The 251343-nt window shown below is 43.8% G+C and overlaps 8 protein-coding genes and 1 pseudogene across 18 annotated transcripts; 4 read left to right on the top strand and 5 right to left on the bottom strand.

The window, feature by feature from the left end:
• Positions 1-7055: 7055 nt before the first annotated feature.
• Positions 7056-12836, bottom strand: LOC139575692 (UNC93-like protein MFSD11). Its single transcript, XM_071400902.1, has 14 exons — positions 12621-12836; positions 12267-12441; positions 12098-12153; positions 11543-11650; positions 11303-11382; positions 11100-11196; positions 10923-10981; positions 10570-10729; positions 10208-10248; positions 10045-10110; positions 9733-9858; positions 9409-9583; positions 9002-9137; positions 7056-8809 (listed from the first exon to the last, which is right to left on the bottom strand). Exons 2-14 carry the CDS (start codon positions 12360-12362, stop codon positions 8648-8650), a joined length of 1362 nt encoding a protein of 453 aa, XP_071257003.1. The 5' UTR covers positions 12363-12441; positions 12621-12836; the 3' UTR covers positions 7056-8647.
• A 243-nt stretch (positions 12837-13079) lies between these two features.
• Positions 13080-16243, top strand: LOC139575705 (serine/arginine-rich splicing factor 2-like). Of its 4 annotated transcripts, none has more exons than XR_011674988.1 (4): positions 13080-13726; positions 14036-14330; positions 14824-14972; positions 15452-16243. XR_011674988.1 is itself a non-coding variant. In XM_071400940.1 (3 exons), exons 1-2 carry the CDS (start codon positions 13338-13340, stop codon positions 14313-14315), a joined length of 669 nt encoding a protein of 222 aa, XP_071257041.1. In that variant the 5' UTR covers positions 13080-13337; the 3' UTR covers positions 14316-14330; positions 15452-16243. The 4 variants fall into 4 exon arrangements, 2 of the variants coding, with proteins under 2 accessions (XP_071257041.1, XP_071257054.1); XR_011674989.1 differs by having other exon boundaries at positions 13081-13696; XM_071400940.1 differs by lacking the exon at positions 14824-14972.
• LOC139575723 (histone-arginine methyltransferase METTL23-like) lies at positions 15881-17612 on the bottom strand (annotated as a pseudogene).
• On the top strand, positions 16909-29220 carry LOC139575698 (bifunctional arginine demethylase and lysyl-hydroxylase JMJD6-like). Of its 2 annotated transcripts, XM_071400926.1 has the most exons (7): positions 16909-17042; positions 18177-18307; positions 19706-20094; positions 20214-20500; positions 22811-22946; positions 24039-24177; positions 25041-29220. In XM_071400926.1, the coding sequence occupies exons 2-7, from the start codon at positions 18179-18181 to the stop codon at positions 25170-25172; spliced, it is 1212 nt and encodes a 403-aa protein (XP_071257027.1). In that variant the 5' UTR covers positions 16909-17042; positions 18177-18178; the 3' UTR covers positions 25173-29220. The 2 variants fall into 2 exon arrangements, with proteins under 2 accessions (XP_071257027.1, XP_071257017.1); XM_071400916.1 differs by lacking the exon at positions 16909-17042 and having other exon boundaries at positions 17879-18307.
• Positions 29221-74937: 45717 nt separating this feature from the next.
• Positions 74938-78746, top strand: LOC139560407 (alpha-N-acetylgalactosaminide alpha-2,6-sialyltransferase 2-like). The gene is made up of 5 exons (XM_071377187.1): positions 74938-76142; positions 77685-78037; positions 78144-78306; positions 78486-78624; positions 78723-78746. Exons 2-5 carry the CDS (start codon positions 78001-78003, stop codon positions 78744-78746), a joined length of 363 nt encoding a protein of 120 aa, XP_071233288.1. The 5' UTR covers positions 74938-76142; positions 77685-78000.
• A 2814-nt stretch (positions 78747-81560) lies between these two features.
• On the top strand, positions 81561-173980 carry LOC139575779 (caskin-2-like). Of its 6 annotated transcripts, none has more exons than XM_071401069.1 (20): positions 81561-81967; positions 89313-89836; positions 127565-127616; positions 138071-138168; positions 140230-140375; positions 141216-141311; positions 143021-143151; positions 148257-148365; positions 148601-148709; positions 150347-150441; positions 163213-163330; positions 166762-166938; positions 167184-167261; positions 167953-168089; positions 168304-168367; positions 168514-168620; positions 168863-169075; positions 169199-171131; positions 171220-171502; positions 171986-173980. In XM_071401069.1, the coding sequence occupies exons 2-20, from the start codon at positions 89743-89745 to the stop codon at positions 172080-172082; spliced, it is 4137 nt and encodes a 1378-aa protein (XP_071257170.1). In that variant the 5' UTR covers positions 81561-81967; positions 89313-89742; the 3' UTR covers positions 172083-173980. The 6 variants fall into 6 exon arrangements, with proteins under 6 accessions (XP_071257170.1, XP_071257189.1, XP_071257197.1 ...); XM_071401088.1 differs by having other exon boundaries at positions 150356-150441; XM_071401079.1 differs by having other exon boundaries at positions 81638-81962.
• A 157-nt stretch (positions 173981-174137) lies between these two features.
• LOC139575804 (Na(+)/H(+) exchange regulatory cofactor NHE-RF1-like) lies at positions 174138-207839 on the bottom strand. Its single transcript, XM_071401127.1, has 6 exons — positions 206930-207839; positions 184609-184779; positions 181793-181946; positions 178666-178709; positions 176971-177084; positions 174138-175423 (listed from the first exon to the last, which is right to left on the bottom strand). Exons 1-6 carry the CDS (start codon positions 207416-207418, stop codon positions 175277-175279), a joined length of 1119 nt encoding a protein of 372 aa, XP_071257228.1. The 5' UTR covers positions 207419-207839; the 3' UTR covers positions 174138-175276.
• A 6886-nt stretch (positions 207840-214725) lies between these two features.
• Positions 214726-233581, bottom strand: LOC139575817 (ras-related protein Rab-37-like). 2 transcript variants are annotated; one of them, XM_071401152.1, is made up of 9 exons: positions 233028-233581; positions 228267-228377; positions 218563-218604; positions 217615-217681; positions 217466-217518; positions 217032-217097; positions 216468-216524; positions 216135-216211; positions 214726-215918 (listed from the first exon to the last, which is right to left on the bottom strand). In XM_071401152.1, the coding sequence occupies exons 1-9, from the start codon at positions 233190-233192 to the stop codon at positions 215810-215812; spliced, it is 747 nt and encodes a 248-aa protein (XP_071257253.1). In that variant the 5' UTR covers positions 233193-233581; the 3' UTR covers positions 214726-215809. The 2 variants fall into 2 exon arrangements, with proteins under 2 accessions (XP_071257253.1, XP_071257263.1); XM_071401162.1 differs by lacking the exons at positions 228267-228377; positions 233028-233581 and adding exons at positions 222737-222847; positions 226442-227048.
• Positions 233582-233913: 332 nt separating this feature from the next.
• LOC139575810 (xylosyltransferase 2-like) lies at positions 233914-248122 on the bottom strand. The gene is made up of 11 exons (XM_071401140.1): positions 247956-248122; positions 242440-242971; positions 241719-241894; positions 240187-240389; positions 239460-239540; positions 238530-238746; positions 238036-238212; positions 237646-237902; positions 237229-237424; positions 236623-236956; positions 233914-236366 (listed from the first exon to the last, which is right to left on the bottom strand). Exons 1-11 carry the CDS (start codon positions 248085-248087, stop codon positions 236038-236040), a joined length of 2634 nt encoding a protein of 877 aa, XP_071257241.1. The 5' UTR covers positions 248088-248122; the 3' UTR covers positions 233914-236037.
• Positions 248123-251343: the final 3221 nt, after the last annotated feature.

Consider the following 251343-nt stretch of genomic DNA (forward strand, 5'->3'; position numbering starts at 1 on the left):
GCATACATGTTCCTCGCTCACCTTGGCTCTGTCACCCATCAGGCTGTCGACCAGAACTCTCAGATGATTCAGTTGATCCAACAGTTTGTCAGGCACATCCCTGTCCCCTACACATTCAGGACAAAAATGGTCATCCCACACAAAAGACATCATTCAGTAAAAGAAACCATAGAATAGCCATACACTATCCAATCTCCACATTGTTGTCTTACCCATGTCAGTGAGGTGCTCCCGGAGGTGCTGGAGCTGGGCCTGGTCGGCCTTGCCTGCTTCCAGCAGCTCTACTCTGGTCTCCAGGGTGTTGTGTCTCTCCCTGAGCCTGCCCACGTCCCTCAGGGCCTCCACTGTCTCTGGGTAACGCTCTGCCCCGCTGGCCACACGAGACAGGGGTTTTCTGCCCACCATCAGAGCTCCATCAGAGAGGGACTGCTGGGGCAGTGCCCCCTCATGCTGGCTGACAGTGACAGTGACAGGAGTGAAGGCAGCAGCTCCATCAGAGAGGGACTGCTGTGGCAGTGCCCCCTCATGCTGGCTGACAGTGACAGTGCCAGGAGTGAAGGCAGCAGCTCCATCAGAGAGGGACTGCTGGGGTAGTGCCCCCTCATGCTGGCTGGTAGTGACAGTGACAGGAGTGAAGGCAGCAGCTCCATCAGAGAGGGACTACTGGGGCAGTGCCCCCTCATGCTGGCTGAGAGTGACAGTGCCAGGAGTGAAGGCAGCAGCTCCATCAGAGAGGGACTACTGGGGCAGTGCCCCCTCATGCTGGCTGACAGTGACAGTGACAGGAGTGAAGGCAGCAGCTCCATCAGAGAGGGACTACTGGGGCAGTGCCCCCCCCCCCCCCCCCCCCCCCCCCCCATGCTGACTGACAGTGACAGGAGTGAAGGCAGCAGCTCCATCAGAGAGGGACTCCTGGGGCAGTGCCCCCCTATGCTGGCTGGTAGTGACAGTGCCAGGAGTGAAGGCAGCAGCTCCATCAGAGAGGGACTACTGGGGCAGTGCCCCCTCATGCTGGCTGAGAGTGACAGTGCCAGGAGTGAAGGCAGCAGCTCCATCAGAGAGGGACTACTGGGGCAGTGCCCCCTCATGCTGGCTGAGAGTGACAGTGCCAGGAGTGAAGGCAGCAGCTCCATCAGAGAGGGACTACTGGGGCAGTGCCCCCTCATGCTGGCTGAGAGTGACAGTGCCAGGAGTGAAGGCAGCAGCTCCATCAGAGAGGGACTCCTGGGGCAGTGCCCCCTCATGCTGGCTGGTAGTGACAGTGCCAGGAGTGAAGGCAGCAGCTCCATCAGAGAGGGACTACTGGGGCAGTGCCCCCTCATGCTGGCTGGTAGTGACAGTGCCAGTGCCAGGGGTGAAGGCAGCAGCTCCATCAGAGAGGGACTACTGGGGCAGTGCCCCCTCATGCTGGCTGGCATTGACAGTGCCAGGAGTGAAGGCAGCAGCTCCAGTGTTGGCATTGACTGAGGCGCTGAAAGGAGTCATGGTGGTCATGACAACTGATGTGGGGACAGGGACTGAGTGCCTGATTTCCTATTGGAGAAATAGCCACCATCAACACAAAGCTAATGTCTATTCCTATGTCTTGTATATGATTGCTTGATAAAGGAATCTCGCTCTTTCAAGCAAGACATAAGACATGCCTTTTGCAGATTCTGTTGCTCGCTAACCAAGGTGCTCTGCATGATGTCCCAGGTCACACACTGGATGAGCTCGTCTGGGTAAAGCCCAACTCTGTCCTGCAGCTCTTTCTGTGATAGAGAGAAGACAAGAAAGCGAGGAAGTCATGATTAACCTCTTTTTACTAGAGTTAGCTACTACAGTACTATACTATTGTTTGTCTCCTCTTAACAATGTAGTATATAATTTCTGAGCCCGGAAAGTAGTCTCCTCAGTTCCAACTCACGGTGGCAGAGTCCAGGTTGTCCAGTCGGTGGCAGTACTGTTCCACTTCGTTAATTCTGTCAACCAGCTCACTCATATTCAGCTGGAACCCAAAAACACCCAGAGCAACGTCATGCTACCAGATGGAAACAGATATGTAGGATGATCCCTATTATCCTCACTCTATTGTTGGGGTGAGTGACAGGCCAGGTTGCCAGAGATAAGCTGTGGCTCTTTGATGCTGTTGCCCTCTGTATGACTCCATGTCCCCTACAGAGAGTGATGGAGGGAGGGGACCAGGGCCAGGGTGGATCGGGCTCTACATGACGCTATATTTCACCACTGTGTGGGGTGGTGAGATGGAGAAGGATTCCCTAGTGATGAGCACTGGGTATATCCCCTACTGTAGATTAATGAGGGAGATGAGCAAGGTTGCCAAATGTTGTCTATCTGCAATCCCTCCTCACTATTTACATTTACATTTTAGTCATTTAGCAGACGCTCTTATCCAGAGCGACTTACAGTAGAGTGCATACATTTTATTACATTTTTTACATACTGAGACAAGGATATCCCTACCGGCCAAACCCTCCCTAACCCGGACGACGCTATGCCAATTGTGCGTCGCCCCACGGACCTCCCGGTTGCGGCCGGCTGCGACAGAGCCTGGGCGCGAACCCAGCCCAGCCTGGGCGCGAACCCAGAGACTCTGGTGGCGCAGCTAGCACTGCGATGCAGTGCCCTAGACCACTGCGCCACCCGGGAGGCCTATGAGGGTTTGCCAGTATGGATGTGTGTCTGACCTGGTTGAGTTGGTTCTGGAGGCTCTTGACCTCTTTCTTCAGGTCGTCTCTGGACTCCTTCAGGTCCTGGATCTCCTTCAGCAGATCCTGGATCAGCGACATAGACTGGCAACACAACAGAGTGTGTCCGAAGGACTCAAAGCTCAAAGAACCTCACAACACTGGTCAGATCACTTAACACAATCATTACCTTTTGTCCGTTTCTGTCATGATGACTGAATCGTAGGCTATAGAAATAAAGAGGGTCGCACACGCGATATATAAGCTCCCAGTAATGTATTGGGTAAACCACCAACATTTTGGCATCACTGTGCCTTATTCAGGGTGAATCAGCACGCATGGTGATCTCTTTGCATTAGGTCTAAAGCTTTTTCACAGCCTCTTCATGCCCAAAACACTTGAAACTGACTCAGCCCAGTTCTCTAATCTCCCAAAATAAGACTGTGAAACTTTCAAGCGGTCAGGGGACTCAGTAAGGTAGAAATCCCCCTGACCAAAGCCATATATGTGACTATTCCCCTGGCTACTTCCTTTGAAGATCAGTAGGAAGATCCTAAACCCCTCTCCGTGGCTCCATCCAGTTGACATTTCACCCCAAGGGAGGTTACTAGGACACCACCATCCATATGCAGTAGATGAGCTACACAAGTTGTTACAAAGCAGCGGTAGGACCTGTCTGTCTCCAGATAATCCATGTTTTTCGGAGTACATAACCCCTGCCCATATGGAACCACTCCACTCTCTAACACAGCTGAGGCCTTGTTGACAGAGTAAACCCACACATTTGCTCTGGGTGTTGCAAATTAGAAATAGGTTGTGTTTACTAAGCAAAGTTGAAACAGGTGGTTTTGAACGTATTGACCAGAGTTCCGGTGGGTTTGTCTAATGCACCCAGACATGAAACGACGCATAGCGACCCCACTGAGCTGCACAGGCCGTCAAACAATTGGCTGAATAACTAATAGGTTGTTCAGTGAGCTGTAAACGTGGAAGGGATATATGACCTGCGTGTATGGAATTTCTGGAGGAGACCACCTTTTCATTGATCGCCTCAAGCATCTCAGAGACATGAGATTAGCCAAAACATGATCAAATCTTGTAAATAGGACATACACTAGAATACCTGGCAACCAACCCAACCCCTAATGACAAACAGAGAGACAATCAACTGTATTCATCACATTTTGATGAGTGGATCCAGGGTATGGTTAATTTCCTATGAGATTCTTATGACACTTTAAAAGCTCATCATGAGGCTGATCGGACATATTGAGTTCACAGGAAATTATGATAATTGCTACATCAGCAAACAGTAAGCAAAATGTATGCATCGTCCTATTCCCTTAAAGGAGCTGGGCTCCCTAACCAAGGGACATCCCCAACCGTATCTTCCTCAGACACAATGTCCCTAGTACTCCGTCTGTTTGTCTGTGAGGATGTTGTTTGGACAGAGTGCCCAACCTCCTTCCTGTTTCTGCCACAACATCTGAGTCAGCATCACCCACAAGTCTGTTGCAAATGGTAACAGACAGGACAACCTAAATACAAGCCCCTTCTGACAACAAGAAAAACTCTAGTAAAAGGGGTAGGAAATGAGTAACTAACATAATGTAAGTACACTGACTTTTACTGTCCCAGCGATAAGGAAGTTATTTGCGATTGGGAAGAAAGCCATCCGCTCTACCTCCCTGTTACTCTTTAGTCAGCCATTAACTGGCTCTGACTAAGATGGCCGGTGGCCTGGAATCCTTCCACGCCACTGTGAACACAGAGCGCCACTCAGGCAGACTTTTCGCTACCCTCTCAGATCCAGGACATGTACCCTGTGGGGTCACAGCAGAGCACACCTTTATCAACCACAACAATCCCCTGATAACCTCTGCCATGGGTTAAGAAGAAAGAGACCCTGGCTAAGGGCCTGTATGCAGGAAATACAATATGCTGCTATGAGTTGTGAGGTAGAAACTGATGGACATTGTGTCTTAGTGGGGTCTTCAGGGATATGGCAGAGAGGGCCAGAGAAGGCCAGACAGGGCCAGCGAGGGCCAGAGGTCCAGACAGGTATTGACCCACAGCAGTATGCCCACAGGATACATGAATGATTCAGAGGATTTTCAGAGGCACCTTCGCCTGTACCCACTGGCTGTCCCTCCCTCATATCACCTGAGTGTTAACTGGGCAGGTCTGGGCAACATCAGTGAAGATAGCTAAGTCCTGTGCAATCTTTCATCTTCCTACTTGCTTTATTTACACAGACTGGCATGTCTCTATCTGTGTCCATATTTCAAACTCAGACATTTCAGATAACAGCAGAGATACAGATACAATTTTGTTCCACAGCATACACAGGGAACACAGGAGTGGTGCTTATCTTTGGGGAGTGGCCTTTCCTTTGGAAACTGGAACAGAGACACAGCGAGGTCATTTGAGAAGACAGGGTGGTGCCCATCACCTATTGTGCTGTGCTCTGTCATCAATATCCTTATCCAGTGTTGAGTGTTCTGAAATGCTCACCATTCACCACACAGACAGGCCCCCAGCTGCAGGACAGGGCTTTGATGAGCAAGCACTCAAGGACTTAAAACAGATAAGAGGCTGAATCACTTGCCAGCAGCACATCCCCCTGCATTCCACTGCTGGCTTGCCTCAGAAACTAGGTAGTTGGTCCTGGTCGGTACCTGGATGGGAGACAGAATGCTGCTGGAAGGCCAATAGCTGGTACTCTTCCCTCTGGTCTAAGGAGATTCCAGTGCCCCAGGGCTGTCTTTCAGTGTCCTGACTCCGTGGTCACTAAAGATCCCATGGCACTTATCCTAAGAGTAGGGGTGTTAACCCCGGTGTTGTGGCTAAATTCCCAATCTGACCCTCATACCATCATGGCCACCTAATCATCCCTAGCTTCCAATTGGCTCATTCGTCCCCTCTCCTCCCAACATTAACTCTTCCCCATGTCGTTGCTGTAAGAGAATATGTTCTCAGTCAATTTACCTGGTAAAATAAGGGTCAATGTAATAAACCTCAGACTCTAACATCTGTCACAAGATGGATGTCGAGTCTAGAATACCCAGTGGAACTGTAATGTAATCCTATTTCTTGACTGTTATGGCCATTTTTCTTTGACCACAAAATTGTTTTGGGACAGATTCCCCAAAATGATTTGGCCCTATCTTATGACAAGCAAATTGTGCATCACAGACAAATCAAAGTTTCAACACAGTTTTGACTTTTGCTCAAGGAAGGCAGCACTGCAACAGCAACAGTGTTCAACTTTCACCTGTCCTCGCATGACATTATTTCAATTTATAATAAAATTATACCTCAGCGATGACAGTGTGATATTAATAATTACATTTTGAGGAAGAGCCTGTCTCACCTTGGACACGCCGTCCTCACTCCCCTGAGCCTTGCGGCAGAGCTGCATCAGCTGCCACAAGTCGTTGACCGGTGTTGTGGTTGAGGCCATGCGGCTCATAAGATCTGTACCGCTAGGAAGCTTCTCCAGCGCGGCCATCTGTCTCTCTATATGCCGAAGTTTGTCTTCCATGTGATGGTACGGGTTAGAGGACTTGGTCAGATGCGGGCCATGGGGCTCCTGTGGCGGGGCATCCTGCTCTCTCCAGCCGGTGGTCACATTTTGGATTTTCAGGTGTCCTAGGATTTTCAGGTGCATTGAAGTTGACAGCTCCAACTTCAGGTGTCCCGATCGACAGGTTCACCAAATCGAACAAACTAATGTCAGCTGACATTTTGTCTCACACTACTTTTGAGTTAATGTTATTAAAAAGTATTTACGAGGGATATGAACGATATATCTTCTTCCAATATTGTCATCTTATTTTGTAAAAATGAAACGCCAGAATGATTCAATTAAATAACATAAGATAAAAAAACGACAGGATCGAATACAAAAAAAATTGAAATGTAAAATTATAGAAAAAAATACTCTTTGATTCTTCTGTACTAAATAAAATGTGTCTGTAAATTAGAATTAAATATTCCCTACACAGTTACTTTTCAACACCTTTTCGTTGCTACTCAATATCGGTTGTTTCTTATTTCAATGCCATTTCTAACCTTGTTTTAGAAATTGTTTCAATTTGGTTCTCTCTCACGCTTACCATAGAACCGTATTGGACGTAACAATAACAGTGAGTACAGTTCTCTTTTGTGATTGGATGTAGCCTCCTTCCATTACACAATAATTGCATCCCACATTGTGACTCACAGTGTCCCTGGTTGCTGAGCAACAAGGCAGAGGCGGGCATCACATCCTCATCAGGTAGGACAAGGGTTGTGTTGTTGAGAAAGTATGCAAAGCATCACCTGTTCTCACCCCAGGTAGGCAAAAAGGAGCATACGGACACAAAAAAAGGCTCAAAATAACAATTTTATAATAATAAAAATGTTTAAAAAACAAGCGTGCATATCCTGGTGCCTTTCTAAGTAACTACATTCAAGTATAAAATCTAGTTCATAATCCAAAACACATAGGTATTCCCTCAAAATCCCATTGATTGCCTCACATCCAATAGCTCTGGCTCTGAACAATCTTCAAACTCAGTTTTTCATGTGTCACAGAACTGAACTCTACATTAAGCAATCCACACAATGAATGAAATGATTCATGAATTAGACTACACATTTTTGGCAAGGAGGAGCACAAACACTGTAAACAGTTTGTGACCTCAATCAAAATTGCATGATGAAAATGTAGAACAAAAAATGCTTGATGTTTGCAGAGTGCAAAGGCCATTGTTTCAATGTGAGTTCTAAATAAAACCATAGCCTTATAAACTCATAAGCTCAAGAGTTCTTCAATGTGACATTTTAACAGAGCAATATAACTTAGAGCAGTTTAGACATAAAAATTCTGGTCTACATTTTGTAATACACCATTCATCCAACAGCCATGCCATCATCCTCAATACACTATCTATGCCCTTTTGGATCCCACTTTTGACAAAACCTATGGAATACTACAGATACTCTGAAAGTGTGATGCAAATATTGACAAAGAAATAACATTTAGAGCATTGTTCAACAATTTCGTACAGATATCACTATAACAAAAATAATTTAAATTGCAATAAGCTAGTGTATCTGCGTCTTGATAATTTCTCCCTTTATGACAAATACCATCTTACAAGAAATCTAGATGCAGTGGAGTCCTGATAAATGCAATGGCTTGGGAGTGTTCTAAATATGTATACTAAACCTGAGCATGCAGAAGTAAAAAGTGTATTTGAATTGATAAACTGTGCTACATGTAAACAGAGTTTGTACATTTCCAATGTGCGCTTTTCAAGAATCGACTGTACTACATTTTCTTCTTCTATCAAATTTAAGTAGTATAATAAGATTCATGTTGAGACTGGAAACCTTGGTAGGAATAGCAGTCTAGCCAAGCCTTAGTCAATGACTGCGGCATATTGAACCCAACCAGCTGAACATCTACATGAAGACAGAAGCACAGTGAATGACATTGAACATGAAAATAAAGGCTCCTCTGTGCACAACTGATTCACTCCAAGTAAAGTAAAATATACAGTATTTAAGTGTATCTTCCACTTGAAAGGCAAAAATCAATAGAGCTGTGAATGACTGTGCTAAAACAATGTTACTACAGTCTGCTTATTGGAATCAATAGAGCTGTGAATGACTGTGCTAAAACAGTGTTACTAGTCTCTGCTTATTGGAATCAATAGAGCTGTGAATGACTGTGCTAAAACAGCGTTACTACAGTCTCTGCTTATTGGAATCAATAGAGCTGTGAATGACTGTGCTAAAACAGCATTACTACAGTCTGCTTATTGGGGCTGAGGTGGGCCAGTCAAACTGTCAGTTGAAGGATTCCAGAGGATAGCTAGGTTGATAGGAAGCTGTTACACCGACTCTTCCCCGGATGACCCGTCCAGCTGTGAATAGCTCCTCTCACCGTGACCCCCTCCTCCCATAGGTTGTCATATGCTGTCATAGTCAGTGTCCCGTCGGCTGGAGACCACCACCCACTCAGCCACGAAGAAGGATAGCGTGCCCAGGAAGCCCACCACAACCATGATGAGCAGCTGCCAGTGCAGCAGGAGATAGTTACTGTAGAAGAAGGCCAGGGCTGCAGTGATGGACTGTGGAGGACAAGAGCACCAAGTTACACCACTGTAATACAGCAACTGTGGTTAGCAAGTATGGGGAATCATCAAGGGATATACCAAGCAAATAGCTCAATGTTATATTTCTTCAAATCATTCAGAGTAATACATTATCACCATAGATAGCAAACCATATCGTGTGTGTAGGCCTAACAGATATCAATGTACCTGAACAAACTTGAAAACGGCAAAGGCAGGAGCGCTGTCCTCCCGGAACATGAATCCCACAATGCTCAGCAGTTGGGTGTTGAAGCAGCTGTCCCCCAGGCCCAGCAGAAAGCTGCACAGCAGAGCCACCTCAACACTGAACAAACAACACAACAGGTTAAGCAATTAAGGCAACGCCACACCACCTCAACACTGAACAGACAACATCCCAGGTTAATACAGACATGAAACCTTACACAATCTGCAGTAACCCGATAGAGTTCAAATGCAATTATGCACTACTGCTACACTTAACATAATGCTCATGTCCTGACCTGCTATATTCTTATGCAAACTACGTAGAATTGTTGTAATAGTAATCTATGGTCATTGTTTTATGGGCCAACTGAGTAAGCCCTGCTGTGTACCTGGGGGTGATGTATGCCTGCAGGTGTGTGCCCTCTTCTGGGGCAATAGGGGCATCACTGGCAATGTTCAAGAAGATTAGGTAAAAGGCCACGAAGTGAGTGATCAGCCCCAGCAGCACGACCGGGTTCCTCCCAAACCGGTTGCACTTGTTCAGCATCCCAAACACGCCCCCTCCTGGACAAACAGAGGCACAGCAAAAACAGAAGCGTTGACTTCCTAGAATCATCAGTCCCTTCCTGTCAACCAGTTTATCTGCTTTCCAAACCTCACGTGTATCATGTGATCCGAAACAGCACTGAAGATAAAAAATGACTTTGACTCACCCAGGATCTCTCCCAGGCCAATGAAAATGCCAGAGAGCCCGATCAGACTCTTAGCGTCATCCCCAAATTGAGTCATGGCTCCTATACATGTCCCGTATACCCCACTGTAAAATGTCAACTCTAGGCCTGAAGGTGGGGAAGGAGAAAGAGTTACACACATAGAACCTATGGTTATGCATTCAAACATACTCAATGTCAATTGAATATGCAGCCGTTTATATTTCTATACTGGCATCCACTGAAAGAAGTTCCTCATATTGGAAATAGCCCAAACCATTTTTTCCCTGAATTATTTGGAATGAATTTGCCCACCTGTGTATGCTATGGAGATACTCAGCAGTAGCATCTCTTTAGTGACAGACAACTGCAACGCTTTCTCTGTAAGAAGAGGGCACATATCAGTCAGCTGAGCTCTGAGCCTTTGTTGCTGACATGACAGATTGAAGTAAGAAGCAACCAATGATCTCTGACTCACTGAAAGCATCCAGAGCCTGGGAACGGAGACCTGGAGTCGCTCTGCAAGGGAGAGAAATACATAAATAAACTTACGTACAGCCTTTCCAGACATAAAGGAATACAGGATTATCCAGATTCAACCCAGGCCTATGGAGGAATACAAAGTACCTTACATACAACAGCAGGTACAGAATGCACAAACACCATTTGTATGGCATATCTATTAGTATATCAATATTTGACATGTGTATGTATGCATGACAACAAGCGTAATTCTGGTCAATAAAAGGTAGATAAGGAAAAATGTTCTTGTGCTAGTTTACTCTAACGTTAGACCTAGACCATGTTTTCCATCCCAGCCTGTCTGCAGACTGCACTCACACGACGATAGAGGTGCTCTCTGTGGACTCAGTCTGCAGCAGTGACTCAGACGCCTCGGAGGGTGTGGCCTCAGGCTCCGGCTTCTGGATCAGGAAGAACAGAAAGCTGCCCACCAGGCTGATGACTGTGAGAGAGATGAAAACCGTCTGGCGATCCTTGTCTAGACACACAAACACACAGCACGCGTCAGCAACTTACGGCCAAAATGAGATTTCCTCATTGTGTCAAGTGAACTTATGGAATGCTAGATACTATAAAAAGGAAAGGGGAAAGGACTCATGAATCTAAGTAGAATACATTCAAAAGATAGCTACATTGTTATAGTAAAAGGTTAACCAAAACTGATGACATACCTGATATGTGAACATGGCCATGCCAGGCAAAATAAATATACATGTTTCCAAAGAATAAGCTGCAAAATGGGATAGATACATGTTAGGCAGTCCAACACCATGGATTCAGTACCAGAGTAAAAAAGATGTGGTAAACAGTGATGCAATCAATACAGTTATGCTGATTAGAAGAAGTACCTGAACTGTAGCAAGGCCCAGAAAATACCACTGTTCCTGCCGATGGTGGCATCTGTAGAGTTGATGGTGAGTAGGTTCCCCTGAGCTGTCCACAATACTAGGCCACAGATGGAAAGAGATTGAAAGAGAAAAGAAAGAGGGTTATGTGGTGATAGGAAATACAAGTCGTTAATTCTCAAGTAAGAATAACACAGTATTCTTACTTGCAGCTGCTATTCCAACAACTACAGACGCTGTGTAGAAGCTCCAAGTGTAGGGGTGGATGAACATGGCAATGTATCCACTGATGGAAATAAAACATTGGACAGTGTTAACATCACGAATAAGCTAATGAAAACAAGTACTTTATGCACACTCAGAGAGAATAGATAAATAAACAGTTCTGTAAATAGGTATAGGCCTCAGTGGGTTGATTTAAAGAAAGGTCAAAAGAGTGTGCTCACCTGTATACTAGTCCACTAAAGAACATGGACAACTGGGGTCCTATAACAGCCACTACTGAGGGAGCAATCAGGTTGGATGCAGAGAAAACTCCATAGATGATGGCCATGCTACATGTAAAGACACGTGTAAAAACGAATCAGATGATATTGCGCCAATGTAATACCACTATTCATAGAAAATGTTAGCAACATGGCTACAAGTGCAGGCATTTTTTTCAATAAGGATGTGTTTGAATAAAAAAAAGCCTGGTGTTTGCCTGTCACGGGTGGTGTCATTAAGATGTCCATAAAGGCCAACAGCAGCAATTAAATCACAGACGAGGCCCTACAACACCACAGTCATATGCATGTTATTTACGAAATACCTCAGGAAACTGGGATATTGTAGAGAACTGAAAGTCAACTTTGTTGCCTCAAGTGGGCAGATTCAATTACTTACCTTTGGAGACCTCTTTGAGAGAGAGAGACAGGGTTACAATTTTCCAACAGTTCTAATCTATACCATAGGAGCCACATAGGTCAAAGTCACAGTATTTCAGCATCATAATGAATTACCTTGTGTATCCACTCCCATGGAATTCAGTACTGTTGAAACTCTTGATCACAGTTTGCTGAAAAAGCATGAGACATAAACAATTGACACCATCAATATTAACTTCCCCTGTAGGTTCCCTACAGTTGTGTGGCTTGAATTTGTATGTATCATTTGTCAGTTTAACCATACCTCTATATTGCCACATGTTTGGAAAGCAGTGAACATGAACATAAATCCAAAACCCAGGATTATGATGTTCAAGAGTGTCTTTCCCTCTGGACCCATGCTTGCTGCAGGGTGTCACTGTAATATTACTTGACGAAATGGGTTAGTTAAAAAACCTCTGAAGGGGTCCACAGCTCATCTGAAAAAGAACAGAATCAAAACAACCTTGGCGACAAATCTGTAGAAAGGATGCTATACTATGAATATTAGCTATTGTCAAGACACTACATATCTAGGTAAATCTGCTACCAAATAATCACTATAGTAAGTATTTCCTTGCTTTAGTCTGTTAAGCCACTTGAGAAGAAAACAATTTACCGAGTCGGTGCTGCACTGTATAGTCCTTGTTTGTGCAAGCTACATAGTTAGCAAACCAATAACGACTTGTGGAGATACCATATGGACTCAAATCCTAGAAAGAATCCAACAATAATGTACTAGGCTACGATACTTTTCTCCCGTCTAGTGTAAAAATGGTCTTTGAATATTTTTCACAGTGACCAAAACTGTTCGTCATGTGAGATAGTCAGCTGACATTTTAAGGCGTACAACCCAAAGCCCACTGGGAAACTGAGTTTATTTGCTATAGTCTGACGGCAATCTCGTTTCCGGGTCAAAAAATTTAAAAACATTCCTAAATTGAAAGTATTTTCCATTTGTGTCCCCTCCGAGTAATTTGTATATAATATAATATATTTTGGTGCATTGAATTAGGATTTTAAAATGTGTAATTTGAAGATGTGTTGCTTTTCCCTCCAAATAAATACGCAGCAGCGTTACTCGTCAACCTCATTCAACGAGGAGGAGCAAGGGACAACATCTCGTTCTAACAAATGGTCGGTGCTAAGGAAATCGTCATAAATTTGGAAAGCTATATTGCATTTTTTAAAGAAAAACTCGACATATTGCGAGCAGGCTGATTAAGTACGATAATTTTAATCAAAAACTTTAAGCGGGTGTTGACCTTTCACCCACATTTTCTGGTAGTACCGTTGCGTGTTTGTTAGCTAGGCTAACTAAGGCGCTATCTGCAACATGAGTTATGGTAGGCCCCCGCCCGATGTTGAGGGCATGACTTCTCTTAAAGTTGATAATCTGACGTACCGAACCTCACCTGAGACCCTTCGCCGTGTCTTTGAAAAGTATGGTAGGGTAGGAGATGTTTACATCCCCCGAGATCGTTATACGAAAGAGAGCAGAGGGTTCTCCTTTGTGCGATTCCATGACAAGCGGGACGCAGAGGATGCGATGGACGCAATGGATGGTGCCGTGCTGGACGGACGCGAGCTAAGAGTCCAGATGGCCCGTTACGGACGTCCCCCAGATTCTCACCATGGAGGCGGTGGTGACCGTGGAGATCGTGGTGACCGTCGGCGTGGAGGTGCACCCCGGAGGTACGGGGGTGATGGCCGACGAAGTAGGAGGTAAGAGCTGAGCACATGGTTAAGTAGTTGCTCTAGCTCTCCTTCGATTGGGTCGTTTTTCATTGTTAGCTATGTGATAATTTTTTAATTAACGTTAGCCATGATGTATAGTGTTTGTTTGGGAACTTGAATGTTGCAACGGTACCTTTATGGCCCTTGTTTCAATTATGTAGCGTCAATCAGCCACCATTACAAGCATGGTTCATTGACCTGGTAACTTAGCAGCGTTTTGAGGGTGTTGTGGCCTTACGTTTACAACTGTTTTTAGATAGGCGACATAACGAACTTACTCTCGTTTCTCCTCACCAGTCCGAGGCGTCGGAGACGCAGCAGATCCCGGAGCAGAAGCCGATCTCGTTCCCGCAGCCGCTCCCGCAACACCCGATCAAGGTCTCGTTCCTACTCTCGCTCCAAGTCTCGCTCCCCCAAGAGAGACAAGGTGAAGTCCCCGTCCAGGTCCCGCTCCAGATCCAAGTCTCCTAAGTCAAAGTCCCGTTCCAGGAGCCACACCCCTGCGGAAAGAGCATCAAGATCAAGATCCAAGAGTCAGCCCAAGTCACCTGGGGAGAATGGAGCTGAAACCCCATAGATGACTGACAAAATGGTAAGTGTTGGGCAAGGAGATGGGACCTTAACACTACCTTTTTGTAAATTGTTTGAGGTGAAGTCTAGCGTTACACTAGATTGTATGAATAGCATGGGGAGGATGTGATGTGTGGGATGGATTTGCACTAAGTGTCCCCTTTCCATGGTTATCTGTGGTTGAATAGAAGGGGGTTGGTTGTGGGATGTCTTGACAATGTGAACTGCTTTATGTTTTTCCTCCTCAAAGTGGTTATGCATATTACTGTAACACTGGGCATGGCAAAGAGGAATAGAAAACTGTCCCATATGGTGGTTGCCAGAAACCCACATTTGATGGATTTTGGACTATTCCTTTCACAATTTTGTTCTGTCCTGCCCAATGTTCCAGTTCATTATCAGTGTAGAAGAAATGTAGGTCCATTCTTGCATTGTACATATGTGGCATTTGAGAATACATTTTTAACATAAAAATAAAATGTTCATAAAAAAAATCTGGAATTCTCTCCTCCAAGCTGCGGAATCCTGTTTGCAAAAGAGGAGTTTGAGGCAGTATGAGCAGTTAGTGAGCTGGGTGTGTGAGCTGTCCGGGCACCTGCTGCTGTGGGGGTTGCTATGGAGCAGGCCGGTTGCAGGTTGCAGTCAGTGTTGGGGTGGTGTTGAGGTACGTCTGCAGGACAATGGACAGAAGCCTTGCATTGTCCTCCAGGTCATGCTCTCTGCTTTTTGGGGGCAAAGACTTGTGCTCAGGAGGGAACCAAGGTTTGTCTGACTGGTTTCTCATGACAAGATTACTCATTTTTGTGATGCCCGGGCGTCTCGACGTTTGGTTCCTTCCTTGAACCCAAAAAATTTAACCATCAGGAATGGGTTTGCATAGCTTTTGATTTGGCTCTTTCTTTCAAATGTAGACTAGTTTCCTACTAATATGGGGGAAATGTGCTATGCACATGAAGTTGGCATTACATTGCCAGCTGATTACACCATACATATGGCCTGGAGGTGTCTCCATGTCTATCTGAAGGGAGGGGTGGTAAAGTTAACAAGTCGTCGCCACTTCATTACTAGAGGTTGAAAACAAAATTGAGTTATTTGTTTTCCAACACCCGTTTCTTACATTCTTGTCTTTCTAACATTTTTCAGATGAGATGCCAATGAGGACGTCACACTTCAGACTGAGCACCCTGTCCATACAATGATTTCTGTGTAAAAGGTTATTGTTGTATCTTGATCAGAAGGCTTTGTGTATTCTTTTTTTTTAATTTTTTTTGCCCAGACTGCTTGTCTTTTGTTGTGCAATGTTTAACAAAAAAATTACCTATACGTAATGTGCTTTTGCAGTAGATGGTCTAAAACTGCTTGGATTTCAATTTGTTGGACTGCATGGCTATTTTAGTTATCTAAAACTGTCATAGTGAAGATTTGATGGCCTAGCCTTTACAACTGTTATTTTGGGTTTCATGAAGGCCATTACAGAAGTTCAAATGGCTAGGGCTTTTAGAATAAGTATGAAAAGAACTAGGCACAGATTTACTTGCAGGTCAACTTGCTATGTAGCTTTGTTTAATTTCATTGTGACTCTAATCTTCTCTCCTGTATTTTTTGTGCACTAGGCGCAGTTGTGTAGCAGTTGAGTATTGCTGGTTAGCTGTTAAGGTGGCGTGTTGCAGTGCTTGGCTGTTTCCAGTGTTCTCCGGAATGCCCCTGTGGCTACAATGCTGTGATGGTGGCCAACTTAAATGGCTGCTACAAATTCACCATCGGTAGAATGCCTGTCTTTCAACAAGTTAAAATGTTCTCTAATTCAGAGCACTAGGTATGGTGTGCTAATTTTGTTTAATGCATTCTGTCTTGCCCTCTGTGCATTCCTTTTCCCCCTTGCAAGAGTCTGTATAGGTGTCCAATGTGAAAGCTAATAAAAATAGTCTTCTAAAACATTTGGGTTATCAATTTATTCTAAAACTTTTAACAGAATACTACTATACAACTTAAACTATTTTATAATGCATTGAGTTTTGAACCCTTGGGTCTTTACTATTTGGTGACTTTAACTGTGCCTTGCTGGCAGTAACTGAAGGATAAGTTTACACAATTTTGTCTTTTTCATTCAGCTTTCCTTGTCCTCGGTTATAATTATTTGTACATTATGGCTTCCAGGAAGTGTTGCCCCAGCTAGTTGATCTTTGTTGGCATGGAACTTCTCCAGTGGAATGTTGAGACTTCAAGTTCCATTTGTGCAGCAATGACTCTATGGACCAGTCGGCACTGAAACATGAAGATAAAGAATCAAAATGAGTAATGTTTACTTGACATTGACTGACAGCCATGGACTGGTCCTGAAAGGCATACCTTCTCTCTTGGTAAGTTGTCCAAAATTGGGCCTCAGGGTTTTTTTCTCAAGAGGAAGGAGATGGTCACCAGGACATTCTCAATATCTGAAAGTTGTAAATTCACAGTTGAGTTACAGATCTGAACAATCTGCTCAAATTCTTCCATACTAACCAGTCAGTCTGAACTCGCCTTCAGGCTCATAGAAAACATCTGATCCCAAGATGATGTCTAATGGAGGGAGGAGCAGAAGGTCTGGGGAGACCTCTCCCCGGGTAATACCCACCACAAGCACATTGGGCAGTTCATTCACTTCACAGGTGCGCCTACAGTTCTCCAGAAACAGTGGAAGTTCTGCACTGTCTGACAAGATCACTTGTGCCCCACTTCGCTGCCACCACACCAGGTAAACTCACGCCAGCCCCAAGCTGTGAACAAACAGCAGTGCATTCTGATTCAATAGTTTGTTTTCGAATCAAGTTACACATTTACATGGTAAATAAGTAGACTGCTTGTGAATTACAGTTTGGTTCAGTAAATTACCTCTAGCACTGTTTTGCGCATCAGCTCTTCCCTATGTGTCCACACACATTGTGCTAATACCACTGCACAGGGCCATGCATGCATCCCATATTGTGGATCAAGGACCTAGTACAGAGGGGAGAAACGACAAGATTACGGTTCACATGATGAATGTCAACTTCCATTGATTCAGAAAAGTCTGTCTTCTGTACTCCTCTCCAAGGAACTCGGCGGGCTTCAGGGCCAATTACCACAATGCAGTTGTAGGCGAACAATATTATTTACAGAAACATCGCTGGTTCCAAATGGCAAAAGTGTGGAGAAAGTGCGCAAAAACCTCAGGGATGGAAACATTCAGTGATTACTTTGGGTCCTCGTAATCTTCGAATGTGAACGATTTCTGCACTGTTGGATATTTCCGTTGCTCTGTTTTCCATTTACCATCCCAATTGTGAGAGTAAATAAATTCAGTGGGAAAACAATACGTTCACTATCATAAAACCCGTCTCTTCAACAACAAAAAACAGACACGCTTGCGACTGTCTGCTGGAGGACGGGGAAAACTAGAACGTATACAGCCAATGACATGTGCTAATGACTGGTGGGAAGGCCTATTCCACATTTTATCCAATCGGTTTTCTCGGGTGTATGGCTCGCGCTTATATGTGGCCAACGAGCTTCCTACGGCTCTCAGGGTGGGCGGCCTTCAAATTGTAGGGACCCAGGGTTTGGTTGCGAGAGCATTGTTGTAGCTAGCTGCTTAGCTAATTTCATCTGGGCAGCTTCCTCCTCGCTATTAAAAGTCATCTTAGAACAGAATCTTAATTTTAAGGCCAACGTGTCGTGTTTCAGTAACACCAACAAAGTACTCGTATGAAGTTGCTTACCGTTTAACTTTAACTCCAGACTAGCCACTCAATTAACGTTCGCTTCACTACTAGCAAGTCAAGCTAGCAAATGTGTTTGTCTATGCACCCCAGTCTAGCTAGCTAGCTAACTCAAGTCCCTAAATTCGCAGGAATGAACCATAAAAGTAAGAAGAGGATCAAAGAGGCGAAGCGGAGCGCCAGACCTGAGCTGAAGGACTCTTCAGACTGGACGAAACATGACTATTGCGAGACTTTCGATGTGTCACACCGTTCAGTGAAGGTAAACTGTCCGTAGCAAGCTATCTAAGCTAGCTAGCCATGTTAGCTCTTTCAACACGTTTCACCTTACAAAACCAGTGCGGATGGTCACGTAGGCTGCTGCTGCACTTTCAGCGCACAGCGGTTTTCATTGGCGCAACTGTCAAATCGGTCAGTCTGGACTCAAACACTGTGTGCCACAGCCCATTCCGTTAATTATTGACCACATTAGTTTGACGGTGTATAGTACATTTTTTGGGAAATCGTGACATTGTTACATTTGTATTTCATTGAGGCTTACATGTGATTATTAGCCAGTCACCACCAACAGGTAGCCAGCCTACTGACCCATGACAGCTGATGGTATTTTTGTCCACCTCGATCCACCGTTTATATTTTATAAGAAGACTGTAATTGTATTATGTCTGTAGGAATTATTGCCCTTGTCCTCAGAGATAAACAACTACCATGGTTAGGAAAGCCCATACCTTTTCCACAGTGTGTTCTGATAAAACACTGTTATATTGACACAATCACTACAACAATGTATGATTGATAATGCATTGATCTTACAACCAACTTCATGGTTAACTGTATGTTTGAAATAAGCCCACTGGAGGGCATTTTCTTTGCTCCATGTGGGACACTGGGTTATTGCCAAGTGGTTCAGCAGGAGATTTGTTTTCATCACAAGAGTTAAGAAGGGCTGCTCTGGGTTGCTAAGAATACCCATGACACTCGAAGCTTAGGTCGTTTCAAGAGTTGTCCTATAGGTTAACAACTCATCTCAGCATTTTTGGTTCATTCCTTCTCTTTTGGGGTTGAGCTTCTGAACTTAACCTTAACCTGTATTGGTTAGAGCGTTGGACTAGTAACCGAAAGGTTGCAGGATCGAATCCCCGAGCTGACAAGGTAAACATGTCATTCTGCCCCTGAACCAGGCAGTTAACCCACTGTTCCTAGGCTGTCATTGAAAATGAGAATTGGTTCTTAACTGACTTGCCTAGTTAAATACATTTTAAAAAGGTTACTTTCAGACACCGTCATTCCATGTAAAAGCAGAACAAAAATGCACATGACCTTTTGTATTCCCTTTGTCCCAGATCAGACTATATCAAATGGTCTTCCTCTGAGTCAACTCCTTAATGTTCCAGTTGGTTGCATTGCATTCAAAAACAGTTGATCTTTTATTGTGATGCAGTTCTGTAAAACACTCAACCTCAATCCGTGAGACCAATACTAGGCCCAATGACTGGGAAGCATTAAGTCAGATATGACTAGTATTCCCTTTGAATTCAGTACAACGTAATTTATATTGGTAGAAAGGTTATTGATTAAAGTAGTCGTACATTCATGAAATGTAGCCCTCAACCCTCTCTCTTTCACACACACAAACTGACATGACCTATGCGTCTCACAGGACAATGTTGAGCGTGTGGACACCCTGCGTCTCAGCGCAGAGGAGTTCATCCAGCGCTTCGAGAGGCCCTACAAACCTGTGGTGCTGCTCAACTGTCAGGACACCTGGCCCGCCCGCGAGAAGTGGACCATGGAGCGCCTCAAACGTAAGTACCGCAACCAGAAGTTCAAGTGTGGTGAGGACAATGACGGTTACTCTGTGAAGATGAAGATGAAGTACTACGTGGAGTACCTTGAGTCCACACAGGACGACAGCCCACTCTATATCTTCGACAGCAGCTACGGCGAGCACGCCAAGCGCCATAAACTGCTGGAGGACTATCAGGTGCCAGTTTACTTTAGGGACGACCTCTTCCAGTTCGCCGGGGAGAAGCGCCGGCCTCCTTACAGGTAAGAGCTATTCTCAGTAACATTGTTAACTAAAATAGCTGCAATGTTATTGTATGTTCTGTGAAGTTGAACTAACTCTAGTAACACCTGTCCCTTTATTTTTATGTCTTTTTTCTCAGATGGTTTGTAATGGGTCCTGCCCGCTCTGGCACTGGCATCCACATTGACCCGCTGGGTACGAGTGCCTGGAATGCCCTGGTGCAGGGGCACAAGCGCTGGTGCTTGTTCCCCACCCACACGCCCCGGGAGCTGATCAAGGTGACCCGGGAGGACGGGGGCAACCAGCAGGACGAGGCCATCACCTGGTTTAACGTGGTGTACCCACGCACCCAGCAGCCAACCTGGCCTGCTGAGTTCAGACCTCTGGAGATTCTGCAGGGACCAGGGGAGACTGTGTTTGTCCCTGGTCAGTGGACTACTGCTGCCATTTTATAGATGTCTGGTCTGTCTTTCACTTTGAATACTGTTTGACTGGAGAGAGAGAAGTAGTTTTAATCTTCAGCGATTTTGAATCATTTGTCAAGATCTGAAAAGGCCAGGGTTCAGTTAGTTAGGAAATATATTATATAAAAGTAGGGCAGAACATACAGTGAGTATGAAAGGTTTTTGATGAGAAGTGAAATACCAATGTTATGTGCTGTGAAGACATAAATTATAGCTGTGTGTATATGTACATATACGTATATATACAGTACCAGTCAAAAGTTTGGACATACCTACTCATTCAAGGTTTTTTCTTTATTTTTAGTATTTTCTACATTGTAGAATAATAGTGAAGACATCAAAACTATGAAATAACACATATGGAATCATGTAGTAACCAAAAAAAGTGTTAAACAAATCAAAATATATTTTATATTAGCCACCCTTTGCCTTGATGACAGCTTTGCACACTCTTGGCATTCTCTCAACCAGCTTCATGAGGTAGTCACCTGGAATGTGTTTCAATTAACAGGTGTGCCTTGTTAAACATTCATTTGTGGAATTTCTTTCCTTAATGTGTTTGAGCCAATCAGTTGTGTTGTGACAAGGTAGGGGTGGTATACTGAAGATAGCCTAAAATAGTAAAAATAAAGAAAAACCCTTGAATGAGTAGATGTCCAAACTTTTGACTGGTACTGTATATATGTGTGTGTGTGTGTATATGTATGTCATACACTCACCAGCCAGTTTATTAGATACACCCATCTAGTACTGGGTTGGACCCCCCCTTTGCCTCCAGAACAGCCTGAAATCTTTGGAGCATGGATTCTACAAAATGTCGGAAACATTTGTTGCTCAATTGATATCAAGGGACCCTAACGTGTGGCAGGAAAACATTCCCCACTCCAATACACCACTGCCACCAGCCTGTACCAGGCAGGATGGGTCCATGGACTCATGCTGCTTACGCCAAATTCTGACTGCCATCAGCATGACGCAACAGGAACCGGGATTCGTAGGACCAGGCAATGATTTTCCACTTTCCAATTGTCCAGTGTTGGTGATCGCGTGCCCACTGCAGCAGCAGCGTCGTCTTGTTTTTAGCTGATAGAAGTGGAACCCTCTATGGTCGTCTGCTGCAATAGCCCATCCGTGACAAGGGCCGAAGAGTTGTGTGTTCTGAGATGCCATTCACACCACTGTTGTACTGCGCCGTTATTTGTCTGTTTGTGGCCAGCCTGTTAGCTTACATGATTCTTCACATTCTCCCTCGACCTCTCATCCATGAGAGAGGTCACAGGACTGCTGCTGACTGGATGCTTTTTGTTTGTCTCACCATTCTCTGTAAACCCTAGACACTGTCGTGCGTGAAAAGCCCAGGAGGGCGGCAGTTTCTGAGATACTGGAACTGATGAGCCTGGTATTTCGCTACACTCGCATTAACATCTGCTAACCATGTGTATGTGACAAATAAAATTTGATTTGATTTGATGGTACCAACGATCATACCAAACTCAGTCGCTTAGGTCACTCGTTTTACCCATTCTAACGTTTAATCGAGCAGTAACTTGATGCCTCTCTGCCTGCTTTCTATAGTAAGCCACAGCCACATGACTCACTGTCTGTAGGAGCGATCCATTTTGTATGTAATTAACTTTCCGGTGATATGCCATGTGTGTATTCACAGCTTTTCACTATGTAGCTGGGCTATCCTAGCTATCAAGTTTCTGCTAGATCTCTCCATGAATATCAACATGAAGTGTAGCCACCACCTTGTTTACAACCACACTTACTGTAGGGCTCAGTGATCGACATGGTTGCAGAGGTTAATCCAGTATTACTGACCTACCCTAATACCCTGCATCCTCCTGCGTTAACTGACTGACAAGACGGGATTAAACTCTGTTTCCTTTGGATCTGGTCCAGATCTTGAACTTTTCCTATTTACTCAAGTTGGAGACCAGAATATTAGGTCCTGATGGCTGAGAGAGTGTATGTGAGGGAGTGTGTTTGATTCAAGAGCAGAACCCTGTTGGACAGGCTGTTCTGTCTCCTCTGAAGATGTCCATCCATACCTTACTATTTCTGTCTATCCACCCATCTCTTCCTCCACTCCATAAAGGTCTTGTAAACTAATAACTAAGATTTTCATCAAAATGTCCTCGGACAGAGTATGTTTTCTGCCATGTGAGAAGGTCAGATGGTGTATTTTTGTACTTGGGCCATTCTGTGTTTTCTTTTCTGTGGTTTGGTGATCCGAAACCTAATCCTGGTCATCTCTGTTGTTCTCTAGGAGGCTGGTGGCATGTGGTTCTCAACATGGACACCACCATCGCTATCACTCAGAACTTTGCCAGCACCACCAACTTCCCCATCGTGTGGCATAAAACTGTGCGGGGCCGGCCCAAGCTATCAAGGAAGTGGTATCGGTAAGCACTCCTAACAGAACCCCCACAGCTGTAGGAACACCTCATGAAAGAAGAAACTTTAAAATATTTTGTCTGTCGGGAGGCTGTGGAATATGAGGAACAATTCTGCACACACTGGGTTTTGTGTCCATGTTTATTTGGAGCAATTACGATTTAGTAGGGGTGAACTTTCACCTGACATCTTTAGAATTTTCGGATGGGAAGGGGTTAGTTTGGCCTATAGATGGCCGAGATGATTATAAAGGAGGGGATGTGAACCTCTAGAGCCTCCAAACTCGTTTTTTCATTGTTTCCCTCTAATCAGGGACTGATTTAGACCTGGGACACCAGGTGTGTGCAATTAATTATCAGGTAGAACCGAAAACCAGCAGGCTCCGGACCTCGTAGGGTAAGAGTTGAATACATCTGGTCTATAGGATCCGCCCTGGTTCTGCCACTCGCACTAGGCCAAACATCTCACGACCACCCCCCCCCAAACTTATGGGAACCAATAAAAAGTGTGTTGGCAGGTTCTGTAAAGAATGGGTCCTTCCCGCTCTGGCACTGGCATCCACATTGAACCTCTGGGTACGAGTGCCTGGGATGTCCTGGTGCAAAGGCACAAGTGCTGATGCTTCTTCCCCACCCACGAGACCCGGGAGCAGCGAGGACCAAAAGCCCCAGTCCATACATCGGGCAACATTTTCGTGGTCCAAAGGGGCACTGATTTGTGCAAAAACTACTGCAAACTCATTTATAATCTGGCAGCGTAATTTAATTTGTAGCTTCTTCAACAATGTGCATTATATTGTGTGATTATTTAACTAGAGTTTGATAACCAAGCAATACATAAATAGTCGCTTCCTTATAATGGACCTCGCTGAAGAGATGTTTCAAATGAAATCATACTGCCAGATTGAGGTTTATAGTAGTTTTTGCAATGTCACCCATAGCTGCCTTTGTAGGTACCTCAATGGGAAAATACATTGTAGAAGAATGGCCTCCGATATTCCTTTGCATGGTATTTAATAATAATGTTCTAATATATTTGCACCCAGATCCACTAACTTCCACAAGGAGGGTATTTATTTTCATACATAAAATCTCTCTTAGTATCCTGAAGCAGGAGAGGCCAGACATGGCTACCTTGGCAGACAAAGTGGACCTCCAGGAATCGACTGGCATCGCCTCGGACAGCTCCAGTGACTCTTCCTCCTCCTCTTCCTCCAGCTCCTCTGACTCAGACTCAGAGGTACATCCTGTTCCCTCAAAAAACACACATACAGTGTGACATTCACACACATGAATATACAGTAGCCCCCTACTCTAGGGACCCCTGAGCTTTGTGTAAGATAGAGGGCAGCAGGCAGCTGTTCACATGCGGGCAGATGTCACGGGGTCTGCCACACATGTGCATGTGAAACGGCCCCACGTACTGTATAGCCACACACTTCCCCTCACTCTGAAAGGCTGTAATGCAAAGGTCCTGTCTCTCTCACTACTGCATGCAGGCAACAACATGCCTTGATATTACATTTAGAAGGCAGTCAGAGATGATGGAAGAAATTACAACAAGTTACTATGAGCATATATTACACACCCCTGCCTTAACACGCTCCAATATAATGTCTTTCATGTTAAGGTTATATTGTTCCCTCTAAGTTGTCCTGCTGGGTCACAGAAACGTGGCCACGGGTCTTGGGTTTCTGGAACTGGGGGAACTGGTGTTGAATAGCTTGGTGGACAGCATGCCCCTCCAGTTACATATACATCCATATCAGGTTGGGCTGTTGGGTGGAGGTTGGGGGTTACCCTTGTGTAATGGTTGGTAGGCCCTGCCTTCCCCCTGGAGAGAATATTCTGTTCTGCTGACTTAGGTATTCTACTGGTTGAACAAGAACACTACTGTCATCAGATGATTGTCTGTATATAGCATGTTAAATTGGTAATGTTAAATTGGAACGGGTGTTTGTGATTAGACAGTGTGTATGAGGGACAGTGACACCTAGTCCCCCCTATTATGTAAATGGAATGTAATAGATATGTAGTATGTTCTATGGAGAGATGTATCCAAGACCTCCCCCGCCTCTCTGGTTTGCCCCTCTCTCCCTGCAGGCTGAGTCGGGCTCGGAGGGGGACGCCATGTCTCACAGGCGGAAGAAGAGGAAGACATGTGGCATGATATCCAACGGAGACAGCAGCACCAAGGACGACTGTGTCAGCAAAGAGCGCAGCTCCTCCCGGTGACCCCCCCGCTCCGCCCCGGCTCTCCAAAAGGCCACACCCAGGGGGACTCTCGCATGAAGAGCGGCCAATTTGTTTGTTTTCATTTGTGTATCTCCAAAGGAGAGTCTGGTGACCCTCTGTCAGTCTGTTGGATAGATAAGAGGGCCAGCCTAACCCTAGGCTGTGATAAAGGAGATTCCCCCTGAGGCGCGGACCTCTTGGAGATTTATCTGCCACCGCTCAGCTTCTAGTCAAACGTCAATCTATATTGCTGTTGCTTGTGGGGTGTGGGAAGAGCAGTATTTCAGTGCGAGGGAGGGGTGTTGACCTTTGGAGAGAGGTGGGCTTATGCCTTGATGTACACCAGGAACTGGGGCTGAGGCAGGGAGCCTATCAGGCTGGCCTGTCTCCTCTACAGTGCCATGGTCTTATGTTGCTCAGTGGGGAAATGTTTTCTATTCACAGTGAGATGATGGATAGATAGATAGATGTGCTTTGGATTGACTTTACTTTGCAGTACATGGGATGCCAGTTGAGTTTTATCATGGCAGAGTTGACCATCTTTAGATATTAAAGTGTACTGTGAGTTTTGTAAGTTGATACTGTATGACAGGGTAAGGGTGGAGGGAGATGCTGCCTTCTTAGTCTGCAAAAAAGCCACTGATTATTTTATTTAACATTTCTGCTTTCATCCTCTGGGCTTCTTTTGCTAGTAACAGTTGAACTGGTATGCGTATGTACTGCAATTAATTCAGTTTCAGTTAATTAAATTAAACAGTTAGCAAATCAACAGTCCATAATCCAGTCAAGACCATTTAACAGATCTAGAAAGCAATGAAAAGATTGCATAGTGGCATTTCTCTTTCATGTCATAATTATCTGCTGTTGGCATCTGTAGTGCAGACTAATGCACACATGTCTAGTGAAACAACAGCTTTTTCAAGACTTAGCCCAAGTCATCCAGCAACAACTGTGAAGGCCAAGGAATCCCCCCCTGACTTAGATTTAGCCGGTTCAGCTTGACATTCAAAAGCTTGACCTTTTAGGAGGAAATTGCCTATACTACACTCCCTTAGCTCCAGGTTGGGTAAGATTATCACTCTCAGGTGCCACAAATGAATGTTGGGCTATCGACAACAAAATTCCACCCAAGAAACAACAACAATATTGCCTGGTTATGTAATGTTTCTATGACTTTAATTATTATTATATATATTTTTATATTTAACCTTTATTTAGCTAGGCAAGTCAGCTAAAAACAAATTTTTATTTACAATAACGGCCTACCCTGGCCAAACCTGGACGACGCTGGGCCAATTGTGCGCCGCCCAATGGGACTCCCAATCATGGCCAGATGTGATACAGCCTGGATACGAACCAGGGACTGTAGTGATGCCTCTTGCACTGAGATGCAGTGCCTTAGACCGCTGCACCACTCGGGATTAATTTAATTACGTATGGGTTACTCACACAATTTTCAAAATTGTATGATAACAATCGTTATTGTCTCTCGTGTAAAAGTGTGCCCTTTGCTGCTATATTAGTCAACATTTTAAGATGAATGAAATCAAACTATTCAATTTATTTGACATTACACGGCTATACTGTAGATCAGGGGTGTCAAAAAAAAAACTAATTTTGCGGAGAACGATCTCAATTGACATGCCTAAAACCACATCGAAACTGTGTAGAAATTATAGTGGACATAATTTTATAGTCTCTAAACTGTCCAGCTTGTTAACAGTCATCGAAATGAAAGCTAGACAGTCGGGGAGTATAGAAAATTTGATGGATAGAGAACTATTATTTTGCCAATTTTGACAGCAAGGAATATAACCAATACAAGTGGACCTCAGTGAAGACAGAATGTGGCCCTTTGGGGCAAAATGAGTATAACACCCCTGTTGTAGATGCTGGTTTCTTAGACCCAAATCATGCCTATTCCTGGTCCAAAAAGCACTTTCAGAGAAGTCTATCACGGATGCCTTTTAGTCCAAGATTAGAATTAACCTCTTTCTAGGAAAGGAGCCCGAGGTGTTTGATCTTGTGTTTTCATTCTGAGCCACCATTTTATATTCTCCATCGCATACAGAAGGGGGCACCAATGCCAGAGTTTTCACACTAGCTTGGCACTAGTGTGTGGGGGTTACAGTCCAGAAGATACAGTTGTGTTGAAAGTAGAAATGAGGGCTGGCACAGGGAAAAGTTTAAACATATTGTAGGCCTTGTAGTTGCACATCTTGATCTTATTTCTCTGTGTAGTACAGCTAAGGGGGTTTGTGAAATGTTGCAAATACATTTTATGTGAGGGGATAGGTAGATATTTTGGACAGACTAAATTCATGGTTCTTTCCACGTGGCTTCTAGGTTATGTGGCATATGCTGCTCTACAATGATTCAACTGCTTTGTATTTTGTTAGTGTAAATTCAAACAAAAGCAACTAGCTAATACATTACTGTTATTCAGCAAATACAAGTTAATGGTTTGAATGCAGATTCTGCTTGTATAACTTTGTTCTGTGGGGTTAACATGGAGTCAAGTGAATACTGTTTTTTTGTGCTTAAAAAATGTGGCTTTGTCATCTAAAATTATTGAAAGTACTTTGAAATATGTGAATTGCTGTATGTCTGTGCAGTAGGTGTTTTCCACTGTCTTTAGACAAAAGTGCCTATAAGCGCCAATTGATACTGTCATTGGCCTATAGATGAGAGGTTGTGTTGCTACTTGTGGTCAATGCATCTAGTGTTTGTGCTCTTTTTAACCCATTAGGTGCTCACCTCATGTCAAACATTTAGCATTATTACGGTCCCTGGGGTCGGTCACATAGTGCCTTGGATCCGATGGGGGAATGGTGTGAACCAGGAGCCTACGTGGGTACATCTCAGTGGTCTAATGTGGCTTCCTTTGGTCGACCTCTTCCCTTCAGCCGCGCTGATCTAAATCTACAGGACTGGAAAAAGGAAGCCCTCTATTAGGGTTCTGTCATATTGCTTTCACATATCCTGTCTGTCCAGATCAGGGCTTTCACCTATCCTGTCTGTCCAGATCAGGGCTTTCACCTATCCTGTCTGTCCAGATCAGGGCTTTCACCTATCCTGTCTGTCCAGATCAGGGCTTTCACCTATCCTGTCTGTCCAGATCAGGGCTTTCACCTATCCTGTCTGTCCAGATCAGGGCTTTCACCTATCCTGTCTGTCCAGATCAGGGCTTTCACCTATCCTGTCGGTCCAGATCAGGGCTTTCACCTATCCTGTCGGTCCAGATCAGGGCTTTCACCTATCCTGTCGGTCCAGATCAGGGCTTTCACCTATCCTGTCTGGCCAGATCAGGGCTTTCACCTATCCTGTCTGGCCAGACCAGGGCAGATAAAGGAGAATGATGAGAGGAAGCAATTTTAAGATATTTAGATGTACACCCAGACATACCTTGACGCTAACCAGATCAAAGTTAATAAATTATTGATGAGTTAATAAATTCTTTTTTCATGCAGCAACGTCTTAGTATGTTTCATTCTACATATCCATAGTTTCATCCCAATTTATCAGAATCCCTTTACAGATTGTTTATAGATTTTCAACTAAATCAATAAATTGTTCAACTAACTATCCAAAACCATTGGCCTACCCTTAGCCCTTACCTTAACCCCATATCAGTAGTGTTGCAGTTGTTAGTTTAATAGTTTTAGCATCTGTAAGATTACTAAACTGGTACCTGTGATGGTAGTTGCCAAAGCAAACCCTAGTGAATAATAAATACTGAGGAAGCAGTGAATCTGCCTGTGATAGTGTCAAATTGGGCAGGGCATTTGAGAATGGGATATTCAGTGATCTGAGTACACACACAAACAGTTTTTCATGGACATTGTGAACATCGTAAGGGTAATACAGTGCCTTCAGAAAGTATTCACACCCCTTGACTTTTTCCACATTTTGTTGTGTTACAGCCTGAATTTAAAATGGATTACATTTACATGTGTTTGACTGGCCTACACACAATACCCTGTAATGTCGAAGTGGAATTATGTTTTCAAAATCTTTACAAATTAATTAAAAAAATGGAAAGCTGAAATGTCTTGTCAATTAATATTCAGCCACTTTATTATGGCAACCCTTAATTTCAGGAGGACAAATGTGCTTAGCAAGGCACACAATATGTTGCGTGGACTCACTCTGTATGCAATAACAGTGACTACCTAATTTCTGTAACCCACACAGATTCAAGACCAGGGAGGTTTTCCAATGCATTGCAAAGGGCACCTATTGGTAGTTATTTTATTTATTTTTTATTTATAAAAAAAAAAAACTGACATTGAAAATCTCTTTGAGCATGGGGAAGTTATTAATTGCACTTTGGATGATGTATTAATAAACCCAGTCAATACAAATATACTGTACAGGCGTCCTTCCTAATTGAGTTGCCGGAGAGGATTATTATTATTTCTCCACCCGGCACAGCCAGAAGAGGACTGGCCACCCCTCATAGCCTGGTTCCTCTCTAGGTTTCTTCCTAGGTTTTGGCCTTTCTATGGAGTTTTTCCTAGCCACCCTGCTTCTACACCTGCATTGCTTGCTGTTTGGGGTTTTAGGCTGGGTTTCTGTACAGCACTTTGAGATATCAGCTGATGTAAGAAGGGCTATATAAATACATTTGATTTGATTTGATTTGATTTGAAGGAAACTGCTCAGGTATTTCGCCATGAGGCCAATGGTGACTTTAAAACCCCCTAGAGTCAATCTAAGTAACATAATACAAAAATCCCCATCAAAATCTGTCAGGTTAAGCTAGAGATATGTTTTTTTTTGCATGGGCTGCGTCTCAGTCCACTGCATCCGCCTATGTGACCCTTCCACATCTGTGGTTGAAAGTGTCAGAGCTACAGCACAGTTTATCAGACCAGAAAACGTCTGTAGCATCTGAATGGTTTGGCCTACAACCAATGTTCCCTCTAATTGTTTTCGGCACTGAGCAAATTTCAGGTCTGCTGAGTGCAAACTTGAACATTGTGAAAGTTCTGTGCAACTTCCGGTGCGCGTATACTGTGAACACTGAGGCTGTACCCACTTTAAGTTACAGTTTTAACAGTAATCTGTGGACTTCAGGAAACAGCAGAGGGAGCACCCCCCTATCCACATCGACGGGACAGCAGTGGACAAGGTGGAAAGTTTTAAGTTCCTCGGCGTACATATCACTGACAAACTGAAATGGTCCACCCATACAGACAGTGTGGTGAAGAAGGCGCAACAGCGCCTCTTCAACCTCAGGAGGCTGAAGAAATTTGGCTTGTCACCTAAAACCCTCACAAACTTTTACAGATGCACAATTGAGAGCATCCTGTCGGGCTGTATCACCGCCTGGTTCAGCAACTGCACTGCCCACAACCGCAGGGCTCTCCAGAGGGTGGTGCGGTCTGCACAACGCATCACTGGGGGAGGTGGATATAAATAATACTCTGAGCAAAAGAGAATGTTTGGGGATTTTCACCCTCCAGAAATTATTCCTGAAAGGTCTTAATGATGAAATGACCATGCATATTATGTTGTAAATGTGAACATGAATTAATGCCATCACGTCAGATTACTCTGACGTTTTGTCTTGCACTGTACCAAATGATTTATGAAAACTTACTTGTCCTCATTGTGGTTTTATAGACGTGTATAATACGTACAGACTTTATTAGAATAGTTATGAAATGCACATTGTTATATTTTGTAACACTTGCTTATTTTCCCTCGACTCCAACCCCATTTTATGCATTGGACCGATGTGGGTGGAGCGAAGTCTACATAAGGGTACAAATTGTAAACACTCACAAAAGCTCTGACGAAGGCCTTGAGGCCGATAAGTAAAGCTTAATTAATAAAGAGCAGTGATACTAGTAAGAGTGGTGTGCAGGTTTCTTCTTTTTTCTCACCTATCAGCTGGTTCATTCCTACAATGTGGTGGTGCCTTTTGGACCTCATAACTTTTGGAAGAAAAAATGTAATGCAAGTATTCTATCAGAAAAGGGAAATGTTTGACTTTTCAAAAAAACATATTGGTCAAGCTCAGGCACTTCATTTTTTTTAGGTGCATTTTCCAACCTGTAAGGTGCATAATCCTAACAGGGTGGAACCTAACAGGGTGGACATTTGGAGCCTAAATTAGCCATAGCTCTGCGAGTGAGAAGATTGAGCTAGCATAATGGTGACCACTTGAACAGGATTTTAACTTCTCTATCACACATTTTTTAACATTTAGAAATGTTGCTAAATTTCTCTATAATTTAGCCCAACAGGGTGGAAATGTATGAGTGGGACATACAGACTAACATGAAAAGTGGAAAAATATATAAAACTGAGTGTTTATATTTATTTAGCTTTGCACCGTTGTTTTCACACCAAAGACATGATGACACTTCCTGAATGTGGTGTCATCATGGGAAGGGGTTGTTTTCTTAAATGGAGAATTACAACAAACTAACAGGGTGGAAGGTAATATCAGGGACACAGAGAAAATATAAAATAATAATAAATACAATAATCATGAAAAAAACTTTATTGATAAGAGAGAATTTAACTAGGACTATAAAATAATGAAGAAAGATTTTAAATATGTTATGGCTGATACTGTTTCGTGGAACTTGATGAATAACACCCAGGGTCATGGCAAAAACGCTTACCTCCACTGAAACAAAGTGTTCAAAATGCATAAAATTCCCTTTCAATATCCATATTTTTTGTGTTTTTAATTAAGGTAAAGGACACCTGACCTTATATTTAAAGCCTTGTGGAATCCACATTTTAAACTTAATAAGAAGTGATATTTCCTTGGGACAGAAAAGGAAGGCACCGCAATGTAGGAATGACCCAGCTAATACAATCATATGAAAATTGCTGTTCAAAACAACTGGAGACTCGGAACTCTTCGACTTCAGTGAGTTCAAGACAACTGGAGACTCGGAACTCTTCGACTTCAGTGAGTTCAAGACAACTGGAGACTCGGAACTCTTCGACTTCAGTGAGTTCAAGACAACTAGGAAAAAACGAGCTCCGTCTGAGAAAAATAGTTTTCCAGGTTCCAAGTTCTCTTGAAACCACCGTTATAGCAAGCTGGTGCCCGACGGCACAGTCTATGACGTTGCACGCAACCATTGGTTAATGAATGCAACGTCTGAGCAGGGGAACGCGACCGAAATTACGCTCAGCTTTATAGCCTGCGTTTACACCAGCAGGTTTATACGATTGTGTTTAGTGGAAGCGCGGTGAGATGATCTACAGTGCGCGCGGGACTACACTCTGACCTACACACCAGCTGGCATCTGCAACAAGAAGGACAATTTTGCATGTACACATAAAAATTATATTTATTACATCTGCAGAAAACATAACAATTGTCAAGTGAACCTTAAATAATTCTACCATCATGGAACTTGACGCGTCTATCATTCTCCCTGCGCTCTTCTTTACCATTCTTGCTGTTGTCTTGGCAGCCAAATTCATCCCCAAAAAACTACCAGAGGGGCAGAAGAAGAGGGTTAAAGTAGGCAACGGAGACGACATTCCTCCTTCCAGAGCATTGACACCTGTAGTAGGAGTAGTGGAAGTACCAAAAGTGGAGATAGTACCAAAAGTGAAGGTACCCCCACAAGTGGTAGAAGCTGAAGTTCTAACCGAGCCAGTAACAGTTGCCCCAGTAGTTGAAGAGATCAATGTTGCAGAAGATGAGACAGTTAAAGAGCCTGAAATTATCCCGGAGGTTCAGGTAAGATATTCTGTTTAGCTTCATTGAAGTGTTATGAATAGAACATCTGGGCATAGGTAATTATTAGACTAATTGGTTTGAAGGTGATGAAGTGACTCGTTGGCAACTCTCCAGAACTTCATGAACTGACCACAGCCTTTGTTGCATAGTACCTGGCCAGAAAACACTGCAATTGCTCTACTTTTAAATTGAAACTATTCTAAATCAATATCGTTTTAAATCAAATTTTGTGTAAAGTTGTGCCATTTACGCACTGCTTAAGCAGTCATTTGCAACATCACACATCAAACCCAGCCCATACAGCCTTCTCTGTTATGAGAGACATAACTTTTCTCCGTTGCCTGCTATATGGGACCCAGCCAAGTTGTGCTGCTGCAGCCCTGGGGCTGGGGGAGCTCACTGGCGAGTCTACATACAGTACGAATGGCATGGCACCTCGTGTTGCTGGCTTTCTGAGGGGCTAGATTAAAATAACATGGTGTCTGTTTTATCTCTCCACTTTTATCACCATCAGCATCAGTTCACATCAATGATCTGGGGCTGGGCTCTCATTTACCACATTAGAAAACCACCATGCACTGCTCCTCTCTGCACAAGATTGAAGTCTAATATTATCTACAATAACATGTGTGTGTATGTTTTACCGGTTCCACATCATTGATTTGGCCTCTCATTTACCATGTTGGTAGCTAACCTGCACTACTCTACTCTGCACAAATGTAATTTAAACTGCATATTTACATTTTAACTGGAGGTATAGAGTTCTAAAATCACTAAACCTTTGCTCTGCGACCGAGGCTACATCTTGGAGCTGTGGAATTTGGGGCTCCTTCCTGTGCTGCTTGCTTTGCTAAAAGTGTTCCCTTATCATTACCCCAACCCTCTCTCCCCCTCTCCTCTCCTTCATTCCCTCTGTCTGTTCGTGTTTCTCCTGTATGTCTGTGTGTGCTTAGCAGCAGAGGCATGCTCTGTGTCACGTCCATAGTCTTCCCTTCTGTTTGAACTTTACATTTCTGTTCCTTAATCTTCTCTCACTATCACTCTCCTGTGTTGTTTTGGGTGTGGGGGTCAGTGTAAGGTGCTCATAAATGTGTGTTACTGTCCTGGACACACCCCCTTCTCAAACCCTATAGACTAGCATAGACCCTATAGAGCAGCCGCTATAGAGCAGCCGCTATAGAGCAGCCGCTATAGAGCAGCCGCTATAGAGCAGCCGCTGACAAATGTAAAGAGAAACATTAAGATCAGAAGCCAACACACAGTCATTCTTCCATATCCTCACTATACTCCATCAACAGTATTGAACAGTACTTTCTCCATCAAATGTTCAATGGCACATTGCCATAGACAGAGGGTAACAAACAAGGAAAGAGAGTATTGAATATTCAGCAGTCTTTTTTTGCTTGTTATGGGTCGGGTCTGCAAACCTTTTTAACGGTACCCTACAACTATAGTAGTCTGTGAATATGCCACATGTTATCGTGGCCCCGTCAAAACCAGAAAGGAAACAATCTCCACTAAAGCCCATTATTCCATACTCAAGCTGTAGCAGCGTTGGAACATCGTGTGTGTGTGTGTGTGTGTGTGTGCGCACACGTGTCGTGGAGGAGCACACAGTATAACATACATACATGTACACAGACACGTCAGCCTATAGTGACCAATCAGGGGCCATGACTTATTAACTCCCAGTATCCAGGCCTTGTCAATGTCTGTATTGTGTTTTGAGATTAAGACTTCCCCCTTCTCTCCTCAATGCTCCCCACTTAACTATCTGGTGATATATGCACTCTATAGATGTGTCAGGGTTGGCCTTAAGGTAGCAGAGATACTGTAGTATGCTTCTGGCTGAGATTGATGAGCAGTAAAACAGCATTCTTGTTTTCCATGTTCCAATGGCTGCGACACTCTACACCCTGCCCCCATAAACATCCTTTCTTGTTTTCCATGTTCCAATGGCTGCGACACTCTACACCCTGCCCCCATAAACATCCTTTCTTGTTTTCCATGTTCCAATGGCTGTGACACTCTACACCCTGCCCCCATAAACATCCTCTCTTGTTGTACAGTCAGAGTTCAGCTAGCGTTCTATGCCTCAGGCTTGAATGTCATCATGTTAATCAAGTGTTGTATTTGCTCGCCTCTTTTAGCGATACATCTTCCATGAATTACTGTATCAGGGAGGAACAACACAAATGTTGATTGTGTCTTTTCACAAGTGTGACTTTTTTGCTTTATTTAAATGAACATGTAAAACACTCAAGAAATTGTTTACAAACCCAAAATGTGTTGCAGATGTTCTTCTCTCTCTGCACCTTCCATTCTAACCTCTTCCATCGTGTTGAAACACACTATAGATGTGAATGTGTCTGGGCCTGCTAGCTAACTCACTGCTCACGCTGAGAAGGCAGAGATACACAGGCAACAGCTGGAGACAGCTGTTCTTTTGTCAGATGCAACTTGGAGGACACTGTTATCCAGAAGTAGTTTGCTGCCTGACAAAGGCTGTTAACGTGTTTTTATGCAGGCAAAACATTCTTAGTATATAAGGGCCAATGTATGGTACCCTTTGAGTGCTCATTGGGTAAATCCAATGTTTGTCAGTTGTCCCATGAGGGTAGTTCATAAGTAACTCAGATTTATCTTAAGACAGTACACAGTGGGAGTTATGTGTATAGTACACAGACTACAAGAGGAGACTAGGGAGTGTTTCTCAGAACAGTCCTCAGCTCTCTTGTGTGTTCGTCAGACTCCTAACAGTAGCCTGTGATGGAATCTGCAGGGCTGCTTACTCATTGGTCAAGCTCTCCGCTGACCTAACTCTTCTGGTATTTCCCCTCGTTTCTCTGCCTACCTACCTCTGCATGCACGCTGGAGCTACAGTCTGCTCTGGGCCCTGTTGTCCTTCCCTTTTCCAGCTGGACTTCACAACCAGATCCAGGCAGGCACCCATCCCCATGAGAAGACAATGCCATGGCTTCACATCACATTACAACTGCTAATTCCCCTCTGTAACACGGGCATTGGCCCATGACAAGAAGTTGGCAGTTGGCACTGACACTGTAGTGGGCACTGACTCCCTCTCTCCCCAGCTTGACTGACCATAGAGCTGAAACTCCGGTGTCTTTTCTGGCCGTGTTGGGCCCTGCGCTGTGCGCTAGACAAGTCAACACAGAGGAATGGAGGAGGTCTGCCCAGTGCCGGAGTGAGAGGGGGAGAGAGGAAGCATGAGGGAGTCATTTCCATTCTTAAAAGGTTAGCCAATCCCCCAGTGAAAAGCTAAGAAACAGCAGCTCTTTGTAAGTTCATTGGCCAGGCCTGCACAGGCCTCTTGGCAGGTAGTTCATCTTAAAAGCTACCGTCAACTGCAGTGCTGTATACTGTATGTCTAAACAGTGCTGGTTTCTATACAGTGTTGGTATGTATGGAGGAAGTCATGGTGGGTTGAGCTGTTTCCTACAGAAGTGTTGCTGCTCTGGCTCTGTATTGTTCTGCCAAAACAACAGATAAACTGTATCTTGTGATTCACTCTTTTGATTGCCGTCATGTGGCCTCAATCATTGAGGATGTTCTTACTTAATAAAAGTCAGCTGTTTCGGATAACAGAACAAGGGCAAAACTATTGTATAATTTTAGTAATAATCAAACATATCCCAAGTCAATCATTATTTGTGAGAATCAACATTTGGACTCAATTCAGAGCCAATGACATGCTGAAATGAAACCTCACCCACGGTCTCCGGTCCAGTGGTGATGTCATCGATGGCACAATGGAGTAGGATCTCGTTCCTGCAGGCCATCACAGCACACTGTGACCATTGACTGCCAGGACACAAAGCTGTGTGTGTTTGTGCCTGTTAACAACACCTCTATTAGCAACACCCTATGGCTAGCTCTGCACTTGAGAGTTCTGAACACTAATTGGCTTCATGTTACCCCACCGAATGTTCCTCGCTGTATATCTCCACACACTGTCGAGGTATGTCTGTCGTTGTTTCATTCATTGGTAATATCAGCCACCGATAAGGCAGTGGCTTTGGGGGAACAATGTGTCTGTGTGTACGCAGAGACACAGAGCAGGGGTGGGAGGTTGCTGAGACAACAGGACACTATTCCACCCCAGATGTCTTGGCCCATTGCCCTGAACCTCTTTTCAGGGGATTGTCTGATGGACTGCAACAACATGACACAAACAGCCTGGTACCCCCTGGTCATATCAATGGAGGAAGAGAAGAGAACTGGCATGGACAATGTAAAGGAGAGGGTACAATACACCCAAGGGGCTTCAGCTGAATTCTCAGCTGATGCAGTTTTGATGTGGACAGTAAATACACAAAGTTCATCCCGCTACATCAGAGGTGTGGTATCAACACCACCCTTGCCCAACACCCACTCAAGGAGCGCGGTAGCACTATAAGTTCCCTGGGGCAGCTAGAATTTCACTTGGCGGGCCAAGGGCCCTACCCCAACAACTCTTAAGAGGTTCTCCAGTGAGACCAATGCAGTTTATCACCCTTCTGTTTATTGTTGCTATAAAGGTAGCCACGTTATTCAGTATCCACTTGCAGAGGTATCATTCTCTTCTGCCTCCTTCACTGACAGTGGTCTGTGCATCGTTGCCAGGTATCAGGTGTACACAGCTATGCAGCTGTCTATTTACTACCACAAACCGATGCTGGCAGTAAGACCACACAACGAACTGTATAGGGCCATAAACAAACAAGATGCACATCCAGAGGTCGGCGTTTCTCGTGGCCGGTGATTTTAATGTAGGGAAACTGAAATCCATTTCATTTGTATTTTTTTGCATATCACCTGTGCAACTAGAGGCGGCAAAACTCTTGATCAGAAACACATACAAGACCCTCCCTTTGGCAAATCAGATCATGACTCTATCCTCCTGCTTCTTGCTTATAAACAAAAACTAAAATAGCAAGTACTACTGACGTGTTCAATACGAAGGTGGTCCGATGAAGCGGATGCTAAGCTACAGGACTGTTTTGCTAGCACATACTGGAATATATTCCAGGATTCATCCGATGGCATTGAGGAGTTTACAACATGAGTCACTGGCTTCATAATAAGTGCATCGACGACTTCGTCCCCACAGTGACCGTATGTACATACCCCAACCAGAAGCCATGGATTACAGGCAACATCCGCACTGAGCTAAGGGTAGAGCTGCCGCTTTCAAGGAGCGGAACACTAATCTGGACACATAGGAAATCCCGCTACGACCTCCGATGAGCCATCAAACAGGCAAAGCATCAATACAGGACTAAGATCGAATACTACTACGCCGACTCTGACGCTCAATGGATGTGGCAGGGCTTGCCAACTATTATAGATTACAAAGGGAAACTCAGCTGTGAGCTGCCCAGCGACGCAAGCCTACCAGACAAGCTTAAATGCCTTCTATTCTCACTTCGAGGAAAGCAACACTGAACCATGCATGAGAGCATCAGCTGTACCGGACAACTGTGTGATCTCGCTCTCCGTAGACGATGTAAGACCATTAAACAGGATAACATTTACAAGGCCGATGGGCCAGACGGAATACCAGAACGAGTACTCAGAGCATGCGCCTCAGGAGGCTGAAAAGATTTGGCATGGACCCTCAGATCCTCAAAGTTCTACAACTGCACCATTGAGAGCATCTTGACTGGCTGCATCACCGCTTGGTACGAAAACTGCAAGGTGGTGAGTATGGGGCCAAGCTCCCCGCCATCCAGGCCCTCTATACCAGGTGGTGTCAGAAGAAGGCCCATAAAATTGTCAAAGACTCCAGTGACCCAAGCCATAGACTGTTCTGTCTGCTACCACACAGCCAGCGGTACCAGTTCACGAAGTCTGGAAGAAAAGGGACCATGAAGAGCTTATACCTCTAAGCCATAAGACTGCTAAACAAGACTGCTGAATAGCTAATCAAATGCACTGGCTCTATGCACACACTGGACTCTACCCCCACACACACACATACTTACACTGACACCCCACACACACACACATACACACTACATGCGCCCACCCAAACATAACACATGCAAACATGCAAACTGAGCTCACATACACACACACCCATACACACACTTTCACACTTACCACATACACTGCTGCTACTGTCTATCTAGTCGCCTAGTTGCCTAGTCACTTTACCTCTATCTATATGAACATAGCTGCCTCAATTACCTCATACCTCTGCACATCGACTCGGTACCGGTACTCCCTGTATATAACCGTTATTGTTACTCATTATTGTTATCAACTGTTTATTCCTTGTGTCACTATTTATTCCTTGTCACTATTTCTAAGTAAGCATTTCACTGTTAGTCTACACCTGTTGTTTACGAAGCATGTGACAAATACAATTTGATTTGATGTGCTCATGCTGTGAGGTCATGGCCCATACACGCTAAGACAAAAAGGTTCTACCTGGAACCAAAAAGGGTTCTCCTATGGGGACAGCCGAAGAACCCTTTTGGAACCCTTTTTTCTAAGAGTGTACTGACCCAAAATGTGGGTCAGTACGTGAGTGCATGTCAGTGGATGCCACATTTACAGCATGAGGTCAGAAGTCAATGTCACTGTATGAGCTGAGTGAGGGGTTAATTGGACAGGCAGTTGTTAACAGGGCCCTAAATCCTCTGCAAACCATCTTACAGCTCTTGGACTACGTTTGGTGTCTGGGTGGTACAGACACCGTTAGAAAAATGAAAGTTACTTGAGGAGCCTAAGAGATGATGACTGATGCAGAATGGAATAATGACCTCATACACTTCTACTTGAGAGAGCTCTCTGACCAAATTAGGAGATGTAAAAATGGAGTATTGGTGATGATGCTGAATCTTAGACTTACAAAATGTGAGCAATGCATCATCTCATTCTAAATCAGTGGTATTCAAGGTCAGGGGAACTGCAGTGGGGTTTTTGAGGAAATGTATTTGTTGGTTTATTTTCATTTTGATAAGAAATCAAAATGCAATGAATGGAAGTTTATTTGTTAATATAAAATCTACATTTAACGATTTTAAGATTGTGTCATTACATTGGTGGTAGGGTGGGGTCGCGAGAAATTCTGTCCCAAAAAATGTGGTCCCCGCTGAAAAGGTTTGAATACCATTGCTCTAAAGGGATTCTATAGACCTACATTCAGCCCTATTATGACCCTGAATAAGATAGCTTTTGTCAATGTGTGAGTTGGGTCTTATGCATGGAGTATTTTGGTGTTTAATAGCTGAGGAATTCAGTGACAGAGGGGAAGAGGCTGTTGGTGGGTAGGTCTGCTAAATGGATTCCATTCCAGTGACTGGGTGTGAGTAGTCTAAAGAGGGCTGCTCAGGGTTAGGCTATGAGACACAGTTGGGCCTGGTAGAATCCATGCCCCTGTCCTGCTCTGTCTACTACCATTTGTTACTGTGGTGGGTTAGTCGACATGTCCATCGTCATAAAGTCTGCTCCAAGTGGAGGGGTAGGGTTGTGACACAGGTGGCCATGAGCTTCCTCTGCTAAATTTAATATACACTTTAAAGTCATGTGGACAATTTATACAGACACAAATATGAACCGCCACAGGCAGAAATGTCAACAAAACATTTAATATTTTGATTAAATCGCCTTCAGCTTCTTTCCTTCACTTTGTCACTTTGGTCTTCTAGATTTGTAGAATTTAAAACTACTTTAGAGCTGGACTTTACTGTAAATGAGCACCCTACTTATACTCGTAGTTCTAGGCTTTAGCCATTGTTACTCTGATCAGAGGTGACAGGAGGCCTCTGGCAGCGCGTCAAGCCCTGAGCCCACTGTGTCCCCATATGTGACCTCACTGTCTCTCTGTGTCCTCACTGTGAGATTAGTTCTCCCAAGTATCAGACACCAAAAGCATTAAAATATATTTTTGTTGTGTGTGTGTGTGCATGTGTGTGAGTTCCTGCGAATCCAGTTCTGTCAGGGCTAGGGAAAGTTCTGGAGAGGGGGGGGAGGAGATGGATTGAAGGGGGGTTTATTTGTGCCTGTGTCATTGGCAGGCGGCATACAGAGAGGACACAGCCACTAAACAAGAACCTGAAAGAGAGCTGCAAATGACAGCTGTCACTCATAGAAGAACCATTACAATGTGTCAAGAGGTTATCACGTCCACAGAGCTCAGCAGTTGAGTCAGCAGTTTGTAGAGGTTTGCACAAAATATGCAGGTTTTACATTTCAGCATGTGAAGGATGATATTCTGGGTTATGTCCCTCCAGCACCAATTTCAGAGCAGAAAAAAGCATTTTCTACTTTTTATAGAATGTGGGATGCGATACCGTTTAAGTATATGGCCATATTTCCCCACCATAGACCTACTCCTTATAGACTGGGGCAATTTGGGATACTATGGGGGTGTCCTATTGCTGTCTTAAGTGACAATTTGACAGACACTCCCTCTGTATTTTTGCATGAGTTCTGCTCAGTGGTTCTATTCTTGGCAGTTTCCCAAAGTCAGTACTGGTTGAGCTGATGAGTTCTCATATACAATCACTGGGCTCAGTCATCTCTGTCTTATATTCCCCAGGAGGCTATGCATGACAAACAACACTCATCCGTTTTTATTGTTATTACCGTGAGTTGTTGATTCCACTAATGTAATTGTCTCCGGTACTATAGAAACAAATCTAGCTTAAAGCTCTGCTATATTTAGAACCTAGGACTGCTAGGTTGGGAATACAACACAATTCCCTATTAACCTACATTAGCCGCTACACTGACCATTGAAGGCCATTGGAAAACAAAGTCATGTTCGTGGTCAGATTTCTTGCTCAATATTAATCACAATTCCATTGTTTTAAACAGCATTTCAGGTGTACAGTAGATTATATCTGTTATACACTTTGTCCCTGCAGGCTGTGCCAGAGCCCGTGGTTGAGCCAGAACCCGTGCCTGAGCCCATCACTGAGCCAGAGCCCATCCCAGTCGTTGTTGAGGAGCCCATCCTTGAGCTCATCGCCGAAGCTGAACCTGTATCTGTTGTGAAGGAGGTCCCCGTCAGAGAGCCCATCCCTGAGCCAGCAAGGGAACCCAAGCCAGCGACGGAACCCACCCCTGAGCCCATCTTCGTGCCAGAGCCAGAGGACCTTGAGAGCAACGGTAGTATGTTTTAATCGTTTTTTGGTGTCAGCTAATTGTCAGCTGTGGGTACAGTCAGTCGTACAAAAGCAGATCAAGTTGGACTCCCTGAATGGATTGACATTAGCAATGACTAACTGCATCAAACCAACCTGAAAGGGCCCCAATGCATTAGCCAGCATTAACCGGATGCACATCACTGCATACCCAGTAAATCCTCATTTAAACTGGATCTGGGGTGGCTAGCAGATACACTGGCTTGTATATACACTGTGGGGGTATATCCTCCACTGACACATCCCCTTGCAGTCTTGAGACTTTCCCTCCTTTTACTGGAACTGAGTCGTGCATTCAAACCAGCCACCATTTTGTCTTTCAGTCAGGTCTTTTCTGATCCCTCGAGGCCCCAGGTCTCCATTGAGGCAGGTCTCATTTTGCCAGATTACAGTAAGTGTTTCCAGGTGAGAGGTCAGGCCTCCCTGGAATACTGTACAATACAGCCACACAAACACAAGAACTTTGTGCCTACATGGCCTTTTATACTGTCACGTATATATCTGACTAGGTTTTGGTTGGACGCCTCCTTTTGTTACAAATTATTTGTAGACTGCAAATTGACTGCAAAAATCCCAAACAAATACTGTATCATATTTGACTAAAACATAATAACATAGTATACGATCACATAACTGTATATCTCTCTATTATGAGTGGCAATACTTTGGAACAGATTTTCAAAATTAAAATAACTTGGAACTGATTTGCTGTTGTTTTGTAAGTCCAACAATAAAAAATTAAATATGCATGTTTTTATTTTTTTGCTAAAAGAACTTGGGTGGACAAATAAAATCACCTGTGGGCCAAATTCGGCCAGAGGGCCACCAGTTGGGGAACCCTGCCTTACAGTATATCCTCACTGAATAGCATACTGACCACTGCTGCTGCTGCTAGCGGGCAATCATCACTGTATGTGTGTGCAGGGGAGAACTCCAGGACAAAACATATAGTAAAGCTGCCGTTTTGCATGTTGAGATGGTAAAGGGGAAACATGTGGACTTTGAGGCCAAATTTGATCTCATGTCTCCACCTCACCAACAGTTAACTGTTGATTGACAGTGAAACATGAGTTTCATTAAGTGACATGGATGGATGATCTGTCACGCCCTGGCCATAGAGAGGTTTTTATTCTCTTTATTCTAGTTTCTTTATTTCTGTTTTCTATTTCTTTGTGTTTGGCTGGGTGTGGTTCTCAGAGGCAGCTGTCTATCGTTGTCTCTGATTTGAGAACCATACTTAGGTAGCTCTTTTTTCCACCTGTTTTGTGGGAAGTTGACTTTTGTTTAGGGCACATAGCCTTTAGCTTCACGGTTTGTTTTTGTAGTGTTTGTTTTGTTAGGCGTCTTTTTCCAAATAAAGAGAAAATGTACGCTCACCACGCTGCACCTTGGTCCTCTTCTTTTAACGGCCGTGACATGATCACTGTAGGGGAGTTTGGTTTTTAGAACAAACTGGTTAGCAAGGAATGTACATTGATTATACAAAACATTAGGAACACCTTCCTAATATTGAGTTGCACCCCAGCCCTTTTGCTTTCAGAACAGCCTCAATTCGTCAGGGCATTGACTCTACAAGGTGCCGAAAGCGTTCCACAGGAATGCTGGCCCATGTTGATGTAGTATCTGGGATCTACATCTGTTTATATTAGTTACTATGCTGTTACTAAGCAGTGATGTATTACGACAGTGTACGTTACTACACCTAATAGGAAATGCACATGCGCACGAGTGTGCCCGGGAAAACTGTAGAGCAGGAGAGGTTTTGACTAAACGAAAACTAACTGTACTCCCGTCTCCTGCCTGGTCATTTCTCCACAACACAAATATTACAGTGGCGACGAGGTGATTCAACTTCTTTAACGGACATTGCTTGAAGGGAAGAATGTTGCGTGAGTAATGAAACTCAAAATAATTATGTAATTCGTCAGTTATTTTTTATTTTCTTTCGCCAGTAAAAAACGGCTAAGCACTGCTAGCAGATACAGTGTTCAGGAGCTGCCAAGTAGCAAGACTATTGGAGTCCAGAATAGCGACACTGCCCTCTGGGGGTTAAATAAAATAAACTGTCATTGAACCCATTGAAATTAGGCGATCTCGGTGGAGAAATATTGTCAAGAAGGAAAAAAAAAAAAAAAAGGAAGAAGGAACGTAACACGGTGTGTACATTATTACAATGAGTGCAGTGAACGAAGTAATTGCAGAAACTTCTGAAGTGAAGAATTAGATGAAAATTAAAGAATACAAGGAATAAGGAAACTGAACAATTAACTGTGAAAATGGCAACCATTGGTCGAGTACCAGAGTTTGAGGCTACAAAAGAGGATTTTGATTCCTATTTGGAGCGTTTTGAGCGTTGGCTGGCTGCAAATGAAATCAAAGATGAAAAGAAAGCAGACGTATTTCTCAGTGTTTTGGGTCCAACTGAGTATGGATTGCTGAAAGGTCTCATTGAACCAATAAAAGCAGTGGAGTTGAACTATGCAGAACTGACTGAAACTCTTTCAAGGCATTTCAAGCCTAAGCCAATTCTCATTGCAGAACGTTTCAGATTTTACCAACGTCACCAGAGTCAAGGGGAAACCGTGGCAGACTACATCCTTGCTTTGAAAAGGCTGGCAAGTACATGTGAGTTTGCACAATTTCTTGATGATGCTCTTCGAGACAAGTTTGTATGTGGTCTCACAGGTGAAGCATATCACAGAAGGCTTCTGTCAGAGAAGGACCTGACCTTTCGGAAAGCCTGTGATATCGCACTTGGACTCGAGCTTGCCCACAGGGATACTATTGAGCTATCGGGATATGCAGAACGTCAGAAAGGTGTTCATAAGGTCAGTGATGCACGTGGTGAAAAAGGCTCACAAAAGTCACACTTTTCTCAGTCCTGTCCTCAAGGTTACACAAGAACAAAGCAGCCCACATCTCAAAGGTCTAAGCCAAGTTGCTACAGATGTGGGGGAGATAATCATCAGCACAGTGAATGTCGATTCCAAAATGTAAAGTGCCACAATTGTGGAAAGGTTGGACATTTACAGAAAGTGTGTAAAGCCTCAAAACGCACAGCAAGAGCGCACAAAGTACTGTCCACAGTGTACACAGCTCAACAACAAAAAGATGGAATCTATCTCAACATGGAGTTAGCGGGAAAACCGGTAAAAATGCAGCTGGACACCGGAGCGTCTGTATCTCTGGTTCCAGAGAGACTCTACAAAGAAAAACTGAAAGAGTGCCCTCTTCAGCCAGCGTCCATCCGCCTTTCTTCATACACTGGTGACACTATTCCTGTGTTAGGGCAGATCCAGGTACCAGTCCGGTATGAGGGGAAGGAGTGGACGCTACCGCTTGTCATTGTTAAAGGAGAAAAATCAGCCTTGCTAGGCAGAAACTGGCTACAAAAGATCAAGTTGAACTGGGGAGAAATCTTCAGTCTGAGAAAGGACAAACCAGTGAGTCAGGCTACACTCACTAACATGCTGGAGAAGCACAAAGAACTTTTCAATGATGGCTACGGCGAAATACAAGACTTCACAGCAAAAGTCAGAGTGCAAGAAGGAACCAAGCCTATCTTTCACAAACCACGTCCAGTTCCCTATGCTCTTAAGGAAGCAGTAGAGAAGGAACTGGACCGCCTACAGAAGAATAACATAATCACGAAAGTAGCGAGGAGCGACTGGGCCGCTCCGATTGTTGTAGTCCCAAAGAAAGACAAGACCGTCAGAATGTGCGGTGACTACAAGGTCACAGTAAATCGCTGCATACTACCAGAGGAATATCCACTACCAAACGCTGAAGATCTGTTTGGCGGGCACGTCTAGCTGGTGGGAAGGTTTTCAGTAAGCTGGACCTGGCATTTGCTTATCAGCAACTGAAGCTGGATCCGGAGTCAGAACAGTATCTGACCATCAATACACACAAGGGGCTATTCAGATTCAATCGCTTGGCCTATGGAATCTCGACAGCTCCAGCGATATTCCAACACACAATGGATCAGATCTTGGACGGTATAGACAACGTTGTGTGCTTCATGGACGACATCCTCGTGTCAGCACCAACCATTGGAGAGCACCTTGTAGTGCTGGACAAAGTGATGTCAAGACTGGAGAAATACGGAGTGAGAATGAAACGCAGCAAGTGTGAGTTCCTCCAGGACTCAGTGGAGTATCTCGGATACAAGATTGATGCACAAGGCCTGCACCCAACCAACAGCAAGGTGGAAGCAATTGTAAACGCACCAGCACCCACAAATATCTCAGAGCTGAGGTCATTTTTGGGGCTCCTGAACTATTACGGAAAGTTTGTGGCAAACTTGTCCACATTGTTGCATCCGCTTCACCAACTGCTGCAGGCCGATACAAAGTGGAATTGGTCCCCACAATGCGAAGAAGCATTCAAGACTTGCAAACAGCGTCTGCTAAAGAGCAAGTGGCTTGCCCACTACAACACAGAGATGAAGCTGAGACTCGCGTGTGATGCATCTCCATACGGAGTAGGAGCCGTCATCTCACATGTTCTATCGTCAGGTGAAGAACACCCTATTGCATTTGCATCACGGACTCTGTCACCAAGTGAGAAAAATTATGCTCAAATTGAGAAGGAAGCCCTGAGCATAATATTCGGAGTGAAGAAGTTTCACAAATACCTGTACGGAAGGAAGTTCCAACTGCTGACAGATCACAAGCCTCTGTTGGCCATCCTTGGACCAAAATCAGCTATACCAACCCTTGCTGCACTTCGAATGCAACGTTGGGCTCTGATATTGTTAGCCTACGACTACGAGATTGAGTACAGACGATCCAGTGATCACGCAAATGCAGATGCACTATCAAGACTACCATGCAATAGTGACTCCGACAGTGAAGATGATAGAGCAGTCTTCCAGATCTCTCTCATTGACGAACTGCCCATATCTGCTTCAGACATAGCAGAGGAAACAAGGAAAGATCCAGTGCTTTCCAAAGTCTTGGACTTAACATTAGGAGGTTGGCCAAACTTCGTAAATGACGATAACCTTCGTCCATTCATCGACAAGAAAGACCAGTTGTCCACTGATCAAGGATGTGTTCTGTGGGGATCAAGGGTGGTGGTACCTCAAAAATTCCAGAGGAGACTGCTATCTGACCTGCATGAGGGACATCCAGGGATCACTCGAATGAAAGCACTCGCTCGCAGTTATCTGTGGTGGCCTGGACTGGATCAGGACATTCAACAGCATATAGGCCACTGCTCACCTTGTGAACCACGTACCCGCCTGACATTGTTGAAACCAGACTTGTCAAGCACTGTGGCAAAGCACCAGCTACAGCAGAAGAAAGCTCATGACAGACACTCAAAGACTGTCAGAGAATTCAAAGAGGGAGAGAGGGTGATGGTACGTGATTTCAGACACCCTAAGAGCCTGTGGAATTCAGGTGTGATCTTGCAACGCAAAGGACCTTTGACTTACCAAGTCCAAATTGGTCATCGCCAGGTCAACGTTCATGTGGATCATCTGCTACGGTCCAACGCCCCAGCAGAGACACGCCGAGAGAACAATAACGACCCCCAGGACTATTCTCCTGACTGTGGACGTACGGGAGAGACAGAGCCTGACCTTCCACCCGAACCTGGCCCACCACCGGAAGCCCAGGAGGAGCGGAGATATCCTATTCGACAGCGAAAGGCACCTCAAAAGCTTGACCTGTGAGTTGAGCTGTTTGAGGTAACAGACAGTAAAACAAACAAACACTTTAATATGTCCTAGATAAAAGGAAAGAAAAAGGACATTACCTGGGTTAGTTATTAGGACACAAACTCCATCTTCGGGGCAGAATAATCCCCTGGATTTGTGCTGGGCTCTGAAAAGTCTGCTTCAACCCAGTAGTTGAAAAATGTTAAGAATGCGTTGTTCAGATATTGCATTAGTAGTTCCCTAACATATTTACCTTGTTCTCTGGGAGTTAAACACTATGGGGGAGGAGTGTAGTATCTGGGATCTACATCTGTTTATATTAGTTACTATGCTGTTACTAAGCAGTGATGTATTACGACAGTGTACGTTACTACACCTAATAGGAAATGCACATGCGCACGAGTGTGCCCGGGAAAACTGTAGAGCAGGAGAGGTTTTGACTAAACGAAAACTAACTGTACTCCCGTCTCCTGCCTGGTCATTTCTCCACAACACAAATATTACAGTTGACTCCAATGCTTCCCACAGTTGTGTTCAGTTGGCTGGATGTCCTTTGGGTGGTGGACCATTCTTGATACACACAGGAAACTGTTGAGCGTGAAAAACCCAGCAGTGTTGCAGTTCTTGACACAAACCGGTGCGCCTGGCACCTACTACCATGCCCTGTTCAAAGGCACTTAAATATTTTGTCTTGCCCATTCGACCTCTGAATGGCACACATACACAATCCATGTCTCAATTGTCTCAAGGCTTAAAAATCCTTCTTTAACCCGTCTCCTCCCCTTCATCTACACTGGTTGAAGTGGATTTAACAAGTGACATCAATAAGGGATCATAGCTTTCACCTGGATTCACCTGGTCAGTCTGTCATGGAAAGAGTAGGCATTCTTAATGTTTTGTACACTCAGTGTATTTATTGCATCATTTGAAGTTGACAGTTACCTAAGGACAGAAAATGAACACTAGTTCACCGTCATGCAGTTCCATGGAGCTACAACTATGTGAGGTCTTAACTCTTGTCATCCTGTGATCATGTTTAAGATCTCTATGTACCCTTTCAGATGTTACATGAAACACCACATTACATCTAATTATTGAGCTTGTATCTTCTCGGTAGAATGGACTCCTTGAAAAACTGAACAGTGTCTCTTTCACTATCAGACCTGTCTATAGGATATGGCCTGGTTTGTACCGCTGTCTGTATCAGTAAAGTGTATTCCTCTAAATGAGAGACAAACTGCCTCACTAAGACACGGGACTGTTGGGGTCTGGTTCCACCAATAGCACAGTGTTGTAATGTCACTCTGTGTACTGTAAATGGAATCAGTGACGTTGGTTCACATAAAAGTGAATCAGCCATCTGACTCTGAATTGAATTACAGCCACACAGTCCCTCTCGGCTCTGTTTTGACTGTACTCTACCACTGTGTGTCCTTCCTGTAATCCTGATATACTGTAGCAACAACAGGACTGTAACTAACAGCCACGGAGGTCCCAGAGGACTTAGAAATCCTCCAAACATTTATCTGTGTGTGTGCATGCGTGCGTTTGTGTGAACATGCACGTGTGTGTACTGTATGTATGAATGATGTGTAAGTGTGTGTTGACCATGGTCCCTCCTGTTTTCTCTGACGTGGCATCAGCTGAGGAGGTGCACTTTACCCCAGGAATGAAGATTAGCAAGTTGGAGAAGCTGATGACCAAGGAGGAGATGGAGGAGGAGCAGAGGTGAGTGCCCCCCCCTCTCTCCCTACTGCCCCCCTTCTCCTGGCACTGTAGCATGACTCCAGTTAACCTATCCTCCTACTGCATGCCAATGCAACCACCTTCTCCCTCTCTTCCTCCTTCCCCTATCCTGTCCTTGTGTGTTGACCTGGCATTTAGGTGCTATGACAACATCTATGACACATCTATGACAACATCGGAGGTGGTTGGTCACACAGTGGACAGTTAAACCAATAACCCACCAAAGCAGTGAGGGACTTTCAAGACTTTATACCTGTAGCTACTAACTCCCTCAAAAGAAATGTAGACTTGAGACATCCCACTGGGCACAGACGTCAATTCAACGTCTATTCCACATTGGTTGAAAGTAATTTCATTGAAATGACGTGGAAACAACGTTGATTCAACCAGTGTGTGCGGTGGGATGTTCTGTATCTTTATAGGTCACCAGATTGTAAAATAAGATTAGTGAACTTCACTGAAGAAAATTGAGGGGCACTTAAGGAGACAAAAACAACAACAAAGACTGCTTGTTTTGAAGCCTAAAGGTTACTGTTAGTTTGTGATGCTAAACATCATCCTACAGACTGTGGTGAGCTTGTGGTGGGAGGCCGGCATAGGGAGCGAACAGCCTCTCTCTCTTTCTCTCTCTCTCACATCCTAGGGCTTGAACTTGCATAAGCAGAGGGAGGGAGGCGTTAAGTGATGTAACACCTCAAGATACCTCCTATCTTTTGGTTTAGCCAGTCCTGTTCTCTGCTAGTGGAGCGGTGCAGTGAGCCTGGGGCCCAATGCTTGCTGGGGGTTGGAATGACTTAGTGAGTGAGCGTGCAGGGGGTGGATGTGGACTCTGTTTAGGGGTGTGGCAATAACATGGATTAATAGCAGCACTTACCGTTTTTTTTGGGGGGGGGGGTTCCCCAGTTTCTATAGCGAGGGGAGTGGATGTCTTAAACGCCATGTGATTGGTGGCTTGTGCCTTCTAACACAGGAATTTAATCAAGGTCTTAAAATATCTGCCATGCTTGGCTCTGTTGGTTTGTTATGTTCCCATGGAGTTGCGAGCTGTGGAAGAAGGAGGAAGGGAGGAAAGGCATGTGAGTTTCAGGAATGTTTTTCTTTGTCTTTTTTGGGGAGTATGCTTCCACTCTTGTTTGAAGCCTGAGCAGTGACTCATAGTTTTAAATGACCAATGATGTATTAATACATCCTTATACGATTAACTATAGTCCCATTCCAGCCCCAAACCCAGCTATATGTTACTAAATCCCTGTGCCTTGTACCCTGTGCCGTTCACTTATGTGTTTACACACAAGAGCACAGCATGTACTTGCTCACCACACCAACCATGAATTAAACTCAACCACAACTTTGGCCTAAACTTGATTTCATAAAGCTCAGTGCAATGTTTTCCTTTTGGCACTAGGTTTTATGTGGAAAAGATGTAAGCATGTGAAACCTATTTGCATTGCCATAAGTGCCAAAGTTGGGGACAAAGCTGTGGTTAAGTTGTCTGTTTCCAAGCTGTGGAATTGTGTAGAGTTCTGTGCTGCTACATAACAGCTTTCACCCTGCCTTTATCTTTTCAGGATAGAGCTCACACCTGACTTTACCTCTCTATAAGCAACATCGACAAGCACACTGAGTTAGGAAGGATTATGGGTAAGGTATCATTCAAATTTAACCCCCCCCAGAGCCTCTTATCTTCTCCCAAGTCTCAAAAATACCACCTCACCTCCCTCTCCTTGCTCCCCTCACCCACTACCCAGGGTGTGACACACTGTGACTGGCACACCATCACTGGTGAAGGGCAGAGCCATATACAGTACATATGTACAGTGCCTTTGGAAAGTATTCAGACCCCTTGACCTTTTCCACATTTTATTACGTTACAGCCTTATTCTAAAATGGATAAAATAAATAAAAATACAATCTACACACAATACCCCATAATGACAAAGCGAAAAGTTTTTTTATTTTGTTGCCAATATATAAAAAAAACATACCTTATTTACATAAGTATTCAGACCCTTTACTATGAGACTCGAAATTGAGCTCAGGTGCATCCTGTTTCCATTGATCATCCTTGATGTTTCTACAACTTCATGGGAGTCCACCTCTGGTAAATTCAATTGATTGAACATGATTTGCAAAGGCACACACCTGTCTATATAAGGTCCCAAAGTTGACAGTGCATGTCAGAGCAAAAACCAAGCCATGAGGTCGAAGGAATTGTCCGTAGAGCTCCGAGACAGGATTGTGTCAAGACACAGATCTGGGAAAGGGTACCAAAAAATGTCTGCAGCATTGAAGGTCCCCAAGAACACAGTGGCCTCCATCATTCTTAAATGGAAGAAGTTTGGAACCACCAAGACTCTTCCTAGAGCTGGCAGGCCAGCCAAACTGAGCAATCGTGGGAGAAGGGCCTTGGTCAGGGAGGTGACCAAGAACCTGATGGTCACTCTGACAGAGCTCTAGAGTTCCTCTGTGAAAATGGGAGAAACTTCCAGAAGGACAACCATCTCTGCAGCACTTCACCAATCAGGCCTTGGTAGAGTGGCCAGACGCAAGCCACTCCTCAGTAAAAGGCACATGACAGCCCACTTGGAGTTTGCCAAAAGGCACCTAAAGACACTCTGGTCTGATGAAACCAAGATTGAACTCTTTAGCCTGAATGCCAAGCGTCACTTCCGGAGGAAATCTAGCTCCATCTCCACAGTGAAACATGGTGGTGGCAGCATCATGCTTTGGGGATGTTTTTCAGCGGAAGGGACTAGGAGACTAGTCAGGATCGAGGCAAAGATGAACAGAGCAAAGTAGAGAAATCCTTGATGAAAATCTGCTCCAGAGCGCTCAGGACCTCAGACTGGGGCGAAGGTTCACCTTCCAACAGGACAACGACCCTAAGCACACAGCCAAGACAACAAAGGAGTGGCTTCGGGACAAATCTCAATGTCCTTGAGTGGTCCAGTCAGAGCCCAGACTTGAACATGATCGAACATCTCTGGAGAGACCCGAAAATAGCTGTGTAGCGATGCTGCGCATCTAACCTGACAGAGCTTGATATGATCTGCAGAGAAGAATGGGAGAAACTCCCCAAATACAGGTGTGCCAAGCTTGTAGCGTCATACCCAAGAACACTCTATGCACTCTATGCTGTAATCGCTGCCAAAGGTGCTTCAACAAAGTACTGAGTAAAGGGTCTGAATACTTATGTAAATGTCATATTTCAGTTTTGTATTTTTTATAAATTTGCAAAAATGTCTAAAACAGTTTTTGCTTTGTCGTTATGGGGTATTGTGTGTAGATTGAGGGGAAAAAACTATTTAATACATTTTAGAATAAGGCTGTAACGTAACAACATTTGGAAAAAGTCAAGGGGTCTCAATACTTTCCGAAGGCACTGTGTATATGACTCTGAAAGCAGTGTGTATCGATGCATTAACCCATTTACTGATTACACTAGTATGACATCACCAACAGTGTACCTTGCCACCAGGCGATTGGGCTGGTGGCTATTGTTTTTTTGTTTTTGAAGGGACCTGTTAGCCACTGATAGGCTTCCACTGATGTGGTAGAGCACACATCTGGGCACATTCTGGCAGAGCTTGCTTTATCCTTTCTATATTACACTTTCTGTTTGATCCCCTCAAGTTGTCTAGGTGTTATAATTATTTCAGCTCTGCCCAAACTTGAAAACGGCTTGCTCAACCCGTGAAGGATGCAAAGGGACAACTCAATTCCTTTCCAGTGTTTTATTATGGTTTTGATGCCATTTGTTGAATATGTTGAAACAGTTGATTTGTTGAATAGAGTAGTTGAATGACAGAGGAATAAGGAATAGGGAATAGGGAATAGGAATAGGGAATAGGAATAGGATGATAACCTTAAACAGAGAATAAACATGCATTATTTTACACTAAACAATGCATGACACAGCAACAAAGCATGGCTTTGAATAAAGTAAACGTTTAAACAATTTAATCTAGCACTTCTAGCAATTACTTCTGCAGTCAGAAAATATCCACAACAAAAGTCACCACTCCTACCAGCGTTAAACATGTAAATTGTGCTAAGCACTGGATGCAACATAATAAATAATTCCAAACATTACATACCAGTTGCGTCTTTAGGGTTGAACAATGAGCTGTGTGTATGTTGAGGACCAAACATTTTATCCCCATGCTTATCTGCCAGGTGCGCATGTAAAAGTAGTCCCTCCAGAAATCCTGGCTCAATTCTTTAGTTCCACCCGTGTTTTTGGGTTATCTGCCCTCTTGAGGCCTGGAGTTCTTTAAAGGAAGAGCTGCCATTGTGCTCATGGTTTGAGTGTTCTGTTTTTTGACGCAACACCTCCCACTTGACCTCCTGGTTCTTGAACCCAAGGAGGTCACACGAACCTCGGTGTTGGAGCAGGTTCGATTTCAGCTATCAGGCTCTTCCTTCTTCAACAGGAAGTAAAACAATGATGCGTCTGACATCCCTATGAAGAACTGTAGCAGGTATTTTAGTTGAGAGTTTCATTGACTTCTCTTGAGCAGGCTTCACAGTTGGGACTGGGTAGCTGGGAAAAGTTCTGACATGCACATCTCTGACGATGCCCTTCTTGTCAATGTTGACACTGATGACTCTGGCTAGTTTGTAGTGACCTCTCCACGCATTTTGGTCAGCCAGCCAGACAACATCTCCAACAGCCACATTCCTATGTGTTGTGTGCCATTTACTCCTCACGAATAGATTGGGCCCAGCTAACTGACTCCACTTCCTCCAGAACCGGTCAACTTCTGTTTGGATAGCTCTCAATCTTTTGTATGGGTAGCTTTCAAAATCAAAGCATCCAAGATCTCCTCTGGGTCCAATCCGTCCAAGCAGAAGGGAATTTGGGCTGATGTATTCTATGCAGTCCTCCCGGCTTTGAGTTCTTGCATCTATGGGCCTCTCATTGGCAAGGTTAGCAGCCGTGTAGAGAAATGTTTGAAACTCACTCCATGTGAAGAGTCCTTCTCCTCCCAGGTTGTGCAAAGCCCACTTCACAGTACGAACAGCTGCTTCTGCAGCTCCATTCCTGTGAGGGGAGTCTGCTGGGTGGATTTTCCAGCTCCATTCTGTCCCATGCTTGGAAGCTTCATTTTCAAGCTCAGATTTACTTAGTTGATCCAAGAAGAGGTAGAGTTCTTTGAGGGCAGGTCTGGCACCCACAAAGTTCTTTCCAGGATCTGACCACAATTTCTTTGGGTGCCCTCTCAGTGCCGTGAATCTTTGGTAAGCTAGTAGGAAGCCTTCAGTCGACTGGTCACTGACAACATCTGTGTATAGCTCTGGATACCATGCAACAGAAGACAATACCCCACACCTTGAGCTTGGTTTTCTTTTTCACCTCGTCCTTGACTTCATACGGTCCAAATAAGTCCACTGTTGTGTACTCAAATGGTCTGGCTGGTGTTATCCGCTCGGATGGAAGGTCACTCATGATCTGTTGGCACTTTCTGGCCCTGGCCTTTCTGCACACCACACAGTTGTCAACTCTCTTTTTAGCCAGCTTCCGGCCTTTTATCACCCAGGCTTTCTTCCTCATCCGGAGGAGTGTGCCTGCTATTTCTTCATGGTTTGCACCATGGGCCTCTTGAGCTAGGAGAGTGGATATCCATGCCTCATATGGTAGAATTGGTACGGCAGTTTCGTCCTCATCAAAGATCTGGAACCTTCCTCCACAAACTAAGAGCCCAGTCTATTTATCTCTGTAAACAGCGAGTCTGTTGAGAGATAAAGAGACTGGGCTCTTAGTTTGTGGAGGGAGGTTCCAGATCTTTGATGAGGACGAAACTGCCGTACCAATTCTACCATATGAGGCATGGATATCCACTCTCCTAGCTCAAGAGGCCCATGGTGCAAACCATGAAGAAATAGCAGGCACACTCCTCCGGATGAGGAAGAAAGCCTGGGTGATAAAAGGCCGGAAGCTGGCTAAAAAGAGACCACCAGACCTATATTGCATTCGGAAAGTTTTCAGACCACTTACCCTTTTCCACATTTTGTTACGTTACAGCCATTCTAAAATGTATTAAATATTTTATTTTCCTCATCAGTCTACACACAGTACCCCATAATGACAAATCGAAAACAGGTTTTTAGACATTTTAGCTAATTTATAAAAAATCAAAATAAATACCTAATTTACAATTTAATCCATTTTAGAATAAGGCTGTAACGTAACAAAATGTGAAAAAAAGTCAACGGGTCTGAATACTTTCCGAATGCACTGTACATCACATCCCAAACATCCCCCCATCTACGTCCCCCTGTGTCTTCAGACAGTCTAATATCCTGGAGCTTCAGGTTCCCTAAGGATACAGTTAATAGTTATCATATGCTGCTGTCTCACGGCCATTGAAAACAAAGGGTCCTGCGCTCATAGGAAATACTGCACTGGGGCACCAATGTGGGTCATCATCAGTGCTGCAGGGGAGACTCCCCCCCCCCCACCACCACCACCACCACCTTCTATTGAGATGACATCTGTGAGGAATCATTCACAAAGGCACATTCTTTACCTCTTAATGCTGGTGCCAGAGGGGAATCCATTTGGAATTGGTTGGTGGTGCGTGGCACCTGCTAAACAGATGCCTGAGAGAAAATCAGTTACTCACTTACTGCACACCCAAAATGGCTGCTATGATAGTATTAAAGAGTTTCATAATTTAATGGTTGGGTGGGACTTTTAATCAGGACCACTCTGATTGTAGGAGCCACCTGCAAAATTAGAACTAATCTTGTGCCAACAGCTGCGCTTGTACACACTCAGGGTTGCTTGCAGAGAGCAGTTTTGAAGTTGAATTATAGCTGAGCCCTGAACCTTAGACCTTTGCTGCTATACCATTGGGCCCTCTGCAGGCAATATCGAGGTAGTGAGACACTTAAATTAGGGATTTTTTTTACTGTGTCTGTGTGAGCTGAAATGCTTTCACTATAAATGCATTTTTATTCCAGATGGTGACAGCATTTGATCAGTGTAGCCTGAAAAGGCAAGTCAGGCCACTATTTGCAAGCCATGTTGATTGTCTCTAATTGACAAATAAAGATCAACATTATTATTGCAATAAGGCTGACTCACTGGAATATAGGTATCTTCCCAACAAATGTTTTGCTCATAAACTGTTTATGTTCAGCCTACCAGTGTCTGTAGGTCTATCTAGAATGTGTATTTCTGTATGCCTGTCCTATCTCCAATTACAACATTGTTACATCTAGGGGCAACCTAGACTCAGGGGTAGACGTAACATAGTCAATGTAAATCCGGGACACTCTAATAGTATGATAGTGTCCCGGATTTAATTTGTAGATGTCCACAATCCATTTTGTATGATATGTGACGAATTTTAATTCGTATGATATGTTACAAAATTGCTAAACTTATGATATGGTACGAATTGCAATTTGTTGTGGCTAACGTTAGCTAGACTAAAGGTTAAGGTTAGGTTTAGGAATTAGGTGAAAGGGTTAAGGTTAGGGTTAGGAGAAGGGTTAGCTAAAATGCTAAGTAGTTGCAAAGTAGCTAATTAGCTAAAATGCAAGAGTTGTCTGGGCTGAGATTTGAAAACGCAACCTTTGGGTGGCTAGACATTCGCGTGGCCAACCACCCATCCACCCCGGCCAACCACCCTACTTTCGTTTTTGCCTTAATAACCTTTTACTGCAGTGGGCTAAATCAGGGTCACACAGACTGTTTATTGGTAGTCTTAAACAAAACTACTTTGACACCAAAGTATTTTTAAAATGATTTAACCTTTATTTAACAAGGCAAGTCAGTTAAGAACAAATTCTTATTTACAATGACGGCCTACCGGGGAACAGTGGGTTAACTGCCTTGTTCAGGGGCAGAACGACAGATTTTTACCTTGTCAGCTCGGGGATTCGATCCAGCAACCTTTCGGTTACTGGCACAATGCTCTAACCACTAGGCTACCTGCCACCCCAGATATACACCTCACACACATTGTTATGGGCTTAAAAAAGAAGACGCCTGTACCATGTCAGATATAGAGTTGAAATTTATAAAGTTTTGAGTTTGCATCCCAATATTGCACTTTAAATACATCACAGAAGACTGAAATATATAAAACCATTTGACATAGAAATATCAGATTTTCAGTTTGTAGTATCTGGGATCTACATCTGTTTATATTAGTTACTATGCTGTTACTAAGCAGTGATGTATTACGACAGTGTACGTTACTACACCTAATAGGAAATGCACATGCGCACGAGTGTGCCCGGGAAACTGTAGAGCAGGAGAGGTTTTGACTAAACGAAAACTAACTGTACTCCCGTCTCCTGCCTGGTCATTTCTCCACAACACAAATATTACAGTGGCGACGAGGTGATTCAACTTCTTTAACGGACATTGCTTGAAGGGAAGAATGTTGCGTGAGTAATGAAACTCAAAATAATTATGTAATTCGTCAGTTATTTTTTATTTTCTTTCGCCAGTAAAAAACGGCTAAGCACTGCTAGCAGATACAGTGTTCAGGAGCTGCCAAGTAGCAAGACTATTGGAGTCCAGAATAGCGACACTGCCCTCTGGTGGTAAAATAAAATAAACTGTCATTGAACCCATTGAAATTAGGCGATCTCGGTGGAGAAATATTGTCAAGAAGGAACAAAAAAAAAAAAAAGGAAGAAGGAACGTAACACGGTGTGTACATTATTACAATGAGTGCAGTGAACGAAGTAATTGCAGAAACTTCTGAAGTGAAGAATTAGATGAAAATTAAAGAATACAAGGAATAAGGAAACTGAACAATTAACTGTGAAAATGGCAACCATTGGTCGAGTACCAGAGTTTGAGGCTACAAAAGAGGATTTTGATTCCTATTTGGAGCGTTTTGAGCGTTGGCTGGCTGCAAATGAAATCAAAGATGAAAAGAAAGCAGACGTATTTCTCAGTGTTTTGGGTCCAACTGAGTATGGATTGCTGAAAGGTCTCATTGAACCAATAAAAGCAGTGGAGTTGAACTATGCAGAACTGACTGAAACTCTTTCAAGGCATTTCAAGCCTAAGCCAATTCTCATTGCAGAACGTTTCAGATTTTACCAACGTCACCAGAGTCAAGGGGAAACCGTGGCAGACTACATCCTTGCTTTGAAAAGGCTGGCAAGTACATGTGAGTTTGCACAATTTCTTGATGATGCTCTTCGAGACAAGTTTGTATGTGGTCTCACAGGTGAAGCATATCACAGAAGGCTTCTGTCAGAGAAGGACCTGACCTTTCGGAAAGCCTGTGATATCGCACTTGGACTCGAGCTTGCCCACAGGGATACTATTGAGCTATCGGGATATGCTGAACGTCAGAAAGGTGTTCACAAGGTCAGTGATGCACGTGGTGAAAAAGGCTCACAAAAGTCACACTTTTCTCAGTCCCGTCCTCAAGGTTACACAAGAACAAAGCAGCCCACATCTCAAAGGTCTAAGCCAAGTTGCTACAGATGTGGGGGAGATAATCATCAGCACAGTGAATGTCGATTCCAAAATGTAAAGTGCCACAATTGTGGAAAGGTTGGACATTTACAGAAAGTGTGTAAAGCCTCAAAACGCACAGCAAGAGCGCACAAAGTACTGTCCACAGTGTACACAGCTCAACAACAAAAAGATGGAATCTATCTCAACATGGAGTTAGCGGGAAAACCGGTAAAAATGCAGCTGGACACCGGAGCGTCTGTATCTCTGGTTCCAGAGAGACTCTACAAAGAAAAACTGAAAGAGTGCCCTCTTCAGCCAGCGTCCATCCGCCTTTCTTCATACACTGGTGACACTATTCCTGTGTTAGGGCAGATCCAGGTACCAGTCCGGTATGAGGGGAAGGAGTGGACGCTACCGCTTGTCATTGTTAAAGGAGAAAAATCAGCCTTGCTAGGCAGAAACTGGCTACAAAAGATCAAGTTGAACTGGGGAGAAATCTTCAGTCTGAGAAAGGACAAACCAGTGAGTCAGGCTACACTCACTAACATGCTGGAGAAGCACAAAGAACTTTTCAATGATGGCTACGGCGAAATACAAGACTTCACAGCAAAAGTCAGAGTGCAAGAAGGAACCAAGCCTATCTTTCACAAACCACGTCCAGTTCCCTATGCTCTTAAGGAAGCAGTAGAGAAGGAACTGGACCGCCTACAGAAGAATAACATAATCACGAAAGTAGCGAGGAGCGACTGGGCCGCTCCGATTGTTGTAGTCCCAAAGAAAGACAAGACCGTCAGAATGTGCGGTGACTACAAGGTCACAGTAAATCGCTGCATACTACCAGAGGAATATCCACTACCAAACGCTGAAGATCTGTTTGGTGGGAAGGTCTAGCTGGTGGGAAGGTTTTCAGTAAGCTGGACCTGGCATTCGCTTATCAGCAACTGAAGCTGGATCCGGAGTCAGAACAGTATCTGACCATCAATACACACAAGGGGCTATTCAGATTCAATCGCTTGGCCTATGGAATCTCGACAGCTCCAGCGATATTCCAACACACAATGGATCAGATCTTGGACGGTATAGACAACGTTGTGTGCTTCATGGACGACATCCTCGTGTCAGCACCAACCATTGGAGAGCACCTTGTAGTGCTGGACAAAGTGATGTCAAGACTGGAGAAATACGGAGTGAGAATGAAACGCAGCAAGTGTGAGTTCCTCCAGGACTCAGTGGAGTATCTCGGATACAAGATTGATGCACAAGGCCTGCACCCAACCAACAGCAAGGTGGAAGCAATTGTAAACGCACCAGCACCCACAAATATCTCAGAGCTGAGGTCATTTTTGGGGCTCCTGAACTATTACGGAAAGTTTGTGGCAAACTTGTCCACATTGTTGCATCCGCTTCACCAACTGCTGCAGGCAGATACAAAGTGGAATTGGTCCCCACAATGCGAAGAAGCATTCAAGACTTGCAAACAGCGTCTGCTAAAGAGCAAGTGGCTTGCCCACTACAACACAGAGATGAAGCTGAGACTCGCGTGTGATGCATCTCCATACGGAGTAGGAGCCGTCATCTCACATGTTCTATCGTCAGGTGAAGAACACCCTATTGCATTTGCATCACGGACTCTGTCACCAAGTGAGAAAAATTATGCTCAAATTGAGAAGGAAGCCCTGAGCATAATATTCGGAGTGAAGAAGTTTCACAAATACCTGTACGGAAGGAAGTTCCAACTGCTGACAGATCACAAGCCTCTGTTGGCCATCCTTGGACCAAAATCAGCTATACCAACCCTTGCTGCACTTCGAATGCAACGTTGGGCTCTGATATTGTTAGCCTACGACTACGAGATTGAGTACAGACGATCCAGTGATCACGCAAATGCAGATGCACTATCAAGACTACCATGCAATAGTGACTCCGACAGTGAAGATGATAGAGCAGTCTTCCAGATCTCTCTCATTGACGAACTGCCCATATCTGCTTCAGACATAGCAGAGGAAACAAGGAAAGATCCAGTGCTTTCCAAAGTCTTGGACTTAACATTAGGAGGTTGGCCAAACTTCGTAAATGACGATAAACTTCGTCCATTCATCGACAAGAAAGACCAGTTGTCCACTGATCAAGGATGTGTTCTATGGGGATCAAGGGTGGTGGTACCTCAAAAATTCCAGAGGAGACTGCTATCTGACCTGCATGAGGGACATCCAGGGATCACTCGAATGAAAGCACTCGCTCGCAGTTATCTGTGGTGGCCTGGACTGGATCAGGACATTCAACAGCATGTAGGCCACTGCTCACCTTGTGAAGCTGTTCGCAACAAGCCTGCTGCTGCACCTCTTCATCCATGGTCCTGGGCTGCGACACCTTGGGAACGCATCCATGTGGATTACGCCGAGATTGACAAGCAACATTTCCTTGTTGTCGTCGATGTCCATTCCAAGTGGATGGAAGTGTTCCCTACTCAACTGACCACAGCTGAGAAGACCATCAATCTTCTCAGACACCTGTTCGCATCCTTTGGACTAGTCAAGGAGCTCGTATCGGACAATGGCCCTCCTTTCACGTCAAACGATTTTGAAATGTTTCTCAAGAACAATGGGGTAAGGCACATCCGGTCACCACCTTACCATCCGGCATCAAACGGAGCAGCGGAAAGAGCCGTGCAAACCTTAAAGAAGGCCTGGACTAGACTCGAGGTTCAGTCTGTGCCCACCCACCTAAGGCTTCCCCGGTTCCTGTTTACTTACCGTAACACACCACACACAGTAACGGAATGTACACCGGCTGAACTGTTTCTGAGACGCCAACCACGTACCCGCCTGACATTGTTGAAACCAGACTTGTCAAGCACTGTGGCAAAGCACCAGCTACAGCAGAAGAAAGCTCATGACAGACACTCAAAGACTGTCAGAGAATTCAAAGAGGGAGAGAGGGTGATGGTACGTGATTTCAGACACCCCAAGAGCCTGTGGAATTCAGGTGTGATCTTGCAACACAAAGGACCTTTGACTTACCAAGTCCAAATTGGTCATCGCCAGGTCAACGTTCATGTGGATCATCTGCTACGGTCCAACGCCCCAGCAGAGACACGCCAAGAGAACAATAACGACCCCCAGGACTATTCTCCTGACTGTGGACGTACGGGAGAGACAGAGCCTGACCTTCCACCCGAACCTGGCCCACCACCGGAAGCCCAGGAGGAGCGGAGATATCCTATTCGACAGCGAAAGGCACCTCAAAAGCTTGACCTGTGAGTTGAGCTGTTTGAGGTAACAGACAGTAAAACAAACAAACACTTTAATATGTCCTAGATAAAAGGAAAGAAAAAAGACATTACCTGGGTTAGTTATTAGGACACAAACTCCATCTTCGGGGCAGAATAATCCCCTGGATTTGTGCTGGGCTCTGAAAAGTCTGCTTCAACCCAGTAGTTGAAAAATGTTAAGAATGCATTGTTCAGATATTGCATTAGTAGTTCCCTAACATATTTACCTTGTTCTCTGGGAGTTAAACACTATGGGGGAGGAGTGTAGTATCTGGGATCTACATCTGTTTATATTAGTTACTATGCTGTTACTAAGCAGTGATGTATTACGACAGTGTACGTTACTACACCTAATAGGAAATGCACATGCGCACGAGTGTGCCCGGGAAACTGTAGAGCAGGAGAGGTTTTGACTAAACGAAAACTAACTGTACTCCCGTCTCCTGCCTGGTCATTTCTCCACAACACAAATATTACACAGTTTATTAATTATGAAATTATGAAAAATATGAATAACATTCCACCCATGAGGCCACTATTCATTTGTCTGCAGGAAATGGCTACAGCATTTGCAGACTGTATGTCAGATTCAGTCTTTAACGATTATCACGTTACACTGTGCGACGTTACCAAATTAAAATCTTGATATCAACCTGGCCAGATTGTACGATTTGCTTCAGTTCTGTCGTCACATTCTGCAATTTGCCTGCAGCGGTGTATTTGATCTGAGCATGTGCCAGCACCAGCAGCGCAAGCCTCACTCAATGCTTGTGAGTGAAGTGAGTTCTGAATGAATTCAAGTAGGCATCTTAGAAATAGTTTTCACATACAAACTTTATATGTCCGAACGTTTAATTTGATTGGCGATTTTGTTCATTTATCGAAATCCCACCAGGTAGCCTAATTTCAGATGTGTCATATAAACAAGATTATTTACAGGGAAATCGTTCTTCTTGCACAGCATGTAGGCTAAACGTTTAATTCAAACTATTATATTAATCTGACTATTCACAATAATTTTATTGTCGTGTGCATACTCAGTGGCGGCCGTCTTCTTATTGGTCAGTCACCGGGATCAGCTCATAACACCAGCCACACTACGCGATAAAGGACAAAAAATGTGGACACCGCTAGAACTTTGTCGGAGCCTACGATTGCACGTAGCCGTACTTAATCGGCAGACCTAGACCCTGTCACACTGAACGAGCCAAGACATCCGACAATCGTTTACGACCTAAGAATTTGTCAGCCACGTAAACTATTAGAAAGCATATGATAATCTGGTCTCTTTGTTACATTGCACTAATTAGGACATACTAACCTTTCAAATGGCATGCATCTCACACATTGCCATCTAACCTGCCTGGGAACTCTGTGGTGCTCCGGGGTGAAGTTTCTCCCAAGTGCAGATCTAGGATCAGCTTCCCCTCTCACAACCCTAATTAGTAAGGAACATGCAAAACTGACCCAAAATCAGCATCTAGTGGCAACTTCACCGTACACCAGTTGGAGGTGGTGGGGGGTACTCTATGGTGGTATGCTATTTTCCGGGTGTGTTTTGATCAACCTTTGGTCAGAGCACTGTCTGCTTTAGGTCTCTTGAAACCTACTGAACCCTGATGCATGCTGAAATAACAACCCTGACAATGGTGAGTGATCTCACTCTTTTCCAAGTCACGAGTTTGATATCAGTCAAATTCCAATACTACAACTACTTAACATTTCTGACTCTTAAACTAATAACAATAACTGGCTAGTAATATCAATGAAATACCTATATTTGTCAATAGATTAAACTGTACCACATTGTACTGATATATTAGTACTCTCTTTTTTCCAGTGCAGCTGAGTAGGCGATGAAGAAAAGGAATGACTCTACACCCCACAGCTTTCTATTTTTTACTTTGTTTTGTGAAAAGTGATCACTGAAGAAGAACCTTTTGAAACCTCTGCTGAGAAGAGCGATCTCTTCTGTTGATTGTCCGGCAACTTTGCTGTTGATATGGAAAATATGTTGCTTTTTGTCCTCTCCCCGCTTCTTTCCTCCTTTCTTACTTTTGAAGGATGTGAATTAAAGGCTCTTGCTCAATTCTGCCTGTGAATAGCACGCTGCATTACACTAAACACACAAGTGCCTATGTGAATCTTTAGTCCCCGCCCCCTTCGCTTTCTATCTGCTGTCTTACTTGTGGCGTCTATCCTTTTGATTAGAGCAGGAATTATTCCTTCTGAATTCTGAGACTCTGATAGTCACTAAGGAACGTTTGAAGATAATACATCCATGCTTATTACAGAGTATGACGTGTGGGATGTGCAAAAAAAGTTCCTGAAAAAAGTAAGGTCGGGAACCACTGGTTTAGAAGAAATGGATGAGCATTGCAATACCAATACAGTAAGGAAGTGTTTAAATAGCTATTATGGGTGAAGGGGTAGGGAAGGGTTGTGTTGTTTTTCATTGTTTTAAAATATGAAACTGTGATTTAAAGCCAAGACAAGTGATTTGCATGCAAAGGCCCCTTCTACCCAAGTCTTGGTCTGTGTGGCCACTGTCCATTGTGAGCCAGTCCCAGACACTTTAAGTAATGTAACAAATGCCAATCAGTAACATCCGAATATCCTAATGATGGCATTCTGAATGCTGAGAGAACCATATATCTCACTCCTGTCCTGACTCTGACGATCATTGGGGCTTTTGTCACTTTATAAGTATGTAACCAATGCACACTGACAATGAATGGGCTTGTTTTCATATGGGACTGGAGCTCGGTTGTTAGAATGGCTAAAGTGGAATATGTGTATGACAACCCGTAGTGATTTTTGTAGAGAGATTGAAAAGTTCTGTTTAAACATGATGTTTTTGGGCTTTTGTAAACTCTTGACTATTAAAAGCCAGTTTGTCTAAAACAAATGCTTGTTTAAGCCTCTTACTCATTTCCACCCATGAATCCACCCAGTAATCCACCCATTTTCCCATATCAGCACATCTAATTAAAAGCAGTAAATTCATCTCATCATTGAGTTTTGCTCGCCTACTTTGTAGTACATTTACATACAACACAATGCTAATCAGTATGTCATGTATGGAATCTTTCAATGTAAGCCAGATAAGGTCATACATGGATTGATGATGATATCATAACTTCAAATATCTCTATGTACATACCCAATAATAGCCATTCTCATTGCACCACTCAACATATTATTTCTGGTAACTAGTAGGGCTTTGTATGTTTAAGACGTGCCTTAGTTGACGTGCCTTTGTCAGGTAGGTGTTAACTTCAGTGGGACTTGAGATTGAAGCCCTCTAGAAGAAGGTCTTTTGAGGTGTTTTTATTGGACAGCCTGTAAAGGTCCAGTATGTGAATGATGAAAATAATAAACTGTGAAGCACCTGTCTACCCCAGGATATGTTTTATAGCTGTGTTTATTATAACATTAGAAGACACACAGTGTCCAACTAGGTACACCTATGGTGCCTTGCAAAAGTATTCATCCCCCTTGGCGTTTTTACTATTTTGTTGCATTACAACCTGTAATTGAAATGGATTTGGATTTCATGTAATGGACATACAAAATAGTCCAAATTGGTGAAGTGAAATGAAGTTGTTTTAAAAAAATATTTTTTTTAAACAAAACTGAAAAGTGGTGCGTGCATATGTATTCACCCCCTTTGCTATGAAGCCCCTAACTAAGATCTGGTGCAACCAATTACCTTCAGAAGTCACCTAATTAGTTAAATAAAGTCCACCTGTGTGCAATCTAAGTGTCACATGATCTGTCACATGATCTCAGTATATATACACCTGTTCTGAAAGCTGCAACACCACAAAGCAAGCGGCACCATGAAGACCAAGGAGCTCTCCAAACAGGTCAGGGACAAAGTTGTGGAGAAGTACAGATTAGGGTTGGGTTAGAAAAAAATATCAGAAACTTTGAACATACCACGGGGCACCATTAAATCCATTATTAAAAAATGCAAACAATATGGCACCACAACAAACCTGCCAAGAGAGGGCTGCCTACCAAAACTCACGGACCAGGCAAGGAGGGCATTAATCAGAGAGGCAAAAAAGAGACCAAAGATAACCCTGAAGGAGCTGCAAAGCTCCACAGCGGAGATTGGAGTATCTGTCCATAGGACCACTTTAAGCCGTACACTCCACAAAGCTGGGCTTTACAGAAGAGTGGCCAAAAAAAAGCCATTGCTTAAAGAAAGAAATAAGCAAACACGTTTGGTGTTCGCCAAAAGGCATGTGGGAGACTCCCCAAACATATGGAAGAAGGTTTTTGGCCATCAAGGAAAATGCTATGTCTGGCGCAAACCCAACACCTCTCATCACCCAGAGAACACCATCCCCACAGTGAAGCATGGTGGTGGCAGCATCATGCTGTGGAGATGTTTTTCATCGGCAGGGACTGAGACACTGGTCAGAATTGAAGGAATGCTGGATTGCACTAAATACAGGGAAATTCTTGAGGGAAACCTGTTTCAGTCTTCCAGAGATTTGAGACTGGGACGGAGGTTCACCTTCCAGCAGGACAATGACCCTAAGCATACTGCTAAAGCAACACTCGAGTGGTTTAAGGGGAACATTTAAATGTCTTGGAAGGGCCTAGTCAAAGCCCAGACCTCAATCCAGTTGAGAATCTGTGGTATGACTTAAAGATTGCTGTACACCAGCGGAACCCATCCAACTTGAAGGAGCTGGATCAGTTTTGCCTTGAAGAATGAGCAAAATCCCAGTGGCTAGATGTGCCAAGGTTATAGAGACATGCCCCAAGAGACTTACAGCTGTAATTGCTGCAAAAGAAAATCAAATAATACAAACCCCCCCAATAATCAATTTTAATTCCAGGTTGTAAGGCAACAAAATAGGAAAAATGGCAAGGGGGGTGTATACTTTCACAAGCCACTGTATGTGTATGTCTTACACACAAACATAGATATATCATGTGTGTTTTGGGATGTCACGTGTTGTTTGTGTACACTGAGTTTTTGTTATATGTATCTATTGTGTGTATTGATGAGTGTGAGTTTGTAAGTGTGTCATATAGACCCAGGCATTGGAAGCGATGCCATCATGTCTGTGTGTATCTGTTCTAGGGTGCAAAACGATCAGTTGGCGGCCATCTTTCTCCTGCTGATGCAGAACCAGGAGGCACTAGGGGAGGTGACTGAGGGAGACATGGAGGAGCAGCTCAAACTCTACTCCCTGTAGCAGAATGGGGCGGTTCTGTTATTGTCAACCTTGTATAGGGCTGAATAACCTGTTTCCCTTTTTAAAGTGCAGGTGTCAAGCAGAGCAACTGTCAATGTATAATACCGTATTTATGTTTGACTTGTCAGGTCAGAATGATCCATAACATACAAAGACAATAGGTTTAATATTCTGACATACTGGAGAGGGATAGGTTAAATGGCATTACCCATAAGACTTTATACTGTTCTTGTTCTGTTAACATTGGTTATCGTAAAGTATGGCAATGTTACAGTGAATTTAAAAATCACATGTTCTTAGAGTATGAACAATTTAATGAGCAAACAATTGCAGTAACTTATTTACATTAAGTATATCGATAACACACTTTGTTTATATTACTTAAATTTTTTATGAAATAAGTCACATATACTGTATATATTTTCAGTTGTAAAGAACTATTTTGGAATTACTTTGTAGTGTTAATATAGGTAATATTGAAATATACACTTAGTGTACAAAACATGACATTGACTGACCAGGTGAATCCAGGTGAAAGCTATGATCCCTTATTGATGTTACTTGTTTCTTATGGCTGCAATCCCGTTAATGGGATGATTTGACAACAGCCAGTGAATGTGCAGGGCGCCAAATTCGAACAACAGAAATCTCATAATTAAAATTCCTCAAACATACATGTATCTTATACCATTTTAAAGGTAATCTTGTTGTTAATCCCACCAACGTGTCCGATTTCAAATAGGCTTTACAGCGAAAGCACCACAGACGATTATGTTAGGTCACCGCAAAATCACAGAAAAACAGTAATTTCTCCAGCCAAAGACAGGAGTCACAGAAAGCAGAAATAGAGATTAAATTAATCACTAACCTTTGATGATCTTCATCAGATGATACTCATAGGACTTCATTTTACACAATACATATATGTTTTGTTCGATAAAGCTCATATATATATCCAGAAACCTCAGTTTACATTGGCGCCATGTTCAGAAATGCCTCCAAAATATCCGGAGAAATTGCAGAGAGCCACGTCAAATAACATAAATACTCATCATAAACTTTGATGAAAGATACATGTTTTACATAGAATTAAAGATACACTTGTTCTTAATGCAACCACTGTGTCAGATTTCAAAAAGCTTTACGGCAAAAGCACAATATTCAATAATCTGAGAACAGCGTTCAGCCACAAAAGGAAGCCATACAGTTACCCGCCATAAAAAGCATTATAAATCTTCACTTACCTTTGCTGATCTTTGTCGGAATGCACTCCCAGGACTCCCACAAGAAATGTTTGTTTTGTTCGGTAATGTCCATCATTTATGTCCAAATAGCTATTTTTGTTAGCGTGTTTGGTAAACGAATCCAAAGTCAGAAACGCGTTCACTAAAAGCTGACGAAATGTCAAAAAGTTCCGTAACAGTCAGTAGAAACATGTCAAACGATGTATTCAATCAATCTTTAGAATGTTTTTAACATAAATCTTCAGTAACGTTCCAACAGGAGAATTACATTGACTTCAGATATGCGATGGAACAGAGCTCCCTCTTATGTGAACGCGCATGGTCAGAGCATGGCCAGGGCATGGTAGACCTGACTATTTCCTGTCTCCTTCGGCCCCACTTCACAGTAGAGGCATCAGACAAGGTTCTACAGACTGTTGACATCTAGTGGAAGCCGTAGGAAGTGCAAACTCATCCATATCCCACTGTTTGTTCAATAGGGGCTGTGTTGAAAATCTACCAACCTCAGATTTCCCACTTCCTGTTTGGATTTTTTCTCAGGTGTTAATATGAGTTCTGTTATACTCACAGACATCATTCAAACAGTTTTAGAAACTTCAGAGTGTTTTCTATCCAATATGAATAATAATATGCATATATTAGCAACTGGGACTGAGGAGCAGGCAGTTTACTATGGGCACCTATGTGCACCTTTCACCCAAGCTACTCAATACTGCCCCTGCAGCCATAAGAAGTTAAATCCACTTCAGTCAGTGTGGCTGAAGGGGAGGAGACAGGTTAAAGAAGGATTTTTAAGCCTGGAGACAATTGAGACATGGATTGGGTGAATGGGCAAACAAAAGCTTTAAGTGCTTTGAAGTGGTTATGGGTTGTAGGTGCCAGGTGTACCGGTTTGAGTGTGTCAAGAACTGCAAAGCTGCTGGGTTTTTCACTCTCAATAGTTTCCTGTGTGTATCAAGGTCCACCACCCAAAGGACATCCTGTCGGAAGCATTGGCGTAAACATGGGTCAGCATCCCTGTGGAATGCTTTCGACACCTGTAGAGTCCATGCCCTGACGAATTTAGTCTGTTCTGAGGGAAAGGGGGGTATTAGGTAGGTGTTCCAAATGTTTGTACACTCAGTGTATATGTTTTTCATATATTCTAAGCACTCCATATTTTGAATCAAATGTTTTTAATGGATGTACATACTGTATGGAGATATTTTAGTAGTTTGTTTAGAGTCTCAAGCGATGAGGTTTTAATGGTTAGTACCACAGGTGGCTGGTGGCACCTTAATTGGGAAGGACGGGCTCATACTAATGGCTGGAACGAAATAAATGGAATGGTATCAAACATGTCAAACACAAAGTTTCCTTGTGTTTGTTACCATTCCATTTATTCCAATCCAGCCATTATTATGAGCCGTCCTCCCCTCAGCAGCCTCATGTGGTTAGTACTCTGGTATCTTTTTACCAGTTATTTTATTAAATAATATGACACTCAAAACAGGTCGTGTGATCATGTATTTTTTTTATTTGTGTTTGAGTGATAATGCTTTTATTTCAACTCTCTGTTTCTACACTGTATGAACAGTCCATTTGATAAATCATGATTTCACATTTTCCTTCAGTAAGTCTAACACCAACATTATTTTGCTAAACTTCTATAAGAAAAAGCAAACTATGAAATGTAAAAATGTTTAAACAACTGTTATAATTGTGTCACATGAACACATACAAGTTGTTTATGCCTTGTCCAACATGTTGTACATGTGAAGCTAGGCAAGGACAAATGAGGTGGTCTAGCTGGTTGAGTAGATGAGTAGTCTTCCTGTCTGCTGTTTGTCACACTCTTATCATTCCTCTGTGGGGTTGTAAGGGGTGCTTATCTGGTGGCAGGGAAGTCAGACGCAGGAGAGCAGAACTTGATAATAGCCGGAGCAGTTTAATAGTAAAACCAACGGCATAAGAAATACAAAGTAGGGGCACAATAACCCGACACGCACCAGTCAAACAAAATGTGCACAAGCACTTAGAATAAACAATACCACACAAAGACATGGGGGGGAAGAGGGTTAAATACACAACACATAATGAGGGAAATGAGAACCAGGTGTGTGGGAAAACGAGACAAAACAAATGGAAAATGAAAAATGGATCGGCGATGGCTAGAAGACTGGCGACGTCGACCACCGAACACCGCCCGAACAAGGAGAGGCATCAACTTCGGCAGAAGTCGTGACAGGGGTGGTACCACTAACATGTTTGAAATAATTAGAGTATACATAGTTACACAGTACATGTTTGAAAAACACCTTATCAAAATACAGCTGCTCAGATCGTTATCAAAGTCATACAATGTTTGTGTTTATGTCATAATAAATTTCAAGGCATAATTGTAATCACTTTCTAGCACAGCACTGTTGTACTGCAGCGTTATTTGTCCGTTTGTGGCCCGTTTGTTAGCTTGCACGATTCTTGCCATTCTCCTTCAACCTTTCTCATCAACGAGCTGTTTTCACCCACAGTTTTCACCCACTGACTGGAGGTTTTTGGTTTGTCGCAACATACTTGGTGAACCTTAGACACTATCGTGCGTGAAAAGCCCAGTAGAGTGGCCGTTTCTGAGATACTGGATCCGGTGCGCCTGGCATACCACGCTCAAAGTCGATTAGGTCACTCACTTTGCACATTCTATCGTTCAATCGAACAGTAACTGAATGCCTCAATTCTTGTCTGCCTGCTTTATATAACAAGCTATGGTCACGTGACTCACTGTCTGTAGGAGCGATCCATTTTAGTGAATGGAGTGGTATACCTAATAAACTGACCGGTGAGTGTATTTTTGCACACTCTGAGGTTGGAATAATACTGCGAAATTGTGAAAATTATGATAATGCACTTTTAGTGTAGTATGAAAAGACTACTTGAAATTTCTGCCTGTTTTGGTGGGAGGGAGTTTTGGCCTTCCATTGTGACGTCAACATGCAATAAATTAGTTAAATGACCAATAAAAAAAGAGTTCCAAACCTCTCTGTCAATAACAGCTAATTTTCAGTTTTCCTCTCCCCACTCAGACAGTCCTAGCAAAATTCTTGTTTGAGAAATTGCCCTTTGCTATGAAGCAATTTTTTCTCTCCATTTTTGACCATTTAATTGAAAACAAACACAGAAATGGACTTAATTGTTACCCAGAAATTATTTGATATTGAGATAAAAACGACTGCATTGGAGCTTCAAACGGCAGAGGAGCTCCCACATCAAGGTAAAAAACTAAATCAGAGAACACGCTCTGCTGTGCTATTGCTCGTGCAGTGATGTCTGCCGAAAAAAAACAGTGTTCATTGTCTGAAGTAACATCTTTGTTGTTGTAATATTGCAAATGAACGTGGCAGTTTCACCGCTACGGATTTTGTATTTATACATGGAATATTGTTTTAGAATAGGAAACGTTCAAAAATGGCTGGAGTGCGTCTTCAAATTAAATTTCTATGGGAACACCACTCATTCCCATCTCTGCATGAAATAAATTCTGGTATGCAGCAGTGTTCCCATTCTGATCTGTGCTGCATTCTTCTGGTCTGGACAGGAATCACCTTGACATCTGCTGTTGGTCTCTCAGTGCTCCCCCTGGCCGTTGGTTATTTATCTAGTCAAGGAAGGGAAAATGGGCTCTACTGGTTGAAGGGTCCTGTCATCAGCTGGAGACTAATTAAAACCCAATCCTATTCTGTCATCCTGGAAAAAGGTTTGCAGATGTACTGAGAAATCCATGTAATTACTTACTCCCCTATATCCATCCCACTCTGTCATTTCTAGAACACAAAGGATGTGTTTACACAGACAGACCAATTCTGAACATTTGTCCACTAAATTGTATTTTGACCAATCACATCAGATCTTTTCACATCAGGTCTTTTTCAGAGCAGATCTGATTAGTCCAAATACCAATTAGTTTAAAAAAGATCAGAATTGAGCATTCTTTCTAAACGCAGCTTAAGTAATGTAATGAATCTGAATTGATGAGAATTCTTATATGGCACTAGCTATGATTTCATAACTCCAAAGACAAAGCCTTAAAATCCTAGTTAAAATGGCACCTGTAATGAACATGTAATGCATAACATGTACACTATGCTCTCTTCAAATTGTACTCTAATCATGTAATCAAGTTTAAGCAAGTTTTAAAAGGTAGAGGTTATAAAGAATCATTGAAAGGCAAGCCAGCCCGAATTTCCCTAATTATGGCCACACCTCTTTAAACTGCCAGTTGGTGTGAATTGAGGCATTTCCATAAAAAGAAACCCCCAACCCAAGGTGCATTGACTGTCACGCCCTGATCTGTTTCACCTGTCTTTGTGATTGTCTCCACCCACCTCCAGGTGTCACCCGTTTTCACCATTATTCCCAGGGTATTTATCCTGTGTTCTCTGTTTGTCTTTTAAACTATCAAAATAAAGTCGCACACTGCATGTATAATCTCCCAACAATTTAATGGGTATTTACCAACGTTTCGGCATCACTGTGTCTTCCTCATGGTAATGTCATAAATACTTGAACCAGGTTATGTAGACACACAGTGCAATTAGTGTAATCAATGACAGTGGTGAGGGGTGTGTTGCAATGATTAAGTTAATTAAAATTAATTAGTGACACTTAAAAAAATTAGTATATGGCATATTAAATATATTATTCTATTGTTATCATATAGAAACATAATGGAATATAGTACATCATATTAGCGTCAACATACATGATTGTTTCATTCAATTTCACATCATTTCGTATTTCATTTTTGTTACATGTAATATTGGTTCAACCTTAATATATAACGAACATCATCAACAGGGGGAACATTTTGGAGTACGCTTAATTGTCTGTAAAAATAATTTTTCAATTTATAAAGACAGGAGAAACCTGTCTTTTTGAGGCAGGAGAAACCAACAGACGGACGCAACTGCGTCAAAACCTCCAGCCAATTGGCAAAAGTGCAACAACGTGCAAACAGTCACAAAACTTATGTTAAACAAATAAACATGCCTCGTGAACAACACGGAAATTCAGAACACCAGTCTGGCGCGTCACAAAATAACACGTAACACAAAGAATATCACACAAAGACATGAGGGGGAATAGAAGAATAAATACATGCAGTGTGATTGGGGAATGTAAACCAGGTGTGCAGTGAACAAGACAAAACAAATGGATCAATGAAAAAAGGAGCGGCGATGGCTAGAAAGCCGGTGACGTCGACCGCCGAACGCCGCCCGAACAAGGAGAGGAGCCGACTTTGGCGGAAGTCTTCCATAGATGTATTTTAGAAAGTAAGGGGGGTGTGTCTGTTTAAAAAAAGAATTCTTCTTCAAATTGTAGCACATACAGTTTAGCATAGTTGGGGGGGAAAGGGGAGCCCATGGCTACACCCCGAATTGAAGGAAAAAGTCTGACTCAAAGACAAAATAGTTATGGGATAATACCAGTTCAGTAAGTTGTAAGATGCAATCATTAGATGGAGCAAGGGTAGAGTCTCTCTGCTGAAGGAAGTGTTGTAATGCCTGCAAGCCTCCAGTGTGTGGGATGTTAGTGTACAAGCGCTCCACATCAAAAGTGACCAGCAGGGTGCCCTCTGGTATCCTTCCTAAGCCCTCTATCAATGAGATCATGTGACTAGTAACTTTGACATAAAATGGGAGATTCTCAACCATCGGTTTAATGTGGTAATCCACACATTTAGAAATGTTGGATGTCACAGAGTTGATTGCTGCTACAATGGGTCTACCTGGAGGAGGAGACACTTGTTTGTGTAATTTAGTGACTGTATAGAAAGTTGGTATCTTGGGAAATTTCCCACATAGAAATTCAACTTCTTGTTTAGTGATTTGTTCTGATTCCAAACAGCTTTCCACTGTGGATGAAATATTATGCTGGAATTTCAGGGTCACAATTCAGTTTGCGATAGAAGTCACCTTTAGATAGTTGTCGGTGACATTCATTCACATAGTCACATTTGTTTTGTATACAAATTCCTCCTCCTTTGTCACATTTTTTTATGATAATCGAAGGATCTGACTAAGTCCTTAAGAGCCATTCTCTGGTCTCTACTCATGTTATCATAGGATTTGTGTTTCTGTTTATCTTTCAGTAAGTCACCTACATCATTTTCAACAATCCTACACAAGGTTTCTATGGAGGCATTGTGTTTGGGGGGAGGTACAAATTAACTTTTTGCTCTAAATGTAGTTCTCTCAGAGTTCTCAGGTACCTCAGCTGGGTTAATGGCTCCATCTCCTCCTTGACTCACAGTAGGACAGGTAGATCTATTGATTAGCGTGGTAGACCTATGTATACATCTCACTGAGGATGACATTTCAAGTGGAGTCATGTAAGTATCACTCTTATCAAAGAACTCACACATTCTCAGATTACGAAAAACTTGAATAGATCTATTTGGACATCAAAGTAATGTATGCAGTGGGTACAAATGTTAACCCCTTATTGAGAACACTGAGGTGAGCGGATGTCAGGGTCTTACTTGATAAGTTGAAGACATTTAGCTCCTGTTGGACTGTGGGCTCGTCCTGGGTCTCAATTGATAGGTGTCACGGGGTGGTAGTGGATTTCTTCTTCCCCCGACGTATGTGTCGAACCCTCTTACGTGCTGGGGGTGTTGGCCTCGACGTTGTCCCCGGTGTCCCCGCCCTCTGTTGTAGATAAAACGCTCACCGTAGGTAGAGGAGCCAGAGATAGCGCTGTCTGTGGATAGTCGGTCTGACAGAGGCACTCAGCGTCTGTCATTGGCTTGTCTCTTCCGGTTTTTTGTTTTTTTGTGTTTAGAGTCTCGCCAGAGATATATTAGTCCGTTGTTCTTATCTTCCAAATCGCGTTTATACTTCTTGATTTTCCTGTCTTTTGCCAGTTTGTCTTGTCAAGTCAACCAGTGTGTTTTTTTCTGTGCTCCTGGTTTTGACTTTTTGCCTGCCCTGACTCTGAGCCCGCCTGCCTCCCTGTACCGTTTTGAACTCTGACCTGGTTAATTAACTTTTACCTGTCCTCGACCTGCCTCTTGTTGCTTAATAAATATCAGAGACTCGAACCTTCTGCCTCCTGTGTCTGCATCTGGGTCTCGCCATGTGTCGTTATATTGACAGCTAAAAATAAAAAAACAGGACAGAGACAACACAATCATACTCGGCGGGACAGATCATAGTCTGACCGAAAAAAAGACGCAGAGGAAAATTGTTTTGCTCTTGTTGTGCACAACACGTGGAACATTAGGGATATGGACCTTGTTCGCCCAACTGACTCACCTGGGATTTAGAGCAGTAAATGACTTGTGACAGAAAGTTAACCTCAATTTTTTTTTTTTACTCAAACAGCACGAGATATTCTGTTCTCTAGTTGAGAAATATGACGATTTCTTGGAGGAAGTGTGTCTTCCTAGTGGGGGTTTTATGTGTAAGTGTTACTATAACCACGATTATGTATGGACAATACTATGACCTGGACCTCTTCCACGACAGACTTGCGGACAGGTGAATATTCAGCGTTTAAAAAATATATATAACACCAACATCAAATATTTGTATACGTTGGTAGAATGTAATCTAGGCTACTTAGTGAATTGGGAAACCATTGTCCAAAAAAATGAAATCCATGCATTCAACTACCTGTATCGTCATCCCTGTAATCCATCAACCCTGACAGTTCTATGACCTGTTGCGTTCAACTGAGACGTTGACACACTCAACCTACTGCTACTGTAGTTTTCTTGTGGAATGGTTCGATTTTGGCAGATGAGATTACATTTATCAAATTGATGCATTTTTGGGGGGAGTTTGTAATAATCCATTTCCCATTCATAAGACTCCACCTTCATTTTTGTTGCTGAAAGTTGAAACTCAAATGTTTTACTAAATGAGAGATTGTTTGAGGTTCCAGTGTTGCTGGTGTCTTCAAATTTATGCTTGCCATTTTGTCAAGTTCTGAATTTGTGGTTAATGGTAAAGCTACTGACTCGGCTAATGTGTCTAACGCATTCGTGCTCTATATCCCACAACTGACCTCATTTTTATTCCTGTTCAGACATGTCCTAAATGAACGGTCTACATTACAGTTTAGACATTGTGCTCTGGTTTTTAAATTGTGCATGTAAATGTAATATGCTGATTACACAACTGACAGCAGTAATTATCACAACTACAACACTTTTATGGCAGTAATTTGAACTCTCCTCTGAGGTCAGGAGTCTTGTCATTTGTTTTCCTCTGTTCCAAGGAAAGGACCTTGTAAAATGCATGTTAGGAATTGTTTTGATGGGCTGAATTTCTGGTACCATAAAATATCTGTTAAAATCTTCATGTATTCATTAAACCAAGGATGGGTATCTGACAGCCCACAGGCCGTAGATCAAGTTCCAAAGACTTAAATCAAATATATATTTTTGGGGGGTTGGGGTGGGGGGGCCTGGGTCTCAACTTACTGAGAGTTAAAATAGTAGAATACATCAAGTGGAAATTTGAAGTTAGGTTGTGCATCAGCAGTTTTTCTCACGTCACTCAATTAGCCCATGTCAGCTATTTTTTATTTATTTATTGTAAGTTCATTTTGCAGCCAGCTTTGCAGCCAGCTATTTAAACTTGCAGTAATCATGGTTGAATTACCTACCGGTGGCCCCCAGTGATTTTGTTAGTCACTCTCAGTCAGATGTCCTATTAAAAACTGGAAACTTTTCTCCCCCCTCCCCGCCATGGCAAAATGTGTAGATTTGCAGCAAACTTGCTTTAAAACTGCAACATGTGTGGAATTGCAGGAAATGTACTGAAATTTAACTTCAAATTTAACTTAGGGTCCCCAAAAGGCTAGGGCCAGCTCTGACTGCATGTGTGGGTATGGATGTGGGTACGCAGACCCGCGAGCCATGAGGTCAAGATTTTGTGGCCCCCACCCCATCAAAGTTGCCCATCCCTGACTTAAACAAATCCGCTGGATTGGTCTGATGTGCTTCTGTCCACTTAACAAGGTTTTGTGTGGATTTACCTCTTTGTTGTGCATTTTCAATACATGTTATCTTCCAGTCAAGACACAGAGTTTGATAGCATTTGGACTTGCGACGAAGAGCTTGGGGACAACACCACAGCAACTGGGGAAGAGAAGGTAATCGCACAGAGATGATGTAGTTGCCTCTCATCTAATAGAACAAAGGCACACATATCCGTCTTGTACAGTACAATGTCAAGTGAGGTCTGTCTCTACTCAGCGGGAGGGTTTGTGTCCTCTGAGAAAAGTAGTGAAGAAGGACGACTTCCTCAGACTATGCTTTAACTTTAAAGTGCCTGTGCTGCAGTGGGCTGGGAGCTTCAGCCATTCAGAGTGGGGGCGATTTCAACGTATATGCCCCCCTACGGCTGGAAAGGCCTGCCCCAAGAAGGTATGAACATTCCCTTCAGGACCCTATTTAATAATCTCAACCAAACTACGTGTATACTGTATATAAAGTCATTGTCCTCTCACCTTTTTGCTTATTTGTTGATCAGTTGTGAGATCCACTTTGGCCCTGCTCAACGACTCGTCCAGCAGCCGCCTGTTTGAGCGCAGGTGGCCTGATCAGTTTGTCCGCTGTGCTGTGGTGGGAAATGGCGGCATCCTTCGAGGCTCCAAACAAGGCAGGGCCGTCAACAGTCACCACTTTGTCTTCAGGTCAGTAGTGCTGCTGCAGCTCCCCTTCGACCATCTTCAAAAAACTATTACACTTCTTATTGCTCTTTGACATAACTAAGATCAAGTTTGTTGCAATTGTAAATATTTCCTTATATTAATCCACATAGTTTTTAAGGAAATGCTTAACTATTAGACTGATGGTAAATTATTTATTCCAGGGTCAATGGGGCAATCATCAAGCACTTTGATGAGGACTTGTGCACAAATACATATTTCTATGGGTTCACCACAAATACTATGAAGAATTCCCTAAATCTTTGCAGAAAAGATGGCTTCACCAAGGTCCCACGGGGACGGGTAAGAACTTGTGGGACAGGCTACAGCAGCGTTTCCCAAACTCTGCCCTCTGGACCTCAAGGGGTACACGTTTTGGTTTTTGCCCTAACACTACACAGTTGATTCAAATTATCAAAGCTTGATGATTAGTTGATTATTTGAATCAGCTGTGAAGTGCTAGGGCATAAACTAAAACATGCACCCCTTGGGGTCACGAGGACCAAGTTTGGGAAACCCTGGGCTACAGTGTTGAATCCAGTTCATTTTAAAGTGTTAGGAATTTGTCATACTCTGAGTGGTTGTTTATGCAACTATTCCTTAAAGCTTTGACTATTTCCTATTTGCAGAGAGTCCGATATATCTTCATTCCGTCCAACGAACGTATGTGATGATGTCAGATGCTATCCAGGGTCTCACTGTCACCTCCGGTCATGACAAGGGGGACTGGTGAGTTGAGAGGGTCACATATGTGAAGCCCACATTAAGAAGAGTAGTACATTTGAACAGCATGATACAATGGTGTGTTGAAGTACTGTGGTCAAGGATAGCACAATGATCTTGCGCTTCTGCTGGTGAATGGGCTTCTCAGCTGTAATTCACTTTATTACCACAAGATGGTGCTGTTGTGTTTCTATGAATGTGGTGCGGTGTGCAATGGATAGAATCTTGTGAGTGGTGGTAGGGCTATACGCATACAATTCACTTGATGATGCTCATCTTTTTGTAAGCTCACTTGCTATTGATTTACTTTTTGACGTTCTTAATGGAACGTTTTCACCCCTTACTACATTTATCCCCTCAAACAGGCCCTCTCGATACTTTGGATTTAAGGCACCAGTTAAGCACTTTTAAATGCTTCATCCAGATTTTATTACATATGTAACGCAAAGGTAAGGGGACTCGTATTGCCAGGTCAAATTGAGACTTTTAGATCCTTATTGGCTGCTATTGTCACTAATGACTGTTGACTGTCAATGCTGCACAGGTTTTTGAAGTCTCCCCTGCTGAAGTACAGTCAGCTCTACATGCCCAGCACTGGTGCTCTGATGCTTCTGACCGCCCTGCACATGTGTGACCAGGTCAGGTCACATCAACACATGCGTTGCCCTTGGGCATCTATTGGTCACTGTTTAACCAACCAAGTGTCTAATGGCAACTTGGCCAGTATGGAAGTGATTTATTGGGAAACTATGACATCCTCTGTTTATAGTCCTGGTATAGACCCCATATACTGTTATTCCATATTGATTGTGTCAGATATATTAATTAATTAATTAACATAATCCTGCAGAAACAGTAAATGTGGATTATAATTAATGACATTTTTTGAAGGGGTTGATACTTTTTTTTGTAAGGGAAAATCAAGTCTGAAATGTAAAAGTGGAAATTACAAACTTCAGAAGCCTTTTTAAATCTCAAACACACAAGTATTTAATTTCCTGCTTTGCAGGAAAGTTCTACTGCAACAGGGTGATCAAATTAAGATCCTACATCTGTATTGAAGGCTAGATGGTGCTATACTGAAACTATGCATGCAAATAGTTACACAACTGACTGAGAAGGCAATTCATGCATAAGTGAACAAATCTCCTACCTTCCCGGAGGTGTCTGCCTATGGTTTCATCACAAAAAACTTTGCAGACTTCTCTGACCACTACTGTGATGCTGCCCCTGCGCTTCTATGCCAACCAAGACATGCAGATGGAGAGCTGGCTGTGGGAGGTACTGCATGCACGAAAAGTAATGTCACTGTACAAGAGAACAAAAGTAAAATGATGGACACTCAATTGTATTTTCATGTGAAAAGCCTTCCTTGAAATGCTGTTAACTCCTATGTTTGCCATGGAGGTAGTCCCTCTGAAGGAGCGGCTGCTGGAGTTGTGTGGCGTCCTTTGTTATTAGTCTCACAGCAACATTAAAGGCCTTTGACGGTGGAAAGCCAAGCTCAGGTGTTCCAAGCGTCTGTTTGTGGGATCGGGCCTTCTTTGATCATTTGAACAACCCTTATCTTCTCGGTGAAGGCAGGTGCAGGGAGCCGAGACTATAGTCTCTCGGTCATTCCTCTTTCTCATTTTCCTGCCATGCCTATTCTCATTAGAAACTGTCGGGTTTGACTGGGACTCACAATGAAAGCATTCACATTATGAAGCCAGCAGTCCATTCATGCCAACCTTTTTGTAAATGAGCTTTGACTTGCAACCTCTTTGTCCAGTGCCTATCCAAGGATAGGTTACTCCAAGCCACAATAAAGGCAAAGTGACACATTCTTGTGTCAAGCTTTGATCTGCTGAGCTATTGTTACATACATACATGGATCTCCAGTGTCTGTTATGAATGAAATCCTGATAATAGACTAGTGAATGCTGCTAGATTATATAATTCACTGTAAAAGCAAGATAATGACCACTTGTAACAAATTGTACACATTTTTGGGGAAAGCTGTGTTATGGCCATTTTCTGCCACTGACAACTGTGCAAAATGTTATGGGATGGCATCTTATGTGCAATTGTTTTCTTATTCCATTTGCAAATCTTTAATTTTACAAACCTAATTAAATCTAGAGTCCTTAATTGAAACAATAGCAAAGCGGTCAGCCGGCCTGTATTTTGGTAAAAAGCTGAGGGATGGGCCAGGAGAAATGTAACCAAATTGTAACTCAAATTCATAGAGCTATGGATGCAAGGACTGACCAGCCATGATATCAACATTATAGTTGTAAACATGTTTTGAGGCTATACAGTTTGTTTAAATACATTTACATTGTTTACAAACACATTTTTGGTTCTGATGGGGTACAACAGTTGAACTAAGCTCATAGGCATTTATGTTATCTTCAATAATCTATTCGTATATATTAAAAATTGATGTACAACTAGGGATTCTAGCTTTAACATTTAGTGTAGTGCATGTTATGTATTTTTTATTTATTATTATTTACTTCATATCATTTCAAGTCGCACTGGCGCTAGTCGGGTCGCACAACTCGCTCTTTTTGGAAGCGGAGGAGGGGAAAACGGGGACAGAGTACTGTGGGAGGGACGAACATATTCTGGATTGGATCTGACGGAGCAAGTGACAATGTAGCGGAGTCCGGCTTTCGCGTCGGAGTTGGAAAATATTGCATCAAATTATACAAACTTTTATGTATTTTTATATTTCACATATTTGTGATGAGTAAGTTATGTGTTTACTGGACATAAGAGTACTAAGATTCGCTTTCTGTGGGAGACTGACTCAAAATTACTTTCCTTGAGTTATTGGAAGGCTACGATTACTTTTGCTTGGACCTTGGAGGGCTCTCTGAAAACTGCCACCTTCACATGTATTCCCGTTTTCTAACATGCAACAACAACACTGTGTAAGGTAAGACAAATGTGAATTCAAACGTTATAATTATGGATAAGACAGGAATGGCCCAAACTAGTGTTGCTAGTTAAGAAGTTCAGTCCGAAGGTCGCTAGCACACTACTTAGCTTTGCTAGCTAGTTAGCCATGTTATTTTAGTGAACGAAGCAACCGAGAGATTGAGAAGTAGATGCTAGCTAAAGTGATAGGCTTGCTACATATGTTGTAGGAGCTACTAGCCAACGGCATTTTTCTTTTCATAATAACCCAGTCCAGTTCAAGTTGCATTGCACATTTGCGCCATGCTTTGTAATGTGTGTCTTATTTATGGATCATTTTATAATTGAGTAATAACTATTTTACAGTTGGATGAACAATAACTAACTAGGTCTATTTCTAAAAACACATTATTGGCAATAAAGGATCCATAATGGAAATCCTACATCATGGTGTAGTTCTCCATTGGGACCAGTGAATAAAGTTGCACCCCATCACCAGCTACACACTCCAACCTCTCAAACACACATTCATATTGTGTGACCCCTTGCCAGCAATGCAGCAAGCATGAAAAGACTGGCTAATAGTCTTGGTGGGGGAAGAGGAGAAAGATATGTTCACTGTTATTAGGAATGACAGCTTTGCTTACGCCCCGTGCACCTCTTTGGGTGTGTGGTGTACTGACACTGCCAGGTTATGTAATGTAGCAAGTTATGTTCACACAAAAGAACAGTGCAGACTGCAGAGCTGTGCTGTGCAGACACCATCTCATTAGTGGGATCCTGCTGTGCACACTGTGAACTTTCTCAAAACGGTGTATGTTTACATAGCAACACTTTGCTGTACATGAATTTCCTGGCCAGGTTGATCTGAACTGGGTAGAGGAGGAGATGATGACTACGATGAGTAGCCACTCTAGCCCAGTTAGCCACCATTCATTTTTCTATTAGACAGCTCTGCAAACGTTATGTCAATATGTTTGTTATACTCACCAAATATGGAGTTTCGCTGAGCAACTATCGTCATTTACTGCCTTCACACCCGGTATGTACTTCCAAAAAAGGTCTAAATAAATGTTTTATCAATGATCTTTTGGGATACTGTACTCCTGCTGTATCAGCTGACCTGTGCATGGCAGTAATGAGGAGAAGGGTGCAATTTGCACGCAATTCAGGGCGTTCCTGCACGTGGGTATTCCTGCATCTACAGGAACCCCTCTTTATACTTCTATTGGTACATTTTGAAGTAGGACAGGCAGGAGGCGGGGGCACTCCAGTACAGTAAGTGGGGTTAATGCACAATAATGTTGGATGCCAGCCGCCAATAAACTCACAGAAGAAGGTGCGGCAACAGTAGCTAGCTAGCCATACACCGGTAGATGTTGTCCTTTGCCCCTGCCGACAGCGAGGGCAGGTGTTCGGCAGGCGGGAGTGAAGGACACTGTGTACTAGCTTAACCAGCTAGTCCTAAGAACTGGTACACAGCAGGCGGGAGCGACACTGTGTGCTAGCGACACCACGTGCACTGGAGAAAACTTTGCTTGACAAGCGGGGGCAAAGGACACTGTCTACCAATCGTCCCCAACTCCTGCTAGCACAGTCGGCGGGAGGCGACACCATGGACTAGCTAGCGTGATAGTTAGCGACACCGTGTGCTTGCTAGTTAGCGAGCTAACTATCAAGCTAGCTAGTCCATGGTATCGCTTCCCGCCTGCTGTGCTAGCGGGAGTTGGGGACGATTGGTAGACAGTGTCCTTTGCCCCCGCTTGTCAAGCAAAGTTTTCTCCAGTGCACAAGAGTCGGGGTCGACACTGTGTGCTAACTAGCAAGATAGTACACGGTGTCGCTGATTAGCTAGCTAGTTAACTATCACAGTGTCACTCCAGCCTCCCGCCTGCTGTGCTAGTGGGAGGCGGTGGCGACCGGTACTAGACAGTGTCCTCCTCCCCCGTCTGTCGAGAACTGTTTTCTCACAGATCTGTTGGTATTTGGTATTTTATTAGGATCCCCTTAATGCCAGTGGCAGGTCATAGGTAAAAATAGAAAAGAGTACAGGTCCTAGAGAACTGCCCTGCGCTACACCACACTAGAGGTCGACCGATTATGATTTTTCGATACCGATTATTGGAGGACCAAAAAAAGCCGATACGGATTAATCGGCCGTTTTTTAAAGTTTTTTTTTTTTAATATATATAAATTATTATTATAAAAAAATATATATATTTGTAATAATGACAATTACAACAATACTGAGTGAACACTTTTTTATTTGAACTTAATATAATACATAAATAAAATAAATTTAGTCTCAAATAAATAATGAAACATGTTCAATTTGGTTTAAATAATGCAAAAACACAGTGTTGGAGAAGAAAGTAAAAGTGCAATATGTGCCATGTAAAAAAGCTAACGTTTAAGTTCCTTGCTCAGAACATGAGAACATATGAAAGCTGGTGGTTCCTTTTAACATGAGTCTTCAATATTCCCAGTTAAAACCTCTTAGTGATCCCTTTGCGCGCCAATCCCGTTAACTTCTCTGCGCTACGTATCCCTTTAGCGGGATCATATTCCTAAACAACCGCTGAATTGCAGGGCGCAAAATATTACTAAAAATATTTATAATCATGCAATCACAAGTGAAATATACCAAAACACAGCTTAGCTTGTTGTTAATCCACCTATCGTGTCAGATTTTGAAAATATGCTTTACAGCGAAAGCAATCCAAGCTTTTGTGAGTGTATCAATCAATGCTAGAACAGCTAGCCCCAAATTAGCATGGTCACGAAAGTCAGAAAAGCAATACAATTAATCGCTTACCTTTGATAATCTTCGGATGTTTGCACTCACGAGACTCCCAGTTACACAATAAATGTTATTTTTGTTCGATAAATATTACTTTTATAACATAAAAACGCCATTTGGGTTGCGCGTTATGTTCAGAAAACTACAGCCTCGTTCCGTTCAACGAAAATTCCAAAAAGTATCCGTAATGTTCGTAGAAACATGTCAAATGTTTTTTATAATCAATCCTCAGGTTGTTTTTAACATACATAATCGATAATATTTCAACCGGACCGTAACCTATTCAATAAAAGAGAGAAAGAAAATGGAGAGCTACCCCTCTCGCGCGCAGGAACTAATCAAAGGACACCTGACTAGTTTTAAAAAATCTCGCTAATTTTCCAAAATAAAAGCCTGAAACTATGTCTAAAGCCTGGTCACAGCCTGAGGAAGCCATTGGAAAAAGAATCTGGTTGATACCCCTTTAAATGGAAGAAAGACGGGGAATGAAACACAGATTTAAAAATAAAAAAATCACGTCCGGGTTAGATTTCCTCAGGTTTTCGCCTGCAAAATCTGTTTTGTTATACTCACAGACAATATTTTGACAGTTTTGGAAAATTTGGAGTGTTTTCTATCCTAATCTGTAAATTATATGCATATTCTACGATCTGGACCTGAGAAATAGTTAGTTTACCTTGGGAACGTTATTTAAAAAAAAATATATATAAAAAAAAATCTGACCCCTAGCGTCAAGAGGTGAAATAGCAGCGCGCCAAATTCAAAAACAGAAATACTCATAATAATAATTCATAAATCATACAAGTGTTATACACCGGTTTAAAGATTAACTTCTTGTTAATCCAGCCACAGTGTCAGATTTCAAAAAGGCTTTACGCCGAAAGCAAAACATGCTATTATCTGAGGACAGCACCCCATCAAACATACACATGAAAATCATAATTCAACCCGCCAGGCACAACACTAAAGTCAGAAATAACATATAATTCATACCTTACCTTTGAAGATCTTCTTCTGTTGGCACTCCAATATGTCCATTAAACATCACAAATGGTCCTTTTGTTCGATAAATTCTGTCATTATATATCCAAAATGTCCATTTATTTGGCGCGTATGATTCAGAAAATACACCGGTTCCAACTCGCGCAACATGACTACACATTATCTAATTAGTTACCTGTAAACTTGATCCAAACATTTCAAACAACTTTCCTAATCCAACTTTAGGTATTTTTAAACGTAAATAATCGATAAAATTTAAGACAGAATAAACTGCATTCAATACCTGAGGAAAACAATGTGGAGCGTGCTTTTCAGGTCACGCGCCTCTATCAAACAGTACACTTCACTCGACCCTCGTTCTGGACAGCCCTACTTCTTAATTTCTCAAAGGAAAAACATCAACCAATTTTTAAAGACTGTTGACATCTAGTGGAAGTGATATGAACTGCAAGCAACTGCCTTATAATTCTAGATTCCCAATGAAAACCCATTGAAAAGAGAGTGACCTCAAATATTTTTTTCCTGGATGGTTTGTCCTTGGGGTTTCGCCTGCCAAATAAGTTATGTTATACTCATAGACATCATTCAACAGTTTTAGAAACTTCAGTGTTTTCTATCCAAATAATAATATGCATATCCTAGCTTCTGGGCCTGAGTAGCAGGCAGTTTACTTTGGGCACACTTTTCATCCAGACATGAAAATAGTGCCCCCTAGCCTTAAGAAGTTTTAAGAAGTTTTAGGTTGTAGTTATTATAGGAATTATGACGCGTCGACTATTTCTCTCTATACCATTTGTATTTCATATTAGAGGTCGACATGGCCGATTAATTACAGCCGATTTCAAGTTTTCATAACAATCGGTAGTCGGCCTTTTTGGACGCCAATTATGGCTAATTACATTGCAATCCATGAGGAAACTGCGTGGCAGGCTGACTACCTGTTACCCGAGTGCAGCGTCAAAAGGACCTTGTGGCTGCAAGGAGCCAAGGTAAGTTGCTAGCTAGCATTAAACTTATCTTTGTAAAAAAACAATCAATCTTCACATAATTACTAGTTAACTACACATGGTTGATGATATTACTAGGTTAACTAGCTTGTCCTGCGTTGCATATAATCAATGCAGTGCCTGTTAATTTATCATCGAATCACAGCCTACTTCAACTTCACCAAACGGGTGATGATTTAACAAAAGCGCATTGCCGAAAAAAGCACTTTTGACTTCCTTTTGACGCTGCACTTGCGTAACAGGTGGTCAGCCTGCCACGCAGTTTCCTCGTGGATTGCAATATAATAATCGGCGTCCAAAAAGGCCGACTACCGATTGTTATGAAAACTTGAAATCGGCTAAAACTAAAAAATCGTTTTTTTATGCATGAATACGATTGCTCACTGTTCATTGTTGGCATTTACTGCCTAAGTTTGCCCACTTTTCCAATGAAGTGATCATTAAAATAATTGGCAACATCAAATGGTTTAGTGATGAATAAGCCATCTGATTCAACGAAAGATGGAGTTTAATTTGTCTGTCTTCCCATAATTTCATTTCAAGTACTCAGGTTTTCTTCCGTCATTCTTTATGTCATTGATCTTAGCTTCTGAATAGTTTTTTATTTTTAAGTTTAGTCACAATTTCTCAATTTGCCGTAAGTCAGCCAGTCAGTCAGATATACAGCCAGATTTATAGCCACTCCTTTTCCCCCATCTCTTTCAACCATACAGTTTTTCAATTCCTCATCAATCCATGGAGCCTTAACAGTTCTAACAGTCAGTTTCTTAACATGTGTATGTTTATCAAACATGTTTATCATAAATTAATCAAGTGCAGCATCTGGATGCTCCTTATTAATAACATCAGACAAACAAATATATATTTTTAACATCATCCACATAATTCACAGCAAAATCTTTTGTATGATATCGTATACACTATTTTAGGCCCATCTTTTGGAACTTTGGCTTTCCTGAATATGCAGCCAATGGGGACAGATAAAGCTTTAGAACAAAGTACAACAGTATTAGTACAAATGTGATCAATGCATGTGGATGATCTTGTTCCTGTAGTGTTTGTAAACACCCTGGTAGGTGTTTAGAAACAACATTGAGGGTAGGCGGGAGCGAAGTACACTGGTGTCCCTCCCGCTAGCTAGCAAGGAGGACTCCGGTACACAGCAGGCAGGAGGCGGGGGTGACACCGTGTGCTAGCAAAGTGCGCTTGCAGGAATGCCCCAAATTGCAGGCTGTAGTTGCACACTATTGGTAATGAGTGATTTTATTGGAGGTGCTGAAGAGGTGTATTTGGTGCATGCACGCTTGGTCAAAAACAATACATTCTTTCCAGACAATATATTTTTTTCAGTTTCACTTTTTTGGAGGTACATACAGGGCGTGACGGGAGTAAATTACAATAGTTTCTCAGCGAAACTCCGGATTTGGTGAATAACGAACGTGTTTTGACATAACGCTTTTACTGAGCTGTCTAATGGGGAAATGAATGGTACTGTAGCTAACTGAGCTGGAGAGGAGACTCATCATATTCATCGTCTCCTCCTCTGCCCATTTACTGGTTTAGTGTGATCGTGAACACATCACAGTTTGCTTTATTGTACTTTCATGCACAAGTTCTATCTAATTCTGCTACCATCTTAAGTGAAACAATTATAGGTCAATTGTTTAAAAGTAACAAACCCTCCTAAACTAGGCTACTTCTTGCTCTCATTTCTCTCAACTGTTCTTGGCCATTGGGCTGGAAGATTTTAAGTAGCCTCCAATTCAAATTGCATTTGATACATGGTCAAGCATTGAAAACCTTATCTCAGAGCCTCAGGGAAAACTGTAAATAACACCAGCTCACTTGCTGAAAAGGCTCTAAAAAAATGTCCATCATCCTCTATGGGCAAGTTACTCTCTCATGAACCATTTGTCCATAAAGTCCTGGTATGCACTGCAGTCATTAAACCACATTTTTTTTCTCATAAATTGCACTGTTTACCAGCCTTGTTGTTGTTGAGGGGGATGGGTAGCGTAGGCTACTTAATTTAATCTCAGATATTTACTGCTCACCATGAATTGAAGTGACAACGATGCGTATTTATGTATGTCAGTGAGATGTTCATTTTGTGGGGAGATTCTTAGAGTTTTTCAGGATATTACTCCCTCCCTCACTGTTTCAGTTTCCTGAGAGATAAAGGGCACTCCACTGATTTTTCCTGTAAGGGAAAGCCGGGTTAAAAATGAAAAAGAGATCCTAGGCACGCTGGACTTTGTGGCAAATAGTTTTTTCTTCACAGTTTAATATTTTGATTAATTTCCAAATGAATAAGCCCATAGCATTCGGGTGGAATTTTGTTGAAGCTTGGTAAAAACCCTGTTGCTGTTCTTTGGGTTGGAGCTTCCTTGGGGTTACACGCTTTTTGACGGTCTTGCTTTGGTTTCTCCTCCATGTCTTCTATAGCCATATGGGCATTGAAATACTTGCATGTCTGTGTGGTTTGTCGGGTATTGAGTCTGGACTATGATATAGCCTATTAACCCAACTGTTATTCTCGTTTTCTCTGTTCTCAGGTTCTGGCCTGCTGGTTCATGCGGCTCCATTCCAGCCTTCTCTGTGCTCTGACCACAGCACCCGCCGAGGCCCTCAAGCACATAAATGGTAGCTCCACACAACTCCAACCCCTGACACACTCTGTACAATAAAATATTTGGCAAATAAAGACCGAAAGGAAAGACCGAAAGGAAATTTAAGCAGCAAAAGAGATTTTCCGTTGACTTGGCATCCGTAACCGGACTGGGAGTTGAGACAGCTGATTTGAGGCTGTGAGTGTCCTCCCCTCTACTGCTTCACATTCCCTCACCTGTCAGCTGTGTGTGTTTTTGTGAGGACAGTAACTCTGAGGTAGGTTGATACGGCTGTGCCTTAGCATGGCGCTGTGAGGAAGCCGCTGCCTGGACTCTGGACGGACGCTAGTGAAGCGCTTACACACCTTGGACCATCATGGGGAAGGAGCAGGACCTACTCCAGGCCGTCAAGAGCGGAGACCTGCCCTCCACTCAGAAACTACTGGCCAAGCTCAAAGCCAGCCGAAACAGTGAGTCCTCAAGTTACCCTGAAATCTTAAATCTCATAGCCAGATTTATTTTAGCTCGCTGAAAGGCTGAGGGAGTGTGCAGTGCAATACATCTCCGTTATGTTTATTTGCCCAAGCTTTGGGATTATTGGCAGATGGCGCCTAAGTAAGACAATTAGATGTGCGCACAGTCAGAAATCTCTTCCTCTGGAGGCAGTAAGGCAATCGGTAACATGCTTAAACAAGCAGTTTGCTTCGTTCTGTCTGCTGCTGCCGATGCCACACCTGTCATAACTACTAAACGTCTCCCAAATCAATAGATCCTGCTAAACGTCTACGCCAGTGATTCTCTAACAGGAGTAGGCTAGTCGAGCCAGCGGAAATCGACAGTTCTCAGTTGTTCAGACATGATGCAAAAGCCAGTGTTTGCTATCGAACTGACTCATCAACCAGTTTTCTAGGTCTGCTGGTTGCCTCAATATTTCAACAAATGACATTTCAGTCATTTTGCTCTTATGCAGACCGACATACAGGAGCAAATCGGGGTAAATGCTTTGCTCGTCAGATTTTTCACCTAGTTGGCTTGGGGATTCCAACCAGCGGCCTTTCGGTTGCTGGCCCAACGCTCTTAACTGCTAGGCTACCTGCCGCCCCACACAGTTATGGGTATTTTCTTCTTTCTCATGAAAAAGTGATAAACTCTGTTATTGGATTATGTGAAAGATAGCCTACCTTTTACAAAGTGGAGTGTTGTAGCTAATCCTATTGAATGTAGAGTGATCCTTATGTTCAGTGATTGAGTGTGTTTGTTCAGGGGAGCTGTGCTGAGAGGAGGTGAGTGCTCTCAACTCTACTCTGAGGTCAAGCTTCAGGAACTTAACTACAGAAGACGCTGAGCCTCAGCTAAAGCTTTGGGGAAATCTATCCCTTTGGATTAGCCAGGCCAGCTCCAATCCAGCCCTTATGATGATGGCGCACTAATGAACTCTCTCTCGCTCTCGGGAAACTGAAAGCCTATCCACATTCTCCCCGGGTTTTAATTCACTGGACCATAAGCTTACGGCCATCTATATCGTCTCCCTTGAGAGGGACACTTTCTATCCCCAGAGTTGCTATCCGCTGTATGAGGGTTTGTGGATGGGGTGGGTTCCCACTTGCAGACCCCCATCACAAATGCCTCAAAGGTCTGAGGGGAGGGGGGGCTCAGTTGCCTCTTCTTGAGCTATCAAGTCCTCCGATCTTTCTGCTCTCAAAAGCTGTTATCTCCAACTACAATGGTCTATCAACTGCAGTTTACTGCACCTTTATCCTTCTGCTCTTCCAATCACTAAATGCACCTACTGGCATAGTTTACAAACACAAAGACCATTACTCACACACCCAGGAGGACTTTTTCTCTGACTCTGTGTTGTCGTGTTCTCAGAGGCCTATGTAATTACTAAAATGACAGTGCTGGGTGGCTGTTTAGAGGCTGTTTTTCCACAACCACAATGCCACAAGGTGCAAGATGTTCTGGAGGACTCCTGTATTTAGTTGCTCCTCTCTGCTCATTCACTGTCGAGATAGTGTCCGACATTGAGTTCAACATGACACCACACAGCACAGTGACTGAGAGAACTGAGAGCCCCAGGCCAGGAGGTTGGGCTGCTTTATCATTGTGATAACCTATCACCCTCTGTGCTATTCTGGACCCTCTTTTGGCTCTAAACAAACATGAATTGCTCTGACCCAGAGGCGAGAGATGATGGGATATGAGGGATGGGGAGAGTTAAGTGGTCTCAGTGTACCCTGTGTTTTCCCTGTGTTTATCTAATTCAGCAGACTATTATATTGTAAGAATTGTGGACATAAGGTGTAATTACACTATCAAGGTCTCTTTGTCTGCCGTGGGGTTGTAAACTCTGTCAAGCGTTCATATTAAAGGGCAACCCCCACTTTTCAACCTCATTTTCATTTTATCCTGCACAATACCAGTGCCAACATACAGCTGCACCATTGAGAGCATCATGACTGGCTGCATCACGCTTGGTATGGCAACTGCTTGGCACCTGACCGTAAGGCGCTACAAAGGGTAGTGCATATGGACCAGTACATCACTGGGGCCGAGCTCCCTGCCATCCAGGACCTCTATACCAGGCAATGTCAGAGGAATCAAATCAAATCAAGTTTATTTTATATAGCCCTTCGTACATCAGCTAATATCTCGAAGTGCTGTACAGAAACCCAGCCTAAAACCCCAAACAGCAAGCAATGCAGGTGTAGAAGCACGGTGGCTAGGAAAAACTCCCTAGAAAGGCCAAAACCTAGGAAGAAACCTAGAGAGGAACCAGGCTATGAGGGGTGGCCAGTCCTCTTCTGGCTGTGCTGGGTGGAGATTATAACAGAACATGGCCAAGATGTTCAAAATCTTCAGGAAGGCCGTAAACATTGTCAGACTCCAGCCATCTAAGTCATAGACTCTTCTCTCTGCTACCGCACGGCAAGTGGCACCGGAGCGCCAAGTCTGGGACCAAAAGGCTCCTGAACAGCTTTCTAACCCCAAGCCATAAGACTGCTAATCAAATGGCTACCCTGACTATTTGCATTGACCCCTTTTTTATTTGCACTGACTCTCTTGCACCGGCTCACTCACTGGACTCTACTCACACATACAACACTGACACTCCAACACACATACACACACACAGACTACATTCGACTACATGCGCGCACACACACAACACACATGCATATTGATGCCAAACACACACTCACGCATAGACAGACTTTCGTACCCTTCACATACGCTTCTGCTACTCTGTTTATTATCTATTCTGATTGCCCAGTCACTTTTACCCCGACCTACATGTACAGTGAGGTATTTGAAAAAGTATTTGATCCCCTGCTGATTTTGTACGTTTGCCCACTGACAAAGAAATGATCAGTCTATAATTTTAATGGTAGGTTTATTTGAACAGTGAGAGACAGAATATCAACAAAAAAATCCAGAAAAACGCATGTCAAAAATGTTATGAATTGATTTGCATTTTAATGAGGGAAATAAGTATTTGACCCCTCTGCAAAACATGACATAGTACTTGGTGGCAAAACCCTTGTTGGCAATCACAGAGGTCAGATGTTTCTTGTAGTTGGCCACCAGGTTTGCACACATCTCAGGAGGGATTTTGTCCCACTCCTCTTTGCAGATCTTCTTCAAGTCATTAAGGTTTTGAGGCTGACGTTTGGCAACTCGAACCTTCAGCTCCCTCCACAGATTTTCTATGGGATTAAGGTCTGGATACTGGCTAGGCCACTCCAGGACCTTAATGTGCTTCTTCTTGAGCCACTCCTTTGTTGCCTTGGCCGTGTGTTTTGGGTCATTGTCATGCTGGAATACCCATCCACGACCCATTTTCAATACCCTGGCTGAGGGAAGGAGGTTTTCACCCAAGATTTGACGGTACATGGCCCCGTCCATCGTCCCTTTGATGCGGTGAAGTTGTCCTGTCCCTTTAGCAGAAAAACACCCCCAAAGCATAATGTTTCCACCTCCATGTTTGACGGTGGGGATGGTTTCTTGGGGTCATAGGCAGCATTCCTCCTCCTCCAAACACGGCAAGTTGGGTTGATGCCAAAGAACTCCATTTTGGTCTCATCTGACCACAACACGTTCACCCAGTTGTCCTCTGAATCATTCAGATGTTCATTGGCAAACTTCAGACGGGCATGTATATGTGCTTTCTTGAGCAGGGGGACCTTGCGGGCGCTGCAGGATTTCAGTCCTTCACGGCATAGTGTGTTACCAATTGTTTTCTTGATGACTATGGTCCCAGCTGCCTTGAGATCATTGACAAGATCCTCCTGTGTAGTTCTGGGCTGATTCCTCACCGTTCTCATGATCATTGCAACTTCACGAGGTGAGATCTTGCATGGAGCCCCAGGCTGAGGGATATTGACAGGTCTTTTGTGTTTCTTCCATTTGCGAATAATCACAGAAACTGTTGTCACCTTCTCACCAAGCTGCTTGGCGATGGTCTTGTCCCTGACATCCTTGGAGAGCTCTTTGGTCTTGGCCATGGTGGAGAGTTTGGAATCTGATTGATTGATTGCTTCTGTGGACAGGTATCTTTTATACAGGTAAGAAACTGAGATTAGGAGCACTCCCTTTAAGAGTGTGCTCCTAATCTCCGTTCGTTACCTGTATGAAAGACACCTGGGAGCCAGAAATCTTTTTGATTGAGAAGGGGTCAAATACTTATTTCCCTCATTAAAATGCATATCAATTTATAACATTTTTGACATGCATTTTTCTGGATATTTTTGTTGTTATTCTGTCTCTCACTGTTCAAATAAACCTACCATTAAAATTATAGACTGATAATATCTTTGTCAGTGGGCAAACGTACAAAATCAGCAGGGGATCAAATACTTTTTTCCCTCACTGTACATATTACCTCAACTACCTCATACCTCTGCACATTGAGTATGTTTACATGCACACTAATAATTAGATATTAAACTGATTATTTTAGATTATGCAATAGTCATGTAAACACCTTACTCTGCTTATCTTAATCGACGTAAGGTCAAAATCTAAGTAAGCATACACCGATTAAAACACCTGGTTTTCTGAGCAATCTTTCAAATTATTAGGACATGTAAACACCTTAACTTCTTGCGGTTTAGTGGGACGCTAGCGTCCCATTTCGACAAATTTGTGTGGAATTGCAGAGCGCCAAATTCAAATTAAATTACTATAAATATTTAACTTTCATGAAATCACAAGTGCAATACATCAAAATATAGCTTAACTTGTTGTTAATCCAGCCGCCGTGTCAGATTTTAAAAAGGCTTTACGGCGAAAGCAAACCATGCGATTATCTGAGGACAGCGCCCAGCACACAAATGCATAACAAATCATTTTCAACCAGGGAGTTGCGACACGAAAGTCATAAATAGCGATATAATATATGCCTTACCTTTGAAGATCTTCTTCTGTTGGCACTCCAAAAGGTCCCAGTTACATTACAAATGGTCCTTTATTAAGCAAGCCTCCTTTATTAACACGAGTGAAGTGTGTTCAGAACAACAATGTATGTGTCTTAGAAGTAATTTTCACATACAAACTTGATCAAATATGCTTACCAAAATAACATGTTCGCCGTGGTAGGACGTTTATTTTGATTGCCGATTTTCTGCATTTATCAGTGTCATCAGGTAGCCTGATTTCAGATGTGTCCATGTAAACAGGATTATTAGGGAAATCAAACTATTAATCTGACTATCCACAGTAACCGCACTCATTGACTCGGTACCGGTACTCCTTGTATATAGGTTTGTTATTTTGTGTTACTATTTCCTTGTAATTTCTTTTGCTAATTTGTCTTACTTTTTAGTTCTGCATTGTTGGGAAAGGGGTTGTAAGTAAGCATATCACGATAAAGTCTACACTAGTTGTATTCAGCGCATGTGACTGATTTGATTTCTAAGTTTTGTAGAAACTAATATAAAGTTCTACACAATGACATCAAAGTTTAAACATTTTAAAAACTGTGATTTTCAAACACTGAGGCCGTCATTATAAATAAGAATTTGTTCTTAACTGACTTGCCTAGTTAAATATATTTTTTTAGATTTGCGGTGACGTGAGGAGCAAGAAAATACCCTCCCTTGGGCTCGAAACTCGTTGCAGGTTTAAACCCTTAAAATCAGTTTTTACTTTTAATCCTACAATGTGACAGAGAATCATGTTTTTATTAAATTTCTAATGATCTTTTTACCACAGATCATTGAAACGCGCTGTTTTCACATACAAGTAAAAATTCCCTGTCTTAGGTCAGTTTGGATCACCACTTTATTTTAAGAATGTGAAATGTCAGAATAATAGTAGAGAGAGTGATTTATTTAAGCTTTTATTTCTTTCATCACATTCCCAGTGGGTCAGAAGTTTACATACACTCAATTAGTATTTGGTAGCATTGCCTTTAAATTGTTTAACTTGGGTCAAATGTTTCGGGTAGCCTGTCACAAGCTTTCCACAATAAGTTGGGTGAATTTTGGCCCATTCCTCCTGACAGAGCTGGTGTAATTGGATCAGGTTTGTAGGCCTCCTTGCTCGCACACGCTTTTTCAGTTCTGCCCACAAATGTTCTAAAGGATTGAGGTCAGGGCTTTGTGATGGCCACTCCAATACCTTGACTTTGTTGTCCTTAAGCCATTTTGCCACAACTTTGGAAGTTTGATTGTCAATTTGGAAGACCCATTTGCGACCAAGCTTTAACTTCCTGACTGATGTCTTGAGATGTTGCTTCAATATATCCACATAATTTTCCTCCCTCATGATATCATCTATTTTGTGAAGTGCTCCAAGCCCTCCTGCAGCAAAGCACCCCCACAACATGATGCTGCCACCCCCGTGCTTCACGGTTGGGATGGTGTTCTTCGGCTTGCAAGCATCCCCCTTTTTCTTTCAAACATAATGATGGTCATTATGTTCAAACAGTTCTATTTTTGTTTCATCAGACCAAAAAGTACGATCTTTGTCCCCATGTGCAATTGCAAACCGTAGTCTGGCTTTTTTATGGCGGTTTTGGAGCAGTGGCTTCTTCCTTGCTGAACGGCCTTTCAGGTTATGTCAATATAGGACTCGTTTTACTGTGGATATAGTCCTTTGCTGTTGTTCTGGGATTGATTTGCACTTTTCGCACCGAAGTACGTTCATCTTTAGGAAACAGAACGCGTCTCCTTCCTGAGCGGTATGACGGCTGCGTGGTTCCATGGTATTTATACTTGCGTACTATTGTTTGTACAGATGAATGTGGTACCTTCAGGCGTTTGGAAATTGCTCCCAAGGATGAACCAGACTTGTGGAGGTCTACAATTTTCTTTCTGAGATCTTAGCTGAGTTCTTTTGATTTTTCCATGATGTCAAGCAAAGAGGCACTGAGTTTGAAGGTAGGCCTTGAAATACATTCACAGGTACACTTCCAATTGACTCAAATGATGTCAATTAGTCTATTAGAAGCTTCTAAAGCCATGACATCATTTTCTGGAATTTTCCAAGCTGTTTAAAGGCACAGTCAATTTAGTGTATGTAAACTTCTGACCCACTGGAATTGTAAGACAGTGAATTATAAGTGAAATAATCTGACTGTAAACAATTGTTGGAAAAATGACTTGTGTCATGCACAAAGTAGATGTCCTAACCGAGTTGCCAAAACTATAGTTTGTTAACAAGAAACTTGTGGCGTGGTTTAAAAACAAGTTTTAATGACTCCAACCTAAGTGTATGTAAACTTCCGACTTCAACTGTACGTAGACAGGTTTGGTGCTGGAGATGATGAATATGACTTTGAAAAGTGGCAGAATTGCCCTTTTATCACGGGATGCTCTTGTGGCCCCTACACTCCAGGGTGGGCTGGAGTTGCCTCAGCCAGCTGACAGGCCTGCCCTGCTGCTCGGATTACCCTCTCCATTTGTTTTGCCTCTCGCCCATCCCAATGTATTACCTTATACGTTACGTGTGGCTCAGCTATTGTTATGAGCTCCAACCCAGCCCATTGATGGGATTGGGGACAGCCATTACCCCCGCCATCAGGTTTCCACAAACAAACACACATCACACAACCGTTTCTCTGACATCTGGTACCTCAGGTCTCTGCCTCACCCAATCCATTCCCTCCCATATGGTGCTCAACCAGATTAAGGGGAATTACGGGTTGGGCTGGGATGAGAAAGAAAGGTCCAACGTAGCGGAGCTTCCTCTTCTCTCTCCTACATGGCAGAGTCAGCCAAACTAAACCCTTTACAGGTCCCCGGTGAGCCAGCAACAGCGCGGTGTGAGTTCTGTGTCCCACGTCTCATGGTCAAAGAGTCTCAGGAACGGTGGGATGTAGCCAGGTCAGTTGGCTAGGAGACACACGTTCGGACTCTGACCTCTTTCTCTCACTCTGGCCACAACAGAATGAGGGACCCAGGTTGGATTGTTTAGGAATTTGTTTGAAGAGGTTAAGTGTGCGATAATATAGACAAAATCCATGTGTTAATCCTGTCTAGCTCATTTTTATTATATCCCCTAGACATCAGATACCACAAATCCCTTTGTTTTTTAGTTGCGTTGGTTTTTCCCCCCCATTCTGTGGATTTGGCTTTGTTCAGAGCTGCCGCAATTAAAACATTTTTAAAACGCTTTGTCTGAGATTGACATATGGTATATTGGATTATGGGAGCTGTTAGAATGACAGAGGATCACATGTTTGTGTACTGTATGGAGCTACTCATTTGTCCTGCATTAGAAAGTCAATATTTAAAACTGATGTTGGTTCCATCATGGTTTTTTATAAGCCATCTTTACCTGGCGGAATTGCCCTTTTATCACGGGATGCTCTTGTGGCCCCTATTTGAAAGTCCAACATATTCAAGCTGATAAGGTTTCATTTGTGTTTTTATGCCAATAAATATTTCACAGCTTGTTGCCCAATTAGACCTACAAAGCTTGGGGAATTGGTTTGGTGTTAGATGTGCATCCATGCAAACCCCCAGGAATTGGGAGTGAAACCCCCCTGGCGTATAACATCGCCATCTGTCTTTTTTAAACGTAAGTGTGCCACACACTGCATTATTATTGACCAGAGGGAGCGGTGTTCCGTATTGAAGACCATCAATGTCCCATTATCGGCGTCTCGTAAAACTGTTGGGCCACAATGAAAGGCAGGGCCGTTAAGAGAGCCCCAAACAAAACGTCCAGCGCGGCGGTGGTGGTGTCTGTGGTGATTCTCCGGGAGGGAGCAGCTGTCAGCCTCCCCAGGCCAGTGATAGGCTTCTAAAGAGCCCACTGTGACTGTCTATTGGTCGCCAGGCCGCTCGCCCATACTGCAGCCATGGTTTATTCATGACTTTGTGTTCAAACAGAGCCAGCCTACCCAAACACCCAATACAGTCCCTTCATTCCACTTACTTAGGCCTACTCCTGCCGCCTTGTTATTCCTGCCTCTAGCTAGCAAGCTTCTACACCTGCATTGCTTGCTGTTTGGGGTTTTAGGCTGGGTTTCTGTACAGCACTTTGAGATATCAGCTGATGTACAAAGGACTATATAAGTAAATTTGATTTGATCTGGGGCATCATGACACAGACAGGCACACAGCCTCCTCCTTCCCTCCATTACAGAGGCATCACAGTGTTGAACTATTGAAATAACAATAATTCTGGGAAAAGCTCCATCCATTTACAGTTTAGTCATCGCCAGTATAGTACTTCTTGCTACTGGCAAAAAGGAATGAGCTGGAGTTCACTTGATCTGAATATTGTACCTGTATTTCTAGTTTCCATCCCAACATACTAGACGTTTTGCATATAGACTTGACCTTGTTTCACGCAAACACAGCATATCGTTTGCTCCGTCATCTGCTAGTTTTTATGGTTGAAGTTCAACAGAATATTATGCTTTCTCCTTCACCATTGCACCTTCCTCTCCCATGTCACAATGCCTCAAGTACAGCTCAGGATAATGAGAAGGAAATTTCCACTTTCTTTTCAGACTGGGCATATTGATGGGAAAGTGTTAAAACCTTTTAGACAGACCGTGAAATTCTGTCTCTGTACTGAAGCCGCCGGTGTTTGCCTGTCAACTCTACCGTTGGTGTGCTAAATGTTTAATTGGCTCGCTAAACAGACAGGTCCCATAGACCTTGTAAAGGAGGTCAGTTAGTCTATGCCTCAGAAGAGGAAGAAGCACTGGTCTGTGTTGGAATGGGGCCCTTCAGGACCTCTAGCTGTCAGGGATTTTGTGTCTGGTCTCTGACACAAGTGGAAAGAGAAGAAACCCAAATGGGAAAAGCAAAGGTTATTGTTACCAGAGTGGTCTACCTATGACCCTTTGTCAAGTGTTCTGTTTTCTACTGGGTTGGATCACAGACAAGCTAGCCAACATTTATCAAAGCATTTCTTAGTTTTACTCATCTAAGACCAAGATGAATCTATGAACACAGCCTCAAGGATATCTCTTGCCTTGGACATTTGGGAAACTGCTGAACTTCTCATTGAACTTTGTTTCATGTCTCTCTTTAACCATCCTTTAATTTTTTGTTGATGAGTGCCAGATTTACAAGAATTTAAAGGGCGGGGGTCTTTCAAAACCACCCGTTAGAGCAGATACCAATGTCGATGATACAACAAACGTTGGAATGCACTACCATATTTACAAAGAAGTTGAATGACATTGCCCTAATTTGTATGTTAGTTCATGCATGTGCTTGTAAGGATGTGTGTAGTCTGGGGGGTTTGGGGGTGTATGTTAGTTCATGCATGTGCTTGTAAGGATGTGTGTAGTCTGGGGGGTTTGGGGGTGTATGTTAGTTCATGCATGTGCTTGTAAGGATGTGTGTAGTCTGGGGGGTTTGGGGGTGTATGTTAGTTCATGCATGTGCTTGTAAGGATGTGTGTAGTCTGGGGGGTTTGGGGGTGTATGTTTTTGTGTATTATGTAAACTTTGTTCAGCAGAATGGGCTCTTTTTGTTTGTTGCTTATCTCTGCCTGTCTGTTTCCACGGCATCATGTCAGATGTACAGCTTTCACAATGTCTCATCATTGACATTGCCTGACTGAACAACCATATATATTTAAGATATGACTGATTGTTCACCTCTTTTGAAAATGTATTCAATCTTAATCTTTATACAGTCAAGATTAGAATGACATTTTGCATGTCACGTCATGGTATTTCCACAACATAGAAACGTAGGCTCACATGCACATATCTCTCTATCTCTTATGGCTCAAGGCTGGCTTTACACATTTTGACACGTGCGTAATAGTGGAAAGCTGCTATTCTGAGTGCAGTTGTTTTCCAAAAGGCACCAGTGCAGAGCTTTCAAAGCACCCTTCCTGTTGAGGGCCTTAATGACTCAGCCTTCATGCAGGATGTGACTGGAGCATAGGCCCAGGTGCACACTGGCACTCTGAACTGGAAAAAACGGTACATTAAGATGCAGTTTCACGCTGACAAAAAGCTAAGGCACCAAACGGGCAACAGAACAGTATGACTTATGGATCCCAGCTGTGGACTGCTTGGTCTTATCAAGGTTTCAGTTATTTTCCCCAAATCCCTCCCGCTCTATCTGTGCCAACCATTGTCCAAGACACGACATAGCAGCACAGTGCGTTTGAATGCAGAAAAAGACTAGGAGGGATGATGTCATGTTGTAGGAATGTGTACCCCACAAGGACACCTCCCATCTGTTTTCTGGAACTGGAATCCGACTCCTCTTGTGACATTACAGTTCGGCTTAACCCGAAGACTGAGATGAAAGTTTTGGTCGAGAGGACAAAGAGAAGGGTTAGAGGCCTCGGAACTTTCCAACAGAACTGTTACTATTCTGCCCTTCAGGAGTTTGAGGCGACTTCAAACAGGACTTTGGGTTTAGAGGAGAGAAAAGTCTAGCTTTTGTCATGGAGATGAGGAAATGTGGTCTCGGCTGCAGTGCTGATATCGAAGCGGAGAGGAGCAGAGCTGTCGAAAGGGAAAGTGGCTGGGATCTCTCCCTGGGCTGTTAATCTGTCACCTTATCTCCATTACTGTAAGTGGAGGCCTGATGCACCCCACCGCACCCACACTGACCGCAAACGGACATGGTTAGTCACATGCTTACTCTGTCAGGAGGAGAGGGGAGTTAGTACTGGGGAAGTACGTAGATGAAAGTTTGGCGCCGCTGGAGAGTAAAAGTCCATTATGAACAAAGGATGGGGTGTGGAGTTACCTCTTATCCTGAGACCAACAAGTGTGGAGTGTTCTGGTGCGTCTGTTTAGCTTAAAGAGGAAGAGGCATGAACTCACACACACACACACACATTCATATTTGCTGTCCTCCACCCCTCAAGACAAAAACAATGCAATGTTTGTTCCTTGGGTAAAAAAAGAAAACATTCTCCATGCTGGGAAAAAGTATCTCATTAAGGGCTTGGTTCTCTTTGTGTGCAGTTAGTTACCACAGGGGTGCAGGTTTAAATGCATACCTCCTTGGCAAGCTCTTCCAAGAGGACCCTAGAGTCTGCCACTACATCAACTGGCCATTAGGCCTCCCATTAGGGCCTGCCGTCCAGTCAGCTATAATCATTAGGGCCTGCCATCCAATAAGCTATAATCATTAGGGCATGGTCTCTGGGCCCTCCATTTCTGTCTCAAACACCGGAGTGACACACAGAGGTGAAGTGTCCCGTTTAGCATTCCTGCAGGTCAGTGTGAGTTAGGCTCTGTCAGCAGCTTCCAGCTGGATCAACACAGAGCTACTATAGTGTGTGTGTCTGTCCTGTCCTGTCTGTCTTGGCTGGCTGGCTCTCTTTTCATTAGCCTCTGCTGACTCTGGTCCCATGACAAACAGCAACCAAAAACACTCCAGACCACTCCATGTGTCATCATCCTATTATAGATGAGATGTTCATCCATCCAGAGAAAGGACCCATGTCCGTTTTGTGCATGTTTTCATCTGTTTAGTGTTCACTTCAAGCCAACTTGTCTTTGGGTGTTTCAAAGGAAAATAAAGAAGACAAAGTGGTGTTTGTGTAATCTTCTTATGTGTCATATGCAAACATCACTGTTCATTTCCTCTCAGATGTTGTGATGCTGGTGTCATGCACCTGCCTCTTCATTAGCCCCACCCCCCAGCCCATATGGGTCTGTATGGCAGAACCCCCCATCAGGACGATTATGTCACCCTGCTGTCCTTCTTTCATCTGAATGTGTGTCTCTTTCTTTAATAAACCCTGCCGTATGTGTCACACCCCCGAGCCCTATTCTCTGTGGACGCCCAGCTGGGCGGAGACACAATGCAACTCACGCAGGTCATTTGCATGCGTGGCTCTCCATTGCGTCAGCTTTCTAATGTGCCTCAATAGGGAGAACGACCAGGGACCTTATCTCCTCTCATAGTCTTGCTTTGCATCCCACTCCCACAGCCAGGCCCCCACCAAGGATTCCAGGAAGGCTCTGTCTGGCCTGGGAACAAATGACAGAGTGAATGATTGTTAGCTCAATTAGTACCTCGTCTCATTTTTTACTGTCTTTTAGTGTTTGTGTGCGATCCTCTGGCAAATAAGCAAATTCCTTGGAAACAGAGAATTCTCGGGAAAAGAGAATTGGATGAATCATTTGGGTCAGAGCAATAGCTGCACCCATTAGACAAAGAATTTGGACCTCTCTTTTGGGACAGTGCTGAATATGAACTCAGTTCAGCGTTTATTCTCAGGGTCATTGTAAGGTTTAGGGCATATCACAGTCTTGGTGGGTTGGTGGAGCACCCAGCATGGTAGCAGTGGGTATATGATATAATCACAGCGGTGAGTCTGTATCTGTGTCCATGGCTCTTCTCCAGGCACTGCTTCAGCACTGGGGCTTAGGCCTACAATTTGGGACCTGGAGATGCAATCTCCGCCCTGCGTTCGGTGCAGATAACGCCACAGCACATCACAGTCCAGCAGGTCCAGAGTGAAGCCATGGAATTATCTCCCAAGGTGGTGCAGCGGTTTCCCCCTGCTACACCAGATGTGTTGTAGCTGCTATTCCTGTTGGTGGACATTAGGACTGATCCCATTTAGTCGACTGTTTGGTCGATAGGCTGTTGGTCGACCGAGATTTCTTTAGTCGAGCTGTAGAAAATAATAATAATAATAATAATTTAATTGTGTACAAGACATGTCTGATTTGTGCATGTCTGAGTGGATTCATCTATTGTAGAGGCCGTGGGGATGGCACAGTCCATCAGTCTAAGACCGCTGTCTGATTGGCTCCTGTCTGAGCGGACTGATCCATTGTAGAGGCCGTGGGGATGACACAGTCCATCAGTCTAAGACGTGCTACTAGAATTGTATATGTTTATATTACGTAAGAACAATAGTGTAACACTAATAAAAATAATATGGACGGCTCTATAAACACTGAAGTTCTGTAGTGGTCACTGCAGCAGTGGGGAGCCCCTTCACCTGTGAACCCTGGGGAGCCCCTTCACCTGTGAACCCTGGGGAGCCCCTTCACCTGTGAATTCTGGGGAGCCCCTTCACCTGTGAATCCTGGGGAGCCCCTTCCCCTGTGAACCCTGGGGAGCCCCATCACCTGTGAACCCACAAACACCATCACCTTTGCAGTGTTGACATTACATAGGATAATACAGAGCTTGTGTCCCTCCCAGCTATGACTGGTATGTCCTTATGATTAAGATAAGAAAATCCCTTCAATGTACAGGTCTAGCCTGTTTTCTAATGTTTGCTTCCCTCAAAATAGTCTCAGGTGCATTAACTCTTTTGGCCTAATGAATTGGCTGAGGTGTAGTTGAGACAGATGTTTCCCTTTTCATGGCATTTTGGGTTAACCCTCTCTGGTGATCCTTTTAAGACAAAATAGGATGTGGTCAAGGAAATTACCGCTCTTTCTATTTTGGTTTGGATGACCAATCTATTGTTGGTTTTCTACGCAGGATGTTGGGTCCAGTTTTTGTTGTCTTTATTTGTATAGTACAAGTATTCCCAAACGGGGGTAAAATGTATCATTTTTGGGAATTTTTCTCACATTTTCAAACAGTACATGAATATTTTCCAACGGGGCTATACATTTGGGTGAGTTTTTTTTGTCTCGCCTAAGTAGCCTTGTTTCACTGCCAAAAATCAAATTCAACCATCTAGTGTTCAGCGAAAAAACAACACAATGTCAAATACAGGTAGCCTAGTCAAATAACATCCAATCACATTAACCGTTACTCTCTCGCGGGAAACCTTAACTCTTGCACAGACATTTAGAAACGAAACATGACAATTTGAAAAATAAGCCACAGGAGTTTTTTGAGCGAGAATAAAGATGACTTGCGAGTAGTAAGACATGTATAAAAGCAACAGATAGCATTAATAAGGAGGGGCTAGAAGCGTCTTATATGGTGAGCTACCGAATGGCTAGGACAGGCAAGCCCCATACTATTGTGGAGGACTTAATTCTTCCTGCTGTTGCGGATATGGCTGGAACAATGCTGGAGGAAAAGGCCCAAAAAACTATACAGACAATTACTTCATCAAACAACACTGTTTCACGACACATCAGTGACATGGCAGGAGATTTTTTGAAACAATTACTGCTTCGCATACAAGCCAGTGAATTATATGCGTTACAGCTGAATGAGTCAACAGACGTGGCGGGCCTGGCACTGCTCCTGGTATATGTCCGTTACGTTTATGGGTGGTCAATTAAGGAAGACATCCTCTTCTACAAACCACTGTAAACCAGGACAACATGAGAGGATATTTTTTAAGTACTGGACAGCTTTGTGACATCAAATGGACTTTGGTGGTCAAGATGTGTTGGTATCTGTACTGATGGCGAAAACACCATGACAGGGAGACATAGTGGAGTGGTAACGCACATGCAAGCAGTTGCTCCCGATGCCACTTGGGTACACTGCAGCATCCACCAAGAGGCTCTTGCTGCCAAGGGAATGCCTGACAGCTTGAAAGACGTTTTGGACACTGCAATGAAAATGGTTAACTTTGTTAACCTCTAACGAGCCTCTACCCCGGGTCCGGGATCACCCCCCACCCCCCCACACACTGATTAGCATAGCTAGCATAGCTTCACAAGTAGATAGTAGCATCTAAATATCATTAAATCACAAGTCCAAGACACCAGATGAAAGATACAGATCTTGTGAATAAAGCCACCATTTCAGATTTTTTAAATGTTTTACAGGGAAGACAAAATATGTAAATCTATTAGCTAAACACGTTAGCAAAATACACCACTTTTCTAACTCCATCAGTTTCTTACTACTTCAGGTGCTATCACCAATTCGGCTAAACTAAGATATTGATAGCCACTAACCAAGAAAAAACCTCTTCAGATGACAGTCTGATAACATATTTATGGTATAGGATAGGTTTTGTTAGAAAAAAGTGCATATTTCAGGTAGAAATCACAGTTTACAATTGCACCTACCATCACAAGACGACTAGAATTACTATAGAGAGCAACGTGTATGACCAATTTACTCTTAATAAAACATTTCATAAGAATAGACAAAGCATAGCAATGGAAAGACCCAGATCTTGTGATTCCAGACAATATTTCAGATTTTCTAAGCGTTTTACAGCGAAAACACAATAAATCGATAAGTTAGCATACCACATGTGAAAACGTTACCAGAGCATCGATTCCAGCCAAAGAGCGCTATAACGTAATCACCGCCAAAATATATTAATTTTTTCACTAACCTTCTCAGAATTCTTCCGATGACACTCCTGTAACATCATTTTACAACATACATATACAGTTTGTTCGAAAATGTGCATATTTAGCCATACAAAACCGTGGTTACACAATGAAAATACTAGGAAATCAAGCCTCAAAATGTCTGACGTCATCTTTCAGAGTGATCTAGTTTAATTGAAAGCTAATCATATACTTGACAAAAAAATACAGGGTTGACAGGAATCGAAAGACAAATTAGTTCTTAATGCAATCGCTGATTTACATTTTTTAAATTATCCTTACTTTTCAATACAGGTTGCGCCAAGCGAAGCTATAGCAAACAAGATGGCGACATAAACGTTTAACATTTATCGACAGAAACACGATTTATCATCATAAATTGTTCTTACTGTGAGCTGTTCTTCCATCAGAATCTTGGGCAAAGAATCCTTTCTTGGGTCGAATCTTCTTTTGGTCGATAGATGTCCTCTGTCCTTCGAAATATCCACTAACGATCGAACGGGACCCCGAAACGTGTCCAAAGTTTCAGAGTGCACGACAAAGAAATTCCTCAAAATCGCACTAAACGGATATAAATTGCTATAAAACGGTTCAAATTAACTACATTATGATGTTTTTAACAACTATAACGACTGAAAACATGACCGGAGAAATATCACTCTCTAAACAACGATTTGGAAGGAGGCAGGTCTGATGTCCATTTTGCGCATGACGCATGCAGGAAGAGAGCGGTACTTCTACGTTTTCGTGTTTTATAGTGGCTCTGATTGCGCAATCGAATCCATTCAAAACGTGATGACGTACTGACACCCAGAGGAAGACGTAGGCAGTGTCGGTTTCTCTATAGCATCTACTGGCACCTTAAAACCGATCCCAGATCAGGGGTAAAAATTTCTGAAATCTGACTCCCTGTCAGGAAAAGTGATGTAGAAGTAGTTCTGTACCACTCAGAGACAAAATTCCAACGGCTATAGAAACTAGAAAGTGTTTTCTATCCAATAATAACAATAATATGCATATTGTACGATCAAGAATTGAGCACGAGGCAGTTTAATTTGGAGACCAAAAAATGCTAATGCGGAACAGCACCCCCTATAGTTGCAAGAAGTTAAAGCAAGGCCCCTGAACTCTTGTGTATTTTCTGCGTTATGCAATGATATGGGCAGCGACCATGTAATGCTTTTACAACATACAGAAGTGCGCTGGTTATCAAGGGGCAAAGTATTGACACAGTTTTTTATTGAGACGAGCTTGAAGTTTTCTTTAATGACCATCATTTTCACTTGTCTGACCGCTTGCATGTTGACGAGTTTCTCACACAACTGGCCTATCTAGGTGATGTTTTTTCTCACCTGAATAATCTGAGTCTACGATTACAGGGACTCTCCGCAACTACACTACTCAAAAAAATAAAGGGAACACTAAAATAACACATCCTAGATCTGAATGAATGAAATATTCTTATTAAATACTTTTTTCTTTACATAGTTGAATGTGCTGACAACAAAATCACACAAAAATGATCAATGGAAATCACATTTATAAACCCATGGAGGTCTGGATTTGGAGTCACACTCAAAATTAAAGTGGAAAACCACACTACAGGCTGATCCAACTTTGATGTAATGTCCTTAAAACAAGTCAAAATGAGGCTCAGTAGTGTGTGTGGCCTCCACGTGCCTGTATGACCTCCCTACAACGCCTGGGCATGCTCCTGATGAGGTGGCGGATGGTCTCCTGAGCGATCTCCTCCCAGACCTGGACTAAAGCATCCGCCAACTCCTGGACAGTCTGTGGTGCAACGTGGCACTGGTGGATGGAGCGAGACATGATGTCCCAGATGTGCTCAATTGGATTCAGGTCTGGGGAACGGGCGGGCCAGTCCATAGCATCAATGTCTTCCTCTTGCAGGAACTGCTGACACACTCCAGCCACATGAGGTCTAGCATTGTCTTGCATTAGGAGGAACCCAGGGCCAACCGCACCAGCATATGGTCTCACAAGGGGTCTGAGGATCTCATCTCGGTACCTAATGGCAGTCAGGCTACCTCTGGCGAGCACATGGAGGGCTGTGCGGCCCCCCAAAGAAATGCCACCCCACACCATGACTGACCCACCGCCAAACCGGTCATGCTGGAGGATGTTGCAGGCAGCAGAACGTTCTCCACGGCGTCTCCAGACTCTGTCACGTCTGTCACATGTGCTCAGTGTGAACCTGCTTTAATCTGTGAAGAGCACAGGGCGCCAGTGGCGAATTTGCCAATCTTGGTGTTCTCTGGCAAATGCCAAACGTCCTGCACGGTGTTGGGCTGTAAGCACAACCCCCACCTGTGGACGTCGGGCCCTCATACCACCCTCATGGAGTCTGTTTCTGACCGTTTGAGCAGACACATGCACATTTGTGGCCTGCTGGAGGTCATTTTGCAGGGCTCTGGCAGTGCTCCTCCTGCTCCTCCTTGCACAAAGGCGGAGGTAGCGGTCCTGCTGCTGGGTTGTTGCCCTCCTACGGCCTCCTCCACGTCTCCTGATGTACTGGCCTGTCTCCTGGTAGCGCCTCCATGCTCTGGACACTACGCTGACAGACACAGCAAACCTTCTTGCCACAGCTCGCATTGATGTGCCATCCTGGATGAGCTGCACTACCTGAGCCACTTGTGTGGGTTGTAGACTCCGTCTCATGCTACCACTAGAGTGAAAGCACCGCCAGCATTCAAAAGTGACCAAAACATCAGCCAGGAAGCATAGGAAGAGTTACATTGTGTTGTTTAAGTGTTCCCTTTATTTTTTTGAGCAGTGTATATTCAAGGTGCGGGACAAAATTGAGGCTATGATTAAGAAGTTGGAGCTCTTTTCTGTGTGCATTAACAAGGACACACACAGGTCTTTCCATCATTGCATGATTTTTTTTGTGTGCAAATGAACTCAAGCTTACATACAATGTCAAATGTGATATAGCAAAGTACCTGAGTGAGCTAGGTGCGCAATTATGCAGGTACTTTCCGGAAACGGACGACACAAACAACTGGAATCGTTATCCCTTTCATGCCCTGCCTCCAGTCCACTTACCGATATCTGAACAAGAGAGTCTCATCGAAATTGCAACAAGCGGTTCTGTGAAAATTTAATCATAAGCCACTGCCGATTTCTGGATAGGGCTGCGCTCAGAGTTTCTTGCCTTGGCAAATCGCGCTGTTAAGACACTGATGCCCTTTGCAACCACGTACCTATGTGAGAGTGGATTCTCGGCCCTCACTAGCATGAAAAACGTAATACAGGCACAGACTGTTTGTGAGAAATGATTTAAGACTGAGAATCTCTCCAATACAACCCACCATTGCAGTTATGTGCATCCTTTCAAGCACACCCTTCTCATTAACCTGTGGTGATTTATTCACAATTTTTGATGAACAAATATGGATTTATATGTAAGATGGCTAAATAAAGAGAAAATTATTGATGTATTATTATATTATTATTTGTGCCTTGGTCCTATAAGAGGTCTTTGTCACTTCCCACAAGCCGGGTTGTGACAAAAACTCACACTCATTCTTATGTTTAAATGTATCGTATAGTGTGTGTGTGGCAGGCTTACAATGATGGCAAAAAACAACATTGTAGAGTGCGCTGACCCTGGTGCTAGAGGGGGTACGCAGCTGGAGGTTGATTGTTTTAAGGGGTACGGGACTATAAAAAGTTTGGGAACCACTGGTATAGTATAATGCAGCCTGATTTGTGTATCTTCTGAGATTGATCCTTCCTTTCATAAAATGACACTTCATCAGATGATAATCTCTGACAGATGGGAATAAGCTTGAACTGCCGTGTTTGGGTAGAAAATAAACCCAGTGATTGAATCCCCCAACGGAACCTTCTGAGGTTTGCCTTGAGATGAACTATGATCTATGTGTTTTCTGAACTGCCTGCCCTCCTTACACTGTTCAGCTTTACCTATCAAATCATAGCTGTACTGTTAGTCCTTTGCACACGTATAATTAAAGCACTTTTCTGTTCATTTGTCATGAAACAGCAGGGCTGTTTTTCTCTGCTCTCTGTGCCAAGGAAAACATTCCCTCTTTCATTGCCCTTTGCTTTTCTCTCCTTGTTCCTCCTCTTTCAGTTAAACCAACACGTCTTTGGAGCGTTCTTCTCATGTAACTGACTTCTGCATCAGCACCAATGACTTATTTTTCTTTGCATTTAAATCCTGGTCACAAAAGAAGCACCAGGCCAGTGTTTAGGTTGCCTGACGACTCCAACGGAATTATTCCGCTGCTCCCCTGCGTTCGCGATATACTCCAGTCTGAGTCTGCCATTGTTGAAGTTGTTTGTGGTGATGTCAAAATGAGTGTGTTGTACAAAACACAAGTAATCAGTGATTGGATCATCTCTAACCAATCAGCGTATCAAAGCCAATGACGCATTTTCAAAACGCCTCTTTATCTACGTGTTCTGGCTCTGGCGCAACCCGTCGGTTTCTGGTACCAATCAGAATGGTTACAATGTGTTTGCGTTCTAGAAATCGTTCGGGAGGTACTCCGATCCAGACTCATTGCGGAGTAGAAACTTGTGGTCGTGGCATAGCGTTTGGCCGGAGCAAGGATTTTGAGTAGCCAGGCCTGTGTTTAGGGCGGCTTTGATGTATTTTCTCCAGGGTTGCTGCTTTCTGCTGCAGTGTGATGGTGGCCTCCTTTAGCCGGGGCTGGCCTGAGCTCTGATACTTGGGGTCTCTCAGCCAGCTCCCCAGTGGCCTGCCCTGCAGCTGTCGAGCCATGTCATGTTGGCCTGGAGATGAAAGTCTCGCGGCCCTTGCCTTCACGGATACGTGTCCATGTCGTCACGGATACATGTCCATTAGGGCCCAGTGAGTGACAGGCCGGCTCCACAGACAGAGGGGTTCACTGCACACACAGCCCAGGTGCACACACACACACACACACACACACCCTGAGGCAGAGAGCTGTGAAACGTATCACACACAATCATGATTTATGACTCAGAGGCCCCCCTGTGCACTGCGCAATTGATGCATCCGTCTAACTGACTAGGCCGTGTCAATTTCAAGCCCTTGGATGGGAGCTTTGTTTCTAGGTCCCTGTTGACGTACGGTAAAACTTGTTCTCATCCTCAATGATATCGTGCTGTAACGACTGACATTCAATTCAAATGATACAGCAGCATTGTCGCATCATTTACAACATCTTTATGGATCACTAGTCTCACAAATAACCTAATCATGCATTGTGAACCATTCTTTGATTCATCCCCCAGTTCACATCCTTCCTCTGGCGCTCCACTGGAAATAGCTAGAGATGCAGCATGATCAGCAGCCCAGTGCAGTAGAGCTCTCTGTCAGTAAACTGCACTGTCTTCTCATGCTTGAAAGGAGCGTCCAAATCCCTACACTAAACATGACATTCCTTCTAGCCTTATATAAACTGAAGTTCTTACCCCCAAAAAGTCTACTATGAGAATGTAATGCCAAGGGTGCGACTGGGTACATAAGCAGGAAACGGCAATAAATGCATTATTGAGTAAACAATGAATGTTGTGATAACCAGTATTACTGAGAGAGGCCACGCCACAATGTCTGTACTGCTGGGCGTTTTAGATGTGTATCAATACATGTATAGCGTGCTGAGTAATACACTTATTGCTGGTTTTGCTTGTGTACCGCTACCTCCCTGTCTCTTCAACATGGTTAAAGAGTGTACCGCTACCACCCTGTCTCTTCAACATGGTTAAAGAGTGTACCGCTACCACCCTGTCTCTTCAACATGGTTAAAGAGTGTACCGCTACCACCCTGTCTCTTCGACATGGTTAAAGAGTGTACCGCTACCACCCTGTCTCTTCGACATGGTTAAAGAGTGTACCGCTACCACCCTGTCTCTTCAACATGGTTAAAGATTGTACCGCTACCACCCTGTCTCTTCGACATGGTTAAAGAGTGTACCGCTACCACCCTGTCTCTTCAACATGGTTAAAGAGTGTACCGCTACCACCCTGTCTCTTCGACATGGTTAAAGAGTGTACCGCTACCACCCTGTCTCTTCGACATGGTTAAAGAGTGTACCGCTACCACCCTGTCTCTTCGACATGGTTAAAGAGTGTACCGCTACCACCCTGTCTCTTCGACATGGTTAAAGAGTGTACCGCTACCACCCTGTCTCTTCGACATGGTTAAAGAGTGTACCGCTACCACCCTGTCTCTTCGACATGGTTAAAGAGTGTACCGCTACCACCCTGTCTCTTCGATATGGTTAAAGAGTGTACCGCTACCACCCTGTCTCTTCGACATGGTTAAAGAGTGTACCGCTACCACCCTGTCTCTTCGACATGGTTAAAGAGTGTACCGCTACCACCCTGTCTCTTCGACATGGTTAAAGAGTGTACCGCTACCACCCTGTCTCTTCGACATGGTTAAAGAGTGTACCGCTACCACCCTGTCTCTTCGACATGGTTAAAGATTGTACCGCTACCACCCTGTCTCTTTTGGCTTTTTCAAGTCCAGTAAATCCAGGCCTGGTGTTCTGTAATGAAATGGGACAAGTTCCATACTGTATCTGTAATGAAACTACTGCTCCCCGTTTATAATCACATTCCGCTTTACATGAGGACATTTCAACCATGAGAGAGTGGTTTTTCATGGTAGGTTTTGGACAGGAAATGTCAATTTCATATGAAACAAGGAAAGGGGGTCTTTCAGTTTTCCCAAACTACAGGGACCGTAAGAACCAATTTTATGACTTTTGTTCTAAGCCCAATTCATAAAGCACAATGTTTGTTTTCTCTTTGAAAGAGTGTTCCCTATCTTTATGTTCCATATTTTAATCTGGATCGGAAAAGGAAGGCTTTCCTCTGTTATCATTAAGTCTATTTCGTGTGCAATTTTTTCCTCAATGTGGACCCTCCGGGTGACTACTGTACCTCAATCTATCATTTTCCCCGTGTTTCCTTCCACATGTTCAAGACCCCGCAGACCACGGGAGATGAAGCAACCTCCCCTTTTAAACTTTAAAGTCAATTCCGCCACTTTTCAACATCATATTAATTATCTCCAGCACCAAACCAGTGTCTACATATGTGAAAACTGCCCATTTCTATGATCTGTGGTTAAAAAAAATAAGAAGGTCCTAAAAAATGCTTCTCTGTGTCATCACAGGGTAGGAATAAAAGGGAAAACAGATTTTCAAGTCCAAGGGAGGGTACTTTCTTTCTCCCCATGTCACCGCGAATGTCATAGTGTTTGAAAATCACTGTTTTTTTAAAGGTTTAAACTTTTGATGATGTCATCGGTTACAACTTTTTAACTTTTTATATTTTTTTCTACAAAACTTTCGAAATGTGCCATTTTCACATGTTGACACTGATATTGTGCTGGAGATAATGACAATGAGGTGAGGTAATGAAAAGTGGTAGAGTTACCCTTTAACACTAGTACCGCTGGGCCTCGATGGACCGCCCCTTTCCCTTAGACCGCTGCTCCACTCGGAAGCCCTAATAGGCTGACCACACCGCTCGCGTTGCAAAATAAATTTAGAAATCAATGTTATTCAATTATTGCACCCACACTGCTCGTGCGCGCCAACGAGCGTCTGCGTTGCCAAGGGCTAAAATAGAAATCAGTTCTATTTCTGACGCAGATCGTGCTGCAAGTCCTGCCTCTCCCATCTCCTCATTGGTTTATAGAAGCAGGTACCCACGTGCCATCTCCTCATTGGTTATACCCACATGGGTGACTGAAAGACAAACGAGGTCAGTGGCAGTAATGCATCTAATTTATTAACCTTTCTGAACCACCCATCCCGGATCCGGGATATTTGTCATCAGAAACGCTGACTAGCATAGCCTAGCCTAGCGCGAACGGTATATAATAAAATATAGTTTCATGAAATCACAAGTGCAATATTGCAAAACACAGCTTTGCCTTTTGTTAATCCATCTGTCGTCTCAGATTTTGAAATTTGTAACGGTTTTCTTCTGTGGAAGAAGGAGAGGACCAAAGCGCAGCGTGATTAGTGTTCATCATGTTTAATAAAAGACAATAAACTGAACACTTCCAAAAATACAAAACAACAAACGTGAAAACCGAAACAGTTCTATCTGGTGCAGACACACAAAGACTGAAGACAACCACCCACAAAACCCTACAGAAAACAGGCTACCTAAATATGGTTCCCAATCAGGGACAACGATTGACAGCTGCCTCTGATTGAGAACCATATCAGGCCAAACACTGAAATACAACACAGAAACACAAAACATAGATTACCCACCCAACTCACGCCCTGACCACACTAAAACAAAGAAAATACAAAAGAACTATGGTCAGAACGTGACAGAATTATGCTTTACAGCGCAAGCAATACTTACATTTGTGTAAATTTATCGATCGCTCGACAAAACAATAAGAACACCTAGCGTCAGGTAACTTGGTCACGAAAATCAGAAAAGCAATCAAATTAATCGTTTACCTTTGATGATCTTCGGATGGTTTCACTCACGAGACTCCCAGTTAGACAGCAAATGTTCCTTTTGTTCCATAAAGATATTTTCTATATCCAAATACCTCCGTTTGTTTGCTGCGTTATGCCCAGAAATCCACCGGAAAGAGCGTTCGCGACAACACCGGAAAAAAATCCTAATTATATCCATAATGTCCACAGAAACATGTCAAACGTTGTTTATAATCCATCTTCAGGGTGTTTTTCAAATATCTATTCGATAATATATCAACCGGGACAGTTGGCTTTTCACTAGGACCGAGAGAAACAATGGCTGCCTTTCACTTTTGCGCAAAAATCACTCGGAGAGCCCCCACCTATCCACTTACGCAATGTGGTCGTTCACGCTCATCCTTCAAAATAAAAGCCTGAAACTATGTCTAAAGGCTGTTGACACCTTAGGGAAGACATAGAAAAAGAAGTCTGGTTGATATCCCTTTATATGGGCAATAGGGATGCATGGGAACAGAGAGGTCTCAAGAACAGGGCCACTTCCTGGTTGGATTTTCCTCAGTTTTAGCCTGCAATATCAGTTCTGTTTAACTCACAGACAAAAAAATTACAGTTTTGGAAACTTCAGAGTGTTTTCTATCCTAATCTGACTATTATATGCATATTCTAGTTTCGGGGGCTGAGAAATAGGCATTTTCAAATGGGTACGCCTTTTTAGCCAAAAGCGAAAACTGCGCCCCCTAGTCTTAAGAAGTTAAAGTTTCCAATCGCAATATAAAGTCAAGAGAAGAAAAATCCTGGAAGGAAGAGAGATGACTAGAAACGTTTCGGTTTTATGTGTGGATTAATTGTCGGAGTAGAGGACCTTGTGCATTTCAGGTAAAATAACAACTCGATGTTTATATCTCAGGACAAATTAGCTAGCAACAGCAAGCTAGCTAAATAGGACAAATTAGCTAGCAAGTGCAAGCTAACTAGCTAAATTGCCATAAATGTTTAATGCTTTTCGACCTGTTCCCAAATTAATGTAATTGGTTGAGTTTGTTTTGATATTTTAACCTGCGTGTCGTGATCCCGTTTTGTGTAGGGGGACAAAATAAATGTATGCACGATGGCGCACGCGCGCAGCCGGTTTGGGTTCCGTGTAAGGCACTGCATCTCAGTGCTTGAGGCATCGCTACAGACACCCTGGTTCGATTCCAGGCTGTATCGCAACTGGCCGTGATTGGGAGTCCCGTAGGGTGGCGCACAATTGGCCCAGCGTCGACCGGGTTTGGCCCGGGTAGGCCATCATTGTAAATAAGAATTTGTTCTTAACTGACTTGCCTAGTTAAATAAAGGTTACATTTAAAAATATATATATTAAGTAATGAGCAGCCATTCTGACTGCAACATTCTAACAGTGTAATTAATACATTTCATATATTCTATCGCAAAAATAATAATTTGGTTGTGTTTATGAAGGTCTTAGGTAACATTAGAATACAAAAATATATATTTTAAATAACACAATAGCATTTTCACTAGTTTGTTACTATAGGCTATATGTAAAAACAACAAAAATAGAAACACATTCAAGTGTTCAATGTATTTTATTTGTGGAGTTCCTTTGTTACAACTATGAAACAGAAAGTATATGTGTTGTTTCAATGCAGTAACAACTTATTTTAATAAAAATATAATAATCCCCATCTTCCAAGATGCAAAGTCTGCAAGACGCGCAGTCAAATGACGAAAACATCAGTAGCCTAAACATTATAATCTCCAAGTGTGCTTGATAAAGTGTAAATCAGCACAAAAGCAATAATGGCATTATAATGAATATAAGTGTCAATGACAGCAGTCAAAAATAGTCAATTATTGTCAGCTCGTTCTTACATGGTGTGCGTCTTCACACAGTTGGAGCATGTCCATGTCAGTTGGAGCATGTCTTTTTAGTGCTTAGGTTCAGGCTTAGGTTCAGGTTCAGGCTTAGGTTCATGATGAGGCTCAGAATCTGAAGAATAATCAGATGTCATGAATAATTTCTTCCACAGCATCTGAGTCGTTTTCATTCAGATTTTGTAGCAATGCTAACTTAGCATGTGCATCCATTCGTGTTGGTCTTCTTGCCATTGTAAATTACACACACTCTCACTGTGTACTCCATGTAGGCCAGAGTAGACTGACAAGACTGTTTGGATTTGTTGTACTGATATAGGGTTAGGGCTGTTGCACTGACAGTATTATGCCACACCGGCAGTCATGAGTCATGACCGCAGTAAAATTCCACGTGACCGTTGAGTCATGGTATTCTCCTCTTATGCACATGTGGACATTTGTTGATAGTGACCATCAGGTCGTTAATGGCCTGGTACTCGGGGCTCTATTGTCCCTCTAACCACTCTGATATCAATGCAAATGCAATCAAATCACATCAAATGCTTATCATCAGAACATTATCGTGTTTTTAAAACTCACCTCACTGTGATTGATCAATTTGACGAAAGAAGTTCAACAACCGGTTGAAACTGAGTGGAGAACATGGTCGTTGTTTCAAAGCCTAACATAACAAAATGACCAGTGCTTTCTAAGTTGATGATTCATTCAAAACAGTCATACGCATATTAGAGCTGATGCATACACATAGGCCCATATATGAGCCAAAGCCCAAATGTTTTATTTTTTTTTAAATACAAAAACGGAGTTAAAATAATGATTGTGCTGTTATACAATACATAGCCTACTGTATATTACGCATGGCAGGAAAACATTTTTTAAAATGATTTAAGAGGTCTTTGGTGCCTAATTGTTCTAGCCTAGGGCTGTGGCGGTCATTACGTTGTCATGAAGAAGATGGAAATACACAGTGGTGAGATATGCTGTAGCTAAAGGTAATGTCTCAGCCTATTCATTATGAACATAAATGACAATTCCCGATATCTAGGCTATTCAAAATCAAATACAAATTGGGGGCGGCTCTGCACAATCAATGAACCAACCACATCGCCTAGGCCTATATGTTCTCTCCCAGACTCAAAAATAGACAGTTTGGAGTGTAGCAGAAGGTAACCAGTCCATCCAGTATGCATAATAATACAGTCCACACTCAAAGGCCATTACTATAATTGTTTTAATTTTGGAGAATAGTCTAATAGGGTACATACAGTTTTGAGGTTCTAATTAGAATAGATCGATACAGTACAATGGCCCGTCCTGTTCTTCATTCACAATTGGTGATGACATAATTATGCATCGTTTGTTTCCCCTCCACCTTTCTCCCCATCATACTTTACTTCATTTATTTAATCTGTTGTTATATGTGTGCTATTAGTTTCGGTTTAGGTTCAGTTTCGAGGCAATTATTAAGGTGATTATCAACTGGGCACAGCGCCTTCCAACTGTCGGGAGAAGGAGTGGAGCAGGCCCCACTGTTGGGAGAAGGAGTGGAGCAGGCCCCACTGTTGGGAGAAGGAGTAGAGCAGGCCCCACTGCTGGGAGAAGGAGTGGAGCAGGCCCCACTGTTGGGAGAAGGAGTGGAGCAGGCCCCACTGTTAGGAGAAGAAGTGGAGCAGGCCCCACTGCTGGGAGAAGGAGTGGAGCAGGCCCCACTGCTGGGAGAAGGAGTGGAGCAGGCCCCACTGTTGGGAGAAGGAGTGGAGCAGGCCCCACTGCTGGGAGGAGGGGTGGAGCAGGCCCCACTGTCGGGAGGAGGGTTGGAGCAGGCCCCACAGTCGGGAGGAGGGGTGGAGCAGGCCCCACAGTCGAGAGGAGGGGTGGAGCAGGCCCCACAGTCGGGAGGAGGGGTGGAGCAGGCCCCACAGTCGGGAGGAGGGGTGGAGCAGGCCCCACAGTCGAGAGGAGGGGTGGAGCAGGCCCCACAGTCGGGAGGAGGGGTGGAGCAGGCCCCACAGTCGGGAGGAGGGGTGGAGCAGGCCCCACAGTCGAGAGGAGGGGTGGAGCAGGCCCCACTGTCGGGAGGAGGGGCAGAGGGGGAAACCATAAAAAAAATGACATGCCCTCCTAAAACTAATTATAACACCAGTTCTGTTTGTGATATTAAGATTCTAACAACGACAGTGTGTTATATAGGGTTAAAAATTTGGGACACCAGCAGTGTCAACTACTGACAGGGCATATCACCTTTTCCCATAAACACCCCCATTGACCCAGGGTGTTTTGTGTGTACATGTGTGTTTCAAAGCTCATCTCTTCTGCTGGTGTTAGTGTTGGCCCTCTGGCGTGCCGTGTCCGTGTGTGACCACACACTCCTCCAGGCCCATCTGCAGCTCTTTTATTTACATACCGTGGTGCTACTCCCCATGCCAAGCTGGCCCGGGCTCCGAACCCCAGACTCCCCACTGGCTGAGCCGGACTGGGAAGACAACACCTGGGCCTCAGGTTTCACTCCACTTCATTTCAAAGGAAAACATTGGGAGCCTCAACTTTCTTCATTCTCATGCGTTAGACCATGCATGTTGGCGTTCCTGTTAGCCATTAGGACGTAGCTTGTTGGAGCCTAGAGGGCGAGGAGAGGAGAGCATGCCCAGATATGATGGGGAGAGAACAATCTGGCTCTTATCTCTGCTGCTACGTGTCTGATGTCGGTGTTATCTGCCTTGTCTCCTGATAAGAGTGGCGTGAGTAAAGCCCCAGGCGTGGGGCAGCAGGTGTGGGCAGGCAGTGAGACACTACAGTACAGCAGCGCACACATTCCTCTGTAGAGGCTGAAGTGTGTGAAAGGTCTGGATCAGTAGGACACTGCTTAGGGCAGGAGGGGAGCCTTTTCCCCTTGTCCCCTTGCTCTGATCAGAATTCATTTGTGGTCAGGGATTGACACGAGGCTACATGTTCAGCTATGTAATTGCTCAGTTGTTTAAATAATATTTTTCCCCTTTTATGAAAGGGCATTTGTACTCTTGTTTTTGCTGGTTGGTTGTTTGGTTACTTGATTGTGTGAGAAGCTGGTTGTCTGTGTCTGGATCCTCTTGTGTACTAGAAGTGGTCCTGGTTTGCGTGTAGGCTGTGTAATGAGTTGTGAATGTAACAGGAGGAACTCCCTGCTTCTCAGGCATTACTCTAATCATCAGAGGAAGAGCCGGGGAACGAGAGGAAAATAGAGTGCAGAAAAAAGGGAGAGGGGGCAGGGAGAGGTGGAGGGAGACAGAGAGAACGAAAGAGAGAGGGCGGAGTAGAGTCGGTGAGATGGAGGAACACAGAGTTTAGGGACCTCTCTCTCTATCGCTCTGTCTCCCTTTCTCCCTCCCCTGGGAGGGGGCTCACACAATGGCCTAAGCCTCCCGCTCTTTGGAACAATGGTCTTGGGAAAGGAAGTGTAGAAGAGGCCCAGCTCAAGTCCCTGCTTTTGTTTCTGAGAGGTCCCCCCCTCCGTGTCACAGCAGGATTGCAACGAAACACCCCTGAGGTCACTCACACATTCCTACACCTCCGGTTCCTGGTCAAACAGCCAGTGCTTCCTCATGGTGCCTCCAGTAAAACTCTGGCCCCCTCTGATCACCCCCAAACACCACCCCCAGAAGGTGGAGGTGATGGGGCAAACCGGAAAACTGCCCCACAAGACGAGGTACATTCCTCTCCGGAGAAAAACAACACATAAAGAAAGTGGACCGCCAGAGGCCTGGGAGGTGAACTGAGATGGGCTTGTCTCTGCCCGGCCGAGTGTGAGTGTGTGCCATTTCAATGTGGTCTCCAGCAATGGGGTCCTACTGTACATGCCAGTACAGTGTGCACGGTGGGAAAATACCATGCAGAATGAACAGTCATGGACACGAGGTGGAGAGAGGAAATTTGGCTTAGTTTGTTAGCACTTTAGGAATAATACTCAGCCACACCACCAATCTCTTACCCCTGATGTGTTCTTAACATTGTGTTCTTAACGGCCAGACAGTTTGGTCTCCTCTGTGTAGCTGCGTATACTGAAGTAATATGGGGTAATCTGGCATGGAGATTTCTGAGGGGCGATGACCATATATTTTGTAATTCTTGTTTGCCACAGGAGGAAGCACTCAGCCTTCACTTTCTCCTCCCTACTCTCTCTCTCTGACAGCACTTCCCCTTATAGTTTAAGTGCGATAGTTCAGAAACTGTGGCTCTGAGGCAGGTGTTCAGACAGGAGGTGGATGTGTAGGAGTGAGCAGCAGCACAAGGGGCCTCAAGACACAGCAGTGAGAGTACTGCTTCCTATGATGTAACCAGGCAGGTGCAGCTACGCAGGTGTTAACTGCACCAGGAACAGGAAGGTGTTGATAGATGGGTGAGCCTCCTATGGTCAAAATGCTATAAAGGTCAATATCTAGCTCCAGAGAGGGCTAGCCATTAGGCAAACTGAGGACCTAACTTTACCCAGCGGACATAGCAGTGTGTGATGACTTTTCTCCACATGTAACTGTTGATTTGAGGAAAACTAAGTAAACAGATAAAACCGATCTGTGTTGAAATCTGTGGCTGTGGTCCACTCTGGCAGCGCTGCCTCTAGACGTAGGGAATAGCCACTCTGACGCCTCACAGAGCCGTTTAAAAACGACAGGGATCTGGGAACTGGCCAGGGGAATGGCCTCCTTTGTGTGCGACCCTGTCATTGTCCCAGAGCTCAGATAAGGCCAAAAAAATACCCCAGCACGCCGCTGTGACTTCCTGTTCCCATTTACTCAGCAGATAAGGCCCTATTCCCACTACGAGATATGAAGGAGAGACTGAGGAGCGAGGTGGCGAAAGATACTTTTACTTTTCAATTCACATTACATCCTTGCTTTACTGTACCTTTTGTTGTGGCTGGCAACGTGACATTTTTGGTCCACAGCCATAAGCCAGTAAGCAAACTATTCAACAGTGACAAACTTTTATTCTTAAACATATTACACTATTGAATAATGCAACCAAACCATATTACACTCTTGAATAATGCAACAATTCACAAGCATGTATGTGCAGACAAAGGGTAGGAAGCATGAGTTTTTACTCACCATCTGGTTACCTATAACTACAAACATAGTTCTGTTTTTAGGTTATTACTTATGAACTTATTTCCGGATATCTTCTAAACTACCCACGATGCACTATTTTGCAACGTCAGAAGGAGAGAGTACTCTGTCTATTACCGAGTTCGTATGCTAGCTCGGTATCTAGCTCAAGCCGGCTAACATTAGCATACTCATGCTCTTCACAGACTTTTTGGTGTTATCTAGTGGGAACCCGTTAGCATGGCATACTCTGGTGCCCTCTTGCCATGGGCTCAAAATGAAAGAAAATCCTACCTCTTTGCTCTGTAGTACCTGGTCTGTTCTCGTTTTTGTTTTTTTGTCAACTTTTCGGCATGTTGGGCCTCCTGAGTGGCGCAGTGGTCTAAGGCACTGCATCGCGGTGCTAGCTGTGCCACTAGAGATTCTGGGTTTCAGTCCAGGCTCTGTCACAGCCGGCCGCGACCGGGAGACCCATGGGGCGGCGCACAATTGGCCCAGAGTCATCCGGGTTATGGGAGGGTTTGGTCGGCAGGGATGTCCTTGTCCCATCGCGCACTAGCAATTCCTGTGGCAGGCTGGGCGCAGTGCACGCTGACACGTTCGCCAGGTGCACAGTGTTTCCTCCGACACATTGGTGCGGCTTGCTTCCGGGTTAAGTGGGCATTGTGTCTAGAATCAGTGCGGCTTGGTTGGATTGTGTTTCGGAGGACGCACGGCTCTCGACCTTCGCCTCTCCCGAGTCCGTAGGGGAGTTGCAGCGATGAGACAAGACTGTAACTACCAATTGGATACCATGAAAATGGGCAATTATTTGTTTTACTAAATAAAATAAAACTTTTCAGCATGTTCTCTGGTAAGTAGGCTATGGGAGTTTTATAACTTTTTCCATCTTGGCTTAGTGCTAGCGTGCTAGCTGATATCTGGAATCTATTGCTATAGCTATTGGATTTCCCTCACTGACTCTCCATCGGCCTGGGGGAAGCGCCCGCCTCCCCCTCGCTTTGGTAGTTAACTCAGCCTGCACTCTTTTAAAAAAGTTTTACAATTGGATGGGTCCCAGCCATCAATCTGTAAGTCTCTGCTCTCTCTTTGCTTTTGATCTGTAGTTATGTTTTAGTTGTGTTAGTCCTCTAGTTTGCCTCCAGTTGTTAGGCTCTGACTAGGTGGTTGGCTAGGCTATTAGCTAGTTGGCTAAATAGATAATGTTAGCTTGCTTGCTAAAATATCTGCATTAATAAAAAATTAAAAAAGATAACTGGTTAGATGGCGTTATGTATTTCCAAAACATTGGTTTACTTTAATGTAGCTGTAGATGGCTGACTCATGCTGTGCTAACGTAACAATACATTCATAAAGAATTTGCTTGTAAGTTTGTGGAAAATGTTATTGAAACTAGTATTTGAAGTTATTTCTGTTGGAGTATACATTATAGGGAATAGGCTGGCTTGCCTATATGTAATCCATATTACACCACACACTCAGAAAAACATTTTCCGGCTTGACTTCGGCATTCTTCGGAATTCTGATTTGGTTTTATGTAATAACTTGAGAAATAAGAAAAGTGAGGTGTAACTTTGTAGTGGGACTTTTAATGCGTATACTAATGCAAATCCATATGTTACATGTGGTTCTGTGTATGCTACCTTCCCTTTTAAGGGGTTTATTTTCTCGCCTGTGGAGATGGGCTTCCATAGATTTATGTGGCTCAGTGCAGCCGGCAGCTACTGCGACAATTTCAGAATGTAATCAGGACGGCCATTTGTCATTATTTGACTGTTCGAGTACTCACATGATTTTCTTTTGAGTTCTTGGAATAAAAAGAACAAGCTATTTTTAGAACAGAAGGCCTGCGCTGGAATTTTTTAAACATTTTAATCTCTGGTTTAAGATTGAGTTTTGACCTCCGTTCGAACAATCAATTACTCATGTTCATCCCTAGAATGTAACAGGGATGCATTCCAGTTTTTATTTTTTATTTTTTTAAATCAGGTGAAAACTCAATAAAACGAGTCTCAGATATTCAAAAACATTGCTCTGCTATTACCATTTATTCTGTTTGTACTGCCCTGCTTCCAGGGGGGTAACTGCTTGGTGGGTGTCGTGCTTTACCTCTGGAGGTAGCAGTCGAGATTTTTTATTTATTTATTTATTTATTTTTTTAAATATTTTTTTTACCTTTATTTTACTAGGCAAGTCAGTTAAGAACAAATTCTTATTTTCAATGACGGCCTAGGAACAGTGGGTTAACTGCCTGTTCAGGGGCAGAACGACAGATTTGTACCTTGTCAGCTCGGGGATTCGATCTCGCAACCTTTCGGTTACTAGTCCAACGCTCTAACCACTAGGCTACGCTGCCGCCCCGCCGAGATGTAGCAAGTACGCAAGTTTACATTTCAGTAATATGTGTAGCCGACTGTATTTTTACATAAAGTGTAGTAAGTGTGGCTCTAAGACGCTGCAGGTCCCGTCCCGTTCCTTCCTTAGCCATACTGCATGCAGCTTCCTGTGTTCCAGTGCCAGGCCTGTGAGAGCCCTAGGAGCACAGCAGAGCTATGAATTCGCTGAAATCCACCAGCCCTGATTGTGGACCCGGGGTTTCCGTTGACACTTGAGTCTTCAAATGGTGCCATCAGATCAAACACTCTGTCTCAGATGCTAAACAATCAGGCATCCATAAGGCGAGGGGAGGAAAGGGCTTTCTTCAGCCCTTTAATCATCCAAGCAAGATGCTTCCTCGTTGACTGGTTGCAGCTCCCAAGGAGGAAGATGGCCAGCTGTTAAACCACTACTGTAGTTCACCTAATTTGTCACTATTTCAGTATAATATGTCCTCGGGAACAGAGATGTGAAGGGATGTATATTCATCTTGGCATTGGTCCTCTTTTTACTGGTTTGAGTGATGCCAGTCACAGTAAGTCCTGTTATTGCGACAGGCAGATACAATAGTAGTGTTGGACCAAAACCAGCCGTCGAGCCATTTAAAACCATACAAAACAGCCATATGGATTTACTCACAATTAATCTGGAAGATGTAGATGTGGCGTTTTTTAAAAAGGGTCCTTTAAAGCTATCAGGGTTTCTTTATTGCAACTTAAAGCCCGAATCTCGGGCATTGAGTCAAATGGCAGAGAATATGGCATGATGGGACTGCTGACGTTTTTCACAGAGCAGTTTTCGACAAGGCCTACTTTTGAAAGCTCTTTCTTCTGTAACAGAGCTGTTCCTGCCTCACATTTTGGATGGATAATAGTGGCCTGGTCTCTGTTCTACACCACAATGAGTGCAGAAGGAAAATTATGACCTGAACTTTTGTATGGTTATTGCCTAGACCTAAGTGCAGTCATTTGAGCCCCAGAAACAAAATGCATTTTTGAGGCGTTGCCTGCTCTTTTATGGAAGAACATATAATCATAGTTTTGATACTCACAGTGGTTGTCTAATTTTAGTCTGATATTTTACAACAGATTCTGTTTCTGCCAGTCGCACCAGAGACACAGGCTGCGACTTGAATCCATGAACTTGTTCCAAGACAGAATTCTCAAATGTGCAGACATTAGCAAAATCTCCCCTTTGCCCAGCATTCTTGCGGTACCAAATCTATGGTACGTTATACTTTCATCTTTAAATAAAAAAAAGATATGGAGTCCTCAAAACGTAACCAAACAGGCGGCGCTTTCCCCCCTCTTCATAAACTACCTTAAAAATAACTTTTAACAAATGTGCAGCAGATGAAAGCTTCAATGGGCAATTTGCTGCAATATTCAGCATTAGAGACTGGTTCCTGTAGTGAAGACAAGGGCAGGCAGCCTGTCCCGTCAGTCACATGAGGGTTTGATGTCAGTGTGTGCTTGTTACACGGCCAGCAAAGTGTTCTGAAAACTTTTTCCAAGAGGGGTTTATGTTCCCATGACTTGACTGCGACACGCAATGTTTGATACACCTAATTAATTATGGAATTGAGGTCATAATCAAAGAGCCACAGAGATCCCCAAGGGGAAACTGGCTGTGGAGCAGAGATCTGGAATAGAAGCTCACTTCAAAGCACTTGTTTTGGGGCTGTTGAGGCTACCTTGGCCTTGCTCGTCTCCTGCTCAGACATAATGAGCAGTAGTAAGACGGGCTGTCGCCATGTCTCCACACCGTGGGTGTATCCAGTGTCTGGGACTTCTTTCCCACTCGGTTCTGTGTTACCCCCCTGTGGTCTGCCCTTTGACCTCGCTGAACTCATAGCAAACAGTGACCCTCACAGCGGCTGACCCACCTTCAGACGCCATGGGAGACCAGAACACAAGTGCAGACTCTATCTTATGACCAGCTGACATGGATGGAGCTCTGCCTCACAGACCTCCATTACTGTTACAGCAGATGACACATGCTTAGTGTCTGACAGTAAACTGTATATCTACCACTGGCGGTGATGATTCATGGTCTCAATGACCTTGCTGTGAAATGAGTGACTATTTTCATTTCAGGGACGATGACTGTGGCATCACACTGACATGCTGATTGAACGCAGGGCATAAGCTGCATGACTCTACAAAGCACACACTTTGTTTGGAATTCACAGAATTGATAAGAATGTGCTCCTTATCACATGCAACTGGTGAGTCTGTGCTTATGTTTGGAGAAATTGTATGAAAGATGTCAAAGAGAGCTGGGGTGTCAGCAGGACCAGTGAGATACACAAGGGAACGACCCTGCCATTGGTTGATCACGTCTTGGGAGGGCAGGAGATATCTCCATCAGTTTAGTTGACAGGTCTGGACGTTGCCCATAAAGACTGCAGGGACTTGGCACATTTCCAATGAGGATTTACCCCAGTGTTTTACCCAAAAGGCGCAGACTTTTCTGTTTCCATCTACGTGGGCCAGTAACCGTGTCTCACTTGGCCATGGCTCCAGCAGATCTGCTCTGACTTGGAGCCATGACAAAGCAACAGTCTTCATGAATGATGCAGAGGTTGTTGATTCTGCTCGCCACAAGTTTTTAGTGTCACAGTCCTGATGGAAACAGAATAACTAGAGGTTACGTTAACATAAAACACTGACGACACCCTGGTGTGGGGCTAAATCTAGATGGAAAAGCACCATATGAGTCCCTGTGGTGGCCTGTGACATTCTTTCTTCTAAAGCCACACTAGGCTGATGGAGAGGCATCTCTATCAGAAGATCAAAGGACACAACAAGGTCTCCTCCCTCCCTTTGTTCTCTGAACAGTGTATTGTCTCCTGACCTGGCCACAGAGGTCAGCCTGGGGTCAGAGGCTAATGAACTGCCTCTAGAGATGGAGAGAAAGGGACAGATCTATCAGGGACAGTTTGTTCGGGATAGCTAGTTCACCCACCAGGTTTTTGAAGCCTGGTGGGTGAGCTAGCTGGAGTCTCCACTCCATTGTCTGTCGCTCTCTCCTTAAACCCTGAACCATGACCCCATAGCCCTCTAATTAAAAAAATAATATATTTAACCTTTATTTAACTAAGCAAGTCAGTTAAGAACAAATTCTTATTTACAATGACGGCCTACCAAAAAGCAAAAGGCCTCCTGCGGGGACGGGGGCCTGAGATTAAAAATAAGTGCAATATAAATATAGGACAAAACACACATCACAACAAGAGAGACAATACAACACTACATAAAGAGAGACCTAAGACAACAACATAGCAAGGCAGTAACACATGACAACACAGCATGGTAGCAACACAACATGACAACAACATGGTAGCAACTAAGGGTGAGTATCTAGACCAGGATCTCTTAGTCCTGTGGCCTGCAGGTCTTCAGCCTTTCCAGAACCAGATGCTCTATAATCTCTTAGAATGACTGAGTTGGTTCCCATAGATAATCTTGTTGAACCTGGAGATGGTTTGAGCTCGCAAGCAAACACATGATCATGAGTGAACTAATAATAGATCTGTAAAACAATGCTCAACCTCCAGATTTTGCACAACCAAAAGCAAGCCAATCCAGTATAGTACTATAAACCATGAACTGAAGATGCACCATGGAGGCACTTCCCTCCAGGCTTAAGTGAATAGTTTCTAGGTTAACCAGTAGCACGGTGTTTGTTCTAAAAATATCCTGAACGTATGTTGATTTATTTTCTGTCTTGTGTTTTTGCAGAGTTGTTGGGCTCCACGAAGAGACTGAACGTCAACTACCAGGATGGAGATGGGTAAGTGTGTGATGATAATAACACTGTCCTAAAGAACTGACTGACAACCTCTGTAAAAAAAAAAAAAAAATACATAAAATAAAAGATGGCCTACCAATAAGCTACTCTTTCTGTATCTGTAAAACAGTAGTTCTACTGTGTAGCTTCTACATACAAGTGCTGGGATTTTAAAGCTCAATGCGTCTTGTCTTGTGATAAACACTCTGCGTTAGTTTGCCTTGGGTTGAATCATGGCCTTCTGCTAAGTCAGCCAAAGCAGACTAACTGGTAATTGTGTCTGGAGGAGAAGCGGAGGTGTCACTGCTGAAAACGCTCATTTAATTGTTGTTTTTACTACTGCTTCTTGCCCAAAAGCAGACGCACCACAGTCTACTAACCCCCCAGTTACCCTGTCTGCCAGTGGAAATGCTGACTGTAAAAATGTTCCCCTCGCTTATTAGCATAGGTCTAGTTTCTCATCTATTTTTCTCTTTGTGGAGGGACTTGGATCCCATATGAAAGTTCTCACTTTCTCAGTTTCCTCTCTTTTTCCCTTCTCACAGGGTGGTGTGTTTTCATCGCAGATATTTTTGTCGGCTGCTAGAGCCATACTAATTTTCACAATTGCTCTCAGTAGCTGATAGAATAGCACATTGATGACATTGGTGAGATCCCTTGGTGCAGCGTGGCTTTTTTAAAGAGTCGCTCAGCTCCCTGTAGAATATGAACTAGTCAAAAAGTAGATCATGCAAACTCTGGCAAAGTCTACAGTTAGACTGTCTGAGTTCAGATTGAGTCCGATAGGCTTAGCACACCCGAGATATCCAAATATAACTACCTCTTATAGCGCTCCCACATCCATCCCAACAGCCTTCCCCCTCTACAGACACTACTGGTGCCCCCTCACTCAGCCTAAATAAACAGAGTAACAAAAGTGGAGAGAAGAGCCAAGACAACAGTGGGAGACCTTTAGATAAGCCGTGCCTCTGAGATGGCTGTAAAACGGTCCAGAGAGCAGGACAGTGGCGCACCATATATCAGAGCCTATGTCCCCCCCCCCCCCCAGGCCCCAGGCTCTGGCCATGGTTTACTGCTTGTTATGCATCTTCTCCAACCCCCCCCCCCCTCCTCTCTCTCTTTGTCAGCTCTCATGGGGGGCAGGGAATTCAGAGGCGGAGCCTGAGGGGTCCGGGGTCAGGGGTGGAGTTTGTCTGGCGTAGAGGGCGGGACTGTGGCCGATTTAGATGGGAGTGTTTACAAAAGCTGCCACACAACTCAATGCAGTGATGACAGCTGCCGCGCCCGGGAATTATATACTAGTGCACCAGAGAGGAAAAACATGGCTGGAAACAGAGTTGCAGGCTTGATGATGATGATACACTACATGACCAAGAGTATGTGGACACCTGCTCATTGAACATTTCATTCCAAAATCATGGGCATTAGTATGGAGTTGGTCCCCCCCCTTTGCTGCTGTAACAGCCTCCACTCTTCTGGGAAGGCTTTCCACTAGATGTTGGAACATTGCTGCGGGGACTTGCTTCCATTCAGCCACAAGCATTAGTGAGGTCGGACACTAATGTTGGGCGATTAGGTCTGCCTCGCAGACAACGTTCCAATTCATCCCAAAGGTGTTCAATGGGGTTGAAGTCAGGGCTCTGTGCAGGCCAGTCAAGTTCTTCTACACCGATCTTGACAAACCATTTCTATATGGACCTCGCTTTGTGTACGGGGCCATTGTCATACTGAAACAGGAAAGGGCCTTCCCCAAACTGTTACCCCAAAGTTGGAAGCACAGAATCGTCTAGAATGTCATTGTATGCTGTAGCGTTAAGACTTCACTACACTGGAACTAGGGGGCCTAGCACGAACCATAAAAAACATCCCCAGACCATTATTCCTCCTCCACCAAACTTTACAGTTGGCACTATGCATTGGGGCAGGTAGCGTTCTTCTGGCATCCGCAAAACCCAGATTCATCTGTCGTACTGCGAGCTGGTGAAGCGTGATTCATCACTCCAGGGAATGCGTTTCCACTACTCCGGAGTCCAATGGCGGTGAGCTTTACACCACTCCAGCCGATGCTTGGCATTGCGCTTGGTGATCTTAGGCTTGTTTGCGGCTGCTCAGCCATGAAGCTTTCCGACGAACAGTTCTTGTACTGTCATTGCTTCCAGAGGCAGTTTGAAACTCTGTAGTGAGTGTTGCAACCGAGGACAGGCAATTTTTACTCGCTATGGGCTTCAGCACTCGGCGTTCCTGTTCTGTGAGCTTGTGTGACCTGCCTCTTCGCGGCTGAGCTGTTTTGCTCCTAAACGTTTCCACTTCACAGTAACAGCACTTACCGTTGACCGGGGCAGCTCTAGCAGGGCAGAAATCTGACGAACGGACTTGTTGGTAAGGTGGCATCCTATGACAGTTCCACGTTGAAAGTCACTGAGCTCTTCAGTACGGCCATTCTACTGCCAATGTTTGTCTATAGAGATTGCATGGCTGTGTGCTCGATTTATACACCTGTCAGCAATGGGTGTGGCTGAAATAGCCCAATCCACTAATTTGAAGGTTTCCACATAGATTTGTATATACTGTATAGTGTATGTGGGGCTCAACATTAGCATGTCGGAAGAGTGTTCATTTGTGTCTTGCTGCTGCTGTGTGTTGCTCAGGCTGCGTGCGCGCGCGCGCGCGTGTGTGTGTGTGTGTGTGCTGCTCGGTTCTAATGGCCCCCGTGGGGACATGGAATTTCAAGTGGGGGGAAAGGTCTTTCATTATTCATCAGTGCTGTTGGCACTGCTCTGCTTTTCTCTCTAGCGTTAAACACAGACTATACTACTGTAGGAACCCGACCCCTCATCTTATCACTACAGCTCAGTCTCATATCCTATAGCTTAGTCTAGCGCTCCATTAGTAGGCCATACGCTATCATGTTGAAGCACAGCACACAACAATTATGTTTACAACAGTAATCACTCATGTATATTGTGGGCTGTTTGTTTTTCTAGAACACTTTGTTGGGCAATCATGGAAAGTGTTCAGTCTGTCTTGGCAGTAGTGAGGGTATGTAGTACTATGAATGTTGTTCAGGTGAAGACCTGTATGAGAGGATGATGAAAGGTTCTTACTCATCCCTTACTGTAGGCGTGGACATGGTTGATATATACTCAGTGGCCAGTTTATAAGGTTCACACATCTAGTACCGGGTTGGACCCCCCTTTACCTCCAGAACACCCTGAATTCTTCAGGGCACAGAGTCATTGCTCAATTGGTATCAAGGGACCTAACGTATGCCAGGAAAACATTCCCCACACCACCGCCACCAGCATGTACCGTTGACACCAGGCAGGATGGGGCCGTGGACCCATACTGTTTATGCTAAATCTGGACTCTGTCATCAGCATGACGCAATAGGAACCGGGATTCGTCGGACCAGGCGATGTTTTGTGTTGGTGAAGGCGTGCCCACTGGAGCCGCGTCGTCTTGTTTTTAGCTGATAGAAGTGGAACCCTCTGGTCGTCTGCTGCAATAGCCCATCAGTGACAACGGCCGAAGAGTTGTGTATTTCTGAGATGCTGTTCTGCACACCATTGTTGTACTGCGCCGCTATTTGCCTCTTTATGGCCGCCTGTTGGCTTGCACAATTCTTTCCATTTTCGCCCAATGCTGCTGACTGGATGTTTTTTGTTTGTCTCACCATTCTCTGTAAACCCTAGACACTGTTGTGTGAAAAGCCCAGGAGGGTGGCCGTTTCTGAGATACTGGAACCAGCTTGCCTGGCACCGACGATCATACCACACTCAGTCGCATAGGTCACTTTTACCCGTTCTAACGTTTAATCGAGCAGTAACTGAATTCCTTGGTGCCTGTCTGCCTGCTTTATTAAGTAATCCACGGCCACGTGACTCACTGTCTGTAGGATATAACCATTTTCGTGAGCGGGGTGGTGTACCTACTAAACTGGCCAATTGGTCAGCTCACGCAACTGTTATTAAGGTGTGTGAGGCTGTGAGAGAGTGCTTGCCACCCATTCATCCCATTTCCGTAGACTTTATTTGCCCTCTCCGTTTATGTGTATGTGCTAGCATGCACGAGAGAAAGAGATTGTGTGTGTGTGTGTGTGTGTGTGTGTGTGTGTGTGTGTGTGTGTGTGTGTGTGTGTGTGTGTGTGTGTGTGTGTGTGTGTGTGTGTGTGTGTGTGTGTGTGTGTGTGTGTGTGTGTGTGTGTGTGTGTGTGTGTGTGTGTGTGTGTGTGTGTCAGAGAAAGGCATGCTGAACAAACACTGGTGCTGTAATATATAAAAGGGTCTCTTTTCTGCAACCCTGTGAGACAAATTAGTATTTGAGTCCCCATGAACTTTTCCAGCTTTTGGTCTGTGTTTGGGGTGCAGTTTCCATGGAGAGCAGCACTGGAATGGCCTGGGCTGAATGGCTGTGCCTGTCTGTGGGGGACTGGTTGGATCCCTGGCCTGTGTGTCTGTGTGTCCACAGAGGGCAGTACTGCCAGGACCCGTCAACACACCCCTGTCATCTGAAGCAATGGAGGGAAAGAACCAACCCTGGCAGGAGAGGACTATACACTACTAACTCTCCCTCTGAGAGCTGGACAGAAAGCCTGCTCTGTTTCTAAACTACCATAGAAGCTGACATCCATGCCATGTTAGAAGTGTATGTCAACACAGCTCCCTGCGGGAGGAAGGTGTGTGTGTGTGTGTGTGTGTGTGTGTGTGTGTGTGTGTGTGTGTGTGTGTGTGTGTGTGTGTGTGTGTGTGTGTGTGTGTGTGTGTGTGTGTGTGTGTGTGTGTGTGTGTGTGTGTGTGTGTGTGTGTGTGTGTGTGTGTGTGTGAAAGACTGTGTATTTAAGAGAATGAAACAGCGTGTCTGAACCTGCGCTCGTAAAAACTCCCTGTAAATGTTTTCATTCAGACGGCTTGTACTGTCATATAAAATCCATTGACTTATAAAGGAACATAGGAAAGATACCAAAGGCATCCAAAAAAAGACCTCACCATTGAAATGTAGCTAAAAGTGATGTCATAGTTCCCATGTTTCCAAGCCATTTCATTGGCTCTACTACTATACTACACAGAGCTATAGGGCCCACCTGCATTGATGCTGTGCCTAGATGACCAAGGCCAGGCCACTCTGTTTGCTGAAACGATTAGCACACAGCCCAGACTGGAAGGAAGTTATTAGCCTCTGACCTCCCAGTCAGGCAGTCAGTCAAATAGACAGAGAGATACTAGACTGGCCAGGTCACCTTGGGGAATGTGACACTATCAGCAGGAATGTCATTTGACAGGATGGTGCCTTGGCTCTGAGAGGCTGTAACTCTCTCACTGTCCCTGGTCTTGCTGGGGAGGTTTTGTGTGTGTGCGTGTGCGCGTGCGTGCGTGAGCGTGCGTGCGTGCGTGCGTGTGAGCATGCATGTGTGTTTGCTTGCTTGTGTGTGTCTGTCTGTCTGTCTGTCTTGTCTGTCTGTCTGTGTGAGCCTGTGCGTGTTTGCTTGCTTGTGTGTGAGCGGGTCTGTGTTTGTGTGTGTGTGTGTGTGTGTGCGTGCGTGCGTGCGTGTTTGTTTGAGGTGGGTGATATACTACCCCAGTGCATTCCAGTCTGCAGGGATGACAGCACTCCAACCTGGTACTGAGGGGCCTGATTGGAGACAGGTCAGACCCTCTCCATCTCCCTCCGTAAATATCTCCCTCCTCTCTCATCCTCTCTCTGTCTCTCCCTCTCTCTCTTTCTTTCATTGGAGTGGTGTGCTAGAGTGATGCGGTAAGAGATGTCCCTGTTCTCTTCTAGAGAGGGGGAGGGGGAGAGACGGCGGGGTTGACAGGAGGAGAGACCTGCGTGCTTTGAACACAGAGCCTTTTCAAGGGCCTTTCTCTCTTCTGGACTCTCACGTCCTGTCAGGGGGAGAACAGGAGAGAGAATTGAAGGGAAGGACAGAGGAGGGATTGTGTACCTCCGGCCTCTCACCTCCCTCTCTCCCTCTCCTGACGTCCCTCTTTCATGGCTGGGACCTGTGTAAAGCCCCTGGCCCGAGTGACTTAATACATCTCCACCCCATGGCCCAAATAAACGCTGCTGCATTAGGGAAGGAAACCGAGCTCTACCTCAGAGGATAGAGGCAGGATTCACTGGGTTAAGTGGCCCTAAGGCAGGCCTAATGAGACCAACGTCACACGGGGTTCATCTAGGTTTAGAGAGATCTCAACTGAAGGTTCACGAAAGAGAGAGAGGGTGTGTGTGTGGGTGTGTGTGTGTGTATACTCTGCTTGGAGTGTGACTCTCACAGAGGTGTGAAGTGTTTTCAGAAGCACTTAGGAAATCAAGTGATTTGGGACGCGGTTCACCAACACTTCTGTACTCAATATTACAACATGAAAAACGGTTCGGTACTCAAATGTTGTTACTTTTGGTTCTATCAAATGTGTCTCACGTTTGGAAATGAACTAAATGTATTGAACTTAATAGAGTTATCATAACACATGACCAGAATGCATCAGGCATTCGTATTCCCTGCAATTTTCTGAAGAGGCAACGACACAGGAATGCCCCTTTCTGTGTGCGGTGTGCGTATGTCTATCACTTTGTGTAACCATTATGGATGCTAATGATAACCGTCTGGTAGATGGAAAGCTTTTCCCAGTAGCCTATGCCTACCTGGCAGAATCATGATTATTTGCATCAATTCAGTGGCCAAAAGTTTTGCAAACTCCATCAAACATGCGCTACAGAAACACCACTAACCAAACAACAGTGCTAAGCGTCTGCACTTGAATTAAAGGCTATCTACACTAAAACATATTAACGTCTTACATTTTCCCCCAGACTTCAAATGTAATCCTCTGATGTGGTTTAGTCATTTTTGTGGATTTAGAACATCCAATGTAGTTTTTTATCTTTTAAAAAGCCGAACAAACTGGGAAAAACCACATTCTCTCTGCTTTTTTTGCCGTTTTGCCGTTTTTGCCGTCGTTTTGGTATAGAGCGTGTTTTTTTATTTAACCTTTTATTTAACTAGGCAAGTCAGTTAAAACCAAATTCTTATTTACAATGACGGCCTACCCCGGCCAAATCCGGACGATGCTGGGCCAATTGTGCGCCGCCTTATGGGACTCCCAATCACGGCCGGATGTGGTACAGCCTGGAATCGAACCACTGAGATGCAGTGCCTTAGACCACTGCACCACTCGTGATACTAAACCTGGTATCAGTATCCAAGTCAAAATTCTTGTATCGTGACAGCACTTGTGCTCATCCCTAGTCTGGGCCTCAGCAGCTGGTATTATTCACTCAAAATATCAGTTTCTTTCCCTGCATGTCTAGTCTCCCCTACTTGTGCTCTTTCTTCAGACTCTCTTTGTGTGAGGAAGCCCTGGAGTGCAGCTCACGGTAACTCCATTATAATATGCTGACATAATGGTAAGATCAGTCTATGATACTCTATTAAATTAATTAAGAAGCCTCCAGGTAAGCCGTATTTAGTATCGCATCATCAAACTTGATACCTTTCTATTTGCGTTGTCATATGTGTAAAATACCTCCGTCTTTACAGTAGGCCTTTGTCTTTACTCTGTTGTCCCTCCATAGACTTTGGACTGGAGCAAACATGTTTCCTATCAACCAATAGACAGACATGGTTTATTTAGATTTTAGAAGCTGTCCTAATAACTAGGCTGTTTGCAGAGATGCTCCTCACACATGCATTTTGATGATTTTATCACCTCTCAGTCAGGCTGCTGGATTGAACAGAGGGATTAGACTCTCTCTTCCTCCCCCTCCTCTATCTCTCTCTCCTTCCCCCTCGCTCTCTTTCATTCTATTCCATTACTCATAGAGATGATCCTGGCCCTGTTTGTTACTGTAGCCAGACACAGCAGAACCCCCAGCCTCCCTTCATATTACACAACTCCCTCTGGTAGAGAGACAGGAAGTGCTACATGCCCACTGAGGCACCACTTATTCCAAAACACCCTGTAGAGCTATAGTACAGACTGTCTCTCTCTAGTACCGACTGTCTCTCGCTAGTACGGGCCGTCTCTCTCTAGTACCGACCGTCTCTCTCTAGTACCGACTGTCTCTCTCTAGTACGGGCCGTCTCTCTCTAGTACCGACCGTCTCTCTCTAGTACTGACTGTCTGTCGCTATAGTACGGGCGGTCTCTCTCTAGTACCGACTGTCTCTCTCTAGTACCGACTGTCTCTCTCTAGTACCAACCGTCTCTCTCTAGTACCGACTGTCTCTCTCTAGTACCAACCGTCTCTCTCTAGTACCGTCTGTCTCTCTAGTACCGACCGTCTCTCTCTAGTACCGACCGTCTCTCTCTAGTACCGACCGTCTCTCTCTAGTACCGACTGTCTCTCTCTAGTACCGACCGTCTCTCTCTAGTACCGACCGTCTCTCTCTAGTACCGACCGTCTCTCTCTAGTACTGACTGTCTGTCGCTATAGTACGGGCGGTCTCTCTCTAGTACCGACTGTCTCTCTCTAGTACCGACTGTCTCTCTCTAGTACCGACCGTCTCTCTCTAGTACCGACCGTCTCTCTCTAGTACCGACCGTCTCTCTCTAGTACCGACTGTCTCTCTCTAGTACCGACCGTCTCTCTCTAGTACCGACTGTCTCTTTCTAGTACCGACTGTCTCTTTCTAGTACCGACTGTCTCTCTCTAGTACCGACTGTCTCTCTCTAGTACCGACTGTCTCTTTCTAGTACCGACTGTCTCTCTCTAGTACCGACTGTCTCTCTCTAGTACCGACTGTCTCTCTCTAGTACCGACTGTCTCTCTCTAGTACCGACCGTCTCTCTCTAGTACCGACCGGCTCTCTCTAGTACAGACTCTCTCTCTCTCTAGTACCGACCGGCTCTCTCTAGTACCGACCGGCTCTCTCTAGTACCGACCGTCTCTCTCTAGTACGGACTCTCTTTCTAGTACTAGCTGTCTCTCTAGAGTGCAGGCCGTCTCTCGTGTCTCTGATCTGGTTATTTATGGTTAGGTGCTGTACAGTATATTATGTTCTGGCAGCTTCCTCCCTCTCTCCATGTGGATGGTGGTGGCTGCAGGCTGTGGCTGCGGCCTGGACCTGTGTGTGTGTGTGTGAGATGGGAGATTTATATCTGTGGTGTTTGGACTTGACGGTGGTGCTGGAGGCAGGATTGTTACTCACCAGCCTGATGAGTTGAGTCGTTCTTCCCCTCTGAGCTGAGTCACCTCTAGAGGCCACACTTTGTGTTGGCATGCCCCGACAACACACACACGTCATGGCACTCATAAAACATGATGGTGGGGGTGCCAAATCCTCCCTCCCACAGTTTGGGGGCTTTAATTTTTTATTTACTACCCCCATACCCCCCCTCCCTTTCTCCCCAAAACAGATAAAGCTGAACAACAAAGAGAGAAAAGGGGAGGAGGGGGGAGAGACTGTCTGGATGAGGATGGGGGGAGTCTGGTCTTGATTGAGCCAAAGCCTCCAGATCCATTATCTTTCCTGTTATTCATGTCTCCTGGTGTCTAGTGAATCCTAGACTACTGGCTGGCTGGCTTCTACACTACAGTACTGCCCAATAACACAGCCCTCAGCCCACAGCCCAGAGCAGGGTTCTGGATAAGCCTGGTTTTGCTTTATATTGTGGCCTCTTTCTACATATTGAAGAGGTTGTTTTCCATTCACTTTACCATCAGATCACATGCAGACTTTAATTGAATCGTCATCAGTGAGAGGATGAGTGTGTGACTAACAGCCCAGGGCTGTGGTGTGTTATTGGGCTAATGGAAGAGTACTGGCTCTCTGTCTGTCTCTGTCTCTCTCTCTCTCTCTCTCTCTCTCTCTCTCTCTCTCTCTCTTCTCTCTCTCTCTCTCTCTCTCTCTCTCTCTCTCTCTCTCTCTCTCTGTCTGTCTGTCTGTCTGTCTGTCTGTCTGTCTGTCTGTCTGTCTGTCTGTCTGTCTGTCTGTCTGTCTGTCTGTCTGTCTGTCTGTCTGTCTGTCTGTCTCTCAATGTCTCTCTCTCTCAATGTCTCTGTCTCTCAATGTCTCTGTCTCTCAATGTCTCTGTCTCTCAATGTCTCTGTCTCTGTCTCTCTCAATGTCTCTCTCTCTCAATGTCTCTCTCAATGTCTCTGTCTCTCTCAATGTCTCTCTCTGTCTCTCTCTCTCAATGTCTCTCTCTCTCAATGTCTCTCTCTGTCTCTCTCTCTCTCAATGTCTCTCTCTGTCTATCAATGTTACTCTCTCTCTGTCTCTCTATCTCTGTCTTTCTCTCTCTCTGTCTCTCTCTCTCACAAGCAATCCCATTAGCCTCTAAGCCTCCCCATTGCCAAACAATCCCAATGCCCTCTCAATTGTGTCTTTCACTCAACTATACTATGTCTGTACTGAACTATCTCTCCAAACGTCATCTTCCCATTTCCTCTTCTCCGTTGTCTTTGTGCCTCTGTGCTATATCCCTCTGTCATCTTTTTGTATGTTGTTGTCTTCAGGTTCTCAGCTCTCCACCATGCTGCTCTGACCGGAACTACAGACCTGCTGTCTGTGCTGCTGGAGGCCCAGGCCACTGTGGATATCAAGGACAGGAACGGTGAGACACAGCACTATTTATCACCTGCTCTCAGATCAGCTAGCAAAACAGCTAACACAGGTCTCAGTGAGATCATCTCAGTCAGCACAGACATTATCTCTGATGTTTTCTATCAGTGGCACACATTGTCTTGAGATTTCATGTTAGCTGGTACATACAGATCTCAGACCAGTTAACAACATGTGCCTCAGTACAAACAGACTCGCCTTTAATTCATATTATCTGTGATGTTTTTATTAGTGACGCACACATTGTCTTGTGATTCTACTGTATATCAGCTGGTACATTCTATTAGTTCCATCTGTGGAACACATTGTGATTTTAATATCAGCTTTCAGATGCATAACCCAAAAATGTCTACTGTACTTCTGTCCGTCACTCACTGTCTGTCTGTCTTGTGTTTGTTTATATGTGTATTGTAAAGTGCCTTGCAAAAGTATTCACCCCCTTGGCGTTTTTTCTATTTTGTTGCATTACAACCTGTAATTTAAATAGATTTTTATTTGGATTTCATGTAATGGACACACAAAATAGTCCAAATTGGTGAAGTGAAATGAATAAAATAACTTGTTTCACAAAATAAAAAATAAAAAAACGGAAAAGTGGTGCGTGAATATTTATTCACCCCCTTTGCTATGAAGCCCCTAAATAAGATCTGGTGCAACCAATTACCTTCAGAAGTCACATAATTAGTTAGATTGCACACAGGTGGACTTTATTTAAGTGTCACATGATCTGTCACACAATCTCAGTATATATACACCTGTTTTGAAAGGCCCCAGAGTCTGCAACACCACTAACCAAGCGGCACCATGAAGACCAAGGAGCCCTCCAAACAGGTCAGGGACAAAGTTGTGGAGAAGTACAGATCAGGGTTGGGTTATAAAAAATATCAGAAACTTTGAACATCCTATTAAATCCATTATTAAAAAATGGAAAGAATATGGCACCACAACAAACCTGCCAAGAGAGAACCGCCCACCAAAACTCACGGACCAGGCAAGGTGGGCATTAATCAGAGAGGCAACAAAGAGACCAAAGATAACCCTGAAGGAGCTGCAAAGCTCCACAGCGGGGATTGGAGTGTCTGTCCAAAGGACGACTTTAAGCCATATACTCCACAGAGCTGGGATTTACGGAAGAGTAGCCAGAAAAAAGCCATTGCTTGAAGAAAAAAATAAGCAAACACGTTTGGTGTTCGCCAAAAGGCGTGTGGGAGACTCCCCAAATATATGGAAGAAGGTACTCTGGTCAGATGAGACTAAAATTTAGCTTTTTGGCCATCAAGGAAAACGCTATGTCTGGCGCAAACCCAACACCTCTCATCACCCGGAGAATACCATCCCCACAGTGAAGCATGGTGGTGGCAGCATCATGCTGTGGGGATGTTTTTCATCGGCAGGAACTGGGAAACTGGTCAGAATTGAAGGATGATGGGTGGCGCTAAATACAGAGAAATTCTTAAAGGAAACCTGTTTGTCTTCCAGAGATTTGAGACTGGGATGGAGGTTCACCTTCCAGCGGGACAATGACCCTAAGCATACTGCTAAAGCAACACTCGAGTGGTTAAAGGGGAAACATTTAAATGTCTTGGAATGGCCTAGTCAAAGCCCAGACCTCAATCCAATTGAGAATCTGTGGTATGACTTAAAGATTGCTCTACACCAGCGGAACCCTTCCAAGGAGCTGGAGCAGTTTTGCCTTGAAGAATGGGCAAAAATCCCAGTGGCTAGATGTGCCAATCTTATAGAGACATACCCCAAGAGACTTGCAGCTTTAATTGCTGCAAAAGGTGTTTCTACAAAGTATTGACTTTGGGGGGGTGAATAGTTATGCACGCTCAAGTTTTCTGTTATTTTAGTCTCATTTCTTGTTTGTTTCACAATAAAACTATTTTGCATCTTCAACGTGGTAGGCATGTTGTGTAAATCAAATGATACAAACCTGCCAAAAATCAATTTTAATTCCAGGTTATAAGGCTACAAAACAGGAAAAATGCCAAGGTGGGTGAATACTTTCGCACGCCACTGTATATGATCATAGATGTGCTGCCTCCTGCAGGTATGCGTCCGCTCCACTATGCAGCATGGCAGGGCAAGGCTGACTCTGTCCTTATGCTGCTGCGGGCCGGAGCTGGAGTCAATGTGGTCTCACAGGATGGACACATCCCCCTGCACCTGGCCGCACAGTACGGACACTATGACGTGGTCAGTACACAGACACACACACACACACTCACACAGACAGACAGACAGACAGACAGACAGACAGACAGACAGACAGACAGACAGACAGACAGACAGACAGACACGCACTGAGCTCTACACAACAGGCATGACTCTGTGTATGCCCCACACAGACGGGACAAGTAGGCATGCAATGGATTATGGTCATTGTAGTTAACTACCCACATTTCCTGTGCTGAACTATGTAGAATATTGGCCTGTTGGAAACTACAACTCCCTACTACATTGCACAGTTCGGCTTTGATCTGATTTATCTTTAGAGAAAATGCGCATTGAGCGCAAAGAAAAAACGAACTAAATGGAATTCAAATAATTGGGAAATAGATCAGGAACTATCCTACAAGCATTGTCAGGATGTGTTCTGGTTACGCCACATGAATTGATTTGTAAGCCTTTTAGGACCACAGTTTGTGTGAAAAGCATTTATCTGCACAGACCATGAAGTCCCATTTGATTGTTACAGCCTCCGGTCCTCTAGTCTACTATGTATTGCCAGAGCAGAATGACCAGGGCTAATGGACTGTCTGTTTTCACCAAATACTCTGTGTCCTTGGATACGGCAGGCAGCACCAGGTGCTGATAGAAACATCTGACATCATCTCCCTGGCTATGTGTGTTGTAATGTTATCTGCATGACCACATCCACATAACATAACCTACTCCTCTAATGGCCCCAGTGACAGTGTGTATATGGTATTTGATCTTGTGTGTGTGTGTGTGTGTGTGTGTGTGTGTGTGTGTGTGTGTGTGTGTGTTAATATGTGTGTTAATGTTGATTCCCTGTCTGTCTGTTTCTCTCAGTCTGAGATGCTGCTGCAGCACCAGTCCAACCCCTGTCTGATCAACAAAACCAAGAAGACCCCCCTAGACCTGGCCTGTGAGTTCGGTAGAGTCAAGGTAAGACTGTGTGTGTGTTTCCTCCCCCACCGCTGGCCCAGGCTCACAGAGACGTAAGTGATGTAACTCTGTCATGGCCTGTGTTAGTCTAGACAGACAGTGGTCACAGCTGGACAGATACAACCCCTCTGGAGCTGGGATGGACTGCGTTGTCACAACTGCTCCTCTTCCATGAAATACATCTCACTTCTGCACTCTTTACTTTATCTTTCTTTCAGTCTCTCTCATCCTTGAGCATGCTGATTTTCTTACTAGAGCACATTAATTCTCTAAACATTTCTCTCCTCTCTTTCTCTCCCTCTCTACTCTCCATTTCTCTCTCTTTCTCTCTCCCTTGAGCACAGTTATTCTCACTCCTTTTTCACACTCTCCATCTCAAATGTACATTTGGTTACTATGTTAATGGTGAATTGGGCAGTTTAAGCCTGCATCATTAAACCAGTTTGACAATTTCATAAACATCTCTCTCTCCCTGAGTGCACAATAGCTTTGTATATGAATTTGTCAGTTCCTATAGCCATTCAAACACCACCAAGCCAATGTGAGTGTATTTCAAACTCTGTGCGCTGCCTCAATCAAAGTCCCTGGTCCCAAATAGTGCTGCAACAGCGTTTAGTTTGGATAGGACAGTGTGAAGCCGAACCAAGCCAGGGTGATGTAATAGTACACACACACACACACACACACACACACACACACACACACACACACACACACACACACACACACACACACACACACACACACACACACACACACTCATTGTGAACGCTGCTCTCCTCTCCTACTGGGCTGGAAAATCCCCTTGTCTTTCATTCTTATGTATCTGGATGTGGGCTGGAGAGGAAGTATTGGCAAGTCCGTCTGTAACTTCTATTACTGGAAGGTTTGCTGGGCAGCTTTGTTTGTGCTTGTGTGTTTGTTAAATGAGACTTGAGAGAGTTAGCCTGTAACGATTGTCCCCTAGGATTGATTTAGAATGGGATATCTTTAGAATGCTGACACTGGCTCCAGTGTGTGTGTGTGTGTGTGTGTGTGTGTGTGTGTGTGTGTGTGTGTGTGTGTGTGTGTGTGTGTGTGTGTGTGTGTGTGTGTGTGTGTGTGTGTGTGTGTGTGTGTGTGTGTGTGTGTGTGTGTGTGTGTGTGTGTGTGTGTGTGTGTGTGTGTGTGTGTGTGTGTGTGTGTGTTGATGGGCATCAGCTGCTGTGTTGGGGTGCCAGGGTGTGGCGAGGCCCTCCCTATTTATATTTCTCTCCTTCTCCTTTCTCTCTCCTTTTCCCTCTTTGTGTTTTCCTCCTGTCCTCTGTCCCAGACCAGTTTCCCAGCAGCAGTAGTCAGTCAGTGAGTGTTGAGGTGTCATCTAGTGTGTGGGCCAGATGTGTGGGGTTGTTTATGCCCCTGGCTACTCCTGTTTTACCTCACACTCACCTGTGGGTCCTCCCATGTCAAATCACAGGACTCCTAAAGGTTTCAAACTTGTGTGTGTGCATTATCCCTTGTCCTAACAGTGCATGAAATGTACATGTGTTGGTAACAGTTGAAGCCATCACTCATCACCCTGTCTTTTCTTTATCACCCCTCCTTCTCACCCCCTTGTCTCACTTTCTCTTCTCTCTCTCTCGCTCTCTCTCTTCTTTCTCTCCTTCAATTTCCCTTTCTCCTCTTCTGTCTCCATGGCTTTATGACTTTCTTGACCTCCCTCCTGTCAGGTTGCTCAGCTGTTGTTGAGCAGTAACATGGTGGTGGCTCTGTTAGAGGGGAATAGTAAGGAACCTGCAGACTCAGGCTTCAACACTCCGCTGCACCTCGCCGCACGCAACGGACACAAGGACATCATCCGGTAAGAGACTTCCTATTGTTTTTCACAATCTGAACTTGTGAAACGTACGCAAAACACGTATTGTGTAATAAGTGTTGTATAAATCATGCATTGATGTCAATGATGTCAAGTTTTAATGCAGATTTGTGTACACATTTGTCAGGCTGCGATTCAGACCATAATGATTTGTGTGTACAGTGCCCATTGATAGATTGATATTTTCTTGTAGGTCTTAATCCTCTGCCTGTCATTCCTCTAATTTGTCCCATACTAATGAAAGGCTATGATTGATCATGGTTGGTAAGTACAGGTCTGTGTGGTTGAACACCTACTCTGAGGTGGACAGGGGACTGACAGGGTTAACACAGTCACTGATCTGGAACTGGTGTGCTGGGAGACTCAACAGGACAGTAAATGGTTCTGAGGGGGTCTACCCTCTGCCCCTCCTCTCTCCTTCCCTCCTCCTCTTCCTCTCCACGGTACTATGGACAAGACAAGAACTATCAGACATGGCTCTGTCTCCACACACCCTCGCTCTGGAACACTGTGGTGTGTGTGTGTGTGTGTGTGTGTGTGTTTATTCTCTCTCTCAAGTAGATCTAGCCATATATTTAGTACACCAATCTCTACTCTGACTATCTGGTAGGCTATAAAACGGCCTGTCCAATGTCTACTCCACCAGGGGCCACAGTCCCAATCCCCTAGTACCTCCATGGAGACCTACATCAGAGTCTGTCTGGTACAGTCCAGTACCAGACACCCAGGTCACCCTGAGCCCTGCCATAGAGAAGGGGAGGAGGAGGGGGTCTACTCTCCAGCCCTGTTCACATGTTTCACTGACAGCTGCAGCAGTCTGTCACCAGGCTGAGAGAGCGAGAGAGATGGATATGCAGAAAGACACTGGAGAGAAACGGAGAGAGAGACAGAGAGGGAGGCTCTCTGGTGTGAGGCAGCAGTGCTGCCAATGTGACCCAGATCTGCCAGTGAGATGTGGTTGCTGATTTATCAGTAGTAGCTGGGACCAGACTGTTAACACTAGAACTGCTGGGCCTCGATGGACACCGCCTTCAAGCTAATGAGCAGGCATTCTGACTGCAACATTCTAACAGTGTAATTCATATTTTTAATATATGCTGTCGCAAAAATAATCATTTGGTTGTCTTTATGAAGGCCTTGGGTAACATTAGAATATGATTTTTATTTTATTTCAAAGAACTCAATAGCATTTTCATTAATCATTTTCATAATTTGAGTCAATAGGAGGTGTACCTGTGGATTTATTTCAAGGCCTTCCTTCAAACTCCATGCCTCTTTTCTTGACATCATGGGAAAATCTAAAGAAATAGGCCAAGACCTCCACAAGTCTGGTTCATCCTTGGAAGCTATTTCCAAACGCCTGAAGGTACCACGTTAATCTGTATAAACAATAGTACGCAAGTATTAACACCATGGGACCACACAGCCGTCATACTGCTCAGGAAGAAGACACGTTCTGTCTCCTAGAGATGAACGTACTTTGGTGCGAAAAGTGCAAATCAATCCCAGAACAACAGCAAAGGACCTTGTGAAGATGCTGGAGGAAACAGGTACAAAGGTAACTATATCCACAGTAAAACGAGTCCTATATTGACACAACCTGATAGGCCGCTCAGCAAGGAAGAAGCCACTGCTCCAAAACCGCCATAAAAAAGCCAGACTACGGTTTGCAACTGCACATGGGGACAAAGATTGTACTTTTTGGAGAACTGTCCTCTGGTCTGATGAAACAAAAATAGAACTGTTTGGTCATAATGACCATTGTTATGTTTGGAGGGAAAAGGGGGAGGCTTGCAAGCCGAAGAACACCGTCCCAACCGTGAAGCACGGGGGTGGCAGCATCTTGTTGTGGGGGTGCTTTGCTGCAGAGGGACTGGTGTACTTCACAAAATAGATGGCATCACGAGGAGGGGAAATTATGTGGATATATTGAAGCATCATCTCAAGACATCAGTCAGGAAGTTAAAGCTTGGTCGCAAATGGGTCTTCCCTTATGGACAATGACCCCAAGCATACTTCCAAAGTTGTGGCAAAATGGCTTAAGGACAACAAAGTCAAGGTATTGGAGTGGCCATCACAAAGCCCTGACCTCAATCCTATTGAAATTGTGTGGGCAGAACTGAAAAAGCGTGTGCGAGCAAGGAGGCCTACAAACCTGACTCACTTACACCAGCTCTGTCAGGAGGAATGGACCAAAATTCACCCAACTTATTGTGGGTAGCTTGTGGAAGGCTACCCAAAACGTTTGACCCAAGTTAAACAATTTAAAGGCAGTGCTACCAAATACTAATTGAGTGTATGTAAACTTCTGACCCACTAGGAATGTGATGAAAGAAATAAAAGCTGAAATAAATCGTTCTCTCCTATTATTCTGACATTTCACATTCTTCAAATAAAGTGGTGATCCTAACTGACCTAAGACAGGGAATTTTTACTTGGATTAAATGTCAGGAATTGTGAAAACCCGAGTTTAAATGTATTTGGCTAAGGTGTATGTAAACTTCCGACTTCAACTGTAAGTGTTGATATGACAGTAGTCAGAAATAGTCAGTTATTGTCAGCTCGCGCTTATATTGAGTGCATTTAGTTGTTATCCCTTGTCCTAACAGTTGACTCAAATCTTCATCAATTTCACTTACTTTGACACCTTTGTTTGGTTGTGGTGCGTAATAGACTCCGGTTTTCTCTTTGTGTTCCGCTGTCTTGTCATTCTTCAGCACTGTTGAGGAGTACAACAGCTGTGCAGGTGCCTTATTTTGTGCAGAGGTAGGGAGCTCCCGTCTCACTCTGTTCATGGTGCCAGCCAGACTTGTTTTCTTTACAAGAAAATTGTTTGCCAATGACAGTGAAGTTAAGAAATTGTCCATGGAGACATTTCTCCCCTTGCCACTGTAAGGTCTCCAACGCTGACCTTCTGCACAGTGTAGATATTTTCCCAGATATTGAAAGCCGTTCAGCATGTTCATTACGCACGCTCTCACGGTGTAGCCTGCTCCAAGTAGCCCAGAGTAGACTGATAAGACTGCTGTGATTCAGTGGAATGATTTAGAGTACATATCATTTAAGATTCTAATTAGAATAGATCAATACAATAGAATGGCCTGTCCTGTTTTTCCATTCACAACTGGTGATGACATAATTATGCATCGTTCGCTTCCCCTCCCCATTTTCCCCCATCATACTTTACTTAATTTATTGTGTCTGTTATATGTGTGAAATTAGTTTCGGTTTAGTTTAGGTTCAGTTTCGAGGCAGTTATTGAGGCGATTATCAACTGGGACAGAACCTTCAACTGTTGGGAGAAGGAGTGGAGCAGGCCCCACTGTCGGGAGAAGGAGTGGAGCAGGCCCCGCTGTCGGGAGAAGGAGTGGAGCAGGCCCCGCTGTCGGGAGAAGGAGTGGAGCAGGCCCCGCTGGGTTATTTGTGAAAAGTCAAGGACTGAGGGGGGCATGACTTAAATGGCAGAGTAATAAATACCATGAATGAGCAGTGAAAATGACTGCTTCAGCAGTTGTAGCGTTATGGAGTCCTATTTGTGGTGTGGTGGTCTGCCCTTTCTCTGACACACCTCCCTGGTCCAAACCACCTTACCAAAGAAACAGTCAAGGCTTTCATTGGCTTCAATTGAAAATGAAAGAGAGAAACTGTGTATTCAACCATGGCACAAGGATTTCTGGGATCCAGTGGCCATATGACTCCATAACAATGCCCTGTGGTCCAATCACACGGTTATGTCACCACAATACATGCTGTAACCTGTCCCATGGTTCCACCACTTTGGCCCCACATAGACATCCATGTAATAGAGGTATTAAAGGGGGGATATGAACAGTGGGTTATTGAGTCAGTGCGGCCCCAAAGGAGGAGAGGAGAACAGGATAGGGCTCTCTCTTTCAGCATCCAGCCAAACCAGAGGGACAGAGAGACTTTGATGAGCCTGCCCTCCTTTGTGTTTCTAAGGGGAAATGAAATGAGCACACTGACCCGGGGCTTAGCAGCCGCAGGGCAGAGAGGGGGGAGATGGGAAGAGAGAGTGAGAGATGCTGAAGCACAGTATCTGTAACAGGATGAGAATAATGAAGTTCATGTAAGAGAGGGGTATTCTTCCTCTCCCTGTCTCTATATCTCTGTCTCTCTCTCCTGTCTTTGTCCCCAGCATGGCCCCTTTACCAGGGCTCAGTCTTCTGAGTCATCGCTCTGTGCTTGGCAACTGAGCTCCAAAAATCCCTCTCTCTTTCTCTCTGTCTCCTTCTCTCGCTATAAGTGACTTCTTGTTAGATGCGTGCCTTATTTACTAAAGTGAGTGGTGAGATAAACTGATGATGGAAATCACTGTCACTGTCTGAGTCAGTCTTGTATTGTTATTTTGGGTTACTATAGATAAATGGTGTGATTGTGACAGAGGTCATTGTGAGATGTTGTGGTATGGTTCTGGTTTGGCTGATGAGCAGGAATGCCATGGAAAGACAGGGGTTATGGGTTTGCGGTAGTTAGTTACCAAACCATTTTGCATATGGGCGTGTGTGGATGCCCACTTCCCCTTGCCTTATGTATGTGTGGTGTGTGTGTGTGTGTGAATATACCTCTCCTGTCACTCTAACAAACTTTCCATGCTGTACATTCCCAGAAGAGCTCTGACATTCCCACTAATATTCCTAAAGCTTAACTTGTCTACTTTTTTATTTTTTATTTTACCTTTATTTGACTAGGCAAGTCAGTAAGAACAAATTCTGATTTTCAATGACGGCCTAGGAACAGTGGGTTAACTGTCTTGTTCACTACCAGGATATTTGAGTGTGTGTGTGTGTCTGCGTGTGTGTGTGTGTCTGCAGCTGGAATCGAGTGTGAATTCTCCAAATTTCCCCCTGGCACCTCAGTGAGTTCATGTGATGTGGGATGTTGAGCAGACTAGCTACGGTGGATCACTGTAACACTGCCATTGACATAATATACTGTCCTGGCATCTGGTCCTGCTGGCTCCATCCATGGCTCTGCCTCGCAGAAACCTTTACAATTCACCCTGGAGTTAACAGCCTTTGTAAACATGAAGCTGTACTAAAGTAATACTGTGTTGTTCCTGTCTGGTTCAGGTTGCTGCTGAAAGCGGGCATCGACATCAACAGGGCCACTAAGGCTGGCACTGCCCTGCACGAGGCTTCCCTCTACGGCAAGACGGAGGTGGTCAGACAGCTGCTAGAGGTAAGACACCTGGAGGGACATCAACCTCATTTAGTCTTTAACTAGTCTGATTCAATCACTATTCTAGCACATTCAACTAACAGTTGGTTGTCCAATGTAAGTGAAGTGTATTATTGAATAGGCTGTACAGTACACTGCCGTTGACTGCATTAGACTTGAGAACATCGATGTTGAACGTGTTGCTGTGTTTCAGTGCACATCTGATTGACAATAACGTTGTGTGTGGTTTTGACAGGCTGGTATAGACGTGAACATCCGTAACACGTACAACCAGACAGCCCTGGACATCGTGAACCAGTTCACCACCTCTCACGCCAGCAAGGACATCAAGCAGCTCTTACGAGGTGAACAGATAGTTGTTAACAAATGAAGACATTATTCCATTAAGTATCATTCTTTGGCAGTCTTTACCTCTCATTCTGTGTTTTCCGCCTGCTTTATTGTCCTTGAACCAGGGCTCTACAGTGCGACCATTTTACTCACAAACTGAAAAAGTCAAGTATGAGTTTTGATTTATAGCATATAAATTGCTGCTGTAGTTCTTTTCAAAGTATGTTGGCTGTTTTAGAAGTGTGTAGCTTCTAAAACACTTGAGTGACTTGAGTGTCCTTGTGTTTCTTGGATATCATTTTGTTCACATGCTAGGTTGTTTTTATGTTAGCTTGTTTGAGCTCAACTCAACTGCTAGTGAAGAGACATGGGAGAATCTCTCCCAGACAGACATGTCAGTCTCACTGTTGCCCTTAAAGGGGCAGCTGAACATTTTTGTCTCCCCTAAGTGACTAAAATATTTGACGGTACATTGTACTTGCTTGAGCATGGAACACCACAAAAACATTTTATTCTTTCACTTTTGGTCATTTCTTATCATAAAAACGCTCCTCCTCAAATACTTTTATTGTGTTCCTAAATCTATTTGTGTGTTAAAAAATCTATTTAGCCGCAAAAAAAATTAAAATGTCAGCATAGATTCCTGCTAGCAGATTTATTTCTTTGTGCTTTTGTGTAGTGAAGCGACTCTTGCATTCTTTTGCAGTTTGAGTTCTGCAGGACAGAGTGTTCAGAGGTGAGTGTGTTGGTAGAGGAGACAGACTGAGACAGAGCCAGTGCAGACGTTCCTATAGCGAGAGAGGCCCAGAGGAGAGACTTAGGGATATGAAATGCTCTAAGCTGTAATTCACCAAGCAGCTGTGTTTAACCTCATGGAGTACAGGTTACATAACCCTATCAGCTCACACACACAACCAAAAGACTAGGTGTGTGTGTGTGTGTGTGTGTGTGTGTGGATGCGTGTGTGTGTGCGACCTATGCGTTTGTTTGTTTGTGTGTGATTGTTGCGTGCCACCGCTGTGTACGTGCGCCTGCATGAGACTGTGTTTTGGACCTCTGCTGTTTGCTATCTCCTCTGTAATCCAGCAGGCCTGGGTCTTTGGTCTGGTTCTCGCAGCCTGGGAACTCAGGCCATAATGAGCACGTGTGTTCCTCAGTCAGCAGACTGCTGCTTCAAACATGGAGGCTGTGGAGAGAGACTTCCTGTTATGATCCAGTTCTCTCTGTGTTCAGAGCAGAGTGAATAGAACACAATCAGCCACCACACCTCCTCGTCATGGATGAATTATTGATGTGTACCAACCAGTCAGAAGCTGAATACAGCACTGACTGACTCTGCTCTCTGATGTCACTGCATTCCATACCAGTGCCGGATGTGACTAATAAAAAAACAACAGGCATTGGGATTGTAGCGGCGTCTGGGTATATCCCCTTAAGGTGATTTGAAAATGGTGTACATGTCAGTATGTATCAATCATTGGGCTGTATTTTCTTCCTGCCTTCATTCATACCAATTCCCTGAACTAACTTTGTGTGTGTCTCTCTTTCTCCTCTCTCTTTCTGTCCCCACCTCTCTCTTTCTCCCCTCTCTGTCCCCCTCTCTCTCTCTCTACCTCTCTGTCTTTCTCCCCTCTGTCTTTTTCACACACAGATGCTACAGGTGTTCTGCAGGTGAGAGCTCTGAAAGACTACTGGAACATCCACGACCCCACCGCTCTCAACATCCGGGCCGGGGATGTCATCATGGTAGGCAGCAGGAACACACACACAACCCTCTCTATTTGCTGTCTGTAACTCCTCAGATGTGCCTCAGCTGGCATTGCAGTGTTGTTCCCACACTCACTGTGCCCAACCGTGCCCCCATGTTGTCTGTTAGGACAGGTGTGTTTTCCCTGTGAACTGTCAGGCTCATCCTCTCTAACAGGTGTTTTAGTAGCAGGCAGGGAGACAGGCTGGCAGTGTTTATGTGAGGGTGGCTTCATGAGTATTCAGTAGACACAGTATGTAGATATGTGTGGTTTTCAGCTGTTCCATGTAGTTGAACTACTCCACAGCTAGCACACCTGATTCAACATGTCAACTAATCATCAAGCCCTTGAATAGGTGACTCCGGTAAACTAGTTCAGAGCTACAACTAAATTGTGAAAAGTCTGCAGGTCCCCGAGGATAGGTTTGAAAACCACTGGACTATAGGACGGTTTGAAAACCACTGGACTGTAGGACGGTTTGAAAACCACTGGACTGTAGGACGGTTTGAAAACCACTGGACTGTAGGACGGTTTGGAAACCACTGAACTGTAGGACGGTTTGGAAACCGCTGGACTGTAGGACGGTTTGAAAACCACTGGACTGTAGGACGGTTTGGAAACCACTGGACTATAGGACGGTTTGAAAACCACTGGACTATAGGACGGTCTGGAAACCACTGGACTGTAGGACGGTTTGAAAACCACTGGACTGTAGGACGGTTTGAAAACCCCTGGACTGTAGGACGGTCTGGAAACCACTGGACTATAGGACGGTTTGAAAACCACTGGACTGTAGGACGGTTTGGAAACCACTGGACTGTAGAACGGTTTGAAAACCACTGGACTGTAGGACGGTTTGGAAACCACTGGACTGTAGGACGGTTTGGAAACCACTGGACTGTAGGACGGTTTGGAAACCACTGGACTATAGGACGGTTTGGAAACCACTGGACTATAGGACGGTTTGGAAACCACTGGACTATAGGACGGTTTGGAAACCACTGGACTGTAGGACAGTTTGAAAACCACTGGACTGTAGAACGGTTTGAAAACCACTGGACTGTAGAACGGTTTGAAAACCACTGGACTGTAGAACGGTTTGAAAACCACTGGACTGTAGGACGGTTTGGAAACCACTGGACTGTAGAACGGTTTGAAAACCACTGGACTGTAGGACGGTTTGAAAACCGCTGGACTGTAGGACGGTTTGGAAACCGCTGGACTGTAGGACGGTTTGAAAACAGTTGGACTGTAGGACTGTTTGGAAAACCACTGGACTGTAGGACGGTTTGAAAACCACTGGACTGTAGGACGGTTTGGAAACCACTGGACTGTAGGACGGTTTGGAAACCACTGGACTGTAGGACGGTTTGGAAACCACTGGACTGTAGGACGGTTTGGAAACCACTGGACTGTAGGACGGTTTGGAAACCACTGGACTGTAGGACGGTTTGGAAACCACTGGACTGTAGGACGGTTTGGAAACCACTGGACTGTAGGACGGTTTGGAAACCACTGGACTGTAGGACGGTTTGGAAACCACTGGACTGTAGGACGGTAAACAAACAACCCATGAGTCCATGAATGGGTCTACTTGATGTGATCAACTTACCATCAGTCATAAAGCACATATAGTCACTTGTGAAAGTCTACACACCGCTTGCAGTCTTCACATTTTACTGCCTTAAAATGTTGTCTCAAAAGGGAATACATTTGATTTTGTTCCTACCGATCAACACAACCTACTCCACATTCCCAAAGTTAAATAAAAATTATTGAAAATAAAGTAAAATAAAAATCTAATTAAAAAGATGTCTTGATTGTGTGTCTTTACTCCCCAGAGTTAATACTTCATTGTAAGGCAGCAAAATATGTAGACTGTGACAGGGTGTAGAGACCATCACTAGGCACTGTACTGAACCTGATGTACATGTCATCTATCAGTTCATTGTACTGAACCTGATGTACATGTCATCTATCAGTTCACTGTACTGAACCTGATGTACATGTCATCTATCAGTTCACTGTACTGAACCCGATGTACATGTCATCTATCAGTTCACTACTGAACCTGATGTACATGTCATCTATCAGTTCACTGTACTGAACCTGATGTACATGTCATCTATCAGTTCACTGTACTGAACCTGATGTACATGTCATCTATCAGTTCACTGTACTGAACATGATATACATGTCATCTATCAGTTCACTGTACTGAACCTGATGTACATGTCATCTATCAGTTCACTACTGAACCTGATGTACATGTCATCTATCAGTTCACTGTACTGAACCTGATGTACAAGTAATCTATCAGTTCACTGTACTGAACCTGATGTACATGTCATCTATCAGTTCACTACTGAACCTGATGTACATGTCATCTATCAGTTCACTGTACTGAACCTGATGTACATGTCATCTATCAGTTCACTGTACTAAACCTGATGTACATGTCATCTATCAGTTCACTGTACTGAACCTGATGTACATGTCATCTATCAGTTCACTGTACTGAACCTGATGTACATGTCATCTATCAGTTCACTGTACTGAACCTGATGTACATGTCATCTATCAGTTCACTGTACTGAACCTGATGTACATGTCATCTATCAGTTCACTGTACTGAACCTGATGTACATGTCATCTATCAGTTCACTGTACTGAACCTGATGTACATGTCATCTATCAGTTCACTGTACTGAACCTGATGTACATGTCATCTATCAGTTCACTGTACTGAACCTGATGTACATGTCATCTATCAGTTCACTGTACTGAACCTGATGTACATGTCATCTATCAGTTCACTGTACTGAACCTGATGTACATGTCATCTATCAGTTCACTGTACTGAACCTGATGTACATGTCATCTATCAGTTCACTGTACTGGACCTGATGTACATGTCATCTATCAGTTCACTACTGAACCTGATGTACATGTCATCTATCAGTTCACTGTACTGAACCTGATGTACATGTCATCTATCAGTTCACTGTACTGAACCTGATGTACATGTCATCTATCAGTTCACTGTACTGAACCTGATGTACATGTCATCTATCAGTTCACTGTACTGAACCTGATGTACATGTCATCTATCAGTTCACTGTACTGAACCTGATGTACATGTCATCTATCAGTTCACTACTGAACCTGATGTACATGTCATCTATCAGTTCACTGTACTGAACCTGATGTACATGTCATCTATCAGTTCACTGTACTGAACCTGATGTACATGTCATCTATCAGTTCACTGTACTGAACCTGATGTACATGGCATCTATCAGTTCACTGTACTGAACCTGATGTACATGTCATCTATCAGTTCACTGTACTGAACCTAATGTACATGTCATCTATCAGTTCACTGTACTGAACCTGATGTACATGTCATCTACCAGTTCACTGTACTGAACCTGATGTACATGTCATCTATCAGTTCACTGTACTGGAACTGATGTACATGTCATCTATCAGTTCACTGTACTGGAACTGATGTACATGTCATCTATCAGTTCACTGTACTGAACCTGATGTACATGTCATCTATCAGTTCACTACTGAACCTGATGTACATGTCATCTATCAGTTCACTGTACTGAACCTGATGTACATGTCATCTATCAGTTCACTACTGAACCTGATGTACATGTCATCTATCAGTTCACTGTACTGAACCTGATGTACATGTCATCTATCAGTTCACTACTGAACCTGATGTACATGTCATCTATCAGTTCACTACTGAACCTGATGTACATGTCATCTATCAGTTCACTACTGAACCTGATGTACATGTCATCTATCAGTTCACTGTACTGAACCTGATGTACAAGTAATCTATCAGTTCACTACTGAACCTGATGTACATGTCATCTATCAGTTCACTGTACTGAACCTGATGTACATGTCATCTATCAGTTCACTACTGAACCTGATGTACATGTCATCTATCAGTTCACTGTACTAAACCTGATGTACATGTCATCTATCAGTTCACTACTGAACCTGATGTACATGTCATCTATCAGTTCACTGTACTGGACCTGATGTACATGTCATCTATCAGTTCACTGTACTGGACCTGATGTACATGTCATCTATCAGTTCACTACTGAACCTGATGTACATGTCATCTATCAGTTCACTACTGAACCTGATGTACATGTCATCTATCAGTTCACTGTACTGAACCTGATGTACATGTCATCTATCAGTTCATTGTACTGAACCTGATGTACATGTCATCTATCAGTTCATTGTACTGAACCTGATGTACATGTCATCTATCAGTTCACTGTACTGAACCTGATGTACATGTCATCTATCAGTTCACTGTACTGAACCTGATGTACATGTCATCTATCAGTTCACTGTACTGAACCTGATGTACATGTCATCTATCAGTTCACTGTACTGAACCTGATGTACATGTCATCTATCAGTTCACTGTACTGAACCTGATGTACATGTCATCTATCAGTTCACTGTACTGAACCTGATGTACATGTCATCTATCAGTTCACTGTACTGAACCTGATGTACATGTCATCTATCAGTTCACTGTACTGGACCTGATGTACATGTCATCTATCAGTTCACTGTACTGGACCTGATGTACATGTCATCTATCAGTTCACTGTACTGAACCTGATGTACATGTCATCTATCAGTTCACTGTACTGAACCTGATGTACATGTCATCTATCAGTTCACTGTACTGAACCTGATGTACATGCCATCTATCAGTTCACTACTGAACCTGATGTACATGTCATCTATCAGTTCACTACTGAACCTGATGTACATGTCATCTATCAGTTCACTGTACTGAACCTGATGTACATGTCATCTATCAGTTCACTACTGAACCTGATGTACATGTCATCTATCAGTTCACTGTACTGGACCTGATGCACATGTCATCTATCAGTTCACTGTACTGAACCTGATGTACATGTCATCTATCAGTTCACTGTACTGAACCTGATGTACATGTCATCTATCAGTTCACTGTACTGAACCTGATGTACATGTCATCTATCAGTTCACTGTACTGAACCTGATGTACATGTCATCTATCAGTTCACTGTACTGAACCTGATGTACATGTCATCTATCAGTTCACTGTACTGAACCTGATGTACATGTCATCTATCAGTTCACTACTGAACCTGATGTACATGTCATCTATCAGTTCACTGTACTGAACCTGATGTACAAGTCATCTATCAGTTCACTACTGAACCTGATGTACATGTCATCTATCAGTTCACTACTGAACCTGATGTACATGTCATCTATCAGTTCACTGTACTGAACCTGATGTACATGTCATCTATCAGTTCACTGTACTAAACCTGATGTACATGTCATCTATCAGTTCACTGTACTGAACCTGATGTACATGTCATCTATCAGTTCACTGTACTGAACCTGATGTACATGTCATCTATCAGTTCACTGTACTGAACCTGATGTACATGTCATCTATCAGTTCACTGTACTGAACCTGATGTACATGTCATCTATCAGTTCACTGTACTGAACCTGATGTACATGTCATCTATCAGTTCACTGTACTGAACCTGATGTACATGTCATCTATCAGTTCACTGTACTGAACCTGATGTACATGTCATCTATCAGTTCACTGTACTGAACCTGATGTACATGTCATCTATCAGTTCACTGTACTGAACCTGATGTACATGTCATCTATCAGTTCACTGTACTGAACCTGATGTACATGTCATCTATCAGTTCACTACTGAACCTGATGTACATGTCATCTATCAGTTCACTACTGAACCTGATGTACATGTCATCTATCAGTTCACTGTACTGAACCTGATGTACAAGTAATCTATCAGTTCACTACTGAACCTGATGTACATGTCATCTATCAGTTCACTGTACTGAACCTGATGTACATGTCATCTATCAGTTCACTGTACTAAACCTGATGTACATGTCATCTATCAGTTCACTACTGAACCTGATGTACATGTCATCTATCAGTTCACTGTACTGGACCTGATGTACATGTCATCTATCAGTTCACTGTACTGGACCTGATGTACATGTCATCTATCAGTTCACTACTGAACCTGATGTACATGTCATCTATCAGTTCACTACTGAACCTGATGTACATGTCATCTATCAGTTCACTGTACTGAACCTGATGTACATGTCATCTATCAGTTCATTGTACTGAACCTGATGTACATGTCATCTATCAGTTCACTACTGAACCTGATGTACATGTCATCTATCAGTTCACTGTACTGAACCTGATGTACATGTCATCTATCAGTTCACTGTACAGAACCTGATGTACATGTCATCTATCAGTTCACTGTACTGAACCTGATGTACATGTCATCTATCAGTTCACTGTACTGAACCTGATGTACATGTCATCTATCAGTTCACTACTGAACCTGATGTACATGTCATCTATCAGTTCACTACTGAACCTGATGTACATGTCATCTATCAGTTCACTGTACTGAACCTGATGTACATGTCATCTATCAGTTCACTGTACTAAACCTGATGTACATGTCATCTATCAGTTCACTGTACTGAACCTGATGTACATGTCATCTATCAGTTCACTGTACTGAACCTGATGTACATGTCATCTATCAGTTCACTGTACTGAACCTGATGTACATGTCATCTATCAGTTCACTGTACTGGACCTGATGTACATGTCATCTATCAGTTCACTGTACTGAACCTGATGTACATGTCATCTATCAGTTCACTACTGAACCTGATGTACATGTCATCTATCAGTTCACTACTGAACCTGATGTACATGTCATCTATCAGTTCACTACTGAACCTGATGTACATGTCATCTATCAGTTCACTGTACTGAACCTGATGTACAAGTAATCTATCAGTTCACTACTGAACCTGATGTACATGTCATCTATCAGTTCACTGTACTGAACCTGATGTACATGTCATCTATCAGTTCACTACTGAACCTGATGTACATGTCATCTATCAGTTCACTGTACTAAACCTGATGTACATGTCATCTATCAGTTCACTACTGAACCTGATGTACATGTCATCTATCAGTTCACTGTACTGGACCTGATGTACATGTCATCTATCAGTTCACTGTACTGGACCTGATGTACATGTCATCTATCAGTTCACTACTGAACCTGATGTACATGTCATCTATCAGTTCACTACTGAACCTGATGTACATGTCATCTATCAGTTCACTGTACTGAACCTGATGTACATGTCATCTATCAGTTCATTGTACTGAACCTGATGTACATGTCATCTATCAGTTCACTACTGAACCTGATGTACATGTCATCTATCAGTTCACTGTACTGAACCTGATGTACATGTCATCTATCAGTTCACTGTACTGAACCTGATGTACATGTCATCTATCAGTTCACTGTACTGAACCTGATGTACATGTCATCTATCAGTTCACTGTACTGAACCTGATGTACATGTCATCTATCAGTTCACTGTACTGAACCTGATGTACATGTCATCTATCAGTTCACTGTACTGGACCTGATGTACATGTCATCTATCAGTTCACTACTGAACCTGATGTACATGTCATCTATCAGTTCACTGTACTGGACCTGATGTACATGTCATCTATCAGTTCACTGTACTGGACCTGATGTACATGTCATCTATCAGTTCACTGTACTGGACCTGATGTACATGTCATCTATCAGTTCACTGTACTGAACCTGATGTACATGTCATCTATCAGTTCACTACTGAACCTGATGTACATGTCATCTATCAGTTCACTACTGAACCTGATGTACATGTCATCTATCAGTTCACTACTGAACCTGATGTACATGTCATCTATCAGTTCACTGTACTGAACCTGATGTACAAGTAATCTATCAGTTCACTACTGAACCTGATGTACATGTCATCTATCAGTTCACTGTACTGAACCTGATGTACATGTCATCTATCAGTTCACTACTGAACCTGATGTACATGTCATCTATCAGTTCACTGTACTGAACCTGATGTACATGTCATCTATCAGTTCACTGTACTGAACCTGATGTACATGCCATCTATCAGTTCACTACTGAACCTGATGTACATGTCATCTATCAGTTCACTACTGAACCTGATGTACATGTCATCTATCAGTTCACTGTACTGAACCTGATGTACATGTCATCTATCAGTTCACTACTGAACCTGATGTACATGTCATCTATCAGTTCACTACTGAACCTGATGTACATGTCATCTATCAGTTCACTGTACTGGACCTGATGCACATGTCATCTATCAGTTCACTGTACTGAACCTGATGTACATGTCATCTATCAGTTCACTGTACTGAACCTGATGTACATGTCATCTATCAGTTCACTGTACTGAACCTGATGTACATGTCATCTATCAGTTCACTGTACTGAACCTGATGTACATGTCATCTATCAGTTCACTGTACTGAACCTGATGTACATGTCATCTATCAGTTCACTGTACTGAACCTGATGTACATGTCATCTATCAGTTCACTGTACTGGACCTGATGTACATGTCATCTATCAGTTCACTGTACTGGACCTGATGTACATGTCATCTATCAGTTCACTGTACTGGACCTGATGTACATGTCATCTATCAGTTCACTACTGAACCTGATGTACATGTCATCTATCAGTTCACTACTGAACCTGATGTACATGTCATCTATCAGTTCACTGTACTGAACCTGATGTACATGTCATCTATCAGTTCATTGTACTGAACCTGATGTACATGTCATCTATCAGTTCACTACTGAACCTGATGTACATGTCATCTATCAGTTCACTGTACTGAACCTGATGTACATGTCATCTATCAGTTCACTGTACAGAACCTGATGTACATGTCATCTATCAGTTCACTGTACTGAACCTGATGTACATGTCATCTATCAGTTCACTGTACTGAACCTGATGTACATGTCATCTATCAGTTCACTACTGAACCTGATGTACATGTCATCTATCAGTTCACTACTGAACCTGATGTACATGTCATCTATCAGTTCACTGTACTGAACCTGATGTACATGTCATCTATCAGTTCACTGTACTAAACCTGATGTACATGTCATCTATCAGTTCACTGTACTGAACCTGATGTACATGTCATCTATCAGTTCACTGTACTGAACCTGATGTACATGTCATCTATCAGTTCACTGTACTGAACCTGATGTACATGTCATCTATCAGTTCACTGTACTGGACCTGATGTACATGTCATCTATCAGTTCACTGTACTGAACCTGATGTACATGTCATCTATCAGTTCACTACTGAACCTGATGTACATGTCATCTATCAGTTCACTACTGAACCTGATGTACATGTCATCTATCAGTTCACTACTGAACCTGATGTACATGTCATCTATCAGTTCACTGTACTGAACCTGATGTACAAGTAATCTATCAGTTCACTACTGAACCTGATGTACATGTCATCTATCAGTTCACTGTACTGAACCTGATGTACATGTCATCTATCAGTTCACTACTGAACCTGATGTACATGTCATCTATCAGTTCACTGTACTAAACCTGATGTACATGTCATCTATCAGTTCACTACTGAACCTGATGTACATGTCATCTATCAGTTCACTGTACTGGACCTGATGTACATGTCATCTATCAGTTCACTGTACTGGACCTGATGTACATGTCATCTATCAGTTCACTACTGAACCTGATGTACATGTCATCTATCAGTTCACTACTGAACCTGATGTACATGTCATCTATCAGTTCACTGTACTGAACCTGATGTACATGTCATCTATCAGTTCATTGTACTGAACCTGATGTACATGTCATCTATCAGTTCACTTACTGAACCTGATGTACATGTCATCTATCAGTTCACTGTACTGAACCTGATGTACATGTCATCTATCAGTTCACTGTACTGAACCTGATGTACATGTCATCTATCAGTTCACTGTACTGAACCTGATGTACATGTCATCTATCAGTTCACTGTACTGAACCTGATGTACATGTCATCTATCAGTTCACTGTACTGAACCTGATGTACATGTCATCTATCAGTTCACTGTACTGGACCTGATGTACATGTCATCTATCAGTTCACTACTGAACCTGATGTACATGTCATCTATCAGTTCACTGTACTGGACCTGATGTACATGTCATCTATCAGTTCACTGTACTGGACCTGATGTACATGTCATCTATCAGTTCACTGTACTGGACCTGATGTACATGTCATCTATCAGTTCACTGTACTGAACCTGATGTACATGTCATCTATCAGTTCACTACTGAACCTGATGTACATGTCATCTATCAGTTCACTACTGAACCTGATGTACATGTCATCTATCAGTTCACTACTGAACCTGATGTACATGTCATCTATCAGTTCACTGTACTGAACCTGATGTACAAGTAATCTATCAGTTCACTACTGAACCTGATGTACATGTCATCTATCAGTTCACTGTACTGAACCTGATGTACATGTCATCTATCAGTTCACTACTGAACCTGATGTACATGTCATCTATCAGTTCACTGTACTGAACCTGATGTACATGTCATCTATCAGTTCACTGTACTGAACCTGATGTACATGCCATCTATCAGTTCACTACTGAACCTGATGTACATGTCATCTATCAGTTCACTACTGAACCTGATGTACATGTCATCTATCAGTTCACTGTACTGAACCTGATGTACATGTCATCTATCAGTTCACTACTGAACCTGATGTACATGTCATCTATCAGTTCACTACTGAACCTGATGTACATGTCATCTATCAGTTCACTGTACTGGACCTGATGCACATGTCATCTATCAGTTCACTGTACTGGACCTGATGTACATGTCATCTATCAGTTCACTGTACTGAACCTGATGTACATGTCATCTATCAGTTCACTGTACTGAACCTGATGTACATGTCATCTATCAGTTCACTGTACTGAACCTGATGTACATGTCATCTATCAGTTCACTGTACTGAACCTGATGTACATGTCATCTATCAGTTCACTGTACTGAACCTGATGTACATGTCATCTATCAGTTCACTGTACTGGACCTGATGTACATGTCATCTATCAGTTCACTGTACTGGACCTGATGTACATGTCATCTATCAGTTCACTGTACTGAACCTGATGTACATGTCATCTATCAGTTCAAGGTCCAGTAGGTCCTTAGGGGTATAGTGCACAACAGGTGAACTTCACTATCCATATTCCTGAGGGGGAACTAGTTTATAGGGAGAGAGTACAGTGAGCCCCTATATCTGAAGGATGGCTCTCTTTGAGCCCGGATAGAGAGGGAGACGGGTAGGAACAGGCCCTCGTATTCATCCATCACTTCCTCAGCAATGACTCTACTACTACTACTACTACTACTACTACTGTCTCTCACACACACACATACACATCGTCTCATGAAACCTAGCCTGTTTTCCTTCTTGGGAGTGTGTCGGCCTATTTTGCTGCTGTGGGGGGTTGCTTCAATACCAGAGAGAAACAATTCATAAACCTTGCCCTCAGGCCATCCACCTCACCCATCACCTAACCTTTCCACACCTCACACACACATGTACATGTTAGATTCTGGGCAAAAGGTTAGCTGACTTCTTAGTGGGGACTGGTGCCGAACCAAAATGCAAAAAGTGGTTGGGCGGAGCGAGGCGGGTGAGGATTGGACAGGCTGATTGCGATGTTGTGTTTCTGTAAGTGGATGAATTGGTCTAATTTAGCATGTATGGTAAAGCCACAAATCTTAGCTACATCTTCCATTTCAAATGAGCTCGGAAAAAAGTGAATAATTACACAAAATATTTAATTTTGTGTGACTACAGCGCCAGCGATAAAAAGCAAAAATAGAGCCGTTGTAATTGAGCGAGGCGTCGGAGCCTGCAGGGTTTTTATCATTGAAAACAATGCATTGTAAAATAAATCCCACGCACATGTGCCTTTAGCTAGTTTAGGCCTTTAGAAAAATATGTTTTGCCAACTTGGACGGGTCAATTCATTTAAATGTATTTTTCTTTTGCTGCCAAACCTGCCCATTCAGTACATGCTATTTCCCCCTCTACCCACATCTTTTACCAGACACACAACCCAACACCCCTCTTCTCCCCCATACCCTCAGCCCCCTAACCCTGTCCCTTGGCTTGTATCCTCTGACTAAGGCTGCTAAATTAGGGAGCAGAGACAATGGCCTGGGTTTTAGCAGCTCATGTGGACAAATGGAACATGATCAGAAACACATGACTACTGTCATCATCTGTTTATGTGCTTGACCTTTTGGTTCTCTCTCTTTTGGTTTGTTATTGTACTACAGTTGATCTCAGGGTTGTGGCGCTGCTTTTGTTCCACCCTCCCAACTTATGTAAAACATCTTTGACATTATGAAAACAAACCATACAGAGACAAAGATACACAGATGAAGTTGTTAACACGTGGAATGTGTTTCAAGTTGGAACATGTGCTTTCTGTCGTTGTCCCAGAACTGCACACTTCAGGTCAGGTACACTCCTACACACGTACATGAACAGTGGAAATAACACCACGTTGTTATAGAATTTCACAGACCTGCCTGCCTCGGTATGGAGAGACACTGGGTAGTAATAGCCATCTGATTGGTTTAGACCTGTCTTAATGTTTGTTTTGATTGGCTGCCTGGCAGGTCCTAGAGCAGCACCTGGACGGGCGCTGGAAGGGGCACATCCACGACAGCCAGAGGGGCACCGACCGGGTGGGCTACTTCCCCCCGAACATTGTAGAGGTCATCAGCAGACGCTCAGGTCAGTCACACACACACACACACACCCTATAAGTTCAGTGTAATCATTAGCCATTCCCCACTCCCATCTGAAAGCAATGGGCAAAGAGAGAGAGCCCTCTGACATTTGCCTCTTTCATTGCGTAACCGTGGCACCCGCAGGAAACAGAGGATTCGTAGCTTGTTGAGTCAGCTGCCGGCATGTCGGAACATCAACACACAGACACACTCACACACACACACACACTCACTCACACACTCATCTCCCAGACATGTCAGCACACTCACATTGCAGGATTAAGCCAGAAATGGAAAGGGAAATGGCTTGGAACTGCAGGAGTCATCTGCTATTGTACACTATGTAAAAACTCCCACCCTTACCCACGCAGTCTAGCTCTAATACCGGTTAGATTAACAGAAGGTGTCAGTTACCAACCTAACATCACAGAAGAAGATATTCCGCCCCACACCACCTCTTTGATGTGCACTAGAGGGACAAATCCCTGAGTGAATAGGTTGGCGTGGTGACACTCACGGAGCAGCTTTGACAGAACAGGGAGCAGTTCAGCACTGCAGTCAGAGACAAATGACAGGTTTCTGTCTTCTCTGCAAATCTGTCACCACAACAAAAGATCAGGGGAACGGGAGACCCATCTTCAATTCTCCCTCTGCACCTACTGTACCTTCAGAAAGTATTCACGCCCCGAATTTTGTTTTTAGAAGTCTTTACAAATTCATAGAAAATTAAAAGCTGAAATGTATTCAGCCCCTTTTGTTATGGCAACCCTAAATACGTACAGGAGTCAAATGTGCTTAACAAGTCACACATAATAAGTTGCATGGACTCACTCTGTGTTCAATAATAGTGTTAACATGATTTTTTAAATGATAACCACGTCTTTGTACCCAACACATACAATTATCTGTAAGGTCCCTCAGTCAAGTAGTGAATATCAAGCACAGATTCGACCACAAAGACCAGGGAGGTTTTCCTGTGCCTCGCAAAGAAGAGAACCTATTGGTAGTTGGTTGTTAAAAATAAAAGCAGACATTGAGTGACCTAGTTACAGTTGTGACTTAAATTGCCTTGACAATCTATGGTAATCGCTGTCTAGCAATGATCAACAACCAACTTGACAGAGCATGAAGAATTTTATATTTATATTGCAAATATTGTACAATCCAGGTGTGCACAGCTCTTAGAGACTTACCCAGAAAGACTCACAGTTGTAATCACTGCAAAAGGTGATTCTAACATATATTGACTCAGGGGTGTGAATATTTATGTACATTATATATTTCTGAATTTCATTTTTAATACATTTGCAAAAATGTACTACAAAAAAAAAATCCACTTTGTCATTATGGGGTATTGTATATACCGTGGGGAGAACAAGTATTTGATACACTGCCGATTTTGCAGGTTTTCCTACTTACAAAGCATATAGAGGTCTGTAATTTTTTATCATAGGTACACTTCCACTGTGAGAGACGGAATCTAAAACAAAAATCCAGAACATCACATTGTATGATTTTTAAGTAATTAATTTGCATTTTATTGCATGACATAAGTATTTGATCACCTACCAACCAGTAAGAATTCCGGCTCTCACAGACCTGTTAGTTTTTCTCTAAGAAGCCCTCCTGTTCTCCACTCATTACCTGTATTAACTGCACCTGTTTGAACTTGTTACCTGTATAAAAGACACCTGTCCACACACTCAATCAAACAGACTCCAACCTCTCCACAATGGCCAAGACCAGAGAGCTGTGTAAGGACATCACGGATAAAATTGTAGACCTGCACAAGGCTGGGATGGGCTACAGGACAATAGGCAAGCAGCTTGGTGAGAAGGCAACAACTGTTGGTGCAATTATTAGAAAATGAAAGAAGTTCAAGATGACGGTCAATCATCCTCGGTCTGGGGCTCCATGCAAGATCTCACCTCGTGGGGCATCAATGATCATGAGGAAGGTGAGGGATCAGCCCAGAACTACACGGCAGGACCTGGTCAATGACCTGAAGAGAGCTGGGACCACAGTCTCAAAGAAAACCATTAGTAACACACTACGCCGTCATGGATTAAAATCCTGCAGCGCACGCAAGGTCCCCCTGCTCAAGCCAGCGCATGTCCAGGCCCATCTGAAGTTTGCCAATAACCATCTGGATGATCCAGAGGAGGAATGGGAGAAGGTCATGTGGTCTGATGAGACAAAAATAGAGCTTTTTGGTCTAAACTCCACTCGCCGTGTTTGGAGGAAGAAGAAGGATGAGTACAACCCCAAGAACACCATCCCAACCGTGAAGCATGGAGGTGGAAACATCATTCTTTGGGGAAGCTTTTCTCCAAAGGGGACAGGATGACGGCACCGTATTGAGGGCAGGATGGATGGGGCCATGTATCGTGAGATCTTGGCCAACAACCTCCTTCCCTCAGTAAGAGCATTGAAGATGGGTCGTGGCTGGGTCTTCCAGCATGATGACAACGACCCGAAACACACAGCCAGGGCAACTAAGGAGTGGCTCCGTAAGAAGCATCTCAAGGTCCTGGAGTGGCCTAGCCAGTCTCCAGACCTGAACCCAATAGAAAATCTTTGGAGGGAGCTGAAAGTCCGTATTGCCCAGCGACAGCCCCGAAACCTGAAGGATCTGGAGAAGGTCTGTATGGAGGAGTGGGCCAAAATCCCTGCTGCAGTGTGTGCAAACCTGGTCAAGAACTACAGGAAACGTATGATCTCTGTAATTGCAAACAAAGGTTTCTCTACTAAATATTAAGTTCTGCTTTTCTGATGTATCAAATACTTATGTCATGCAATAAATTGCAAATTAATTACTTAAAAATCATACAATGTGATTTTCTGGATTTTTAGATTCCGTCTCTCACAGTTGAAGTGTACCTATGATAAAAATTACAGACCTCTACATGCTTTGTAAGTAGGAAAACCTGCAAAATCGGCAGTGTATCAAATACTTCTCCCCACTGTAGATGGGTGAGATAAAAAAAAATATATTGAATCAATTTTGAATTTAGGCTGTGACACAACAAAATGTGTAATAAGTCAAGGGGTATGAATACTTCCTGAAGGAACTGTTTCTCCCTTGGCTCCGCACACACACACACACACACACACACACACACACACACACACACACACACACACACACACACACACACACACACACTCTGATAGGTTGTATCGCTACACATCACTGCATTGGAAGAGCAGTGGTGGCCCCTCTGTATTACAGGTTGGCCGCTCCAGAGAACACCCCATTTCCCAGACTGCCTTGGTTGGACTAATCCCTCATGCTTTCAATCCATCCCTTGCTCCTATTTTTCTCTCTTCCTCCTCCTCTTCTCTCAGCATCTCTCCATCCATACCATGTCATTTCCACCTCTAACCTTGCGTTAACCTCCTCTCTGTCTGTGTCCTACTTGTTTGACCCTGTAGGGGGCACCCTGTCCCGGCACGCCTCTCTGCCCACCCAGCACCACCAGCTCCTCTCCAGAGCCCCCCTCTCCTCCAGTCTGAGCTCAGCCCCCCAGACCGACGACTCCTACACACTGTACACCCCCAACAATCCCCACCTGGCCCTCCCCCACGCCATCGGCCTCGGCGCCAACCCAGGTATATACACACACACACCCTTATACATGCACTCAGAGGACAGACGCACATCGAAACCTATATACGGTACTCAGCCCCCTAACCAGCCAGACAACTTCCCCACCACTGTGAACCGTGGTGAGGGCACAAGGACACCTATGTTCGCCCCCTCTAAACCCCTCTCATGCTCAGGCCCAGCCAATCCCCAGTGCTGCTCCGTGGGCCATGGTACCCCCATGGCCCAACAGTGTTGTTATGTCTGATAGGTCGGCCTCCCAGCAGCCTCTCTCAGCCTGGTTGTCCCCTGGAGGACATCTGGGTGCTCAGGAACTCACACACCGCGGGTAAGAGTCCCTCCACTGTCCCCCCATGACAATAGCTAGCTGTCTCTGCCCCCTGTCCCCATGCTCTACCTTTGTCATGTGCCAGCTTCAAACTGAGCTTCCCATAGCTCCTGCTGTTTTCCCTGCTGCCACAAGATGGGACCACCAGGAAACCTCTGTTCCAGTGACCCAAAAAAATTGACAATTTCGACAGTCTACAGGACACTGCAAGCTTAATGGGTGCCCTGTGTACTCCGCTGTAGGAATTTTCCATTGTGGATGACCTTTCATCTGTCCTACTGCAGGACTGTAGTTGTAGTTTACCCCTGTAGTTCTGTACCCTTGGCTGCTGTTGCTCTATGCCTGCAGCTCCGCTCCACCATGCAACCATCTCCCTTGGCTTCGTATGGCAGCAAATGACATCCTGTCCTGGCCTGTGCCACCACCCTGATCTGTGATGACTTGGCTGGCTCAGTGACAGGGTCCACAGCCCCAACCTCTCCCATCCTCTGCCAGCTTCAGTTAGAATCATGTGGATGTGTGTGTGACTGTGTTGACGTGAGCTCTGGAAGGACACAGAGGGGAGGTACCTCATTTTGCTCTCCCTCTCGCTGTCCAGCCACCACGGTTGTCTTTAACGTCCCTCACTTCTATCTATCTCTCTCTCTCTCTTCTCCCTCTCTCCATCCTCCTCTCCTGTGGTCCTATGTAGCAGGTGACAGGAACAGTGTAGGGAGTACGGGCAGTGTGGGCAGCACCCGTAGTGCTGGGAGTGGACAGAGCACAGAGAGTAACACTGCCCCCAACGGACAACACCAGCAGACCACCGCACTCCAAGACACAGCCAAAGTACTGGTCCAATTGTTATTTCAGCTTTATTTATCCTGGCTAGTCTTATTGAGATGGATAACAATGCTAAAATAATTGCAAACCTTACTCACAGCTATGAACAGAGGAAATGTGATATTGTGATTTACTGTCTTTGTATGTAGTGCCAGTCAACAGATTGTTTATTCCTGTGCTGTCTGTGCTGTGCTGTCTTGTGCTCTGTTTTGATGTGCAGCCAGCGCCCTCTGCTGGTGACTCAGGGCAAACAGTCCCCAATAAACAGCCTGACCTAACTGCAGGTAGGAATACCAGCCCTTTCTCTCATTACTGTTACATACCACAACATTTCTCCTGAAACTTCACCTTTCTAGTTTGATTTGTGCTTATTGGTAGAAAACATCCTGAACACCATTCATTTAACTCTCCAGTGTGTTTTCTTGTCTAGTGGTTCTGGGTGCTCCTCGGAGGCCGATGGTGAACATACAGAGACCAGGGGAACAGCAGTTTGTCTCCCCACAGTTTGTACGTCCTCAGCAGCTACTGGAGGGCAAGGTGAGACTCAGACACAGTACAGGACAGACACAGTACAGGACAGGACAGACACAGGACAGGACAGGACAGGACATGACAGGAAATATTGTCCATGTTTGCCACACATTACAACCCATGATTGTATTTTTCTGTGTACTCTGTATGCCACAGTGAAATAAATGTATCTATTAAAAGAAAGGAGGACAGTGAATAGGCCAGTAATTGATGTCAATGTGATACTCAACCCCTCCCCTCTGGTGTAGGATGCAGAGGCCATCTACCAGTGGCTGAGTGACTTCCAGTTGGAGCAGTACATTGGGAACTTCATCACGGCCGGCTACGACGTCCCCACCATCAGCAGGATGACCCCAGAGGACCTGACGGCCATCGGTGTCACCAAGCCAGGCCACCGCAAGAAGATCTCAATCGAGATAGGAAACCTCAGCATCCCAGAGTGGCTGCCTGAATACATCCCGGTAAGGTCTTACTGATGCATGTGTCTGTCTGTCTGTCTGTTTTTGTGTGCAAGTCAGGTTTTACATTACTTTCATAAAGGTTTCAACTGTGTAGGTCTGACTGTGACTCTTCTCCTACTCCAGGCAGACCTGGGGGAGTGGCTGAGTACCATAGGCCTGCCTCAGTACCAAAGGAAGCTGTCAGAGAACGGCTATGACTCCATCAGCATCGTACGGGACCTGACCTGGGAGGACCTGCAGGAGATAGGCATCACCAAGCTGGGCCACCAGAAGAAGATGATGCTGGCCGTGAAGAAGCTGTGTGACATACAGAGGGCCATCCTGGCTGCAGAATCTGGCCAGGGCACGTTGCGCCGCAAGCCCCCTGGAGCCCTTCACCTGGTCACCATCGAGCCCCCGGACAGCGCCTCCGACTGCCCCTCGCCCCAAACCCCCAAGATGCTGACCTTCCAGGACAGCGAGCTGAGCGCTGAGCTGCAGACAGCCATGTCCAGCCACTACCAGGAGGGCCTGGCCATCAAGAGTGCCGTGGGCATGTCTCGGAGCCAAGAGAGCATCGACGCCCGGTCCAGGGGCTCAGGGCGCTCCCAGGACCCCCCCACGGCCTCCATCACTCCCCACAGCCGCTCACAGGAGAGCCTAGGCAGCAGCAGCACCTCCACCAGCCTCAGTGCTGACAGCAGCCCTGCCAAGGAGAGGAACATTCCAGAAGGCTGGGACCAGAGGTCCATACTACAGCAGCAGCTTCCCAAGCAGGTCCCCCTGGGGGCAGCCACAGTGTTCAAGTACCCAGCCATCCCAGCCAAGCCTAAAGGCCCCGGGTCTCACTCCCTAGGCTCCTCTCCCCAGGGCTCCCCGGCCCAGAGGGGCTTCAGCTACCTCCACTCCCACTGTGGCAGCATCGACCTGGGCCACGGCTCGCCCACCAAGCCCTTGGCACACACCTACCACGCCATGACCCTGGCCCCGCCTAAGAAGCGCAGCCAGAGCCTGACACGCTATGCCCTGTCAGACGGCGAACCAGATGAAGACGATGACGACCTGGCTCCGCCATCTAGCACCCTAGGGTCCTACGCCACCCTGACCCGCCGGCCCGGACGCAGCCAGCTGGCAGGCATGCAGACCACACCCGTAAAGTACGGCACTGTGGGACGTAGCCAGTCCTTTGCCGTGCGCGCTCGTAAAAAGGGTCCCCCTCCAGCCCCGCCCAAGAGACTGAGCTCGGTGAGCAGCAGCCCCAGCGTTGGGTCCACTGAGAATATGGCGCCCTCTCCTGGGGGGGTGGAGACAGACAGCCCAGGTAGCGTGAGGAGCATCGCAGCCTGTCTGGAGGCCTCCACTGAGGGGAAGAACCTGTCCAGGCCCAGGCTGGACCTCCTCCAACCAGAGCCTCCCCTCCCCAGCCTCACCCCCTCAGGACTGGAGCCCAGAGAGGCCTCCGCAGGGATGAGGAGGAGGGTGCAGAGCGAATATGTTCCAGCCCAGACCGACATCCCAGACCATTACCCAGACCCAGAGCGAGGGGTGAAGTCAGACTCTGAGGAGGAGGAACCTAAGGCACCGGGGTTGGATGGCTCCTCATCCCCTCACAATAGCTCCAGCGAGTGTATCCCCTTCGCCGAGGAGGGCAACCTCACCATCAAGCAGAGGCCCAAGGTGGGAGGGCCGCCCAGGGCCGAGAGCACTGCGGAGATCCCGGCAGACAAGAACTGGCCCACCAAGACAGCCCTGGAGGTGCCTGAGTTTAACCTGAAGGAGTCAGACACTGTGAAGCGGAGATACAAGCCTAAAGACCATGCTGGCAGCTCTCCCACCAGTGACTATGAGGGCCAGATAGGGTCAGACTCCAGTCCAGGCAGCAGGCCCCAGTCCCAGAGCTGTGAGGAGGTGAGTCTGGTCAGTCTGAGGATCAGTGAGGCCAGTCTGGAGGTGCTGGAGAACCTAGCAGTGACAGGCACACCCCTCAAACCCCCCGTCTCCCCCAAGCCTCACAGCTCCCACGGACCCCCCGTCACAGCCCCAAAACCGTCCCGACACAGTCTGGCTGCTGCTACAGGTAACTTATTACACGTGGAATCTCATTATTATGTCTTTCTGTTTTTATTATCAATTCTGAATTTCTGCTTTTGCTTCCTGTCCAACAGCCATTGTGCCGCCCACTATGACTGTCAACGTGGTACAAAGTCTTGCCTTCTCAGCCCCACCATCACCCACACCCAGCCGGTGTCCCCCAGCCCCAGGGCTTCAGAGCCAGGCAGCCCAGACAGGCAAGCCCCAGGTCTGTGTGGTTGGCCCAGGCCCAGGGGTAGAGTCTGGCCTGGGGTTAGAGGTGGTGCAGCAACAGAGGCTGGAGCAGACCAGCACCTCTCTGGAGGCAGCACTGCAGGCTGTGGAGAGAAAACTCACCCAGGAGGACAGCACTGACGGGTAAGAGAACATGATAAACACCTCACCATTTCCTGTATTTACAGGCCATATACACTCTACTGTTTATGTGAACTGAAGTAGCATGCATGCAACATTGTATCTGTCCCATTATGGTGTCTGTGAGAGCATGGGCAGCGCCATTGAGGCCATCTCCATTTTGAAGTAGTCAGTTTTCTTCTTCTACTACTTCAATGAGTTGGTAAACAAACTGAAAGAGTGCATACTGCAGCTGGAGTGTGTTGTCTGAACAGGTATAAAGCCAAGGTTGGGGATTTACTGTCACTTGCAGTTATGGAATGTTTGCTCAGGTCCCACCTGATGACCTGGATGGAATTATGTGATCCTTCCTTAACCCATATTTGACTACTTCAAAATGGTGAAAGTCCTCAATGGCACTGCCCTTGATAAAACAGGCTTTTGAGCACTAGAGTCCTCCTATCTATCTCCATGACTTAACCCTGCTTCTTTTCCACCTCCTGACAGTGGGGCTAACACAATGAAGTCAGCGGGCAACATTCTGGATGACATTGGCAACATGTTTGATGACCTTGCTGACCAGCTGGATGCCATGCTGGACTAAGCCCTCTATCCACTCCACTGACCAGCCTACTGACCCTTGACCCTTCACCTCAGGAAGTACTAATGACCATGAGAGGGAGAATGGAGCAGGTCACCCCACCTAAGTGTTATCTCCGACCCCGACGCCCTTAAAACTACAGACCAACCCCCACCACCAGACTAACAGAAAACATATGGGACTACATTGTAGGATGTGCCATGGACTGGGATGGTTTTAATGAACAGTGTGGATCCATCTCCCTCCTCCCTGCCTCCATGTTGCCCCTTCCTCTCCTTTCAACACCAGCACTTAACTCTGCTCTACAGTGCATTGGCATCAGTCACAACAACCCTGTTGGTTTCAACACAGGGCCTGACTGACTGACTGTAGATACATGAGGGGTGGACAACATACTGTACCAGTACACCGTTGTATTGGGTTGTTTCATATAACACGAGTTAAACTGTGTTGTCCTTTTTATTCTACCCAACATCCTCCATTTCTTCGTCATGTTGGTGTGCCTTTCTTTCCCTCCTTTCTCACAGTATCCACCTCTGTGTAAAGTCATTGTTTGGCCACTGTAGCAGTAGAAAGAGAGAGAGAGAGAGAGACAATGGGGAGAAGTGTTTTTATACTGTCCTATAAAGGAACCATTCCTAGACAGAATATTACCATACACTACCATTTGTATTAGACGCTGTATCTGTCATTTGACCTTTGTATTTCACTATGTCTGACCAATCAATTGGACCTTGTTGATATTTTCAATACTCTTGTATTTTATCAATTTTCTACCAAGTTGACCACAATGAAAGTGTGTTTGTGTCTTCCTCAAGGCATGGTGCCAGTACGTTTGTGTCTTCCTCAAGGCATGGTGCCAGTACGTTTGTGTCTTCCTCAAGGCATGGTGCCAGTACGTTTGTGCTGTTAATCTTTAGTAATACAGAATGACTAGATGCTATATCATGTCTGGTTTTATGAAGCTATGTAAAACATGTAGAAGTGCTGGATAATATTGTTTATACAAAAGGGAAGAAGACCTTTGCTCGTCAAAGCATATTTAGCTGTCGTCACTGTCCACACTGTCAGTATAAGGAGTTATACGTGCTTTGTACAGCCGAGGGATGACATGCAAGATATTAATAATGTACACTATTTTTGAAGAAAAACATTTTAATGTAGATTAGTCCAACTAGTATTTAAATTAGAGTATCTAAATATGTATATTGTATACTTATAGGTATATCTGGGAGCAGAATCATATTCAACCAAAGTTCTTTGTACAGATTTTCCTTCAATATTTTCAATATTTCCATAAAATGCAGAACCATTGTTAAGGGGTTCTGGTCTTCCTTATTGTAACATGAATGAAATTAATTATCTACATGGTCATCAAAAATGGTCTGTTTTTTTCCCTGTCAAACATGTTCCATATTTGGGCACGCTACAGTACTTCTAGCAGGGGGAATGAACTCTTCTATGCTGTGTTTCTATCTTCCTCATGAACTTTCAAATTATTAACCCTGACTTGTATGATTGTGTAGTGTCCTCTGTACTGTAAATGTTTGTGTCGTTTCAGTGTGAATGTGATCCCTGGCTGTAACCTGGGTTTCATCTCTGTCGTTCTCAGGAATGTCACACCTACTCAGTTCAAGCTGCTCTCACATTAAACACGCACACCTGGCTTTGTGTTATGGAAGGAGGAACAGTGGTTTTGAAGAGGTGAGGTGAAGGAGAGCCTTGCGTGAATGTGAAAGAGGTCTGTGTGTCTCAGACGGAACTGAGACCTGCTAGAGGCACCTTATTTAAGATGGGTCTGTGGATATATGTTATATTGTCTTGAGTTATCAACATCTGTCCTTTTTCATCCAGCTGGATCTTCATTTGGTTACAGTTAACCATTAAATATTCAAGTCTGATCCTGTGGACTTCTCTCGTTCATTTCTGGATTTAAATATCCAGAAGCCTTTTAAGAGTGGGTGCATGTCATCTACACCTTCATAGCACAGAAATAGATTCCTAACATTTATGTTACTGTAGTCTTAATTTAAATGTAGAGTCATGGGACAACAATGGTGAGATCTACAATTTAATACAGTATAGAAATAACATGAACAGTTAAAGAGCATGACACCCCCATACAATTCAATAGTCAAAATAGTGAATCTCAGTCATTCTCAATACTGAACATACACATAAAATCTAGTGAAGCGCAGACATTTATATTCTTATTAAAGAAAGAAATTATGTTTAAGTACATCTACGTAAATGTAAAAACCTCAAAGCATTTTGACAATGGCAATAAAAAATAACTCTGAAATTAAAAGTATCGCAATGTACAGTGGTAATGGCAATGCTATGGACGTAAGGCTTTCACCTTCACATTTATTGAAGTAAGACTGGTATGGATAGACACTGCACCAACATATCGTTCCCCAATGACTGACTGACTGTCAGTGGTTGTCGTTCATCAGGTTTTTGGTCCCTAAAAGGTTTCCAGATAATAGAATCTACCACACACCCAGAGCTGATTAGTGAAGGTGCTGAAGGCAAAAACTGGAGAAACATGAAAAAGTCTCCGCACACTTCCAGTCTGAAGCTCGACTGACCCAAAGCTCAGTTACATGAAAGACATTTGCATCTGACTGGAAGTGTGAAGAGGCTTGCTATTTGGTCCCTGAAAGGTGATAGACTAGACAGGTATGTAAGTGGCTGGTCCCATTCTCGTTTAAGGCGAGAAAAATATTGTTTGTGTTTCAATGACTGATTAACATGTAGAGGAATGGCCATAAGAGAGACCTACCGACAGGCACCAACCAGCCTATGACCAGCAGGGACTTCCAGCGTCTTCTGGGCATACACACCCAGGTACAAAACACACACAACCACCTCGACACGTGACATGGAATACTTAAAAACTGATTTTCAAATCACAATACAAAGATTCTTATCTGATGTAGCTGTTTCCTTTCCAACATTGGCATATTCGTCTAGATATTGTTAGCACATCATTTATAGCATCTGGAATATAATACAAATATCTGTGTATATATTTTACATACATATACCTGTATTCTCCCTCACCAATAGTTAAACTGCTGGTTTTAATGAGTCATAGAAAACATGGGGCTTAGAACAACCCCTCTCTCTCTCCTTCACTGACCTCTCTGTGAGTATCTACTGTATGTGGCTGTGTGCAGGGTGAGGTGCTCTATCTACAGGTTGCTGAACAGTTCATTTTTCTTGCTCCAGTCCATGGGCGGGGCCCTCTTGTTGGAGCGTTTCTGGTGAGCACGCTCCTTGACCTGCTGCAGGGACAGGTTCAGACCCGGGATGGCGCCCATGATCACTGGCTCAGGCAACTGACCAACCAGGGAGAAGAGAGCGGGGTTAAAAGAGAGTGTGAGAGAGGAGTAGAAGTAGAGAGAGAAAGCACAAGAGACACAAGCCCCATTTATACCTGGTTCTAAACATGAGTACTTTGTACTGATCTTGTCCACATTCTGATTTAAAAAATAAAAATGTAAGGGGTGGATCAGCTTAATATTGTGGAAATAATGTTGCTTCCAATGTAATTGTCTGCATCATTTCCAATCCCCCATATTTTTTTGGTAAATATATATATCCATACACGCATGCATACATATACACATATATACATACACATACCTATATAGACATACATACTTTTTTAAAGAATATACCTTTATTATTATTCCCCGCAAACCCTACCACCAATCCCCCAATTGGAGTAAACTAATAAACACTTCTGCTTTTACCTTCAATTTATACATCTTATACACATTTTACAGACACAGTCTACTTTACAATAGTTCTCTCTTGTTTGTTCTTAGTCCTTCCTCTATTTCTGATGTCCATCCAGTTTGATTTCTATTTGTAACTGTGCTATTTCACAAAAGTTCCGAACCTATATACATTTTACAGATCCCGTATGTTTTACATTGTTTATCTTGTTATTAGTCCCACCCTTCAGCTCCATTCAACCCCTCCCATCTATCTCTCAACATCATCCATTTCGGATTTCTATTTGCCATATATTTTTCAACTGTGCTGTGATGCTTCACAAAAGAATTGAACCTTCCTATTCTCATAGCTTCTACAGATTGTAAAATAAAAATATATTTTTTTGCTAAAATAATTATTATATTATTGATTGATTGACTATGGCTTTTCAAATCACCCAGTATTGCTATCTGTAGCGTTGGTTCTAGGCAAATGTTGCAATTCTTCAGCCATTCCTGGACCTGTGACCAAAAACGAGCTACATATGGACAATACCAAAATAAATGATCTAATGACTCTGCCTCCTCACAGCAGAATCTGTAGAGCTGGGAAGATTGTATCCCCCATATATATAACATTCTATTTTGCCAGCATATTTAGACAGGTGTAGATGACTAAAAGACACATTGTGATCTGATCTTGCATCACACACAGATCTGGATAGTGAAACCATTTAAATCATTATCCCGCCCTCTAAAATAATTGACAGGTGACGCCATTGACTTATGGGTTCGATGTACCTTAAAATAAATACATATTATTTTGAAAGAATATCTGTCAAATCATTTTCATACAGGGAGGGACCAGGATATCTGGTCACAATGTGGACACAATAGACGGATAAGAGATGTAGACGCAACGGCTACAATGTGGGCCCAATAAGAATGTGGATAAGATTACGACAAAGGACACATGTTAGCACCAAGTATAAACAAGGCTAGAGAGAGAAGAAATTGATATTTTGATATTGTAGTAAAGCCTATTTTACAAGTGTGCTCAAATAATAGACACAATACATTACTGTATAGATGGATACACATTCAGATCATGAGACTTCAGCAGATTTATAATGCTGCTTCACATGTGTTTTCAGGGAGGGACTTACCTCTGTGGACGGTGTTGTGAGTGAGGCGTTGGAGGAGGTGTTGCTTGGAGATGGGCTGATTGACAGCTTAGAGTCCTGCTCCACCTCTTTGGCCAGTTTTCCATTTCCATTCACCTGCAGTGGACACACAGACAGCAAGCAACAAATCAGATCAAATACAAGTAGCCAAAGTGAGGGTCAAGTTTGAGAGAACTCTCCATGGAGAGTCTGGCTGCAATATTATGTTTGCCCACAGGGAGGCAGACTTTCCTGTGCCCCATACACACACTGTCTGACCATGCTGGTTGGGAAGTTGTATGATATGTCTCCCTAGGCCAATAGAGGCAGCAGCAGCAGCAGTTTACTAGAGCCTACTGGGGTCAGAGCATTAGAGAAGACCCAATCACCCTGTTCTGCCATGTCAGTGCCTACCTCACCCTAATCTAAAATAGCAGGTGTAAAAAAACGTTCTGTTTTTCAGGGGAAGCAGAAGTTAGGTTGAAAATACTGCATCCCTGAAAACCGGAAACATCCGCTTTCTACTGACCTCATGGAGTGACCTCACCCTAACCTCTCTACAACCTCTCAACTCCTCTCTCTCTCTGCCTTTCCCTCACCTCTCTACCCTGCCTCCCCTCTCACTTAATCCAATGTTTTGATTGTTAGATTTGGGGGTTAGAATGATGGTCAATGACTGAGGACTAGGGTCTCACTACTGACCTGCGTCTGTCTTCTTTACATATGAAGTCTATTAGCATACTATTAATGTAGTGGAGTTAACCTAATGAAATCTTCTTCGGTTTGTGGCCAGTGGCCTGACTCTGGGTTTATCTGCCTGTTTGGCAAGCCTCCAAATCACTGACCATATCTAGATTATATCACAACACACAATAGAGAATCCCCAGATAATACAGTGGGCTGCTATCATATGCCAGATCTCTCTCTCTGTTCCTGAGTCTACAGTACAGTAGGTGGTAGGTGTGGGCTGGTCTGTCCCCGTACTAAGGGATTATGTACAAATACCTCAGAGGGATTAACATGGTGCTGATGAATTCTCCATGCCTAAACAACAGTGTATTGCTTTCAGCTTCTTGTTATCCAGCATTACCATGTGAACCCTCTATACCCGTCTACCAGGCTCTGAGCACACTATTGAGGGCTACACTAGCCCTGCTACTGTATATTACAGACACCTGAACCTGGTTCTGTCAGGGTAGACTGCTCTCCTGGCTTCCTGAGTGAATGTATTCAGATTACACAGGATTTACATATAATATCAACACAGAGAGTAAGATACCCTCCCTGCCTGGGCCAGCCTGCCTGCTGGAAACAGTCTGTTTTATTCATTAATGAGTGAGCTGGAGGGAGAGTGAGAACCAACCAACACAAAGTAAATTATATGAAGCAATACACACACTCTACAGTCCCATAAAATAATACTAGTCCACTCCCTATGAATGCTCAGCTGATAGGGTGACTGTCAGTGCCAACGCAGAAGCAGTTAATCCACAGTGTTTCATTTCTAGGGGCTGACCTGTCAGTGACCTCCACAGTGCCAGGAAAAAAGACTAGTGAAAAATGACTAAGTCCAAAAGTGTTTTGGGAAGTCCACTCTGTGGGAGCGCAACTCTTTCTTTGTCTGTCTGTTTCCCTCTCTCTCAAATTTTAGTTTTGTATGATATTAGGTCAATAAGGTATTTGGCATCCAAGTCTTACCGTCTTTTCCATGTCTCCGTTGACAACAGGCTCAGGCAAAGATCCTGAAAGCAGAAGAGAACACTGCTCAGTCATGGACTCCACACAAACTCACACTCCCTCCTCCATACCAGCTATTCACAACCATTCAACAACATCTAATCATGGCAATTCTCCAATCTTATAGTCAGTCCTAAATATCCTGTAACTGTCCCACCTCCGTCAAACACCAGAACAGAATTCCAGAGTGACTCATATCCCTGCTCCAGAGAACGGCTCCTATCCAGTTCAGGTTTCATCCCAGCGACACCTACTCTGTTACATAGCGCAGGTATGTGTAGGTCATCCATTATTCAAACAGGGTTCATCTTCACAGAGATGTTCTCTGACCCTGGTTACCTGCCACGCATCATCACGTCCAAACAAGCTGCTGCATATGAAACCCAGTACCCTAGTAGCCTACCTATATCAAATAGCCCCGGTAAGAAACTGTCCTCTAACACAAGGATATTAAGGAATGGTTTTCACTTGGCTAAGTCAACCACAGAAAGAGACAATACACTATATCTAAACCTGTGTGTCTATCTAAAACAGATACAGTTGACTGATGAACAACTGACCCCTGGTCGGAGCTGGTGGAATACTAAGACGGACCCTTACCTGCCATGCTTCAATTCCTCTCACACAGACAGACAGACAATCGGTGAGAACTAAGATAGTAACCTGTTATCATCTAAAGATAGCCTGACCCTGGTCTGCGTCTCCCTGGGCTGTTCTGAGACCTGTTGAAGCTGTCTCTATGTACCTCTGTGCTCCTTGGGTCCCTCCTCACTGTTTGCACACGGACAAGAGGCTCTTCAGTCCCAATACAGCTAACACTACAGGCTGAGAGGCCACTTGTAGCCAGCGCCTTGGAAACCAAACACAAGTGCTGGCCATAGGGGTGGCGAGAGGGGAGTGTGGAGTGTGTGTCCATCCATGTGTGTGTGTGTGTGTGTCTGGCCGCGTGTTCGCGCACACATGTACTGTATGTGTGTGTGTGTGTGTGTGCGAGTATGTGCTTGAGTGTGTACCAAAGTCACGGTGATCAGGTGCCCTCTGAGTGGGCAACATGAGAGAGCAGTTACCTGAGCAACGCCTCAATGGAATTTTGCTCCTGTTGGGCATTTTTCAGTCAGGTTTAAAAGCCGATAGCAGAAATCAAAGGAAGTTAGATAGGACTAAGACCTGACCATATATCCTCCTGGATGGAACAGGAGTTATATCTCCTTTTACTGCTTCACTATACTCATTCAGAGGAGAGGACACAGCATGTCAATCATCAGTACACTTTGAGGTGTAACCGTGCCAATGGACAGCTGTCAAATCAAATGTTATTGGTCACATACACATATTTAGCAGATGTTATTGCGGGTGTAGCGAAATGCTTGTCTAAACAACCAGTGTGGACTCAGAATACAAGAACATTCCTCCATGTAAAACAGAGGAAATTCTTATCACAACAAAGCAGCTACTGTATTTTTATTGGTGCACTAAAGAAGCATAAAACTCCCAGTTAGGTCAAATAGCATGAAAGACACTAACTGACAGGGGCGGCAGGTGTGGTTAGGGCGTTGGGCCAGTAACCGAAAGGTTTGTAGATCAAATCCCAGAGCTGACAAAGTAAAAATCTGTTGTTCTGCCCCTGAACAAGGCAGTTAACCCACTGTTCCTAGGCTGTCATTGTAAATAAGAATTTGTTCTTAACTGACTTGCCTAGTTAAATAAAAATAAATATGGTGTACTTCTACCCACCATCTTATTAATAGGGTTCATTCAGAGGCACAGACAGGTAACCTTTTTAATAAACAGCATCTTTGATCAGGCAGCAGCGCTTCACTGTTGTTTATGGCAGAGCTTCAAGCAGAGGAAATATAAAGGCATTCTGGGGCAGGGTGGTGTGTGACTAATATGCATGTCCCAGACACAGAGGGCACCGATTTCCTCCACACCCATATGGTTGTCATAGCGTCGGCTGGGCTGGCATCATCGTTCTATGAGGCCGTTGGCATCATAATGGCACTCAGAGTAGCCAGCCAAGTGCTGTCATGGCCACCGCCCTGTTTCAACAAGTGTTACTTGGGCACAGCACCCAAGCCCAATGCAGCTTGAAGTTTATTGTCATGAATCTTGCCTTGGAGGCAGAACCAAGCGATTTCTGCTAGATGGGCTAGCTACAAAGTAATTAATGACTATATTTTAAAAATGTATGAAAGCAAAAATGTGCTTTCTGGTCTTATTTTAAGGTTAGGGTTAGCAGTGTGGTTAAGGTTAGGTGTAAAATCAGATTTTAAGACTTTGTGGCTGTGCCAGCTAGTGACTACTCCAAAATTGATGACAATAAATGCCAACCTGCAGTCAGACTCTCCAGCACTGGAGTCAATTTACAGGCTGAGGCTCCCTCTAGGGGCTTTCAGAGGTACAACAGCCTTCTCTTTGTGAAGAGCTCAGTAGCTGTTGGGGGAAGTTGCTCCTAGACAGTTGGGGGAAGTTTGCATTTAGCCCCTAATAGTGGTTGACATTCAGGGAGGTTAAGCTGATTCTAGATCCGTACCTAAGAGTTCGGATTTTGTACCTCGAGCAAACAACGTGAGGGGACAGGAAATGAGATGAGCTCAGTATCTGTGTGTCTCTGTGTCTGTGTTCCTTGGCAGAGAGAAAGGAGCAGAGGAGCCTGGCCAAGCAGTCAGACAGACCCTTAATCTGCTAGTGTTTACCAAGGACAGGGGGACAGGGGGGTAAGAGATCAGGCCTGAGAGAGAAACCTCTGGGGACTATAGACATTGAATGAGGCTGTTAAAGGAGAAGTAGTGGTTTAATCATTTCCTGCCTAGTTAAATACATTTAAAAATTTGGTAATTGCATAGGCAAAACGCTCCCTACACTGTGAGGCTGTCTCAGTTCTGATAATGATTCCCATGTCCGTCAGGGATCGTGTGAGTGAGGGGCTTCAGAGGTCTGTCCTTCACACACACAGTGAGGAAGGTGCAAGCTGATAACGTCCATTGTGTGTGAATGCTTGGACACGTATGTCTACAGAAAGGATCACTAATCCAGCCAAACTGCATCAACCGAGTTCTGGCCCTTTCTTGTGGATCTCTGGTCTCACCTGTGATGTGTTCTGGGGTGGGAGCGACTCTGCACCTCCTGAAGAAGGCATCTGTGTCTGTGTCCACAACCAGTAGAGAGGTCTCCTCACCACCAGACTTGATGGCTGCCACCACCTCCGAGTGCTGCTTCCCCTCCACTGTCATACCATTCACCTGGAGAGAGATGGGGAGAGACGGAGAGATAGAGAGGGGGAGAAAGACAGAGAGGGGAGAGACACAGAGAGAGAGGGGGGGAGAGAGAGAGAGGGAGAGAGAAAGGGGGAGAGAGACAGAGAGACAGAGAGTGTAAGGAACTTCAAAACACAAGAGTCATGTCTGCACAAATCAGCTCATGAAGCATTAACTCCTTAGTTGTATAAGTAGTGTAACTATAGTTTACCAAGTCAAAACGGTGACGGCTAGTCCAACAGCCTAAAACTACAGGTTTCCCTTTCACATCAGCACCATAGTTTGTTCAAGTAACTAACTATTTATGGGAAACTATTTCTTGCATATTTCCATTGTTCTCACAATGAGGATGATAACCTGTTTATCAAAGCTAGGACTCAGTTTTCAATATTATCAGTCTGTTGTCCAGCAGGAAATCCTGTCTCTCCACACAAACACAGAATATGCTGCTGCACACACACACACAGAGGAACTGAAGCTCTCCCAGGGGCTTGAGAAATGAGTGTTAAACTCTTCACTGTTGCATAAGAATCTGTAGTACCTAGTCAGAATACAAATTAAACATTGCTGAAGAGAACAGTGTACAATTCAGAGAAAACATAAAGTAGTGCAAAAACATTCTACTTTCCTTTCTCTTCACAGGTTCATAGATAGCAACAACTGCTAGTAGCCAGAGAGTGCTAGCAACACCATCTCAGCCATCAGGCCATTGGTCCAGCATATGTCATAATGTCATCTGTTCCCCAGACAGCTGAACATTCTGAGGAACCACTGCTGAGATAGCATGTGTGTACTTTGTTTGTGTGGGTTCTGTGAGCTCTAAGTGTGTATTTTGTGCACGTGTGTGTGTGCGTGTGTGCATGCGTGCGTGAGTATCTTTGTGTGTGTGCATGTGTGTGTACGTGTACGTGACTTGCCTAATTAAATACATTTTAAAAATTCTAAATAATTACGTGTCTGTGTGTGTGTACGTGTGTATGCGCATGAGTGTAATGCGTGCATGTGTGTGTATCTGTGTCGGTCATAGGGTGGGCCTGCCTGTCTACCACAGTCCCAGGAAGGAGACCAAACAATACATGCTTGGGCAGTAACAATAGCTGTCCATTTAACAGAAAGAATACAGTCCTCAGTGGGTGGTGGGAGTGTGGGGGTGTGGGAGTGTGGGGTCCGCTGGGGGATGGAAACCCCTCTCTGTCTCAAGCATTCAACTCTCCTCACTTTCCTCTCTCCTTTTCTATGCAGTCTCTCATGGCTGCTGGGGTATAGCAGAAACGAATTTACAAAACAGTGGCTAGAGTAGAATGAGGGCAGCCAGGCAGCCATACACACCTCTGACCACACACACACACACACACACACACACACACACACACACACACACACACACACACACACACACACACACACACACACACACACACACACACACACACACACACACACACACACACACACACACACACACACACACACACACACACACACACACACACACTCACACACACACCCACCCTGCTCTACAGTACTGAGTAATGAGCAGGATAGACTGGGGTGGTGGAGTGCAGACAAGTCACCAGTGACAAAGCTGGATTATCCCAGTCTGAGCTAACTCCCAGTGACAGTGTCCACCTCTCCCCTCCTATGAGATTAGGACCCCACACAGAGACTGTTACTACCAGTCACAGTCCTCCTCACTCCACACTTCAACTTCAACATGACTGAATTGTGCCAAGGCCATTAAAGACAAGTCCCGTAGTTTTAGAAAAGCTTGCATGACAAACAGAATTATTTTCATTAATACAATATTATTTAATTTACTACTATACAGTAATAATTACATTTACATTACATTTAAGTCATTTAGCAGACGCTCTTATCCAGAGCGACTTACAAATTGGTGCATTCACCTTATGATATCCAGTGGAACAACCACTTTACAATAGTGCATCTAACTCTTTTAAGGGGGGGGGGGGTTAGAAGGATTACTTTATCCTATCCTAGGTATTCCTTAAAGAGGTGGGGTTTCAGGTGTCTCCGGAAGGTGGTGATTGACTCCGCTGACCTGGCGTCGTGAGGGAGTTTGTTCCACCATTGGGGTGCCAGAGCAGTGAACAGTTTTGACTGGGCTGAGCGGGAACTGTACTTCCTCAGAGGTAGGGAGGCGAGCAGGCCAGAGGTGGATGAACGCAGTGCCCTTGTTTGGGTGTAGGGCCTGATCAGAGCCTGAAGGTACGGAGGTGCCGTTCCCCTCACAGCTCCGTAGGCAAGCACCATGGTCTTGTAGCGGATGCGAGCTTCAACTGGAAGCCAGTGGAGAGAGCGGAGGAGCGGGGTGACGTGAGAGAACTTGGGAAAGTTGAACACCAGACGGGCTGCGGCGTTCTGGATGAGTTGTAGGGGTTTAATGGCACAGGCAGGGAGCCCAGCCAACAGCGAGTTGCAGTAATCCAGACGGGAGATGACAAGTGCCTGGATTAGGACCTGCGCCGTCATAATAATAATAAATAATAATAATAATAATAATAATAAATAATAATAATAGTACTGTGTATTGAATACTACTAACAATAGTAATGTACTATTACTATACATGGAATAATAATAATACAGCATGATGCCAGAGGTCAAAGGTGAGCTAGATAGGTACCTGTACTATCATGTCCTTGGCCAGCAGGCCTGACCTCTGTGCAGGTGAGTCCTCATCCACTGCTCTGATGTACTGGCCTGGTCTGGCCTTCTCACTGTGCAGGTTGAAGCCGTAGCCATGAGGCCCCTTCTTGATCACACACAGACGCGGCCTGAGCTCACTCTGCACGTCCTGATGAAGAGATGAAACATAGTTAGTTGAATTCTCCTGTTGGAGAATCTACTTTCTCCTTCCACTCTCCTGGTTTCCTGTGCTAAGACAATGAATCACAATCACAGAACTTACATGAAATAATTCACAAAAATATGTTTTTCCTTTACCATTAATACCTAATGCATCCCAATATCGGGCGGCAGGTAGCCTAGAGGTATTGGGCCAGTAACCGAAAGGTCGCTGGTTTGAATCTCCAAGCCATTGATCAAGACAGTTAACCCCCAACTACAACTGCTCCCCAGGCGTCGATGACGTGAACGTCAAGGGGTTGGGTTAAATGAGGAAGACATATTTCAGTTGAATGGATTCAGTTGTGCCAACTGACTAGATATCCCCTTCCATTTCCCTTTCCCTTCCTTCCCCTTCCCCTTCCCATATGTCCAGTATGCTTATATGGTATAAAATGCAGTAATAGACTACATTTAAGACCATGACTCTGACATTGATGATCAAATCAGACTAAAATTACACCAGAGGAAGGAAAGGAGTCTGACAGAATAGGAGGGTATACAGAGCATGTGACTGGAGCTGTGTTAGTGTAGGGAGGACTGGGAGGGAGCCAGGAGGCATGGAGCCACTACCCCGGCCTGAGGAAGGGCCAGTTCCTGAGGGCCAGGCCCCTGTGTTGTGTGAGCCCAGTCAGCCCAGTGAGCCCAGGGCAGGACAATAGCAGGCTGGGAGGTGAACCCTGTCCTACTGCCTCTCTGAGATGACAGGAAGACATAGCACTGTATTGTCATCCAGGAAAAAACTCGACCAAGTCCAGCTACTCCCATCCGTCGGTAAAGGAACACAAGTAGTGTCTTTTTTTAGTAAGGGGACCTTTTACAGAGTTTTACAAAGCCTCAGGGTATGTTCAAATGTAGGTGCAGCATTAAATACAGCACAGATATAGAACAGGAGCCAAACAAATGACACAATCATAATCAATGTCTCTCTGACCCAACAACCCCATACTCCCCCTATTGGCCAATATGATTATTGACGTAATCAGTTTTTCCAAATACGCTTTTGACGAGTCTTTGATTGACACCTACAGTTGAAGTCGGAAGTTTACATACACCTTAGCCAAATACATTTAAACTCAGTTTTTCACAATTCCTGACCTTTAATCCTAGTAAACAATCCGTGTCTTAGGTCAGTTAGGATCACCACTTTATTTTAAGAATGTGAAATGTCAGAATAATAGTAGAGAGAATGATTTATTTCAGCTTTTATTTCTTTCATCACATTCCCAGTGGGTCAGAAGTGTACATACACTCAATTAGTATTTGGTAGCATTGCCTTTAAATTGTTTAACTTGCTTCCCACAATAAGTTGGGTGAATTTTGTCCCATTCCTCCTGACAGAGCTGCTGTAACTGAGTCATGTTTGTAGGCCTCCTTGCTCGCACACACTTTTTCAGTTCTGCCCACAAATTTTCTATAGGATAGAGGTCAGGGCTTTGTGATGGCCACTCCAATACCTTGACTTTGTTGTCCTTAAGCCATTTTGCCACAATTTTGGAAGTATGCTTGGGGTCATTGTCCATTTGGAAGTCCCATTTGCGACCAAGCTTTAACTTCCTGACTGATGTCTTGAGATGTTGCTTCAATATCCACAGATTTTTACTTCCTCATGATGCCATCTATTTTGTGAAGTGCACCAGTCCCTCCTGCAGCAAAGCACCCCCACAACATGATGCTGCCACCCCCGTGCTTCACGGTTGGGATGGTGTTCCTCGGCTTGCAAGCCTCCCCCTTTTAACCTCCAAACATAACGATGGTCATTATGACCAAACAGTACTATTTTTGTTTCATCAGACCAGAGGACAGTTCTCCAAAAAGTACGATATTTGTCCCCATGTGCAGTTGCAAACCGTAATCTGGCTTTTTTTATGGCGGTTTTGGAGCAGTGGCTTCTTCCATGCTGAGCGGCCTTTCAGGTTATGTCGATATAGGACTCGTTTTACTGTGGATATAGATACTTTTGTACCTGTTTCCTCCAGCATCTTCACAAGGTCTTTTGCTGTTATTCTGGGATTGATTTGCACTTTTCGCACCAAAGTACGTTCATCTCTAGGAGACAGAACGCGTCTCCTTCCTGAGAAGTATGACGGCTGCGTGGTCCCATGGTGTTTATACTTGCATACTATTGTTTGTACAGATGAACGTGGTACCTTCAGGCATTTTGGAAATTGCTCCCAAGGATGAACCAGACTTGTGGAGGTCTACAATTTTCTTTCTGAGGTCTTGGCTGATTTCTTTAGAAATTCCCATGATGTCAAGCAAAGAGGCACTGAGTTTGAAGGTAGGCTTTGAAATACATCCACAGGTACACCTCCAATTGACTCAAATGATGTCAATTAGCTTATCAGAAGCTTCTAAAGCCATGACATAATTTTCTGGAATTTTCCAAGCTGTTTAAAGGCACAGTCAACTTAGTTTACGTGAACTTCTGACCCACTGGAATTGTGATACAGTGAATTATAACAGAAATAATCTGTCTGAAAACAATTGTTGGAAAAATGACTTGTGTCACGCACAAAGTAGATGTCCTAACCGACTTGCCAAAACTATAGTTTGTTAACAAGAAATTTGTGGAGTGTTTAAAAAACGAGTTTTAATGACTCCAACCTAAGTGTATGTAAACTTCCGACTTCAACTGTATAATAGAGATTCTAGAATCCATCAGCCAATCACACACACACACTCACACTCACACTCACACACACTCACACACACACACACACACACACACACACACACACACACACACACACACACACACACACACACACACACACACACACACACACACACACACACACACACACACACACACACTACATCAAAGCGGAGCAGTCATGAATGACCAATAGCCTTTATCTTATGTAAGTTGATTGCAGTCTTAAGGAGGAGTAGAGTGCTGTATTAGCCAGTCCAATCAGTGAGTAAAAAAAAAGGGGGCAGGGACAGGCTGTTGGGTGGAGTGCTGTCGTCACTGAGACTCAGAACGGAAGAAGGCTTTTGTTTAAGGAATCGCACACAAAGCCTTCCCCCTTCCAACGAGACACAGCCTCTCCTTCTGTGGAGTAGAGGTCCAGGAAAAGACAGGTTTCCTGAAGACTCCACCTGCTTCCCGCTTTCAGGAAGGGCCCAGGAAAAGCCCCTCCCCCACAACCCATACAGTCCCTCAGCCATCTCAAGATGCAACAGCTTGAGAGCTAACTAGTCTATCATAAAGAGACTAGACTGTTCAGTAGACCATTCTTGCTGTCAAAGACAAATACTGATCCTCTCTGAGACAACATCAATAATGCTGGGGCTGGCCAGAGCTTCAATGAGGCTCAACTGCCCCCTGAATTCATTCCATGTCTCTGTAGGAGGTTCTAGTCGGAGGAACAGAGTTGAACATGGCTAGGAGGATAGGGAGCAACAGGAGTGTGCCAAACACTGATCCTGCCAATCAGACTTAAGTTGAGTACCTCTGCATCTGATGAAACTGACAACCATCTTACATGTTAATCTGGTCTGATTCTCCTCCATGTTCTTCATACCAGACCTCCATATAAAATATACATTCCAAACTGTGAGTAAATCAAAATCAACTGTCACAACATATTTATATAATAAATTAAGATAATAAATAATAAATACTTTAATAAGGATCAAACAAGTATATTTAGAGGGAAAGTAGAGGAAAGAAGACAAAATGGGAAAGTATGCAGGAAAAGCACATTAATTGGAACTTAATTCTCCCTGAGTAATTCTTGGTGTGGTCCCTCTATACCCAAAGGCCAAAGTCCTGGTTAAACTGAAAAAGCTGGTTACAGTGGCTTCTCTGCTTCCTGTTTTTGGTATGAAATCTCTGTTTTGCTACATAATTAAACGCAAACTGCAAACTGTACACAACAAATGATTTTCCCTTCAAAATGATGAAGAGCGACTGAGGGTGCAACTGCGTCCTACAAACTGAAGGCTAGAAACACGGGGTCATGGAAGGTCATGTAAGATAAGAAAAATACAGCATGGCTTGAGGATGTCCTTCTGGTATGTAGATCCCATTGACTGTCCACTGCACAAGTCTTACCACACATTTTACAGACGAGCACTAAGCACAGTGTCTGACAAGGACAGATCTGTTTTAGTCCAATTGGAGTGCTATTCCTCTTAAGGTGGATTTTGCAGAAATTGCTCCGTCATTTCCTGGTTGCTAAAATTCTAATAGCTAGTCCTAATGTCAGTCAATATAACAAAACAAGCAAGTATAGTGTAGAAAATCATTGTACCATCGAAACCGCGGTGAGATATATTTTCCATAACCAAAAATATAGTATTTTAACTATTTGAAGCTGGTGTACAAAACCGAAAGTAAAAGTCCCAAAAATAAAATGTAAGAACAGGAAGCATAGAAATAGCGCACATAGAACAGAATCTACCGCTTCTTAGACTTGCTTTCAATGAGAATGACATATCTATAGCTATCATTTCTATGTGCATTTGGACAGGTCTCCCAAAAAGTTACATATTGCAGCTTTAATAACAGACAGTCACAGCGGAACACAGCCAGGAAGGATGAGGTCAACTGGCCAACGTTGAGCGTCCCTGCCAACCAACAGAAAGGGACCATGGCAGGGTGGCTGGGATAACAGAAGACAGTTTGTGTCGGGAGCAGGGAAGAATCTCCGGGAGCGCACGGAATCTGTGGAATCTGCTGCACACACACAAACCAGGGCCTTCTCCTGAGGAGGAAACCGTGCTTCACTCCTACTGCATGTCCTGTGTGTGTGTGTGTGTGTGTGTGTGTGTGTGTGTGTGTGTGTGTGTGTGTGTGTGTGTGTGTGTGTGTGTGTGTGTGTGTGTGTGTGTGTGTGTGTGTGTGTGTGTGTGTGTGTGTGTGTGTGTGTGTGTGTGTGTGTGTGCACATTCAACCTCTCCACTGCAGGAAGGGAGTAACGCATGGAAGATACCATAAGAACAACAGTCACCTGCAGTGGTCAGCTTTTAAAACAGTCAGCCCAAACAGACAGTTTTACAGTCAGCCCTCCTGCACAATAGCTTGCGTCACATTCATTAGGCACTAAACGGGAGAAAACACAACCCAGCTTTGACAGAATATAGGAAATACCCATAGCAAATGCCATGGTGTGCTATTGGAAAAATTAGGGTGACTGTCTGTCTGCCTCTGTATTATAAAGGTCTCCCACATGAAACCAATATTTGTTTTAGATAAGCTTAGCCGTGACCTGAGTTCAGTCTCAGGTCAGAAATATTTGTCTAATCTTTTAACTCTTTATTTTGTTTTGAATGGTTCCCAGAACCTAGTTCTCTCTATCAAGACATAATATTTGCAGAATGTGGGAGAAGAACGCTGGAAAGTACGTCCAACTCGGGAAAGGCAGTTACTGGTTCCAAATTCCAAAAGTAAAGGGTTTGGTCATGGTAACCACTTAGTTAACATTCAACTCAATTCATTACATCATATTAAACATATTAAGCTTTATCTTGTTTTAGGAAATGAAAAATTCCTGTGGTAATTATATACTGTAAATAGGAATACTGTGTACTACAACTCCTGAATAGTTGTTTCTTTACCTTAAACAACATGTTCCTTTAAAGCTCCCAGAGATCTCACATATGGGCACTTTGTGCTCCAATCACGTTGAGTTCAGTGACCTCTCGGGAATATCCCTGCTCTCATCTCTATCCCCCACACCTACATATCTACATCACCTTGTGTTGACTTCTATATGAGGAGGTTTCTAACAGGCATAATCTCTGGGGTCTGGGGTCCCACACAGGAACCTCATATCTCCAGTCAACTGAGAAGCAACACCTCATGAATAACAGTTAATACAGGGAGAGTAACTGGGACAACAGTTACAACACAGTTAGTATTAACATTTATGTGAATAAATGACAAGGTTTTGTATATCCTGAATCATCAGAAATAACCATACTAGTAAGCATTTTCAAAGCCAGAGAAAGTATTGTGCTTTGTGGACTATTTTAAATGCTTAGGCATAGATTTGACATAGTGAGTGGAAGAGAATGGGTTCCTAGCTGAACACGTTCACTGGATGAAGATGACACAAACTTTTCTATCATGAGGGGAAGTACGCAGCACAGGAACTGCTACTTCTTTCCTGAAGCATACTCTTCCCTCTGTAGTCAACTTCCTCACATGCAAGAGAAATAAATACACAATACAGATACACACCCCTACACCTGCAGTCCCACTGGTTACAGCACTCACATCTACCACACAGAAGACGTAGAAAAAACAAAAAGCCTTTTTCCATCCTGCCCACACCTTGACTGACAATAATGAATTGGTTTGACTACGCTTCCAGTGTAAATTAGCGACGGTGTCTAATGGGTATTTCTACATGCTGGTTACCGAAACCATCAAGCAAATGTGACAGCACTGTTTTACAGCTACGAGGATTTCGAGGCACACAGGCGTACAGAGGCTCATCCCTTTCTAAAGCTGTGACTTACAGTAAGTCAGTGGTCGGAGCTGTTCTGACAGGTCATTGGCTGTCACCAGGGAGAATGATAGAGGACTCTAGTGCCCGGAAAGCCCCTTTTCGCAAGGGCAGCGCCATTGAGGACTTTCACCATTTTGAAGTTAAGGAAGGATCACATAATTCCATCCAGGTCATCAGGTGGGACCTGAGCAAACATTCCAAAACTGCAAGTGACAGTAAATCACCAACCTTGGCTTATACCTGTTCAGACAACACACTCCAGCTGCAGTATGTAACATTTCAGTTTGTTTACCAACTCATTGAAATAGTAGAAAAAGAAAACTGACTACTTCAAAATGGAGATGGCGTCAATGGCGCTGCCAGTGCGCTCACAGACGCCATAATGGGAAAAGTCCTCTGTCATTCTCATGGAGGGACTCACTAACTCACTATATGGAGGTGACAGGAGGGAGGAGAAGCAGTACCTTACCAAGAACCATTTCTATCTTCTTTTTAGGGAAGAAAAAATATTGTGATCACCATCATCTGTGGCCGACGACTGTTGACACGTGGGCTCAACCAGAAGCCCTAGTTTCATATGAACAAGTGGAACACTTTCCGTATGAACGAACACATTAACAAACCTTGGGGTCTTACTTGAAACTGACTAAAAGCATTTGAGTCATAATTCAAAACCAGGCTTTCCCTGACTGCCAATTGTGCCAGATGTTTTACTATGGCCTGATGCAAAAATAGAACAGCCATCATGTCATCGTCATCCAGTCCAAGTCTAGGAAGGGGACCTTTGGAGCAGGTAGGTCATTGGAGAGAATGAGACTTAGCATCCTCTGCTTCAGCCCATTTCTTCCTTCCTGCTACGTACCGGGCTTTCAATTGCATCTAACCTCAAGCCGAGACACACTTCTTCTCTCCGTTTGCCTACACTCAAAAAATGTGTATGATTATTATATCATTTTTTAAGAATACGAAACATAAACAAACATCAACGACATCACACCTACCCAGACCCACCTGCTCACACCCCCTTCTCCAGCATCCCTCTCATGGCCTCAAACTGCACCATCTTGTTTCTCTTCGTCACCCACGCACTTTCAACATTTAGATAATAAAGCAATTGACCTTTCCATTGTTTTAACGATGGAGGATTGGTTGATTTCCAGTTTTTAAGTATATACGTTTTTTCAAGATGAGAAGAGAATTGTCCAACCCATTGGATATCTCACTACACCCACATACGCCATGTCTTGAAATATGAAGACAGACGGATTAAAAGTAAATTTACATGGTAATACTTATGAAGGTCAATTTTCTAACTCCGCCCATAACTTCCAGATGTATAGCATTCCCAGAAGGCATGGATTATTGAGTCATTGTTAGATTTACAATTAATAAGACATGACTCTGCTGTTGTGCTGTAGAATGTGAATTTTGTCTGCATACACTCTACTGAGGGCCAGAAACCCACTGTAGGCCTACTGCACACACTAACTAACCAGCCTGAACATGCTAACAAACCAACACACACGCCAACAAGCGAACCTGTAAAAAGGTGCTATCTAGACCCTAAAAGGGTTCTTCGGCTGTCCCCATTGGAGAACCATTTGTATAACCCTTTTTGGTACTAGGTAGACCCTTTTAGTTCCAAGTAGAACCCTTTTGGGTTCCACATAGAACCCTTTCCACAGAGGGTTCTACATGGAACCCAAAAGGGTTCTACCTGGAACTAAAAGGGGTTCTCCTATGGGGACAACTGAAGAACCCTTTCGGAACCCTTTTTTCTAAGAGTACAGTTTATCTACACACAACTGTTAACCCACATCATTAAGCCTGATATACTTAACTATCTGCAGCTGCTGGCGATGCTTCTTTCTTAATCCATCTCTTCTGAAAGTTACAGATTTGACAGCCCCCACCCAGAGCATCATATAACCCAGTTCACCATAACATATTATCCCCTCAGGAAGCAGTATATGCCAGATAAGGTACAGTATCACCACAGCTTCTGTTTAACTGGCACCACACAGCTGCAACACCTCAAACATACTCCTGACAAAGAACTGCCACTAAAACGGACTGACCTTGTTTATGCCTGGGATGCACAAACCAACCAAAATCACACCTGGCAAAAAAGAATAACACTTATTTCACTATTTTGTAGCCGTTTTCAGTTCATACTTACCTGATATTAACCCATATTTACTATTTACTAAACCCCCTGTCAAGAGAGCTTCACTGTCTCTTCAGCACCTGTGTCAATGATTGACAGCAGAGATGGCATCCCATAAAAACCTGATCTGATGTGGAGAGCTGTAAAACACCATGATGAGCTCTAGTAAAATATCTCAAAGGTTAATGATCTCAGGCAATTTGCATTGTCCATCCTCTCATTCTCTTCCCCTGACCATATTTTACACAGCGGGCCTTTCTAATGGAACACTAAGGCAGCTGTCAAAGTCACCACCTCACCAGCTTGAAAACAGCTTCATACACCATGCCAGCGGCTGCCACTCTGCTAGATGCCTGGTTAATATTTCCCCATGTGAAGCCAGTGGAGGACTGAAGTGGAACTACTGTGTATTGACCAGGACATCATCATACTGTCGCCGGGTAACGTGGGTCATTATTACTACACAATGCCAGGGTCTCTGAGTGACTCAACTACAGGGCAACATCCAGGGAAAAGACTCATGTTAAATAATGTTATTCTTAAGCAGTAAGGCCCGAGGGGGTGTGGTATATGGCCAATATACCATGGCTACGGGCTGTTCTTAAGCACGATGCGACGTGGAGTGCCTGGATACAGCCCTTAGTCGTGGCATATAGGCAATATATCACAAAAACCTGAGGTTCCTTATTGCTATTATAAAACTGGTTACCAACGTAATTATTGCATTGTCTGTCATACCCTTGGTGTACGGTCCGATGCATTCAGGGTTTGAACCCCCAGTTTATCATTCATGATAACGCCATACAATAGATATTCTACTGCAGCTGTAATGGACAGAGAATGTGTCTTTTCCATGCTGCACATGGCTGCATTTTGTGCCATCGATAATGTCCAAAGTCTAGGACGTGTGGCAGACCCTCCTCTGCCACACGCCCCGCAAATCATCAACCCAGGCATTCCGCATGCACTCAGCCGGCCTCTATATACAATAGATCTGTCATGCAGTCAGTCCACTGCTACCGCCTGCTACCACAGCGACTTTTAAACAGGGCCTCTAACTCCTGGGGTTTTAATAAGTGGTAGAAAGCTGCGCAGCACCCCTTGATCAGGTGAAAGAATATCCTCAGAGATGACAAAGTCAAAAACTCCATTGGACTCAGTGGAATAGGACAAATCCTTAGCCTCGTGACTGTCATGTGTAATTTTGACAAGAGCTTAGTTTAGTGACCCTTTCAAACCCCTATAGGGGAGAGAGTTAATAAGTTTCTGACTGACAAACTCACTGTTGTAAACCTGGTTTTTCAGTCAGTGTGGCAGGGGTGAACAATGCACTCTACTGTCCAGTGGTGTAAAGTACTTAAGTAAAGTACTTAAGTAAAAATACTTTACAGTATTACTTTAGTATTTTGGGGGGGGGGGTATTTATATTTTTGACAACTTTTATTTCACTACATTCCTAAAGAAAATAATGTACTTTTTACTCCATACATTTTCCTTGACACCCAAAAGTACTTTTTTTTATTTTTTTATGTTTTACAGGACAGAAAAAAATGTCCAACTCACACACTTATCAAGAGAACATCCCTGGTCATCCCTACTGCCTCTGATCTGGCAGACTCACTAAACACAAATGCTTTGTTTGTAAATTATGTCTGAGTGTTTGCGTGTGCCTCTGGCTATCCGTAAAAAAATGTTGTGTAAATTGTGAAGTCTGGTTTGCTTAATATAAGGAATTATAAATGATTCATACTTTTACTTTTGATACTTAAGTATATTTTAGCAATTACATTTACTTTTGATACTTAAGTATACTTAAAACCAAATACTTTTAGACTTTTATTCAAGTAATATTTTACTGGGTGACTTTCATTTTCACTTGAGTCATTTTCTATTAAGGTATTTTAACTTTTACTCAAGTATGACAATTGGGTACTTTTTCCACCACTGCTACTGTCCACCTGCATTTGAAGTTGGAACAGACTGGGCACCTATGGGATGGCTCTGCCAAGGGTTCGAATTACAAGTCACTCGTAGTGGGTTCGCTAAAAATAGTAGACCATTGTCAATCACAACAATTATGGGGGATGCCCATGTTGATATTTTAACACTAATGGGTGGGTGTGCCCTGATTAGGTACTGAAGTGCCCGGCATCCCCAGACATCCTTTTCATTCAAATCTCTAGTTCTGTCTCTTCTCAGGACACCTTTCCAAAGCAGCTGTTCCTCCTCCATCCCTATGGCTCTCTATCAGTGTGTTAGTATCAGTGTGTTAGTCCTACCCTATCAGCCACCAGGCCTGAGGAGTCAACATGGTTTATCTGTGAGGCCATGCTTCCTGTCTCTGACCTCCACCCAACGAGTTGCAGGCACACAAAATGTCTCCCACATCCAAGTGAGCCCAGCCCCAGAGAACCTGTCACTGCACAGATTGACAGAGACAATGATGTAGATTAGATCATACTGCTAGCTCAGAGGGGAGAGGAAAAGGGCTAGGAAAGGATGAGAGGGATGAATAAGTGAAAGAGAACGTTGTGACATCCTGTGTGGCGTCATTCAGGCTGTGGATGGTCAACATGTGACAAACATTTGCTCACACTTTGCTGTCAGGCTGTAGTCAGCTTTGATAACATAACCAAGCTCACCAACACTGCAGAAACCAACATCATACAGGACTGTAGAATATATTATACCCCTGGCCTTTCATAACTCCATAGAATCCCTTTCAGACAGAACACGCACATTATAAACCCTCTGCCTGTATGTGTTGTATAGTCTGTCCTGGTCCTACTCTGTGGTGTCATCGCTGGGCGCAGGTGACGGAGAGTCTATTTCAGGGTACCAGAGTGTCACCCCCCCACCCCTATCCTTGGAGGGTGCGGCCCTTTCTCTCATTGTGAAGGAGGGGTTATGAATCCTGAGGGGTATGGAATGAGAAATGGAATGTGGCATTGTAGCATTCTCCCCTCTTGCATCCCAGGGGGCTCCCCTCCCCCTCGTGGGGTCCACTTCCACCCCATCCTGACCTGGCCCTGTGTCGAGGACCTAACTGTAGGAGAGACGGTGGTGCTGCTCTTTTGGGCCAGAGTCACTCGTTCACTTCACTACAAACCCTCTACCATCCACTCTCTCTCTCACACACACACACACACACCGCTCCTCTGACAAAGCCACTGGGTCTCAGGAAGAGGGCCATGGTGGGTGTGAATGTATGGCCAGAGTTCCACCCTGGGCCCCAGACAAGACTGGAGACAGAACACACTAAGCAGAGCCAGAAGTCCAGTGACCTGCAGTGAGGGACTTCCAATACACATCTCTGTCCATGTGATGCCTACAATTATAGGCTACTATTTTGTGCAGTAGATCTAAGGCCAAAATCACAGAGTCTGTATGATACAAGTAAACCATTATTAGAGAAGCAGATGTACAGGACTGACCGTAGAGCCTAGAGGGGGTGTGTAAGACAGAGTTAGTTACATAATACACTCACAACCTCCTGAACTCTTACCCTCTACAAACAAATACACACGTATTTACACAAGTTGACACCACACACAAGTTGGCACAACCCACACACACACACACACACACACACACACACACACACACACACACACACACACACACACACACACACACACACACACACACACACACTGACTGCACAGTACACAAATAAATGGATCCTTCTATTGAAACACAATGAATCCTGTGACCCTGTGCTTAGACCTCCACCCTGTCTGTCTTGTCATGTTGACCGTTTCCTCTGGAACACACTGCTCAACAAAGAGGAGGGAAGGAAAGGGTGACTCCCAAACATTCTCACACACACACACATTCACATACAGACACACACACACGTGATTGAGCAAATACACATGAAGACAGACGCCCTACATGCGACCACACATCAAAAACAATGGGGTAATCGGGCTATATAAATGATATCCTGTAGTTCTCCAGTACCCCCAACAGCACACATTTTTGTTGTAGCCCCAGACAAACTCACCTCAACTCATTGAGGGCTTGATGATTAGTTGACAAGTTGAATCAGGTGTGCATGTCTGGGCTATAATAAAAAAGTGTACTGTTAGAGATAATGGAGGACTGGAGTTAACACTGTTCTAGTCTACCAGATTTGACCAAAGTTACAAGGAATGCCATCAACTACAGTAAGAGGTTTGACTTTCACTTAAACAGCCCACGTTAGTTAGCATGTTATCCACTAGCAAGCTATCCTATTAGTTTGAACAACACTTTACTGTGTGTATACTGTAGACCAGGGGTACTCAACTCTTACCCTATGAGGTCCGGAACCTGTTGGTTTTCTGTTCTACCTGATCATGATTTGCACACACCTGGTGTCCCAGGTCTAAATCAGTCTCTGATTAGAACTATTGAAAAAAAATCTGTGGAACTGGCTTGAGGTCCAGAGTTGAGTTTGAGGGCTGTAGACTGTAGTAATTGTAGAGAAATGACAGTAATACAGACTAGGAGTTTTCATTGTGACCAGTAGAGGCAACCCATTGTGGAGAGAGCAGAAGAGGGGGAGGGGGTCTGTCTGACTCTCTCTACCTCCACCAACAACAATGACAGGAAACCAGCCTAAACTTTCTGGAGTCTATGTGCTGGCCAAGGCCCCAGGAAAAGATTCCCACAGAAGCAAGCTACGCTAATGAGATTTAAAGAGCGAGTCACAAACTAAGGTGTGGCTGCCCGTTTCCTAAAATATGTATTTTTATTTTCCCTTTTATTTAACTAGGCAAGTCAGTTAAGAGCAAATTCTTATTTTCAATGACGGCCTAGGAACAGTGGGTTAACTGCCTTGTTCAGGGGCAGAACAACAGATTTTTACCTTGTCAGCTCGGGGATTCGATCTTAGAACCTTTCGGTTGCTAGTCCAACGCTCTAACCACTAGGCTACAGTAGCCTAAGCAAATCAGGCAAGTCAGTTAAGAACAAATTCTTATTTTACAATGACGGCCTACCGTCATAAGAGAAGTTCATGAAGAGTTTACATATTTTCTTTAAATGGCATAGGACAATGTTATTGAACAGCCATTGTTGATTGTATGGCATCAGCGTCTGGTTGAATAGTTGGTAAAGCTGACATAAATAATGTCAGGCTTTGTGTCGTAACTTGAACATGATGAGGTACACCCAGAGACTTGGTCTGAAATACATAACTCTAACCCAGTAAATAAACTAATACCCACTATAGGTCAATAATCAAACACACTAAATAATCCACCAGGAATGCTTAAAGAAAAGCACTGGTTTCAAATATCTTTACGAATTGCTCGCTCCTTGGTCACCAGATTAAACCATTTAATTAAAGCCATTGTCAACCCACGCACTCCATTCTGTGGGAGATAAAACAATATAGAGAGAGAATCCTCCTACACAGTCACTAAAGTGAGATATTCCTATGCCTGAGGAACCATGTTTTGCTATAACAATAGCCTCTCCCACTATGGCACACCACAAGGGCCAAAAAGCCTAGAGGCAGTGGGTGTGTCAGTGGTTGATCCATGCTCTTTAATAAGCAGCTTTTATATGAATGAGTAGATTACAGGCTTGGTATCTGGTAGAAACCTGGTGGAAACAGACAGACAGCCAACTGGCATATGCCTACAGGCCTGTCTGCATGTTGCTGCTCTCCAGGCAAAGTCTCTATGCTACTGTTCTCTACAGACTTCCTCCAAGACATGGAATACACACAACGGCCCCTCCCTGAACAGCACAACTCTCTGCCTACTAGTCACAGTTGATTTCATCTGACACACGGAGGACTCTTTCTCTCCTGTAATTTGCCTTTAAAAACAGGTTTATGTCACCAGGCAGTCATTCATGAGGACTCCAGAAACACCAAGCTGACTGGCTGGCTGGCATCCTCCTCAGTCTCCCAGTGGAATCTCAATGGACCAAAGCCTCTCGGTTGATGTGGGCTTTCCTCAAAAGCAAATGGAGGGAATTAGGTGCCTCACGCACACAAAACAATAACAACACAAACAGATAAGATAGATACTGTGGATAGAAAATAAACTTAGAGGCTCAACTCAAGGCATGCATCACACCCTTATTTTCATATTTTATCAGATGTTTAGAGTGGCTTTAATGACAGATCCCATACGATCCAGCCAGTATGACAAGAGGCACCTAAATCTATTAACGGTGTAATAAGGGCAGCCAAAATATAACCTGTTGTGACTTGTGTGCTGGTTTACTGCATCCCTCCCCACTCCACTGCATTTTACAATGGGAGTTACATTTTACTGCAGGGAAAACAGAGAAAGCCCTTTGAATCCAATGGCTTGTTGTGTGTGCAGTGGCCACTTAAATGGCTATCAGAGAAGGAATAGACAATCAAACTCAGAGTGCTGGAAAGATTATCTCTGTCCTTGGTTTCTAACAACAGAGAAGACTGCAATTCCTGATTGCATTCAAAACGTTCCATCTCTACTTTCCTCCTCTCCATTGCTTCACACCCCTGTTTCTCACTTTGCCTCTCACACACACAGACCAACACTCAACATGGATAGCACACACCACATCAGTGTAACCAAGGAAACTCCTCCTTGGTTTCCAAAGAGGGCGTTCCTCTTGGTCCCTTTTGTTTTTCTTCAAAGACAGGGACAGGCAGTTGCTAAAGACGTCAGTGAGACTGCTAAACCAACATGCACCACCCAGGCATGTGTGTGTGCGTGTGTGTGTGTGTGTGTGTGTGTGTGTGTGTGTGTGTGTGTGTGTGTGTGTGTGTGTGTGTGTGTGTGTGTGTGTGTGTGTGTGTGTGTGTGTGTGTGTGTGTGTGTGTGTGTGTGTGTGTGTGTGTGTGTGTAATGTCACACTGACTGCATGGGCCAGGGTAGAGGAATGCCGGACAGGATGCAGGCAGAAAATTCCTGGAACATAGTAATATCGTCTAAGCCTGAGTTGTGTCACTGCCAGTGTTCATATATATAGGCTTACCACTTATGATCTTCTCAACCTTCAAGCATTAAAGCAGTAGGTTGAGTTTCTTTAAAGGTCCAAAGCCACCGTTTATATCTCAATATGAAATCATTTCTGTGTAACAATGAAGTAACTTACTGTGATTATTTTTAACAATTTTAATTGAATACAAACAAAAATAGCTTCTTAGCAAAGAGCAATTTCACAAGCAATAATTTTGCTCGGAATGCTGTCAATAACAGCTGAAATCTGAAATCTAGCTGTTATTGACAGAGAGGATTAGACCTCTCTTTCTTATTGGTATATTAACTAATTTACCATCTGGTATTGTCACCATGGAAGGCAAAAACTCCATCCCACCAAAACAGGCTGACATTTCAGGCAGTCTTTTCAAACAGCTCTTACACTAAAAGGGCATCATCATCATTTTCACAAATACACAGTATTATTCCAACCTCATAGTGTGGAAATATATCTAAAACAGATCAAAATCACATTTTTGCCTGCACTGGGCCTTTAAACTGTCAAGTAATGTATTCTCTCTAACTATTTCATTTAGAAAGCAAGCAAACACACTAGAAACCAGGGAAACATTAAATGTCCAATATGAAAACTATAATTCAACCAATGAAATATGAGCGGTACAGAAGTGGGCTTGTTTGTTCATGGAGCACTTCCTTCTGATGTGCGTACCAGTGTTAACTATAATACCACAACTCCATTAGACCATCTGGGTGAGTTTGAAAGTAAACAGAGGAACAATCGGTGTGTATTTCTAAGAGAAACAACATAACTGCGGCTGTTTTTCTATGGTGCTTGAGTACTGTTCCAGGACCTGTAGATGCTCTCCAAGTGAGGGTCATTTACAGTAATACATTTACATGAACATTAATACACAGTACATTGTTTCCATGAGCTTCAATTGCTCTAGTCTATAGAGTTAACGAATGTGCTATTGTGGTCTGATGTACTGTAACATGTTCAGCTGTTGAGGGGATCTGATAGATTGTTCAACATTGCACAACAGTATTTCTGTGCCTTTATGTGGCACAAGTCCTCTACCTTCCACAGTAATGTCTGTCACCGGGCCCTTGACTGGGCCTCTGCCTTGTAGTGTTATTAACACACAGCACTGATAAGAGATGAGGCAGACGCAGCATTTAACTACCCTGCAGACACAGAGTCACAGCCAGGACACAGCAGGGCCTATAGGTGGGGTGGATTTGCTGTGTTTTTGGATATTGGGATGAAACATGGAAGTTAAGGGTGAGGGAAACAGGGTTCTCATAAGGTTTCTTAGATGACCCCCATTACCATCCCTGCAAGTTCAGAGATTAAACCCTGTTGGAAATTCTGCTCTTAATATTGATTAATTTAATGAGAGCACAGGGGGTAACTCCTTTATTGGAAGGGTAATGCTGGAGGAGTTTAAGTCACAAACATGTCAACTGTATCCGGTACATGTACACATAGTATACACAGGATATGCAGGATGTATAGGAGCCCCTTGAGCAGCCCATAAGATGCTGCACATGTGTCTGGCTGGCTGCATCCTATCCAAAACATGAGTGGGCTGGTCATGGCTGGGCACTGCAGGGTATGGTAGTGAGACTGTTGTTTAGACTGTTATGGTAGCAAATCACTGAGCAGTGAGATTCACTCGGAACTCCACATTGGAACACAAACACCTAAACAGACAGTGCAGTGTCAGTGAAGAAGTCTGGGTTATTACGTCACAGCAATAGAGGAACCAGAGAGAGGGGCTGAGAGGGGCTGGGAGAGCCCCAGGGGTAAACATCCGGGACACGGCGGGGGGCACAGATGTTTTGGAGTGCCCCTCTTTTCTTCAGTGTTTGAATGAACCCACGTCATGTGCATGGTGTTAGCTAGAGGGTATTAAGAGGACGTGAAGACTAAATGTCGTCCCTTAAAGAATAAATAAAGTTAGAAACAGATATTGAACAATGTGAGGAGCATTTGAAGAGTTGATTTATCCACAATTTTTATGTGTTTTTGTTGTGTTTTTTTTTCACTAGAAATTATTGCCTATTGGTACCTTCATGTATGTGTAAAATATTACTGTTCTCAGATTACAAAAAATATATAGAATATTCAAATGTGTTATTTAGAAAACGCTATACAGTCATGGCCAAAAGTTTTGAGAATGACACAAATATTAATTTCCACAAAGTTTGCTGCTTCAGTGTCTTTAGATATTTTTGTCAGATGTTACTATGGAATACTGAAGTATAATTACAAGCATTTCATAAGTGTCAAAGGCTTTTATTGACAATTACATGAAGTTGATGCAAAGAGTCAATATTTGCAGTGTTGACCCTTCTTTTTCAAGACCTCTGCAATCCGCCCTGGCATGCTGTCAATTAACTTCTGGGACACATCCTGACTGGTGGCAGCCCATTCTTGCATAATCAATGCTTGGAGTTTGTCAGAACTTGTGGGTTTTTGTTTGTCCACCCGCCTCTTGAGGATTGACCACAAGTTCTCAATGAGATTAAGGTCTGGGGAGTTTCCTGGCCATGGACCCAGAATATCGATGTTTTGTTCCCCGAGCCACATAGTTATCACTTTTGCCTTATGGAAAGGTGCTCCATCATGCTGGAAAAGGCATTGTTCATCACCAAACTGTTCCTGGATGGTTGGGAGAAGTTGCTCTCGGAGGATGTGTTGGTACCATTCTTTATTCATGGCTGTGTTCTTAGGCAAAATTGTGTGTGAGCCCAATCCCTTGGCTGAGAAGCAACCCCACACATGAATGGTCTCAGGATGCTTTACTGTTGGCATGACACAGGACTGATGGTAGCGCTCACCTTGTCTTCTCCGGACATGCTTTTTTCCGGATGCCGCAAACAATCGGAAAAGGGATTCATCAGAGAAAATGACTTTACCCCAGTCCTCAGCAGTCCAATCCCTGTACCTTTTGCAGAATATCAGTCTGTCCCTGATGTTTTTCCTGGAGAGAAGTGACCTCTTTGCTGCCCTTCTTGACACCAGGCCATTCTCCAAAATTCTTCACCTCCCTGTGCGTGCAGATGCACTCACACCTGCCTGCTGCCATTCCTGAGCAAGCTCTGTACTGGTGGTGCCCCGATCCCGCAGCTGAATCAACTTTAAGAGACGGTCCTGTCGCTTGCTGGACTTTCTTGGGCGCCCTGAAGCCTTCTTCACAACAATTGAACCGCTCTCCTTGAAGTTCTTGATGATCCGATAAATGGTTGATTTAGGTGCAATCTTACTGGCAGCAATATCCTTGCCTGTGAAGCCCTTTTGTGCAAAGCAATGATGACGGCACGTGTTTCCTTGCAGGTAACCATGCTTGACAGAGGAAGAACAATGATTCCAAGCACCACCCTCCTTTTGAAGCTTCCAGTCTGTTATTCGAACTCAATCAGCATGACAGAGTGATCTCCAGCCTTGTCCTCGTCAACACTCACACCTGTGTTAACGAGAGAATCACTGACATGATGACAGCTGGTCCTTTTGTGGCAGGGCTGAAATGCAGTGGAAATGTTTTTTGGGGATTCAGTTCATTTGCATGGCAAAGAGGGACTTTGCAATTAATTGCAATTCATCTGATCACTCTTCATAACATTCTGGAGTATATGCAAATTGCCATCATACAAACTGAGGCAGCAGACTTTGTGAAAATTAATATTTGTGTCATTCTCAAAACTTTTGGCCACGACTGTATATCCATTGTTTAGTTGGAATGTTTGTAAACTGTGTATTTGACTGTGATATAGTGCCTTCTGAAAGAATTCACACCCCTTGACTTTTTCCACATTTTGTTGTGTTACAAAATGGTATTAAAATTGATTGAATTGTCTTTTTTTGTGTCAACGATCTACACAAAATACTCTAATGTCAAAGTGGAAGAAAAATCCTAAAATTTGTACAAAGAAAATATGAAAAATAAAACAAGAATATATCTTCATTAGATAAGTATTCAAACCACTGAGTCAATTTATTTTAGAATCACCTTTGGCAGCGATTACAGCTGTCAGTCTTTCTGGGTAATTCTCTAAGAGCCTTCCACACCTGGATTGTGCAACATTGGCCCATTATTTTCAAAATTCTTCAAGCTCAATGATTGGTGATCATTGCTAAACAACCATTGTCAGGTCTTGCCATAGATTTTCAAGCAGATTTAAGTAACTCAGGATTTAAGCCACTCAGGAATATTCACTGTCTTCTTGGTAAACAATTCCAGTGTAGATTTGGCTTTGTGCTATAAGGTTATCGTCCTGCTGAAATGTGAATTAATCTCCCAGTGTCTGGTGGAAAGCAGACTGAACTACATTTCCTCCAGGATTTTGCCTGTGCTTATCTCCATTCCCTTTCTTTTTTTATCCTGAAAAACTACCCGGTCCTTAACGATTACAAGCATACCCATAACATGATGCAGCCACCACTATGCTTGAAAATATGGAAAGTGGTACACAGTAATGTGTCGTATTGGATTTGCTCCAAACATAACAGTTTGTATTCAGGACAAAAAGTTGCTTTGTCACATTTTTTGCAGTATTACTTTAGTGCCTTGTTGCAAACAGGATGTATGTTTTGGAAAATTGTTATTCTGTACAGGCTTTCTTCTTTTGACTCTGTCAGTTAGGTTAGTATTGTAGAGTAACTACAATGTTTCTGATCCATCCACCGTTTTCTCCTATCACAGCCGTTCAACTCTGTACCTGTTTTAAAGTCAGCATTGCCCTCCTGGTGAAATCCCTGAGGGGTTTCATTCCTTTTCCGGCAACTGAGTTCGGAAGGATGCCATTATCGTTGTAGTGACTGGGTGTATTGATACACCATTCAACATGTAACTTTAACATTGTAACTTCACAATGCTCAAATGGATATTCAATGTCTGCTTTTACATTTTTTACCAATAGGTGCCCTTCTTTGCGATGCATTGGAAATCCTCCCTGGTCTTTGTGGTTGAAATTCACTGCTCGACTGAGGAACCTTACAGTACTTGTATGTGTGGGGTACAGAGATGAGGTAGTAATTCTAAAATAATGTTTAACACTATTATTGCACACAGAGTGAGTCCATGCAACGTATTATGTGATTTGTTAAGCAAATGTTTACTCCTGAACTTATTTAGGCTTGTCATAACAAAGGTGTAGAATAATTACTGACTCAAGAAATGTCAGCTTTTAATTTTTTATTAATTTGTAAAAAAATTCTAAAAACATAATTCCACTTTGACATTATGGGGTAAACTGTATAAGCCAGTGACAACAAATCTAAACTAAATCCATTTTAAATGCAGGCTGTAAAACAACCAAATGTGGAATAAGTCAAGCGGTGTGAATACTTTCTGAAGGCACTGCACTAACTGTATGTTGCTCTGGATAAGATCAATAAAATGTAAAATCTAAACGTTTTACATACAGATCTCATATAATAAAAATAACTCAATTAAATATTGATGTCACAAATGTATAATTTGTTCAGTTCTTTAATAAACAAAATGTTATTTGTTAAATTTCACTGTGTAAAACCTAGCAGAACTACTTATTTCTCTGAGAGTGACACGGATATATAGCGTTTTGCTAAAAAAAAAATGTAAAGCTAATTTATCCCTCTGAAATGAATAGATTTTTTGAAATACACGTCTGTCAATGAACAACCTCGTGACATGATGAGATAATGAAAAAACACACCAATCTCTTTCATAAGTTATTTAAACAATAAAAGCTACTTTACCAACATTTCTGAAAATGGATATATAGCATTTTGGAATGAAACTCTTCATTTGTTTTCATAGACAGCGGTAGGTCATAATCAAGGACTAAGAACTGTATTTTCATTTGTTTCTTGTGTTCAATTGTGGGTGCATTACATTGCGAGTCATGAAAACATAAATACGCCAGACATATGTTCGATGTGGTGTGTTCAAAGATATCTGCTTCAGTAAACCTCAAATTCTTTCTCTTCAACCCCAATGTCAAGTGTCAGTTCTTTTTCAAAACTCAGAACAACAACACAAACAATGTTGTTGCCCTTTCCCACAAATGTGTGTGGTGTGCAGCTGCACTGTCAAATTAACTTGAACTCGAGGCTGAAACAGGCTGTTTGTCCTTTCTCTCTTATACCCCCCCTATACCCCCACCACCACCCACAACAAATGTGCAGCCAACTGACTCGCCTACAACCTGCTACCTCTGCCAAAACTGCTACAATGAAGAGAGTGGGAATATTGGGCTTTGCAGCTGACCATATTCATTGTTATTTTCACAGTGCACTTATACAACAGGAGACTGAAAAGTTAAAATAATATAATTACATTGCTGGTGAATAAATGGATGAATAAAAAAACCCATCTCATTCGTTTAATTGAAATCCCTAGGACAGTGTCAGTGGTACTATTACGCAAACTGTAACTGAATCTGTAGTGTATATTTGCAGAATATAGCTTACTGTGACCACCGGGCTACATCAATGACCCAAAATAAGAATTTCATTGATTATTCAGGTTTTGCACTTTGCCGCACACTCACCTTCTCAGAGTTGATGCTCAGCTTTTTCTCAACATGGCCATGGAGCTCTCCGTTATTTTCCGGGATGGGTGTGGATTCTCTCGGTGTCCCGCATGGTGTCCCGTTCTCCTTAACGTCTTCGCTTTCTGACTCGTCGTCGCTGGGTAAAGGAATGCGCTCCGTGACATATTCTTTGAGACACTTCATCTTGTGTTTTTTCAACAGTTGCTCAGTGTCCTGGTCGACAACAATGAGCTCGAGCTGGCCCACCGTGGCTCTTATCCGGGACACAACCTGTTGATGGCTCTCGCTCTCCACGTTCTCCCCGTTCACGAACACTAGTCGGTCCCCCGCGCGAATCCCAGAAGTTTCAGACGGACTGTCGGGCTCCACAAGCCGTATGAACTGCCCGGTCTTACCCTTCTCACCATGGAGATGGAACCCATAACCATTGTCTCCTTTCTCCAGCAGGCAGAGTCTTGGCCGATTATCTTCGCTTTTGCTGGGCATAGTTTCTGCTATTTATTTCACCAATTCAACCCGTTGCTTGTGAGAATGATCGTTCACTAGCTGGAAGTTGCCAAGTAAACTCAGTTTGGGATGCTGAGCACGAGTGGTACCCGTCAACAGGAATCTCTCTACCGTTCTCAAGGAAGAGCGCCTGGCATCCAATCGGTCTGTTTATGAGGCGCCGTCCGTGGTGACTGGATGTCACCTGCAGTCGCAACTCACTTTCAAAGCAACTCCTAAACGTTGTGCATACAGGGGATGTATGCCAACCCAAGATGTGTCGCCAAAACCTGAAGAGCTACTAACTATATGTATGCGTTGACTTTTCTCCAAAACTCTATTCTCTAATCTGACACTGAATTAAACTCAGTAGACTACTTTATAAAGGTCAGTGACGTAGGTGGAGAAGACAGATAGTAACACCAATCACTACTCAAATACCCCAGGAGGAGGGAGGCGCATAAATTAATGGGGCATGCATGCTATTGGCCGTAATGATCGACAAGTGTATGCGCAAAAATGTATTGCCGCTGCTGCGCTGCTGCCATGTTGTGACAAATGCATGTGGTCCTTCTGTAAACATATGGTACTGTATCACAGGAGGTTGGTGGTACGGTATCAACAACATCAAACATATGGTACTGTATCACAGGAGGTTGGTGGTACGTATCAACAACATCAAACATATGGTACTGTATCACAGGAGGTTGGTGGTACGGTATCAACAACATCAAACATATGGTACTGTATCACAGGAGGTTGGTGGTACGGTATCAACAACATCAAACATATGGTACTGTATCACAGGAGGTTGGTGGTACATATCAACAACATCAAACATATGGTACTGTATCACAGGAGGTTGGTGGTACGGTATCAACAACATCAAACATATGGTACTGTATCACAGGAGGTTGGTGGTACGTATCAACAACATCAAACATATGGTACTGTATCACAGGAGGTTGGTGGTACGGTATCAACAACATCAAACATATGGCACTGTATCACAGGAGGTTGGTGGTACGGTATCAACAACATCAAACATATGGTACTGTATCACAGGAGGTTGGTGGTACGGTATCAACAACATCAAACATATGGTACTGTATCACAGGAGGTTGGTGGTACGTATCAACAACATCAAACATATGGTACTGTATCACAGGAGGTTGGTGGTACGGTATCAACAACATCAAACATATGGTACTGTATCACAGGAGGTTGGTGGTACGGTATCAACAACATCAAACATATGGTACTGTATCACAGGAGGTTGGTGGTATGGTATCAACAACATCAAACATATGGTACTGTATCACAGGAGGTTGGTGGTACGTATCAACAACATCAAACATATGGTACTGTATCACAGGAGGTTGGTGGTACGGTATCAACAACATCAAACATATGGTACTGTATCACAGGAGGTTGGTGGTACGTATCAACAACATCAAACATATGGTACTGTATCACAGGAGGTTGGTGGTACGGTATCAACAACATCAAACATATGGTACTGTATCACAGGAGGTTGGTGGTACGGTATCAACAACATCAAACATATGGTACTGTATCACAGGAGGTTGGTGGTACGGTATCAACAACATCAAACATATGGTACTGTATCACAGGAGGTTGGTGGTACGGTATCAACAACATCAAACATATGGTACTGTATCACAGGAGGTTGGTGGTACGGTATCAACAAAATCAAACATATGGTACTGTATCACAGGAGGTTGGTGGTACGGTATCAACAACATCAAACATATGGTACTGTATCACAGGAGGTTGGTGGTACGGTATCAACAACATTAAACATATGGTACTGTATCACAGGAGGTTGGTGGTACGGTATCAACAACATCAAACATATGGTTTCCAGGTGTTTGATGCCATTCTATTCGCTCAGTTCCAGCCATTATTATGAGCCGTCCTCCCCTCAGCAGCCTCCACTGTACTGCATATTCCTGATGTTGAAATATGCTTTATACTTATAGATTACAAATATTATGATCAGGAGAAGACATATGCATTTGCTCCTTCTCTCTCCCTCCCCCTCGCTCTATGTCTGTCTGTCTCTGTGAGAACACACACTCACTGACAGACAGACAGAAACTCTTCTGAATAGGCCTACCTCACCACCCTGCAATTCTGAAGAAATGCAAACCTATATGTAACAGTTTAACTTTATGGCGTCCCCTCACCCCGACCCGGGCGCGAATCAGTGACCCTCTGCACACATCAACAACAGTCACCCACGAAGCATCGTTACCCATCGCTCCACAAAGGCCACGGCTCTTACAGAGCAAGGGGAACCACTACTTCAAGGTCTCAGAGCAAGTGACGTCACAGATTGAAAAGCTATTAGCGCGCACCACCGCTAACTAACTAGCCATTTCACAACGGTTACATATATGTGGAAGGAAGGGGCCTAGACCCTCCTTGAGAAATGCTCTATTACATCATCACTAAAACGGCAAGGACCTCATTGACCCAAAACCACAGCAGAGTTGTTACTTCTCTATACTAGGACATTTGCCAGGTACACTTATCAATGCATGGTAATGTCCTTAATATAATATATTGATGACTCACTATAATTTATTGATGACTCACTCATAGGCCTATCATCTCAAACTATGTATACAGAAAGGCTGATGGTCAGGTGCTATGTGATGTTTCTGAGGAATTAATGATTCTTGTTTGTGTTTGATTTAATCGTTGGTACAGCTGTACAACTGTGTGGAGGAGGAAGAGTTCCTAGGAGGTTTATGGTCTATGGGATTGATAGACTGGATGGGGAGGGGAGAGCTAGATTCCAGGTACAATGCTGAGCCAGGTACAATGAGTAATGGGTGTTCTGCCTGGCACCACCATCTCCACTACAGACTCCACTATCCAGGTTGATGTAGCCCTGCAACTCAGCTCAAACTGAACCTCTTTCGTACAGTACCAGTAAATAACCCTTTTCAAATTACAAGGCTGTGAGGATTCCCATAATCTCACATTCATCTCTATATGTGGTGGTTTGAAATAAACATGTTCTGTCTGTCTCAATAAGTGGATGTATTACTGGCTTGTTTTTTTAATATATATATATATTAAATGATTGAGTAGGATGTATTTCACAACACAATCCAGTCCCTTTGTGACTTTGTGTATGTTTGGAGCTATTTGTGTGAAATAATGAGTGGTGATGGAGCGACTGCCTTTAAAAATCAACGAATCCCTTTGAAAACGGCCTATGTGGCATTGATATGAGTCAGAAACAGTGTGTCAAAATTGACTACAAAGTGTAAATAGGATCATTTTGGTCATAAAGTCAGTCTTGTCTAAAACTGAGTGTGGAACATCCGTGCGTCACAACTGGTAATGAAGGTTGGGTTTTGATTTGACGAGTTTCATTTGCCTACTAACATGGGGTGAACAGCTGCAGTGAATGCTCTCTATCCAATAGCATAGACAGTGAGACAGACCTGCCCAGCAGCTCCGACTTTGTTTACATAAGACAACGTGTGTTGCATTTCTTTACTTGAGAAATACTGTACCACACACTTCAGTTCGATGTAAAATCACGCAACTAAAACATCCTAGTCAAAAACGTCAAAATGAATTACAGATTTCTTGAGTAATATTAGATTCATTATGGTGATTTTGAGGCTTCTCATGGCGGACAAACATCATTAACCAAACGCGGAATCGGTCAGGAAACACCCCAAGACTGAAATCTTGTTTTTCTAAAACACACCTGCCAATCAGCGTGTTCAGTGGCTCTTTAAAATGTAACGCCCTATTATTATTTGAAAAGCAATGCTGCCACCTGGTGGGAGGCAACTTCAGTACATCACATCCCATCCACCCACAGCAGGGATCATCAACTAGATTCAGCCGCTGGCCGATTTTTTTCTGGAGCGGTTGGTTGGGGGCTGGCACAATGTTTGACTAAAACATAATACTTTCAAACCTTACTTTCATTTGTATACGATATTGTGTCTCTATTATGCGTGGGAATACTTAGGTATATATTTCTTAAATAAAAATAACTTGAAGCTGGTTTCCTGGTATTTTTAGTCTTTTATGTCCAACAATGAAAATTCCACCCAAAAAATATATATACAGTACCAGTCCAAAGTTTGTGAAATGCTTACTTACAAGCCCTTAACCAACAATGCAGTTTTAAGAAAAACAAGTGTTAAGTAAAAAATAGATGAGTAAAACATTTAAAATAATAGTAATTAAAGAGCAGCAGTAAAATAACAGTAGCGAGGTTATATACAGGGGGTACCGGTACAATGAGTCAATGTGCGAGGGCACAGGTTAGTTGAGGTAATTGAGGTAATATGTACATGTAGGTAGAGGTAAAGTGACTATGCATAGATAATAAACAGAGACTAGCAGTGGAGTAAAATAAGGGGGGGGATTAGCTGTTCAGGAATCTTATGGTTTGGGGATAGAAACTGTTAAGATAGTTTGTTGGTGATGTGAACGCCAAGGAACTTGAATCTCTCAACCTGCTCCACTACAGCCCCGTCGATGAGAATGGGAGCATGCTTGGTCCTCCTTTTCCTGTAGTCCACAATCATCTCCTTTGTCTTGATCACGTTGAGGGAGAGGTTGTTGTCCTGGCACCACACGTCCAGGTCTCTGACCTCCTCCCTATAGGCTGTCTCATCGTTGTCGGTGATCAGGCCTACCACTGTTGTGTCGTCTACAAACTTAATGATGGTGTTGGAGTCGTGCCTGGCCATGCAGTCAAGGATGAACAGGGAGTACAGGAGGGGACTGAGCACGCACACCTGAGGGGTCCCCATGTTGAGGATCAGAGTGGCAGATGTGTTGTTACCTACCCTTACCACCTGGGGGCGGCCCGTCAGGAAGTCCAGGATCCAGTTGCAGAGGGAGGTGTTTAGTCCCAGGGTCCTTAGCTTATTGATGAGCTTTGAGGGCATTATGGTGTTGAACGCTGAGCTGTAGTCAATGAATAGCATTCTCACATAGGTGTTCCTTTTGTCCAGGTGGGAAAGGGCAGAGAGGAGTGCAATAGAGATTGCGTCATCTGTGGATCCTTTGGGGCGGTATGCAAATTGGAGTGGGTCTAGGGTTTCTGGGATAATGGTGTTGATGTAAGCCATGACCAGCCTTTCAAAGCACTTCATGGCTACAGACGTGAGTGCAACGGGCCAGTAGTCATTTAGGCAGGTTACCTTAGTGTTCTTGGGCACAGGCATTATGGTGGTCTGCTTGAAACATGTTGGTATTACAACTCAGTCAGGGACAGGTTGAAAATGTCAGTGAAGACACTTGCCAGTTGATCAGCACATGCTCAGAGTACACATTCTGGTAATCCGTCTGGCCCTGCGGCCTTGTGAATGTTGAACGGTTTAAAGGTCTTACTCACATTAGCTACGGAGAGCGTGATCACACAGTTGTCCGGAACAGCTGATGCTCTCATGCATGCTTCAGTGTGGCTAGCCTCGAAGCGAGCATAGAAATAATTTAGCTCGTGTCACTGGGCAGCTCACGGCTGTGCTTCCCTTTGTAGTCTGTAATAATTTGCAAGCCCTGCACATCCGACTAGCATCGGAGCCGGTGTAGTATGATTCAATCTTAGTCCTGTATTGACGCTTTGCCTGTTTGATGGTTCATCGGAGGGCATAGCAGGGTTTCTTATAAGCGTCTGGGTTAGAATCCCACTCCCTGAAACTGGCAGCTCTACCCTTTAGTTCAGTGCGGATGTTGCCTGTAATCAATTACTTCTGGTTGGGGTATGTACGTACGGTCACTGTGGGGACGACATCATCGATGCACTTATTGATGAAGCCAGTGACTGATGTGGTGTACTCCTCAATGCCAACGGAAGAATCTCAACCACCTTCATGAGGTAGTCTCCTGGAATGCATTTCAATTAACAGGTGTGCCTTGTTAAAAGTTAATTTGTTGAATTTCTTTCCTTCTTAATGCGTTTGAGCCAATCAGTTGTGTTGTGACAAGATAGGAGTGGTATACAGAAGATAGCCCTATTTGGTAAAAGACCAAGGTTATATTATGGCAAGAACAGCTCAATTAAGCATGGAGAAATGACAGTGCATCATTATTTTAAGACATGAAGGTCAGTCAATGCGGGAAAATTTCAAGTGCAGTTGCTAAACCCATCAAGCGCTGTAAGGAAACCGGCTCTCATGAGGACCGCCACAGGAAAGGAAGACTCAGAGTTACCTCTGCTGCAGAGTATAAGTTCATTAGAGATACCAGCCTCAGAAATTGCAGCCCAAATAAATGCTTCACAGAGTTCAAGTAACAGACACATCTCAACATAAACTGTTCAGAGGAGACTGCGTGAATCAGGCCTTCATGGTCGAATTGCTGCAAAGAAACCACTACTAAAGGACACCAATAATAAGAAGAGACTTGCTTGGGCCAAGAAACACGAGCAATGGACATTAGACCGGTGGAAATCTGTCCTTTGGTCTGATGAGTCCAAATTTCAGATTTTTGTTTCCAACCGCTGTATCTTTGTGAGACGCAGATCAGGTGAACAGATGATCTCCGCATGTGTGGTTCCCACCATGAAGCATGGAGGAGGTGTGGGGGTGCTTTGCTGGTGACACTGTCAGTGATTTACTTTGAATTCAAGGCACACTTAACCAACATGGCTACCACAGCGTTCTGCAGCGATACGCCATCCCATCTGGTTTGCCCTTAATGGGACAATCATTGATTTTTCAACAGGACAATGACCCAACACACCTCCAGGCTGTGTAAGGGCTATTTGACCAGGAAGGAGAATGATGGAGTGCTGCAACAGATGACCTGGCCTCCACAATCTCCCAACCTCAACCCAATTGAGATCGTTTGGGGTGAGTTGGAATGCAGAGTGAAGAAAAAGAAGCCAACAAGTGCTCAGCATATGTGGGAATTGCTTCAACACTTTTGGAAAAGCCTTCCAGGTGAAACTGGTTGAGAGAATGCTAAGTTTGAAAAGCTGTCATCAAGGCAAACGGTGGCTACTTTGAATAATCAAAAATATATATTTTTGGTTTCTCCATATGTTATTTCATAGTTGTGATGTCTACAATATTATTCTACAATGTAGAACATAGTAAAAATATAGAAAACCCCTCGAGTAGTTGTGTCCAAACATTTGACTGGTACCGTATATATATATTTTTTTGCTCAGAAAACTTGGGGGGTCAAATAAAACCACCAGTGGCCGCCAGTTGGGAAACCCTGACCTATTTCCTCCTCCCCAGAGACTCAAAGAACAGATATACAAACACACACTGCAATAAAACACCACCATCTTCATTACAAAAAAATAGTTTTTATATACTTTACGATAACAAAGCACTTTTCCATGGCACTTCGTGATCACTGTGACACCTCCATAGTGACAATAATTGTGACATCAAGCAAATTCAATAAGCAAACATTCATAATGAACCAAATACAAAGGAACATTTTACACAATGCAACCCATGAACAACCCATGTACAGTAGAGACACAACACCAACAACGTCCATTAATGATGACTGATAGAGGCTCCACAACAACAGTGTCTGAGGGAGCTCTCTCATTGGTGGATGGCACGTTTAAAAGCAAATCAAAACTCATGCTGGAACTTCTGACCACCACCTCAATTAACATTTGACCACAACATTTCAGAAAATAATTTTAATTTGGAGTATAATTACAAAATGACTGTCATTAGACATATTTTTAGTCGGTAGAGGCCGCATCTGGGACACGCTGTGTATGACACCGCAGTAGTAGAGGGTACTCCTCATACAACATGTATAATGGCATTTAGTCCTGAATAGAACGTGGTGAAACATATGAAGCCATGAGCCCCAAAAAATCTGTATTTTATTCCAGCTAACATCTTTACATAAAGTGATCAGATCATTTCTTAATTTCTTTGTAAATATGGCAATATTGGGGTAAGAAATTCCATTTTGGATTTCCAATCCTTCCTTATGGCAATAATGAGTAAGGCTGACACGCTGCAGCTGCAGCATGTGATACACATGAACTAAATGATCTGAGCATGTTTCAAATATAAATTCACATTTTAAATACACTGGTAATGGATTTCTATCCAACTGAAAACACTGACATGGTTTTTCTCCTGATAGGGGTAGAATGAGGGTTGTCTAGTGGCCATAGGCTTTCCAAGTAGGTGGGGAGCAGACCAGGTGCTCTCTTTTTCACAATGTGGTTGCTCTGCTCTTTTTGACTACTCGCTATCTGATGATGCTATTTTAGGGGGACTGTCTCCCTACTGCTCTATGTCTCTCTATCTCCCTCCTTCTGTAGATGTTTGTGTGTCTCTCTTGCTCCTCTCTCACTGTGGCCTGGTGTGGTGTAACAGTTGGTGAGAGGTTTAGCTACATGTAGCCACCACAGCAGCCAGACTTCTGCTTCTCAGACGCAATGTAGTCGTGGATCTGGAACTTGGGCTCGTTGGGCTGCTGGGCAGCTCTGTGCTTCAACTCCCTGAGAGAGAGAGCGAGAGAGCGAGTGAGAGAGCGAGAGAGAGTGAGAGAGTGAGAGAGAGAGCGAGAGTGTGTGGGATGGAGCAGTGCAGAGCAGAGAAATTGAAAACATAAGGGAAAAGAGAAGGAGAGATGAGGAACATAATTTGGCAATATGTCTTTGCCCTTTCACATACAGTGCAACTTTCATTTAGAAATAACATGAGTCGTGACTTACTTTGCTACAGCCAGGAAGGCCAGCTCTACATTGACTCCAGTCTTGGCACTGGTCTCCATGAAAGGGACTCCATATTCCTGAAAAGCATCCAGGGCTTTTAATGGCACTACTCAAGTACACCCCATTCATCATATGAATGAACTCACTACCAAACACTCAGAGTGATACATCTCTCCAACACTTGATGGAACATCAGTTCACAAGTGCAGTTTATAAATCAACATTTCAAGCTCGTTTTCATTTCACAGTGCTGTACAGTTGCTTTTGAAGAGGCTAATTGGTGTTTTGCAGTAGGAGAGTGGAGCAAACCCTTAAGTGGGCCTTGTCTCTTACCTTGGCCAGCTTCTCTCCCTCCTCACGCTTGATGACCCTCTCTCCGGCCATGTCCGTCTGTTTGGACAGAGCAGAGGAGAGTCATGGACACAACTAGTCCATTAGATCCAGAGAGGCACCACTACATCAGCCCACACAAGCCACAGCAGTTCCCAGGGCAGTCTCTGACCACAGGCCAAACATTGCTCAGAGAGAAATGTGCCCTGTCCTGCTGCTCTCCCCAGCTCTGGGAATAAATTATGTCTGGTGGAACGTGACAGCAATGACCCAGTGTCTCTGTAGTAGCACCACCAGTTCTATGATCTATGGGTGCTGCTGAACTGGAGATGCCACCAGTTCTATTGAAATCATCACAACACATGTATTCACTAGTAACGTTCTAATTCAACTTCAATATAAACTCAGAGGCTGAGACACTGTGTGTGTGGGTGTGTGTAATTAGGCTACAAAGTCAATAGCAGAGACAAATATGTTTCTGTCTGTGTTGTGTTCTTATTGTTACTTTTTGGTATGACGACTTCTCTTGATACACTCTACAAATCCAAAATGATGTCTAGCTCACACCTTGTTACCGAGCAACATGATGACCACATCCTTCTGAGCATACTCATGAATTTCAGTCAGCCAGGCCTATATGGGAGGGGGGGAAGAGAGAGAGAGAGAGAGAAAGAGAGCGAGAGAGAGATTTAAAAATGAGATTAGTCAGTAAAAATGCCAGTGCTAAAGGAGATCCTCTCTACAAAAACATAATCAATTTCTCTGCTCTGCTGCTTTGGTAACTACTCTCTATTCGGCCATTCTGAGCTGCACTTCCTCTTATCCCCAAACCTTCAAAACCTTAAAAGATGGCTTCAGTAACTTCAGTAATGTAATGTGGAGGCCATATATTACTTGGCATGTAAAATGAATTCTGGGTTCTTCCTCTAAAAGGGAGCTTATGAGAAGACGTGAGGAGATAAGAAGGAGGAGTGAAGAGTGTGACATGATAGGTTTCTCACCCTGATGTTGTCAAAGGATGACTTGCTGGTGATGTCATAGAGCAGGAGGAGGGCTGAGGAGAGAAAGGCAGAGAGTCTCACACAGCCATGTGTTTTTAGCATTCTACAACACACACAACCAGGAAGTGTTTAATTAGAGCAGAGATTACCCTGTGCGTCTCTGTAGTAGGCGTGCGTGACACTGCGGAATCTCTCCTGTCCTGCAGTATCCCAGATCTGGGAAAAAGAGGTGAAACAAATTAATTATAACAATGTAATAAACCTGGAAAATGGGACAATATCCCAACCAGCAGCAAACCAATGAGCATGCAAGTCATAATGGGAATACGTGAAATTAATGATCAATATATTTTACAGTGTAATACATTAGAATAGTCACGTGGCTTATTTATTTTATATTTTACCAGGTAAGTTGATTGAGAACACATTCTCATTTACAGAAATTACGTGGGGAATAGTTACATGGAAGAGGAGGGGGATGAATGAGCCAATTGGAAGCTGGGGATGATTAGGTAGCCATGATGGTACAACGGCCAGATTGGGAATTTAGCCAGGACACCGAGGTTAATACCCCTAATCTTACGATAAGTGGCATGTGATCTTTAGTGACCACAGAGAGTCAGAAGACACCCGTTTAACATCCCATCCAAAAGACGGCACCCTATACAGGGATATATCCCCAATCACTGCCCTGGGATCTTTTTGTTTTTGACCAGAGGAAAGAGTGCCTCCTACTGGCCCTCCAACACCACTTCCAGCAGCATCTGGTCTCCCATCCAGGGACCAACACTGCTTAGCTTCAGAGGCTAGCCAGCATTGGGATGCAGGGTGGTGTGCTGCTCAGACAAAACCCACCGAAGGCATTTAAATGTTTGGCACCTCTCAGCCAGCATTGTTAATAAAACAGGATATGATAACAACGTATTTGCAATAGATAAGCTGTGGGTACATAGGGACACTTGAGTGTTGACCACATACGCCACTGCCCACTGTGTAATATTATGATACTGACTGTGGTTTAATGAATTAGACTGGTAGGGATAGGATCACAGGAATAGTGGTATCAATGTTGGGTGTAGAGGTCCCTGCTCTCTCACCTGGAGTTTGACCTTCGCGTTGTCCACCGTAACAACTTTATTCTGATGAGGAGAGGAAACAGTTAACCACAGGACTGTCTATGGGGGTCTCTTTGCATAATAGAGAGACTCAGACAAAACACATCACAGGTATTTAAATATTAAGAAGCTTCAGAAAGCAAGAATATTCTAAAGAACAAACAGAGCGGAAATGGCACAGCATGCTGTATAGCAGTGGCGACCCGTCATTCAGGGCAGGTGGGCCTGTGAGCCCCACCTTTTTAGCAAAAATAAATAAATATATATTCTGTTTTTTGGGGGGGGCTTGCCTGTTTTGCATGTTATTTTGGCATTAATATGTGTCACATATCAGTTTGCAAACAGTGTAAAAAAAATAATATATATATATATATATATATATATATATATCATTGAGTCAATAAAGCTGCATTTAAACAGGCAGCTCTAAAATGCAGGTGTTTCAGCCTAGCTCAGTGCTTTATGTGGTGGTGGGGCAGGCCAGCAGAAAATAGGAGCATTGCACTGTGATTGGCTCAGTGTTCTGTCACTCATGGGGACACACTGTCACCCGCTTTTAGTAAGGGTAGAGATCAAGAATGTGAGCCCTTTGGGTTCTGTCATAGACTTAGACTAGAAGTGCCCTTCCAAGAAGGCTCAAGGTCATTGGCCACAGATAAAACGACGTCAAATCACGTTATATCTACAGTAGCTTTGATTGGACTGATCATGTCAACATCTCACTTTCAAAGTCTTAGCTAGCAGTCATCATCAGTTGTCATCAAGTCAACAATCTACTGGCAAATCCTTTTAAATCCCTGTCATATGAAGAGAAATAATGAAGAGAAATTATAGATAAAACGTATCGGTGTTCATCGACCATTGGACATAAAGATTACACAACAAGTTGGAAATCGCAAATTCAACAATGAGTTGTTTGAAAGGAATCAGTGGCTAACTGCAAGCGTTGCAAAGAAACCACTAACGTTAGCCTGCTATTCAATGGAGTGGCTGTGTCCCCCCCCCCCCCATAAATCCAGAGAATGGCAAAGTTTGATGACAAAATTTGCCCATTAAGGACCGCTGCGCCACCTCACCACAAGGTGAGTCCAAAAATGTATTCTATGCTGCCGCATAAATGATGTAATATGCAAGGGGGAAATGTATACTGTAGCTAAGAAAGTAATACTAAGTGTTTAATGTGTAATAACCTGTTAGTAACCCATGTGCCTCACCATAATAATTTGGTCTATTTTCACCAACGCGGTACTGTAAACACATCATTCGTGGCCCGGTGTGTGCTTGTTTGGCTACTGTTTTGTACAGCTTTCACCCAAACGGCGTTCAATGTGCCTTACCCTAATAATTTGGTCTATTTTCACCTCTTAATTTCGCCTACTGTTCTAACTTGGTGGTGCACATATAGCCTATAACCTGTTTTGGAGAACTGTAATCATTGAATATTGTAAAAGCTTTCATTGTCTGTTTATATGCCCCCTTTTTTTATCCTACGGTTCTGACTTGTACAGGGAGTACACTGTAAGAATGGCCCATGTTCTGAATTCTGTCGCTGTACATTTCAAAAGTGCTGAACAAATAGTTATATTGACTACGTCTGTCGTCGCTTGCTCATTAACGTCTTAATCGGAATTATGGATTTCCCCTTATCCTCTTGTCGTCCCCTTGTGCCATAGTTTGTACATCTCATTTGTCAGTAGAAACCACATTTGTTTAAGCAAGTCTGCCATGTCAGCTATGTTTTTTAAAAGGCAGTAAATGAGGCTGAATGAACTGTTTTGCTGCCAGACAAGGCTCCGCTGAAAGCCAGGTTTAGCAGTGGTAAGGTGTTAGGACTCTGCTGTTGGGACAGCTTTATGTAGGCCCTAACAGTTTGTGGGCACCGTTTGACACCATTATAGTGCAATTCATGTATTGTTTAGTGTTGTGTTATGGCTTTGATGGCATGCATCCCACTTTTGGGGGGGAGGGGGGCCCACCAAGATTTCCATGCTAAAATCGCCACTGCTATATAGACTCATACAGACAACATGAAAACTAAGAGGAGCTTCAGAGGCCGGCAAAGAAAGCCAACTGCTACACCCACACTACAGAGGTTCTGGAATTAGACTTAATTGCACAATAGTGAGAAAGAAGACTGGCAAAATAACAACCCACTCCCCCGCTAATTTCCTGTGGCTGTCAGGGACGCCATGTGATTTCCTGTATAGGCACGATTCTAAAATAGTCATGAGTGAAAAAAATAATATTAGCTACGGATATGGATTAGTGAAAAACATATCTTGTGAAAGATGCTCTTCAAGACAATATAGAAGGAATATGGAAGATTGAGAAGGAATAAGATGCTTCCAAGTGAAAAACATATCTTGTGAAAAATGCTCTTCAAGACAATATAGAAGGAATATGGAAGATTGAGAAGGAATAAGATGCTTCCAAGTGAAAAACATATCTTGTGAAAAATGCTCATCGAGGGAGTATAGAAAGAATATGGAAGATTGAGAAGGAATAAGATGCCTAAGTCATGTGAAATGATGTGTCCCTTCTAAACTAAGTCCCAAATACGTATATACACCCACCCACACACACATACACTCAAGAACAAACCCAATGGCACACATTCTAGAGGTCAACCAATAACAGCTTGTTGTAAGGTCAGTCTGCTGTGTAGGTGTCATTATTATGCAGGTAACTGAACCAGTTAACCTCACCCTGGCCTTTTAAACTTCCTGTTTTTGTATTTCAGGGGAAAACAGGAGGAAAGTCACTAAGTGAAAACATGACACAAGCAACAATGTTGATATGAAGGAAGTGAACGCTACAACTGGTACATATCACTTCCTCTAAGCTAACCTCATTACTCCACTATCAGTACCCGGGTACACTCAGCCCCTGCCTTTCCTGTGAGCACACTGTGACAGACACACACTCTCTCTGAAGTGAGGCCAATCTTCTAAAATGGCCCCTCTTAACGGGAGTCACCACCCATTGAGACTTCCACCTTGGCAGAACAGACATGGTCCAACCCCTGCATTAGTTGCCATGGGTTTCCATTTTTCCCTCCAATTATTACGCAGATTGGCCACACACGGCTTTGCGTTGACACGCCCGCATGCTGAGTAACTGCTACAAGGAAGCAGGGCCAAAATAGCCCTGCCACGTTAGCTAGTCACAGCAGTCTTCCCATCCACACAGGGTATTGACTGGTATAGCTGGAGGCTCAGCAAGGAACATATTGACTGATGATGTATCAGTCTCAAAATCATCTCTCCTTATAATCTTCTGTTCCATACAGATGCAATGCAAGTAGCCGTGGGTGGTCACTACACACAACTCATTGTTATAATGCACTTATTTATGAATCTCATGAATAGTTATTACCTGAAGCACAAGCATGGAGAAAATAATCTCCATTTGTCTACATAAACACTCCACACATCCCTATCCATGATGTACTCCCATCCCAGGCAGTCCTAATGTCTACACCATCAACACAGAGTGGTAACACAGTACTCTGCCTTAATGCAACATCATTTCCTCCAAAACCGCCATTTTACCAGCCATTAGATAGAGTGTTTTCTTTGGAGGGTGAGCGGGTCCAAATCCACTGGTGCAAGAGTATTTCTTTCCGTCCATATTCTCTCTCTTTTTCCATCTCTCACTCATTTTCTCTATCTTTTTCTCTCCGTCTCTCCAGCAGCTGGTTGGAAGCTATGGAAATCTGTCCCCCACCAATCTGTCCCCCACATGAGAGCTGCTTGTTTATTTGACCCCAGCCAGGACAGAGCATCGTTTGTGGGGGTAACGTACAGCTCCTCCAGGCTGAAAACAATCATTCTAGAGCCATATGCAGCACAGTAGCAGAAGTGCTCTATGGACTTGACTGATTTGTGAAAGGGTTTGTACATTTTGAGCCATCATCACTGCATGAAAACACTTTAAAGTGGTTATTGGATTTACAGATTTAACTGAAATAGGATGGGAAAATATTTTATGTATGGATTCTTCAACAACATTCTAGCGTTTATCTTGTAAATAGACCATTTAGAAATGAGAACAGAGAAAAACAGCAGACATAATGCATACATTATGAATGTATAGACACAAAGAACCTTCCAACCATGAGTTGACCCCACTCTGAGTCTACTGACATCTCTCTCACCCTAAAGTCTATTCCCACGGTGGCTATGAAGTTGCCTCCCAAAAAGGCCCCGTCTTTAAAGCGCACCAGCACACACGTCTTCCCCACCGCAGAGTCTCCCAGCAGCATCACCTAGAGAGGCGTCACAGCCAGAGGTCAGAGAGAGGGGTTAGGGGTCATACCTGGGCCCAACACACTGGCATCAACCCTCACATGACCAAAAGAATGGTAATAACTCCAAACAAGCTTTCACTGAACAATGTTTGGTCTTAAGAGATGAATCATAGAGTGCAACTGGTTCATATGCAAATTACTTTCTGAAAGTAATCTGTTGATTATTTCATGATGTTGTGCATCCATGAGAAGTGAAAATTATAAAACTAGAATTTCACGACATCATGGTGACTAGTGTTGTTAAGTGTCAAAGCACTGACTCATGATCCTATTGCAAAATGTTCTTGTTGTTTTAGCCTCATCTGAACTTCCTGGTTATTTATTGGGCGCCTGATTTAGTTTGGATATTTTATCCACCTGTTGATTTCATCTTTATAAGGTTGTAGACTAAATGATATGGTTGATGTGTGGGACTACCCTTATTAATTTGATCATTCATATTTCAACATGAGTAGTGTTCTGCAGTAAAACAGCTTAGAGAGGATATGTATGAGAGATCATATTTGCACAAACCATCATGAGACTGATGTGTGAATGACCTGTTGTACTTCTGCTTGGTCTAGTTCATTAACCACTCTCCTGATTCTGATCAATCCCCAAAAGCTCATGATTAAAAGTACTATGTAACAATATGCACCTTTACTGTAATTACATTTTAAATACAATAACATGGACTTTTCCCCCTAAGATTTGGAGAGAAATGTACTATTACGTGGTATGCAGTTAACCTGTGTTACCAAGTGCTACATTCTCCCTTGAGACAATATTTAGATATCACTAAGAATGGGAGGACTGAATAGCGTGATTCATATCAAATAAACCTGTGTCACATTGGATACATTATCCAGTGGTGTAAAGTACTACTTATGTAGTTTTTTGGGGTATCTGTACTTTACTATTTATATTTTTGCCAATTTTTACTTCACCACATTCCTAAAGAAAATAATGGACTTTTTACTCCATACATTTTCTCTGACACCCAAAAGTACTCGTTACATTTTGACAAGTAAATGGTCCAATTCACACACGTATCAAGAGAACATCGCTGGTCATCCCTACTGCCTCTGATCTGTAGGACTCACTAAACACAAATGCTTCATTTGTAAATTATGTCTGAGTGTTGGAGTGTGTCCCTGGCTATGTGTCAATAAAAAATAAAAACATTGTCCCCTCTGGTTTATACTTTTACTTTTGATACTTAAGAATCAAAAGTAAATGGAATTGCTCAAATGTACTTAAGTATACTTAAAACCAAATGCTTTTAGACTTTTACTTAAGAAGTATTTTACTGGGTGACTTTCACTTGAGTCATTTTCTATTAAGGTATCTTTACTTTTACTCAAGTATGACTTTTTCCACCACTGACATTATCCATAAGGGAGGGGTGAAATTGGTGTGCACTGGTGTGTGGCAAGGCACATAATTGATAGTGGTGTGGTAATTAAGAGTAATGTAAACAGAATAGAAGCTTGCCACAATGATAACAGCTGTTCTTATTCCATAGTGGTATATTGTGCTACATTAAGGGGAAACTTCACAAAAGCAAGGGCTACCCTCTTAGAAAAAAAGGTGCTATCTAGAACCTAAAAGGGTTCTTTGGCTGTCCCGATTGGAGAACCCTATGAAGAACCCTTGTTGGTTCCAGGTAGAACCCTTTTGGTTCCAAGTAGACCCGTTTAGGGTTGCATGTAAACTCAGCAAAAAAAGAAACGTCCCTTTTTCAGGACCCTGTTTTTCAAAAATAATTAGTAAAAATCCAAATAACTTTGCAGATCTTCATTGTAAAGGGTTTAAACACTGTTTCCCGTGCTTGTTCAATGAACCATAAACAATTAATGAACATGCACCTGTGGAACGGTCGTTAAGACACTAATAGCTTAAAGACGGCGAGCAATTAAGGTCACAGTTATGAAAACTTAGGACACTAAAGAGGCCTTTCTACCAACTCTGAAAAACAGCAAAAGAAAGATGCCCAGGTTCCCTGCTCATCTGCGTGAACGTGCCTTAGGCATGCTGCAAGGAGGCATGAGGACTGCAGATGTGACCAGGGCAATAAATTGCAATGTCCGTACTGTGAGACGCCTAAGACAGCGCTACAGGGAGACAGGGCGGACAGCTGATTGTCCTCGTAGTGGCAGACCACGTGTAACAACACCTGCACAGGATCGGTACATCCGAACATCACACCTGCGGAACAGGTACGGGTATGGCAACAACAACAGCCCGAGTTACACCAGGAACGCACAATCCCTCCATCAGTGCTCAGACTGTCCGCAATAGGCTGAGAGAGGCTGGAGTGAGGGCTTGTATGCCTGTTGTAAGGCAGGTCCTCACCAGACATCACTGGCAACAATGTCTCCTATGGGCACAAACCCACCGTCGCTGGACCAGACAGGACTGTCAAAAAGTGCTCTTCACTGACGAGTTGTGGTTTTGTCTCACCAGGGGTGATGGTCGGATTCACGTTTATCGTCGAAGGAATGAGCGTTACACTGAGGCCTGTACTCTGGAGCGAGATCGATTTGGAGGTGGAGGGTCCGTCATGATCTGGGGCGGTGTGTCACAGGCAATCTCAACGCTGTGCGTTACAGGGAAGACATCCTCCCCCCTCATGTGGTACCCTTCCTGCAGGCTCATCCTGACATGACAATGCCACCAGCCATACTGCTTGTTCTGTGCGTGATTTCCTGCAAGACAGGAATGTCAGTGTTCTGCCATGGCCAGCGAAGAGCCCGGATCTCAATCCCATTGAGCATGTCTGGAACCTGTTGGATCGGAGGGTGAGGGCTAGGGCCATTCCCCCCAGAAATGCCTGGGAACTTTCAGGTGCCTTGGTAGAAGAGTGGGGTAACATCTCACAGCAAGAACTGGCAAATCTGGTGCAGTCCATGAGGAGGAGATGCATTGCAGTACTTAATGCAGCTGGTGGCCACACCAGATACTGACTGTTACTTTTGATTTTTACCCCCACTTTGTTCAGGGACACAGAATTCCATTTCTGTTAGTCACAGGTCTGTGGAACTTGTTCAGTTTATGTCTCAGTTGTTGAATCTTATGTTAATACAAATATTTACACATGTTAAGTTTGCTGAAAATAAATACAGTTGACAGTGAGAGGACGTTTCTTTTTTTGCTGAGTTTAGAACCTTTTCCACAGAGGGTTCTACCTGGAACAAAAAAAGGGTTTCACCTGGAACAAAAATAGGGTTTCACCTGGAACAAAAAAAGGGTTTCACCTGGAACAAAAATAGGGTTTCACCTGGAACAAAAAAGGGTTTAATTTGGAACCAAAGGGGTTCTTCTATGGGGACAGACTTTTTTATAAGAGTGTACTGGTGTGCAGAGTAGACAGGCTACTGTATTTTAATAGATTTTCCTTCATTTGCTTGAGAGATGGACACCTGTACCACCAGTGAAGCTTCTCAATTTGGCTACAGTCAATATTAATACCAGCAGGCAGCGCCATAACATGATCATAAGCATAATACTGTTATAGGCACATAATAAACATAATAATATATATCCCAATAATAAGAATAGCCTAATACAGACCTTGAAGGCAATATCAAAATACTCGCAAACCGAGGCGCATCTCTCCAACACATATTTTGATGTTCCGTTTTTAGTCTCTTTATCCTTCAACGATGCCTTCTTTGTGGACATCGCAATGACTATCACCACAGTATCACCGAGATCTGTCAGCGCGCCGCGCGATGTTCCTCCCGAGATGCCAGTGACTCAAAACCAGTTAACACGAGCAATGAGTCCATCGGCAGTCATTTAGCGTTGTCCAAAACCACCCAGCGCTTTCTAAGAACAGTTTCTTGACGCTGAATCAACTAATGCCAATCATAGAGTCGTGGTTAAAACTTAAAGGGGGATTCTCTTGAGGACGCGGCTACATTCGTGGAGAAAATATAATCAATATGCGGAAACATTTCTCAGTTATGCAGAACGTTGGAACGGATCCGCATCATTCTTTACGCGTTGGGAGATGAAACGACGTTGCTATTGTCATTTGTCCAATGAAGATAATGTTATTTATGTCTATGAAATGAGGCAGTTTTTTGTAATTTTCATAAATGAAAACAACTAGGTCTTCAACCGAGCCACGAACGCAACAGGCAGTGATGGCACGGGTTATTAGTCACAGGTGGACTCGTTGATCATGAAAGAGGAGGAGTTCAGCGAACGAAAAAAAACGTCTGTCAACGTGTTGCCACTGAAAAATACACTTTTCGGTTTCAATCCTAAATTAATGCTATTCCAGTGATTTCAGAATTCAGAAAAATTCCTACAATTTAATCCACAACATGTCAGGTAGGTGGTCTTTCCTCACCAATGTCTACTTTTCAAAGGATGTATGTAGCCTTGAGAAAATACACTATAAACAGACAGTGTTCATATGAGAATCTCATTTTCTTTCACTTAATTGACATGACATAATGTCAAAAATGTTCTCCTAATTGCCAAGCCATGTATGATCATGTAGATGGATACCAGCTGAATCTTTGACTAAGAGTTTGTCTCCCCCCAGTGGTCAAAAGAGAGACGAGAAAAAGAGATGTTTGTGGGTGTATCTCTCTCTAGCTCCATCACTTCACATTACAGGCAGTTGTGGGCTCAGACAGACAGACAAACAGACAGACAGAAAGACTGGAGAACATTGGTTAATCTTCTATCCACCTAGTACAACAAATGTTTCTGCAAGTGCAACCAAACCATTTTATACCCACTGCATTTTCGTCACAACATTTTACTGTATGACAAAGCATTTTTCGCATCTCCAAGGTAAGCAGCTTTTTGTGTCCTTTTTCTGCATTGCTTTTGTGTGGCTTATATGCCTTCAGACAAACAAAGCCTTCGTCATCACTGTCTGTCACAGCACAAAACATTCAGGTCTATTTCTGAAAATAGCATCACCCTGAGCTTTATATCTTTTACAGTCCCGTTCTTTCTGTCTTTCTTTCTTTCTGTCTTTCTTTCTTTCTTTCTTTCATTTTCTCTGTGAATGGAAGCCCACCATACATCACCACAGTGATAATGTAGACTGTATATGCAGACAATCAATCACTCCAGTTCACATTCACAACAGTGAGTGATACATCTGCGAAACACAGCTATCCATCAGGGAACAGACCAACTGGTGCATCATTAACTGTAATCATACACCCGCTTTCTAGCAACACCCAACTGTGTGCTAAAGATCATTATGATTGCAGAAAGAGGAAGATGATTGGCACCTCAGACAACAGCATTTAGGAACCCTGGAAGGGAAGACACTTGTTGTCCCATCAATCCCAGTAACAAAGTGATCTGGTCCTTCATGGTCACTTGTCCCCTATGGCTCATGGCAGACAATAACGCAGAGACTCACCGTGAAGCCAATGCCCACAGTGGCAGAGAAGGAGCCGGGTATGAACTTGCCTTGGTCATACTGGACCAGCAGAGAGGTCTTCCCCACGCCGCTGTCTCCCACCATGATGGTCTGTGGATAGCAGGAAGAACAGAGAGCAGGTTAGCCACATCACAGCACTACACAGCACTACACAGCACAGCACTACACAGAACAGCATAGTGCACTCTTATAAAAAAGGGTTCTCCGGCTGCCCCCATAGCATAACCCTTTTTGGTTCCAGGGAGAACCCTTTTTGGTTCCACGAAGAACCATTTTGGGTTCCATGTAGAACCCTTCATGGAAAGGGTCCTACGTGGAACCCAAAGGGGTTCTACCTGGAACCAAAAAGGGTTCTTCAAATGGTTCTCCTATGGGGACAGTAGAAAAAACATTGTACTTTCTAGATAGCACCTTTTTTTCTAAGAGTGTACAGTACAGAACAGCACAGCACACTGCTCATCTATAGGCCTGTACAATGAGTGGGTGTAGCGTACCCTACTGTATATGTGCATCTGTTGCTTACAGTGCGGAACATGCCCTTGCCTGATGCCATATAATGTGTGTAATATAATGTGATGCTATGAAGGTCAGTTGGGTAAATACCCGACGGGAGGAGGGAAATGGCAGTGGATGAGTCTGAATGTACCAGGGATATAAGGCAGCTGCAGCCTGAGCATCATGTCAGCCATGCTACTTGGATTCAAGACGATGCTCCCTGTGCCCCAAAGGGAGCATTAAGAGATCTCTCCTTGCCCACTCAACTGAAAAACCTCTTGCACAATGACACACAGCACAGACAAACACACATCAGCAGGCTACACACACACACACACACACACACACACACACACACACACACACACACACACACACACACACACACACACACACACACACACACACACACACACACACACACACACACACACACACACACACACACACACACACACACACACACACACACACACACATGCACACAGTGGTGTAGTGGAGAGTATACCCACTTATTTTTCGTTGGGCCTTGTGTATACTCCCTTCTTAATCCCCATGATGCATATCAAAGCAGTGTAGTGGAGGTATATGCTGTATCAATAAATAAGTCTGATGGAACAGATCAGAATGTTTCGCTTAAAATGTTGATAAACTATTATTTCTTCACATTTTAGGCGCAGCAATGTGCACGCTACGGTAGGCCTATATTTAGAAAGAGGGGAGATCTAAAGATGTAACAACTATCATGGGTTGCTAATATGACTAGGATAATACCTTTGGCTGCTAGACAATGAAAGAAAGCTCAAAGAAAACCAATAGAACAGGAGTATGCATAAGAGGAAGTCTTTAGAAAATAATTACCTTCAGGTTTCTATGGTGGGATTTTGCCTATATAGGCTACTTTGAAGCAAGGTAAGACATGCCAATTAATATAAAGTGATTATTTGCATCAATTATTGCCATTTGTTTTGCATTCTCCATCTTGTGCTATATGTGCTACAGAAACACCACTAACCAAACAACAGTGCTAGGTGCCTGCACACTTGAATTAAAGGGTATCTACACAAACAAATCTAAATGTCTTACTCGGTTGACATCCTCATTTATCTTTCAATAGTAGGCCTACTATTAGCCTACTTGCACAGTACAGATTGGGTACCTGACTGTGAAAGACCAATATGGGATTGATCATTTTAGGTCAGTCAGAGTGTATGTCACTGTTTCTCATAGAATTTTTTACACAGGGTGCCATTCCTTCGCCGGCCGGGCCGTTTGAGAAATGTTTGGCAAAATTAGAGTCTACCCACTTCTCCAGGCACCTCTGCACACACAGAGAGAGAGAGAGAGACAGTCAACACTCAGTCAAGGGTCCTCTTATACGATAGGAATGATTTCCCATTGCTGTGGGTCATGCGTCATCCCAACGGGGATCTGCTGTTGATTTGAGAGGGGAGCGTTGCACGTGGGCATCAATAAGGCCCTGTTGCCATGGTTATCAGGTTGGTGGCTGGTGTTGTGTGGCTAGCCTGGGGCTCCGTGGCAGCAGTCAGCAGACGCTCTTCGCCTCTTTTGTTGACATTTATCACCTCCCAGCAGGCGGCCCCACTGTCTCTTATCTGCTGTCTCATAGAGCCTCACAGCCCACTCAGCTCCCCAACACTCTAATCACTCACATCCCTTTCTCAACTTTCTCATTTTTTAGGCCTCAGAAAGAAAATGTTAATTTCTTCATTACTGTCTCACCAGATATGGTAGATTTAGCTAAAATACATTATTTCTAGTCTTCACCCAGATTAACTCTTTCTCTTCCTACAGAATACAAAGTGGAGACTGTCTGGGGATTGGACTAGATATAAGTGCTGACATTAGTGTTGACCTTTTAAAATCTTTGATTGAAAATCTCAGATCAATTTAAAATCTCAAATCAACCAATAGACACTGACCTTTTGAAGAGACTTTAACATTCACTTATAGAAAGCTTTGGAATACATAACGTGCCATAACATTTCTTTGTATTTGCACGTTTTATTTATATTTTATTAAAGGTTAATTGTGGGGGTGGATGCTTAGGACAGGATAGCATTCATGAATACACGGTCACAACACCAACAACAGTCTGACGCAGACTTGCGGCTTCGTCTGGTGACGCATGGAGCACAAACACACACAGTGGGTGTACCTTGTGTGAAGGCCTGAGCAACCAGAAGCCACTGTCAACCTACAACTACATTACTATTTATTGTCATCCTCATCCAACTTTAATGTCTGTATGTGGGGGGGCAACAGGGGGTGGGGAGAGTTTGGGAAAATGGAGAGGAAGTGGGGGTGTAGCCTACCACAGGGGGCAGGGGAGAGATGCTTTTACCATAGCAACACACAAGCTCTCGTAGTAAGAGAGTACCAACCTCCCCTGAGTTGTTTTAGTTAATCAGGCATAACCCCCTAACCTGGGTACCTGTCTGTGTACTCCGTTAGATGTTAGATAGCTAAACAGACTGGTACCCAGACTAATAACCCCCACAGATGTCTCACAATTAATTAAGTCAAAAACAAACTATAAGGCTATGTGATTCTGTCAACCTAGAGGAAACACCCATATCCCTGCACATCTCTCTCTTTCTAATATAGCAAAAGGTTGTTGTTTTCCTTCAGTTAATGAGAATCTACCTCTGGGGTTGTCCTCATACACCCACTGAGTCATTATGCTGCATTGTTTGTGAAAGTAACACAGAGGGTAAATGGAAACATTCAACATAAGCACTTTCTGTTCCTACACCGGAGTATTCTCAGTCAGTTGGTGTGAGGGCTGGATTTATCTAGCTGCTTTGGGGAATGGAGTTGTTATAGAATGATCAAATTATTAGCATAACACTTGATGTCTATGGATAAATAATATATACTTTCTATGAATTTAAATACTTGCCCTAAAAATAAAGTGATATGAAAAAGTATGAAGTTAATATTATATGTTGCTTACTAAAGTAATTTACCCCAACAATGTTGAAGAGTATAAGTGGGTGTATTGTGAAAAAAATGATGTGGCGTTAAAGTGAATTTGGTCTCTAAAGGAATAACACGCCCCAAGTCTCATCTTTCTTTCATGACATTTCCACCCATCTACTTCCACCACACACCCACATATTTCTTGAGGTAAAAAAAAGTCATTAAAGATGCAAATTTCTCTAGAATAACTTAACGTTGGCATCAGTGCTAATGTACTAAAAAGCAGCCTTGGTCTTTAACAGGAAGATGTTCTATCAAGGCTATGAGATTACACATAGGAAGGAACAGAGAATGTAAAGGAAGCATACATATCAGGGTTGGGGTCAATTTCATTTTAATTCCAGTCAATTCAGAAAGTAAACCAAATTCCAATTCTAATACCACATTTTTCTCATTGAAAAGCATTGAAGAGAATTGGAATTTTTAATTATGCGTACTTCCTGAATTGACTGGAATTTAAATGGAATTGACCCCAACCCTGATACATATCCCTTCAATTTCCAAGTGTTCTCACATGAAGTACAAATAAAAATGCAGTCAATAATGACAAAGTATACATCATATGAGTAGGCACTTGCTGGTGTATGTGTGTTGGTGTGGCTTACAAAAAACAAAAGGGGAGCAGTTCAACCATTACATTCCACTTTCTAGAAAGTGATAGTCAGGTTACATTTTCATTATGTAACCTGGAGGACAAAGTTATATCTATTTTTTGTCCCATTGCCATTGGACATGTACAGCTGTCAGCCTGGCTGTCCAGGGCCCCTGAAACCTGGCAGGTGCTGATTCAGGTGAGAGAGATGAATGAAGTCATGGAAGCTGGCAAAGGGAATGGGTTCTCCACAAGCAGTCATCCCACACTGAGATGTCCCTGCAATGCGCAACCATTCCAAATTGTTTACCTACATAGTCCAACGTTGGTATTATTACCTCTACATTACACATACAACTGAAATATCCACTCAAGTAGAATGCTGACTGTTGTAGCACCTCCCATGTCACATAATGAAGGCATTGTTCACACAGACAGAAAAGTTTACTTTTATACTATTACAGACACACTTAAATATTAAAATATATATTTACAAAAGAGTACAATTTAAAAGGTAGATTCTGTATATAGAGATAGGCTACCCCAGTAGAATTGGCCAATTTAGCACATCATCTTATGTGAGTTCAGCCTCTTTGGTGATTTTAAGTTAGCCTAAGTTAAGTGAAGTTATGAAAAAGTAGCCTAATCACCTTGTGCATTAGGTCCTCGTTATAGGGGAAAGTGATCTCGAGGGGAGTCAGGCAGTCCTCTGTATCCGTGTCCACCGCAGATGACCCATAGGCACTGTCCGAGTGAAGCGCCTCGCCCTGGTCAACACATTCCATTTCAGGGGTATTCTCCATAATGATATCCATCTTTATTTGTTCCTATAGAATCTTTTTGTCAACGAGTTGATAAGCTTTTTTTTTTTAATAAGCGGAGCTTTAAGACACGTCGCTGCAATAACTTTATCTCCTTTCCCCGCCTCTCGTTTGCTGTCGCTCTTCTCTACACTCACCGCCCCCTCCTTGTCTAAATTCCCTTGCAGTTGCAGGTTTGATACTGATGCTCCTGGCAAGAACTATAGCCACCTAGGGGGATCATTTCCGCAGAGTCGAATAAAAATTTAAAGCAAATCGTTCCTACTGGAAGCGGACACGGAGGTGTACTATAGTATTTATGAAACCATGTCAACCCTGTGCGTTGAAGTGGAGGACGTGCATCGTGTTCAGCACCATGGTGAGCGCCTTTCTTCAAACGCAAATCATCACGTGTCTTCTCTTTGGGATTACTGCGAATTAGCTATATACTTTTGAGGGATGGATGAAGGTATATTTTGAGTCATATCCTAAACCTGCTTTTAAACTAGTAATTGTGGCCGAAATAATATATTGTATATCAATAACTAATTTCACACGTGAACACACACGACTCCTTAATGATTATTGATACTATCCAGCCTCTGAGAGCCTTGGGAACCTGCTAAAATAATCCTATAAAGCACTGATATTACTCACTAACAGAATACATTCCATTCAGCTATTTGAATTCAATCAACTAGTCAAAAACGAAATACCCCAAAAAAGCAAGACTGAACAAGATTATATATTTTTTATTCGTTAATTTTTTTTTTTATTGTGCCACCAGTCAACCTGTTGCCATGTTTTACCAGAGGCGTTCTGTGATTGGCCAGCACTCCCCTCTCCAGTCCAGCACTGTCATGCCTCAGTCAGGGAGCCAGTGCCATTATGTCATCATTATCAGAGTGAGTCATGAGTGGGCTGTGGGGTGATACAGCATGGACAGAAGTGACATTGAATGAAGTGTGATGTGTCCAAATAAAATAATACAAGAAGTGGTTTTCAATAGTTTGACAGAGGGGTTGATATTGAATGGATGGACAAATATATATTTCTCAAAGACTAAAATATGAATAACCTATTCCATTTACACTAAACGGTGCTCTGCTATTCTTTCTGTTAAATGGAAGCTTCACTGAAGCAAGTGTGCAAGGGAAACAAGGTCACTTGTAAAATCAGTGGCAGAGACTGAAAAAAAAAAAAAAAATTTGGAGTTTCAGCCAGTTTAGTATTAAAACATTACAATTAAAAACAAAGGTATAGGGAAGGTATAGGGAAGGGTTTCAGAATTGTCTAAAAAGGAAATAAGTGCAAGTCTTGAAGCTATTCTCCTATTATAAACAGTTCATATTAACAAAGTAAAGGCAGCTTCGATTTCTTAACCAGACCGTGAAATAGTCATGTTGACCCCTCTTGGACGGGAGTTTCATTGTTGTAGAAATGCTTATGGACAACTAGTAACATTAAAGTGGTAGGTAGATGACAGAAGAGTCTTCACTTTGTTGGCATACAGAGCATAGACCACATGGACAGTACTGCACTGCATATACACCGATACAGAAGAGGCAGCTAGCCCAGAGCCATGTATTTAGAGAGTTGGGCCAACGAGGTTTCTGCATTATGATGTATTTGCATGACTGTCTAGTATTAGAACAATATTCAATATTCTAAAAGTTTGCCTAACTCTAAATATATGGCTAGGCCTATATAGCATAACTGTGACTAGACCCATTGAAGCGATGTAGTCCACTGTGAATATGATGCCACACTGGAGAGCCAGGCCACTGTAGCCTAGAATATTACCCACATCAGTTAGGCACTTCCTCTGACACACAAAACCCCTGGTGGCATTGCTTTGCAGTGATCATGGACAACAAAGACATGTCACATCTCAATGTTCACGAAACAAACAAAACAAACATTTAAAAACATGATATGTCACAGTAAACAGAACTCATGAGAGAAGAGGACTCTCTCCCAGCTGGTAACTCAGAACATGATTATTCTTCCTCCTCCAGGTGAGCCAGCTGGGTCAGATATGTGATATGATAGTGACGCCGCAACGTTCTAGCAGCACTTTTATACAAAAGATATGTAAGTGAAGAGGATGCCATGTCACCATTGTGACGACCTCCACCTTGACCTTTTAAGCTCCTAATCCTCCTCCTCGTCATTCTCCAACTACTGATCGACGCTGTCCTGTGTAACCTTAGTCTTACAGTAAAGTGCACTTCCTCCATCTGCTGCTGCTGTTCTGATAATAATGCTTGAAAATAAGCATGAAGATACTAGTCCAGAGGACCCACTGGCCTCTGACAACAATACAACACAGCATTTAGTCACTGTCAAAATGTTGGCCACTGCTTTAAATTCCTTAAAGCAGAAGAAAACTGTGCATTGAACAGAATTCAAACATATGCGGGTGGGGTTCTCCTCTTTCCAAAGTTCTACCCAGACAGACCCTGAATGAAGACTTATATGCAGACAGATAACATAACAGAAATTGTCCATGTAACGAGCAATGACGTTCGAACACAAAAAAAACTTTGTCTTGCAGTCTTCGTGTGCAAATTTCCAGCACGTATCTCCTCTGAAAAGAGCATGTAGCCTCTAAACTGGGAGCATAGCCACTCCTCAGCGTATGTAGGGAGAAGCCGTGTCTATTTATGTGCCTTATGATTTAGCCTTAGAGACCAGACCCCACTCTCCCCTCAGGCTCACACATCCTTCTCTCTCTTCTCAGGGCTCACATATCCTCCCCTCTTCTCAGGGCTCACACATCCTTCTCTCTCTTTTCTCAGGGCTCACATATAATCCCCTCTCCCTCTACTGTAGTCCAGCATGCCTCCTGTCCGGGGGGCTACCTGATCCGGCCGTCACCTTTGACAGGGCCAAGTTCTGACTTAGGGTCTGGGGCGAGGGAGCTCCAGGTGGACTTGGTGCAGGGGCCCAGGGAAGGGCAGGAGCCCGGGGAGGGCAGGGTGGAGCACAGGTCCCCGGTCACCCAGAAGGCCCCCACGGTGCGGTCCACCCAGGCTTCCAGGGGCTTGCCCACCAGCTGGGCCCTCTGCTGGGCCTCCTGCAGGGCGGGCTCCTGTGGGGGCAGCTTCAGAACAGATCTCAGCTGCTGGAAGCCCTGCTCCAGGTACAGGTTGCCTGGTGGCCCCGCGTGCAGCCAGCTGTCCTCCTCTGGATCAGGCAGGGTGGCAGAGAGAGGAGGAAAGGGAAGGAGAGGACTGTTAGGGATCAGTTCACAACATCCTCATCTGATACATAAATACATACTGAGAGTCTTCCAGTGACTTGAATACGGAGGCTGAATGGCTGCACTGAATCAAACAGAACACCAAAGGGGCAAACTACCCTGAACTACACTCCCATTGGAACCACTTCACTTCCTGGTAAAAAGTAATGAACTACCAGACCCTCAAACCACCAGGCTCACCTTGGCGTAGTGGCTCTCGTCCTTTGAAGGCCAGGGGCATGACGAGGAAGCGAGCCTCGGCCACGCACTCCCACAGCCTCAGCACCTTGACTGTCCAGGCCCCGGGGCGGAGCGGCCGCTGCAGCGGGGGCTTGTACTGCGTGTACTCTGCGTCCACATCCACACTGATGTCATAAGATGCCGCCACCGTCTGGGCGGGGTCGATCCACACAATGGTGGCAGTGAGGTTGGGCCCCCGAACCCACTTCTGTACCGCCACCGGCTCGTCCAGCGGCCCGATCACACCGCCGAAGTTCCGGAAGATTCTCTCCTTGGGGTCCCACTCTGTGCCCACCTGAGGGGGAAACATAAGCACAGACATTTCACATCAATGTGGTAGGGCAGTCTTGCATCCTTGTTGTCCTATTGGTATTCTAACTTGCTCATTTGTATCCAACATCTAGTCTACAGTATGTACTGGTATTTCGACATCAAACTAGGTCCACAAACTTGTTCACCCGTAGTCTCAGCCCTTGTCATACACCACTATCTAAACTGCAACAGCCTTGACTGCACACAATACCCATAGAAATACAGATAGACATATGTATCTCAGCTCCCACCCACCTCCAGGTTCTTGAGCCTCTCAAACTCCCTGAGGTTGTTCTCCAGCTGCATGGTGGCCTGAGGCACGGCCCACACCTCCACCGTTTCCCTGACCCTTGACCCCACCTTCTGCACCTCCTGACGGACCAAGTAGCCCTGGAAACGCTCATCGTAGAAATACAGGTGCACCGACACCGGGTAGCCTATTGGCTCATACCTGCACAAAATGAGGACGAGATATTTGAATAGACAATATGTGATGGTCAAATTAATTGAGATATCTTTTTAGTGTGTACATCAATAATTAAACCCAGACTTAAGTTGTCCTTCTTTTGAAGAAATCAATCTATTGAGTCTCAACTAGTCCAAGTAATAGTAAAATCTTCCACTCTGAATCTACCATTTGGAAGAATTGTAGTATTCAGGGCAGGGCCTCACCTGCAGGTCTCCAGGCTGGTCTGGCTGCTATCCAGGCTCCTGAGGCCCAGGCGGAAGAAGGAAGAGTAGGCCGTGAGGGCCACGTCACTGAGGGAGCCCACACCGTCCGCCCGCTCAAACAGGCTTTCCCAGTAGGCCTTGATGGCCACTGTCCCTGGGGCGTAGTGTCCATACAGGTGGGTGTCCAGGATGTCTATAGCCTCTTGGTTCACCATGGACTCAAACTTTCGGGCAAAGAACGTGGGCCGGGTCAGTTGCTGTGGGGGAATAAACACATGAGAATCAAGGTTAAATACTACACTTGTTGGCTGAGGAGGTGTGCAGCAGATAAGGACACTCAATTTGAACTCTCATGATAGGTACAACAGTGCCCTCTGCTGGCTGGCTGACCTGTATCCTGACGAGGTCCTGTGGTTTGAAGTCATTGGGAGAGCAGCCGCACCAGTCCACTATGTGTTTGTACTGGCACTTACAGCCCAGCTTCCTGTTCCAGTTGGTAACACGCAGGTTGTTGTCCACCAGAGAGTCACACATGTGACTGTTCCCCAGCACTGTGTGGAAGAAGGACTGGAACAAAGAGGGATTATATTAATATTTCAAACACCGGGATGTGACATTACTGGAAATAGAATTGCAACATTTCACCATCTCCACAGAGATTCCTGAACAATGAAGACAATCCAGACATGTTTCAAAACATAAAATCAATACTTTTGACTCGTGTAAAACATTCAATATTAAGATATGACCTCAACCAACCCACTTTAACTGGCAGCTAAACTCTGTGACCCCCTCTTCAGTCTAGCACCTCTACTGCCCAGAGAGTCTGTGACTTAAGCAGTCACATTGTCATCTTCACCATTGTCATTTCCCCTGTCCATTACCTCAGCGGGGAGCAGGGCGTAAGTGTAGAACTGTTTCAGGCCCGCCACCAGCTCATCCTGGGAGTTGATGACATACTCTACGAAGCGCCTGGTGAGGGAGAACCAGTCAGAGCCCCCAGACACCTCCAGGCCCTCTGGGATGGTCCGCTCACCCAGCCGCCACATGTGGTTGTCACACTCATGGAACAGCCGGTCCAGACCCTGTTTCTTTATGAACCTGGAGGTCATAGGCAGTGTTCGTTTCAACAACAACAACTATGACAGAAGATATTCATCAACAACCTATTCTTCCGTATCTGTTTTGTCCAATCATAAATATGCATGCCTTTGCATAATATAATGTATTCTGATTGAGCTGATCAGCCTGGCTCTCCCACACACACCAGGCGGCCACTTCAGTCTAGAGTTTTAAACTGATAACTAAAACTAGGAAGGATGAAATTACTCAAATTGGTAATTTTAGTAATAGTTAAAGCTATTTTAGTCAAAAGACTAAATCTAAAATAGCTGCCAAAATTAACACAGCACAGGGAAGGACAGTGATTAAGAGTTATTCATTTATCTAACCACTACTTTACAAAGCAAGTTCATTGACAACCTGTTGCCTTGTTTCCTAACTTCCGCAATAATAACTGATCTTAAATAGTTTGTCAGAGAGCTGTCCTTGACTATATGGGAAATAAACATCAAACAGAAGCTTTACATCATAATCATCATTCCTTTCATTTTCCCTTCAAACATCTTAGTCCTGTCCTCCAATATGAAAGCTTAACCATTACATCATACTGAGTGAAGCTAAGCTCGATGAGAAGAGCAGTGGAGGAAAATCTCATCCAATGTGAGCCGTGTCAGACACTAACAGTGAGAGCCAAGTGTGTCAGACAGACTGACGAGGCTGTGAGTCAGAGGTTTCCTAACTAAGCTCCCTACCTCGCGTTCTCCCGCCCATGTGACTTGAGGAAGTTCTGGTCTCTGTGCTGTGACAGAAAAGCCACCAGTTCATCGTTGGTCCTGCCGGAAGGCGATAGGCCGTGGAGAAGACAGAAAGAAAGGAGTGAAGGAAAGAAGAGAGGATTAGGTTGGGAATAAAACGCCGACTGGAGCGTGGCGCGAGGAGCAGAGAAGGGGGGACGATGACTTTCCATGGGTGGAATTAGCCACTCCCGGCAGGATTTTGGAGGCAGCGGCGGCTCCTCTGTGTGCATTTATTCCCCCCTTTAAACCCTGGGATGGTTCAGGAGGATTGGCCACTGCTCTGGAAGCAGCTCAGAAGGACCTCAGAAATCCACCCCAGAACTGATTGACAAGAAAGAGGCGATTTAGCAGTCTGTCTCTGTGCATCAGTGACCAAAACAGTCCATGACAGCATGGGCTTTCATCTAGAAGGAACCGTGGCTCTCCTTTATCTTGTAGCTATAGGAGTCAAAGTCACTGCAGGTCAACAGAATCATTTTATCAAAAATCGCAGAGTGAAGTGAAACCAAAAAGCTCCAGCACAGATGAAAAACGACAAATCCAGAGCATGTTTCTTCTAAACAGACAGAGTTGTGTGGTAGGAGGAATACAGTCTTCATCACACATATGTCAATTAACCATCATAAACATTAAACAATAGTTTCAAAGCCCATCATATGACAGTGGTGTTGTGGTCACTGACCTGGTGGGGAAGTCAGTGGCACTGAGGTTGATGAAGAAGTCCCAATTCCAGTCCAGCATGGAGAGCAGGTCCTGCATGCTGCGCAGGTAGGCCTTCAGCAGGCTGGCACCGCCCCAGATGGTCACCATGCGCCAGGGCGTGGCACGCACATTGGGGTACTGCTGGGCGATCTGCTGCACCTCCCGATGCAGGTAGTTGGAACGCTGGGGGGGGTTAGGAGACAGAACGTTTACATGCACAGTAATAATCTGATATTAAACTGATTATGGCAGTTGGCAGATTATGCATTAGTCACGTAAACACCTTACTTATCGGCATAAGGTCAAAATCAAAGTAAGCATACACCGATTAAAACACCTGGTTTTCTGATCAATCTTTCAAATTATTAGGACATGTAAACACCTTAAGGTAACAATCTGCCTACTGCCATAATCAGTTTCATATTGAAATATTAGTGTGCATGTAAACATACTCATTAAATCAAAAACATGCACGTGCATAGAAATCTCCTGGTATGAAATAGCAGTAGGTTCTTCTGGCAGCAGGACACGAAGAAAGAATGAGAAGAACTCAGCTAAGAGGCTACTTCCAAACCGTAAAGAAGAGGATTAATCATTCAGAGGGAACGATGGACGGGGGGGACTGCAGCAGGGTTGGTGACAACAGGCCCGAGAGATCAGATTCTTGCATTGAGAAGAGGAGCAGGTAGAAAGTATTGTGACAGGGCCCAGCTCCAGGCTAACACAGGGAGAGTGTGGCCTGCTGTGCTGGTACAGAGACAGAGAGACAGAGAGCGAGAGGGCTGCCTGGTGGAAGGACTCCAGAACAGCCTGACCTGCTTTCCATCCTGTCCCATCCCTCAAGGCGCCTGCCTACCCGTCCCAGTGAGAGGAGCGATAAGGTGGTGGGCCTTTAGCGTCTAGTGTAGTCTCGACAGTGGGAGCCCATTGACTCCTCATTTATCAGTGCTTTCCCTTCTGCAGTGTTAAACTGTTGCTCTGAGCTCTATGGCTCTGCAGCTGTGTAGACAGCCACCTCTTAAAGCTCCCACAGTAACCAGACAAACCCCTCTATCCTGTCTAATCCTCCAAACACTTCCTTACTTGAGGGTTATTTTAGACTCTACTACACACGAAAAACAGTGACCTTATCAAGCATGCATGAGTCAGCGACACCCTCCAGGTTAGAGCTCCTGCCAGCATATGAGAACCAGAGAAGCAATTCCACATATCATGGCGTCCTCATAAGCTAACAAGGAACGTGCGGAGTACGATAAAGCATAAGCTTAATCTTACCCCCTCTGTATCTCCTTTGTGTGATAGTTGCTTGAATTCAACCCTCAACTGAGCCAGCCAAACCAGATCATCCCAATGACAAAATACAATTTCCAGCCATAAGAGACTTTATGGTGCATCTAGGGAAGTTCAAACTAAGTAATGCTTTTTTGTGAACGTTTTTTATTGGATGTTGTTATTCAAGATGAAATCCTTCTTGAAGCCATCACAGTAGTGTGTATGTCTGCCAGTAGTTACCTTGTCCACGTGGATGTAGTAGAAGTGGTCTCGGTGGTATATGGCTTTGATGAGGCGTTTGAGCTGCCTGATGGCCCGGCCGTGGACCACCAGGACGAAGGCCACCCTGACCGGGTTCTCCACCTTGGACAGGTCATTGTCCAGCTCATCAGCTGTCTGGACCGGGCTGGAAAAACCTGGGAGGAGGACACCATTTTTTAAATGTAACCTTTATTTAACTAGGCAAGTCAGTTAAGAACAAATTCTTATTTACAATGACGGCCTACACCGGCCAAACCCAGACAACGCTGGGCCAATTGTGCGCCGCCCTATGTGACACCCAATCATGGCCAGTTGTGATATAGCCTGGATACAACCACAACACAGGATGAGAGAGGATCATGGGAATGAGTCTCTGCATACAGATTCTTTGGATGATACACATGGGACTGATTAACTGTCCAATAATGGAAAATATATAGTCCTCAAACCCCTGAAAATATGCTATCTGGGGGGGGGGTTTGAGGACATCTATTTACATTAAAACAAGAAATGGAACTGCAAATGTAATATTCATGCACAAATTTAGTCTTGTGGAGGCACTTCAAGACACAAATAAAAATGTACCAGGGAGAAAAAATATCCTATAGATCATTAAGAGTCTGCAGTGTGTGGTCTGTCTGGATGTGCTGTTAGTCTCTGATCTCTAGAGGAATGATGGCTAGGTAGGGGTGTGTCTCACCGTGCAGCGGGCAGAACTGAGGCAGTGCCCTTGGCATGAGCTGCCCGGCCTGATGCTGGCACACAATGTTGGCGATCTCCTGCCGGCACTGCCGAGAGCCAGCGCGGTGCAGGGCCGACAGGGCGTCCTTGCCCATGATGTCACACTTGGGCACAAAGTCGCTGCTGGGGGCTTGGGGCGCCCCCTCCACGCTGCCCGGTTCCCCTGGCATGGCTGGAGGGGGTAGTCTGGCCGCCCCCTCCCCTCCGCCCCGGGAATCAGTGAAGTTACGGCTGCTGGAGGGGTCATGGGGGGGAACGCCATCAACTGCTAACCCCTGGCCCAGGGGCACCTTCACCCTGATGGTGTGCTTCCCCCGGCGCTTGGTGCCCCTCCGGAGGGCGCTGGCGGCCGTGGCCCCCGTCCTCTCCAGCCTGCTGTTCCATCGGGCCCCGCTCCTCCCAGACAAGGCGTTTTGTCTCTCCCAGGCCACCGCCTCCCTTTTGGGGTCCTGGCTGTTGTGGTCAGGTAGCTTAGACCGCCGCGTTTTCCTCTGGGGGGGGGGGGGGGGGGAGTTATCACAGAGAAGTTTCTCATTCTCCTTCTTTCCTGTCGATACACTACACAACATACTGGGACCAATCAAATTATTAGGAATAGTGTTTGTGAAATGAGGAGATGATTCACCCTCGAAGAACAAACAAAACAACAAGTCGACATCAGAGCAGGAGCACCAGAGGCGAGATGTGTTTACAGTGTGTGTTGTTTCTGCTCTGGGTTATTTTTAGCCTCTGCCTTTTGTTGAAGTAATCAGGGAAAGACAGAGTTCAGAAAAGGCACAACATACAGATGGGTAATGAAGGCAGTGACTCACCGCAGTGACCTCAATAAACCTGTCAGACAGACCCTGGGCACAGTACAGAGCACACAGCGCATGCATGGACCGTACACATTCAGTCACACCACATGAAATTGGACATATGCTGACATCTACAATAAGAGCCCTTATCAGACCACTAAGGGGAGTGTGTGTATGTGTGTGTGTGACAGACAGAGAAGTTCTCTGACGTGTAATTAGTGAGGCTTGTAAATGGGCAACGACAGGCAGGCAGGCAGGGGGAGCTGGAGGGTTGCTACGCTCTGAGCTGCCCAATAAGATCACTGTCGGCCAGGGGCCAAGTGGCCTTATCAGCAGCCACCCCTGCAGTCCCAGGAGCACTCAGCGCTGCCCACTTCGGCACCCAGCCCTGAGCCCCTGCCGCTTCAACCTTACAGTGCACAGCAATGGCAATCCACCATCACTAGGACCAGTGCTACCTAGGGAGGAGGGGATGTATGCATGTGAGGATATATGTGTGTGTGTGTGTGTTTTTGGGGGTGGGCAGGGACACATTAATTCGGAGCAACTCACAACACAAAAAACCATCATGACTCTTCTTGCTCTAACATGCTGACCAGACCGGACTCATCGCGTGCGCCGCAAAATAAATTTAGAAATCCATGTTATTAAATTATTGCGCGCGCCAACGAGCGTCTGCGATGCCAAGGGCTAAAATAGAAGTCATTCCTATTTCTGACGCAGATCGCGCTGAAAGTCTTGCCTCTCCCATCTCCTCATTGGTTTATAGAAGCAGGTACCCACGTGCCATCTCCTCATTGGTTATACCCACGTGGGTGATTGAAAGACGAACTGTTTTGCCGGTAGTCGTGGTAATACTATGAAAGTGTAGATGCGATCACCATATAAGTTCAACGATGAAAAAGCCTGGAAGGAGGAGAGATGACTAAAAACGATTCGGTTGGCAGTTTTATGTGTGGATTAATTTGTCGGAGTAGAGGACCTTGTGCAGTTCATGTAAAATAACTCAATGTTTATATCCCAGGACAAATTAGCTAGCAACAGCAAGCTAGCTAAATAGGACAAATTAGCTAGCAAGTGCAAGCTAACTAGCCATACATGTTTAATGCTTTTCAACCTGTCCCCAAATTAATGTCATTGGTTTGTTTTGATATTTTAACCTGCGTGTCGTGATCGCGTTTGGTGTAGGGGGACAAAATTAATTTATGCACGATGGCGCACGGGTTTGGGTTCCAGTTTGGGTTCCGTGTATGGATGCGTCGAAAGAATCAAACCCCCAGCTATTTTCACTTCTGACAGGAAAATATCACAGCTTATTGGAATTGCACAGAAAGGCCCCAAAATATGCACCCGGAGAGTGGACAGAAAAACAGGGAGTGGGCCCTCGCCACACGCCGCTGGCACAGAGACAGACCAGAGCAGACTGTGAGAACAGAGGCTATGGCCTGGGACAGACAGCACAGGGAGCTAGACCAGTGCCAGTCAGCCAGACCAGTGCCAGTCAGCAGCCAATCCAAACAACACAGCTACTGATCACTCAGTGGACCACAAATGGTGTTCCAGTTTAAAAAAGCATTTGTCGACAATGATATTACAGCCCAGCCCCATTGAATGTGTTTTGTGTCATGGAGTCTATTGAAAAGCATCACATAGGGCCCCAAAAAATAGTTGAGTTTGGAGAGAAAAGTCCATATTTTAAAAGACTGTTACTCTACTGGTGGTTCACTGGTTCAAAACTGCTACCAAATTGTAAGTGGACTTATCTGGGCAATGTTATGTTATCATATTGAAAAAAAAACACAGCGATTTCAATTAAATTCCCTATTTTTCACACTTTTTAATTAACGCCCTCACGTCAGAAATGCTTCAACCCAAAGGCGGGTTTTTCTTCTCTTTTTTTCGTTCTAATTAGTTGAAGCCATATCACTGCCATCACCACCATGTGAGGAGAGAGGACCAGCACGCCCCAGCAGCTCTTTATGAAGCCACTGACTGGGGACGACTGAACTGAGTGTGCGGTTTTCTTCACTTCTTCTCAAGTCCTTTTCTGTGGGGGCTATAATAGGATGCATGTGGTTGTGTTCACACATGCACAGCAAGCAGCCAGCTTCTGATTAGAGCAGATGTGAGTTATATCGAGGCCACTGAGCAGAGAGGGATTCAGTCCAATCACTCAGCCCTACATAGGCCCCAACTCTATACCCACTCACTCAAAAAAGGGAGTGCCACTGCTATTGTGTTAAATAATTGTTTTCCCATTTCAGTCATTTAGCAAACACTCTTATCCAGGGGGACTTACAGTAGTGAGTGCATACATTTTTCATACTGTTCCCACTTGGGAATCACATTTCAAGCGCCATGCTCTACCAACTGAGCCACATGGGAACTGTAAAAATGCCTCTACCAGCCTCCCAATTACCTCATTTATCACATGATTTACCTAACAAAAAAGTATTTCAGCAGTAGGTATAAGGTTCAAAATGATGTTCCACCATTGGGCGGTGGGGGCGTATACATGTGCCTTTGTTTAGGCTGGCTGACTCAGGACTGAAGTGATAGCAAGAGCTGGATGCATCCTCATGGAATGAACATGGAGAGTAACATGATTTAAAGCAATCTACTAGAGGTCACAATGGGAACATCCTGCTCTCAGAGGGATCTCATGTCATGTCACATTTCCTGTTTACACTGTGTCCATCCAAAGGGAAATGCATTCATTGCATCTGGGCTGTTATTGATTCAGACAGATTATGTAATGTTCCTACTGGTCCAAGTAATAACATCTTCTTGATTTTTGAGAAAGGACGTAACATAGAAACACAATAAGCAGAGAATGGCTAATAGTGGGTTTGCTCCATGAAATAACATAGATTTAAACCATCACCAGTGAAACACAGAGTCCAGACACAGAGTCCAAAGAGTCCCAGAGCAAACCTACCCACCCTATGCAGAGTACCTCTTCTTGGGCCCTCCTTAGATGCTTCCTCTCCCTCCAGGTATGCACAGCTCAGTGAGACAGCTCTATGTGACCACCCGAGCCACGGGCTGTTCACCACGCTACCATCCAGCGCGAGGTCAGTACAGATGCATCAAAGCTGGGACCGAGAGACTGAAAAACAGCTTCTCTCAAGGCCATCAGACTGTTAAATAGCAATCACTAGCCGGTTACCACCCGGTTATTCAACCCTGCACATACATAGACATGGAATCAGTGGTCACTTTAATAATGGACTACTAGTCACTTTAATAATGTTTACATACTGTTTTACTCATACTGTATATATTGTATTCTACTGTATTTTAGTCAATGCCACTCCGACATTGCTCATCCTAATATTTATATATTTCTTAATTCCATTCTTTTAGATGTGTGTATTGTTGTGAATTGTTAGATACTACTGCACTGTTGGAGCTAGGAACACAAGCATTTCACTACACCCGCAATAACATCTGCTAAATATGTTTATATGTGACCAATAATACTTGATTTGATCAGTCTGGAGGGTTACGCACACACGCAACACAAGTCACATCATGAAAGGCAGAGGGGGACTTTTTCAGACTCTTTCAGCACACATTCCTGAAGCGGAATCTGTATCAATACCTCAAATGATAACTAAATGCAAGCCCCCGGGGCTAAATCTGTTGGCAACTCACAATGACTTTATTTGAAGAAGAAATGAGAGGTTCCAGGCGTGCATGTGAGATTGGAGAGCCAAGATTCCCATGGATAAGTATGTTACAGGTCGGTTCAGACGCTCTACTTCAATGTGCTTTAGAAAATATAGACCAAATTGACTAAATGTGTTGTTTACCTAGAAATAGTTCAGGTGTAGTTTTATACTTGGAAAAGTCAATTACTATGCTTATATCAAGACCAATAAATGGTGAATCAAACTATGAGAGTAAATGACTAAGATGACTATGGTATGCAATGGACCATGAGCCAACTCAGATAACTTGGTCCAAGGATGATAAGTAAAGATGAGCCAGAGGGAAGCACGACCGCACATTCCATACGCTCGCTCCAACTCGTTGCATGTCATAAATGTACATTATACTGGCTAGTCTTGACACCTACTTTGAATATTCACCGAATCTATTAACCCAGTTGGCAAGCCCGATAATCAACTTCGCCATGTATTTCCGTTCTCTTCATCACTACACGACACAGTCACACAATACTAATTGAAGTGACAGTCGCAGAACCAATCAACATTCATCCAAGGACATGCCAAGTCACAACAGAATGAAATGAGAGCCTAAACAATGCGACCTGTTTTTAAATATTTGCTTGCTAGCTGGTTGGCAGATTACAACACAATGACCTCATACACAAGTTCTTATGAGTAACGTTACACTCAGGAAACGTCTAACCTGAATTATGGAGACAGGTTGGCCAAAGAAGTGGTTTACTAGTCTGGTGTGGTTTATCTAGCGAATTGTTTTAAATGTGCAATCCTAGCTATAATAAGCGGAATAAGCTTACTAATAACTAGCTTTGGTTAACTACAGTATATTTACTGTAACGTTAGTTAACTACAGAGTACTAGAAACAGCTAGCTAACGTTTACGTTAGCATAGTACTGTACGCTAGCTTGCTAACTACCGCTACCAGCTTTACAGAGACCAAATCTTATTTTAACCAGCTAAACAAAGTCAAATTAAGCTTTCTTACCTCCGCCTCGCCCTCTTCGAGACTTCTCAGACTCCATACTACTAGCCCTTGAATCAGAAGAATCGTTAACGCGGCGGCAATCGCTAGTTTGTATCGTCGGAGGAGCTTCTGCACTCTGACGCTGGCCACCATTTTTCCAATTCTAGTTTACATGAGCGTTTGCTAGAGCGTTTGCTAGGGGAGGAGAGAAGCAAATCTGAGCAACGCGCACGCAACGTCATAGACTTGCATTTCCTCAGGTTAGAAGTTGTAGGCAGGCTACCGATTGCACATTTTTGGTTTAATTCTGAGTTTAAGTCTTATACAATACGTTTGATTATGGTTTAAAAGCATTTTTTTTTCAAGAATGTTATAGGTATACAGCTAGATAGTTCTATAGAAAATGTGTCATTTATATGATGAACATAATCAGAGACCCTGTGTGAAAAAGAACAAATACAATTAAAGCCTATCATCATTAGTAATAACATTGCATAGAATGTATTTAAATGTTAATACAAAATGCTATTTGCGTGTTCCTAATTACATATAAGGATGAAAAGTGCGGCCCTTTCTACAAAACGTTTTGTCAATACTCTTGTGGTTTATTCGATTATGAACTAGTATGATCATTATGAATCCTTTTTAAATTATAATGATAATCAGAATCTATAATTTTGTTATAGCTTGTAGCAGCTCAGTGCCATATCTTTAGCTACAGTGCCTTCGGAAAGTATTCAGAACCCTTGACTTTTTCCACATTTTGTTACATTACAGCCTTATTCTAAAATTGATTAAATAAAACATGTTCCTCAGCAAACTACACACAATACCCCATAATGACGAAGCGAAAACAGGTTTAGACATTTTTGCAAATGTAATAAAAATAAAAAACAGAAATACCTGTCTATATAAAGGTCCCACAGTTGAAAGTGCATGTCAGAGCAAAAACCAAGCCATGAGGTAGAAGGAATTGTACGTAGAGCTCTGAGACAGGATTTTGTCGAGGCACAGATCTGGGGAAGGGTACCAAAAAATGTCTGCAGCATTGAAGGTCCCCAAGAACACAGTGGCCTCCATCATTCTTAGATGGAAGAAGTTTGGAACCACTAAGACTCTTCCTAGAGCTAGCCGCTCGGCCAAACTGAGCAATTGGGGTTGAAGGGCCTTGGTCAGGGAGGTGACCAAGAAACCGCTGGTCACTCTGACAGAGCTCTAGAGTTCCTCTGTGGAGATGGGAGAACCTTCCAGAAGGAGAACCATCTCTGCAGCACACCAATCAGGCCTTAATAGTAGAGTGGCCAGACGGAAGCCACTCCTCAGTAAAGAAACATGACAGCCCGCTTGGAGTTTGCCAAAAGGCACCTAAAGCCTCTCAGACCATGAGAAACAAGATTCTTTGGTCTGATCAAACCAAGATTGAACTCTGGAAGAAACCTGGCACCATCCCTACGGTGAAGCATGGTGGTGACATCATTATGATGTGAGGATGTTTTTCAGCGGCAGGGACTGGGAGACTAGACAGGATCGAGGCAAAGATGAACAGAGCAAAGTACAGAGATCCTTGATGAAAACCTACTCCAGAGAGCTCAGGACCTCAGACTGTGGGCAAAGGTTCACCTTCCAACGGGACAACGACCCTAAGCACACAGCCAAGACAACACGAGTGGCTTCCGGACAAGTCTTTCAATGTCCTTGAGTGGCCCAGCCAGAGCCCGGACTTGAACCTGATTGAACATCTCTGGAGAGACCTGAAAATAGCTGTGCAGCAACACTCCCCATCCAACCTGACAGAGCTTGAGAGGATCTGCAGAGAAGAATGGGAGAAATCCCCCAAATACAGGTGTGCCAAGCTTGTAGCGTCATACCCAAGAAGACTCGAGGCTGTAATCGCTGCCAAAGGTGCTTCAACAAAGTACTGAGTAAAGGGTCTGAATACTTATATGAGGATTGACGCTGGAGATGAATAAACAACGGACATGAAACAGAACAGGAACAGCGTCTGGACAGGGGAAAAATAACGACATCAATGCTGACACGGGGATCTGACCGAGGAACAAACAAATCAAATCAAATGTATTTATATAGCCCTTCTTACATCAGCTGATATCTCAGTGAACCTCTCGAGCCAGCTAAGGCGTAGAAGCCCGACAAGCCAGCTGAGGCACCCCCGGTTCCATCGGCGACGGCACCCGAACCCGACGTTGCCAACAAAAACAAGAACTCCCTGATGCTTCACATATTGGTGTCAGCATTCTGTGAGGATCAACGCTGGAGACGAGAAGCAAGTACAGGGGGTGAACATTTAATAAACAACAGACATGAAACAGAACAGGAACAGCGTCTGGACAGGGGAAAAATAAAGACATCAATGCTGACACAGGGATCTAACCGAGGAACAAACAGATAGGAGGGGCAATCAACAAGGCAATGGAGTCCAATGAACGCTGATGTGCATAATGATGGTGACAGGTGTGGTAATGATGGGGAGCCTGGGCCTCCCGAGTGGCACAGTGGTCAAAGGCACTGCATTACAGTTGCTAGCTGTGGCACTAGAGATCCTGGTTCGAGTCCATGCTCTGTAGCAGCGTCCGGGTTAGGGGAGGGCTTGGCCGGCAGGGATGTCCTTGTTCCATCGCGGTCTAGCATGGAGGGCCGGGCGCATGCACGCTGACACGGTCGCCAGGTGTACGGTGTTTCTTCCTACACATTGGTGTGGCTAGCTTCCGGGTTAAGCGGGCATTGTGTCAAGAAGCAGTGCGACTTGGTTGGGTCATGTTTCTCGACCTTCGCCTCTCCCAAGTCCGTATGGGAGTTGCCGCGATGAGACAAGACTGTAACTACCAATTGGATACCACGAAAAAGGGGTAAAAGTATTATTTTTTTAAATATTAAACAAAATGATAGGCAGGAGGAGCGTGAGCAGGCGTGACAACTTATGTAAATGTAATATTTCGTTTTTTAAATTTTTATAAATTAGCTAATATTTCTAATAATCTGTTTTTGCTTTGTCATTTTGGGGTATTGTGTGTAGATTGATGAGGGGAAAAAACTATTTAATACATTTTAGAATAAGGCTGTAACGTAACAAAATGTGGAAAAAGTCAAAGGGGTCTGAATACTTTCCGAAGGAACTGTACATGTAGCAGAGATGCAGTTTTGGACTCCACCAACAGGCTGTTCCCTCTCATTGCACACTATCCCATCACAGGCATCTCCAAGGTAAACTGTGACTACAACGCTGGAATGTGATGTCCTCCTGGCTGATTTGGACCCTAATATTGGGATTCCCAACCAAGAGAACTATTTAGGCTTCTTACTTTGTAAACTTTAAGATATTGTAAAGCGTGATGTTGTGTGAACGTAGTCAATAAGTTACATTTAATCAAATAAATAAACTATTTGCATT

The sequence above is a fragment of the Salvelinus alpinus genome, chromosome 1, assembly GCF_045679555.1.
Source record: "Salvelinus alpinus chromosome 1, SLU_Salpinus.1, whole genome shotgun sequence".
NCBI lineage: Eukaryota > Metazoa > Chordata > Actinopteri > Salmoniformes > Salmonidae > Salvelinus > Salvelinus alpinus.

Excerpts from the sequence above, each read along its gene's own strand:
- LOC139575705 (XM_071400940.1), top strand. The coding sequence starts at position 13,338 with ATGAGTTATGGTAGGCCCCCGCCCGATGTTGAGGGCATGACTTCTCTT. Across the intron at positions 13,727-14,035 it reads GATGGCCGACGAAGTAGGAG|TCCGAGGCGTCGGAGACGCA; the intron begins GTAAGAGCTGAG and ends TCTCCTCACCAG.
- LOC139575692 (XM_071400902.1), bottom strand. The coding sequence starts at position 12,362 with ATGGGTCCAGAGGGAAAGACACTCTTGAACATCATAATCCTGGGTTTT. Across the intron at positions 10,111-10,207 it reads CCAGGCTCTGGATGCTTTCA|AGAAAGCGTTGCAGTTGTCT; the intron begins GTGAGTCAGAGA and ends CTCTTCTTACAG. Across the intron at positions 9,859-10,044 it reads TATCTCCATAGCATACACAG|GCCTAGAGTTGACATTTTAC; the intron begins GTGGGCAAATTC and ends CCCCACCTTCAG.
- LOC139575817 (XM_071401152.1), bottom strand. The coding sequence starts at position 233,192 with ATGGATATCATTATGGAGAATACCCCTGAAATGGAATGTGTTGACCAG. Across the intron at positions 228,378-233,027 it reads ACGAGGACCTAATGCACAAG|ACCATCATGGTGGGAGACAG; the intron begins GTGATTAGGCTA and ends TGCTATCCACAG. Across the intron at positions 216,212-216,467 it reads AGGGAGAGAAGCTGGCCAAG|GAATATGGAGTCCCTTTCAT; the intron begins GTAAGAGACAAG and ends GATGCTTTTCAG.
- LOC139575810 (XM_071401140.1), bottom strand. The coding sequence starts at position 248,087 with ATGGTGGCCAGCGTCAGAGTGCAGAAGCTCCTCCGACGATACAAACTA. Across the intron at positions 239,541-240,186 it reads GCCACTGACTTCCCCACCAG|GACCAACGATGAACTGGTGG; the intron begins GTCAGTGACCAC and ends GCCTTCCGGCAG. Across the intron at positions 237,425-237,645 it reads ACCAGCCTGGAGACCTGCAG|GTATGAGCCAATAGGCTACC; the intron begins GTGAGGCCCTGC and ends CATTTTGTGCAG.
- LOC139575698 (XM_071400926.1), top strand. The coding sequence starts at position 18,179 with ATGAACCATAAAAGTAAGAAGAGGATCAAAGAGGCGAAGCGGAGCGCC. Across the intron at positions 18,308-19,705 it reads TGTCACACCGTTCAGTGAAG|GACAATGTTGAGCGTGTGGA; the intron begins GTAAACTGTCCG and ends TGCGTCTCACAG. Across the intron at positions 20,095-20,213 it reads AAGCGCCGGCCTCCTTACAG|ATGGTTTGTAATGGGTCCTG; the intron begins GTAAGAGCTATT and ends CTTTTTTCTCAG.
- LOC139560407 (XM_071377187.1), top strand. The coding sequence starts at position 78,001 with ATGCCCCCCTACGGCTGGAAAGGCCTGCCCCAAGAAG. Across the intron at positions 78,307-78,485 it reads AGTCACCACTTTGTCTTCAG|GGTCAATGGGGCAATCATCA; the intron begins GTCAGTAGTGCT and ends TATTTATTCCAG. Across the intron at positions 78,625-78,722 it reads CCAAGGTCCCACGGGGACGG|TTGATTCAAATTATCAAAGC; the intron begins GTAAGAACTTGT and ends AACACTACACAG.
- LOC139575804 (XM_071401127.1), bottom strand. The coding sequence starts at position 207,418 with ATGCCCAGCAAAAGCGAAGATAATCGGCCAAGACTCTGCCTGCTGGAG. Across the intron at positions 184,780-206,929 it reads TGAGCATCAACTCTGAGAAG|GACGTGCAGAGTGAGCTCAG; the intron begins GTGAGTGTGCGG and ends TCTCTTCATCAG. Across the intron at positions 178,710-181,792 it reads CACCCCAGAACACATCACAG|GATCTTTGCCTGAGCCTGTT; the intron begins GTGAGACCAGAG and ends TTCTGCTTTCAG.
- LOC139575779 (XM_071401069.1), top strand. The coding sequence starts at position 89,743 with ATGGGGAAGGAGCAGGACCTACTCCAGGCCGTCAAGAGCGGAGACCTG. Across the intron at positions 163,331-166,761 it reads GGTCATCAGCAGACGCTCAG|GGGGCACCCTGTCCCGGCAC; the intron begins GTCAGTCACACA and ends TTGACCCTGTAG. Across the intron at positions 168,368-168,513 it reads ACAGCCTGACCTAACTGCAG|TGGTTCTGGGTGCTCCTCGG; the intron begins GTAGGAATACCA and ends TTTCTTGTCTAG.